We start from the raw sequence: 288,358 nt of genomic DNA on the forward strand, positions 1-288,358 counted from the left end.
TTTCTTTTCTTTTAAAAGCTAATTCTCTGAAATTTCAGATGATGTATTTTGACCATATTCATCACCCTCTCCACCAAATACTCCCATTATGATGATGAACATTATATTTAAAGTTTAGACTCCTTATGCTTGAGAGACAAGAAGCAAAGATGCCGTTAGCATGCAAGCCCCTAGATTGTACAAGCTGTACCCTAGCAGCACGCTTCACTAAACTATTCCTGAAATCGGCTGACCTTGTCCATTTCACTGTTGTTGCAAGATAACAGATGAGAAGGCTAACTGCTATTTCTGCTTTGTAGTCAAGCTTGCTTCCAGCTCAACAAGCTGACCAGGACCACTGCAGGGCATAGATCTTAAGATTGGCCTACATTCAGATGGGTGAATGTGCCTGAAAGACCCCAGACATAACCACCCTCTTCACCCTCCCATAACTACTCTTTCTATCCTCCCATGCCTTCCCACCTGTTGTGAGTCTAGTCCATTCCCCAAAAGATGCAACGTACATGGTTCCTCGCCCCAGACAGGAAGCCCGTGAGAGACCAAATACAGATGCCACCACATCCAGCTTGGTGAGCCAATGAGCTTTATGGGCATTGTTTACAGGAATCTGGGTGAGAGGTGACTTACAGGTGCATCAGTGATTCAAAGATAGTTGCACCACAAAAACCCACCCTGGGTTCGGTGACAAGCTCACAAGAGCTGGAAACCTGGAGCACACTGCACAGCCTGTCCTTTGAGTCCTAGCTGGTCTACGCCTCTTCCAAACAGCATGGCTGTTTTCTGCTTCTGCCAGGCAACTGGTCTGGTCTCACTGTCATCTTTGTAGCTTGGCTTGTCTGAGAGTAACTCAGAAAAGCTTGGCTTGTTTACATCTTGGGGAGGAGAGACAGAGAGAATTTGGTCAGTTTCAGAGAGTTCCTTCCTGAAGCTGTTTTGAATTGCTGACCTTCCTGTTTAAGGAGCTTCCCTGCAGGCTTGAATGTCCCAGTCTCTGAGGAAAGGAATACACAACTGTTGGGAGCTGTGGACCTCCCATCTTGAATTTCTAGTAAACAACTTGTAATGCTTGCAGCTGCTCTGAACACAAGACCCTCATATATTCCTGATGGCAGGAGAGTGGTTTCTGGTGGGTTTGGCTAGGGTGTGGCTATCAGTTAAGGATTTATAGAAGCTGCCCCTGGACACAATAAAGGGGGCATTCTGGCATCAAGGATGACCTGTGTCTCTGTCCGTGAGTCTGTGTGTGTTTCAGTCTCTAGCCCCTTGCCCGGTTCACGAACTGTATGGTAGCGCATAGGGCACAGACGGGCATGGTGTGCTTCAAGTGGAGGTTCCACCAAGATCAGGAACAAAGGGTCCCTGAGAGATCACCCTCTGGAATGGTGAGGGTGGATTGAAGATTTGGTATGTGTGTTTTCATCCCCAGAGATGCTCTGAGGGATGCCCTCTGAAAAACAGGAGGCAGGAGGGTGAATTGAAGGCCTCAAAAAGGAAAAGGGTAAAAAGAGTACAAAAAAGAGTAAAACAGTACGAAAATAGTAAAAACAGTACAAAAAGGATGAAAAAATGACAGTGTATAGCCCTAGAGATGAAGGAAAAGAGTACGTTTAAAAGAGACAGATTAAAGAATACCCCCAAAAATGCAGCGCCCCCACTCAGCAGAAAGCAGCCAGACAGATTGATGATGCCCAAATTCCCTAAAAGATTGTTGAGGAAAAAAAAAAAGAAAAGAAAAGGAAAGAAAGAGAAAGAAAGAAAGAAAGAAAGAAAGAAAGAAAGAAAGAAAGAAAGAAAGAAAGAAAAGGGGTGTGATCTGGGAGCTGTGGATCCCCCAGATCCTGAATTTCTGGTAAACAACTTGTAATGCTTGCAGCTGCTCTGAGCAATGAGACCCTCAGAAGTTCCTGATGGCAGGAGAGTGGTTTCTAGTGGGTTTAGCTGGGACATGGCTATCAGTTAAGGATCTCTATATAAGCGGCTCTGGTACACAATAAAGGTGGCATTCTTGGGGCATTCCTGTTTCAAGGATGAGTTGTGTCTCTGTCTGTGTGTCTGTGTGTCTTTGTGTGTTTAAATCTCCAGGCCCTCACCCATCTCGTGGATGGTCCTGTAGTACAGGCCCCACAAGTGGAGATTCCACAGAGATTGGGTACTAGGGGTCCCTGAGAGATCACCCTCTGGAATGGTGAGGGTGGACTGAAGATTGGTATGTGTGTTTTCATCCTCAGAGATGCTCTGAGGGATGCCCTCTGAAAGACTGGCCAGTAGGAAAGTAATAAAGAGGAGGCAGGAGGGTGAACTGAAGGCTTCAAAAAGATAAAATGTGCCGGGCGGTGGTGGCACACGCCTTTAATCCCAGCACTTGGGAGGCAGAGGCAGGCGGATCTCTGTGAGTTCGAGACCATCCTGGTCTACAAGAGCTAGTTCCAGGACAGGCTCCAAAACCACAGAGAAACCCTGTCTCGAAAAACCAAAAAAAAACAAACAAACAAAACAAAACAAAAAGATAAAATGTGCACAGATGTTATTATGTTGATGATGTTGTCTTTTGTATTCTGGACTGGAGAAAGACATTTGATTCTGGGAACTGCTAAGAAAGGTATTCTGACTTTAAAAAACGGGCCTAAGTATTTGATGCTTTGGAAAAGAGGCTCTGCTTTTGTCTCCACAGAGGATGAGAACCTGAGGATTCATTCCAGATTCATGTGGTTTGATTCACCGAGACTCCCTGAAATGTAACAGTAAAATACCCCCAAGAATGCAGTGCCCCCACTCAGCAGGAACCAACCAGACAGACTGATGATGCCCAAATTCCCTAAAAGATTGTTGAGGAAAAGAAAAGAGAGAAGAAAAAGGGGGAGATGATGTTGGGAGTGGTGAACCCCCAGATCCTGAATTTCTCGTAAACAACTTGTTTCCCTCTACTCGTAGACAGCCCGCGGCTGCGCTGTGCACGAGACCCTCAGAAGTTCCTGATGGCAGGAGAGTGGTTTCTGGTGGGTTTGGCTGGGGTGTGGCTATCAGTTAAGGATTCCTATATAAGCTGCCCCTGAATAATAAAGGGGGACATTCTTGTTTCAAGGATGACCTGTGTCTCTGTCGCTGTGTCTTTGTGTGTTTCAATCTCCAGCCCCTTGCCCGGTTCACGAACTGTAGGGTAGCGTATGGAGTGCAGACAGGCATGGTGCGCTGCACTGAGGGATGTCTGTCAGTGCCATGGCGCGTGTCAGGTGACAGCAAGGAGCAGCTTTCAGAGGCCCTGAGCATCCTCCAGTAGTGACCTTCCAAGGAGAAACAGTTACAATGAGAGGAAAGCCTGTGAGCCTCTTCTTGCTGCTCTCACCGCCATTCCACTGAGGGAACTTGTCCCCAGCACCCTTGATCCTGGAGCCACCACCTTCTTAACAGTTCCTGCCACTTCTCAGAATGCAGAACAGGAAGGAAGTAGTCTCTGACAGAGAGGGCAGGACGACTGGTTGGTTCTGCTAATTTGACACAAATGAGTCACAGGGGAGGGGAAACTCAATAAGAAATTGCCTCCATCACTTCATCCTGTGGTCATGTTTGTGGACCACTTCCTTCATCACTGATGAGGCTCTACCAGCCCGCTGTGTGGGGGAGGGCAGCCCTGGGCAGTGGTCCTGTTTCATATGAGAAAGCAAGCTAAGCAAGCTAACTTTACCCCAGGGCTCTTGCCTCTGCTCCTGCTTGAATCCTTACACCGACTTTCCTCGATGATGGGCTTTGATTGGGATATACAAGCTAAATAAACCCTTTCCTCCCTAAGATGCTGTTGGTCATGGTGTGGGACAGCAAGCACATGAATGCTGGCCCCACTGCCATGGAGTGCCCTGGTCCCTTCCTTCAGGAGGAGGAGGTGTGCTCACGATTGGGAAGATGAGTCGGGACAGAGTGGACGTTTTACTTTGGTCTCTCAGTTCCCACCACTCCTTATGAACTAGTTTATGTTTGTCTCAAAGATAGCAAGAGACTAAAATCTGGTTCAGAGGCAAGATCCAAAATAGAGGCTCTCAGGAACTATGAGATAGGATTGACTGGAGATGGCTCGAGAAGCAGATGAGAAGGGGCAACCGTGCTCTAGCAGCTGCCCTGATCGTCCCTGGTCACTGGTCAGAAGGCCAATCAACACTCAGGATCACAAGAGAGAAATCAGATCTCCTATCTATAAGGAGCTGAGTCGCCACAGTGGTTGCCCAGGATGCCATAAGGTGAACAGGCACAGAAACAGCCTAGAGCTCTCTTCTTCCAACCATTACTGCTTCCTAAAGAAGAAAGTAACCCCATGCCCAAGAGACCCCAGGGGGCACGTCCTACTTTCTGAGCATTCACACTTAAAGTGTCCTGTTCCATCACACCAGAAGCAAGCCCCTGGACCAGGAGGACTAGGACTAATAGGTTCAGGATAGTGACCAAGAGCTCCCCATGCCCATGCCCTTTATTCCCCTGGCCCCAAGAATGGAAGACTGTAAACATGGCTTTGACAGAATCTCCTAAGGACTTTGTCTCTTTGTAGGATACCTGTTCAAACTGCACCTCATTCTTAAAGGGCCAGACATGGTTTGAGGTCCTCAGGATGCAGCTACAAAGGCCACTGCCACTGTGCTGGTTGGAATCGCTAAACGAGTAAGCATCTGTCTCTTTGATCCACTGAAGCCGAAGCTGGGGGACGCTAGTTGCATTTTCATAAGTAGGGGAAAGCTGTCAGACAGGAGACAGTCACTGTAGGCTCTAGCCTGCTGCTATTGGTCCATTTCTTGCTCTGACCTCACAAACAGTCACTGAGATGGAAGAATGAGTGGCCTGCATATAAGGCTGGAGCCTGGGCTGCATTTCTGTCCAGAGACCAGGGAGCTGATTTTGGTGACCTGTGGGACTCCTTCATTCGTATCTTAATTGGAGCTGTTTGATCCTTGGCACAACTTTTCTGGACAGGAGGCCAGTAAACACCAAGCCTCATGGCCTGCCTCCCCCAAGATGGGGGCCTAGACAGGCAATACAAAATGCTGTTCACCATCGGCCAGGGTGGATTTGGTTATGTACAACTGGCCTTCCATCGCCTCACAGGCATGCCCGTCGCAATTAAAGTTGTAGAAAATCTGAAGAAACACCTGCACCTCGTTCTATCAGAGATAGCAGTACTGGAAACCGTGCAACACCCACACATCATTCGCCTCTTCCAGGTTTTAACGACCACAAAATACTGCTATATAATTACTGAGTATGCATCGGAAGGCAATCTGTACGAACTGGTGAAGGAAGAAGGCAGGCTGCAGGAGGAACAGGCACAGGTGATATTTGGGCAGCTCGTGTCAGCCATAAGGTGCTGCCACGACCATGACATTGTCCACCGAGACCTGAAGCCCCCAAACATCCTGCTAGATGCACATGGCAATGTGAAGCTGGGAGACTTTGGCCTTGCTACCAGGTGCAGAGCTGGCACCAAGCTGCATGGGCGCTGTGGGACCAAAAGCTACAACGCCCCAGAAATGGTTCTGAGGGAAGGCTACGACGGGAAGAAGGCAGACGTGTGGAGTGTGGGTGTGTTGCTGTACTTTATGACAACTGGGCACCACCCCTTCAAAGGAAGCACCCTGGAAGAGACCAAGAAAAACATCGCTATTGGCATGTATGACATCCCAGCTCACATCTCTGGGCAATTGGAAAATCTCATTCATCAAATCTTAACAGTTATCCCAGAGAGGAGACCCTCCATTGAAGATATTCAGCACCATCCATGGGTCAAGAACCCTGAAGAAAACATCTCTAGTGACCCCTACCCAAATCCTAAAATTGTTGACAAGCTGTTTGGCCATGGGTTTGCTGCCAATGAGATCTTTGACTCACTGCAGAAGCGGAAATACGATGAGATAATGGGGACATACCTGTTACTACAAGAGCAGGAACACCAGGGGCTTGACTCCACCTCCTCAGTCACTACGGTAGACCATTGCCCTGCACCTCCACCATCTCCAATCCCTCCTTTAACATCGGGCCGTTACCTAAAAAGAAGAGCCAGTGAGCCCACCTTTGGCCTTCTCCACACCCGGCCTTCACAACAGGACAAGCCTGATGTCCTGACACTATCAGGGCAGAAGATAAACCAGAGTGTCTCCATGCCTCTATGGTGTCCCCAGAAGATAAACCAGAGTGTCTCCACGCCTCTGTGGTGTCCCCAGAAGAAGAGCCCCACTTCGAGCCATGCCCCACCGACCAAGGCTGCATCTGCCCCATGTGTCTACCACAGCAGGGTAGAAGAAGAAATGCCCCTGCTACCTGGACCTGACTCTAACATGGAAAAATCATGCCTCCCTCAGAATATCGGGTGCCTCTGTGGACTGTGCAGGAGAATCAGAGTTTGCCTGTCAAGACTGTGTTGCTTCCCGAGGGCTTCAAATCCACAAACCGGGCGTGTGTTCAACAACAAAGTGGCTCCTCTGAAAGAGTCACCCAGTGAGGAATAGGGCAAGTAAGTAAGAGATGATGCGTATGTATTTTATATTTAATTTTCGCCATGTATTTTTCATTTAAAAAATCAAAAATGTGTATGTTTGTCGTATCCAACAGGTTGTTCAGATGTCTACACAATTTGGATGGGAACCTGGAACTTAGCATACCTCCTCAGGAAGAAATCCTCCAGGAACAGACCTAGGTGGTATCCGATGCAGCTGCACTAGCAGTAGGCAGCAGGACTGGGTTCAGTACTGGGACAGGGAATGTTGATCTGTTGTCCATAGAGAACAGATGACCAGATTGGAAGACTCTGCTTAGGGATCCAGTGACTGGCAAAGTGACAATGCTCAAACCACAAAGGGGCCAATTCAGTGTCTCCCTGCAGTTCCTCTGTACAGGCAGAGCGTGCTGAGTTCACGAGGCCTGACATCACAGTGTCAAAGCCAACATGGGGAGGCTGAGCTGGATACCCAGGTCCTGTGTGCCCTGCATGCCCCGTCTAGAGCAGACGTTTGCAGGACCAGAGGCCTCTCCACAGCAGTATTCCAGGAGCAAGCCCTCAAGAGACAGAGTTACCTACTAAATATTTATGCCTTTTCCAACCCTAAGTCTTCCAAATCTGAGAAGACCGGATGAGGGTTTTGTCAGAGGGTCATGACCTATGTCCCTGCGGTATTGTGGATTTATTTCCTAATTGTAGGGTCTCTGACCACAAAGAAAGGTGGATCATTGTGGCTGAAGCTCATACATGGCTGTCACAGAACTTGGCCAGAAGCACAAAGTAAAATTTCCTTACCTAAGCAAGGGATGGAGAAGGAAGAGGACACTGTTGTGCATAGGGAACAAATGTCCAGGTGGAATCTAATATGACGATTTGGTGCCTGGCAGACAGACTGTGGTCAAAGATAAAGGGGTCACTTTGAGGTCTCCCAGCAATTCAGATAAACAGATGGAGGTGCTGAGCTCAGACATGTTTGCTTATAGCCGAGAGTGGGGCGTCAGGCAGGTCTGGACAGCAGCATCTGAAGATGAGAGTTTGGATGCTTAGTGTCTCATGCTGCATACCCAGTCTATGGACACCGGCCAACACAGGAAGGTGATAGATTGCAGTGCCACAGGACTCTCCACGGTGAACTCCCTTCTCCAGAGCAGAGGGTACTGTGAGAGCCATCCTGAGTACCTGATGAACAGGGAAGACACTCTGCGAGAATGTCTTCAAGCTCTCCATAACAATAGTCTTCTCACAGGACACTAAGAGAGCCCTTTTCTCTCTCCCTTCTCGTATTCTGTACTCGTACGTCTGCTGATCAGGATGTGGGCAGTCTCTGGAAGGTCCTGTGTCATTGCAGAATGGCCTGGGCTGAGGCGTTGTCACTATCTAATGCAGAATACCTGTGCCAACACACAGTATTGTTGACAAAGCTGTTCTGCCCTATGAGATGAAGAGCTGATTCACCTGTCTCCATGTAAGCACACCCCAGTCTGCCCATAATGGGTTCTACTGTCACTATGGTGACACTAAGAAGGATTTGACAGTAGGAGATTTGAAGGGAAGACATTGTGAGGCCCAGCTGTAATGGAGAACTAGATGGTGAAACCACAGACCCCCCTTCAGACCCACGCTTTTCAATGGTGTCCTCATAGTGACAACTCTGTCACCGAGAGTATTTTCCTGGAACTTGCCCTTTTGGGAGTGAAGCCTGGCATGCTGAAACTCATCGGATTTTCTGACTCACTCTTCCGGTGGCCTCTACCAAGGCTCCATTGAACACTCAATACACGCAAGAGCAGACCACGACTCGCTCTGTGTTTATAATGGTAACATGATTTCCTGTTGATTGTAAAGCATCTCTCCAGCGCCATCACCCACCTGGGAAGGTACCCTGAGAATCACATTCATGGAAGTAGTCAGACGCCCTTCTCCAGCCGTGTGAAGTTCCAGCTCTCTCATTGGCCGACCACTTCCCGTCTTCTTACAACATTCTTCTGATTATAGCGCGTAAGGGTTTTTCTGGGCTTCAAACTTCATTCTTGTTTAGGTGATTTATGGCTGGAAGCCATGAGTTCCTTCTTAGAGTACGTTGAAGGTGTGATTTTTAGATGCATTTAGAGACTATATAAGGGACATTGGCCAAAAAAGCTGATGTGTGATATCCTATTTTTTCCCCAAATGCCTTAATAGGTTGTATATCCAGGAGGGACATATAATCTTTCTAAATGCATTCACATTATCACTACCAGTGATACCTATAATATGACACTTGGAATCCCAAATGTCATAATGCATGATCACAGAAGCATGCTCCCCTTTGAACCTTTTCTGAAGTCTTCAGCTGGGGAATTTGAGGCCTGCCTGACACACAGCAAAGGGGCTCAGAGAGCTGCAACTTCTTCAGCAGTTACATTGGACACTTCCATTTTGCTAGGAAATACTTTTGTCTGTGTGTCTCTGTGTGCACACATGCTCACATGTGTGTGTCTCCTTAGGCCAGAGGTTGACATTAGGCGTCATCCACTATTTTAAATCTTTTTTGATGAGTTCTTCTGTGTTTCACTCAACCTGGCACTGATTGGCTAGGTCAGCTAGCCAGTGAGTGATGGTGACCCACTTACCTTCCTACCGCCACCTCCAGGGTCACAGGCTTGTATGACCACACTCATTGTCAGGCAGGTGCTGGGACTCAAACTCGGGTCATTCTGCTTCCATGGCAGGTGGTTCCTCACTCAGCCATCTCGAGCCTCAGGAATTGACGACTGTCCTTCATGACAGTCATCTGTGGAGCTTCATGTTTACCGATGTGGAGCAGTTTTCTTCCTAGGCTCATTGAGACTCGGGAAGTTCTAAAGGGATCCTGGGTTAGACCCAGGAAGTAGCACAGAGGTCTTAGGAAGTTCCTGAAATTGACCAGCCACACAAAGTTCTCCCTTGCTGAGCTCAGATGACTGTTGGGGCAACTCACACAAGCCCAAGGTGCCTTGGGCAGACTCTGGCCTGGAGACAGCTGCAAGTCATAGAGAAAGCGTCAAGGTTCCAGCTTTAGTGAACCCCCAGCCATACTGGGGTGGGCTTTCACTGACATCCCCACTCCTGTAACTTATTCCCCATACTCAAGTATGTAACCCTAATAAACTAATTCATCAAGTCTGGTGTATGTTTGTTGAATACCATTCAAATTCCCTTCCTCCCAGTAGGGGGTGTGTCCAGTGTTCTAGAAGGAAGGGTGGGCCCCAGCTGGTCCTCTTCTCAGTGATCACCATGGAAGGGTGGGCCCCAGCTGGGCCTCTTCTCGATTGGCTCTCCATTCTTGAACGCCCTGCCTTGAATCAGCTCCAGTCTGATCCTCACTGGTTGAGCATCGGTGAGAAGCTAGAGGCCACCATGTATGGGAGGAAACATCACAGTGCTTTCTTTTCCTTTTTCTTTTTTCACAATCCTAAGTAATTATTTATTGACATGTACCTAATATAGCAAGACTGTTTCCAAAGTTGGATAAAAACTTACAGAAATGGTGTCTTTTTTTGCCTGATAGAATTGAATATAATTTTCTTTCTTTTTAAAAAAAGTAACCAAACTATCTTTTTAAAAAAAATTTTATGGTTTATTTAACTTTATTTTATGTGCATTGGTTTGAAGGTCTCAGATTCCCTGGAACTGGATTTTCAGACAGTTGTGAGCTGCCATGTGGGTGCTGGGAATTGAACCCGGGTCCTTGAGAAGGGCAGTCAGTGCTCTTAACCGCTGAGCCATCTCTCCAGCCCCCAAACTATCTGTTTTCATTTTGCATACCAATCCCAGTTCTCACTCCCTCCCCTCCTTCTACCTTCTATTCCCTCCCCCTATCCTGCCACCCCACTCCCCATCCCAATACTTTCTTTTGGTTAGCACCAGACAGACTCTTGGTGCTGAAGCACAGGGTACAGGTTTCCTTTTTTGTTTTTTTTTTTGGTTTTTCGAGACAGGGTTTCTCTATGGTTTTGGAGCCTGTCCTGGAACTAGCTCTTGTAGACCAGCCTGGTCTCGAACTCACAGAGATCCGCCTGTCTCTGCCTCCCGAGTGCTGGGATTAAAGGCGTGTGCCACCACCGCCCGGCAGGGTACAGGTTTCTTAAAGATCAAAGACCACAATGCCATCGGGCGTAGAAAAGGGGCAGAGGAACCCTGCAACGTCTATTTTAGCAGGACATAATTTCAGACACAACATGACAATTTATCATTTACACCATTTCTGCTTATTTTTATGTTTGGTGTGTATAAACAGTTATTTCGGTTAATACATCTGGACAGGGTTATGGGCAATCCCAGGTGAGTTGCCAAGGTCTATATGTGCAGGGCTGGGAACAGGGTTGAGAAGTTTCTAAGCAGACACATAATGGAGTTAGTACAAGATGACATTGCCTTGGTCACTTTAGCTTCCCCAACCTCCCACGCTTGTGGGGCTCTGCAAGCCTGGCCACTTTACCTATCTGAGTCCAGGGTTTCTGCCCTGAGTTTTGGAACTCAAGACCTGTCGAGTTTCCCTTGGCCCAGGACTTTAACTAGCCTGACTTTTTATGAACTGGTGGTCTCTGTGCCCTTGCCCGGCCCTGGGCAAAGAGGGTGGGTGTGTGGTGCTGCCGCGAAGGAGTGCAGGAAGAGCCATTGCTGCCTCCAGCTGGGCCTGGGATTCTGGCAGGTGGGCCCAAGGAAATCAGCATGATGGTGACTTAGTTTCGAATCAACAGCCTCTGCTGCCCCCTCGTGACAGGTGCTGGGAAGCACAACATTGTTAAAACGGGACAGTTGCTAAAGATGAAGCAAGCTGGTGTCTAAGGACTCAAATCTGGTAAAAAGCTGATCTCAGAACCCTAGAAGAGAGTTGTTGCTACCAAGAGGCCTGGAAAATGAGGGAAGGACTTCTGAGGTTGGTCTACAAGTACAGGTAGAATTAGGAGAAATTAAGTCAATGATGCAGATTTTGAAATGGCTAGAATGGAGCTTGAAGGCTGTAACCCAAAGAAATTCGTGTTTTGGTTGATGAATATGTTAATTATTCTGATCACACAATGTACATGAATGTACATGAATTTAAACATCTCGTGTCAACTGGAAATGAAGTAAAAGCAAAGGATCAAAATAAATCCAGCGCACTCCTGTTCTTGCTCCTACTATATACTGTAGCTGCTGTGGCCAAACTTATCCGAAACTTACCACTTCTCCAGAGGATTCCAAGGATCGACTTGTACTAAAAACAAAGTAGCTAAAAGAGAAGGTGAGTTTTCAATGCCACTGAAACGGATTTTTTGGCGCAGAGATATAACATCGTTTCAAACATCCCAACTGTGGGGCCTTTAAAAAAGGAATACATCTGCTAAACTGGCTGTCCCATGGTGTCACTGAGTGCAAACAGGTGAGCCACCAGGAAGATGGACTGGACATGTATTCATTGGGTTGACCCAGAGACAAGAGAGACAGCTCTCCAATGGGAAAGATTAGATCTGAGGTTCTGGGTCTACAGACCAAAGAAGGACCCAGGATAATTCTTAACCCCCTCTGTGGGCATCGCTTCTCCTTGCTCCTGCGTGAGCACGCTGACAGCCTTGCATGATAATCTCATGCCCACCCAGAAAATGACTAAGACCCTCTGTGTGGCACTGTGCTGAAGCAGACACTCGACGTCTGAACATTTCTAAACTTCTTCAGATAAGGGTCCTGGGACCCTCTTCACTTGTGAAACAGGTATATGGCACAGACTCTGCATGAACTGGACCTGAACCTGGGGTGGTGGGGACTCCATGCGAGTGGACTGGAACCTGGGGTAGGGGGGACTCCATGTGACTGGACTGGGGTAGGGGGGACTCTATGACTGAATTCTGACGTAGTGGGGAGTGCTATGTGTTGAGAGATACTCACGGAGAACAGAAACGCTGCTGCCATCTACAGACATGGATTACCCCCCAGAGCAGGCTGCACACAGTGTACAACGCTACAAGGTGGCAGAGCCATCACTAAGAATGAACAAATGTCAAGTCCAGGTTCCTGAGCACAGTGAAAGAACGCTAGTTAAAACACTGAGCAAAGGCAGTTTCAAAGTTCTATTTACCCTGTCAGCATTGGGAGTGTGACGGAACATTCTCCTGTAATGGTTATGTTTGGACCGGCTCCTTCCTATCCATCTGTCTTCTATCACCTCTATCTAACAACTTTTAAAATCCACTGTAAAAAGCCTTGCTAACACCAGTACACGTCCCCCTAGGTATCCGAGCACATGGCCTGATAATCCCTCTGGTTGAATATTTACGTTTTTTTGCAGATTTCCCCCTAGAGGTAATATTTACATATAAGGAAATGTATGATCTTGATCTTAAGATCGCCAAATGTTGAAAGTGCCACACATCCCCAGAACACTGTACCCTTTTGGGCTTCTGTTGATGCCTGGAGTTCTAGTTCCACCTCTCAGCATGAGGAGGATGTTATTCCCCAGAAGGCCCCTGAGCGTGGCTCGCCTGGGGAACTACATTTCCCAGGAGCCCCTAGCGTTCACGCAAAGGCTGCGCAGGCGCAGAACGTGGTGCTTGACGCACGCACGTGGGGGACCCTTTAAAAGGCTGAAACGTCTGTTCTCTCTCTCTCTCTCTTTCCCTTCCCTCCTGCACGCTGCAATAAACCTCGCGCACCGAACGAAGAAGACGAAGACGAAGAAGAAGACGAACAGAAGACTAAGACGAACAGAACAGACGAAGACGAAGATTAAGAAGAGAAGTCCACAGCTTGGACAGCAGGCACTTTAATCTCTGAGCCCTTGCTCTACTCCTTTTTACTTTTATTTATTTTGCTTTTGGCTTAGGATATACAGTAAAAGGTTGAAATTTTTTAAAAAGAGCATTTACTGAACTTTGTCAAAATAGTTTTTGTACTTATGGGAAGTTTCATACATATGTAAAAGATGTCTTCTTATATGTAACTAGAGTCCTGCCTGGGCCAGACCTAGCAAAGGCGAAGTTATGAGAGGGTCAGTGCTATCCATTCCCTCGGGTCATCCCTCACAGGGCTGGGCTGGGACGCGGCCCCTAAACTCCTGATCTTCTCCCCGCACCGCTGTGCACCCGGATGCACGACGTTTCGCAGCGGCCATTTCAGTGTTTGTTTCTTCCTTTTTATGGATAAAAGTCGATGTCCACATCCTAGTTAATGAGAGCTGACGAAACAAAAGACTCGACATCTAACTCTGAGGTGAAAACGCACAGGATTGAGATTTCCATGGATATATAATTTTCCCCTAACTAAATCACTAAGTTAGGTAGACAGGAAATTCTTGGAAGGTGGTGTTTACAAATGAGATGAGAGCGTGCAAACCAGTGACAGGTGTGAAAGAAACACTTTTAGCCCATGTCATATTACTTTTTATTAAGTGACATATTTATGGAAAATAGTTGAAAATGCCTGTCAAGGGGAGTATTATACCCCCTAATGTACAGTCTCTTCAGGCAAGTCAGACACACACATAAAAAGAATCAACATATTTGCTTAGAAGAGGGACATTTCATTCCCTCTCCTTTTCAGTCAAAGGAAATGCACAGACAGTGGGATCACTGCCAGAAAAATGAACACCAGTTCCCGACAGCCCGTGTCCCCCATGGTTAGCAACACAAGACAGTCACTGAGGACACGCGAGGACTCCCTCAGAGCACACCGCAGGGCATACTTCCGGCGTATTTTTGTCCTAACGCTTTTGCTAAGACTATTTCATGGCGTGAATGGCATATTATCAAAACATACTCTGAGAGCTAACTGCAGCGACTTAAGTAAGACCCAAGGATAGTTGAACAACAACAACAACGTTAAAAGTCCATTTGATTCTCTTTCCCAAAAAAAGGCTTGGTGAGGTAGTTTATACGGCACATACACACTGTAAGGAATCAGAATTCCAGTTTGTCCAAAGGCCACTGGCGGGAAGAACCATTTCCCAGCTGAGCTGCAGAGCAGAGGACCCTCCTAGGGAGAACGGAGGGGAAACGAGGCAGCTGTAGACACCTTCCTGAATATGTGTTCCTCCAAGTCATTTCCTTTACTCCCTTCCCGAATGACGTTATTTTCCTACTTGTGTATCCAGAGCACTAGATGGGTGAGAAGCCAGTACGAATGTAACTCACTACCCATGTATCTGGCCTCTTTTGTTGGCAACCAGCCCATTTAGTCTAACAGGTTGCCTACTGGACTTTGGAAAACTAACTCTCAATAAGGCCAAAGTTCTTTCAGTACGGATGGCAGGTATTTCCAATTTGATCGGAAGGTTATTCTTTCAGAATAAAAATCCACGAAAGAAACTCCTGGAGCACACGGACACCAGTTCGCACGGTGACTAAGCCTTCTCTAGCGGATTAACTATCTGACGAGAAACGAAAAGCTACAGCCAGCGTAGCCCCTGATGTCGACACTGCCCTCCACACAATACGGTTATCTGAAAGTTGTCACGTTCCCTCAGAAGCTGAAATGATTAATTCCAAGTTACCGACTCAGCCAAGACTTTGCATCTGAAGCCGCACAAAAGTTGGCACGAAACGCAGAGCCTTGCCGTGCGCTACCTGCTATCCATGAGCTGCTGCGGAAGCCTGGCGCCTAAAGCTAAGGCACAGATCCTAATGTGTTCTCATGTCGTCTGAAATGAGAACCCCAGAAGAGGAAAACAAATGAACAGAGCTGTGCACTTTCTATATAAATACAACAGCACTGGATGCTTCTCATGCCAAGAAATACAGGAATACGTTCACGTATTTACAGAAACATGGTGCTCTGGAAGGGTGCCTTGCTTCCATGCATAGGCAGGGACTCCTCCAGCGACAGTCCTGGAATCCGGCAGCTCGACAGTGACATGCTCACTCCCTGCTCGCCCTGCAGGATGACGATGTGCTCACCGCGCACACTCACGGGCCCGCTGGGCAGCCTGGAAACCGGACAAACACTGGGACACACACACACACAAACCTCGGCAGTGCGTACGCACTTGGCTTTTAGTGGCTTTTCAGAGAAAGGAAATAGAAATTCATAAATAAACCCAACAAACTGGTCTTTGTGTTTCTAGACAAGTAGAGCAAACTCCTGAGGGTCAGGAAGAAAACGATCTGCATGCTGAGTGCACAGCGAGCTCTGCTTCGACAAGGAGATGAGCTGACTGTTGGAGATGGGTGTTTTGTTTCCGTATCAGCCATGACAGCAACGGGAGAGCTCTTCTGCACACGCCTTTACAGTATCCTCATTATCTCTGGACATGGGCTATGCAGGGAAGGAAACAGTCCTTTTGCATTTGTGAGTGAGATTTGCTTGTACTGGCACTTGGGTCTTAAATGCGGTAACTGCTCTAAGTCCATCAAACTCTTGGTCTGTGGGAAGATCACGCACACCTGGGATAAACAAGGACTCTCTGCAGCCGCTGGAAGGCAGAGCTGTCCTGCCGCTCGGTACATCTTAGATCTGTTTCTCTTAGAAACTCGAGGACCAAATGTTCACCACTGCAGATCTAGACAATAGTTGTGCAAGATATGAACTGGACAGTGGTCTCCAGCTTCCACAGCCCACTGCTAGTCCACAGTGACTGGCCACGTGTCTGGTTAACATTAGATCGAAGCACACAATGTACTTTTGCAACTTATCAATTCTGGGTCGAGCGGCCTTTTCGGCACTTATGGGCAAAGGCATCTCTGTATTTTTGGAGTTAGGGCTGCAGAAGTGGCTACAGCTGTAAAATGTCGAAAACAGAAAGTGTTTGATCTACAAAGGACATTCACGCTAACACACGAGAGGCGATCTATTCACCCGAGCACCACAGCTGGGAGAAGAGAGAAAAGATGCCATGACTGTGGACTACACAGGACATCCTGGAAGCACAGGACGCCCTTGCCAAACTGGGATTTGTAATGGGGACCTGTGCGCATGAGACAAGGAACCATAAAATACCATCTCAACTCTCAACGGAAAGTTCCTTTGCACCAGGGCGCTATCAAGTACTCTCCGAGTGTGATGCACAGAATGACACGGGGCACAGCTGTCTTTAGACGGAAGGCCCTCCAATCTAGGAGCATAAATAGTGTATGTTTCACATCAGAAGTGCAGCCTATTCCACAGTGAGTAACGTTGGCCTTTCTTCTGGGTCATATCGTCTTACCAAGGGACTGTGATAGGAAGTTCAGTTCAATGTGAACCAGCTCCTTCTCTGTAGTTCATGTTGACAGAGCTGGTGACACCGCCCCTTCAGGAGAACCAGGATTACAGGAGGGAATACCTTGGGGCAGTGTGGTTTTTCCCATGAATGCAGGAACTTCTTGGCATATAATCAAGGCAAGAGCCATCTTCGGCATATTTTAAAGGCTTGGCGAGGGCTTAATCACCCATTCTGCATGAGGATTAACGTGATACACATCCAATATATACGCATCAGGATCCAAACAGTGTTGTCCTAAAAGAAAGAAAACCAAAAAGCTCAAGCCAGTAGAGTGGTTGCCTTGTAAGCACAGGACATGAGTTCTATCTCCAGAATGTGCATTAAAAGGAAGAAAGAGCCAGATGTGGAAGCGTGGTAGTATGCCCTTGTAGTCCAAGATAAAGGATCTCGACAAATAAGGAAGGGGTATGAGAAAGAATTTGAAAACACAGGAAAAGAAGAATTGGGAAATGTGTGACACTGTGAAAAAAACGGAAACAAACAAATTTTGACTTACAGGTGTAGAGAGGAATAAGTATAGGGGAAAAATAGGAAGCCGTATTATTAAAACACAAAATACCACTGGAATGCAAATAGCAACACCAAAAATCGAAACACCACTGATGACTGCAGACAACAGCCAGGGTGCAGTAATGGCACACACGTCTTAGCCCTAACCAACGGCTCTCTGCTCAGTAAGAGGTAAATTATTTCTGGTACTAGAAACCTAGCCAATTCCCTAGAGCTAGTTAAATCATGGGTCATGAAGGAGAAGCTACAACTACCACTTTACTAAACCAACACAATCCCTAACTTCATTCAATATTTGTTTTTATAACCACAGTTAAGTAAGTGTAGTCCTCACCCTCACTGAGGAAATCTCTCTTTGCAACGGATTGAGGCCATGACAGAAAACACTGTAGAGCCACCCTACACACTCCCACACCTAACGCTCAGGGAATATTGTGGAGGACAGGGCAGAAAGTTTCTAAGAGCCAGGGAATCATGGAGTCTCATGTGAGACTGTGTCTCCTAGTAATGCCCGAGCTATATCCATAAAGTCTTGACAACATGACTGCCTAAACATGAGCTAAACACAGACAACAAAATAGATTTGTAAAGTTCATGGTGGAAAGACCACAAGGCCTCAGCACAAGTACAGGCAGCCATGGAATGCTGATATTGAGAGTGAGATCATACCAAGTGGATACCCCAAACCAATGGGAAGCCCTGGAAATGCACATACAGGTAACATTATGCATATTGAGCAGGCTCTATTTAGGTATATATCTTTATATACATATATTACTATAACAATAATTGGTGAAAAGAGGCCACGAATTTGAAAGAAGGTAGGGAGAAGTATTACGGAAGGGTTTGGAGAGAGGAAAGGAATGGGAAAATGATGTAATTACAATCTCAAAAAAAATTTAAAGGGAACAAGAATGGACATTTTGTTGCTTTCTATTAAAGTAACAGGCACAATTTCAGTGTCAAAAAATTTCCCCCGTGGGTATTTAGATAGTAAGCAAATATGTGCAATGTAAAGTAAGTCTTAATGATAGGAATATTAGGGGAAACCAAAGAAAGGAGGGTACATAGTGTAGGAGGGCATCACCAAGTGGTGGCATTGAGAGTCAAGCAGGAGATGAGGGCATCTGGAACAAGGGTATTCTAGAAGTCAGCCAATGGCACGCCCAACAGTGTACCAGGTGAATGGGTGCATAAGGGCAGGACCCAGAGGGTAGACTGGGAGGCAGGCAGGTGGAGAGAAAGCAATGAGAGAACTGAGTTTATCTAAGAAGGTGTGTGCACACACACAGACTTCCAAGGACTATGCTCAGAGCCAAGAAGCAGCAGAGACTCAGAGATGCAGGAGGAAGCTCGGAAACTCATCTGTCCTCAGCAGCGAACAGAGACAACTGTTTTCAGACAGGAAAGCCCAAGTCAGGCAGTTACTAAAACAGTGACTGCATTTCAGTGTGCACTCTCCGGGGTCCTGGGTGAGAGGGTGACTTTGGTGAGGTGTTGAGGAGGACCCTTGGGGAGAGTGCTTTCAAGAGAGAAGAAACTGGAAGAAGAAATGTAAAACAGACAGCTGACTTAAGGTGTGTTGTGAAGTGGAACGAGGCGGAGCAAAGAAGTAGGAGTGGACCTGAAGGTGTCAGTTTTCTAAAGAGGACAGGAATCATTTTTTTTTTTGTGTGTGTGTGTATGTGTGTGTGTATCTGAGATACAAGTTTACCATATGTCCCAAGGTGTTCTGAAACTCATCATTCTCCAGAGTTCTAACTTCTGCTCTACTGAGATTGCTAGCATAGCTATGTGCTCATGGGGCAGGAGATGCTGTTGGCATGACTACCTTCTTAATAACACCCTGTCACTGTCCACAAGTCTCTCCCCTTGATGTAGGTGGGTCTTCTGTCTATGTGTTACTTTCATTGTTTAGTAAAGAAACTGCCTTGGCCCTTTGATAGGACAGCAGCTTAGATAGGCGGAGCAGACAGAACAGAATGCTGGGAGAAAGGAGTAGATTCAGGCAGACGCCATAGCTCTCTTTTCCGAGATGGAGGCAAGTTAAGAATCTTCCCGGTAAGCCACCACCTTGTGGTGCTACACACATTAATAGAAATGGGTTAATCAAGATGTGAGAGTTAGCCAATAAGAGGCTACAGATAACGGGTCAGGCAGTGTTTAAAAGAATACAGTTTCCGTGTAATTATTTTGGGTAAAGCTAGCCGGTGGGTGGGAGCTGGGCAGCGGGAAGCAGCCCGCAGCTCCTACTACATCCCCTTAAGAGAAGCCATGTTTCGTTTCTGTGTTGTGAGAATTGAATGCGTTCTCTCATCAGCCTATGTCAAGTCCCAAGGTTTCTTGGTCCTTTGAGAACCATTTTAGGTGGGACTGATACTGATGGGAGGGAAATGGTGCAGGGGTAAACTGAGGTACAGGTAGAACAAGGCCCTAATTGGGTAGCAAAGAACATCCCTGAGAGGGTCAAAGAAAACTGTCAAAAGAGAATGCAGGGACATGTCAGTCACAGAAGACACAGACGGAGGCACAAGGAACGGCCTTTGACTTCATTAGGCAACAGAATGACCTTGAGCTGTGAGCCGGCACAGGGAGTCATACTCTCTAAGTTCTCAACTCTGTTCTGTTCTGTAAGCCCAGCAAGAGGTGGTTTCTAACTTTAAGAGTCACAATGAAAAGGACCCAAAGTCTTCATCTCACTTCAATTTTGAGAATATTGGAGGAAAAAAAATCATAAAACTGCTTTTATATGCAACTATAAAACCCCAGACATTGTTGATTTTTATTTTTATCTATAAAATGTGTGGGGGAAAAAAAAACACACCCCTACAACAATAGCAATGTATCATGGGATATGGGAATAGAAATGACAAATGATGCTTACCTATGTTTCCTCCAACTTCATATAACCTCTGGTTCTGCATCTTTATACATTCAGATGAACCATGACTAAAAAACAGAGAAGGCAACAGTTCTTTCAGGGTCCATGGTGGATATTGACAAGTCATCCTATCTTGACAAAATATGTGCCACACACTTTATTATGACCAAAGTCATGACAGCAGCAACAAGAACTTAAATCTACGGGGGCTGAGACAGTTCCCGATCATGGGATGCTCAGTGGCCATGGCAACAGAGAACACATTCCAGCACCACTGGAGAGCAGTGGTGACGTCAGCACGGCGGCTGGCTGTTTAACACTCCCCATCTCGGGCCACAGTTCTCTCCATTCAAAAGAAGCCACGTTAATTTCCGTGTTTGCTGAGTTTGAATGCATTCCCTCTTCAGCCTGGCTTACACCTCTAGACTTCTTGAGTGCTTTAAAAAATACTGTAAAAATCACCTCAGTTACCTAAAGGTGATTTCTTTCCCAGTCTGTTACACAATAAAAAGAAGTAAGAGAAAGCAATCACCCAAATCAATTTTTCTATGCCAAGTTTAGAAGACTGGGATAAGAGAATTCAAAAGGTCTGTGCCAATCAGCGATTCAAGACCAGTCTCAACTCTGTTGAGGAGAGGAGGGAGCTTGCCCCTCCGCCATTCTTAGTACTTTTTATTTGTAGTGAGGTAGTCTTGAGGTCGCTGTGGATTGAACATCATTTTTAGGAATAGCACACGTGGACCCTATGTATCCTTCAGAGTTTCTGCTATGAAGTGGTACTACTAATAGCACCACCTTGGGAAACTGGAATGAAATTCCAGGGAGAGAATGTTGAGACCTATTCAGGCAAAACACCCGTTTCCATCCCCCAGGATACCCACTGCTGCCCCCTTCTGGCCGACTTTACCGTTCCATCCTTACTACAGCTGAGCCTGATCCCCCATACCTGCAAACAAGTATCACCTCGTCTGTACTCCCATAAATTTCCTAGGTCCCAAGTACGATACAAACAGGAGAGCACAGCGAGGAAGCTTCTGGTACTGGCTTTTGTCCCACCCTGCATGAATCCCTAGAGACCTGAGCTGTAGTGGGAGCTGCGGGCTGTGTTCCTGCTGCCCCAGCTCCTGGTCGCCTGGCTAGCTTATGCCCCGAAATAACAACACACAAACTGTATTCTTTTAAACACTGCTTGGCCCATTATATCTAGCCTCTTCTCGGCTAACTCTTGCATCTGGACTAGCCCATTTCTAATAATCTGTGTAGCACCCCAAGATGTGCTTACCGGGAAGATTCTAGCCTACGTCCATCCTGGGTCGGAGCTTCATCGCATCTGCCCTAGAGAGCAGAGCTAAGGTGTATGAGCTCACTTCCTCTTCCTCCCAGCATTCTGTTCTGTTTACTCCACCCACCTATGTTCTAACCTATGAGGGCCAAGCAGTTTCTTTATTTTTTAACTGATGACCTTCCTCCATCACTGAGCAAATCCTTTCAGTTCAGATCCTGGGATCCGGCACGGTCCAGTCACTTATCTAGGGCTTATCTGGCTTTGTGTAACCAAAGTTGTTCTGGGTTGCGTTGATGAGATCTTCAAACCTGGCAGACAAATGCTCAGGAGTAGGGATGTCATGCCATATTGTTATTTAGTTTTTTTTAACAAACTGCCAAACTACTTTATGGTGTTCTGAACTATGCCATCTTGCCCACACAGATGATGAGTGATCGCCACAGCTTCTCTGTGTCTTTGCAGTATTTGGTACTGCTAGGCATGGCTTGAGAACCCTCATGGGTACGCCATGACAGGCCACTGTGTTTTGAATGTGCATTTCCTTAGTGGCTAATGATGGACATCTTTCCAGGCATGGATTTTTCGACCATCTTTCTCCCCTGGTCACATGTCATCTATATGCTGGGTTTGGAGTGTCCCACAAAGGTCCATGTGTGTGAGGCTTGTATACCCCTCAGAGGGGTGGTGCTTAGTGCGAGCACTGAGACCCCTGGAGGCGTGCTCTCAGGGGAGAATGTGTGACCCCAGACACTTCCTCTCTTCCCTTCAAGGCCAGCAGAGGAGCGGTTCTGCTCCACCAAACATCTCCATTGGGATGGGCTGCCTTGCCGCAGCGCAGGTCAAAGAGCACCAGGATCAACTGATTGTGAACTGAGCACTCCGCAGTGGAACTGAAGGAGACCTGTGCTCTCTCAGACACTGTGACGGGGCAGAGGGCTGCCTTTGGCAAAACGCCTGCTCCTGCTCCCCCTCCCCCCAGCTGCATGGATTGGCCCTTCCTGTGAGTAGCAAGTGCTTCAGCTGTTTATTTTTAGCTGTCTTCTCTCCCTCTTCACAGGTCCTCGTATTCCATCAGCCTTCAGTTCGATGAGGTCTAACTCATCAGTTTTATCTCATACGCCTCTGGGGTTAAGCCTGGGAAACTCATCCCTTGTCCAGTCATAAAGATTGTCTCCTTTTATTTTACTTTTTTTTTTATTAAAAATTTCTGCCTCCTCCCCGCATCTCCTTTTATTAAAGCTTTTACATTTCTCATTATACATTTAAGTCCATGGCCCATTCTGAATTAATTTTTAAATAATGAGATTTAGATTAAAATTATTTTTTTCCCGGCCCGTGGACCTCCAGTCTCTGTGGCATCCTTTATTGTAAAGCTATTCTTTCTCCATTGACTGCTCTGATAGTCTTGCCAGCATTTTGCTCCAAAAACAGACAAATTCACGGTAGAAGAGTCTAGCAGCCGATGGGGCACCTTTAACTACAACTCACAATGTTTACATTTGTTTACCGGTGTGTGACTTATGCGTGTGGACTCGCGTGTGCCACGGCCCGTGCAGGAAGGGGGTTGGTTCTTTCCTTCCACCGTGTGTGTGCTGGCGACTGAATTGGGCTGCCAGGCTTGGTGGCAAGCCCTGTGCCCGCTGAGCCCTTTCGTCCTCTCCAGATTACAGCTTTTAAACCAACATGCTCACAGGTCTAAGTGAGAGGCTGGGCAGCTCGGATCTACGGAAGTTGCGTCAGAGGATTTGAGTCTACAGTCTCCAGACCTAATCTATGTTGATTAGGAATACTGTCTGTATAGACTATTACATTTCCTCATTTGTGGAAAGGCTGCATGTGCCATGGTGCGTGACTGGGAGTCAGATGACAATTTGTGGGCCCTTCCTACCATGTGTGTGTGTGTCCTGGGTATCGAACTCAGGTCGTCAAGCTTGGCAGCAAACACCTGTAGCCCACTAAGCCATCTCATTGGAGCAGAGCATTTTTTTTTTCCTACAAAGGTCCACTTGAGGATTTTGTAATCTATTAAATAACATAGGAATTTACCAGCTGCCAACATCCTTGCAATAAGATGTCAAGTTTACATACGGCCACCTACCTATGATAACTGCGGTATTTTAAGATGCCTGGTACAGCAATAGAATTACATGGCTATTCAGACTCCTGCTAAGCTGGTCTGCTCTTCTTTTCCTTTCTAATGCAATTTTTTGAAGATAATTTTTTAACATTGTATCTATGTACAGAAAACTTAGTGGTGTACATTTAACCCAGTTCAGTGGCGAGTCCTTCGCCCTTTGCCTTTTCCAGGTTGGCAATCTGAGCCACAGATTTAGGACCCAGGACGTTGCCTCCTCAGTGGCGGCGAATCTCATTGTATCTGTCACTGTAATTGGTCCTAATGGCTTCCACCAGCTTGGCCAGAGCATCCTTGTCTTCTGAGCTAACTTCTGTGAAGGAAGCTGTGGTGGACGTCTTCCTGTGGACCAGCCGCCCCAGCCTGGACTTTCCCTTGATGATGCAGCAGGGGATGCCCCACTTTCTGACACAGGGCAGGCAGGAAGATCACCAGCTCAATGGTGCCTCTGTCATGGGCAATCGCCACCAGCTGAGCCTTTCTGTTCTCCATCAAGGTGGTGACTGTATTGACCCCGCTTGAAGGAGAGGTGGTCTCTTAGTTGGGACATCCCCTTGGCCAGTAGCTTTCTTCTCAGCATGGGCCAGCAGCCTTTGCTTCTTCTCCTGCTTTTTCTCTGGCTTGTTCTTGTGGGCATGCTCAAGCAGGTGGGGAGCTGTTTGCCGGTCCAGGGCCTGGGAGAACTGGTTAATGGCGGGAGGTACTTTGAGTCGCTTATAGAGGGTGGCCCTTTATATGGTTGATATAGCTGGCCCCTCGATGAAGTGTGTGAGATCTCTTTTGGACTGATGTCCTATCCAAAGCCAAAGTTCTTAGGCCTTGTCTTAAAAAGACAAGGGCAGGGACCAGAGCTATCTTCTTCCCTTTGGCCTTCTCTCCTTTGGGTGACTAACTTAGCTGGAGTTTAATGTAATTTTTTAAGTGTGTGTGCACACACGCGCACCTACACATAAAGCTCACAAATCACAAGTCTATAACTTGAAGGATGTGCAAAATGAACATACAGATGACCAGCCCTGATGGTTAATAAAATAACTTACTAGAAGCCAATGGCATGCTTTTCTGTCCCAATGTCTCCCACCTCCCCAAAACCTGAAAATTCAGCCTGATGTCTGCCATTATAGCCTGCTTTTGGCTTCTGCTGTTTCTATGTCCATCGAAGTAATTAGAGTTTTACAGATAGTTGTGAAAGATAATACAAGTTCTTTGTGCCCATTTGACCCGTGGCAACATTTTGCCAAACTATAATATCATGCCCCAATCAGGATCTCAAAATCTGTCCGGCATATTGAGACACAGTGATACTTACGCTCACAGGGCACTAAGTTCAACATCCTGCCAGAGGGGCCTGCGAACCCAGCCGAGCCCAGTCAAGGTGCAGTACCAGAGTTCTAGCACTAGAGGCACCCTTCAGGTGCTCCTTTATAACCATGCCCATCTTCCCCAACCATAATCACTAACCCACCCTCCACTGATAACATCTGTCACTCCAAAGCTGTTAGTGAGTGAAATTACGCAGCATGCACACTCTTGCAGGGAGCTCTCTTGACCAAACAGGGCTACTGCTGTTGAATTTGCTCCAAATGCTTAAGGATGTACATGAGTTTCACTAGAAGGTGTTTCTATCGAGCATGCATTCCTGTAAGGATGGCTGACGCCCTTTTATGGTCCCCTCTGGAGACACATGATAAAAGCTGGGAATGACTGCTCGCAGACTTTAAAAGGGGTAGTGATGGTGTCCAGGGAGCCTACCTGATACTTATGGAAACTGATCAAGATACTGACAAAACTAACTGCCATATTTTTATCCTAATAAAAGATACAATTCATTGATCAAATAACCTATCAGGAGAAGAATCACAGGGGCTAGAGAGAGGACGCAGCCAACAGGAAGGCTTTGTTCATCTTTCAGTAAACTGAGTTCAATTCCCAGCACCCACATTAGATGGCTCACAGCTGCCTGTAGCTTCAGCCCCAAGGGACCCAACAGGGCCTCTGTGGGCACCTTCATAAACGGCAGATACATATATGCATTAATCCAAAGCAGCAGCTGCATTGTTCTGAAGCCACAGCTGCAGGAGTGCAGCGGCCCACCTGGGAACGCTCATCTTCCGCACGCTACCTTCAGCTTGGCGCACTCACCTGCTCTCATACTGAAATTTCGCCAGGATGTCTTTGGCTTTGGTCTGACTGTTGAGCTGAATGGCCATGGACACTTTGGACAGAAGTGGAGCGTGGACCCTGATGACGCCTTCTGGCACGTCAGACTGCCAGGGAGGAAAGACCAAAACACTGTCAAAGGAGGGCTCAATAATCACAAGCGAGAGATGAAAATCAGGGACATTCAGAAGAGGAAAGCACATACGTATGACCAATACTCAATCAGAGCGGAACATGCTGTCCTGCTTTGCCAGAAGAAATGACACATCTTTACACTTAATCCTCCTTCAAATGCTCTGGCATCATAGAGAAGAAAATATGGATTCTGACAAATAATCATATCTATCAGCATCTTTATTGAATAATATCCTAAAAACCCTACTTTCATTAATATACATATATGTATACAACACATATATACAGTGAAATATATATCAGTATCTTCAATGAACAATATATGTGTGTATATGTATATATAATCTAATGATATTTATCAGTGTCTATATATATATATATCAGTATTCTTATTGAAGAACATCCTAAAAGTCCTACTTTAATTAATATACATGTACATATACATACACACATATATATCTAGTGAAATATATATCCATATCGTCAATGAATATACATGTATGTATGTATACATATAAAAATCTAGTAATATCTTTGTTGAACAATATCCTAAAAACCTTACTTTAAGATGTATACATACATACACACATATCATAATCTAGAACACTATGTTAATTGGTCTCTCTTTTTTTTAAAAAAAACTTTAGAATTGACAGAAATATCTTGTCGCCTGGACAGTCACCCAAAGTTGTTCTTTTTTTATTATTTATTTATTATATATACACTATTCTGTCTACATGCGCCAGATCTCCAGCCCCGCCCCCCCGTTAATTGGTCTCTTGAAGTAATATATTGAAGTATTAACCCACAGAAGCCCAGAATGTCCCTTATTTCAAAATAAGGTCAAGAGTAGAGTAATAAGTAAAGTTGGAGATAAACCAAACTATCTTACCCTGGTGAGAACTGTGTCCTAAGGAGAAGAGAAGAGACAAAGGACGCAAGTAAGAACACCCTTGGAAGACATCTATGGAGACTAGAGGGGACACGCAGGGAGACAGCACAGGAAGACAGTGTGGAGAGTGAGGGACACGCAGGGAGACAGCACAGGAAGACAGTGTGGAGAGTGAGGGACACGCAGTGAGACAGCACAGGAAGACAGTGTGGAGACGGAGGGACACGCAGGGAGACAGCACAGGAAGACAGTGTGGAGAGTGAGGGACACACAGTGAGACAGCACAGGAAGACAGTGTGGAGACGGAGGGGACACACAGTGAGACAGCACAGGAAGACAGTGTGGAGACGGAAGGGACACACAGGGAGACAGCACAGGAAGACAGTGTGGAGAGTGAGGGACACGCAGTGAGACAGCACAGGAAGACAGTGTGGAGACGGAAGGGACACACAGGGAGACAGCACAGGAAGACAGTGTGGAGAGTGAGGGACACACAGTGAGACAGCACAGGAAGACAGTGTGGAGAGTGAGGGACACACAGTGAGACAGCACAGGAAGACAGTGTGGAGACGGAAGGGACACACAGGGAGACAGCACAGGAAGACAGTGTGGAGAGTGAGGGACACACAGTGAGACAGCACAGGAAGACAGTGTGGAGACGGAGGGACACGCAGGGAGACAGCACAGGAAGACAGTGTGGAGAGTGAGGGACACGCAGTGAGACAGCACAGGAAGACAGTGTGGAGACGGAGGGACACGCAGGGAGACAGCACAGGAAGACAGTGTGGAGAGTGAGGGACACGCAGTGAGACAGCACAGGAACATGGCTTAGAGACTAAGGGGACACAGTGAGACACCACAGGCTAACAGAGGAGCCGGAATAGATCTTGCCCTCATTGTGCTCAGAAGAAACCCACTCTGCTGACATTTTGAATTGAATTTTATGCTCCAAAATCAGAAGACTATAAATTTCTTTCTTTCTTTTTTTTTTTGGATTTTTCGAGACAGGGTTTCTCCGTAGCTTTTTGGTGCCTGTCCTGGAACTAGCTCTTGTAGACCAGGCTGGTCTCGAACTCACAGAGATCCGCCTGCCTCTGCCTCCCGAGTGCTGGGATTAAAGGTGTGCGCCACCACCGCCCGGCAAGACTATAAATTTCTAATGTCTCATCAATCCCATCTATGGTGCAGTTATGGTAGTCCTAGGAAACTAAAGCAGAGTATTTTTAAATTGGGTCAGTTTTTATATTATACCCTAATATCACCATCAAGAACTACACTAGGGAATCAACATGGAGTGCTTTGGAGTTGGGGGAGCACAGATAAAGACCATAGCCTACTGCAGTCAAGATCTCACTCCTAAAACACCCTTTCCCTCTGAGCTCTCCAGATGACTTTGTCAGACCAGTTCTCACTCTGATATTATTGGGCCTCTTCACAGAACGGACTCACATCCCTCCTAACCTTGGTGACCTTCGTACCCATCCAACCACCTGAGTCATCAGCTAAAGTTCCTGTATCATTGCTCCATTTGCAAACTAGAAAGGACAAGCCTGAAGGACAGACAGAGGCCCAAGAATATAGTGGAAGTTCTCACAGAGTATTACATGGGAATGAATAGTTATGGGGGCTGGGCATACACATGCCTCTCATTAGTGTATTCAGATCATGGGAGCTTTAGTTTAAGGCCAGCCTTGGCTGCACGGTGATACCATTTCAGAGATGAAAAAGGACAGGAGTGAGAGAAGGTTTCCTGCTTCACACACACATGCGCATACACTCACACACATGCGCATACACTCACACAATGCACATACACTCACACACATGCATATACACTCTCACACATGCACATACACTCACACACATGCACATACACTCATGCATACATGCACATATACTCACACACACATGCACATATACTCACACACACACTCACACACATGCACACACACACACAACACGCTATTAGCTATAAAGAAAAAAAAGTCTTACCATTCTTCTTGAAGGTGATTTTTGTGGTACCTTTGAGGTCTTGGGGCTTGAAACCTAAGAAAAAAAACCACATTCCATCTTTCAGATTAGCCCCGAGAATATAAGTGCATGCTGCTTCTCGCCTGGAGTAATCCTTGTGGACAACATTTGGGTACCTATCGAATTAAGAAGTACATATGCTCTTTGACCCCCAAATTCCTCATCTGCAAATTCAACTTCAAACCTATTTCAATTGTGAAAACGATCACATTTATACCAGTTTACTCACTAAAGCTCAAATCATGAGAGAAATGAATGGAATGCCATCTGGGGTTCACCAGTCTAGGTGGCCTAGGCAAGCTATTGTACACCCATAGAAGAATGGACGAAAGAAGCAAAGGGGGTGGGCGCACGGCTATGGGACACGTGTTACTGTTTATTAAGCCGCTACAGCAAGAGCAGGGACAGTGTTTCCTGTATGCTGTAGTCACACAGGGTAGGAGGAACACATGCAGTCATTACTGGGATCCACAGAGCATGGGTTCCGCAAACCCACAGCAAAGGCCACTGATTCTCAGACACCCTACAGAAAATGGCACAGGTACACATCATCCCGAAATACTCCATGTCACTCCTGGCTGGCTTGTTGTACCTACCAGACTATAACTGCTAGGTAAATAAGGTGCCATGTATCGTTTTTTTCTTTTTAAAAACACTAAAAGCCGGGCGGTGTTGGCGCACGCCTTTAATCCCAACACTTGGGAGGCAGAGGCAGGCGGATCTCTGTGAGTTCGAGACCAGCCTGGTCTACAAGAGCTAGTTCCAGGACAGGCTCCAAAACCACAGAGAAACCCTATCTCGAAAAACCAAAAAAAAAAACACACACACACACACAAAAAAAAAAAAACACAAAAACACTAAAAAAAGTCTCTGTGCGTGTTCGGAACCACTGCAACACGGATCTATGGAGTCATTTCCCTCTTCACGTGCAGAGCCTGTGGCTGCAGAGGATTGAGAAGGCTTGTATTTCTGTCTGTTGCATGAGCACAGAGCATCTGGGGTGGACACACTTGTGCGTTTCCGTGAATGCACATCCTGCCTCTGGTGTTCATTTTCTCCAAGGGTGGAAGTCAGCATGACTAAATTTTCTTCTATCTCCTTTCCACATTTTTATTTCATTCATTAATTTACTTCCTGACTGACTGGTTGATTGTGGGTGTGTTTGTGGGGGTTGACACAAACACACAGTTTGTGGGAGTCAATTCTCTCCTTTCACCGTGTGTGTTCCCAGGATTAACTTAGGTTTTGAGGGTTACTGGCTGAGACACCCCACTAGCTCTTCTCAGTGATTCTAATTTGTAACCTGTTAGTTAATTCTTTATTCCAATTGACATCAAGCATGGCCTGCTACAATGGAATTAAAGTGTTCTGTCTTTTGGCGCTTGCTTCTGTGAACCATCAAAACATGAAAAAAGCTGGCATTCCTACGGCACTGTAGAGTTTACACGGTGTCAAACACACCAGCTGCCCTGCCTAAGACCAGCAGGCTGTGTGGTGTTTTAGGGATGCTGCTGCTTTGTTTTGAGGCAGGGTCTCAGAATGTAGTCAACCTTGAACTCAGCAAGTAGCTCACCGTGACCTTCAGCTCACAACCCACCCATCGCTACCAAGCCCGGGTTTAGAGGCATTTCCACTTCCGCCTTTCCCACTCCTGTTCCTCAGCTCAGTCGACATCTGGAGACTACCAACCTGCACCTGTACTGTCTGTCTGTCACTGCCTCCATCCTGGACATAGGTACAATAGGATTTGCCTCACTCACCAAGACTCCCAACTACCTGTGACTTACCTGGGGGCTTGAATGGCCTGCCTAAATGTTACCTGTCTTGGAACTTGTCAGAGCTGTGGGCACAAGTGTTGTGTGTCAGGTTTATCTACTGCCATAGATAATAGCTGGGGAAACAGCACGGAACCGAAAAGGCTGGGGCTCAGGTGTTCCGAGGATTTAGACAGCCGTGTGCACATCCAGAACTGGGCATACGAGGAGGCGCACAGCTGGAGGTGAGAGGCTCTGTTGTTCTCTCGTGCATATGTGCATACATGTATGTGTGAGTGTGTGTGCGTGTGTGCATGTGTGTGTGCATACATGAGTGTGAGTGCATGTGTGTGTTGAGTGTGTGCTTGTGTGTGCATACATGAGTGTGTGTGTGCATGTGCGCATGTGTGTGTGAGTGTGCGCATGTGCATGCAAGCGCTGGTTCTGGAGATTAAACCAAAGCCCTCATGCATAAAAGGTAGGCTCTCTTCCACTGAGCTCTGGCCTGAGCCTGTGGATCTGATTTGTAAAAATACCATAATACTCAGAGTGTCTAGTCTTTTTTTTTTAATATTTATTTATTTATTTATTTATTATGTATACAATATTCTATCTGTGTGTATGCCTGAAGGCCAGAAGAGGGCGCCAGACCTCTTTACAGATGGTTGAGCCACCATGTGGTTGCTGTGAATTGAACTCAGGACCTTTTGAAGAGCAGGCAATGCTCTTAACCACTGAGCCATCTCTCCAGCCCCAGAGTGTCTAGTTTTAACAAAAAGTATTACACAGTCAAATAAGATCAGCCAAACTACTAAATAAGACTGTTTCAAGAGTCTCTAAAGAAGCTGTCTCTAAGGACATCCAGATGTTGAACTTAATTTTAAAAAATTCTTCAAATTACCTACCTGCTGATTCTGGCTTGGAGTGTGGCTTACCAGCAGAGTGACTGCCTAGCAGGGCCCTGAGTTTAATCCCCAGCACAGAAAAAGGTTGGTTTTCTTCTAGAGGGCAACATTTTTTAATGTAATCAATGAGAATAATATAGACATTGTGATTGTGGGAATATCAATTAGTAGTCTCGTGCCTCCCCACAGAGGTGAGCACTATGCCTCTTCCTCCATCATCTCTGATACTTGTTCCTTCTCCCTTTAGTGCTGTCTATCTCTTCAAGATGGAGCTTAGAACCCACTTTATTCATTATTATCCATATCTTTATCATTTTTGTATCAGTGGTCCCGGCTCACTGTCGGTATAGCTGATTTGGGCTAGGGCATGATTCTGTGTGTTCATGGTTCTTAGATTCCTTTATCCTCTATAGTGCTGCACTTTTTTTTTTAAAGCGTAATATGAGTTTCAAGTTTTTGCATCCTCAGAGTTGAATAAAACCAATGCCTGCAATGTACTGTAATCTCCACAGAACTAGTTGTACTAAACACAAGATCTCTGGGAATGCTATGTAATTTTTTTTAAAGAATTGAAAATTATCTATTACATTTGTCAACAAAGAAATGTCTTCTTCTACTAACTTGATCTACTGTCATAGGTACGTAGGTCCTAGTTGCTAAGTCAGCTTAAGGGAGAATTTTGGCTTCCAGTTCCAGAGGTGTACATCCATCCTGGCAGGGAAAGCAGGGGAGCAGTGGCAGGAAGCCGAGAGTGAAGAGGACGGGGGCTGAACAATAAGCTCTGGGGTGACCCGCTTCCTCCTGAGAGGCCCCACCCACCTCCTACAAGTCCTACAACATTCCCAGACAGTGCCGCCAGCTGAGGACCAAGGGTGGAAACAGGAGCCCGGGGACACTGCACATTCAAACCATGACAACTCGATCGTCTTTAAATCACTGAGGGCAAACATGCTGACTTTCGACTTGTGTAAGGTCATTTCAGCCATTCTTCGACTTGTGTAAGGTCATTTCAGCCATTCTAACGAGTCGGATAGCAAACAATCTTCCAGAGACAGATAGAACTTTAACCCCAAAGCATGTAATTCAACACATAAGATAGATTCTGGTGCTCTGTTATGGAGACTTTGCACAGTATCTTTGTGGTGTTTTAATAACTCCATTTCTCCTTTGAGAGAGAAAGCATAGACTGTGGACTGCCATGGCCCTGCTGTGACCCACCCTTGGCCCTGCTGGGGTCCACCCTTGGCCCTACTATGGCCCACCCTTGGCCCTGCTGTGGCCCACCCTTGGCCCTGCTGTGGTTCACCCTTGGCCCTGCTGTGGTCCATCTTTGGCCCTGCTGGGGTCCACCCTTGGCCCTGCTGGGATCCACCCTTGGCCCCATTGATGCTCTCACCTCCCGCTCCAGGGTCTTCCTCCTAAGCAGCTTCTTCACACTTGGGAGCTGCTTCTTCAACAGCATGGTGGCTTCATTCATCCTTCTTACTTGGGTGATCAAGAAAGACGGCACCTGCAGAAGACAGGGACTTTAGAGCGGGGCGATGGTGGCGCACGCCTTTAATCCCAGCACTTGGGAGGCAGAGGCAGGCGGATCTCTGTGAGTTCGAGACCAGCCTGGTCTACAGAGCTAGTTCCAGGACAGGCTCCAAAACCATAGAGAAACCCTGTCTCGAAAAACAAAACAAAACAACAACAAAAAAAGAAGATAGGGACTTGACTAGAAAGAAATATCTCAGCAAAAGCATCCTGGTAGACTGAGCCTTTCGTTATGGAAGTTACTCTTAACTCTTCATTATCTTGGAGCCAGGAGATGTAACATTTGTCCTTGAGATTAGAAAAGTGGCAAGGATTTCCATTTAATTTAGAAAATATGCTTAGAACACATTTAAACAATGTCCTGTTGTCTCCAAGGGGAGTTGCTTCTAGGAACCCCTTAGGTTCTGAAATCCTTGGATGCTCAGCTGTTGCAGGGAGCCCCTTGTTTGTCCTGGCCACCCAGAACCAAAATAATCACACAAAATTGTATTTATTAAATCACTGCTTGGCCCATTAGCTCTAGCTTCTTATTGGCTAACTCTTACATCTTAATTTAATCCATTTCTATTAATCTCTATATCACCACAAGATCGTGGCCTACCAGCAAAGTTGCAGCACATCTATCTCTGGCGGTGGATCCATGGCGTCTCCCTGACTCTGCCTTCTTTCTCCCAGCATTCAGTTCATGGTATAGTGTTTGCACACAGCCTGCACAAATCCTCCTCTACCCTGCAAATCAGCTGATTCACAATACCTACCCAATGCAAACACTGTGTAAGGCATTGTTTGTTTTAGTCTATTATTTAGGGTCTAATGATCGAACAGCTCAGGATGGCAGCAAAACTTTGGGAAGATAGCTGGAGTTATGGTTGATTAAATCCAGAGCTGGAGAACCTGTGGACAGGGAAGGCTTATGGTGTAGGATACCACGAGCCACTGTGAACAGTTTTCCTCTCCTTTTGTGTCTTGGGTTGTTTGATCCTGGGTCATTTACATCCCCCTGCACCTAGTATAGTTCGTAGGGACACTGGACAGCCACGGAGCTGTCACTCACCTTCCACAGAATTTTCTGGTACCTCAGCATCAGGCGGATGATGTGGGCTGCGGTGTTGGCTAGCAGCAATTCTTCATAGTCAGAGTGCTTGCTTCTGCTGAAGAACAAGTTTGGTGCCATCACCGTAGAAATGTTCCACAGGCTCATGCGGTTCTTTGATTCATTGGCAATTACTTTATTGAAGAACGTCATCAGTGCCTAACAAGAGGCAGGAGAACCATGTCACTCTACCGGGAACCACTGACAGGCTTCCCAGATGGCGACCACTCATTCCCACATCCCTTCTCTGTGTTCCTGGGAACGTGTCAGAAGGCAAGTGTGAGCAAATGTGTCCTATGTCCCCTTAAGATGCTTGGAAGAAGAGAAGCGAGCAGTGAACTCAACTGTCGGCTTCATAAAGTAATCTTCTTCTTAGGGGCTTAATACCATGGAGTCTACAGATAATAGACTTACTTTTTATCCTAAACAAGCTTGACAAATACTGAAATTAAGTATCAACCGGGGAGACAAAACACTGCAGCTCAAATGAAATGAAATGCAGTTTTGTTGTGAAGGAAGAAAAATAATTCTCTAAGTAAAAGCCCCTTAACGGAAAGTCCTACTGCCAGTACCTGGTTACCGTTTCCCTGAGAGACGGGAAATGGTTTGAACAACAGGAGCCTCTTCACACTCCGCGCAGATGCAAATGCAGCTCCAAGTTTTAAATGAGTACTTTAGACACAGCCTCTTTCCGCTGTTTCTCATGACCTTGCTTTGCTGCTCATATCGGCCTCCAACTTGCGATCCCCCTGCCTCAGCTTGCCGAGTGCTGGCATTACATGCATGCAGCACCGTGCCTGGCTCTTTGGACTGCATTTTAGGTGTGGAATCTTCCCCTGGCACAGCAAGTGTCTATACGCAGTTTTTGTACCTACTCCCTTCCCTGTCCCAAGGCATGCAGACAGAAAGCAATCAGATGTCTTCATTTTCTACATTCTATTGACTGGCTGTAAAATCAAGGGCTCATTGAACTCCTCTTACTTCAGTCTTAATTCAAAGGTTTCAAGCACCTGTTCTGCGTACACCAGCTTTCTAAGACACACACACTCGTCCCTAAAACCGCAGAGAAATGCTCACATTTTACTAACACATGACAAATGGACTGGAGAGGAAGGGAAGTTGGGGAAGGGGAACTACAGATACCAGTCCACCAGTCGCCCTGCCACCTGTCAGCAGGTGAGTCCCTTCTCTAGAATTTGTTTCTCCAATCTGGAAAATGACCAGACTCTACCAGGTGCCATCTAAACTCCTAAAACCTATAATAATTTAAATTATGCTGTGTGTATATGTTCTAAAGTAGGTACTTTAGAAATCTCGTAGCTCAGTGATCTCAGATGCCCTCCTCAAGGGCTGATCAGTACTCTCCCACCAGGCTGGAAGGAATCACAGGATTGGAGAGGAGCTAACCATTCTCATGGGATCCAGAGGCGGGGCTATGTACCCTCTCATCTTTATCTCTCTCACTCCCCACACTTAATCCTGGCATCTGCTTAGATACTGGGCATGCTCCAATTGAATGGAGGGAACTGAATGTTAATGTTCAAAGAGAGTTCTAGAACTTCCCTTCTTTGGCCTTCCTCAGCGTAACAATACCAGGAGCATGGGAGGCAGTGGAACTGCATCTGGCAGGGGCTCTGTGAGCCGTCGTACTCCTATTTTCCCCAGTTGAGCCCTGTGACAGGTCCCAAGGTCGATGTCACTTACCTGGGCTGTGTCCCTGTTGGCGTCAGGCAGGGCCATGACCATGAGGTGCAAGGCTTGAAACTGCACTTTGATGTGAGGCCCCCCTAACGAGAAGACAGAAACGATCACACGCTTGAAGTCACACTGATGTGCACCGACAGCAGCTGCGCTGACATCTGGAGGCGCAGGAGGGCGCTGACAGCTAAGGGGAAGGACTCGGGTCTGGAGCTCAACAATGTTAATTTGTTCATTTGGACAGGAGCCCCCGGTCTGTCACCCCCTTGCAATCCCATGATGCCTATTTACAGGCAGGTAGCCAAGAAGGTCCTCTAAATAACTCTAGATTTACATGGCAGTTTCATTTTCAACGAACATCCACAGACCTTGCCTTACCCCGCAAACAGAAGACAAAGCTCAGTTCAAGAGCAAATAAACACCGCACACAAGGACACAGCAGCATACGAGGGTGGAGGATGCATGCTCTAGACCCGGACTCCAATCCTGCTTTCAGTACTAAGTCATTTAACCCCTTTGCTTCCCTTATAGGGCTAAGTGTGCTAATGTGCGCACAGGGTTCATGCCAGTTCCTAGAAACAGTCGTCTTCTGTGTGGGCCGATTGGTTTGATGACCAATACTACATATGCCTTATCTCACATAGACATTTAAGGGAGGCGACTAGCTAGTTTTGGAGTGCTGATATTCCCGAACACCACCAGATGGCACCAGAGGGCTGGCATCTACGCTGAAAAGGAAGCATCCACTAAAGCTTCCCTTTCACAGCTCACTTCAAAACGGTCTGCTGGGGAAAGAGTGTCAGCAGAAGGTGAGATGCTCTAGGTTCCTGGGGAGTTCTCAGGGCACCCTTACAATCAATTCACAGTCCGTGGCCGGAGGCTGGCAGACGCTCGCCAAAGCACTGAGTGTCACAGCAATGCAAGCGTCAAGTGGGAACCTATTGCGTCAGTGGAAGACATGTGCGCTGTGGGGAGCTGGTGACAAGTGTGTGTCTGCTGTGTGGGAGGGTGGGGCCACACCCACAGATCTGACCACATCGACTCCGCGTTATCCACTTGGATTTTAGGCAGCCACGCCCAGTTCTTAAGAGGAACGTGTTATAGGCTGGAGGAATACTGAAATGGCTAACGTGCATTGATGTGAGCATCCATAAGCAGCAGGGCCTATGAGGAGCGTGTCCAGTGCCAGGCCCGGATGAGACGCTATTTTAGCAAAGAGCCTTCTCCTCAGAGGTGATCAATCCCAGAACACCCCAGGGAAAGACAACAGGTGCAAGCGCAGGCGGGGCAGCCCTTCTTTCCACTGCAGAGAATCGCGAGGTTTCCTTTACAATTGTTAAGTCTGATTCGGCAAATTTTTCATTTCCGTTTTCATTTTGCTGACGGAACTTGTCCGTACACGGTCTGGTTAACCGTTTGTGGGTAATCCGTTTAATGCCTCTTAGCATGGAGCTTGCTTTCTCCTGGAGTTGTTATTTTCCCAGGAAGTCATTATGTTTTTCGTGGAAGTACCTAAGTCTGGCTGATGAACTATTTAGTCCTTGACGGAATCAGCCAAGGCTGAGCCACTAACTGCACGAATGGTAAACAATCTGTGCTTTCTGAACTCCGTCTGAGTATGCAGAAGGGAGTTCCAACAGAGACACGTGTGTACATACGCACGCATGCACATACATATGTCATGGTTTCCTCATTACAAATCAATCTCATTGCAACATGTCCTTCCTTCAGGTGGCAAAAAGGGCAATTATTTCCCCCTGATCATGGGCCAGAGCTCTGAGCTTCCTGCAGAGCTGGCTGGTATCAGATCAATCACCGGCAATGAAGTACTTTCCCTCGCAAAGTTCTACAGAGGTGCATGCGTGCTCTGTGAACTCTCTCAGGGTATTTTTTCAGTCTCCCTTGCAGAGAAGTGCGCTGGCTGTTGTGGATGGGGAATGATGGGCGGCAGGGAGCTCAGACCTCTGTGTGTTGGTGTCTGTGTGTGCTTGTACATGTGTATGTGTGTGTGCATCCATATGTGGAGGTCGGAGGAGAACCTTCAGTGTTGTCTCTCAGCTGCTCTCAACCTTTCATTGAGACGGGGTCTTTAATCAGCCTGGAACTTTACCAGGTAAGTTAGACTATCCGGCCAGCGTGCTTTTAGAGTCCTGCCCATCTTCCTGTCACTGCGATTGCAAGTGTGCACTGCCATGCCAGGGTTCTTTACACTGACTCTGGGATTGAACTCAAGTCCTTACACTTACAAAGCAAATGCCTTCCTGCTGGAGCCCTCTGCCCAGCAGCTCTGAGTAGCTCTGGCGTGGGAGGCTTGGTCCCCCCTTATGTAAATTCACACTGCTGGGCCACACAAATCTGCTAGGCCAGCTCGTTTCAGCAAAGTTGTTTGGTGTGTGTCAACACTGAGTAAGGAGGAAACTGTTTTCCTCGTTGAGAACCAGTGTTCTGAATGTTTGACCTAAAACAGGGAAATCTGGTGTGGTACTGTATGTGTCTGGCTGATGGGCGTTCCTACAGGGGACAATGACAGTCTCTGAAAAGCACCCACAACCACGTAGCGTGACAGAGAGGAAACAAGAGTGGGCAGACTGGAGAGGCCGGCGAACTCAGAGGAGGGACATGGCCCACATTCACGGACCCCAGGAGCCCAGGCAGTGTGAGGTGATGAAGACTCAAAGATAAACAGAGAATCCTGGACTGTCTGCCCTGAAACTGGGACAGGGTCCGAGGCAACTGGACCCTGGAATGTTACGGGGGGAATGAGATATAGAAAGATGAGGTTCTAGCTCCGGAGCAAGCCACACCGAATCTCAGGCCAACCCGCAAGCACACATGTGTGAGGTGGCAAGACAGAAGGTGACAGATGAGCTGAAAGGCTGGCTCACTGGGTAACGGACTAGCTATGCAAACATGAGGACCTAAGTCTGGATCCCCTGCACCTACGGAGAAAGCTCGGTTTGATGGGAAATACCTATAACCTTAATGCTAGGGGTCAGGAACAGGCAGGTCGTGGGGGCTCGCTGGCCAGCCAGGGTAGACATAAAGTGGGCTTTAGGTTCAGATAGAGATCCTGTGTCAGAGTGCAGAGTGGCAGAGGAGGATGCTTGAAGTCAACCCCTGGCTTCTATGTGTGTACACACAAAAGAACTCATACACACACACACACACGCACACACACCACACACACTCACACACATGCACACACACCACACACACATACACATACATGCACACACATGCACACACACACATGCACACACACCACACACATACACACATGCACACACCACACACACATACACACACATGCACACACCACACACACACACAAGACTGGTGGCTTTGGTCCCACCAAGCAAATGACTTATTTAAGCACAGCAGCCCAACACAACACCCAGAACAGAATCAAAATTAACTTCATATACAAAGAAGTGTATGTACCCATTCTAGAAGAAGACCCGGATCATGAGATAACCCAGGGGCTGGGAGTAGCAGATGAGGTTTTTAAGTGGCTCTCAGAAATATGCAAACAGTGTGAAAGAAAACATGCTTACAGTGAATGAAAAAAAAACACGGCCTGTCAACAAGCAAATGAAAATATTTAGAATAAGCATCAACTGCAAATTCCAGAACTGATTTAAAAAAAAAAAAACTACAGTATCTTTAAAATCCAAAAGTTTCTTTCTCAGCAAACTAAAAAAATAGGGACAGTTATCAGATTTAGGTGCGCAAACCCAGGAGAGGCACACTTCACTGTGTGGGACTCGGCTGCTCACCGGCTGCATGGACCTCCTACTGTCTCAGTCCCACATTTAATTTCTTCACTTACTTTCCATCAGCGTGATGAAGGCAGGTATGTACTCGACGGGGAAGAGGGAGGTGGGGAGTTCTCGGAAGAATGCTTTCAGCATCACGGCAGCTTCCCGGTGACACATTTTGTCCCACTTGAACTTGTCAGCATTGAACCTGGCATCCAGTTCTTCGCGGTACTGCTGCAAAGCCAGGGAGGTGATCAGTCCTGGGGGATGCTGAATGCCAGGTCCTCTGTACCCACTATTACGACACAGGCTGTGCTTTGGCAATTAGACGGCTAAGCAGCTGCTAACGCTAACCTTCCCATGTGATTAAGAGCTGAAATACCTGTTTGTGAATTAGCTTTTAAAAAGCCCTTCCAGAGGTAGCCTGAACATAGTAGTAATCTTGAAACAGGTTGCTAATTCTGCACAACTCTAAAAGTTATTAACCGAGTCTGTAGCTTCATTTTTGTGGTTTTGGTGGGAAACCACAGCCCCCACACTATAAACCACCATCTTCTTTTTGTCCTAATCCTGCTGCCCTCACATCTGCTTCTAAGTCAGAGCAGGAACGCATGTGTGCAAAGAGAAACGTCCTAATGAAGTAACTCTGACTTCACTGCAGCGTGCAGAATAATGGCCTCTTCCTGGAATGGGTACGGCAGTTCTTTGCCAACACACATACACGCACACACGTCTTCCACATGTTAGCACGCCTGCCCAATCCTTATGGTCTGCTGCCCTGCGCAAGCAGCTTGTGTTAAAACAATGGGTCGCCGTTAAGTTCCACTCACATTACTGGTTCATCTGCTTCTCGGTGCAAACCATCCTTCACGGTTCTCTACCAAAATCATCCTTACTTTCTACCTCAAACACTAGGCAGCTGGAGTCACTTCCCTGACTGATGCCAACTGCTCGCTTTAAAGCGGATACTTAGACAGGACTCAGGTAACCTTCCGCTTTTTACAGCCTCCACTCCATTCTCATGGGAACCTACTTCTAGCCTTAGACAGAGTCAGCCACAGCCATTTTGTTCATCTCACCCTCTCCTATCAGGACCAGCTCACCAACATGCAAGACACAAATGCTTCCATGGCTCCCAGAGCCTGCCAAACTGAGATTTCTGTTAAGCTTGCTGAGAGATGTGTCATTCTGATCTACTCTTTCAAAAATAGGGAGCACACTTAGGCAGGGAACTGATAAGTATGTATTCATCCTGGGTTAAATGGTGAGATTCTGTCTCAAAAATCCAACCAACCAACCAATCAACAAGCTAACCAGCCAGCCAGCCAGCCAGCCAGCCAGCCAGCCAGCCAACCAGCTAACCAATCATTCAGCTAATCTATCAGTCAATAAAAACCCATTTTTTGTTTTCCATTAAGGAAAACACGGGCATAGTCAAAGTCATATCCTTGGATCTCCTTGTAGCGCAAACACAACTATACCACCTTTTGAAACATTTTCACAAAAACGCAAACAGCTAGCCTGAAGCCACCAGCTCCGGAGAGAAACCAACACGCAACGTAATGTAACTGGGGAAGAGAAACTCTTACATGTCAAACCGTCAGCCTTCTTGCTTAAAACTTGTCCCAATGTTTGGCTCAAATTTCTCCAATGTTTTGAAAAGAAAGTCACTGAACATTCCAAAGCATCAAATTGGTTCCAAATGATTTGTGGGCTTTAGATTTGGGAACTGCCTTTGCGGTGATGTCCTTGTTTGGCTCCAGCTGAGCAGCTTCCTCTCAGGCCTGAGTCCCTCCCTGTCAGTCTTAGGAATCATCTAGAATGGGAAGCCATAGCTGGACCAATCAATGCCAGCATCCCCAAATGGTTGGCGTCATTTACTTGGCACAGATCAGGAAAGATTGTAACAGATTTTAAAAAACTGTCTTTCCCCAAGTTTGTTCCATAGGACGTGTAGTGCAGAGGATGATATTACAGAAACCAAACCCAAGCAAGCACAGGTACTCAAGATTTGAAGAACGGAGAGACATAAAGGCCCCGGCAACATATTGCGTCTGCCTCTCCTAACCTCATTTCTCTGTTTCTACTCACTGGCCTAGATGTCTTCCACGCTCACTTTCCTAAAACCAGAACTATGAAACATCTGGCCTGAATTTTTTGGCTTAGCAAGCAGCAGAATAAATCGACCGACTCAACATCAAACCCATTAAGGGGAAAGACTTGGCCCTAAACACGGTTTGGGAATGTGTATATCTAAGGACACGCTGAAAGAACAGTCAGCCTTTGCTCAGCAGCTTTTACACAAAGGGTTATCTAAGGAAAAGTAACTCTGCTCTCGTGTTAAACTTGGGGCACGGAAGAACGTTTTCTTTAGACAGAGGAGCTGTGCAGAGAGAGGGTAAGGGGAACGGAGTCTGATTCTGGTTTGGAAGCCCGATTCTTTGGCTGTCTTGGGGGCTCTGACTCCGCTGATCACCTAAGACAATGGAAGGGGCCCTAGTTTCCCCCTCACTAGTGTATACATTTCCCAGAAGCATGCTAGGAAGGAAAATGACAGAAACCAGGACAGAAACGCAGCAAGAGTCACTGGGAAGTGATCTGCCTTCCAAATGAAATCCTGTCTGGGTTTGCCCAACTCCTCACTGAAGGGAGTCAGGACTTCCAACCTGCCCCGCTTCAGATCTTCCTTCCAATGAGAACTTGCCACCCTCATTCACAAGAGGTTCAGGCAGCTGCCTCTCTCAGCTGGCCACTCCTCAGCACCTGCTGCAGCCCGCTCTTTGAAGCAGACCTAGCCTGTGGCTGAGCAGGCAGATGGTCCAGGCCTACCCCATTCCGCCCAGTGCTGGAGGAAACGGACAAGCTCGTACCACAGCCCATGCTTGACTGACTCTCTCCCACTGCCAGTCCATCTCTCTCTGGAGGACCCAATAGACACAGCCCATTTGTTACCCTCCCATCTAGAAAACATCCTGTTAGGGTCCTGTATTTCTACCCTGACAATGCTCATAGCAATAGACCCCACAAAATGTGTACTGAACTGAAGTAAAGAAGGGATGTCTTTCTGCCTCTGTGTGTTTCCTTTCGTGGGTCTATCACAATTAAATTCACCTTCTCATCACCACATGAATATTCTTTCCAGGACCCACCACTGTGTCCATAGATTGGGGTGGCCAAAGGGTAGGCACGAACTCTTCACTGTGTGCGCCCCTTGGGGAGCACAAAGGGATATTTTACTAGGAATTTATCAAAAATGATTCTCTTCAAGGACCTTGTACAGCTCTGTAGAGCTTGCCTCTGTAAGGGTGTGAGAAGGCAAGGCAAGTAGAGCCACACTACTGTGTTGATGTTAGATGTAAAGGCAGATGTTACCATAAATGGAATTGGGGTTCCGAACAGCTGAGTGAGGATTCCTGTGGTTATGAGTATTGCCACAAATTCTTAGAAGAAATTCCACCAAAAGGAGAGCCAAAGAATGTGTCTCTGCTGATCTCAATTGGTAATGGAAGAAAATGGGCTCAATGCCTTCAAAGGTCAGAGAAACTTAGCAAAGGAAAGTGGTTAATTCCCCAAACAGGGATGGGTGTTTTAAAATGAAGACACACAGCCGTTTTGATGGTGAATTAATGTAATGTTTCATATTCTAGGAGAATATATACTCAGAGGTCCTGAAGAGCATTAAGGCAAGCCATGGGATATTATCAAAGGAATAATGACAGTCACAAAGATTAGCTCAATGGCACTGGGTTGTGGTGGTCTGAGTAAGAATGTCCCCACAGGCTCATATATTTGGATGCTTAGTCACTAGGGAGTGGCACTGTTAGAGAAAGACTTGGAGGTGTGGCTTTACTGAAGTAGGTGTGGCCTTGATGGAGGAACTGTGTCACTGGGGTGGGCTTTGAGTTTTCCAATGCCCACGCTATGCCCAATCTTTCTCCCTCTCTCTACCTGCTGACCAAGATGTAGCTAAGAGCTACTGCTCCAGCACCACGAGCGCCACAGAAGTATAACACTGGTTAGGATTAGCTTACGTCTTTATCTACGGAGGCAAAGAACACTGAGTACCTTGACTTTGGCAGTACATCCGGAAAGTCGAAAAATTCCTTCTGATTCCAGGCCCGATTCCTCGACTTTCTGAAAAAACTAGAAATCGACAATAAATTACAAAAATTGAATATCTCTGCATGACTGCAAACATTCTAAATAATGAGGGCAATAACCAGTAGACTGATAAGTATGTATACATACCAGATATATGAATGATTTCTGAAATGCTAATGACCTCTCAACAAGGTCAATGTTCCCTCCAATTGGCCAATGAGAGAATTCTCCATTTAGATCTATGCCATAGCTTCTCAACTTTCCCTCTTAAACAAAGCACTGACTCTACAGGGCATGTTCTCTTATCTACTATGATATTCTGCCAACTTGGCTCTTTCAAATCTGATCACTATTTCTCTTCTGCAGACAACCAATAGGGAAAAAAAGTAAATCAACTATGTCTACAGCCACACTACCCTGGATGCACTCAATCCCTTCTAAATCTACTCTCATTAGTTGCAAAGACCCTGATTTAAGACCTTAAAGAATTCTAGAAGACTAACTAAGGACTTGGAAATGTAAGACTTAACTGCTCTCTTAGATTTTCATGGGGGTGATGATGGTGGTGATGATGTGACAATGGCAGCAGTGTTGATGGTGGTGATGATATTGATGGTGGTGATGATGTTGATGGTGGTGATGATGTTGATGGTGGTGATGATGTTGATGGTGGTGATGATGTGATGGTGGTGATGATGTTGATGGTGGTGATGATGTTGGTGGTGATGATGTTGATGGTGGTGATGATGTTGGTGGTGATGATGTTGATGGTGGTGATGATGTTGATGGTGGTGATGATGTGATGGTGGTGATGATGTGATGGTGATGATGTGATGGTGGTGTGATAATGTTGATGGTGGTGATGATGTTGATGGTAGTGATGATGTTGGTGTTGATGGTGGTGATGATGTTGGTGGTGATGATGTTGATGGTGATGATGATGTTGATGGTGGTGATGATGTTGATGGTGGTGATGATGTTGATGGTGGTGATGTTGATGGTGGTGATGATGTTGATGGTGATGATGATGTTGGTGGTGATGATGTTGATGGTGGTGATGATGTTGATGGTGGTGATGATGTTGGTGGTGATGATGTGATGGTGGTGATGATGTTGATGGTGGTGATGATGTTGGTGATGATGTTGATGGTGGTGATGATGTTGATGGTGGTGATGATGTTGGTGGTGATGATGTTGATGGTGGTAATGATGTTGATGGTGGTGATGATGTTGGTGATGATGTGATGGTGGTGTGATAATGTTGATGGTGGTGATGATGTTGATGGGGTGATGATGTTGATGGTGATGATGGTGATGGTGGTGATGACGTTGATGGTGGTGATGATGTGATGGTGGTGATGATGTTGATGGTGATGATGTTGATGGTGATGATGTTGATGGTGGTGATGACGTTGATGGTGGTGATGATGTGATGGTGGTGATGATGTTGATGGTGGTGATGATATTGATGATGGTGATGATGATGGTAATACTGTGATGATTTTGATGGTGATGGTTATAGTGGTAGTGTAGGTGGTGATGGTGGTGGTTGCAGTGGTGGTGATGATGATGATTTTGATGACAGTGGTGGTAGAGGTGGTGATGGTGGTTATAGTGGTGTTAGTGGTGATGGTGATGGTGGTACTGCTGTTGGCGGTAATGACAGTAATGATGGTGGTGCTGAGGATAGCGGTGGTGGTGATGAGCTTTAATAGGAAGTTTCACTTCCACTGTCCTTCTCGAAGGTCAAACCCTGACCTCCAGTATTATTATTCCCCTGTTGCAGAGGCTGAGGCATATGGAGGATAAGAAACCTTTCTACGTTCAGAAGGTGAGAGGAGGCTGCAATAGCACACTGCGGTGCTTGGGTTGCAATATTCTTTCAAGGATGGGGAAGGAAGTTACGTGAGGCACACAACATAAGCAATCAGAATGGCTGCCATCCAATGAGTGGAGAATGTGATATAAACCTACAGTTCGCTTAGCGTTTAGTGAGTACTTCATGGTTAATGTTAGTTGCTAAGTTCTGTGCTGGATTTTTACATCTGTGAATTATAAATTTATGCTGAATTCGTGTCACGGGTTTTTTTAAGACTGTCTTCTTCAGAACCCATCCTCTACACATAGGAGAAGGCACATCATGTGTGCTTTAATTTCAGAGGAGGAAGAACAGCCCAGCCACCAGGACCCTGGACTTGGCACGCGCTGTGCTTCGCTCTTGTCCCATTCTTAAGTCATCTCATCTCCTGTGCCCCAGGTGCCCCTGGGGCTGCTCCCGGCTGACTCCACAGGATATGACATCACTGGCACAGTCCTTCCCTGGGAGACTCCCCACGGATGCCCCCCCCCTGCACAGAGATGATGCCTGCATCTTCTGGCTGCCACTGCCCCCCTCCCTGCTCTATCACTGGGCAATTAATCACCAGACTTGAGGCAGCAGCTCAGTATGAGGCACTGAGAGCCAAATGCAAGAAGAAAGAAGAGAGTGGAGGTGGAACTGCTAGGGTAGGGAAGCAACGGTGTCTCCTCAGTCAGGGTTTCTGTGTATCATTTACAATTTAAAATCCAGCAAGGTCTGGGGGAAAAGGCTGGGATTTTCATTGTGCCACCAGATGTCACTGTTGAGCAAGTGTCTCCTGAAGTGTCCATGTTTCATTCAGTTGCTGCCTGTGGGACTGGAGGGACAGCTCAGCAGTTCAGAGCACACACTGCTTGTGTGGAGGGCCTGAGTTCAATTCCCAGCATCCTTGATAGAAAGGCTTACTACTGCTTGTAACTCAGCTCCAAGGGATCTAATACCACCTTCCTATCTCAGGCACTCACATATCATACATATGTATGCATGCATAAATTTATGCATACATTTATGCACATAAATTAAAGCAGCTAATTAGCAATCATAGAGATGCGGCTGAGATGTCATAAAAGTGAAAAAAATCCTTTCACAAATGTTTCTGTCCTGACTGTATACAATGAGTATAGTTACACCTGAAATCCTGGAGAAGAAAGCCAACTTTTGACTTTATTAACTTGAGTTTTAGTCCAAAAAGTCCATAAAATGAATTACTGTGCGCGCGCACACACACACACACACACACACAGTTGAACTTGAACAATTTAACTTTTGATACATCTCATTTGTTCATCAAATAGGCCATTAATAATCACGTCTTTAAACAGAGCAATCAAAATTACAGGTAAACAGCCAGGCATAGTGGCACACGTCTTTAATCCCAGCACTCAGGAGGCAGAGGCAGGAGGATCTCTATGAGTTCCAGGCCAATCTGGTCTACAAAGTGAGTTCCAGGTTAGCCAAGACAACATAGTAAGATCCTGCCTTGAGAAGAAAAAAAGTCTGTGCAACCACATGCACACGCGCAAGGCACACCGGAAGAAAGTTGAAGGCGGGGCACTCCTGTCTTCCCTGACATCTTACGGCTGCACCACGTAAGGAGTTACGCAGCGTTCCACAAACACTCCTGAGTGGGACGTGACTCCTCTCTTGGGAGTCATGTGTCTGACACATGCATCTCTGAGGTAGTGCAACCGGAGGACTTTAAGAGAGGGGCCCACGGGGAGACCTTCACTGTTTCCCTGACTTCCGATCTGACAATGTGAACTCTCTCTTGCACATGGTCTTGGCACTGAGCTGCCATCCGCTGAGGTGGTACGGCCAAGGTGGCTTTCACTGAATGACCCTATGCCATTCAGAATCCTAGCCTTTCTACTCGTCATCTAAATCACTCCTGTTCTAGTGAGTACCGTATCAGGCATTTTATTATAGTAATAAAAAATGGATTAATTACAAAGGACAAATGATCTGCATTGTCTGTAGATAAACGGGCGTATGCTGGGGCTAACGCTGCAAGGGCTCCACTGTCCTTAAGAGGAAGCACCCAGTGAGCTCGAGCTCATTCTCTCCCATCCTTCAGCACGGGACTCACTTTTTGTAACACAAGGGGAACTTTCACTTCAGGGTCCTTCTTGCGGTCATTGTCCAGGAGGACTGTAAGTGGCACTCCGAAAATTCCACTGTCTGCAGTGAAAACAGCCAAGAGAGGAAGAAAAAGCAAGCGTCAGACCATGTCCTTGTCTTCCAGGGCCAGCGTTGAGGCCGGCAGCCTGGCTCACTAGTTACCTCGGCCTTTCCCCCTCTCCGTCTTATTTCTTTTCAGTGGTATCCCGAAAGCATCAAAGAAGGCCGTCAATTCAATCAGAGAGAGATGGCGAATTTTCTTCATGTCTTCGGCAGACAGGTCTCCTGTTTCGGTCAACCCAAATCTGGTTTTCTGAATGATAAATTTCTGAAACACACAGGGAAGATATTTATTTCTGAAATCAAACGAAATCAGGACAGTCTAAATTTACGCGATAAAACCGAGTGGGAAAAATATAACTCCGAGGGAGCACCCTGGACTACAGGAACTGTGAGTGGGCTGTGCTAATCAGAAGCCAAACAGTGGCCCAAAGGGTAGGGCAGCATGACTGTCAAGGCTGTGGCACTGCCAACACTGCAGCTGTGGCTGCAGCCTACCGCTTTCCCCTCTCTCTGTGTTTGTGTGCACGTGCGCATTTATATGTGTGAGTGTGGGCATGCATGTCATAGCAGGCAGCCGGAGGTCAGAAGACAGTCTCAGGCCTCAGTCCTTGCTTTCACCCTCCTTAAGATGGGGATTCTAACCGCTGGCTGTCAAGAAGGCCACACTAGGTGGCCTATAAACTTTGGGGCATTCTCTGGGTCCACCTCTTGTCTCACCATAGGAGCGCTGAGATCGCAGATGAACTCCGCTTTGCCCATCATGACATGGGTAATGGAGGTTCAGACTCAGGTCATCATGTTTACATGGCAAGTGCTTCTAACCACTGAGTCATCCCCCCAACCCAGCAGCTGCCTTCTTGTGAGACCTGTATATACCACTGTCCTGTAATCTGGGTTACATGTGGTACCTACACACACACACACACACACACACACACACACACACACACACACGGTGAGTAGAAAGGCTAGGATTCTGAATGGCATAGTGTCATTCAGTGAAAGCCACCTTGGCCGTACCACCTCATAGCGGATGGTATATCCCAGGAGACTAGGGTGCTGGTGCCTGGCGTCCCCAATTCCTTTATGCATAAACAGAGATGAAAAGCAATCCTCGCATTGGCACAGGGAGCCTTCTCAGGAAGTCATCAGACTGACCGTAGATGGTCTAACTTACAGTTAAGGCATAGTCTTCTTTTTTAATGTCTGACTTCTTCCATTTATTTCTGTTTGGGGCCTCTGTCACCATTTCTGAGTACGACACCTCAAAAGACAGCTCTTCAGCCTCTGGCGGAATGTTCTTTTCTAGATAATCATCATCTAAAAACAAAACAAGACAATAAAACAAGAGACAAGAAATATAATATAGTGTGGAACCAGTCTGGGGCACTGGCTGCACAACAAACTACCAGAACTTACAAGGTAGCCCATAGGCATGCTGGAGTGCCGAAATCTGGAGAACAGAGCCTGGTGACATGGTGCCGCTGACCTTCTCTATGGACACATTTCTACCAGCATCCAAATCAACTGTCCAGTCTAACTTTTAAAGCTTTGAACTTTGATGTGTTATGAACGTTTTTGAGGATAAGCAGCAATGCCCCCAAGAATGCATTTCTCTGTATGCGTCTGATACTGAAAGTAACATCTAGAGCCAACATCACTTACTGGGAGCCCAGAAGTTTAAAGAGGGGAAAAAGGAGGGAATCTCCCTAGAACTCCCCTCTACTTTCACAAACACAAATCTTCTCCTTTTAAACATTTATCCAGAGTGGACCTCACTGCTGGGTATGCAGGGTTATTCCAGATTTCTATAATTCCATACTGGTCTAGCCTTGCAGGATGTACATTAAAAAGTACCTGCCTGGGTGACGGTGACAGGAATGTCCCACAGGGTTGCTTTTCTCAAGCCAGGCTGCAAATTAAGGCAAATGATTCCTTGGTACAGACCAACTCTAAGATTTTTGACACGACACTTTGTCTCTGACTGGCAAACGTTTTCATGTGCAAAGTAAAGAATTATCTGTCTACAAACAGGACATCTTTCCTTCTGCTTTCTTCTTAGGGCCCCGACTCAAGGTCAAGGAGATCAAAATGACAGAAGGCGGAGTTAATCAGTAAGATTAATAAGAGGCTCGCTTCCTTTGAAGTGAAAAGCTGGGCAGAGAGCTTACCAGTGAGCGCATTGCAGTTCTGGATATGAACATTAGCTGAGACGCTGAAACACAGCCAAGGGCTGCAGAGTGGACCTGGGAAACAGTCTTGCCCTCAGCACAGAGGGGAGTGGTTACACAGCACTTGGACTTTTGCGGGTCTAGGATGGAGTCTTTGGAAAGTTACAACCAAGCAGGCAGATTCTCCAAGGCCCTGGGTCACTGTGTGTGGGTGCCTGTCTCGGGTGCCATGGTTAAAACTAGGTCACAGGCGGTAAACAGACTGATGGGAAGGGGTTTCTGGCAGGTCTCTCCTCTTGTTTATTTTATTTTTAGCATCCACATTATTGAAAAACAATTCACATGTCGGGCAATTCATCACTTGATGTATGAAGTCGATGGCTTTTAATGTCACAGCTGGGCAACCAGCACCATGATCAATTCTAGAACACTTCCATCAATTCCACGCTGCATCTGGATGTGAATGGTCAAAATATAGGCTGTGTATCCCTAAGTTGAGAACGTGCATTTCTAAAAAAGATAGGAATCATAAAGACATGGCCTCGGTGCCGACCTTGGAGCAGGAGGATCCCATTCTTAGTGTCTCAAGGCAGAAGCTCAGATGAGAGTCAGCTCTTAAGCTTGGCTGTCAGAAGCAGCTCAGGGTTAACGCACACTTCCTCAGGAACTAGGAGCCTTGGAGGAGGCTGCTTCTTGGCCTCCTTGTAACATCTGGTTATAGCATGGCACTTATGGGGAGGCCTAACTCAAAAAGCCACTGTCTGAGTGAGAAACTCCTACTTCCCATGCCAACATGTGAAGGAAAACTTTGTGTCTCATTTAGCTGGGCTAACATTGTCTGCTGTAACAAAATGGGCCATTTGGAGGCGAGGAAAGGAGTGTTGGAAGCATAAGAATCATGGCACATATATCGCTGGGTAGAGAGGCAACAATGGGGAGAGAGATCCTGACAAGCAGCAGGGCACAGTGGGGTAAGACTACAAAGTTCTGAGTTACTATCGCCAAGCACGGCGACTGGAGATGAGAATCATGTCCTGTATGTTTCAGAAACCTGGAAGAAAGGAACTGGGACGCTTTTGCCATGAAGAAATGATATGTGTTTAAGAGCTAGAGAAGTTCAGCCTGATACAGACATTATCCAATGGATGCATTCATTGAAACATCACTACAGCACTTTGCCAATAAATCCTATGCATACATTGATGGTGTTACACAGTCAATGTATTAAATAACGAAAAAGAAACTCACTACTAACTGCGCTGATACCAGACCTCAAAGGAGTAGGGACAGCATAAGCTCACCAGGGGACAAGCCACTCACCACTCAAGGCTCTCAGGACTGGCGGCTCAGAGTCTGCAGATCCATTGGTGTGAACGGGAATATCTGGGATAGCCTCAAGGATTGACTGCCAAGCAAGGAAAGAGAGACAAAAGACATTTAGCACAAACACAGTGACGCTTCATCTCTTACAGTTTTGGTTATAAGCCTTGTTTTTAAGAGCTGATCCATCTCTCTAGCTTGACCCTTCATCTCAATGGGATTTATGTTCAGCAACATACAAATTCTTTCACAAAGAGACTTCAAGGTCTCATAAGTGGTTGGCAGTGACCACAATTGTTTCTACCATTAGTTCAGATGGGTGCCACTTACCCAAGCTCCTCAGAGAACTCTGCTGGAGTACTCATAACTAACTCTTCCTTCCTTGCTCATATATTTCCCTGCTTCTGCTAAGATGTAAAAACTAGAATGCTTGATGACATATTTGAAAAATGCCCCCTGCTAATCTGGATACATCTATCTTAGTTACATCAGTTATATTGCTAATATTAATATATCAACTCTCTCCTTGTAAAACACGGAGTAATAGCAACTAACAAAAAAGTGAACCATCTTCCCAGATGTGGTGGGTACCTGCCTGCAATCCCAGCTCTCGGGAGCAAGGCAGTGGCAGTGGCGGCAGTGAGTTTACAGGCCAGCCTGGTCTACGTAGTGGGTTCTAGGTCAGCCTGGTCTACATAGTAGGTTCCAGGTTAGCCTGGTCTACACAGTAAGATCTTGTCTCAAAACAAATACACAAACAACAACGACAATAATAAAACTCTAAAATAATAAATTCTCTTTTATAATCCTATTCCATTTCTTAGTGTGGCTCCCTCCTCAAGGAAATCCTGTCACTGCTCTGCACCCCACTTGTGCCATCAGAAGATGGGTATCTCTTTATAGAGTTCTGCGAAGTGAATTGCTGCTCGTGTCTGGAAGGGTACCAGCAAGAAAAAAAAACATAGAAACTCTACCAAAAAATTTACATGCAAGCTATATATTCTATATAAATTCTAATGTGGAGTTATTATCTGTGAACATGTGTGGCTTCAAGAAACTGCCATTCTATCAAAACCTTTTCCATGCTATCCACACAAAAAAATCCATCCCTTTCCCCAAAGACCGTGATGCTGGGTCTTTTATTTTCATATTTTTTTTTAGCAATCACTGAACACCTGCTTCATGAAAGCCCCTTTATCACATGCTGCAGACTGCAGAGGGGAGTCTCAAATTCTCGGCCTCGTGCTGTCTTTTGATTCCTGTTTTTATTTCAAGTGAGATCTTAAATCTCTTAATTGTATAAAACACATGCAAATCGATGGCCGGCTGTTGAAATGTAGACGCCTGTACACTGTGAATCCTAGATGAAAGGACAGAGGTCTAGGGTCACGGAGTTCAGGATCAGTCATACTTCTGGTGGCTCTAAAACCTAACACCGTAGCATACACGCCCACGGCTACAGTTTTGATAGGACCTATCTTCCCAATGCCCACTTAGCATCCTCGGCAAGTGGTTTAACGAGTGGAGTCTGGTGGGAGGTTTTAGGTCACTGGGGACATACACCCAAGGGAGACTGTGGAACAGACCAAAACAAAGTGACAGTCTCCTGTGACAGCAGGGAAATCAGAGGGAGACTAATGTAACTCCAGTGCCCACCAGTGATCCTTAGGCAAGGATTGGCTCTTGGAATGACTGCAGGTATCAAAGGTGATGGGTTATCCTTCTTAGAACACAGGATGACATTTGCATCTGGCTGATGCACACCTTCCTGACCACTTTAGAGCATCCTATATTGCGCACAGCAGTGTGACTGCTATAAGAACAGCCATTATACTGTATTACTGAGAAAAGTATGGCAAGAAAAAACATCTGGCCAGGCAGTGGTGGTGCACGCCTTTAATCCTGGCACTTGGGAGGAAGAGACAGGTGGATCTCTGTAAGCATAAGGCCAGCCTAGTCTACGGAGAGAGTTCCAGGACAGGCTCCAAAGCTATACAGAGAAACTCTGTTTTGAAAAACAAAAACAAAACAAAGAAATAAAGAAAGAAAAAATCTGTATGTGTTCACTACAAATGCAATTAAAATGTCTTCCATCTGTAGTTGGTGAGTCTGTGGTTGAGGAGATTCATTTCAATAAATACTGGATGATCATTTGATGTAATTCAACTTACAGTCCACAATAATGCAATTATGAGACTAGAGATCCAGAATAACGGTCTGCATAATCATGAAAGATGAGAAGAAAAGTTCCAATGAGCTTTTTAAGAGGAAGGTATAACCTTTCTCTGAGTTCATCTGGAAAAAACAACTTCTCAGAAGAAAAAGGAAGATTTGCATGCGAACTTCACTCTAGCGGATTTCAAAGAGAGACCATGAAAACATGGGGGATAACTTTGTGGTCACTTCAAACACAAAAAACAATAAAGATTTGGGTGAAAGGGTGCTGCATGAGAGAAGACTATTCTCTCAGAAAATAGGCAGACCACCTTATATGACTCCGCAAAGTAAAGTCTAATATTAGGGCAAGTGGTCGAGGTATTCCCTGGGACAAAATCGTGGGGTCTTGGGGCATGAAACACTAGAAACATTCAAGACTTTGAGCTGCAGTGGATTCACTTCTGGAAAGTCGCTCTCTCACTCACGTGACAGAAGCCCCACCCTAGAGAGACTCCAGCTGGTGAACCCCCAGTTTCTTATAGCAAAGAGCCAAGAGACTTAGGATGTAATCACCTCACAGAGAAAGCTGGAGAGCACTTTTAATGCAGGTACAGTAATGGTTGAGTTGGCATCCCGGGGGAAGCCCGGCAACTCCCATTTTAATGAAGATTTCCAAGGGAAAAAAAAAACCCCTCTGAATAGCAACCCAAAGTAAGAGAATTTGGAGACTGCTGCCAGCGAGGTCGTTTCTAGATCCAATATTGCTTTATTTATGCCACTATCAATTTTAGTTTCAGGGGAGAAAAAGAACCTTGAGTGATTAATTCATCCTGCACAGCTCCCCAGTCCCCATGCGGGAGCAGGTTCTTTCTCTCGGGTCACCATCCCGCTCATCTCTTCAGCCTTCCAAGAGTCTTTGCACAGACCATATGTGGTCGGTAAGATTTCTTTGACCCAGTGTGTGGGTGCACCCCTCGCGGTCCTGAGTTCCTTGCTCATGCTCTCTCTCCTGCTCCTGATTTGGACCTTGAGATTTCAGTCCGGTGCTCCAATGTGGGTCTCTGTCTCTGTCTCCTCTCATTGCCTGATGAAGGTTAATATTCAAGAGGATGCCTATATGTTTTTCTTTGGGTTCACCTTCTTATTTAGCTTCTCTAGGATCACGAATTATGTAGGAATTCTCCAAGGCCAGCTGGCCTGGGTCTGAAAAAGCATGGGATAAAACCGGACTCGCTGAACATAACGGACAATGAGGACTACTGAGAACTCAAGAACAATGGCAATGGGTTTTTGATCCTACTGCACGTACTGACTTTGTGGGAGCCTAGGCAGTTTGGATGCTCACCTTACTAGACCTGGATGGAGGTGGGTGGTCCTTGGACTTCCCACAGGGCAGGGAACCCTGATTGCTCTTAGGGCTGACGAGGGAGGGGGACTTGATGGGGGACGGGGAGGGAAATGGGAGGCGGTGGCGGGGAGGAGGCAGAAATCTTTAATAAATAAATAAATTAATTAAAAAAAAAAGATTTCTTTGACCCAATGCCTGGGAAGAATCAATGCTGTGAAAAGCTAGCAGCAAAGAATGAAGAAGTGGAAAATGGATCACTCTGACTGGTGACTGCGTTATGTATCCATCCAATTTCACATTCGGCTTGGTGTGCCCTTCATCGCTGGCTTGCACAGGGCACTGGAGGCGGGATTAATGCTGGCTTGATGCACTGAAGTGATTATATACAATGTTGGGTGCTCTCCTGTAAACCAGAGTGCTTCTGGGAGCTCCGCTAGAGCTTTAAGCAAGGCTTGCCCTTTGGATCCATGATGTGCGGCTGTAGAAATGGTGGATCATGAGGGGGTAAAGCTAATGTCTGGGAGGTTACTCGGTGACTGCTTCAGGAATGAAGAAGATGACCATGAGTGTCTGTACCAAAGAAGAAACTGCACTAAGGACACAGACCATTCACATGATCACACCTCTGGGCCTCAGAGATGGGTATGAGGAGAGAAGAGTTGAGACTGATACATAGGAATGGCCTGGGCACATGGGTACCAGCCGGTGAAAGAGTAAGTAGAAGATGCTAGCTAAGGGATGATTGGCATCACTGTGTAAGCCTTGTTGCAGGTAACGCTTTATGTAGACATCTAAATTTCCAAATGAGATCCCCTTATAATTGGGATGGATTTCAGGCAATCTCAAATTGTAGACGATGTTACTGCACCTATGTTCATATATATATGAGTAACAACACCGCTTTTCTAAACAATGGACAAGTCTCAGGAGTGGGTGATTCATGAACATCAGTTATCACATTCCTCAAAATAGACTAAGAAACCGCTGCCCCGAGGGAATCTCTCCGGAGCATATATTGGGCTAACATCTGCCTTCCATCAATCTGGCATCAGAGAACCAGGACCTCATCCAAGAGGGGTGGGTCTTCCACTGTCTTCTTTATTTCTTGCCTCTGCCAGAAAAGCAGCTCAGAGACTCTTGTGTGTGGACTTGCACTGGTGGAAGCACAGGGGAAATGACAAGTATTTTGGCTGTTGCTCAAGGTGGAGGGGCAGGAGAATCTATGCAAAGAGAAAGCTGTGTCGGGGAGTCCTCAGGGGTCAGGCTGGGAATGAAGTTCTTCAGTGTTCCGCAGGAGCTTTCTCTCTTAGCCAGGAAACAAAAGTACTTGGAGGTTACTGTGGGGGGCAGAAGCCAACTCAGGGAGCTGCTGGAGACTATCTGGGGGAACACTGTGAGGAGGGGTGAAAGTTCACAGCTCCCTCCACACTTGATGCTGTAGAGTTCACTTTGATTTCCAGAAACAACTGTGTTAATTAGCAGAGCCCCCTTTAAACTTAGATGATTTGCTGTTGCTTTTGTGACGCTGGAGTTTGAGCCTAGGGCCTCGAGGATGCTAGGCAAGCAAGAATTCTTCTTCTGAGCTAGACTCTAACCTTGTTTTTACCAGTTAATATTCATTATCGTTGTGGGAATGTGTATGTGAAGGCATGCGAGTCTGTTCATGGATTTGTGTAAACATGAGGTCAGCCTTGGCTAGCTGCTCTTCAGGAGTTGTCCACCTGAGATTGGATCTCTCACTGGGACCTGGGGCTCACAGATTAGGCTATACCAGCGGCCAGTGAGAACAGACATCCGTCTATCTCTGACTCCCTAGTTCTGGGAAGAGAAGCGAGAGCCACCACACCTAGGTCCTTATGTGGACACTGGGTTCTGAACTTGGGTCTTCATGGTCACACAGCCAACTCTTTCTACACCTCCTCAGCTCCCCTTTTTTAAAATTTCTGGCATAGGGTCTCACTAGCCTGGATTTGTTAACCCCCTGCCTTAGCCTTTCCTGTAGTTGAGAATACAAGCCTGTCCCACCAGGCTTGGAGGAAGGAAGATCTATCCTTCCTTCCCTAGTTCATAGCATCCTTCTTAGTTGTAAGACGGTTGGTGGGTTGGCAGTAGCTGTTGATTTTGCAATCTTCATTTACGTTTTCTTAATTTGTCTTGAAAAAAAATCGCTATTCTTCCTTTCCAACATTGTTGTCTACCATGCAATTGCGCTGACATCAAAGACTTACCACGGAGCCACTCTGGAGGTCCACAAAACTACCTTCCTCATCCCGGGTACCGTTGGATAGGGTGGTACTGTTGAGAGAAGTATCATCTGGCTAAACGGAGAAACAAAACAGTCACTCTTATTCAGAATTACTTCCGGTGTGTTTGTGCATTCTGCTGACTACAGCGATGTGCGACAGATGTGAGGTTATGACTGTCTGGGTCTGGACAGCTGTGTACGGCCATTACTGCTGGACTACTGTGAGACCCTGAATACCAAGCCGTCTGCTAGATACTGGCTTCTGCAGTAGACACTCTACCACCTGCCATGTACTCTGCCTAACACTCTCTTGGCTTATTTCTAGGGCGCTAGGTATTAAATAAAACACTTAATTTTCAGGCTCAAGTGACGCTAAGAGGGACTATGTGGCAAATGTGGGAGACAAGGCATAAGCAAGGGTAATCTTACTCAGAGAGTTTCTGGCAAAACTAAGGTCTTCCTGATCAATAGGAAAAGGATCAGACGTAGTGGTGCAAGGTTATAACCCAGCCCTGATGAGACTGAGTCAGGATGAGTGTGAACTGTATAACAGCCTGGGCCGCAAAGGAAGATGGGTTCTGAAAAGCAAACTAGGTATGTGTAATTCCAATCCGCCTGTGATAAGACCGCAGGTGACAGCATGGGGCAGCCAAGTTCTGTGTCCAGTAAGAATGGTGGGTAAACTAAGGCCCACAGACGTAAGGGTGGCAGCCACTGAGGACCAAATCTGGTCATGTCCATGTGTCTCGTGTGTCTGTACTATCAGACCTGAGCTGCTCATGTTAAGTCTGAAAGGAGATGAAAACCACCTTGGTTTTGTTTTTGATTTGTTTCGAAATTATATCACTTTTTTTTTGTAGACTTCATCAGCAATGGTACCACATATATTTTTCACTGGTAAAGCTAGAAAAAGGAAATTCGAAGTTTGTTTGATATAGTGTGCAACTATATATTTTCAGTATAACTACTGAAAATGTGAATTTTCTTGACTAAAGATACAAAATTGAATATATTTGAGAATTAAAAAAAACAGAATATTTTGTCTTTTATAATTCCATTCTTGATCATTTCACTTGATCATGTTTCCTCCATATGACATAATTCTTTAAAAATGAACAAGAGGTGGGTGCGGCAGTATAGTCAGGGGACCCCAGCACTTAGTGGGTGGAGGTAGAAAGATGAAGAGTTCGAGTTCAACCTCAGCTACTTAAGAGTTTGAAGCTAGCCTGGGCTATATGAGACCTTGCTGCTCATAAATAAATAAGTAAATCAGATGATAGATAGATATGTAGATATATATCATCTATTATATCTATTTATCTATCTTTATCATATCTATCTATCTACCTACCTATCTATCTATCTATCTATCTATCTATCTATCTATCTATCTATCTATCTATATCTGTCCACCCATCTATTATATCTATCCATCCATATCCATCCATCCATCCACTCACTTCCCTCTGTCCCGAGTACAAGCCTGCCTCCGCAGAAGTGAAACTGGACGAGCATTTCCCCAGTCCACTCTGCAGCCCTTCGCTGTGTTTCAGCGTCTCGGCTAGTGTTCATATTCAGAATTGTAGAGTGCTCATTTGTAAGCAGGTCTCCTATTAATCTTACTGATTAATTCTGCCTCTGTCATTTTGATCTCCTTAACCTTTTGTCAGGGTGCTAAGAAGAAAGCAGAAGAAATCGTGTCCTCTTTGTAATCCAACAATTCTTTACTCTTTTAAAGAAACAACTGGAATACAAGAACTGGCTGAACAAGTTAATCAAGGTGCCAAATAACAACCCCCGACCTCTCCCCTCACCCAAATCACTACAAATGGCAGATTTTACAGGAAACCAATTTTCCACAGCCCTGGAATTCAGCAAAAAAATTCCACAATAGAACAATTGACAGCAATTACTAGATAAGAAGCAAACAGTAAGAGGAATAAGAGAGATGGAAAGATGGATTTGTAGTTAAGAGCATTGGCGGCTCATTCAGAGGACAGGGGTTCAATTCCCAGCATCCACATGGTGGCTCACAAGCATCTGTAACTCCAGTCCTAAGGCATCTGATGCCCTCTTTTGGACTCCCAGGCCACCAGGCACACACGTGGTACACAAACATACATTGCAGGCAAGCACCCATACACACAAAATAAAATTAAAACATAATTACGTAGCATAAGACAGAATTCCTAGGAAAAGACAAGAAAAAGAAGCTAATAATAAAGGGTAAACAAAGCAGGGGTGGATGCAGGCAAATATTTAAACATGGGTGGAATCACAGACACTAGGCTGATTTCTCTCCTAAATATGGTCAGCTCTTAAATATAACCCTAGGAAAACAGAAAGCATACTGAGTCTAAATAAAATAGACTTGGTACCGTAGGCTGAGTGGGCTACTTGTACAAGAGAGGTATCAGAGACGTCACAGGGAAAGATATGGAAGAGAGAAACAGTGACCCAGCTTTTCGAGAAATAAGACAGCATCTTCCTCTCTCTGATTCTGTACTGGGGAGAGAGCTTGCCTGCTCCACCCACCCCCTCTACACACCTTAAAGCTAAGTGCTGTGAACACAAACAATTCTGCCTCTGGAGAAACTAAATCTACAGAAGAAACATATGACAATTTCCTACATGAATCAACGGAAAAAATCAATAAGTTCAGTTCTACAGGAGACCTTACGGAAGCAGTTCGCCGCCATGAGGGCTGAGCTCTCCCTAGGGGGACGTGTGTGGCAGCTTTCCTTTGCTTAGCGGAGGCCTTTGGTTCACAGTGCTGAGGAGAGTGGGCTGGGGGTGCGAGGGTCTGGGAAGCAGACAGACACCCTAGGACCACACACTTGACCAGAGGCGCTCCAATCACTGGAAGCTCAACCCCAGGATTCAGTGCTCCAGTTCCCTCAGCAGAGGGTGCTTAGCCAGGGGTAAAGCCTTTTCTGCTTGTACCACTGAGCAAGCCATTCCATCAAAGTTAATATGTTCTCCACACAAAATATTTACCTTTGGAAAATTCTGGGAAAACATTAAATATTTATATCTTAGTAGACACTTAGGATGCTGAAGAAATGTTTATATTGAGGTCATTAATTTTGTTTTCTCATGTGAGCTCACCCACAAACACCAGGAGCTAACTGACAGCATCCTCCACACAGGACACACACACACACGCACACACACACAAATCTATTCTGATTATTATTTCTGAATGTAGTATTTTTGAAGATAGGATTTCACTCTCCTGGATTTACCTATGAAATTAGTCCCTGCTGAGAGCAGCAGTGTGTGCTGATGCTGTTTGTGGTTGGTGCTTGGCAACCATTGGAACTGTGTGGGCTCTTGACTCAAGAGAAACACGGATGCACACCCTTTAGCTACATGTTGCTGTGGCGTATTGCTCACAGCAGCCTGAACTGTAAGCAATCCAAACATCTATCGACAGGTGAACAGAGATGGCAACAGGGGGCACAATTATAAAATGGACTCTGACCTGCCAGAAGACTCTGAGTACACATTTGTAGGTCTTAAAATTACAGTTAGGAGTAAAGGCAAATGCTAAAGCAGCCTTGTGTTTAAAATTCTATGCAAATGGAGATAGAGACAAGCAAAGGTGTTAATCTCAGCACGGCTTGCATCTGAAGGAAAGAAGGGTTGTCCACTGACAAGGACAGGGAGGCGGTCGGCGGACAGGGAGGCATTCCGCGGTGAGGGCCATTTTCTATGATTTCAGTGACTGTCACTTTCTGCGAAGCACATTTGTTAAAACTAGTTGAATGACACGCCTAAAGTGTGGTGTGTTATTTGTAAATTATGCCCCATCTTCAAGAAGGCATAAAAAGAACTTGTATCCTCAACGCTTTAAACTGTTGCTTTGGCTTAGAATGCATCGCTGTAACACTGGGTATATGAATTTATAAAGAAATTTTTCTTTGGGAATAAGAGCATGCTTTCTGAAATACACACAGAGTTGGGAAGCTAAATAAAAATTGCAATAATTTGAAACACAGTGTTGAAAAAGTTTAGAATACGTGGCAAAGAGACTAATGCAAAATTTGGCAAAGAGTGAAATATGATTCAAGCAAAGCAACAACCTTGTAATTTCTGTGCTAGGAGATGGACCACAAGGATCGAGGAGAAAAGTTAACTCAAGATACAATGGAAGAAAATCTCCCGAAACTGAACAGAGGCGGGAAAGACTCACAGAGGCTGATCAGAATGAATGAAATAGAACCGAGGTCTTTGTCAAAGTTCAGAATCCAGAAAAAAAAATGAAAAATTCATAATATTCAAGAAATAAAACAAAAAGTTTAAATAAGAAACCCGGATAACTTATTTTTAAGAGAATAGAGTCTAAGCAAGTACAGGGGAGAAAATCCTTATAACCTAGTAAGGGTATTACAGACTGACCGTGGAAAATAAGAAAAATTCCTCTGTGCAGGTAGGTTTTCTAGGGAAAGTGAGGCTTTATGTTGAATACAGACAGCCAGGAGGCTGATGCTCCTGGGGAAACATCAGCTTGGTTTCCTAACCACAGGGCAGGGGCAGAGACTCAACCTACCAGTTGAGGGGCATCACAGAGAGGCAGTCAGTTAGTCCCCAGGCTAAAGTCACCCTTGTGCTGTTTGTAACTGCACCGGCTTTGATTTTTTTTCATCATCAGTCTTTTAATCTGTGATTAAAATAAACTCCTACTTGTTTAAACCAAGGTTCCTTAGATTTCCTTTCCTAGGAAACACACACAGATGCAACCGATGCCTCTCAACAGATGGCACGATTGTATTTTGCCATGAATTATAAAACAATGGCAAATGTTGAGTTTGATTTTCTAGTTAAAACACTGGCAGTAAACTAGATTGACTGCTTTGCCTTTTAAATAAACTAGGATCTCCAATGAATATTTCATCTCTGTCGACCGAAAACAAGAAAAATACCCTCGTTTATCTCTATGGGACGTGACTTGTAGACTAGGATTTTGATGATAGCGGTTGGAGTGTAAATCCTTGTAAGTACCAAACTTAGTGCCATTTGTCACTCAGAGTCAAAGATCAACCAAGTGCAAGCCATGAACAGCCATTCATGCATGCACTGTAAGCAACGCACTGCAGAGTAAATATCTGTGTTAGTACTAAGACTGCAAGACTTCCTATGCACTTTATTTTAACCAGTGGATTGAGATAAAGCTGATTTATAATTACCTACATAACTAAACTCATAACTAAACTTAGAATATGTACTAAGCATATAATTTGATGAAATTAATTTAATAAATTTTGATCAAAACTTAGCTCCTATGGAATTAGTCATTACTACAGTCAAGATGATGAATGCCACCAAGCATCCCAAAATATGCTCATACCCTTTAGGGAATCTATATCCCTAGGGAAATCTATCCTTCCCTCCTTATCTCAACTCCCCAGGAAATCACCATGACTTCCCCAGGAAGTCTCCGTCACTGTGGGTTAGCTCATATTTTTGTATTTTTACATAAATTGACTGTTTTGCCTGGCTTCTTTCACATGGTACTAGTTGGAGACCCATCCATGCCATGGATGAGTGGCAAGGAGAAACAGACATGAGAAAAGATGCAGGAAGCCACCAATGGAGGCACAGTTCTCTGTTCCCCAGTCATGGAGCCTGGCTACTGTCATAGTCTTACTTGATTCTTCGCTCTTGGGTGTGAAGGGAGGGCAGGAGATGGTGGAGAACAGGAAATGGAGGGGAATGAGAAAATCAAAAGAAAATTCAATCACCGCGTTCCTGAGTTATGTGTCTGTTTTATCGAACACACAGTCAATTACACGTTCACTTATTAAACTTGGCTCATCCGTTGCTGGATATTTTTCTTAGGAATGGATGAAAAGTAGTCAGGTGTGCTGACAGACTCCAACCACCTCAGTCACACTGCACTAGGCTAAAGTTTAGCATGACTGTCTCGAAGAAATGGCTTCATCCTAATCCCCATGCATCCTTCCATTACTCACCAGAGGGCCACTTGTTTTGGTAACTCCTGGCAGCTCCTTTTCTTCCTTGGTGCCGTCCAACTGAGTAGCACGGTCACAAGAATCACTGGACTAAGGAAAACAAAGAAATTCATTTTCCTTCAGCTCATCACTGCAAACATGGCCATTTATTGCACTATACATATGTGTGATTTATAAAGTTACACAAAGACACACAGAGTTCATGGCTGCTTGTGTGTTGATACAGCACGTCCCAGTTCATCCATGATCATAATACACACCTTGGGCTATAACAGAATTATTTCACAGCCAGACACAACTAACTGCCTGCCTACATCCTCGTTTCTTCCTTGAGTGTATAAACGTCATGATTTGCTCTATGACCCTACAGTCCAACTAAAGACTCAGTGTTACCGGCAATGATCACATATAGCAGGAAGAATACTCTGGGGACATGGACGTGTTTCCTGGGGTGTCACACATCCTCTGAATACCATGCATTCACCTCAGTGCTGAGGAGAGCAGAATGGAAAGATGAGAGTTGGTAGATTCATGCCCAGCTGTCATGGCAGCACTGGCCTTTCAACCTTGAATCTCTCATGCAAAGGGTAAGCCTTTACCCCTTTTCCCCCTCTTTTTAAATTTTTAATACAATCTTTTCTCATTTTACATAGCTATCCCTGTTTCTACTCCCTTCCCTCCTCTCTCTTCCTCCATCCCCACCCTTCCACCTTCCCATCTATGCCTCAGAAAGGGTAAGGCTTCCCATGGGGAGTCAACAGAGTCTGACACTTCGCTTCTATCCAAGACCAAGGCCCTCCCCTCATATGTAGGCTGAGCAGGGCATCCCTCCAAAGAGACTGTGCTTCTAGATGCCAGTTCAAGCACTCAGGATAAATCCTGCTCCCACTTCAGTGGCCTCACAGGCTGGCCAAGCCTCATAACTGTCCCCCACATTCACTGGGCCTAGTTTGTATCAGTCCAGGGTCAGTGAGCTCTGACTAGCTCAGGTCAGCTGTTTCTGTGGGTATCACCATTATGGTCATGACCCCTTTGCTCATATTATCGCTCCTCCCTCTCTTGGGCTGGTCTCAGGTAGCTCAGCCCAGTGCTTCAACGTAGATCTCTGCATCTGCTTCCATCAGTTGCTGACTGAAGGTTCTATAACGCCAATTAAGGTAGTCCATTAGTCTGATTGTAGGGGAAGGCCAATTTAGGTGTTCTCTCCACTGTTGCTTAGAGTCACAGCTGAGGTCATCCTTGAGGATTCCTGGGATTTTCCCTAGTGCTAGGTTTCCTGATAGTACTTTAAAGGCTCCCTCAAGCTCTCAAGGATAACAACAGTCTATAGTTCACAACCCCAGAGAAATTAGGAAACAAGGAGAACCCTAAGAGAGTCATGCATGGATACCCCTGGGAAGGGGAAACAGACAAGATCTCCTGCGAAAATTGGGGGGGGGGGAGAAGGGAAGAGAGAGGAGAGGAGAAGGGGAGGGAGGAGGAGAACATGAGGGAATGAGATGCTCAAAAAGGGGGAAGGACAGTGAGGGAGAGAAAGGAAAGAGATATCTTGATTGAGGGAGCCATTAAAAGCCTTTATTCTCTAAGGATGCAGCTGTCTGATAAAAACACACTGCTTTCAAACTGGGCTTACAGAAAATGTGTGATATTTGTCTTTTTGAGTCTGGACTATTTCACATCACAGAACAATCTTCATCTTCCATCTATTTCCTGTAAAGGACACAAGTCTATGTCTTTATGACTGAATAAAACCTCATGTATATAGTAATAAATAAATAACTGACTTATATCTGCATTCCACAATGGTTTATATGTTCATGTCAAAGAGGTCAGTTATGCATTGTGGAATGCAGATATAAGTCAGTTATTTATTTATGATATATATATATGTATACATATATATATACAATTAAGAAATCAGTATTAGACTAAGGACTTCATAAACTCATAGTACTGAGCCAAATATTCTATCCCCACCCACCAGATACTGGAAACTCTCCAGTTTTCATGATGTCTGAAGTACTGGGAGCCAAGTGTTCTGTTTGGGTTGGACAGAGTCACAGACCTCACATATACGGTCTAAGATTCAGCAACATTTCCCTTAAGGACACCATACCAGTAAGATGCAAATGCTGATTCTATGGTTGAATCAGCTTTCTGAAACATCAAACATACTAGATATTATAGAATCTTAAGTCACTCTGTAGAATCTTAGGAAATACCATTTTTGTAAGCCTTCTTCAAAGCATATACAGTAGGTGCATAAGAAAAGCATATACAGTAGGTGCATAAGAAAAGTACCAGTTTGTAAATGGCAGCTGATGAAGAAAGCAGAGGGAGCTCTGGTCAGGGTGAAGCGTGAGCACACATACATGCATAGATATACACATATACATATACACACAACACACACAACACACATACACACATAATATATATACAACACACACAACACACATATACATATACACATACAAACAACACACAATCACACATATATACACATATGCACACACAAAACACACATACACACATATGCATATACAAACACCACACACATGCCACACATACACACAACATACATAACACATATACACACATACACACAACACATATATACATATACACACAATACACAAACAACACACACATACACACACATAACACACATACACACACACACATGCCACACCTGGTCACTGGTAATAAGATACTTTTATGAGCACATGATGGTCTCCAGAGGCAGGGGGAGCCGGAGTTCAAGGCCACCGTTGCTGAGTTTGAGGCCAGCCTGGGCTTTGGGAAACCCTGCGTCCAAAACAAAATAACAGAACCCAAATGGTACTGGGATCATCACAGTGGTCCACCAACACTCAGAAATGGATAGAAATTCCTGGAAAACTAGTTGGTAATGTTCCAGGCATCCTGAGGCTAAGAATAACATAACACAACATTGCTTTCAAGCAAAAGAGAAGTCCATAAAAATCAAACAACGAAACAAGCCCAGAGTGAAGAGTAGGAAGGGCAACCAGGCACTCACAGGGCGATTGACAGCAGAGAGGCCACCTCGTAACCTGTTGCCAGCCTTGAGGTACGAGCAGAAGCCCACAGCCCAGAGGCACCCAAGTCAAGTGTGCTGACTTCTTTTAGTGGCTTGGGTGTCCCAGCTAAGGACTGAGCAGACATCACTACCAGGTCACTCTAGAATTCTAAGAAAAAGATGAATGGGAGAATAAAAGCAAAATACTAGTTTATGTGGGATGGGAAGAAATTAAATCATTTTCTCTTCCCTCTCAGCACAACTGTCCCATGGTTGGCCAACTCTCTCAAAGAGCATTTGTTCGAACTTAGTCCCCAACACAGTAGTATTCAAGTGACACCTCCAAAAGCTGTGCAGGACCTTGATGCTCTTCTTCCGGGAGGGGGACTGGTACTCTGAGAGTGGGTTCCTCAAGAAAGGAGGCATGTGCTCTCTGCAGCTTCTCCTGTCTCGCTTCCCTACCATGGACCACACAGCACAAAAGTCGACACCAGCTGCTCGGCCAGTCCTTCTTTGAGGCCCTTCAGCTTTGGTAATGTTCCTTTCACCCTCGAAAGCTGAGAGAAATAAATCTCTGTTCTATACACATGGCCCAGGGTGTGGGCATCCCTTTCTAACAATATAAAATGGTAAAAATCGAAGAAAATATCATTACCAGTTCTGACGAAAACAGATTGGGAGAAAAAACATTGATAAGGGTTTAGTAATTTCCGAGAGATTTGGAGGCCACTGTAGTTTCACATTTGGAGCCATCACCACAAATGAATAAGCAGAAATCAGTAAAACTTGAGATATCATTTTTAGTCAACAGTGTGACTGGTAAATTTTAAAATCAACTTGGGCAGGGAAAATCTTTTTTTTCCCAATGGAATGACTCTAGGTATATCAGCCACATTCCAGGGAAGGCCCATACTCAAGAGGAGCTGGTCAACACAAGTCAGACTACATGTTTTTAGTGGCTTTTTCTTATGCTTGTGTTTTTGTTTTTGAGAGAGAAAAAGAACATGAGTTAGGTCGGGGGAAGTCTGAGAAGAGCTGGTGGGAAGGAAAGAATATGATAAAACATATAAAATTCATCAAAGAATAAATAAAATACAAACAAACCCATGGGTGCTATAAGCATTCATTGCAAAAATTAGAATTAAGAAGCTAGCAAACGATAGAGATCTAATCTACTAGCAAACAAAACAAACAAAAAGGCACTGAAAGTACAAGACATAATTCAAGAAAAATGTAATTTTGATCCAAGTGCAGAAAAGGAGAAATAATTAGAATGTTTAGAATTCACAGAAATCTTTTGCAAAAACTCAAAGCTGACTATTAACAGAATGAAAATGATGGTTTAGTGTCCCAGCAATAAATACACACTTCTGAAGCTTGGAGAAATATATAAATGGAAGTGGGACATAAATAACGGAATAGAACACGGTGGGCCATAAAATTCCTGAAATTTAAATTGAGCACCAATCCACAAATTCCTGAAGGGTATCAATTTTAGCACTTTCATAATCATTGGCTGGAGGAGGAGACCTGGCCAGGCGTCCTCATCAACTTGGACCATGAAAGCCAATATGGACAAGTTCAACAGAACCGCCTTTATGGGCTGCCATGCATGCTTTCAGCATTGCCAGGGAGTAAATTTCATTCTTTGTGTTCTCAAGACAGTGATGGGCTTGAAGCAATGGAGCCAGGGGGGCCTGTGGTGGCAGAGTGTGGCCAGCGCCTCCCTTAGTCCCGCTTCAGCGCGACGGGCTGAGGGGACCGGAGTATCCAGCTGGAAATCCACTGGAAGGAGCCTGATCTAGAATCACTTCCTTACACTAATGTTATATAGTAAAAAAAGAAAGAGGAAGAAAGAAATGAGCGTAGTTTAGCGGAGTCAGAGCAGGAAGAGCAGAGAAGGGTCAACACCAGAGCGCTAATGTCCTTGGGCTGACACGCTCATGTCACAGACGGTCTACTCAACGGACAGCGGCTCTCGCCCAGCTACTGGAAAAAACTAAAGTGCTTGGGGAAAGCAAAGAGGACTTGGGTGTCCTGGCTGGGTGTGGGCTGTGGAAGATTTCCCACACAGAGGGCGTAATAGAGAGCTTGCTGCCAACCTGACTGACTTACAGCACGGAGGGCTTGATACTTTGGTGAGAAATGTAATCAGAGTGGAAAAAATTAGGGACAATTTTACAAAACAGTACTGTTTCCAGTATCAGCTGACTGCACTGCCCTCCAGACCTCAGCTGACAAATGATTTCAGAGCAGCCAGAACCCAGCTGGACACATGCAGACCGTACAACAGAGCTCTCAATGGGACCAGATGTACCAGCTCTTACCAAATAGAGGTTGAACAGTAGGTCCTACAGACCCTACCACCACCATCAGTCATCAGAGACCAAGGCGGGGTAGGTCTAAGGGAAAAGAGTCGTCTGCCTGTGTCAGGAAGGGGCGGAGAGCAGACAGACAGACATGAGAGCAGAAAGACAGACTTGAGAGCAGACAGACAGACATGAGAACAGACAGACAGACGTGCTCTGCAGTCAGTATTGCAGTGGGTGGAGAACAGAAAGACAGACATGAGAGCAGAAAGACAGACATACTTTGCAGTATCGCAGTTGGCCAGGGCAGACTTTCTGAGCCATGAACTCAAGTATCCCACGTCATTCCTCGACCCTACCGCCGGGCATGGCTTGAAGAAGGCCCAAGACTCACGCCAGATGGCATAGATCGTAAAATAGGGCTGTGGGTTGACACGGTTCCCTGGGTAGCTACAAGCTCACATTCACCTTCTTTGAGATTGTACTAACACGGATCAGATGCTAAACTGTGGGAGTAAGTTTAGTACTGGAGTGTGTAACATGTGTGAGACCCTGGCTTCAGTGAGTGTGTAACACGTGTGAGACGCTGGCTTCGGGGAGTGTGTAACTTGTGTGAGACCCTGGCTTCAGTGAGTGTGTAACATGTGTGAGACCTGAATTTGGGGAGTGTGTAACATAAGTGAGAACCTAACTTCGGGGAGTGTGTAACATGTGTGAGACCCTGGCTTCTGTGAGTGTATAACATGTGTGAGACCTGGCTTCAGGGAGTGTGTAACATGTGTGAGACCTGGTTTCAGGGAGTGTGTAACATGTGTGAGACCCTGGCTTCGGGGAGTGTGTAACGTGTGAGACCCTGGCTTCGGGGAGTGTGTAACATGAGTGAGACCCTGGCTTCAGGGAGTGTGTAACATGTGTGAGACCCTGGCTTCAGGGAGTGTGTAACACGTGTGAGACCTGGCTTCGGGGAGTGTGTAACACGTGTGAGACCCTGGCTTCGGGGAGTGTGTAACATGTGTGAGACCCTGACTTCAGGGAGTGTGTAACATGAGTGAGACCCTGGCTTCGGGGAGTGTGTAACATGTGTGAGACCCTGGCTTCGGGGAGTGTGTAACATGTGTGAGACCCTGGCTTCGGGGAGTGTGTAACATGTGTGAGACCTGGCTTCAGGGAGTGTGTAACATGTGTGAGACCCTGGCTTCGGGGAGTGTGTAACATGTGTGAGACCCCGGCTTCGGGGAGTGTGTAACATGAGTGAGACCCTGGCTTAGGGGAGTGTGTAACGTGTAAGACTCTGGCTTCAGGGAGTGTGTAACATGTGTGAGACCCTGGCTTCGGGGAGTGTGTAACGTGTAAGACTCTGGCTTCGGGGAGTGTGTAACATGTGTGAGACCCTGGCTTCAGGGAGTGTGTAACGTGTGTGAGACCCTGGCTTCAGGGAGTGTGTAACACGTGTGAGACCTGGCTTCGGGGAGTGTGTAACACGTGTGAGACCCTGGCTTCGGGGAGTGTGTAACATGTGTGAGACCCTGACTTCAGGGAGTGTGTAACATGAGTGAGACCCTGGCTTCGGGGAGTGTGTAACATGTGTGAGACCCTGGCTTCGGGGAGTGTGTAACATGTGTGAGACCCTGGCTTCGGGGAGTGTGTAACATGTGTGAGACCTGGCTTCAGGGAGTGTGTAACATGTGTGAGACCCTGGCTTCGGGGAGTGTGTAACATGTGTGAGACCCCGGCTTCGGGGAGTGTGTAACATGAGTGAGACCCTGGCTTAGGGGAGTGTGTAACGTGTAAGACTCTGGCTTCAGGGAGTGTGTAACATGTGTGAGACCCTGGCTTCGGGGAGTGTGTAACGTGTAAGACTCTGGCTTCGGGGAGTGTGTAACATGTGTGAGACCCTGGCTTCAGGGAGTGTGTAACGTGTGTGAGACCCTGGCTTCAGGGAGTGTGTAACATGTGTGAGACCCTGGCTTCAGGGAGTGTGTAACATGTGTGAGACCCTGGCTTCAGGGAGTGTGTAACGTGTGTGAGACCCTGGCTCCGGGGAGTGTTTAACGTGTGTGAGACTCTGGCTTTTACCCAGAGGATAATGTAAGTGTCCCTAAAGTGGGCACTCAGGAGCCCCATTCCCTCCCACGCAGGGTCACATTCTGGCCCCACTGCGGCACATATGATGAAACAAGCACCGCCCACTCATCCGTGCCCCCCTCATGGTGTTTACACTTAGACAGCAACAGAAATGGTACAGGTCTAATAATGAGAATTAAATTACTATTGTGTGATATGTGGAAGGCTACGAAAGAGTCACCTTCTGGAGCTTAAGAAAATCTAGCCAGCCCCCCCCATCCCCCAACCCCTACCCCATCCTGTATGCGATCACTTTTGTACTTGGAACCGCATCGGCACTTGCTAGTGCTTCGGAAGCACAGGCAGAGCGCGTGCGAGCTTGCAGATTTGAGTAGGAGATTACTTATTCCTTAGTTTGAATCTCTCCCCCTCCCCATTGTTTCAAAGTAAATCAGCATTCTCTCCCTAGCCTGCCTGATGGCCTTTAAAAAATGACTTCTTCAAACCCCCTGACACTATTCCCCTTTACTTTACCCATGGACCATCTTTCCCCACCTGGGGACCACTGATATCATTTCTTTACCCATATTTGCACCCCAAACTTTTTATAAAAATGAATTGGTATGCAGCAAAAATCATTTGGATACTAAGAAACACTAAAGTGCATTTTAGCACAGAAATGAGCTCTCCCTTCAAACTGTGCAGTCCATCATGGGTCGTGAGTTTCACCTGAGTACTCACAGAGACTGAGGGAGACAGCGATGGCAATGCCTGCATATATACTCAGCATTGCATTAAGCCTTGTGCCCATCAATACTGAGATCAATCTCAGATTAAATTCTAGGGATGAAAATGTGCATTTTTCTTTGTAGTGGCACTGTCGACTATTTTCCTATCCCCAGCCTGCTGTCTTCATTAACACTATCTTGATCCCTCACCCCCAGGGAGTTCTATGCCTAACAAAAACCAAAACACGAGCATCTTTGAAGCTAAGGATGATGTGGTCTTGAGCCACGAGGTAACGGGAACTCTCCAAAAAAGGATTTCTAGGAAAGTGAGTCTGGAATGATAGGGCCTTTGATGCCATTCCAGAAACTGCCAGAACGTGAATATGGTGCCTGCAGTGGCCCGTCGGACTCGTCAGTAAATCGATGAGGCTGTATGTAGATGACACACAAGAACGCAAAAGGAAGCTGGGTTTCTGGCAAGAAAGGACCATCTACTTCAGTGCTGCCTTCAAAGAGGAAAAACTTCTATTAGTACAACTCACCATTTCCTGTGCTTCTGTTCTGTGCAGTCCAGGGTACACATAAATTATATACAACACAATACATAAAAGCACACCGCATAACTATATCTGCACAGTCACTTATCAGTGAGGTACACCTTTAGCTAAATACTTACCAATTAAGAAACTGGGTATTAATTAGATCGGTTGTTCCCCCAATTAAATGTGTTGAGAAATGAATGTTTACTCATGTCTTCCAAACCCTAAAGCAATGCCTTTGGGTACAGACCATGTGTTAAGCACCCTGACCCTGGCTTAGCACTTTCGACTTAGCATGCCATGGCTAAGGCAAGATCCAAACACTCTGCTCCCTCACTACCGGACACCATTGGAAAACCAGTTCACAGGTTATCTAGTGAATGTATTTGGGTTCATAAAAATAGTTATTACTCAGCCTGACTGACCATATTTTCTGTTTCCAATGAAGATTACGAGGAGAGGAAAAAAAAAGCACATTAACTTAGAAAGGAGCTAGTTAATCCGGACAAGAAAACTCGATCAAGTGAACAAAATGCACACACTACTGTCTCCCTCTCCTACCAATCAAACCGAGCGACAGAAGATATAGCATCGTTTAAAAGGCTTAGCTCTGGAAGGCACTCAACATTTTACTGGCAGAAAAGAAGTTATCGGGAGTTCCTGGAAGATTAAAACTCAAAAATGGTTTGGTAAGGCCTCGGCCTGGGAAAAGGCACAAAAGAAAATCGAGGAGTTAAATGCTTAGTCCCCGAGCCACAAAAATGGCTCAGTAGTGCAGGAAAATCATCAGCCTGGGAAAAGGTATGAGTGACAATAAGCAGGAGTTAAGTGCTTGGTCCCCAAGCCTCCACATTCAGAGAGAAATGGAAAAGTTTGGAATGCAGCCCAGCTCAAAAAAGTGACGAACAGCTGAAAAACATTTTTCTTGGTAAAAGGACAAGGCAGAATCTTTCCTTGATTGAAGGCTGAAGGACAGACTCCCGGTGCCACAGTGACCTTCACTGGCTGCTCGGTGGCTGTTCGGGTGGCTGTTCGGAGGAGGAAGTAGTGGTCTGGGACCGCAGGGCGGCTGAACTGTACCTCAGCCGGGACTTTTGGATGATAAGGACAAGAGTAGGAAAGGGGAAGTTTGCTTTGCCTGGAAAGGAAATAGAGTTCTTGGGGAATCCTGTCACTCAGTCATCAACTGTCACATGTCTTAAAGTAAAATGTGGCAGGTGAGACACACTTGTCTACCCACGGACCCCAAATCCTTTTCATAGCAGACTTTTGGTGCTGAAGCGGGTCCATACAACTGCATGAGAAGCACACAGTCACTAACTAAAGTAATCACAAGCAATCAATCTAGTCTCCCCTGAAGAAATATACATCAACAGCCAGGGATGAAAAATCAATTTAACGATAACAATGGGAAGAGAAAACAATGACTCTAAAAATAAGTCCATCACCGGAAGGAAACTGCTCACAGAAAGGAGCAGGCGGTGGGAGGGTAGGTTTGCACTGTCTTCAGAGTGCGAGATGGTGTTTGCAGCCAAGAAGCAAGAATAGTGCAGCTGGGCACAGACAGCAAGGGTGGGATGCTTCCCTGACATGTCTGAGCCCTAGGTTTAATCCCTGCACACAAAATCAACAATACCAAAGGACAGATTATTAGAATAAAAGAGAAATCAAAGGAAGGGAAGATAGCCATAAAGTGGTAAGTATTAAAATCTGAAAATTAGCCCAAGTACAAATTCAACCATGGCCAAATTACTGACATTTGCAAACTGAGGTTCAAGGGATTTTTCAAGAATCTAAAGCAAACCCATACAAATGAAACAAAACAAAACAAAAACGAAAACAAAACCCTGGAAAAGTCAAGAGTCACAGAGATGAGTCTGACCGCAAGAACCACTCAACAGGGGCTCAGGAGACCATGTACCATGGAAAGAAATTTATAGTAATTTAAATATTTCCTAGTGTTCAAAGTCTTCATTTAGTACAGACACAATGAATTTTGCAAAAAGGTCAAGCTGGTACAGTTTCACCCCAAGAATATAAATGACAATCAAAACACTTCGACTTTTAGTCAATAAAGGAGCAGGCCTGCCCTGACATAGGCATGGTACCCCACAGTGACTACTCAGGATGGATGGCTGGAGATTCCTTTGCAGTTCCGAGAGAAGGGGAATTTAAGCTGTAATTCCATGAGAAAAAAAAAAAAATCCGGAAAACGAACATAACTTGAGCGTCTGTATATCAAACTGTTGAATTCATCTTGTCACCTGTTGAGTACAAGGGTAAAATTATACATTTAAGATGAATACAGAATCTTCTTGTGAAGCAGAGGTTTAGGGGCAGTAAGATGGCTTAGCAGGTGAGGGTGCCTGATGCCAAGCCAGATGACTTGATTCCCTTCTCAGGACCCAAATGGTAGGAGTAAAATCAGGAAGTTGTCCTCTGACTTGTACAAGCACAACACACTGCAGTCCTCACATGTGCATGCTTGCTCTCTCTCTCTCATGCACACACGCACGCGCGCATCCACACACATGCACACATGCATGCATGCAAACACACAGGGGGGTTATATAATTAAAAAGAAACTTACGAAGAAAGTGAAACGGAAAATTTTAGGCAAATATTCAGTCAATATTGGCAAACGACAACCAAAGAAAGATAATGATAAGAGAGAAAAGAGGGAGAAAGGACCAAAGCAAGAAAAGAAAGGAGGAAGAAGAGATGAGAGAGGGGGATGCGCGATCAGTGGCAGCAGAGGGAGGAAGGAAGGGAGGCAGAGAAAGAGGGGGAAGCAAACCAGGACAGATGTGGAGCAAGGAGAGAGGAGAATTGGTGTTTACTTGTTAAGCTAAGACAGGAAGTTTAAAAGGCCTAGGGCATTCCTCACAAGGTATCAAGTTTCTTTATTGGCAAAACATGCTGAAATCTTTAGGGAAAAGATCAGACCTTATATAACGGAAACACGAGGTGCTTTTTCGAAGGCTAGGTTTACGTGGTTTTTACATGCCTGACAAGGAACACACACAATATAAGGCTTTTTGGTTCTTCCTTTTGCCTGCAGCTACCCACCTCTTACCTTATTCCCACTTTACTCTGAAACTGGGCTGTAACTGAAGACTGAAGGCAAAAGGCAGAGAGATGGGAGGGTTCTGGCATCATTATCTCTTTAACTGTCTGGTGTGTGTGTGTATGTGTGCACGTGTGCACGTGCTGAGCTATATCCACTGTCCTGCCTGGAAGCAGCAGTTCATAGCTGATTGCACCCGAGAAAAACTTCAGTTTTTACACTTAAAGACCAAGGTACAAGTGTTCTCTTCATCTGTCCCTTCAGAGAGGGTCAGAATAAAAGAAGGGTGATGTGGGATTTCATTGGTCAATAAAGAAACTGCTTGGCCCATCTGCTAGGGCAGAATTTAGATAGGTGGAGTAGACAGAACAGAATGCTGGGGAGAAGGCAGTATGGCAGACGTCATGAATCTGCTGCTTGAGACGGACATAGGTTAGAATCTTGCTGGTAAGCCACAGTCACGTGGTGATACACAGATTTAATAGAAATGGGTTAATCAAGATGTGAGAGTTAGCCAATAAGAGGCTAGAGCTAATGGGCCAGGCAGCAATTTAATTAGTGCAATTTCGGGGGGTGTAAGCTAGCTGGGACAAAACAAGCAGCCCGCTCCTCCTACTACAACAAGCAGCCTAATAGGAACCGATGGAAAGCACTTCAGACACAGGATTCAGGGCAAGCCCACAGACCCTTTCTAACTCAGCTTGCTGGAGGCGAGCCCAAGCCTTTGCCTGAAGTAGCTGGAAAGCGATTTGGCAAAGAAAGCGGGTAGGCACAGTTTTCAAGACTGTTGTACGATGACCCTGGGAACAGTAGAAAGGCAAGTTCCAGGGAACTGAATCTATCAGGACCAACTTTTCATTGGCAGGCATCTCGGCCAAGACATATGCGGCTGAACTCTTGGTTTCAAGGTGTAGAAGCCATCTTCCCCCATTACTGCTAGAGAGAAACAATAATCCTTCTACCCAGAAAGACATGAACTTCAACTAAGTCAAAAATTCAAATGTCACAGAACTCACAATGCTCAACGAGTCATAGTATAACAGGCAACATGACATTCTGCTGTTCAACACACATGCTCCAAGTCACATGTGATTGTTTTAAGATTATACAAAATATCAAATTCAGTTAACCTGCTTGTTGCAAATATGATGGAGGCTGTCATATTAGAATAGAAACAAACCATCGCTATCATCTAGAAAGTTCTGAAAGACAGTATTATTCTATGATATCATCACAGATGCATACATTAACTAGATATATGCACATTTCCTGGCAATATCCTTTATGATGACTATATCTAAGAAAAAAATACAAACGACCTGAAAAGACTAAAATTGGAGACATCATCCATGATCACTATGGTGGTTTAAATAAGAATGTCCGCCATCGGTTCATATATTTGAACACTTAGTTGCCAGGGAGTGGCACTGTTTGAGAAGGATTAGCTTTGTTGGAGTGGGTGTGACTTTGTTGGAGAAAATGTGTAGCTGGGAGTGGGTTTGAAGTTTCAATCCCCAAACTAGACCCACATATCTCTCTCACCCTTGGTATAGATGAAAGTTTCTGTCCTGCCCAGTTCCATAGCTATTTGGTCCCAAATAAACACACAGAGGCTTATATTAATTATAAACTGTTTGGTCTATTATTCAAGCTTAATACTATCTCTTATGACTTAAATTAGCCCATAATTCTTATCTATATTTAGCCATGTAGCTTGGCACCTTTTCTCAGTAAGGCATTCTCATCTTGCTCCCTCGGCTTCTGGATGACAACCAACTTTCTGCCTTTCCTCTTCCCAGAATTCTCTTAGGCTGGCCTCCCCGCCTATACTTCCTTCCGGGATGCTGGCCAATCAGTGTTTTATTAAACCAATATGAGTGACAAATCTTTACAGTGTACAAGAGCATCATCCTACAGCACTTGGCCTGCAGACCAGTATATAGCTCCCATCCACTGCTCCAGGGACAAGCGTGTGTCACGTTACCTGCCATAATGATAATGGACTAAACCACTCAAATTCTAAGTAAGCCTCCAATGGAAAGCTTTCTTTTGTAAGAGTTGCCTTGCAATGGGGTCTTTTTCACAGCAATAGAAACCCTAACTAAGGCACTAGCTGACATCCTTGCTGTCTTCAATTACATCATGACAGAAGCTGCACTGGAACAGAAGAGAAACCTAAATCAGATAGATGGACTGAACTGCCCCTCAGGCAGAATAGCACAGTGCCAGATTTCTTTTATTCTGTGTAATCATCAACCCAGAGTCCCATCAATCCTCTCTGGATAGCATCAGGGAAGGGATCGTGCACACGGAACTCATTGAATAAATACCTGCGGTGCCAAGCCACACTGTCAGGCAACTGTTAAATGGCTCAGTGAGAGAAGGAAGAAGCACACTGGAAGAACACCTTCAGACCAGCTGACGTAGGTGGGGTGGGCGTGGCTAATGGTGTCAGGAGGGAAACCGTGGCAACACAACTAGTGAGGACAAGGTGGAACTCCAATCAGCCATGTCTCACAAGAACCGCGATACTTCCCTCTATTTAATCGGTTCCCATGTCTTCTAGTTTTATCAAAGTAAATTTTCTGAACCTCATTTCCCTACCCCTATTTAAAATGATCCACTTGGACTTGTGTCCCTGGGACCCCTGTGCCTTCCACAGAATTTACATTCAAGGCTTAGCTTCAGGCTAACTCTAAAGGTTCACTCCACTACCAAGGAAGTTGCAGAGTAACTTCAACAGAGAAGGGAGTAACCTTGGTGTGCAGGGAAATGCAGCCACGGAAACAATGACTGATTTGGTCAGGCTCTGGTGTACAGGATGCAGCCTTGCTCTTGGCTCTAGCTCCCTCTGAGAGTTAGGATGGACCAGCCTCAACTGAGATGTTTCGCCATCTCTGTCACACCCTCCCACCCTGAGATCAAAGCAAACTCCTTTGGAATCAAGTTTGCTACATACGGGACATTCGCTGACTCCAAAGACGTCTCTAACATCCCTGACGGGTTGCTTGCTCTTCTTCCTCAGCGTCTGGGTATACGTGTTGTATCTCTTTTTCACGGCAGCTGCTTGGGTGCGAGTCAGCGTCGACAGGAGGGCTTTGCCGTCTTCCTCTTCATTCCCAGAGATCAGGGTTGACAGTCCCACATCTTGTAGCCACTCTGCTTCAAGTTCTCCTTCTGGAAACAGCACGAGCAAGGGGAGATTAGGGCCATTTCTACAGGGATATTGATGCATGCAGCTCATCTCTGGGTATCCCAGACACTCAGGAGCATCGGGAAACTGCATATCTATCTTTCTGTTGTCACTCTGAGACAAGGTCTTTAACTCATGATCTCTTCCTGCCTCTACCTCCCAATGCTAGGATTGCAGCAGGTGATACCATAGCCAGATAAGATTGTCTTTTCTTCTGCAGTGATTATGAAAGAATAAATGAAATGCTTATGCTTTTTTAAAAAAAATATTTATTTATTTATTTATTATGTATACAATATTCTGTCTGTGTGTATGCCTGAAGGCCAGAAGAGGGCACTAGACCTCATTACAGATGGCTGTGAGCCATCATGTGGTTGCTGGGAATTGAACTCAGGACCTTTGGCAGAGAAGGCGATGCTCTTAACCGCTGAGCCATCTCTCCAGCCCTGTTTATGCTTTTTTAAATATAACTAAAATCATAAAATGCTGCCTGTAGAGTAAGGTTATGTGGCAACTATGAAAAGCAGTTTTCCTTGCTAGAAGGCTAAAGATAAGCCATTTTGGGACTTCCAATTAAAAAAATAGATAAAATATGATGTTATTTTACTAAAATCATAACAGAAAAAGCATGGCTTAGCAAGACACAAGCAGCTTCTCAGTCACTCAAATGCAGCTTCAAATCTACCACTTAGTAGCTGACTGACATTGGAAAATGTTGTCTGGAGTCCTCAATCTCCCCTCAGCAAACGAGCACCAAGCATTTCCCTTCCCTTAGGTGGTAAAGCTTGATGGAGGAGTTTATTTCATTTGTTAATAAAGAAACTGCCTTGGCCCATTTGATAGGCCAGCCCTTAGGTGGGTGGAGTAGACAGAACAGAATGCTGAGAAGAAGGGAAGTGAGCCCGACGCCGTACCTCTCCTCTCTGGTCAGATGCAATGGAGCAAGCCTCCAGATCAGACATGCTGAATCTTTCCTGGTAAGACACCATCTCGTGGTGCTACACAGATTACTAAATATGGGTTAAGCAAGATATGAGAGTTAGCCAAGAAGAGGCTAGGTATAATGGGCTAAGCAGTGTTTATATGAATACAGTTTGTGTGTTCTTATTTCAGGGAATAAGCTAGCCAGGCGGCTGGGAGCCAGGCGACAGGAACGCAGCCCACAGCTCCACACTACACCAGCTCCCATTCTGAGCTCAGGATAAACTTTCTCCCACCAGAAGTGGGACTCAGTCATCACAGACAGAATTTCAATTTTCTCTGTCTTTCCAAAGCCTCAGTGTGGTTCCCACACCATCTTCTGTTGACCAAGCCATGCAGGATGACTGGAGGCATCCTATTAGACTGTCCTTAAAGACTGTACAGACAAGACTTCCGGGCCCACCTTTGTCATACCCTCACTCCACAAGGTGCAAACTTGCTTGCTCTAAACCCACTAATTTGAATCCTGGACCCTAGTTAGGGCTTTGTCCCACATAATCCCACCCTCTAGATTTCTATCTACTGCTGAGTATAAGGGTCTGGATGTCTTCTCTTCCCTTTGATGCTGGAAGATATTCTGAACTTTTCTTGCTGGGATCTTAAGATAATAAGCTATTTCGGTTAATCCATGTGTCTGTGTTATTGTTGCCTCTTTGCGTTCCCTGACCAACAAACTGGACATAGGTCAATCCCGAGTGCAAGGAAATCTGCTAATAGAAACAAGTATTTGTGTGATTTGCTCTGGACACTTAGCCATCAAGCCACCCACCAAGATGAAGTACACCGTGGAAGGCACAGCAATGACATCCACCCCTAACCGCCCGGACCTCCACCAGGCCCGGACCACAGAGTACAGCCTGCCCTGAGAGAGAACACAGTGCTCATGTAGAGGCATATACCACTACAGGGACAGCAATAGAAACAGTATGCAGCCACGAGGATACTCATTTTGAGAAACTATTTGTGAATTTGGCAAAGAACCTGGAGTAAAATATTTAATTGCTGTTCATTTTCCTGATACTCTGAACATGGGATAATCTGTCTATTTTTCAGAAGGCAATTCAAAACCTGAGGTTCATCTGTGAGCATTAATTAGTATGGTAAACAAGACGGATCAAAGTTAAAGAGGAACATATCCTGTGCAGAAAATCCGCTGCGCACACTTCCCTGGGAACTGTGCTAGCAGGCTTATTGCGAGCGAGGGCTGTTTGATGAGCAGATTAGACTGACGTGTAAACACGCCTGTGAGCCCCAGACTGAGCACCCTCAACCCTGCTTACGGCTCTTACATCATCTGCATGAACAGACGCGCTGAGCGCGCTTTCGGAGGCCCATTTCCTAACTTGGCAAAGGTTTTATTGACTACTGTGCTTTTCTTACTTGGCTGCTCTGCAAACTGTCCCTTTAAAAGAAACGAAATACCAGCTTCGATGCGTGATGATAATACTTTGACCAGAGTGAGGTCAGACCTGGGAGGACTTGGAAGGCCTTCTTTTATTTTAGCCTTGGGTAAGGCTAACACGTCTCAAGACAAAGTCAGAAATACGAATGGACATTAACGTTTTAAAACATTGGATTGTCTTTCTTACCACTTACGTGAGGAAAAATGAAAGAATAGCAGAAACAGACAACAGAGATAACATAAACCATGGGAACAGATCGTTTACAACCTCAGACCCTTCCTCAGGGCAAAACATAGCTAGAATGCTTTTCTAGGTGAGAAATGTCCATAGCAGACACTGATGTGATTCATGTTTGCTGAATTAGGAAGAATAAAGTCTCGTGGTCTCTCCTCAGCTGTCACGTCTATGTCGGCAATCCAGAACACCCCCTCCATTTTAACCCCTGCATCCAACTCAGTATCAGTTTCACGCTATCAATCATGCTACGTTCAACACACTCAAGCCTGAGTTCATAGTCTCCATCCCCTACCCTGGTCCTCAGTCACTCTTTCCACATTTCAATATGCAAAGCCCGCCACTAACCACAGGCAAAGGAGGGGCCCGGAGGTGTCAACGCCAGCACACTGCCAATACTTTTTTTTATATTATTTCCTTATTACATCTCAAGAGTCTCCAACCTCCTTACTTCATTTTGCTTTGTATAGTCTAGGCTGACTTTGAACTCACCAACCTCCTGTCTCAGCCCTTTTGAGTACTGTATTACAGGACTGTGCTACTGAGAGCCCAGCTTCCTGGGCCTCCCTTTATCTGTTCTACCATGGCCTTTGTCAAAGCCGCCACCATCTCTCACCTTGACGTCCACAACAGACTCCCAACAGCTCTTCCTAGACTCTCCAGGCCCCTCCAAACCACTTCCACAGTGTCACTAAATGAGTCCTTGTAAATGTAAAAACATTTTTTCTCTGGCTTTAATGTGTTCTGTAAGATGTGTTTATGCAATGTCTCCTCACCTCCTTCCCAGGCTACTGTGGGGTCCTTGAAGGCTCCGTGTCACATCTGAACAGGCCAGTTGTCATTGGCTCGGTCACTACTGGCCATCTCTCAGACCTCAGCTTCTCTTTCAATGAAGTCTTTCCCCTGAGCCCAGGAGACAAGTTAATGCCTTAGCGCTATCAGCCTCAATTCTGCGATTTCTTTTTCCTTCAAGCAATTTTCCCTCAAGTAGGTCTTGATCTCATTTCATTAACAACCCCTCCTTTTTCTATTAGATCAAGTCCATGGGAAAAAGGATGCTTCTGGCTTTTACCTGTAACTCTAACACTGTGGAGTGCCTAGCTGAGAGAAGGTGCACCTACTTGTTGAATTAATTAGTCGATTAATAAAGCTTCAAATAAAAAATATAATTATGGATGCTATTTTATCGAGTCATAAAACATGAATACTAACTTCTAAGCACAAGCCCACCTATCCTGTTCAGCATCTCACACAGGAAGTTGGACTCCTCAGAGTGTCGGAGACACATATTAAAACGGGACTCCCATCTCCCATGGGAATCAGTGTAACTTTTAGCAAAACAGCCCTGTATTATAAGTTCGAAATAAAATACATGAAATAATTACATATAGATATCAGAGAAGAGCCAAACAAGGGCAGGAACTGAAGGGGAATAAAAATTCCAAATTTCTATTTAGATAATGTACTAGTATGATTTGAATTTACACTGTCTTTCAGCTAAGTGCAGTTTTCAAGACCTGCAATACAAGGTGGGTGTACACATACTAGAAAACTAATTTAGGAAGTTAAGGGAATATGAGGTCAAGATTTAAAACAACAACTATATTTCTACATATCTGAAGCAAAGTGATAAGAGCAGACCAATTAACGAATCTCATTAAGAAGATAAATAGGAGCTGGAGAGGTGCCTCAGTGGTTAAGAGCACTGGCCGCTCTAGGAGCTGGAGAGGTGCCTCAGTGGTTAAGAGCACTGGCCGCTCTAGGAGCTGGAGAGGTGCCTCAGTGGTTAAGAGCACTGGCCGCTCTAGGAGCTGGAGAGGTGCCTCAGTGGTTAAGAGCACTGGCCGCTCTAGGAGCTGGAGAGGTGCCTCAGTGGTTAAGAGCACTGGCTGCTTACCCAGGAGCTCTGGGTTAGGTTCCCAGCACCCATACTGTATTCACAACCTCCTGTAGCAGCAATTCCAGAGGGTTCCACAACCTTTTTGGCGTAACAGGCACCAGTCACACATGTAGTTCACCCACATACATGGAGGTAAGCACTTACATAAAATAAAAGTAAGTAAATCTTTCTAAAAAAGGATATGAATAGTTAAAGTCATAGAAACTTTTGCAATGTATGCATACATACATACATACATACATATCTTGAATGCATTAATAATTCCTACAAGCCAGTAATTAAAGGACAATGTTCTTAAATTCTTGAAAGATTCCACAAAGTTCAGGAAGGGGCAATAAAGACAGGGAACACATTTGTCATCAATGCCATGTAATGAGGACTAATGTAAAGTAATTCCATATATCTAGATTCACTCCTATTAAGAAAACAGACAATATCAAACTTTGAAAGATGTAGAAAAAACAATTCTGTCTTAACCTACAGGGAAGGGTGCAAAATGGTACAACTTCCAGAAAAATCCCCACAGTTTCTTAAAATTAATTAAATTTAATAAAAAGTCATGCATCTGAGAGAGATAAAAATGCATGTCCACAAATAATTTCTACAAGATTTTTCAAATCACCCATCTTAAGTGCTTGAACTATAAACAAAGAAAACCCACACCGCCATTAGCAGGTGAGGAAGACATGATGTACTCATTCCGTGGACTAAACAGTGAAGAGCTGAATTACCCTGACATCTGCTGAAACCACAACCCTCAGCACCGTGAGTGGAGCCTTGCTTACATACAAGCCTGGCTTGTAGGTGTTCATTAAAACATGTAGATCATAAAAATCTTCAATTTCAATCTACTTGTCATACTTCAATAAAGATACACATTAAAAACGAAAGAAAGGACAGCTCCTAAAATACACATATATAACAATGGAGGTGCATGCTGGGAGTAGCTCAGTGGCAGAGAGAGCACGTGCACAGCCAGGCATGGCAAAGTGAAACCCCAAACAAACCCCTAGCCAAACCAAATTACAGTGAGGCCATACTGGATTAGAGCGAGCCCTTTAATTCATTACAGCTGGCACCTTGGAAGAAGAGAAAGACACAGAGCCAACACCTGGAGTAGTCTGAGGCCGAGAATGACACAGTGTGCTGCCTGCGAGCCAAGGGCATCGATGGCTGCCAGCTTCAACCCCAGCCAGGAAGGCAGCAACGGTAGGATTCTCCTGACGGCAAGACCTTACTGGCCTTCTTGCTCTACCTTCCAAAACTGTGACAAATACATTTATGTCGTTAAGCCCACCCAATTTTGTGGCACCTTGTTAATGCATCCCTAGAAATAAATGCCAATACCCAGAACCAAAAAGCAACGAAGGACCGACATGCTAGCTGAATCTTCTAAGTACTGAGCATGGTGACATAATCCCTCTGACCCACAAACATGGGAACCGTGGCTACCTTGGCCCTAGAAGGTATCATTCGGAGAGGTGTGACAGACGAGAATGAAGCAGGAAGTCTCCTGGTTGAATGGAATCCACCCCGGCCCCACAGACACATTTCTCTGGGAGATAAGGTCTTACTACACAGTCCACGTTGGTCTCAAACTAGTGATCTTCCTGCCTCAGCCTCATGCGTGTTGGGGTTATAGACATGTATGACTCAACCTGACCATCCTGATCCATGTTGGTTTAGAGAAGGGCATGCTTTTGCCTTCATCAGAGGCCACTGGATTGTGCAGTTAGGATCCTGACATCTTTGTAAGTCCTTCCAAAGCGACGCCTGCAAATGAATATTGACTCTAGCTAGGAAACCTGCATTTTTGTAGCAGTTTAGGCGCACAGAAAATATTTTCCATGGCCCTTGGGTTTGAACAAATGGTAAATGTATGGCAGGAGTAAAAGCCTGGTTTCTCGTCACGTAAGGGAGTTACTTATAAGGAGAGAATGCCAGGAAACCCCGAGGCCTCAGGTAGAACTGGAGGTTACTGGGTTGCAAGAAAAAAAAAAAAAGCAGGGATATGGGACAAGAGGCATTTGCCTTCAAACATCTGTCTGAAAAACCGAAGGAAGGATGGGAGCAGTGGGAATAAGCACACACTTTGCTGGGAAGACTATTTCCTAGAAAGGATGCTCACGGACGCTCATGAGGGTTTTTTGTTCATGTGCTATAGGGTTCTAATTGATCACAGAAGTGATCTTATCTTGGTGTTGGGAAACACCAAGACAAGAGAATGAAGGATGAGAAGGCTTTCCAAGCTGGTAGTTAACTACTAATTAATGAAAAAATTCTTGGACATTTTACATACCCACAAGATCAAGCCAGGCAAGATGAGTGTCAGCCCAGGATCCTAATCTCTGGGGCCCACAAACCGTGATGCTCTTTTTGGATTGTTTGCTGTTTTCTGTGTTTATTTGCTTTTTGTTCTGTCTCCACCCTCAATGCTTAACATGGTTTTATTTTGAGGAGTACCAAGCAGTCTAATATATTAATACCAACAAATGTTCCAAAGTAATTTTCCCTCTAAAATCAGTAAGGCAAATCCCTCACCTCCTCTCTCCCTCCCAGCTCTCTCGCTACCCTAAACGTCAAGTCCACAGATGTAAATGTCAAGTGCATCAGCGTGCCCAGTCTGTTTGATGAAAAGGAGACCACCCCAAGGGAACAGTACCCCCGAGCAGGGATCCTTAAGGACTCTTGTCTGGATGGCGCTGTGGCCTGCCCTCCCTCACTGCCGGCAGCAGGTACCCCATCTCTACTGATGACAGATTTGATGGCTGACTTCTTCCCTGACACGAAACCCACAGGGCAGGTCCAGCCCTTACCATCCACGGGCTTGGCCTCGGGGGTGGGCGGCTGCTCCTCCTGTGCCCCCACACTGCTCTCTTTGATACTCCCGATTTCCGGCCAGAACTCCTCCACCGATGTGCTGCTGTCGACAGAGGCTTGAGAGTTGGAGCGAATGAAGGCAGGCGGATGCAGGGACTCGTTGGAGAGCATCCTGTTAATTCTTCGGCAGCGAGGAATGGATTTTCTGGGGAAAGAAAAACAACTGCATCAAACCCTATGCCTGTGTAGTCACTGAAGAAACAGGATCTAGTTGCCAACAGAGAGCTGTCAGTGCTATCGGGAGGGGCTTGACCGAATGAGCACCATTTGGTGAGGACCATTTCTGCTCCCATACTTCACAACAACTCTGTATAACTATATGAACATTAACGGGAATTTTAAAAATAAGTATCATATAAACAGGAAGTTACAGCTCTCAGGAGAAATGTGTACAACTAAAGGTTGTTTATGTAGAGGGCCCTAGATGATGGCAAAGGGGTAGAAAGTCAGCTGATAGCACACTTGGAGGTAGGAAGTGCTGGCGAGGTTGTGGAGAGCCTGGAAGCTTTGCGTACAGTTGGTGGAAAACATCAGATGGTTTGGTCTCTTTGGAAAACTACTACAGTCCCTCAAAAATCATTTTTAAAATATGTATTACCACATAATCCAGCAATTCCACTTCTGCAAAACACCCCAAACTGAAAACGGGTGCTCAAAGAGGCATCTGTATGCTCATAGCAGGTGGTCCTCGGTGGGCAAGTGGACAAGGTGTAGTAGACCATGGAGTGGTACTTCACATATTGTGGCTCAGGGCTAGAGCCCTTACCTAGCGTGTGTGAGGCTCTGGGTTCAATGTCCATCAGTGGGGAGCGTGCTAGAAAGGGCATTTTGAATCATGCTTCCACATGGTTAGAACTTCAAGGCACCGTGTTAAGTGAAATGAGCCAGTCTCAAAGGATACTGTGCGGTTGCATTTTTGTGAGTACTGAGTGTAGTCAAATTCATAGAGACAGATCCCACAGGGCAGGGAAACCTGCTTGCTCTTTGGGCTGAGGAAGGGAGGAAGACTTGATTGGGGGGGGAATGGGAGGTGGTGGCAGGGAAGAGGCAGAAATCTTTAATAATTAAATAAACTAATTAATTAATAAAAAAATAAAATATGAAAAAAAAATAAAAATTAAAAAAAATAAATAAATAAAAAAGAAAGTGGTTGCCTGGTGTCAACTATATTTTAAATAAACACTGCTTGGCCAGTAGCCAGGCAGGAGTATAGGCAGGACAACCAGACAGGAAGTAGAGGTGGGACAATGAGAAAAGAAGAATTCTGGGAAGAGGAAAGCCCATTCCTCTGCAGTCCTGACCTGACCACAGAAGAAGCAAGATGTGACTGCCTTGCTGAATAAGGTACAGAGCCATGTGGCTAACATGGGCAAGAATAATGGGCTAATATAAGGTATAAGAGTTAATAAGAAGCCTGAGCTAATGGACCAATCAGTTTATAACTAATGTAGACCCTCTGTGTGATTTCTTTGGAACTTAACAATTGTGGGAACTGGGCAGGACAGAAAACCTCAGTCAACAGTTGCCAGGAGTTAGGGGTAGGCAGCTAAGGTCTCAGTTTTGCAATATGCAAAGAGATCTATGATGGTGATGGCTGCATATTAGGACTGTGTTAATGACACTGGACTATATACTTACAAATGCTTACGATGGTAAGTATTCTCTACAGTTTTAATTGAAAATTAATATATTTATAACAATTTTTATAAAATCAGCTACCAAGATTATGAGCAGTGAATAAAAACAATGTGGAATTTCTGGTAGGATGAGGAAGTGGGCAAAGAGCCAGAGCTCAGAGACCCTTGGCAAAAATGGAGAGAGGCAAATCCCCACTAAGTGTGGACCCAGTGGTTGAGCAGGGCTCCTCCCATGGTCTTCACTACCAGGCAGCACCCGCCCCCCTCCAATGTAAGACAGCAGCAGCTGGGGCCAAGCCCTGCGTGGCTTCATGGGGTTGGCTGCACATGTAAAACACCCAAAACATAAAAACAGTCAAAGGAAGCTTGCTTTGAAAAGATACACAGTAAGCTACAGAGATATCAAAATGTGGTCACCAATTACACAAAACAGACCTTTTACTTTTCAGGTACATAATTGACAAATACAACATTTCCTGAGAGCAGATTGCTTATCCGGAACACTTTGGTCCCCAACAATGAAGCCTGAATTTCTTTCTTTATGTAATAAAATCCTGTGTTCTTATTTGCTATAGTTTGGCTCTTAAACCATCCCTGAAAGCCCTTGTGTTGACAGTCTGCACCTCAGCTGGGATGCTGAAGAGAGGTCGTGGTACCTCTATGTAGTCTAGTCAGGGTTGTCAGCGGGAGCAAACCCTAGAATGGGATATTGTCAACCTGGCCCCTTCTCACTCTTTGCTTCCTGGCCATCATATGTGAACAGACCACACACACACACACACACACAACACACACTCCACAAATGGAACCTACCCACACCCACCACACATACAAATACAAACACACACACACACACACCACAAACATAAATACAAACACACACATACACACCCCACACACCCCACAAACGGAACCTACCCACACCCACCACACATACAAATACAAACACACACATACCACAAACATAAATACAAACACACACATACACCCCCCACACCCCACAAACGGAACCTACCCACACCCACCACACATACAAATACAAACACACACACACACACCAAACCACACCCACCCACCACACATAAACATACACACCACACCACCACACTGGAAAGGGTTAACCAGAGTAAAGGCACAGTGGTACCCAACTCTGGCCATTAGGCCCCCTGTGACATTTGATAAGCAGGACGGCAGTGGACTGTCATCAACCTTAGCCATGGCCTGCAGCATCAGTAAAGCTCACTGGTCCATTCGCATGAGATTACCCAAGAGAAGCAAGCGTACCGCCCTACTAATGGGCCCGAAAACTTCCGTCTCTCCACATTGTCTGGACCTGAATCATCGTCATAAGAAGACTCTGCCCCTGTGTTGCTGGCCTTTTCCCGAAGTCTGTTCCTAAATGAATTCCGACAGCAGAAACTGGCAGCAGAAAATTTCCTTTTCAAACCTCAAAACATTTTAGAAAAAAATATGAAATACTCACCTCTAAAAAATGTGTCGAGCAATAAAAAAGAATTTGGGGGCAGCCTTGTTTGATAAACTGTTGATAAACTGTTCTGTGAATTCCTTACACTTGGGGAAGGCAGTCCCGTTCATGCAGCTGAGCCTCACTTGTGACCAGAGGCTACGGGGCTCCCCTTAAGGTTCAGGTGGCTGCTGTGCTTTTCTTTTATGACAAGACTAATTCTGAACACCACTAACAAATTCACAAGGTATTGGTAAATCAACACAGGTTTCTTGTAACCATGAAACCAGCACCATTATTTTACTGTCCACTGTCCTCCGAGTAGCCTATTCAGAGAAAAGCATATGGCTATCCAGAAAGTTGTACAATTGCGGATTTTATGATTTAACTTCTTTTAGAAAATACACACACACACACGCACACCACACACAGTCATAGGATGGAAGACCACAGCACAACATGTATAGGTACTGGGTTTAATCTCTAGAACCAGATTGTGTGTGTGCGCGTGTGTATGTGTGCATGTATGCATGCATGTGTGTGTATTTGACTTATAAAAATTATAGTTTTACAGTTTTAACATAGACTAAGTTTTAAGAATTATAACAATATATTCTAAGTATAAATTTAAAGTCAATAATTATATAAAATGAAATGGAGGCTTTTTCCCCATCTGAATTATATCAATATCACTCATTTACATTTTTTATTATCATTTATTCTATGGGTATGGGTATTTGGGCCTACCTGCATGGTACCTGCAGTTCAGAGGAGGTAATCAGATCTAGAACTGGAATTATAGATGGTTCTGAGTCCATGTAGGAGATGGAAACTGAACCTGGGATCTCTGTAAGAGCAGCCAACGCTTTTAACCATTAAGTTATCTCTTTGGCTCCTGTACCAGTTCTTGTTTTCCTTACCCCAATAATATGCTAGACACTTTTTTATTGTATGTCATGTCAATGACTACAGACCGTAGAAAAATTTACCTTGGAACCTAAGGAAATGGGAAATGTGCCCAAGAACTGAAGAAGTTTGAAATTACATACTTGTGAAATAACAAGAAGACCATAAGGGAAGATAAGCTTAGGGCTGAAAGTCATGAGCTTGGTTATAGTGGAGTTCCCTACCCACGCATCAATGGAATCTCAAGGAGACTGTCAAGAAACTGCTAACAGCAGGGACAACAGGTGTGTGTGTGTGTGTGTGTGTGTGTGTGTGTGTGTGTGTGTGTGTGTGTGACGCTGCTCCTCAACAGCTGACAGAGACAGTCATCCGAAGAATCCCTTAGCTGTGGTAGCAGTTATTATTTTTGGCAAGGAAGCCAAACAGCACTTTTGGGACAAAAGGCCTAGGAAGAGCTTCTGTGTTTGTGGGAAGGGCTTCAGAGAGCTCATCTTCATCCTGGTACAGATCCCAACCTCCCCTCTTGACGCACGTGTAATGCTGGTCCCCAGGCCATTCAATGACTGGATGAGGCGTGGCCTACAGCCTCATACCTCACCATATTAGGGCAGACTCATGCTTAGGTTTCATCAGATGTTTGTATTTTTTTCCTTCCTTTAGACCAAAACAATGCCAGGAAAATCTTACACGAAAAACAGCATGCAATTGTGCCACGCAGCAACTTTGGCTAGGAAAACACCACAAGGCTCAAAGTGGATCGTAAGGGTATGTGAATAGCTGTATGTTCAAAGTGAAATTAAAAGAGAAAAGATTTTATTTCTCCGGAAACAATTTTTTTTTCTCCAGAGAAAGATTTATTCCATCCTCTGCCTTCTATTCACGTCCATATGTTCTTCTGGCAGTGTCTGCAGCCACGAATGTCCTGCTAGTCACTCTCTCTGCTCAACTGCCGCATATGCCAGGCTCCCAGCCTCCTTCCATCTCCCTGCAAGGACACAGGGGGTCACAGACACACACCACTTCTCTGGGCTGTATTTTTGCTTTATTTTATTTTTTTTCTGTAGGACTTTCTCGTCTCTTTCAAAGGCACAGCTGTCCTTTAATGCTATCCCAAATTTCCTCCATGATATACTTTGCTTTATGCCCTCAGCTTTCTCCATGCTTATGTAAGGAATTTTTCTTCTCCAGTACATTTTTTTTCTTACTAACCTGCTGTTTGTCCATCCAACAGATATTTCAGTTCACACTGTATCTTTCATTTCAAGTTTTCCCATCGCCTCTTTTCTAAAGATTCTATTTCTTTGTTGACACTATCCATAATTTCACTTTTTAATATTTGCCATCTTTTCATCTGGTTTTGTTAAAACGTTTATCGTTTATTTGAAAATGGTTACCTCTTAATGCCAACCATCTGCACGTTGACATGCTGCTAACACAGATTGGGAAAAGTCAGTTCTTAATGGAGTCAGTCTTTCCACTCTCCAAACGTGCTCTTGCGTGGATGGCTGTCTTTAAAAGCTTCCCAGGAAGCTGAAATAAATGAGGCTTTACCTAGAGAAGGCCCTCTTCTTCTCCCTGAGAGCCGGACGGGGGGGGAAAGATTCCTTCAGCCCCACCAAGGTTGTATGAGATTACGGCCAAGTAGAACTTGTCTTCGTTTTAAAATTTTCTCTGGTTTCAAATACATGAAGGGGAAATTTGTAGGCGCTTCAGGTTTCCCCTGCTCAGAGGGCTTTAGGGCTATATTGCTCTTGCTCTCTCCCCCCTTCTCTCCATTTTTCCTTTTGTCCTCCCTCCCTCCTTCCCTTCCTCCCTCCCCCCTCTCTCTATAGTTTGGCCACATCCTATTCTGTTGCTGAGGTGTCAGCAAAATCACCCACAGAGAGATCCCCAGAGACTTCAATCTGTCACAAAAGGGCAGCCAGCCAGCCACAGCTTCAGTGCGGTCTCTAGGCCAGGAAAGTCCTTTGACTTAAGCAGAGGTGATTTTCTGTCTAGTAGGACACAGATTCAGGGGAACATAGGACAAAGGCGGGCAGTGACCACTGGGTTCAGCTCACAAGAGGACAAGTGTCCTCTGCTTTGGAACTTGGCTCCCATCCATGCCTTTGGATCCATGGCTCTTGGGTGAACTTTTTAAAAGGTAGGGTTTTTACATTTGTCCTCATAAGCAATTACCATGGATATTACAGCCCATCTCTACCTAGTCTGTATCCCAACTGGAGCATACTGTAAACCCACCGGGCTTTGAGACGGGCTGTATTGGGGCTGTGGAGATGGCCCAGTGAGTAAAAAGAGCTTCCAAGCAGGCAGGAACACCAGAATACAACTGAGAGAAGCCATGTGAAGGAAACTGGCTGCAGTGGTCCACACTTGTCATCCCAGTGCTGGGGAGGCGGCAACAGGCAGATTCCAGGGGTTCACTGGCCAGCCAGTCGAACCCATTTGATGAATTCTAAGCCAGTAAGAAGATTCTAGTCTCTAACAAAGAAAAAAAGGTGGACAGGTGGATGGCATCTGAGGATATTATGGCCAAGGGTGTCCTCGAGCCAACACACAAAGCACACACATGCATGCAAATACCTACACACATGTGTACCTGTGCATACACAAACACACATACAGGTTGTATTTGTCCATGCATGGCGTGCATTTTTTTTTTTTTTTTTTTTTGGTTTTTCGAGACAGGGTTTCTCTGTGGTTTTGGAGCCTGTCCTGGAACTAGCTCTTGTAGACCAGGCTGGCCTCGAACTCACAGAGATCCGCCTGCCTCTGCCTCCTGAGTGCTGAGATTTAAGGAATGCGCCACCACCGCCCGGCATGGCGTGCATTTTTTTAACCAACTTGTAGAGTAAAATTTTAAAAGAAATTTAAGGACTTTAAAAAATATTTTGGCGTATAATATTTTGTGAGCCTTTATAGTCTCTCATTTTCTAGCAGATTTTTTTCCATATGACAATCTACTCTCACACAGGACCCCATTTGATCTTTACGTCAGCCTCCTGAAGCCATCAATGCCAGGATTACACATCTCATTGCTTGATGAGGGTGTCACCAAGAGTCACGTGACACCGAAATTTCGGCTGCAGTTATAATGAGTATGAATTCTTATCTAGACATCAAGGCCAGGGAGTTCTTTCCTTAGATTCAGGGCCCACCTTCCATCACTCCTCTCTGACACTGACACTAGACACACTAATGTTTCCTAGATTCTCAGGAAAGCCATATTCTGTCTTCCCAGAGGACACACGCTCTCTCAGCTCCTCTCCGCCTGAAACACTGTCTGGCAAAGGCATGCCTGTGTTATCCCCAGTGTCTGGCAAACTGTAGACACGCAGGAACATTTCAAGAGTGGATGAGCAGTGACAATGGAGCAGGGGCATCAGTCCTGACCTTTGAATCCCCTTCAAAGCAATTTTTTTTAAGTCTCTTGAGATAACTATAGATCCACGTGTGACTATACATATTTTTGTATCAACGAATAAAAGACATACAGTGACTTAGAGGTGGGCTCTAAAGTCAGCTGGTCCAGCATCAAATGCAGACTCTATGGCCCCCCAGCCCTGTTTGGACTCTGGGACCACTCTACGCTATCTTTTCTACTCTGTGACACAGTCTCTGTGACATTGCTGTAAGCCCTGAGTCAAGTTAGGATAAAGAGGAGGTGAAATGTTCAGCAAACTGAGCCTACACGGTGGTGATTATCATAATGCAATAATTTGCTAACCTGCATGGAGCTAGATTTGAAGGCAGGCTACAGCGTGTGCTGAAATCTCAGCGTTCTAACATATCACTAGAAATGAGAACACCCAATTGTGTAAATGGACCACATTTTCCTCATCCATTCTTCAGTCAAGGGGCATTAAGGTTGTTTCCAGGTTCTGGTTATTATAAACAATGCTGCTATGAACATAGTTGAACACATGTCTTTGTGGTACGATTGAGCATCCTTTGGGTATATGCCCAACAGCCGTATTGCTGGGTCATGAGGTAGGTTGTTTCCTAATTTTCTGAGAAATCGCCATACTGATATCCAAAAGGGCTGTACCAGCTTTCATTCCCACCAGCAATGGAGGAGTGTTCCCTTTACCCCATATCCTCTCCAGCATAAGCTGTCATCAGTGTTTTTGACATTGGCCATTCTTACAGGTATAAGATGGAATCTCAGAGTTGTTTTGATTTGTATTTCTCTGATAGCTAAGGCTGTTGAGCATTTCCTTAAGTGTCTTTCAGCCATCAGTACTACACAGCAGAAAAAAAATAAGGACATCTTGAAATTTGCAGGCAAATGGACGGATCTAGAAAACATCATATTAAGTGAGGTAACTCAGACCCAGGAAGAAAAATATATGGACTCATTCATAAGTGGCTTTTAGACATAAAGCAAAGAAAACCAGCCTACAATTCACATCCCAGAGAACCTAGACAACAACCTTAGACACTAAGAGAGACATGCATGGATCTAATCTATATGGGGAGTAGAAAAAGACAAGATTTCCTGAGTAAACTTGGAGCATGGGGACCATGGGAAAGGGTAGAAGGGGAGGAGAGAGGAAGGGAGGGGAGTGAAGAAAAATATATAGTTTAATAAAAACAATTTAGAAAAATAAAGGAAGTGAGAATACCCAGACAGCATTTGTCAGTGTCCCAAACCTGAGTTTGTTCCCTAATTTCCTTAATGCAGACCTGCCCTCTGACCCAGATCTCGCCCAAATCACATAAGAATAGTCCCCCTCCTGAGATTAATTGAAATGTGCTTTTGTTCCAGAACACGGGCTACCCCTTCTCCTCTGCCCTCTTCCTTCTTTGGATGTGGACAAGAAGACCAGTGCTTTAGCGGCCACCTCAGCCAGCACTGTGAGAGAAGCTTAGACATTTTACTGACGGGCACTGACACAGTGTCTCAGAAACAACACCAGATGTTGCCAATCTATGGATTTCCAGAAATGTAATTGGGGGGGGCATTTATTTTTAAAATCAGCTTTATTTTTGTTACGGTTATTTGTGGTCAACCTTTTTCCAACTTCTGTAATTGGAAAGCATACTTGAATAAGCCATTTGGGGTAGAGCAAGATGAGACTCACTTCACCCCACTATGGGGAATGCCCAAGTAATAATAGACTACTTTCTAAACAAAGAAAGCTCTGGGAGTATTCCGAATGGAAGGGATACCCAGCGGCTGGCCTTACCTGGGCCCGGACTTGTCCAGCAGAACCCTGAGGCACAGCTCATCTCTAAGTGGACAGGAACCACCAAATCCACATTACCCTCAGTCCAAGCAACTCACAAGTTTTCAAAAGATGGGACCAGAACCACACATCTCCTCTTCCTCAGGAAAAGGAGGGTGGGGTACAGCCAGGACATGTTGAGGGGTCTTTGAGTGACATAGAAGCAGCACACTGTGGACATCAGAAGTCACCTGGGCACCATTCCCAGCAGGGCTGTTGTGGGGCAATACAGATGTCTGGGACAGACCCTGGGCACAGTGGCAAGCTACGGCTCGTTGCTCTCAGCAAAGGCCATTGGTCACAGAGGGCAAATGGTCCCCCTCCCTGTTCAGTTAATTCATCTAAATCATGGCAGGATAAGATGCCTGCTTTGCAGGCAAAGTAAATCATCAACTGTGAACGCTTTATGTTCTGCCTATGTTCAAACTAACACGCAATCTTTTTTTTTTTTTTTTTTTTTTTTTTTTTTGTGATTTATTTATTTTTTTTTTTTATTTTTTTTTTTTTTTATTTTTTTTTTTTTTTTTGTTTTGTTTTCTTTTTTTTTATTAATTAATTAATTTAATTATTAAAGATTTCTGCCTCTTCCCCGCCACCACCTCCCATTCCCTCCCCCTCCCCCAATCAAGTCTTCCTTCCTCCTCAGCCCAAAGAGCAAGCAGGTTTCTCTGCCCTGTGGGAGGTCCAAGGACCACCCACCTCCATCCAGGTCTATTAAGGTGAGCATCCAAACTACCTGGGCTCCCACAAAGCCATTACATGCAATAGGATCAAGAACCCATTGCCATTGTTCTTCAGTTCTCAGTAGTCCTCATTGTCCATTATGTTCAGCGAGACCGGTTTTGTCCCATGCTTTTTCAGTCCCCGGCCAGCTGGCCTTGGTGAGTTCCCGATAGATCATCCCCATTGCCTCAGTGTGTGGGTGCACCCCTCGCCGTCCTGAGTTCCTTGCTCGTGCTCACTCTCCTTCTGCTCCTCCTTTGGATCGTGAGACTTCAGTCCAGTGCTCCAATGTTGGTCTCTGTCTCTGTCTTCTTTCATTGCCTGATGAAGGTTAATATTCAGGGGGATGCTTATATGTTTTTCTTTGGGTTCACCTTCTTATTTAGCTTCTCTAGAGTCACGAATTATAGTCTCAATGTCCTTTATTTATGGCTAGAAACCAAATATGAGTGAGTACATCCCATGTTCCTCTTTTTGGGTCTGGCTTACCTCACTCAGGATAGTGTTTTCAATTTCCGTCCATTTGTATGCAAAATTCAAGAAGTCATTGTTTTTTACTGCTGAGTAGTACTCTAATATGTATATATTCCATACTTTCTTCATCCATTCTTCCATTGAAGGACATCTAGGTTGTTTCCAGGTTCTGGCAATTACAAACAATGCTGCTATGAACATAGTTGAGCATATACTTTTGTTGTATGTTTGGGCATCTCTTGGGTATATTCCCAATAGTGGTATTGCTGGGTCAAGAGGTAGGTTGAACCCGACTTTCCTGAGAAACCGCCACACTGCTTTCCAAAGTGGTTGCACAAGTTTGCATTCCCACCAGCAATGGATGAGAGTGCCCCTTTCTCCACAACCTCTCCAGCAGAGGCTATCATTGGTGTTTTTGATTTTAGCCATTCTGACCGGTGTAAGATGGTATCTTAATGTTGTCTTGATTTGCATTTCCCTGATTGCTAAGGAAGTTGAGCATGATCTTAAGTGACTTTTGGCCATTTGAACTTCTTCTGTTGAAAAGTCTCTGTTCAGCTCAGTGCCCCATTTTATAATTGGATTGATTAACCTTTTACGGTCTAATTTCTTGAGTTCTTTGTATATTTTGGATATCAGACCTTTGTCAGTTGCGGGGTTGGTGAAGATCTTCTCCCAGTCAGTGGGTTGCCTTTCTGTCTTAGTGACAGTGTCCTTTGCTTTACAGAAGCTTCTCAGTCTCAGGAGGTCCCATTTATTCAATGATGTCCTTAGTGTTTGTGCTGCTGGGGTTGTACGTAGGAAGTGTTCTCCTGTGCCCATGTGTTGTAGAGTACTTCCCACTTTCTCTTCTATCAGGTTCAGTGTGTTTGGACTGATATTGAGGTCTTTAATCCATTTGGACTTGAGTTTTGTGCATGGTGATATATATGGATCTATTTTCATTCTTCTACAGATTGACTTCCAGTTTTGCCAGCACAATTTGTTGAAGATGCTCTCTTTTTTCCATTGTATACTTTTAGCTCCTTTATCGAAAATCAGGTGTTCATAGGTTTGTGGGCTAAAGTCAGGGTCTTCTATTCTATTCCATTGGTCGACTTCTCTGTTTTTATGCCAGTACCAAGCCGTTTTCAGTACTGTAGCTCTGTAATAGAGTTTGAAGTCAGGGATGGTAATGCCTCCAGACAATCCTTTATTGTATAAGATTGTTTTGGCTATCCTGGGTTTTTTGTTTTTCCATATAAAGTTGATTATTGTCTTCTCCAGATCTGTGAAGAATTTTGATGGGATTTTGATGGGGATTGCGTTGAATCTATAGATTGCTTTTGGTAGAATTGCCATTTTTACTATGTTGATCCTCCCAATCCAAGAGCAAGGGAGGTCCTTCCATTTTCTGGTGTCCTCTTCAATTTCTTTCTTCAAAGACTTAAAGTTCTTGCCAAATAGATCTTTCACTTCCTTGGTCAGAGTTACCCCAAGGTATTTTATGCTATTTGTGGCTATCGTGAAAGGTGATGCTTCTCTGATTTCCCTCTCTGCTTCCTTATCCTTAGTGTATAGGAAGGCAACTGACTTTTTGGAGTTGATTTTGTATCCTGCCACATTACCAAAGGTGTTTATCAGCTGTAGGAGTTCTTTGGTAGAGTTTTTGGGGTCGGTTATGTATACTATCATATCATCTGCAAATAATGAAAGCTTAACTTCTTCCTTTCCAATATGGATACCCTTGATCCCCTTATGTTGTCTTATTGCTATTGCTAGAACTTCAAGCACTATATTGAAGAGGTATGGAGAGAGTGGACATCCTTGTCGTGTTCCTGATTTTAGTGGGATGGCTTTGAGTTTTTCTCCATTTAATTTAATGTTAGCTGTCGGCTTGCTGTAAATAGCTTTTATTATATTTAGGTATGCCCCTTGTATCCCTAATCTCTCCAAGACCTTTATCATAAAGGAGTGTTGAATTTTGTCGAATGCTTTTTCAGCATCTAATGAAATGATCATATGGTTTTTTTCTTTCAGTTTATTTATATGGTTGATTACATTGATAGATTTGCGTATGTTGAACCAGCCCTGCATCTCTGGAATGAAGCCTACTTGATCATAATGGATAACTTTTCTAATGTGTTCTTGGATTCGGTTTGCCAGTATTTTATTGAGAATTTTTGCGTCGATGTTCATGAGTGAGATAGGCCTGTAATTCTCTTTCTTGGTTGGGTCTTTGTGTGGTTTTGGTATCAGGGTAACTGTAGCTTCATAAAAGGAATTTGGCAATGACTCTTCTGTTTCTATATTGTGAAATACATTAAGAAGTATAGGTATTAGCTCTTCTTGGAAGTTCTGGTAGAATTCTGCATTGAAACCATCTGGCCCTGGGCTTTTTTTGGAAGGGAGATTTTTGATAACTGTTTCTAATTCTTCGCAACTAACAGGTCTATTTAGATCGTTCACCTGGTCTTGGTTTAGGTTTGGTATATGGTACTTATCTAAAAAAGTGTCCATTTCTTTTGCATTTTCCAGTTTTGTGGCATACAGGCTTTTGTAGTAAGATCTAATGATTCTCTGAATTTCCTCTGTGTCTGTGGTTATGTCCCCCTTTTCATTTCTGATCTTATTTATTTGCGTGTTCTCTCTCTGTCGTTTAATTAGTTTAGAAAGGGGTTTGTCAATCTTGTTGATTTTCTCCAAGAACCAACTTTTTGTTTCATTGATTCTTTGGACTGTTTTCTGTGTTTCTATTTTGTTGATTTCTGCCCTCAGTTTGATTATTTCCAGTCTTCTACTCCTCCTGGGCGCGTCTGCTTCTTTTTTTTCTAGAGCTTTCAGGTGTGCTGTTAAGTCCCCAATGTATGCTTTCTCCGTTTTCTTTAAGTGGGCACTTAGTGCTATGAACTTTCCTCTTAGCACTGCTTTCATCGTGTCCCATAGGTTTGAGTATGTTGTCTCTTTGTTTTCATTAAATTCAAGGAAGACTTTAATTTCTTTCTTAATTTCTTCCTTGACCCAGGTGTGGTTCAGTAGTTGACTGTTCAGTTTCCATGAGTTTGTCAGCTTTCTGGGGGTAGCTTTGTTGGTGGCTTCTAACTTTAATCCGTGGTGATCTGATAAGACACAGGTGGACACTGATATTTTTTTGTATCTGTGGAGGTTTCCTTTGTTTCCAAGTATGTGGTCAATTTTCGAGAAGGTTCCATGAGCTGCAGAGAAGAAGGTGTATTCTTTCCTATTTGGGTGGAGTGTTCTATAGATGTCTGTTAAGTCCATTTGATTCATTACCTCCAACAATTCTCTTAATTCTCTATTAGTTTTCTGTCTGATTGACCTGTCCATTGGTGAGAGAGGTGTGTTGAAGTCTCCTACTACTAGTGTAACACGCAATCTTTAAGCTTGATGTCTATATTGATTTTGGTGAGGCTCAGTCAATCTCATGAGTGAGTGTTATCATATTATCTTCTAAGAAAGTAAAGCCATGTGTACAGAATCATTTTGGTGACATCAGTACATTTCTTATTCAATTAGGAGATGATCAAGAAGAATCCATGAGACAGAATGTGGGCATAAAAAAGAGTTCTCTCGCCCTTTATACCATTCCTTGCTTTCAATGGTATCTGAGTCTCGGTCATCTAAGCTTTCGGTTTCTGGAATTATATTGCACTTTGTAATCTAGACAAAAGCTTTTTTTAAAAGATTGACTTTTATTGCAAACATTCATATTTTATTTTTTAGGTTTGAGTGTGTGTATGTGTGCGCGTGCGATTACCCGCCACTTGTATGCAGATGTGGGTAAAAGTCAAAAATGTGTGTTGATCCTGTGGAGATGGTACTACAGTGGCCCACATGTGTATTGGGAACCACACTTGGTCCCTCTAGACTAATGGTTCTCAACCTTTGGGTCGCAACTCCTTTGGGAGGTCACATATCAAATATCCTGCATATAAGATATTTACATTATGACTCATAACAGTTGCAAAACTACAGTTATGAAATAACAAAAAATAATTTTATGGCTAGGGGTCACCAGAACCTGAGGAACCGTGTTAAAGGGTCTCAGCGTCGAAGGTTGAGAACGGCGGGCTAGACCATCATCAGCACGCACTGTCTATAGTGGAGCCATACCGCAGGCTAGACCATCATCAACATGCACTATCTACAGCGGCGCCATGCCGCAGGCTAGACCATCATCAGCACTGTCCACCGTGGAGCCATTTCCGCGGTTCATCTTTTCCTTTCACACGTGAGCAGCATGCTTTCCCTGCAGCCTGAGAGCAAACCGTGATCTACATTTTTACAGTGTGGTTTTGTGGGGTCTGGTGTGGCTCACACCAATGGCTCTAAAGTAATTCTGGCACTGTCGAAGAGTTTATTGCAACTTTCAAGCTCCTCGCCTGTCTCTGTGGTACTATGATGTATTTGATGAAAACCAAACACTTTCAGTACATGTGTGGTCGACGTTTATAACCATTATCACCACCATTAATGCACAATGAATTGTGAAAAACATTCTCAGCTGGACCCTGGTTTCCCCTGATCTGCATGTCTGTGTCCCTACTTCAGCTCCAAAAACTCAACCATGACAGGACGGCATCACAAAAAAGATCACCAGGATCATCAGACAGTTATTTTGCCCACCTTTTACATGGGTATTCACAGATAGAGGATGAACTCGGGGTCCAAACAAACTTTCCCTGAGTGGGAATGGTCTTCTTCCTCCTAAAAACTACATTAACTCAGTTTCAAACTAGGGAATTTATGAGAGTGCATTTACCCCCGGCACCAGTGAGCTGGCTTAGGATGCAGCATCAACCTTCCTTGATGTTCCTTCTTTCATGGTATCCTTTTTCCATACACAGACTCACTAGATGATGGTCTTATTTCTGGACTGTTCCCTGGAGTGATAACCATCTGTGTTCCCTGGCACCCGTATAGCCTGAAACTGAAACACTATAAGCAGGGTTCCTGATGGAACTGTGATCCTAGGATTAGACAGGGGAAAGGAAGTTTGAACGTTTTCACATATGCCAGTACATTTTATAGAAAAGGGGGATAAAGCCCTTGGAGTGTAAGAAGTGAGTTCGAGGTTGCACGGTTATGTTTTGAGAACTGAGACCACGCGGTGGTTTCCTGATGGCTCTACCATTTCCCCTGGTTGTCTGTCTCTTGATCGGTTTACATTTACCTTCGTCCTCCATTTTCCAAAAGCGTAACAGTTTGACATCTGCATATTAGGGATGATACCCTTTGTTCCCTTAATATGTTTCGTAAAAAGCACATAACAAAATAAAGTTATATTTTTATCATAAAATGATGAGAGTTATGTCCTTCATGAAAATATATAATAGGAAGAAATCAGAGCTATATACTAAAATCTTGTGGTGGTTTGAATGAGCAATGTTGCATATAGGTTCATGTGTTTGAACACTTGGTCCCCAAATGGTGGCACTACTTAGGGAGTTGGTGGAACCTTTAGAAAGTAGAACCTTGTTAGAGAAGGAAGTAGTCACTAGAGGCGGATTTGAGGTTCTATAGCCTCACCCTGCTTCCTGCTTCCTCTCTCTACTTTCTGAATTCATATGAAATGACGTCAACAGTCTGTTGTACACCTGCATCTCCCCAACACCTGCGCCTCCCCACACCTGCGCCTCCCCACACTTGAGCCTCCCCACACCTGCACCTCCCCACACCTGCACCTCCCCACACCTATGTCTCCACACACCTGTGCCTCCCCATACCTCCATCTCCCTACACCTGCGCCTCCCCACACCTGCACCTCCCCAAACCTGCGTCTCCACACACCTGCACCTCCCCAAACCTGCGTCTCCACACACTTGCACCTCCCCACATCTGTGCCTTCCTTGCCATAATGAACTGCGTCTCCCCTGGAGCTATAAGCCAAGATAAACACTTTCTTCCATAAATTGCTTTCGTCATAGTGTCTAATCACAGCAACAGAAAAGTAACTAATACAGGGTCACATCAGATAAATGCAACTTTAAATAAATTACTTGAAATTGTTTTTAAATTATTAAGATTTTTATCAAAGAAAAACAAGATTTGGTTCTGACATTATAAAAGTAATCTAATACTAGGGCAAATTAACATGCCAAATACCCCAGACATGTAAGTGATACATAAAACACAGATAACTCTAAAACATCTTAAAAACTGTATCTGTTTATGTAATCTAAAGGGAACAATTAGTGCTATTCCCTGCAAACAAACAGTCTGATGTTACTAATGACAGCCATACAACTGAGGGCTTTTGGAATCCATGCCCCTTCTCCCGCTCAAATTGTCGATGAGCACTGATGAATCTCACATATTTCTACAGCAAACCGTGAGAGCATTTCTCGTAATTGGTTCTCATAATGCCTCTTGGGGCAAGACAAACAAAACCACCGGCCAGCACACTCCCCACCCGTGACTGGTATGGATTTTGTAAAGCAAGGAGTTCCTTCTGAGTTCAATCGGAAAACAGTGGTGTAAGTGGTCTCCTGCTGGCTGACACTGAGCACCCTGGGGGCTCTTGTCTCCAGAATCCCCAAGGCTCCGCACACCAGGTTGGACAGTTTGGATGGCCCGGTGTCATCTAGCTCCTGACAGTAGACAGGAAACTGTAAATCCCTGATTGATCAGTCACCCATGGATGACAAAGAGCTATTTCTTCCCTGAGATCTCTGTTGAAGCCTTTTCCTTCAGAGAAGTAACCCATCCCAGAATACTTCCTTCCTCTACAGCTCCCTGTCCACTAATTTTCTAACAACGTCATCATCATTCTTTACCGCTGTCAAGAATTCTTTCTGAGGATCACTGACTTCTGAATGGGCTCTGCATGGCCAATCTGGTGAGCTTCGTACACTTTCAAAGCATAAATGATTAAACATTTCATCGCATCTACTTTCAATTATATAAAAAATGGCTGCCATTTAATCGTTTGATGTTGATGAATGATCCGGAGATACTGCAAGGCTTGCCTTTTCTGCTTTCGCTTCCCATTCTAATGCTCTCTTCAAACCAAAACTTGCCTATATTTTGCTTAATGAAAATTACAATAGGAAATCCTACCAGGACCCTTGCTTGCTCACACAGCATCTTTGCTGTGTTTGGTTTCGAGAAACACGATGGGTCATTTTTTGAAGATTTTATTTTTTACTTGTTTGTATAGTGTGTGTGTGTGTGTGAATGCGCATGCACGTGTGCCTATGGAAATCAGAAGAGGGTACTGGATCCCTGGAGTATTTATAGGTCCCTCTTCTCCCTAAGAACAGGGAAGGTGTGGCTAAGGGAACAAGGATGAATCTCAGACCTCTTTGGCCTCTCAGTCAATATATAAGCAATATATACCATGGTATTCACAGAGCCAGAATTCTCCTGGATGACCCAAAGAAGCCAAAGGAGTAGCATGTACCTATAAAAAAAGCATTCAGGAGGCCGAGGCAGAAAAATGCCATGTTCAACCGCAGCCTAGACTCCACAGTGAGAACTCGTCTTCACAAAACATATCAATGACTGATCATTTCCATCCAATTTTATTACAGAATCTAGAACAATATTTGTCTCTAGCAAAATTGTTAATGTCACATGCTTTTTTTTGGAGGGGACAGTCGCATTCCTCATGTTCAGTAAATGTAGATAATAGTTCACTGATTCAAAATTAATACTCATTGGAAAAGCTGTGAATATTAGTTATGTCTATTTGAGAAATCCTTGAAGAAATTTGCTCTTCCATTAATTGTTTCCAAAATTTTCATTATTCTAGAACCTTCAGAGATGGGTTAGTGTACTGCTTTTGCAGAGGACAACCTGTAAGTCTAGCTCCAGGAGACCATACACCTCCTTCTGGCCTTCACAGGCGCCTACGCTCATGTACACACACACACACGGGTAAGCATGCACACGCGCATGCACGATTCAAAAATCAAACTTAAACATTCTTATAACCCGTACAGAAAAAATGTAAAACATACTAATGTAACGAAAAAGAACAGATGTTAAGATCGCTAGGGAAAAAGGTGAATAAATGTTTCCAGACTCACACCTATTGTTGCACCCCTGGGACACAGGGACCCTCGAGGTGGGTGCTCTTGTACTTGGAAAACTATTTGTACACACTCCACGGACACACAGCAGTTGACATCAACATCACGACCCCTAGGAAACTGTGCACTGAACAAAGGGAGGCGGCTTTGGAGGGGAATGTCAGCTAGGTCCACTTTCCCCGTTGGGGACATCTGGGTGACAATCAGCAGTGACAATTGCTGGCTCAGTGATGGCTTCTACTTTTCCCTTTCAGTCTTTTCTTCTTTCATCTCCCAAATTAGCAATTAACAATTTTCATGCCAGTAGCATTGCAAATGACTTATTTAGTTCGCCAACAAACATCTGTCACAGTAATACAAGCTTTGTAGTCCATGGCAAAAGCTGGGCCTGGCTGAAGCAGCAAGAAGACTCAGCATCTAGGGGACATCCTGGGACGCTGTGCCACTGGACTAGAATTGTCATGCTGTACTTGATCCAGCTGCCTCAAAACTCTACTCGAGTGGTTCATGATATATATTTTGCTAAACTCTTTCCCGGGGAGTTTTCGGAGCCTTTGAGCCCTACCCACTGAAATTTCAATGCAGAAAATTCGAAGAGAACATGTGTTTTTTACAATACTCAGCCCTTCCTCAACACACTGCTTGTCCTCTGGTCCACTGCTCGCCAGGAGGACAGAGCAACTCCAGTGCCTGCTGTCTGTGAGTCGGTGGAGAAACAGATCTATCTCCTACCACAAACGTTCTGCTTGGGAGGAGCAGCACACTCCCCGCCTACTTTCTGAATTCTCCCTTCCTTAATAATGTGCTGTTGCCTCTTATACTTGTACCCTTGGCACGGGACTTGCTCTGATGCCCTTGGAGCTCAGCTGTAACCTACGCGCTGGTACCTCCCACAAGCAGGATAGTTCTATCAGTTCCCCCATCAATCAGGAACTACGCTCCAGCTTCAGAGGCTCACTGTCACTCCTATGGATGTTGCAATGAGGCTTCACGACAATGGTCCATTGTTCTTCAACCCCATACCCTAGAGAGAGGCCTGGCGGCCTTCCTTCTTGAGAACATTCCTATATTGGGATGCAATCCTCCCTCCCACTCTGGGACTTAAGATGAATTTAGGGTGATCTGCACAAAAGGAAAGAATGCTTCATGCTCACATTCCTCTAAATGTGACTGGATGGGGGACACTCTTGTCTTTAATTTTAGATCTATTTACTCTATGTGTATGAGTGTTTTGCCTATACGTAAGTATGTATGTATACCACATGCATTCCTGGCACCCGTGGAGGTCACGAGAGGGAGTCAGATCCCCTGGCAATGTCATTGGGGATGATTGAGAGCTACCATTTAGGCAGTGGAAACTAAACCAGTCTTCTCTGCAAAAACAAATACTCTTAACCACTGAGCCATCTCTCTAGTCCCGTGGTTGAAAATTTGAAAATATTTCTAGCAATAAATTTAACAGTATTTCATGAAAGACAAAAAAAAAAAAACCTTCTATGTGAATTCTTTAAAATTTATGCAAAGATACTCTGTAGCTCCAACTTTCCCAGAAAGCAACCCAGACTCTGACTTCATAGCAGAAGAGAAAAAGAATGTGATTTCTGCTGAGTCTTTGTAGCGAAGGATTTACTCCGAGGGTAACATGTAAGTGAAGGTGACCTGCAGACCAGATGCAAAGAGAAGATGGAATGTTTCAGAAGAAATCACCAACTATAATATGGTGCTGATAATTAACAAAATTTCCTTATGAAATATTTATTTATGGATGCTTATGAATACTGGGTACAAGTTTGGCGACATCAGACACTGTCCAAGATGTTGCAAAAACACATCTGAGCTAAAGGGTTTGGGCACCCCTGCACTGTCATTTCAAAGGGCAGACAGAACTGAAATAATAAAATGAAGATTGTCACTTGGGCAGGTGAGTGTGTTTAAAAAACGTGCAAGTGAGCTTGTGCTTCGAATCACGGCAGAGACACAGAATTCAAGATTGCCCTCTCGAACCCACACTGCAAAGGACTAGGAAAAGGTCAAATGAAGAAACCAATCATTAAAACAATGACCGTGGAATATGGGGCTACAATGGCACGGAGCAGAGCAAACCCCTAAAGTGAGCCTCGTAGAGTGAGCCTCCAGTGGGTGTGGCTTTCTGCTCCTAGGCAGTTCATGAATACAGCACACAGCAAGGCGTCCTGTTCAGAGCACAACCATCTAAACAGGTGAGGACACAGATCAGATCTCAGGGAAACCAAACCAGCAAGAATCTGCAGGCCAGAGTACCGCAAGGGCACTCTAGAATAGCAAAAGGAACAGTGTGGAATTGGCAGATGGACCCACCGATTCTAGTGGGACTGCGTGATCACATGCTCCCAGACCAGGCCAAAGGAAACTTATCATCGGAAATGACAGAGAATAATAAATAATTCTCTACAGCTCTTATTGCAGGCCTAAGGACATACAGGGACACCGGTGTGAATGTGACGATACTGGTATATTACCATGTGAGTATATATATTGCCTTATTGTTGTACATATTACCATATTAGTGTTTATATCACCATACTGGTATATATAATACAAAATTGGTGTATATATTTCCATATTGCTGTACTGTTACAATTGCAATATATTACAAAATTGGTGTATATATCATCATATTGGTGTATATATTATGATATACCAGGTACTGTAGGCTTCTGCTTTCCTCCATGGCTAAGTCATGAACCAACACACAGAACAGACAGAGGGACCATGGAAGGTCACATGTATTAGAAAATCCTTAAATGATTATCTGTGAAAATGCAGCTGCATGTTCTTTAAGGAAATACCACAAACCCAACCCTCAAACACATGAAATTACTGAGTTTCAAAGCCCAGTGACAAGAGCGAGAGAGCAACTAGAAAATGCAACCTACACCCAGAGGGAAGTCGGTTGGTCAGGGGAAAAAAACGCAGGGATGGTGGAATTGGCAGAAGTGTTAAAGAACTATAGTTCAAACTTCCCAAATACCTATGGGCTTAAAATACAGCATGAGCATGGGAAGGATAAATGAGAATATAAAAGATGAAATTACCATAGGTAAAAATATAATAGGAAGTAGGTCATTGACTGGGTATACTTAACAAAGATCAGTGAACCCGGGGACATAGTAAGAGAAACAACATACAGAGACGCACCAGAAAAAACAGTGACAAACAAAGATGGAAGCCCTGTGACCAACAGGACGATGCTAGGTTGCTAGGTGGCATAACTGGCATGTCAATTTCTACCCCAGATGGAGAGTTGGGATGATCCCCCCCCACACACACCACCACCTCCCTCCCTCTCCCTCACTACACCACCACCCTCTCCCTCCCTCCCTCTTCCCCCCTTCACACATACACCACCACCACCACCAACACCACCTCCCTTCACAGACACACACTACAAATTCATAAAGTGATTCTTAAACTACTGAATATCAGGAAACTACAAACAGTAAGCTCTCAGAGACAGGAAACAAGAGAGAGCCCTGCAATGACCTCAGCTCACCATGGAGAGAAAGCTGCAGCTCACACTACAGGAGCAGAGACCCCATCTAAGCCTGCTATGCGACCTGAGTTTAGAAGACAGGGCTAGGTGCCAGGAAAGCACTAAGTGCTCACACCAAGGAGGAAGGGAGCAGAGACCCCCAAACTGGCTCTGGTGATCCCAAGGGGGTCACCCCCCACCTGAAAGCTTCAGCTGAGAATAGTCTTGACACCAAGAAGGGAAATGACAAGGAAAAAATATACGTTTTTATTAAAATATAAAAAAGATAAAATGAATACAGGACAACAGATTCTCCCTATAAAAATATTAATGAAAGTTCTTCAATAAAAAGAAAAATGTGGCTATACAAAGGGAAAAGGGCAGCTGTGGGTTAAACAGAAATTGCTTTTCTTGTTTAAACACCTTAAAGCTGACTGATCATTAAAAACGAATAATAATAAAGTGTGATAATAGCAGGAAGGCCTGCAAGGGAGATAAAGAAGCCTTCTATTGTAGGGTTTTATGAGAATTTTTTCAATTACTTTAGCATTGTAATGTACAGAGTAATTGTACATACTTTTAGGGCTACAGTTTGCTTGCTTGTTGTTTGTTCTGAGGGAGGGTCTTGCTATTTTTCCCAAGTTGCTTTCATACTCCTAAACCCAGGTAATCCTCCTGCCTCAGCCGTCTGAATATCTGGGACTATAGGCTTACCTATAGCGGCTAGCACAGAGCACAGTGTTTGATAGCCATGTTCAGTATTTATTGATCAATCAGAGTAATCATTATATGAATCACATCAAACATTCATAAGTTTTGTGTTGGGAGCATTCACAATTCTTTCTTGTAGCTTCTTAGATACAGATAGCCACCTCATTGTGTTATAGGGCGCTAGAACTTAATCCACAGATTCTATAGGTTTTTTAAATTAAAGTACAAAAATATTATAGGCATCTTTATGCCAGGAAGTTCAACAATTTAGGCATAAGTGATAAAGATCAAACCTAGCAGAAGGAGAAGAAATAGATAATTCGAAAGGTGCTTCACCTAATCAAAAAACAAAAATGTACGAGGCACACACATGCAAATATGCACACACATGCACAGACACACATGTATGTGTACGAGGCACACACATGCAAATATGCACACACATGCACAGACACACATGTATGTGTACGAGGCACACACATGCAAATATGCACACACATGCACAGACACACATGTATGTGCACGAGGCACACACATGCAAATATGCACACACATGCACAGACACACATGTATGTGTACGAGGCACACACATGCAAATATGCGCACACATGCACAGACATACATGTATGTGTACGAGGCACACACATGCAAATATGCACACACATGTATGTGTACGAGGCACACACATGCAAATATGCACACACATACACACATAGGTGTATGAGGCACACACATGCAAATATGCACACACATACACACCCACAAGCACATGAACAAGGCAAGAAAGGGCCTAACAATATAAACCAAAATCTTTTCAAACTTCCAAGCTGGGCCAAGTGGAACACAATCAAGAGGCTGGGGCATGAGGAGCTAGGGTTCCAGGCTAGCCTGGGCTACAGAGTGAGATGCTGTCAACAACAGAAACCTATGAGAAAACAAAATCTTTGTGACCTTGGAAGCAAAGATTTCAAAAATGTGGTAAGGTAGAACATTCACTAAATGGATTTTTAATATTTCTGTCATTCTGAGAACACCGAGAAAAAAGGTTGAAAAACATTATAATCACAAGATGAAAATGTGCTTGTGTCCAAATGCAGAAGGAAGTCCCCAAGCTCAGTAATAAAGAGAGAGGCTGCATTTTCACAGACAAGCTGTTAAAGGAGGAAACTGTCTACAGTTTAGAGAGCGGAATGCCGAGGACGGTGCAGCCTGAGACCCACAGGTAAGCACAGCATTTAGAATGACCGGTCGCTGGGGTCCCACAGATTCAGAAGACAGAGCTCATCTTAAGTATTTGATTTTGAACTACTTGAAATTATGAAGTCATTACAATAGTGATCATGACTCTTTTGGGGGTTGAGTGACCTTTTCACAAGGGTCTCCCAAGGGGTCAGAAACACACAGATATTTATATTACAATTCATAACAGTAGCAAAATTACAATTATAAGGTACAACAAAATAATTTTATGGTTGGGGTCACCACAACATTAGGAAGGTTGAGAACCACTGTATTAGATTAATTTTGCCCTCCCTTGGTCTAGCTCAGTATTAGGGCCAGATACAGTAAACTTAAGATTCTTATGTCAGAAAGTTTTTTTTTTAAAGACAAAGTCTCACTCTGTAGCTCCATGCCCTAGAATGTATGACCCTACTGTCTTCAGTCGACAAAGATTTCAGATGGGCACCACCACAGCCAGAATATGAATAAATATTAAATACATGCCTATGGCAGAATTGTAATTATATACAGAAATGTTTTCAAGAATGGATGTTATAATGAAGAAACATTTTCAGAAAATTATTTAATACATCTGCTAGCTTATCATTAGTCCCTAATATATCTAAAATTTTGCATTCATTAATCAAAATAAAGACCCATTTTCTTCCCCTTTCCAAACTTAATCTTTTTCCTTTAAACTTTCATGGAAAGAAAACAAGTTGTTTTTGAAAACATCTAAAGCTGGCCACTCTTCTCTAGTTTCCCTGCTCTCAGGAGCCTCTGGGTTACAGAACTCCGTTCCAGGCAGGGCCAGCTCCAAAAAGATAAGAAAGTTCCACTGTGATGGAAGGAACGGGCAAGTGGAAAGATTGTGGGGAGGCGGGAGTGGGCACAGCAATCCAGCGGTGAAACGCAGAATCCGGTATGCGTAAGTACTGCCCCAAAGACAACTGCCAGGCGGGCATTCTGGCCTCAGACACCTGCTAGAAGGCAAAGCAGGTGGGCTGGCTGGGACAGCAGAGGAAGGAGCACATCACGTTAGCAGCCACAGTCCCACAGCGGTCCCAAACCGACAGGAATCAACTCTAAAAAGCATCACAGGGCTCTAGGATGTCCTCTATTTTGAGATCTTGCCTCAGGTGAGGTATTACAGAACATCGAAGAATAAAGCAAGACTCTCTTCCACACAGCAGGACAGAGCTCAAAGTCGGCTACCCTTCACCACACAAAGCCAGCCAGAGTTATAAACAAGGAGTGAACAACTGAGCCCCTTCAGCCCACCTACCCTTAGTAAGTATTTCCTGGCCAGATGTACGCACATGTCCCACGTACCCTGAGCTGCACCATCCTCCTAGATTAACCTGTCTTACCGCATGCTTCAGGAATGTAGCCCTCCACAAGCCTGGCTCCGTTTCTCGTTTTTCCATTCTTGATCATCCTTGCTCAGCGTGCAGTCTTAGGGTGTGTGTACGTCTGTGTATATGTGTGTGACTGTATGTGTATTTTATGTGAGTATTTGTATGCGTTTGCATGTGACCACTTGCCAAGAGAGAAAAATGAGCCACGATCCACTTTTGGATTAGCCAGTCTTTAAACCAACAAAATACCCAAGAAAATATCCGGGTAAAGTCCGTGAAGATAAAAGCCTGGTAGCTCTGTGCATTTATCCAGAAATCCATGTAAGCCTGTCTAGCCTTTGTGCGCTGAAGGAAATTTCCAATTGAAGAATTAAGTTGACCACGTGACTTTAGACTTTAGGCTCAAGTTCTGCTACACAAAAGGAAAACAAGGTCTGGATAAATCCTTTAAAACCTTAGAACAAATCTAAAGCATTCACATGGAAATCTGAAAACTAGTGGGGATTTTTTATATCACAAGTCACAGACAGTCCACAATCCACTCTAACCCAAATGAGGAAAGCTGACTTCTGTCCACAAGGACACATGGAAGGAATGGTGGGGACACTCTCCCCATTTTCCTGTTAGAGGCTACGGGGCCAATTTTACCGATTAATGATTTCTCTTATGTTCTGAAACTGACAGAAACACACATCAAGGCTCACTGTAACGTGCAGCTATGAAGGAAAAAAAAAAAAAAAGAACAAGATGGGGTGGGGGTGGGGGAATAAATCTGCCAGTCTGTAAAGAAAGTGGCTCCTCATGCTCACTGAGTTCCATAGGCAACCCAAGAAACTTGGTTGTGTTGTAGACATTATCAATTCCCCAGGTAGTATATACATGTTTATATATATACACACATATGTGTGTATAGAGAGAATAAAGCACTATATAATGTATATGTATAATTATATATTATATATAGTTTTGATCTTTTACTGGAGAGACAGGTTAGCATTATTTGGTACAAATATTTTCTCTTGTTAAAAATGAGGAAAACACAGACTTTATCACTACATAGAATCCACAAAGCACAGCCATTTACCCCAGATTAACTGTGTGAATGATCTGAGGAGCCATGGCTGGGAAACCCTCCCATATTGACATGTTTGAATGTAAATATGTCCATCTGTGGCCTGGGGAGCTGTTTCAGTCTGTAAGTGTGGTACTGTGGAGGTGGAGATGGGGAAGATCCCTGGGGGGGGGGGGGGGTCACTGCTTTGACAGTCAGAAGAGGGCAGAGGGCAGTCTCAGGGCTCCCTGCACATGCTCACATGCATGTACAGACAGGTGGGAGGACGGACAGATGGAGGGATGGACACACACACAGTTCCATCCATACTGTGGACTTCCAAAAATCTTGGGCTATTAGTCTCAATCTGTGAGTCCCTCTGAACGAAAACAAGTCTAAAGAGAATTCTCAGCATATTGGAAGCTACTCCACACTCCTGGCTGATGAGAATAGGAAGAAGGTCTTGGCCTTCTGTCTTTCAAATGTCACTGCGGTGAACTATTTCATCATCCAGGACTTGACGTTTGGGGAGAGGAGCCGTAAGACATTTTCAATGCCTAGAAAGCCGAGTGCGGTTCTGTCCTCTCTTCCGATCAGAACATCAGAACCCCACGGTTATCTCCTCCTACATCACAGATCTGCCTATTCCTCTTGACTATGCCAGAGCAGAATGGAGACAATGACAAACCAACAACCAAAGTGAGGTGTGTGGACGTAAGCAGGGCATCTATGGCAGGAACTCTAAACAACAGTTTAAAGACACACTAGCCCACACAGCCAGGCGGGGGGACCACACCTTTAGTCCCAGCAGAAACAGATGGATCTCTCTGAGTTCCAGGCCAGCCTGGTCTACATAGAGAGTTCTGGGATGGCCAGAACTATAGAGAGAGAGCCTGTCTCAAGCAACAACCACAGAAACATTGAGCAGAGATGTTCTTTGTTTTCCTTTCTTACAGGCAAAGTCAACCTTGATACCCGCCTCCACCACACTCGGTGTGGGCCGCAGCCATGATGACCTAACATAACACACCCTCCCTTCCACACTCAGGTGTGGGCCGCAGCAGTGATGGACCTTATGGTTGCAGCATTTTAGAGTTTTTCATTTATCATGTCTCATGAATACGCTAATTAGGAGGAAACAGAAGTCCAAGTCCCAGAAAGAACTTTGGAAGAGAAATGTCAAGTTTTCACACGTAATACAATCTTTGTGTGTGTGTGTGTGTGTGTGTGTGTGTGTGTATAATGCTCCTCAACAACCCAGGAAAGAGAAGGATCTTTCACGGTCTCTGTTATCATATTCTTTAGAAGACGAGTTTAAGCCAGGCAGATATAAGCAAGGACTGATTGGATTAGGAGAGGACTTCATCCACAGTGTGTTGGCGACTGGAAGAAGTGAGAGCAATGCCAAGGGGCATGGCACCATGCTTGAGCAGAATGTTAGTTGAGGATAGCCCAAGAAGCATGTCACCATGCCTGAGCAGAAGAAGTTAGTCGAGGATAGCCCAAGAGGCATGACACCGTACCTGAGCAGGATAAGTTAGTCGAGGATAGCCCAAGAGTCATAACACCGTGCCTGAGCAGAATAAGTGAGTCAAGGATAGTCCTGGAAAGGGAAGGATGAGAGCTGCTGATGGAGCCCTGGTGGAAGTCTGTGACTCCAGAATTCCAGAGGTCACCTCACACTGCCGCTTTCCCCACATCTTGGGTGACTGCAGAATTCCAGAGGTCACCCCACACTGTCCCCCCCCCCATCTTGGGTGGCCAGAATGTCAGAGACAGAGAATTAAGGAGGAACCTTTGAAGGAGTGACCTCACACTTCTCTGAACCATCACTCCTCAGGGAGTGTTCTGGAATGCAGGAGGGAATTTTCTGCATGCTTCAGCGAGGATTTAACAGTAGGACGAGTAACCGTGGACAGTCTGCGCAGGAAAAAAGTCCCATGGTCACACTTGATTTTCAAATTCCTGCTGGACTTGTCTACAGGTGAAAACTTGTACGGAACTATTAAAACCCACAGCTTTATGTGTGTGTGCCCGTGCGTAAGCACACACATGCAGATGAGTGTGAGGCCACACAAAGGCCAGAATCAAAGGCGGGTGCCTTCTCGTCTTAGTTTCTGACACGGTCAGTCCCTCACTGAAACTGGAGCATTCAGCGAGTCTCACCTGCTATTAAGCCCCCGGGGCATCCTCCAGTGTCACCTCCCCCCACATCCTCCAGTGTCACCTCCCCCGGCATCCTCCAGTGTCACCTCCCCCGGCATCCTCCAGTGTCACCTCCCCCAGGGCATCCTCCAGTGTCACCTCCCCCGGCATCCTCCAGTGTCACCTCCCCCCCATCCTCCAGTGTCTCCTCCCCAGGCATCCTCCAGTGTCACCTCCCCCCACATCCTCCAGTGTCACCTCCCCCGGCATCCTCCAGTGTCACCTCCCCCGGCATCCTCCAGTGTCACCTCCCCAGGCATCCTCCAGTGTCACCTCCCCCCCATCCTCCAGTGTCTCCTCCCCAGGCATCCTCCAGTGTCACCTCCCCCGGCATCCTCCAGTGTCACCTCCCCCGGCATCCTCCAGTGTCACCTCCCCCAGGGCATCCTCCAGTGTCACCTCCCCCGGCATCCTCCAGTGTCACCTCCCCCGGCATCCTCCAGTGTCACCTCCCCCCACATCCTCCAGTGTCACCTCCCCTGGCATCCTCAGTGTCACCTCCCCTCAGCATCCTCCAGTGTCACCTCTCCAGGCATCCTCCAGTGTCACCTCCCCCCCATCCTCCAGTGTCTCCTCCCCAGGCATCCTCCAGTGTCACCTCCCCCGGCATCCTCCAGTGTCACCTCCCCCGGGATCCTCCAGTGTCACCTCCCCCAGCATCCTCCAGTGTCACCTCCCCCAGCATCCTCCAGTGTCACCTCCCCCGGCATCCTCCAGTGTCACCTCCCCCGGCATCCTCCAGTGTCACCTCCCCCGGCATCCTCCAGTGTCACCTCCCCAGGCATCCTCCAGTGTCACCTCCCCCCATCCTCCAGTGTCACCTCCCCCGGCATCCTCCAGTGCCAGGCATCCTCCAGTGCCACCTCCCCCGGCATCCTCCAGTGTCACCTCCCCCCGGCATCCTCCAGTGTCACCTCCCCTGGCATCCTCCAGTGTCACCTCCCCCAGGGCATCCTCCAGTGCCACCTCCCCCGGCATCCTCCAGTGTCACCTCCCCCGGCATCCTCCAGTGTCACCTCCCCCAGGGCATCCTACAGTGTCACCTCCCCCGGCATCCTCCAGTGTCACCTCCCCCCACATCCTCCAGTGTCACCTCCCCCAGGGCATCCTACAATGCCACCTCCCCCGGCATCCTCCAGTGCCACCTCCCCCGGCATCCTCCAGTGTCACCTCCCCCGGCATCCTCCAGTGTCACCTCTCCCCACATCCTCCAGTGTCACCCCCTCAGCATCCTCCAGTGCCACCTCCCCCGGCATCCTCCAGTGTCACCTCCCCCAGGGCATCCTACAGTGTCACCTCCCCCGGCATCCTCCAGTGTCACCTCCCCCGGCATCCTCCAGTGTCACCTCCCCCGGCATCCTCCAGTGTCACCTCCCCCGGCATCCTCCAGTGTCACCTCCCCCGGCATCCTCCAGTGTCACCTCCCCCGGCATCCTCCAGTGTCACCTCCCCCGGGATCCTCCAGTGTCACCTCCCCAGGCATCCTCCAGTGTCACCTCCCCAGGCATCCTCCAGTGTCACCTCCCCAGGCATCCTCCAGTGTCACCTCCCCCGGCATCCTCCAGTGTCACCTCCCCCGGCATCCTCCAGTGTCACCTCCCCCGGCATCCTCCAGTGTCACCTCCCCCGGCATCCTCCAGTGCCACCTCCTCCGGGATCCTCCAGTGTCACCTCCCCCGGCATCCTTCACTGTCACCTCCCCCGGGATCCTCCAGTGTCACCTCCCCCAGCATCCTCCAGTGCCACCTCCCCCGGGATCCTCCAGTGTCACCTCCCCCGGCATCCTTAACTGTCATCTCCCCCGGCATCCTCCAGTGTCACCTCCCCCGGGATCCTACAGTGTCACCTCCCCCGGCATCCGCCAGTGCCACCTCCCCCGGGATCCTCCAGTGTCACCTCCCCCGGCATCCTCCAGTGCCACCTCCCCCGGGATCCTCCAGTGTCACCTCCCCCGGCATCCTCCAGTGTCTCCTCCATAGTGCTAGCATCATGGGCACATGCATCACAGCTGAATTTATACGTGGGCGCCAGAGATCTGAACTCAGGTCCTCATGCTTGGGGAGCAAGCCCCTTACTAGCTGAGCTATTTCTTCGGGCCCTTGATTTCGGTTTTAGACCCAAGTCCACAGTGCTCACTGTTTTGTTTCCTCAGACTTTTCCAGCAGACTCACAGTCACTGCCTTAGTTAGAATCTCCACTGCTGCGATGAGGCACCATGGCCAAGGAGCAGGTTGGGGAGGAAAGGGGTTATGTGGCTTGCACTTCCACATCACTGTTCATCATTACAGGAAGTCAGGACAGGAACACAAGCAGGACAGGAACCTGGAGGCCATGGAGGGATGCTGCTTACTGGCTTGTTCAGCCTTCAAGGTTGGATGATTCCCTTGGTCTTCTGTATATGCTGGAGACGTAGGCTCTAATGCCAGTGAAGGGATGGACTTGCTAACAAGGAGAGAACAGGCAGGAAAGGAGTAAAAGCTCCCTTTTCCCAGTCCTTGTATAGGCTTCCAGGGGGTGTGGCTCAGAGTAAAGCATTGTCTGCAGCCCCGTGTGGTAATTTTTCCACCTGATTCCTTCCAACCATCAATCAGAACTGTCGCTTCTCAGAGTTTATGTAGTGAAATACTCATCACGTCACACATTATCCTTCTGACTGTCCCTTCGTATTACATGAGACTGTCTGTGGCTTTCCATGATAATTTAGGAGGCTATGCAATGTATATGTTTGTTTCAGGACGTTATATAACCTACAAATCTCCTTCCAGGGTGACGGAAGAGGACAATGGGTCAGACAGTGCGGAGAATGGGGGTGCCGAGCACTCAGTCTTTATGAAGGAGCCCCTCACCAGGGTCACTCCTGCTCAGTCTGTCTCACCAGCTGCTCCACACGCAGCATGGGATGCAGCCGTTCCCCAGGACTCTCAGGCCTCACTTCTTACCTGCTCCTCTCCTTCCTGGCCAGCCAGGAGTCTGCAGAGCACTGAGTGTACCAACCACACTCAGATCTCGACCCTGACTTCCGGTCTCCTGCTCCCATAGCACGTTCCTTGCTCGCTGGGTGCTGCCTGGGCTCTGGGGAGGCTAGTCTTTCAATCCAGCAAGAGCACGGCAGAGCCATTTTTCCATGCAGACTTTGGGTTGGGGATGTTCTGTTTTCCTTGGTTTGTGGTAATGCCACTTCTCAAGTCGTCTGAACTACAAAACTAGAGTCACTTTGGTTTAAATTAGTGCTTCTGATTCTCCCAAAGCAAACGTTTACCATGTCCATCTCAATTATCCCTAACTCTAAATCTTGCCAAAAATCTAAAGTATATGCTTGGTCATTTCCTGAACTGTAATGCAATAGTAAATAGTGCTATGTCCTTAATGTCAAGTTGACTTAACTCATCAATTTTACTTGACTATTTAACATGGGGAAATAATTTTAAGCAATTGCACTGAAATTTATTAACTATAAAATTATTTTTAAAACTTAGAAACAACTAAGGGAATATTTGACAGTTTTATTCTGCGTGCATGTAAAAATGACGCTGAAGTCACTAAAGTTATACTAAAAGAATTATTATTATAAAAAAATGCAGGCAGAGACAGGTGGCCTCTGTGAGTTTGAGGCCAACTTGATCTACAGAGTGAGTTCCAAGACAGGCTACAAAAGCTACAGAGAAACCCTGTCTCGAAAAACAAAACACAAGCAAACAAAAAGAAATGCATTTCATAGTGTTAAATTAAAAACTGGGGACTATGGAGATGGCTCAGGGGACTTCCCACACAGGTATAAGGACTGGAGTTCAGATCCCCAGAACCCACATATGCCAGGTGGGCACAGTGGTCACCTATAATTCCAGCCTTGGAAGGTGGAGATAGGGTCCCCAGAGGAAGCTCACTAATAAGGCACAAACGAGCTCTGAGACTCCACATGCACGTTGTCAGTGAAAGCCACAAAAACACTAGTAAGGTCACAAGAATACTAGTAAAGTCACAAGAACGCTAGCAAAGTCATGAAAGCTACCAAAGCCACAAGAACGCTAGCAAAACCACAAGAATGCTAGCCAGCACCTGAAATTCATTTCTGCTCCAAAGCCAGGAGGAACTGAAGCCGTGCAACAGTTTCTGGGTGATAAAAATCAGAATGATCCAGTACTCCAGGACATAAGCAGAGCTCTGGTGCGGGAGAATTGTCTGTATTCTGTCAATCATGTTTTAAATAAACGCTGATTGGCCAGGCAGGAAGTAGAGGTGGGAAAACCAGACAGGAAGTAGAGGTGGCACAATGAGCACAGGAGTATTCTGGGAAGAAGGAAGCTCTTTCCCCAAGCAGGATGTGACCTGCCCTGCTGAAAAAGGTACTGAGCCATGTGGCTAACATATAATAGAATAATGAGTTAATGTAAGTTATGAGAGCTAATAAGAAGCCTGAGCTAATGGATCAATCAGTTTATAACTTATGAAGACCTCTGTGTGATTTTCTTTGGGGCTAAATGGCTGTGGGAACCGGGCAGGACAGAAACCCCAACAAGCAGCCGGTTCCTCCTGTTACAGAGCTCCTCAAACTAGCTCAAGAGGGAGACAGGGCTGCTGAGCAACCAAAGGTAACTGTCATAAGAGATGATGAGCTTTACACTAAGAAACATTTGACTACTTAAAATACAGAAGTCATTAGGAAACATGCAAATATTCTTAATAAGCAATTAGGACTTGGGAATGTGATTCGGTGAGAGAGTTCTTGGTTGACATGAATGAGACTTTGGGTCTGGTTCTCAGCACTGAAGAAATATATCAGGGCCTTGGTTCAAACTGTTTTTGAATAATCCAACAAAAGGTCTGTGAAAATACCTAACGGAAGCCACCAGCTTAACAGCCAAGGCCCCAAGGCTTTGACTGGACATCAAAACGTGTTGTGGAATAACCTTTTAGTACACTGTGAAGATGTGTCACTCAGATTGGTCTAATAAAAAGCTGAACAGCCAATAACTAGGTGGGATTTCTGGGGCAGAGAGAAGGCTGGGAAGAAGGGCGGGGTCAAGCACAGATGTGGAAGCAGCAGCATGGGCAGTATACAGCCAAGGTAGATGAGCTTCTGAGCAGCCCTGAGATGACTAGAAATGGGTTAACTTAAATTATAAGAACAAGTTAGCAACCAGCCTGAGCTACCAGACGAGCTTTCATAATTAATAATAATAAGGAGCTGACAGGCAGGACAGAAAAATCTGCCAACAAAAACTCTTAAAATGTTGATTTTAAAATCTGCCTGACTCACACCCTAGAGGAGCTGTATGGAATTCCAGAGGGTGGGTCCCAGTGCCACGAATTGTAAACTGAGTCCCCTTTGCCATGCAGAACCGTGAACAGTTTTCCCATGTGTAGTCCACATCCCCAAAGAAGAATCTCATTTTTATTTTCATTGACAGTCAGGCTGGAAAAGTAAAAGGTGCAAACATAATGAAAAATCAATGAGAACATGAAGCATTCTCTTAACCCGAGGGGTGTCATTTAGTTGATTTTGTTTCTCTACTCAAAGAGGAATTTCAATACACATCAAAAGTCTTCAGCCAAAAGGAAAAAAAAAAACAAACAAACTAGAATTCACAACATTTAATGCTACGAAATTGAGCTCCAAGAAGAGAGCTTGCTTGTTGTAAGTATCTTTTCCGGGGTAAAGAGTCAATCAGCATCCCTAACAAATGTCTGGAAGAGTATGAGCAGCAGTTTTTGATACGGGGAGAGCTGGCTTCCATGCCCTAACTCCGATTTTAAGTTGTGTCTAGAACAAAGAGCCAGGGCATCCCAAGATGGTTTGGCTGTGGAGACGGAGCTGGGAGACAAAGCGGCTACGGTCAACTGAATCAGCTTTTCCTCATGTTTAACTTTCCACTGTCAACAGCTTAGTCTAACCTGGATGTACATACATTCCTTTTGGACTCTACCATAGGTAGGAAAATTCTCTGAAACCATAATATTTCAAAATCTGTGTGTAAACAAAACAAACAACAAACAAACAAATAATCAAAAGCCTAAAGCAAGAGGGAAATAAAACAAAACAAGTTTGAGGTAGAAGGATTGTAAGTTGGACGATAACCTGGGCTACACAGTAAGTTGGAGTTCAACTCTCAAAACTAGCAAGAGAGAAAAAAAATAGAAAAAATTATAATATAAAAATTGTAGATCAACAGTGGCTTCTGTGCAATCCAGATGGTAAAGATGAATAATTTTAGAAATTATTACCTTAGCCATCTGACATCAAAATACTGTTTTCCTCAACTCACCTGTACATTTAAAGACCTGTGTTTCTGTTTTTTTTTTTTTCTTCAAGACGGTTTCTCTGCATAGTTTTGGAGCCTGTACCAGGCTGGCCTCGAACCCACAGAGATCTGCTTGCCTCTGCCTCCCGAGTGCTGGGATTAAAGACATGAGCCACCACTACCCAGCATTGCTATAGCTCAGTGGTAGGGCATTGGACTGCTTTCTTTCATCAAAACAAAATGTTTTCCTCATTCCAAATAGTTAATATTTCGTGGAGAATTGTTCTTTTTTTCTTAAGAAAAAAAAATCTTCAATATGTGCCAATTATAAATATCACACACACACACACACAGCACTCACAGACATCACAATTGTGAGAAGTGAGCTTCTTTAATAATCTCATCATGTGCACTGTTCTTTGACCTGGACCCTATTCTATTCCATTTTTCCCTCATGTAAACAGAGAATGATGAAATCACTCTTGTGAGCTAGGTTGAGTTCAAGCACCAGAAAAGGTACTAAGGCTGCCAACATCCCTCGCTGAGGCCCGGCTCACGTCTGCATACAGATTCATCCCCTTTTCTCTCTGCTTTGGAGTCCCCAGGCCTACAGGTTGGTGAGTACGTCTTTCACACCTGGATTACAGCATGCCAGAAATTTTAGAATCAGGCCACCATGAGGGTACTGACTCCTGAAAATGTGTACAGAAGTCAGCCTGAGATCTTGCCGCCTCTAAACACAGAGAGCAGAGGGGAGGAAGCAACCTGAGTTAGCGCGAGAAAGCTTGAGGCCAAGGAAGGAAGAGTTGGACAGAGAGGGAGAAAGGATGGCCAAAGTTCAAGAACCCACAAGAGGCAGACACGTCTCGGGTACGAAGAGGAGGATAGGGTTAAATTATGAGCCGCATGCCTGGTCTAAATGAATGAATGAGGGAATGAACGAGTGAATGAAATAGCTTGTTATTTATAATCCTTCACCAATGTTTCTTTCAAAACATGTTAGTGATATAAATCACCCTTCCTTCATCTCTGCTTGGAATACTTGGAATTTGAGCAATTTTATTTATGTGGCTGACACGGGGACCTGAAGGGGACTGTTGTTTGCAGGTACTAATCAGGAACTCACGTGAGCACCCTCCTAACAGGAGATTTAAAAGATTTAGCAAGGATTGAAGTCAGTATCAGGGATAGTTGAGGAGGCTGCCATTTGCCTTGATCTTCGCTTGAGAATCTTGAGTGGAAGGAGGCATCGTGGTCACCCTTTCGCGTCTCTGGGCTTGGCGGCTGCTGCCAGCACCTACTATCTGCAGTCGCCTTCAGACACACAGCTTTGCCTCCACGACTGCTAGACACCCTGTCCCAGACACTGCTGTTTGTCAAATCAGCATTAGAAAAACCCTTAAAGCCGGGCGGTGGTGGCGCACGCCTTTAATCCCAGCACTCGGGAGGCAGAGGCAGGCGATCTCTGTGAGTTCGAGACCAGCCTGGTCTACAAGAGCTAGTTCCAGGACAGGCTCCAAAACCACAGAGAAACCCTGTCTCGAAAAACCAAAAAAAAAAAAAAAAAGAAAGAAAGAAAAACACTTAAGACACTGGACCGTGCTTCGAGCTCTACTTAAGCTTTTCAGACGGGACCAAACTTGGGGTTTTACAGAGAGACTGTCTGACTTCCATCAAGCAGTAACTCTGGCCTTCGTCCCCACATCTGACTACCATGGACTTCCTCGGATATTGAAAGTGACGGTGGCACTTGACCTCATCCTGTAAAGAGTATTTCTGTGATACTCTATTCTTCTTCCTCACCTTTAACGCTTTCAGCCGTGCAGAATTCAGCGTGGATTCAATAAGCTTACGAAAATGATACAGAAGTATAGAAAGGAGTCGACTTCCAGGTAGAGGATAAGGAAGAGATTGGAGGCAGAAAAGGTGAAAGAAGATGTTTCCCAGGTGTTCCGGTGACATCCCAGAGGGCAGCTCCCGTCCCCCAATACTCCAGCTAGGGGGCTGGTGCCAAGCTGCGCCCTCTCCTCTCAGCCTGGGAATCCTGATGCCCACTCTGAGCCAGAGTCTAAGGCATGACGGGAGACTCCAGATTTCTGACAACACTCCCAGAATGCCGTGCAGCTCGGGCACAGCAGCAGCAGCAGCAGCAGCAGCAGCAGCAGCAGCAGCAGCAGCAGCAGCAAGGCTGCCAAGGGAACTGTGCTCCAAGCATCTGTAACTGCATGGACTCCTTCCTGAGTCCTGAGGGGAAGCAGACAGCAAACTCGGACGGAGACTTTCCTAGGAGGCTCACTTGGCTCTTTTCAAAATGTGATAGGTGTGAAAGAAAGCCAATGAGAAAATAATGAAGGATCATAAAACCGCAAACTGGGGGACTGGGGGGGTGGGGGCATCAATGATAGAGACCAGGAAGGATCATACAACTGAGAACTGGAAGGTTGGGAGGAACAGGATGGAGATGGTGGGGTGGGGGTGTCACTGACAGGGACCAGCTAACATGAACAGCAGAACCAAGGAACTTTGAGGCTGGAACAAGAGCAGTAGACCCAGTGATGGAGAGGCAATGGTGAGGGACATCTAGGGTAGAGGCCCTGCCTACAGCAGGCCCTTCCACCCAACTAGAAACCAGAGGGGCCAAGGGGGAGTGAGAACAAAGGGAGCTGCTGAGGGAGGAACTTCAGCCTCACGGAGCAATTTATTGTTTCCTGGGATTAAAGGTAAACATCTTTCAAACAGAGAGGAGTGAGGAGGAGCAGGACTGGTTCAAAGGGCAGCGGGAGGGAGGAGTCAAGCCTGCGTCCAGTTAGGCAGGCAGTGTTTAGGATATCAGGACCCTCCCGGGCTGGTGAGTAAGGTCAGCTCTAAAGATAAAAGAACACACTGAGAGCCCCCAGGCAAAGGCATAAAGGAAGTGCTGGGAAGCCATTAGCAGCCCAGCCCCAGAAAGTAACACACAGAGCCTCCCTTGGGTGTTTTGGAGAAACAGGATTGGCAGGTTTGCCTGAGAGAGGCAAGGAAAGCAGGGGTCACTTTGCACTCAGAGGCTTTTGTTTGTTTGTTTTAGGAATTTAGTTGCAATCACTGGTGGAACTTCAAGACAGGGTGACCCAAGGGAAATACAAGCAGCAAGCACTGTAGCTAAGCAGACAGATGCCAACCCAGAATCCTGCCCAAATGGTACTGTTTGGAGGAGACGCGCCCTGGAAAGCTCCTACACTGTCATGTCCACATCTCACTGCACTCAGAGGGTCGGCTGGATCATAAGAGTTGTCACCTCGTCAATGGAACCACCAGTTCACTAGTTCACCCAATGGGCTATTAGGAAGCGGGCTAGTCTCTGGGTGGGGAAAGGTGTCTGTCCCCAGACTCTGTCCTGCTCACTGACTACCATGAGGTGAATGGCCTGTCACACATCCCTCCGCGTTGACATTGCCCCTTACCACAGTCCCATAGCAATCAAATCTGCCAACGATGGCCTGGGGCCTTTGAAACCCTCAGAATAAATGTCCTTCTTTAAGTGGTACTTCTCAGGCCTTTGGTCACAGGGACGAAAAAAAACAAAATGCCATATTCATACATATCTAATGAATATCCACACATATACCTAATTATATGTGTAGAAGTTCTACAAACATACTAATTTAATTAAATATCAGAAAATGCATGTAAATATGTGTACTTAACACATACCTACCATGAAGGTTGCTGATTCCAGGTTTTTCTGTGCCTATAAAAACTCTAAGCCGGGCGGTGGTGACGCACGCCTTTTATCCCAGCACTCGGGAGGCAGAGGCAGGTGGATCTCTGTGAGTTCGAGGCCAGCCTGGTCTACAAGAGCTAGTTCCGGGACAGGCACCAAAGCTACAGAGAAACCCTGTGTCGAAAAACCAAAAACAAACAAACAAACAAAAAACTCTATAACGCTCAAGGCCTCATAATACTAAATGACCCAGTATTTCCATTGAATCTTTGCATACCTTAAATCATCTCTGTATTCTAACTACTGTGTAATACAATGTTAATGCAGTGTGGATAGTGGTTCAAATATATTGTTTGGGGGAAGGGAAATGACAAGACAAAAAGTAACCCACCATGTGGTTGCCGGGAATTGAACTCAGGACCTTTGGAAGAGCAGGCAATGCTCTTAACCTCTGAGCCATCTCTCCAGCCCCAGACAAGACAAAAAGTAAGCATGCATTCAGAATAGGCCCATATTTTCCAAGCATTTCCAGTATCAGGAGGCTGAATGAAAGAAAGGAGAATCCACAGATCTGTAAGTCCCATTGGCATCTGCTTGCACGGACACATACATTCCCATATTGGCTACTTACACACATGCATAATCGAAGGGACTTCCTTATTGATTCTCTAATCGAAATGCTTATGAATACACTGAACATGGAACATAGCAGGCGGCACACACCTGTAGTCCTAGTCACTGATGAAGAAAGCTCTCTTGGGCCTGAGAACTTGAAATCGGCGTGGGCAACATGGCAAGATCTCATCTCAAGGAAAACAACAACAGCAGAAGTAATAGAAGAAAGGAAAGGACTTGCTTGCTTTTTCAAAAACAAAACACATTATTAAAAAGTCAACGCTATTTCACAGCTAAAAAACAATACTCTTTCCCCAGCCACTGTGGGAGAGCCCTGCCCAGAGACCTTGCTGAGCTGGGAAAGCCTGTCCTTCCTTCCTTCCTTCCTTCCTTCCTTCCTTCCTTCCTTCCTTCCTTCCTTCCTTCCTTCCTTCGTTTTATATCCTTGCCACAGTTTCCCCTCCCCCACTCCTTCCAGTCCCCTCCTCCCCATTCCATTCCCACCCCCAATCCATTTCTCATTCCTTTCTGTTCAGGAAAGGGCAGGTCTCCCGTGGCTATGAACAAAACATGGAATATCAAGTTGCAATAAGACTAAGCACCTCCCCATGTATTAAGGCTAGGCAAGGTGACACAGTGTCAGGAAGCCAAGGGTCACAAAAGTCAGTAAAGTAGTCAGAGACAGCCCCTGTTCCCATTTTTAGGAGTCCCACAAGAAGACCAAGCTACACGACTGTAACATATATGCAGAGTGTCTAGGGCAGGCCCATGCAGGCTCCCTGGTTGTCAGTTCAGTCTCTATGAGCCCCTATGAGCCCAGGTTAGTTAATTCTGTGGGTTTTCTTGTGATGTCCTTGATCCCTCTGGCTCATATAATCCTTTTCCACCTCGTGTTTGGCTATGGGTCTCTGCATCTGTTTCTATCAATTGCTGGAGGAAGCCTCTCCGATGACAATTAGGCTAGGCACCAATCCCAGTACATCCCACAGGCAGGGCAGACTGTAGGTTGAAGGCTGTGTGACTGAGCTGGTGTCCCACTTGAAATCCCGCCTGGTCAAGGAGATGGCCAGTTCAGGCTCCTTAATCCGCTATTGCTAGAAGTGTTAGATGGGGTCACCCTTGTATTCTCTTGCAGACTCTGCCCTCTGCCCACTCCCAACCTGGTCACTCATGCTCATGTTCCCATCCCTGTCTGCTCACAGTCCACTCCCAAGATTTCTTCTATTTCCCCTTCCAGGGAGATCCGGGCATCCTGGGGAAGGTTTTTAAGCCCTTGAGAATTTTGAGAAGTGAGAACCTCTCAGAGTTGATGAGTCAGATTAGGGACTAGCTGCCAGTATTAGATTCATCCTTCATGGGGAGTCTCTAAACCCAAATTCTAAGAGATGGGAGGATGGCTGGTTCACCTCTTGCCTCAGAAAGAATTATTGGGAGTAAAACATTAAATAAATAGATAATAAATAAATAATGAGCAAGGGATCCAAATCTAAATCCTTGGCTGTAGTTGAAATGCAAGATGAAAAAAAGTGTTGAGAAGAGATTCGGATTGGGAGAGCAAGTTTTTATATCCCTTCCCCCAAATCTGAGACGAAGAAAGATCTGGAAAGGAAAAATTAGAGTGTGTACTTAGTGTCCTACATCCAGCTGATATCTGGGGGTCTCTGGTCCCCACAGAGCTCAGGGAAATCTGGGAAGACACATGCTGGCTGCATTCCTTTTTCACCATGAGGATTTGTGACCTCAGAGACACATGACATAAGAAGAATGGATAGGGGGCAGCTTGAGTTAAGCAGGTGGGCCCCAAGGTTCTACTCACGGCCTAAAGAAAAGCTGATGAGAGGGAAGGAGGGAGGGAGGGAGGGACGGAGGGAGGGAGGGAGGGAGGGAGGGAGGGAGGGAGGGAGGGAGGGGTTCAGAACTGAGAGTCAGGCAGAAGCAGAGACTGGGCCACACACCCCATTTCTGTCCCAAAGACACTGCATCCAATCCCACTAGGTCAGGACTCAGAGAGGTCAGTGAGGAGGTGGAGAAGGACAGACCACTCTAGCAACAATCAAGAGAAGAGAGGAGGGCACAGTCAGTGAATCTGCTAATATTCCTGAGTTTTATCCAGAAGCTATGTCAAAAGTGCTAAATTGGATAGAACCGACTGGCTACGGCTGCGACTATATTAAATTTTTCCACAATCTGCCTGAGTGGGGATTTGGAACTGGAATATAAATTATATCACAGGAAATAAAGAAAGTCATAGTCTGTGACTGTGAAATTCATGTGCATTACAAGACTGATTGATTTTTCCCAGCCTGAATGGCTTCAGTGGCGTGAGTGAGAATTTGGTTAAGGTCAAATTCTATCCAGGGGCAGCAGTCTTGGTGATCTGGCTTTTGAATAGGACTCACTCATTTTGGTCAACAGTCTGGACTTTGTCCATGGTCTTACCTGATCTATGACTTAGTGCTAAGATGGCCTCACAGCTTCATCAAGCTGCAGCCCTGCCTAGAAGTACATGGACCCCTGGCTGAGAGGTAAGAGGGGCACATTCAGTATAGCGACCTGCTGTGGGGCACAGAAAACATGCTCCATTCTATTCTCCCCCCTCTTCAGTATCATACTGCAATTACCTGTCTGTCTGTCTATCCATCTATCCAACCATCTGTCTAAATATATGTGTATTTACAATGTTGGGGACTGAATCCCGGGCCTTGTGTATGCCAAGCGAGCAATCTACCATCAACCAAAAATCCCTTTACATAAGCTAAGGACCCCAAGCTTCAGTGCTAATGACATTTTGAGTTATTTTGTATTTACATTTTTTAACAAGGATGGCTAGAGATCTGCAGAATGATGTTAGAATGATACACATAGGTCAGAGTAATTTTAAAGCAATAAAAAATAGTCAAAGTCTGTATAAGACTTGACCAATTTTAACTATTACCTCACAGATTTCATGGTTCTGAGCAAGAGATTTAAAGCACCGTAAAAAGGCAGAAAGATGTTTTTGCTGTCCTTACAACTGGCAAGCAATGGGAATGGCCTACATTCCAGAGTGAGAACAGACATCATCAAGAGGCTACTGAGGAAATTGCAGCATACCTCTACTTGGGAGTCAAATACCAAAAAGTTTAATTCTGGAACACAAACAAGATACAAAGTCTATTTATCTGGTGAAAAACTAGCAGACATAATAACAAGGCCTTGTAAATCCATGAGCGAAGTCTCCCAAATCCATTAGAGCACTCTCCTGTGATACTTCAATATTCCTTAGTTACAAGAGGGGGGGCGAGATAGCTCAATTGGTAAAACGTTTGCTCTGCAAACAAGAGGACCCGAGTCTCATTCTCAGAAACCCTAAGAAAAGACAGGCAATGTGGTGTACACCCTTGTAATCCCAGCCTTGGGGGATGGAGACAAATGCATCTTTGGCTTATTGGTCTAGCTGGGGCGCTCCTGGTCATGAAAGACTATCTCTAAAACCAAGGTGGACAGCAACTAAGGTTTGACACCCTAGGTTGACCTCTGGTCTCCACATGTCCACAATCACGCATACATGGCACACACACACACAGAGCTATTATACAAAGAGTACCATCTAGTTAGGATTTGTACTAGATTCAGTAAAGCCATATAAGACATTTCCAGCACTCCCTATGTACTAAACAGAATAAAAGAGAGAAACTGACTACAGCCAGGGTGCATTTATGTTCAGTAGTTGTATGTAACTTCTCCAGTGTATTGTAAAGGATAGGCACCTGATGAATATCATCAACAGTACCCTGAGAAATCCTGTAGGTACTACCGTAGTTTATTTTATAGAAAGAAAAACAAAGGAAGTTTGCCACCAGCCTAAACACACGGTATCAGATAAGGGGAAACTGCAATCCAGAAGCAGGGTTCTGCCACACTTGGGATATTTTCCCCCTGACTACGGCAGTCACTTTACTTTTCATGCCGTGATGATTGCCAAAGATCTGCTCATGAATAAACAATACAAGCGCTTTCTTCCTACTGGCAGAGGGCACCACCTTACAATCGTGGGGCTTGCAGGTTTTAAAGACACAGGACGTGAAACATCCAGGACACTTGAGAAGAAACCTGGAGCTCATTAATGGGCTGGCTATCGATCTAGGGGAATTTTTCTACTGCAGGAACTTCCTTCAAAACAACAACAAAGATATCGTGTCCACTCTAGAGAAAACAAATGCCGAAAAACAGCTGAGGCATCTAAATAAAAACACGATGGATGAAGGGGGCAAGCTGCTCCTCTCTCTAAACCATACGAGTATTTAGCCAACTGACAAAGCCCAAAGCATTCCCAGTCTTCTGATGCTGACAGCAGAAACAGAACTCAAGTGCTAAGGCATGTGTGCTATTCGAGTCTACTTTACATTCTTGAAATAACGTTGATGAAGGTTTGGAGGACATCTACAGCCGGAGACCTCCTAGTGCACTGCCCTACAGCCATGCAAAAGAGAGTCACTACCTCAGACCTGTGTTTCTTACTGCGTTTTGCTTGTCTTCATCCTCTTGCTGCCTTTCTACTCGTAGCTCCTCCAATGGCATTCTCCGGACTGATCATCAGATTGTGAGTTCTCTAAGTTTTGAACTCATCACACTGAGCTCCATTATTCAGCGTGCCAAACTGCCTTCTGTGTTGCCAAAGCAACACGTGCCACATGCATAAACCAGATGGATGATACGTAGCATTTGTAGTTAGTCACCTACTAACTACTAGTCATTCAGAGCGTGTAACTGTCTTGAATCTCGCAGGACTAAAATTCCACGTTGGGAAACACACAGAAGGGAGAATGTCAATAGGACTAACGCACATATCAGAGCGAGACTGAGGAAGCCAGGGCAACCTGGAAAGAAGCTGAAAATGCCAGAGAAATTTGGATGCTCCAGGGAAGCACCAAGTGTCTTGAAGAAAAAATCTGTGGAGGTGGTAAGGACAAAGACCTCAGGGAAGACACAGGGAAACAGCAAATGAAGGTCAGCAGTTTCTACACTGTGCAGGTGAGCAGGCTAGCCTTGGCTGCGGAAGATCGCCCCTGAGGAAGAGACCTTGCTGAGTAGAAGAGTCCACACCCAGCACCACAGTCTTCAGGACGTTAACAAAGGATGCCTTCTTGGCCAGGGAAGAGCGGGTGGAATGTGGGCTGGACTCTGACATCGGGGATCAGCAGATAAACCCAAGGAGGTCAAGCAGCAGTCAGAAGGGTAACTCTTCAGTAAACAGGAGAATTGTAAGCAGCTCAGTGAAAACGGGCAAAGAGCCCACTCAGGAGCTAAGAACAGACAGTTCTCTGCAGCACATCGCTGCTTCGAATTGTAATTTCTCTGCTGGTCTCGCTCACAGCCCCGTTCCTACACATGTACGCCTCCCCTTGCGGGCACGATAGACACCATCTTGTCCTTCGGGAGAGCAGTGTGGAAAAAGAACTGAACGTGGACTTCCGTGTCTTTCAGTTAAGTTGGGGATCACTATGGGCCCCACAGTCAGAATACAAAAGGAAATAATGAACAAACAGACTGGGGCTTGGGCGTGGCTCAGCAGCAGCACCCCCTGCAGGCAGGGCTCCCCAGCACTGAAAACTAAGGGGTGAAAATGGATCCCATGAGAGCCTCATTAATGCAGGAAAGCGGCCTCAATGGAGAATTGAAAGTCTTGTAGCTATTATCACCACAACCTCGGAGTCTTCCTACTTCCACACGGCAGAACACAGAGAACACACTGGACCATCCGTTCATTCAGTTTGGTGTGGGGAAGGGCACCAGACCCCAGAATCAAATTCTGCTTCTTCTTGATCTGGTGCTAGATATTAAACGAACTTGGGCCAGACCCTTACCCTCTGAGGTTCCCCGCCTGTAAGCCTGCTCCAGGGGTATGTATGAAGATTAATGAAACCATGCGTGTACAAACACCTCGTACCTAGAGGGGGGGCATTAGGAACTGGCCCCCACAGGAATTGATTCTCAGGGATCAGAAGCAGGAAGGAGCCAAGCACTCAGCTGACAGGAGAGTCCACAGTGTGCTGACAGCGGTGTTTGCTCGGGACTTGTTTACCTTAGTGGGTTTATTTATTTATTTTCAAATAGCAATCTGGAAAGAAGCTGGGAGTTAAAGCAAAGAACATGTGGAGGGCGCTGGCCCTGGGGGAGCCTTGGGAGGAGTACAGAGACTCAGATTCTTCCCCTCTTCCTAAACTCCCCTCTTCATCCCAAGTCAGCACCTCCCAGAGCCAAGTCTGAAAATCCCCTATCACACTGTAGGCCACGGTGGTGCATGCCTGACCTGGGCATTCTGGGTATCTTAAGCTCCAAGCAAGCCTAAATTACTAGCAAAATCTGAAAAAATGAAATAAACAAAGCAAAAATGACATCAGCCACAAAAACCTTATACCAAGTTTTCTGTCTCAAAGTTCCCTTCTCATGATAGCATCTAAAACCTACCCCTACCATTACCATAAATCCCCACATATTTCCAAAACCTACCATTTTGGACTCCCTTAATACTTGGGAAGTTACACTATTTCTTAAAACAGTCTACCATGGGTTTGCCTAATGTTGATTCTGCTTGCTTCTGTTCTACAGACTTGAATGATGTTCTGAATAAATAAGAAGTTCCTATTGGCATGAGACAGCCACAGAATAACTTAAAAGGGGTTTCTTTCTTTAAAGAAGTTTGCAGAGAGGAGTTACAGGACAAAGCCCGTGATGCATACAAGCAGACTCGTCCCTATTGAATTATTCATGGTTAGCAAAACTTGAAATGGAAGAATGGGTGGCGTGCATTTACTACTATAAAAGAAGATCTAGGCTAGGCACAGTGGTGTGCACCTGCGACCCTGGCATTTGTAGGATGAAGCAGGAGGATGGCTAGTTTAAGGCCAGCTTGGGCTACATGGCAAGACCCTACTGAAAAAGGGAAGGAAAGAAGGAAAAGGGGAAGAAAGGAGGAAGGGAGAAAGAGAAGAAGAGAGAGAAATGCATAGAAAGAACACTGAAATAAATAAATGGTAAATAAACAAACGCACAGGTATACTCATAGATGGACACCCATTTCCACCGTATCTGTGGGTTCTCTCCACATTGCCTCCTGGACTAATCTCAGGTCACTGTGAGTTCTTTCCACATTGCAGCAGGCTCTGGGAACCTGGTGTACGGGCAAAGCAAAAGCCGTTTGCTGCAGCCCTAGTTTTCCTTCACCAGGTGATAAGAATGTGGCTTGGCAGGAGTTCTGGCAGAGGAGCAACAAGAAAACCAAGGTCAAGACATCTGCAGCATCCACTTACCTGGGACTCGGAGACTCACATAGCACTGTGATGAACAAAGCCAATGGAACACACTCAACAGCCTTCCTGGTGCGTGAACCAAGGGACTGCCTATGTTCCAAATCACCATTCATTCATTCATTCATTCACTCATTCATTGGAAGTTTAGGTTCTTGGAAAGTCAACACTGGTATGATCTGGATGGAGCCAAGCAGGGACTGTGCTTACCCGTTGAGCCCCAATTTTGCCATGAGCATGCACAAGGGCCTATATTCACTAAGCACCTCTGGTAAGGGAAGGGGCCTCAGGCTCATCCTCCCAGCCCACAGGCCCAGGTTTGCTGGCTCGCTGTTAGGCAAATGAAGTTTCACAAGCCGTTCATTTATTTGTCACTAAAGTCATTGAACAATGAGTGTCTACCTTATCAGCTGGTGCATGGCCAAACGTTCCTCTCCAGAATGTGGGTTTACTTTTCTTTCTCCTAAGTACTCTCTGGGCTTTTGTGTCCCTGAGAAACACCTCTCATTTCTCCTCCCTTCTGTTTCGATAAGCGTAGGGACATTGTTCTGCTAGTCCTGCATCTCCCCTAGTCTTCTCGCCCGGCACCAACAAACCACAGAGCTCCCAGTCCTAGCTGGGGGCTCTGGCTCTGCGCCCACAACACTGTACTTCTAGGCTGAACTGTTTTCACCCCGTACTTTCAGAAGGTTTCCAGGCAGGGGTTTGTTTGAGGCAGCCAAGCCACCTCTAGGTTTAAACAGAATAAACTACAGCCCTGCAGCAGCTCAACTACATCCTTCCAGCAGATCCTGACTTAGTCCCTCTTCTTCCAGTTGAGAGCTTTCGTTTCCTTCCAGCTCATCTTTTTTTGGTTTTTTCGAGACAGGGTTTCTCTGTGGTTTTGGAGCCTGTCCTGGAACTAGCTCTTGTAGACCAGGCTGGCCTCGAACTCACAGAGATCCGCCTGCCTCTGCCACCCAAGTTCTGGGATTAAAGGTGTGCGCCACCACCGCCCGGCTCTTCCAGCTCATCTTGTCTAGAGGTAGTGGTGGTATACAGAACTCCGGCTATCAGAAAGAAACCACAGAATGCACAAGTTGAAACAAACTATTGCTTAAAGACTTAAGGACGGACCCGTGTTTGGGGACGGACATCAGAGCACCGGTTTAGTCATTACTTTAAAAGATGAGAGAGAGAGAGTCACGCTAATGTCCCATCCTAAGTACCACGATGGAATTGCTTACGGTATTCTGGGCCTGTAGCTGGCAGCTGCTTTTGTCTATGACCAAAATCCGAGTTTTACCGCCCAGCAATGCAATGCATCCTACCCTCCACACAGTCCACAAGCAAACAACATTTCATCAAGATGGGCTTCCTGTTGCACTCTAGGAGACTCCAGAAAGAAGGTGCCATGGGATCCAAGTGGTCTTTACTTTTAAATTACAAAATACTCTAGTTAGAACAATCTTCAAACAAAATAACTACGGGTGCAGATTTAAAAATATAAAGATAGTATATTTAAGTTAAAAAATAAAATCCACAGTCAGAGGATTCAGACATAATTCAAAGGAAATAAAATTGAAATGCGCGGCTGTTCTGCTTCCTCTTGTTCTGTGCCCTCCTGCACACGATACAGACAGGAGAGAGGGAGGGTGCACAGATGAGGTGGGGAAACTGGGCAGGAGGAGAAGTTAATCAACACCGTGGAAGTGCTGCCGAGAGGAGCCTGCGTTTGTAAGGCTCCTGCAATTGAGCTCATTAGGTCTGGGCTTCAACACACACTAATCATGGGTGCTAATGAACCCAAAGCAGTCCGCACAGAAAGCAAAGGGAAAACCTGCACACAGAGGTCAAAGGGCAGATGCCAAGGACAGATGGGAATCAGCCAAACCCCTAACCCCAGAGCAGAAGTCTGCCCTGTGGAACGGCACAGAAATGAAGGTCCTACTCACCCATCTTCTGGGGGACCACAGCCAAGGCCACTCCTGGCTAGTGGTGTCCTTTGTCTCAGAACAAAAATCGAGCTGGCAAGGCTTTGTGACCCTGACTAGAGATGAAAATAATTCCACACAAGGGGGGAACAGCTGGCAGAATGAGAGTCTACTGGAGTAAATGTTACTAAAATTAGATAACTACCTGGAAAGACTGGATTACACTGTTTCAAGCCACTCGCCTCCAACTAGGAACTAGAACCAAGAGCCTTTAAGCCATGCAGTCTTAAGGCAATGCATTAAAACATTTTAAAACCAGTCTTTTACATCAGTGATAAGATTTACTTTGTTTCTTTCTATATCACGTGTTAGAAGCTCACATCCATAACCATCACGAGAAAACAACCTCCTGTGAAGGGTTAAAACAATCATAATTTACTATTGTCACACGATGTACCTATAAATGACCACGATGATTACCATCAGCGCCACCAAAGCAGCCACTGGAAACTGGATTTTATAAACAGCTCTTGCAGCCACTTTTGCTCCCTTCTTTTAAAATAAAAGGGAGATGCAGCCTCAGAAAGGAGCCTAGAGCCTGTGATGCTGCTGACGGAGCATCTGGAGACTTACCGACCAGCAGGACAAAAGTCTCAGAGACGAGAGACACAGAACAGCTCTGTCACGGGGTGCCCTCACGGCCTGGAGGCAGGGAAGCCATCTCCAGTCAGCCTTCTCAACCTCACACCACTGAGTGCTGCCCTGTCCTCCCACAGGACAAGCAGGGTTGGGCCCTGCGGCCAAGGAAGAAAGGGCAGTGGAGTCCAGGGCTCTGTGGTGAGCAGATTCCCTCTGCCCTTCAGCTGTGTAAAGAGCTGCTGCCTGCCGGACAACCGTCGCCTGGCCGTCTTCCTGTTTGTGTCTCAGCTCAAACTTCCATTCATTTCCCCAAGGAAGACTTACTTTGGAAGAGCAATTAGCAGTCGGGAGGCTGATTTGGAAAAGCGGGGCAGTGACTGAGACCTAGAAGCACGTTTCCCCTAAGTAGATACAGGCTCCATTAAGAGTACCGTAAGAGTCAGAGGCAAAAAGTGGATCCCTTGTGATATAGAGGGTTTCTATTCTTCAGACTTTTAATGTGAAATGTAGGAAGGAAAGAATTTGTGGCTGATTAATCCAATATGTGTCGAGCCATAGCGCAGACACAAACCGTGACTTATGGTCAGAAGGTAAAAGTATGACTGCAGAGGGTTTTACCATAGATACTTTCTACCATCTTGACCAAATTCGGTCCCTTATAGACCTCAACCTTTTCATGTGGATGAATGGGACAGATAACATGTACTCTGCAGACCCACTGTGAGAGCCGCAAAAGATGAACATGAAAGACCAACCCCACGTTTAGGGTTCTATGTAGGTCAGAGCCGTGGAAAACTAGGCACAATGTGCACAAGGCTGTGTCCCATCCCCAGTAACACACACACACCACAGAGGAAACCCTAGCATGCATGTGTGCTCCAGCCTCCCTGCACACACACACACACACACACACACACACACACACACACACACACCACAGAGGAAACCCTAGCATGCATATGTGCTCCAGCCTCCCTGCACACACACACACACACACACACACACACACACACACACCACAGAGGAAACCCTAGCATGCATGTGTGCTCCAGCCTCCCTGCACACACACACACACACACACACACACACCACAGAGGAAACCCTAGCATGCATGTGTGCTCCAGCCTCCCTGCACACACACACACACAGACACACACACCACATGTGCCACACATACACAACACCCCCCCACACACACACCACATGATCATACTGTGATTACAGCACAATATTTAACTTCCTGCCTATTGTTACACACTTATCAGTCAGCAGTAGTCGGATTTGTAAAAGCTAACCTATTTCCTCTCAAAAATTACAGGCTGGAGTTGTCGCTCGCTGGGAGAGCACTTGTCTAGCTTGCTCCAGGAGCTCTAGGACTTGAGTTCAATCCCCAACACAAGACAAAAATTACTCTAATTAAAGACTGTATTTTTGTTTGCATACTATGGGACTTCCCCATGAGTATGAAGGTTTAAGGAATGGTAGCAAACTTACTTGCTGTCTGGTTTATTATTTCCAGTGACAATAACTGCTCTTGGCACACGTTAACATACAATACATGTCAGCAAATAGTAAACATACCTGTTTGGTGACTGAAAGAATGAATGTGTAATTTCTGACAAAGGCAGACACAGTGTTTTACAGACAGTAGGCCTGGTGTGATGCAGTCTAGTATCTATCTGGTTTTTTTTTGGGGGGGGGGCTATTTAAGACAGGGTTTCTCTGTAGCTTTGGAGCCTGTCCTGGAACTCACTCTGTGACCAAGCTGGCCTCGAACTCACAAAGATCTGCCTGCCTCTGACTCCAGATTACTGAGATTAAAGGTGTGTGCCACCACCATCTGGTCAACCTAGCATCTATCTGAAAACTCCATACTGGAAAGGCTCCAAAATTTGAAACATTTTGAGCGCCCTTCAAGTCTGGATTTCCAGTTTCAGATTTTCAGATCAGGGATGTACAAATGCTCTGAAGCCTTAAGAAACAAAAATTATAGCTCCAAAATCTTAGAGTATACCTCAAGGGTCCGGGTAAGGGTATGTGGCATGCACGCATGGCCTCTTCCGTGGAGGAACAACCCAGAGAAAATGAGATGAAAAGCTCTTGAAAAATCACCGACGCCGGGCGATGGTGGTGCATGCCTTTAATCCCAGCACTCGGGAGGCAGAGGCAGGCGGATCTCTGTGAGTTCGAGACCAGCCTGGTCTACAAGAGCTAGTTCCAGGACAGGCTCCAAAGCCACAGAGAAACCCTGTCTCGAAAAACCAAAAAAAAAAAAAAAAAAAAAAAATCACCGAGGAATCAGAACTGCATATTCATTTCTATTTTCATTATCTAAACTAGTATGAGATTTAGACCTCACTGTGATTTTGAACGAAGAGCACCTTAGTGACCCTCCCTCTGCCACATCTCCCCCACCCACCTCCTCTACCTCTGGTCCTCCCTTATAACCCATCCCCAGTCTCCTTTCCTCTTTTGTGTTCCTTTGTTCACCTCCTTTTCCCAGCATGCACTACTGCCCTGTCTCAGCAGTCTTCCTAGCTGTTTCCCACGGTATACACACACGCACGCACATCATGTGTACACATGCACACAGCACAGACGTCTGCGCCTGGGTGAAAACAGTTTCTGTCTCTCTGGGTTGGAGGCATCTTGTGTATCCTGACTTTCCAGCTCCATCCGTTTTCAGGACTGTGGCACCGAGGGATGAACGCACAGAGGGACCCCTTAGGTGCAACAGGCAAAATGAGCTAACCCACCGAAGGAAACGTCACCTTGGGGTGGGGCACATTTCTCAACTTGCTTCTCTTAAGCCCAAAGGCTGTTCTCCGCTGCCCTTTATACCCCGGAGATGGTGACGGTGGGGCCCGCTGATCTTTATCTTTTTAAGGAGCATGACCTGACGTGAAGAATAAAGACTCAGGTTCTCTTGTGGCTTTCATGATCCGCTTACTATTATTTGAAACAAGCGTGCTGGGGGGAGAAGAGAGAAGGTGAAACAATACCAGTTTAGGCTTTCTCTTTACTGCTTGAATCTAGCTCAAGCTGCCAGAGAGAGCAGACACTGCTTGACGGTTGTTCATGAGTCCACATGTCAGGAAGAATGTGATTTTATTAGGTATTTGCCCATTTAATGTCGTTACCAAGAGATCAGATCTGTCCACATGAGAAGATCGGCTGAACACAATGCTCTCCTACTTTTCAGAGATCTCTTGTTCTGCTTCGGAAAGGGAATGTTCCCTGTCTCACTTCTTTCCCCCATACCTTCCAGGCTTTCACTTCCTAACGTGAGAGGAGACGTGTCCCACTCCAATGTCCTCATAAGCAGTAATAAAAGAAAATAAATATTTATAGATGCTAACTCCGAATGTCATCAATCTTGTTCCCAAATAAAAAGAATCTCTTGTATCTCATACATGTGCTACAGATTTAGGCCAATACATCTCCCAAGAACACAGGGTGGTGAGATAAACTCAGCATAGAGACAAGCAAGCGACTGCTGCCTACAAGGGCCTGTTCCCGTGTTTCTCTGAGCTCAGAGTTTCAGAGATGGTAGAATTCCACCCATCTCCCTTCGCCCGCTTCTCCTCTTGCTCGGAGCTGCAAACGCTGGAGGTGTTTTTTGTTTTTTTTTTTTGTTTTTTTTTTTTTTTTTTAATTGACTAATTACAGATTTCTCAGGAGCTCTGAAATGGATTCTTAACAGCTTCTGGCTCCCTCACCTTATATTTAGCCTCCGGCCTGACAAATGCCAATCTGCACAGGGCTTGTGAATTCAGCACAGAAGGTTTCCAGATGTGGTACCAACTCTGCCTTCCAGAACAGGTACCAATTCAGCCTGGCGTTGGGAAAGGGAAAGCTGATGGTGTTCTGAGAAGCAACCAGAGGCTCTGGCATCCCCCCTGGGGATGCTGACAGGCGGCCACCCAGGGATGCTGTAGAAAGTGCTTTACCCTGTTCTGACAAACGTAATCAAGACCTGTACTGTATTTGACCAGCAAATAAAAATATAACTTCAAGGAACTGGCCAGGGGCTCTGCTTATGCTGCATGTGGCATTGCACATGTCTTATTTTAACACGATTTATCAATAACTGCTGAACATCTAGCATTGCTATTATTAAATAAGTGTTTTCAACAGAATAGAACATTAAAACTCTGTCTTGTCAGAGAAGAGAATTTATATGTCTGACATAAAGGAACATATACCATAGAACACAGTGCCCTCCAGTTTGCAGGTACTGGGTATGTATGCTTCACAATACAATAGAAATAAAGAGATGCTGGCCCTTGTTCGCATCTCTTGCCATCTAGGCAGACACTTTCCAGTACCTGACTCCAGAAACTAAACTCTGTAGGGACAAAAGCAGGCAAAACGAAGTCACTATGACAGATGTAGTTTTGATGTTTAATTACATTCCATTATTTACATTAATTAATTACATTAATTCCAAGCACTTAGGGTTGTTTCTTTTTTAAGGTGACTAACAAAAGAGATGGCATTTCCTGCTCTTTCTCCACCCTAGCTTGCCTTCGGGAGGCTCCGCTGGGCTAGGAAGACACAGATTTGTAACTACAACCTTCACAGTCTCAACTGATTCAAATGCCAAGGAGACAAACAGAAGTCACCAGCAGCACAAAGGTAGCCTGTGATAAGGGAGGGACAGGCAGCATGATACCAAACATGCCATGCAAACGGGATATAGCTCAGTCGGTAGAGCTCTTGCTTAGTGGTTATGAAGGCCTGGGTTCCATCCTCGGCACCATATAAAATTGGGCTCTACTGGTACATGTCTGTAACAACTGCACTTGGGAGACAGATGCAAGGGTACCAGAAGTTCAGGATCATCCTCAGCTATACAGTGAACCAGAGGCCAGCTTAGGATACAGGAGACTTTGTCTCAAAAACAGAATGCCAAGCACAAAGTGAAAAGGATATAGGTTCAAATTCTGGATGTATTGCTTCCACTTATATGATCTTGGGTAAATTTCTCGATCTCTCTGAACTGTGCTTTCTTCCTGAGTGAAAGCAGGCACAGACACGCTAGCATCTGCCTTAGCCAGGTCATGGTGATGGTAAGCAAATTATAAATGCCAAGCCCTACAGAGAGTGTTTTTAGAAATCCTCAATCGACAGCTCAGATACAGAAGAAGAAAATGCAGAGGAAGTGCCACAAACGTTTGAATGGAGGAGGCTATCTAAGCCCATACACGAAACAGGAGGTCCAGAGCCTCCAGCCCGAGAGTCCTTCTTACACCTGGAAGAGTTTGAATGCACGAGCTGTCCCTGACCCATATACCTGTTAACATGAGACTTGGGAAAAGGTCTCAGAAAGAGTGGGAGTCCCAGATCACCCCTTTCCTCCCAACTGTCATAGCCCCTACCTGTCTGCAATGTGCCACCACAGTCTTGGGTCCAAGCTCAGTGCAAGCTGATCCTGCACACAGTGATCTCCAGGACTCTTCTGTTGACAGACTCAACGGGTGCCTGAATGTCTAGGAGATACTCACAACGTCCTCATAAACTGGACTAGATTGGCCTTTCAACTATAAACAACCAGGGAACCAGATTAACTCTGAGAAACTGTTTACAGATATTAGGCAAAGGAAGGACCGGCTGTGGTCCAAGAGAGGAGGGAAGAAGAGGTGAGTGAGTCCTTCTGAAAGTTCATTCCAGCTTGCTTTCTGTCTGGTAGGAAGCTCCAACGGCAGTCCCGGGAGGACAGTCTCGAGAACACCGTGGTCTCCTCCAGTGCGGGGAACACAGAACAGCATTCTGGAAGGCTCAGACAGAAAGATTCTGTGAGGGAAAAGGTCCAAGTGCCAGACAGGAAGGAGCTAGGCAGACAAAGAAATCCATATGGCATTTCACTGGGGTTGGGGGCTGAAGATCAAGTCGCAATGTGCAGGGTCAGCTTGATGGAGTCTGACAAAAAACAAGCGAGTTTCTATAAATTAAACAATCCCCTGAGCTCCCTTGGCTGGCTGACATGCAAGTCCTGTCCAGTTGGAATAGAAAGTCTTTGTTGGAGGGTCTGGGCCTTGAGGTCGTGACCTCAGAAGTCTACTTCCGTGAAGCTTGGTCACCTCTACTCTGGGGTCCTGCCCTAACCATTTTAATGGAAATACAACAAAACCTTCACTTATCTTATACTAAACAATAACAAGAAGAAAAGAAGCCCGGCATTCAATCCAACACAACTCCCATGCAGGGAAAGAAGGGAACAGACACAGGAATCCAGATGTGTGTAAGAGCTCACAGGCCAGCCAATGAAAGCGTAAACATGCTCACATGACTGAAAACTGTAAAAGGACACACATGAGGGGGAAACGGAAGACAGGAAAGCTTGCGGCCCTCTGGAGATGAAAGGCTTGTCTGAAGTGAAGAATATATAAGATGAGCTTATTGGCCATTAATTAGCCACAAAATAAGAGTTTAATAAATTTGAAGACTAAACAATCTGAAAAATATCCAAACTGGAACAGAAAAAATTGGGGAGGAATTGGAAAAAAACTGAAGCGCTTCCTAGTGACCCCTGGGACGAGGGACAAGCTTAAAGACCTGCTGCTGAAGTTCTAGATAGGACCCGAGGGCAGGAAACCATTTTTAAAATATGGCTGTTAAATTTTCACCCCCTCCCAAATCTGTTGATGTCACAGCTTGAAGAAATTCAACGAACCCCAAGAAAAGACAACACAAAGAAAACCACAGGCCAGTGTGTTGCGATACCATCACTGAAAAAACAGGGAACAAACAAGAAGCAGCAGAGTAGAAAGACAGAGAGACCACGGACAAGGGACAAAGCAAAGAGGGACATAAAGTTCCACCAGAAAAATTACCAGCAAAAGCCAGAAGGGCATCTCGATAGGGCCGAAAGGAAAAACTAAAACACTCAGCTTCGAACTCGAATAGTGTCTTAGACTTACATGAAGGTGCAGAGGACACATAGTGGCCAAGTTGCACTTCGAAGCGTGTTAGTTTCTCCAGTGGTGACAAAATAATTCTCAATGAAAACTTGGTATCACACCAGAGAATCAAAGCTACGGGAGTGGCGGGTATGTGCAGACACAGAAAGAAACCTTTTTTTTTTTTTTTTGCTTTTTATTTCTTTCAAGTATGACTGACTATTAAAACAAAAGTTAGTAATGATGAATTTTGCAGTGCGTGGTGGATGTGGTAAGAGCAAAGAGAACAGGAGCCAGGAGTTCAGGAGTTCAGGACAGAGAAAGAGAGATCACAAAGCCTACACTGTATACGAAGTCATATTGAGAATTGGGATCTAGGGGTGTAAAGTATAAAAGTATTGATCAGAGCCAGGCGGTGGTGGCGCACGCCTTTAATCCCAGCACTTGGGAGGCAGAGGCAGGCGGATCTCTGTGAGTTCGAGACCAGCCTGGTTTACAAGAGCTAGCTCCAGGACAGACTCCAAAACCACAGAGAAACCCTGTCTCGAAAAACAACAACAACAAAAAAGTATTGATCAGAGTGATGTATCACAAGAGAGAAGATAAAACAGAATAAGAAAATGTCTCAAGTAATCCAAAAGAAGACCAGAAAAATGGGGGCTGGGGTAAAGAGACAACATCTAGGGGAAATAGGAAATACAGCAAGATAGGAGACTACCACTGCACACGTACACTGTCCACAGGAAACACAGTGTGATTACAAGACACAGGCACCACACAGTGGAAGTCAAAGTGTAGACTCAGCTGATCATAAAGATGTGGGACACAGTGGACTTTTGTGTCAGGCTGGGTCGTGCATGCAGCAGGTGTCAAAGGACCAAGGATCTTGACTATACAACAGCCATGGAAGAGTAAGCAACACCAGGATAAGACCAGAAAGGATCCACACACAAAGGAATAACCGAAGCGGGAAAGAGGACCAGGGCAGGAAGAGTATTATGGTCTGAAAAGGAAATGCCTGCTGCCGAGTTGTAGGCTGACGTATTGATGGTGCTATTTGGAAGCATGCTGGAAACTTTAGGAAAGGAAGTAGGTCACTAGGGATGTCCTCGGGTCTTATATTCTCTGGCCCTCTTTCTGGATGCCTCTGTCAGCCTCAGGACCACCATGATGGTAAGAGCTTTGCTCCGTGACTACTTCTTCCATGATGCTCTTATCACAGGTCGAGGTGCACGAAGGCGAGGTGACCATGACCTGACACATCTGGAACTTTGAGCCCAAGCAAAGCTTCCCCTGCTCATGTTATTCTCTCAGATATCTAACGCAGAGTCTCAAACTACAGTACAGGTCCCCAGGGTCACTCTGCCCCCTTCCCCCCCCATTATCAGACAGCCCCATGGGCAGAGAGCCTAGCATAAAAAAGCTGGTCCAGGGCAGACAAACACTAGCTCTAAGATCATGTTGGGAACAGTCATGGGCTTGATCAAAACCAAACCAAATAAAAACAAAACCAAAATAACAGAGAAGAGATAAAAATGATCAATGTCAGGAAAGAAAAGATGGTACCTGGAAAATAGATGATCGTGACAAAACATCAACCGGTTCCCAGTTTCGCCGGGCGGTGGTGGCGCACGCCTTTAATCCCAGCACTTGGGAGGCAGAGGCAGGCGGATATCTGTGAGTTCGAGACCAGCCTGGTCTACAAGAGCTAGTTCCAGGACAGGAACCAAAAACTACGGAGAAACCCTGTCTCGTAAATCAAAAAAAAAAAAAAAAAAAGCCCAGTTTCAATGAAAAAAAATACATTCCTTGGTATATGAATTACCAGAACTGACAGGAAGAAACGGAATCTACTCATGTTTTGAAGTATGTTGAACCTGATAATGTAAGACATTCCCACAGGGAAAACTCCAGCCAGATGGCTTTACTGATAGACTACCAGACACCTGAATGACATGCAATACCTATACTGATACACTGCCCAACACCTGACTAACATGCAAATACCAACATCGATACACTCCTCAACCACTGTGCAACATGAAATACCAACACTGATACACTAGCCAACAACTGAGTAACACACAATACCAACACTGATAGACAATGCACAGACTCAGTAACACACAATACCAACACTGATACACTAGCCAACAACTGAGTAACACACAATACCAACACTGATAGACAATGCACAGACTCAGTAACACACAATACCAACACTGATACACTAGCCAACAACTGAGTGACACACAATAACAACACTGATAGACAATGCACAGACTCAGTGACACACAATACCAACACTGATACACTAGCCAACAACTGAGTGACACACAATACCAACACTGATAGACTATGCACAGACTCAGTAACACACAATACCAACACTGATACACTACTCAACCACTGCACAACATGAAATACCATCATTGATACACTAGCCAACAACTGAGTAACACACAATACCAACACTGACAGACTACGTACAGACTGAGTAACATGACATACCAATGGTGGTACACTACCCACGGACTGAGTTACACACACTGCCAACTCTACCCAATGAGACTGAGCAACATCTAGTACCAACCCACACAGAAAACACTGGGTACAGGGGCTGCTTCATCGCATAAAACCGGGTTTACCTCAATAACCATACAAAGTGGTTATGAGAACGAAAACCTGTAGAAGCACTCATTCATAAACACGCAGGCACTAGTCATCAGACCCGGTGCCTGACGGCTATAGTCTGGCCAGCATCAGCAACAATGCTGAGCTAGAGGCTTTTGAGTTTTTGTTGTTGTTGTTCGTTTTTTATTTTTTCTGGATACTGTAACTTGCCTGTTGAAAGTACCTTACATTTGTATTGGTCATGAGGCTAGAGAGTAGTCCAGGTCTTCTGAGCAGATGAGACAAAACATCTGGTATCCAACAAACACTTAAATTTCTGTTTTATAAATAAGTCTTTTACATGCGTTCATTTATGTCCCTTTATTGGGGCGAGTGGCCAAGCCTGCCACCGTGCACCTGTGGCGGTCAGAAGCCAGATGTGAGTCAGTGTCTCCTTGCACCGCGTTGGTTACAAGGACTGAGTTCAGGATGTCAGCTCTGGGAGCAAGCACCTTTACCCCTGAGTTACCTTACGTCTACTTACAACTTTTAATACTCAGCCTTTCTTGAGTTGTAGGTCAGCGTGTACTATGGCAAGACCAATACCTGTCTTCAGACTTGAGTTGATTAGACACAGAGATCGGATGCAGAAGTAACTATTGATTTGAACTCTAAGGCAAGCTTCCAAACAGAATCGGACTTAGCTCTCACTCTCTGCCAACATAAAGTCATTCTCCATTGGATTTCTGCCTTGCAGAATCCAATGGGCCTGAGGTCATGAAGGCAGGATACTCAATGTCTGGGCTAAGTTAGTCCCTGGCAAGAATCATTTTCCTGTGAATTCTTAATGGTATTTGAAGCCTCTCTTCGATGTGTTTATTATTATAACTAAACACCAGTGGGCTCGTATGCTGATAAGCATACAACCAAACTCAGTACAGTCAAGATGTAACAGTGGTAGACAGTTAACTCCCTGCAGCGGTTACTACCAAAGCAGTGTCCTGGGGAACTCGGGAAACATGGGGGCTTTAGTCAAGAGATCTGTACATACTCTATGGGGGTGGCTCTTTCCTGAGTTGGCTTAGTAAGTAGTTCCTTCCTGAGCATGCTCAGTGTTCTCTCTCTCTCTCTCTCTCTCTCTCTCTCTCTCTCTCTCTCTCTCTCTCTCAAACACACACACACACACACACACACACACACACACACACAGAGAGAGAGAGAGAGAGAGAGAGAGAGAGAGAGAGAGAGATGTACTCTGTTTCTTCCCTTCTTAGCAGGTTCCTAGCAGGAAACAGCTCCCTGGTTTTTCCCTCTTCTGTTCAGTGGGTTTTCTTCAGGCGCATTTTGAAGATTTATCCAAATGTTCAGATTATCTGGGATAGAAATGTTTTCCCAGACTGATGGCTTTTACAGCTTGCCACTTCCCTCTTATCCTAACCCACCACCCTTCTCTCTCTCATCCTAACCCACCACCTCGTCTCTCTTATCCTAACCCACCACCTCGTCTCTCTTATCCTAACCCACCACCTTCTCAGACTGCCCTCAACTCTGCCTTTCACTGCACAAAAAGGTCACCGAAATGACAAAGGCATCACTTTACCAAAACCAAATCCACAGTGGGCACACGTATACTGTGCAACATGAAATTTGAATCTCTAGCTCTCTACCCGACTCCTTTTCCTCTAAGTATGCCCCTTCTCCTTCCTCTCAATCCTGAGCACTAATCATGAAAGTTTCCGGGTACGCAAACAGCAGAATAAAAATTACATAAAGCCAGTTTGGAATTCTGGTCACAGATTAGGAGTCACCCTTAAGCTCCATGGCACCTCACACTCATCATCACCAACACACACGTGACAATATGCTTGTTATCCCTGCCCTGAGTGTCTATGACCACCGTCCAAAGAATCACTGACAAGTAACTAAGCCTAAATCTGACTTGCTATGTAACAAGCACAGTAAAAGAAAGGGCCTGGGCCAGGCGGTGGTGGCGCACGCCTTTAATCCCAGCACTTGGGAGGCAGAGGCAGGTGGATCTCTGGGAGTTCGAGGCCAGCCTGGTCTACAAGAGCTAGTTCCAGGACAGGCTCCAAAACCACAGAGAAACAAACAAACAAAAAAAAAAAAAAAAAAAAAAAAAAAAAAAAACAAAGGACCTGATGGCATTAAATAACACGGTGGAGAGGAGTCACCCTCTCAACTATACATGAACTAGGTGTCCTTATGCAAATGTGAAGTCTACATGCGCAGGGATTCAGAGAGTGGCAATTTAATAAACGGACTCATCTTTGGAGGCAATTTCCACATTGTGGAAGGTCTGATCTCAATATCCAAGTAACATGCTTATCTTGTCCAATAAAGCAAAGGCCCAGACAGTTACAAATGCCCAATAAAGTGAGTCTTATTATCTACAAAATGTCTTTCTTCTGAAAGAGGGGAGGCGAGAAAATAGAGAAGTCAGGTCACCCAGTAGCCTGACTCAGTGTTAATATCTAGTGATAATCTGATTTTGATATTTGCTTACTCGCTCGGCATTTGCAGCCGCATAACCAATTAACCGTGGCAATTATTCAGTAAGCTGTAGGTGACCTGACTAGGGAGATGGGGCACAGAGGTGAAGAGAAAGCGGATGGCAAGCTGGCTCGCCTCACAGCACGAACTCTGTAGCACACAGTACATTTCATCTTGTCCCAACCCAGGCTGACATCTAAGAAATGATTCCTTCACTCAACTATCTTTGAGTGTCTGATCACACTGGGCCCTGTGTTAGAGACACAAAGCAGTGAGCAGCCAAGATGCATGTATTCTCCGCCCTCATCAAGATGACTGTCTAAAAGTTGACAAGTGTTAGCAAGGATGAAGACGAAACAGAATCCTTGCTGTTGGGGGCACTGTAAATTAGCACAGTCTCTATGCAAGACAGTGTGGAGACTGTTCAAAACATTAAAAATAGAACTAACATATGACCCCCCTCAAAAAAAAAACCCACTCCTGGGCACACAGCCAGAAGAAGTAAAATCAGTATGCAAAAAGATATGACCCTTGTGTTTATTACACCTCCACTCATAAGAGCCAAAAGAGGAAGACAACCAAAGAGTCAACCGAGTGACAAGTGGATTCTGCAAAGGCGGTGTCCATACATGACGGGCCACAACACAGCTTTCAGAAAGAAGTTTTTATTCTGAAACAGCATCCCTAGAAGTGGGTTGTATGAAAGGAACCGGGTACAGAAAGAGAAACAAACACCGCATGATCTCTCTGAACCTGGAGCACACTGATTTGCTTAGCCTGGCCAGCCAGCGAGCACCGGGGATCAAGTTCTGTCTGCCTTGCCGGCACCTCATTACAAACACACCATACCCTGATTTACCGCGGGTGCTAGGGATCCAAACACACAGCAACTGCCTTACCCCGCCCACCACAGACAGGGTTCAAGTAGGTTGTGACACCAGCATCAGAGAGCTTTTCTGGAGTAGTGAAGACGGCTGTAAGTGAAGCTCTGGCTTCCTGGACGGCTTGAGCAGTCCCAGAATGGCTACTGGGAAGGAAGCCAGCGGAAGCGATGGCGAGGAGGGATCGTGCCCTGAGTGCGGGCTGGCAAGGAGCGTGAGTTTTCAGAGAGCAGCGAAGAGCCAGTCTGGCTCCTGGTTGCTCCCCGCCAAGGATCAGCGTGAAGTCTCGGGACGACAGCTGCTTTTACCCCCTATTTCTAGGAAGGCCTCATTTTATCTCCTCCTTTCTACAGCTTATACAGTGAGCAACTGTCCTTGATAATTGTTCTGGTGACATGAACAATGAATGACAAGGACAGGCATGGACTTCATCATAAAATCATGTCCACATCCACACATGAGCGAGGAGTAAGCCAAGCATGGCTACGAGATAAGCAAGTTTCTTAAGTTACCCAACAGACCACCATGTTTGGTAAGGTTGACAATTAGTGGTCATTCACAAACAAGACCATTTTTGTTTTCATGGACGGTTTATGTTTCGTATACTAAGAAGCCCAAGTGGTGTCTACATTTCTATACTGAGGCATGTAAACAGTCAAGGTGCCCTGGGCTGGGTCTGGAGCTCCGTTGGTAGAACGTCTGGCTAGTGTCCTTGCCTCCCTGGGTTCTACACCCAGTACTATACACATCGGGTGTGGTGGCACACACTTGTATTCTAACATTAAGGACATGGATATCAACCTTTACTAAAGAAATGGTTCCAGGCCAGCAGAGCATCTTAGATTGCATCCTTAATTAAAAAAAATAATAATAAATAAATAATAAAAAAGGAAAAGGAAAGAATAGTTCTTCCTCTTGAATAATAATGTATAATAATAATAATAATAATAATAATAATGATGATGATGTAGTGGTCAGATTTTCCCCAGTACAGAAACCTGATACAAACAGAAGGAGGGAGGTTTATAGCACTAAGCTTTTCAGAGGGTTCAGCTCATCATTGCTTGGCTCCACACATTATGTCAGGACACTATCAGAAGAGGTACTTCACCTCAAGGTGGACAGGAAACAAAGGAAGAAAGGGCCAGGACAAGACATGCGCTTCAAAGCCATGTTCCCCATGAGCTACTTTTCCAGTTAGGCTCCATCTCCCAAAATAATACCAACAGTTAGGAACTGCACATCTCCCAAATGAGACAGGCGGTAAAATTCATAGTCAAACCACCAGCCCTCGTCAGGCACTGGCTAGACTAAGTTCCAAGTGCTGTACATGCACTAACTGTACCACTGCTCTATGAGTGGAAATGAAGACATGGCGAGGTTGAGGACTTTGTCCAGGGTGGCTATCACACACCCTACACACACCTGGGAATAACAAGGACTGATTACAAACCCTGCTTTCCCGTGGCAGGAGTGTAGATTCTCTTAGTCTCCTCCTTCTGAGAATATTCTATATCCATATCGTGATGTTTGAGTTCTTGACTATTTAGGAATAATTAGAGACGCAAAATAAGGCCATGGTTCTTCTGCAAGTGTTTCATCAGCAGGTCATCCTGTCGGATGAAGTCTTACCAGTAATACAAAAGCGCACTTCAAGGATACAGGCAGGTTTGCAAACACCATAGTGTTTTGTGAGGTAGGTGGTAAAAAGCAAGGCAGGCTTGAGTCCAACACAGACACCCAGCTTTTCCTCACCAGGGAGAAAAGAAGTTCATTTGACTTTAAAAATAATCACACACACACACACGCACACACACACACACAGGAATAAGAAAATGACGCTGTATTTATATGCAAAACCTTGGCCTTTAAGCCCATTTCATACGACAAGAAAAATCACACCTGCTAAAGAATTCTCTTTAAAACAGACCTGCAAGGAAAATCATCACTAAAGGTATTTTTTGTGACCAAAAGGGGAAATTGAATATTGATTAAACATCCACACCGAGCCAAGCACTGAGCCATGATGCTTCTATGCCAAGTTATTATGTCTTGACAACGCACCCATGAGACATCATCCTCGCCGTCTCTGAGGATGTGAAACCGGAAGAGATAATAGAAAACACTTGGGAGAAGTCAGAGCGTGACCTCAGGCCTGCCGGACCCCACGGCCTGTCTCACGGTGGGCCTTGATCTCGCACCTCACCTCGCAGGGGTCGTCTTCATAGGAGCTGATCTAGCTCCTTTGAGAGGCTAGACTGGTGACCCGAGGGTGCAATTCCCTGGGTCTGAAGTCCAGTTATGCTGATGATTCACTATGCAACTTGGACAGGTTCCTTAACTTCGCTGGGTCTCGGTTTCCCAAGGCATGAATAATGATAATTCGTGGTAAGGCTGTGCACACTAAATAGCCCGATATGGACAATGAGACTCTATAGTACCCTCAGCATATAATATGCATGGCAATGTATATTATACATATATTCATTAAACATATAATATTATACATATACATATAATATTATACATGTTATATATAATACACATAGTAATGCTGTGCACACTAAATAGCCCAATGTGTACAATGAAACTCTATAGTACTGTTAGCATATAATATACGTGGTAATGTGTATTATACATATATACATTATACATATATTATACATATACATATTATACATATAATATTATACATATTATATATAATACACATAGTAATGCTGTGCACACTAAATAGTCCGATATGTACAATGAGACCCTTAGCATATAATGTTCAATATATGTTCTTGCTTATTATTTTTAAGCAGCATAAATATGGGTAGGCACTTGGCCATTTTGCACTTTCAAGGACGTTAAAGTCTGCTGAAATGTAAGACTGTGAAGGCATGTGTCAATTCCACATTCCTTGACGGCAGGAGCACTTCCTGAGACGTGCAGGTAGCTGATTCTGTCACTGTGCAAACATCATAGTAAACCCACCCACTCTGAGACAGCTGTGACATAGCTAGAAGATGCGGTCTTGTGGGATGACTGTCACACGTGTGTTCGTCATGGACAGAGACACTGTGAAGTGCATGACTGTCACACGTGTGTTCGTCACGGACAGAGAGACACTGTGAAGTGGATGACTGTCAAACATGTGTCCATCACAGAAAAAGACACTGTGAAGTGGATAACTGTCATATGTGTGTCCATCACAGACAGAGACACTGTGAAGTGCATGACTGTCACACGTGTGTCCATCACGGACAGAGATACTGTGAAGTACAGACCTACTGCATGGCAGGCAAGTTTAGCGGCCTGTAGTGTCTTTGGCGCTTTACAGAGTTCCTGACACCAAAGAAGTGGTCAGCACAGCATGTGAGGCAAGCACCCATGGAACTGGAAACAACTGGAAACAGCTCCTGGTAAAGCACATGCCTAGCATGCAGGAACTGCAAGGGGCTGGGAACTGCTTTGTAGTAGAGTGGTAGAGTATGTTCCTATCACATACGAGGTACATGGAGCTGGAAACTGCTCAGTGGCAGAGTGTGTTCCTAGCATGTATGAAGTGTGTAGGGCTCGGAAGAGCTCAGTGGTAGAGCGTGTTCCTAGCATGTATGAATTGCATGGGACTGGGAATAGCATGTATTAAGTACATGGGGCTGGGAACAGCTCAGTGGCAGAATGTATTCCTAGCATGTATGAAGCGTGTAGGGCTGGGAACAGCTCAGTGACAGAATGTGTTCCTAGCATGTACAAGGTGCGTGGGGCTGGGCACAGCTCAAAAGTAGAGCATGTTCCTAGCATGTGTTAATTACATGGGACTGGGCACAGCTCAATAGTCGAGCATGTTCCTAGCACGTTCCTAGCACGTACGAGGCCTATATTCATTTTCCAGCACAAAGGATGGGGGGCATGCACAGCCCTGCAGCATCTGACCCATCACTACCTACCCCATATCTTCTCCTACTCTGCTATGTTGTACCCACTGCCAGGACACCACCTCCCTCCCTCCAGACACAACACAAATGTCCTTTCTGGGGCGAATCCCTCCCTAATATTCTGTTTCAAACTGTAACAGTCCTTCATCTAGCTCTCTGACACCCCAGATTCCCTCATTCCCTGCCTTATTTTAATCCAACATGCTATTACAATGCATAACATACTAATTAAACATTTGCTCATTTGACCATCTGCTTCTATAGGATATCAATGTCACAATCTGCCCCCTTCACCTTGTACACCGCTGTATCCTCGGCACTGAGCAGAGGGTGTGGCAATTAGTAATAGGTCTAATAAGCATCTGCTAAAACATTAATTTATTAAAGATCATGATTTCAATTTCGTGTGGGTTAGTTTAAGGAAATACACAGCACACACACCGAGGAAACACAAGAGAATTGATGTCTGGACAAGGTGAGCGTGAGACACTCTAAATTGCTTCTCTAAGAAGCTACTAAATTTGTATGGAAATTAAACTAGAAATTCCATTCTGTTGCACGTGTACTTGTAGAAAGTAGGGCAAGTCGTTCTGGGTTTTAGGAAATGGAAAGGTACTGTCCTTTGCCAAGTTCATGCTGGCGAGCTTTCGTTTTATTGGAAACATGTTACCCAAGTCAAACGCTCTTCGTGTCTAAAGCAAAGCAACAATAGTCAGAGACACTTTGCTTCTCAGACCTAACTTCCTAGCCGGTACCCACCAACGTCCTGTGCCCTGACCGGGACACCAAAAGTCCATGTAGCAATGGGATACAGAGAGAGGTGCACACTCCCACCCTCCTGGGAAAAGGGTTGAATTCTGCTTCTCCTTTCTGACATTGCTATTTTATTAAAATGCAGATATATAAATATTAAGGTAGTATATACCTCGTTAATGGAATTAGTAATTACAGTTGTTTCTACACAGAAAACAGACCCAAGTATGTATGTCTCTACTGTGTTCAAGTGTGGCAGCTCATACACTTAGGAACTATATGGGACATGATGTACGCTTCTCTATAAAAACTGAATTTAAAATCTGTAATTTTCTAAGAAGTTCACTTTTTAAAAATATCTCAGGGGTTGGAATGTCATTCACGGTAAACCGCGTATTTTTCACGGTCAAGGCTGTAGGGTCAACCTTCAACATGCATGTATTCAGCCTCTCTCTCTCTCTGGATCCTTTTTCTAGTCTCATCATATGTGTGTGAGTTCACATGAGCACACACACATACACACATCATTCTTTTTTAGTGCATTTGACTTACATTGTTTTACTTTTGAGACAGGGTCTCATGTATTCCAGACTAGTCCTGAACTCACTAGGCAACCGAACATGATCTTGAACTCCACCAACCAAGGATGGGATTACAGGCATGTGCCACACACCCAGCTCGTGTGGTTATGGGGATAGAGCCCAGGGCTTTGTGCGTGCCAGGCAAGCGCTGGGCCAACCGAGCTGCATCTGCAGGCCCTCCTTCATTGGAATCCAGGCTCTGAACACAAGAAAGCAAATGGTGTTTGTCTTTCCATCTGCCTTGTTACAGTAAACATGATTTCCCTGCGGATGTCGTGATTTAATTTTCTTTATGGCTGAACAGGATTCCACTGTATATACCACATTTTCTCTATCTGCTGATGAACATCGAGGATGGTTTTATTGCCTGGCTACTGTCAGGAGAGAACCAACAATCACGATGGCGGTCCTCTGTCTGTGATGCTGTGCTGGGAATGCTTCTTCCCTTCAGTTTTAGAGTCAGTGGACTTAGAATGGAAGAATCGTCTCCGTTATAAAAATGTGTGAATCAAACAGGATGGCGTGAAGGTTGAGAACAGGCACTCGGGAAGGCACTGGCTTAACTCAGTGTGGCTTCTAGGGGGAAATGACTTCCGAGTTCAGTTCTGAATGACCAAAGTTAATTCACCACGGCGTGTCAGTGCCGGTGTCTCGCAGGGGCTTAGGCTTAGACACCCGTCTCATTCAACCAGAAAGATCACAGCCTGAGTAGCTTAAGTTATAACTTCTTTTTTAAGCTCAGAAGAACTGGAATTCAAAGATGAAGGTATAGAGCTGGTCTCGCTCAGGCTTCTTTCCTTGGTTGGCAAGAAGCTATCTTCTTCCCAGCACTCGGGAGGCAGAGGCAGGTGGATCTCTGTGAGTTCGAGTTCCAGGACAGGAACCAAAAGCTACAGAGAAACCCTGTCTCGAAAAATCAAAAATAAATAAATAAATAAATAAATAAAAAAGAAGCTATCTTCTTGTGTCTCCATATGGCCTTCCTCCTGTACATCAGTGTGTCTAGCGTGTCTTAAGAACACCGACATATTGGACCAGATCTCACTAGCTCCCCAAAGGCCCCATCTTTAAATATAGCCAGCCTAGTGGGGTACTGAGGATCACAGTCTCAATATGAACGCTCTGAGGATCCCATGTACCTGCCACACAGGGAAGGCAGGGAAAGTCACAAAGAAAGGACTGTGTCTGACAGTAGAAACGCGTGTGTAGCCTTTCATGGGTCAACATGATGGCACAGCATGTAGAAACTGGACATCATTAAACTCCTTTCCAATGCACACACAGCACAAGTTGAAGGCAGAGAGGGCAGTGAAAGCAAGCAGGCCCTGAAAGTCTTTAAAGACGGGATGGAATGGCTAGCAGTTGTTGTTACCCTAAGGGAAACGGGAAACCGGTGTAGAATTTCAAGCAGCATGAATGTGTGGCATGATTAAATCCAAATTTTAGAAAAGTCCTTGTGGGCCTGACAAGGAGTTGGTGGAGCAAGATGGACAGATGAGCATCTGGGCCGCACGTGGCGTGAGATGAGCAGACAGAGCTGACAGCTTCAGCTGTGTCATGGAGTGCATGATAGCCATGTGCCCTGGAAAGCTAAGAAGTGGATATACTGACGATGGGTCCAGGGACGGGGTAGGTTTGAGAGTGGCTCCTATGTCAATGGAAGACAGGTAGATCTGTGGAGGGAAGGTGATCAGCGCAAAACTGGGCACCATGCATTTGAGGAACCATGGAAGCACCAGGATGCCACAGCAACCTGAAAGTCTCTGGGCTTGTGAAATGCTTCCTGTTGTGAGAACACACAGAAGCACACACACAGAAACACGCGCACACGCAGAAGCGCGCACATAGAAAAATGCACACGCAGAAGCACACACACGCAGAAGCACACACACACAGAAGTGCGTGAACACACAGAAATGCACACATGCAGAAACGTGCACACGCAGAAGCACGCACACAGAAAAATGCACACGCAGAAATGTGCACACACACAGAAGCGCACACGCAGAAGTGCACCCAAAAGCGTGCGTGCACAGATACTGGTGTGCAGATTTTCACCGTAGGGAAGGTGAGCCTTCTGAGATAACACAGCTTGGTCAAAGGCTTACAGCTCTCAAACAGCAGAACTGAAAGGAGAAACAAAATTTTCTAATTGCAGAGCCCAAGCTAAAAGCCATAGCCATTTTGGTAGGGGACTTAAAAAGGAGGAGAATGCAGGTACATGTTTGGGGGTCATTAGATCGCACAACCTCGCGATCCACTGGCTTCACCTCCAACTCACCACGGACAACTGGCCCAGCCTATCTCTCTTTGAGCCCCACCTACACATATTAGCAGATTATGACAACGCTGGCAGGTTGGTGGCTGAGCCAGGATCTAGGACCCCAGTTTTTTGCTGTGGCTAAGAACAGTGACAGCTCTGTCTGTCAGGCTCAGCGCCTCTTCTTGCTGCTAGAGCCCAGCACCCGGGGTAGATGTGTGCCTCCAACTCGTAGCTGAGTGAGGGTCCAGGACACACATAACACATTTACTCACGTGCGTGCCTTGAGAACATCACTGTAGTTCAGTGCACATCACAGAAGTGAACAGGAGGTGACAAGCAGATGGAGGGCGAGGTGACAAGCAGAGCACACCTAAGACTCCACACTGAAACCAAGACCAACTGCTAAACTTCCCCCATGTCCTCTGCACATGCTAAGGTAATTTGTCCCTTTCCGCCACCATCCTCCTCCCTCTAGAACAACACACTCCTGACCTGTGATATCACGGAATAGTGTTGTCTACTGTTTTACAGTACACGAATGGAACTGTTTAGCGTGTGGACTCTTTCCATGTGGTGTGTTGTGTCTCCAGGCACTTCAGAGTCCAAACCACAGCTAGGAAAATACAAAGGTTACTGTGGATGGGGCCTAAGCATAATCCCACGGTGTCAGTGCCCACGATGTCACTGCCCTGTCCTCTAAGGACCCCTAATGTGACACCGAGTCCCCGAACACTCATATTCCGCATTACACCGCACAGCAGTCAGTGATGAGAAAGGAATCCGGGGGAAGGCTGGGCCCATCTTTGTGCCGTGTTCTTGTGAGCTTGGGTCACCTACCAGGGCCCCTGTAACAAATCCTTCCTACGAGCTAAAGATTGGAGGGCACAGGCAGCAGCCGCAGTGGGGGACATTGGAAGTCTGTTCAGTCGCAATAGCTGCGCTCAGATAAGAAAGCTGCTAATAATGAATTTGAAATCACTAACTTTTATCAAAGTAATCCCTTTGCCAGGAAGCAATCCCTTCCACGTTGAAGGACTAACGATTTCTTTAGAAAATGACTTTAGAAAATGGTTTTAATATGTTTAATAATTGTTTAAAAAAACAATAGAAAAACTGTTTTCTAAAAACAAAATGAAGCAAAACGTTACAGATATCATACATCTAACAACCTTCAGCATTTTACTGGCTTGGGCTGTTTATTCTTTTTCTTTTTTCTTTTTGATTCAATGTAGAAACCTAATTTCACACAGTACTTCGAGTTCTGAGTTTCTTCCTTTCCTGAGCCTAAGGATTCCTTGGTGGGCTGGAAAGGAGGGCAGAGGAAGGCTTGACTAGATCTCTCATCTTAGACGGGATCTGACTTTTGTTTTCAACCACAGCAGGACATCTCAAGCTTGAAACTTTGGACAATAGAAACAAATACATTAGCCAACTGTCTGCCAGGGGGCTTTAGAGCTTCCCAGAGTCTCTGAAGGGGAAAGCTTCCATTCCTGTCGGTCCTGTCAAACGTGTGGTCCCTGTACTGTGAGTTTAGTGTAAGTTTACCTAGGTGAGCAGTGCCAACAAGATCCCACTGGGAGGTCCTTGTGGGACGCGCCTCCTTTGAGCCCTGGGACCAGGAATTCCTTTGAAACCTCTCGAATTCTTGATTCCATCTTGATGCCCCTTGACCAAGAAAATCGCCAACAATCAGTATGACCTTCTCCCACCAAACAAGGTTCTGATCCCGGTCTTAACAAATTGCCTTTTCAGAGAAGAATGAACCACCTGGGTCCCCAGCTCTGCGGCAGTCACCGCCTTGAAGCAGGGTAGGAAGCTGACACAGACAACCGGGGGTGTAACTTGAAGTCAGGTTGTATTAGCAGAACTCTGCAGATCCGGAGGACACCTTTCCTTTTTCCCTTAATTTGCTTTTTTCAAGATAAAACAGTGTACAGAAGTGCTCAGATTTCGGCTTCCTTTCATCTGTTGTGTTTGCGACTGTGATTCCTCTATTTATAGCCCACTCTGCTGAGTTTATATTATGCAATTTGTTTTATTTGCTGAAAACTGTTATGCTAAAAACATTTCTTTTTTTTTATTTAAAATCCTTAAAATGTCAAGGTACTGAGCTTAAGTGCTAACATAATTTGTCTGTTGGTATGTTTTTAAATCACCTAACTGGGAAGAAGTGATGGCTCAGTAGTTAAGAACACCTGCTGCTCTTCCAGAGGACTGAGGTTTCAATCCCAGCAACCACATGGTGGCTCACAACCATCTAGAACTCCAGCCCCTTGGGATCTGACGACCTCTTCTGGTCTCCATGGGCACTGCATGCATGTGGTGCGCATACGTACAGATAAAATATCCATGCGCGTAAAAATAAAGGTTAAACAAATTTTTAAGTCACGAGATCATGCTTTGTAGAGTATGATAAAATTTGTACAATTTCAAAAGTAAATTAGTGAGTTACAGAAACAAAAATGTCACCCCAACTTTAGATGCAGTAGGATGCCAAATGACAAATGTACTGTCTATACTGACTCTGTTCTTGACCAATAATTGGGTGTTCTAAATGGAAAACGGAGTTTCCTCACTTATATTTAAGCCTTTCTTTTTAAAAAGCTCGATTTATTCCAACTCTACCTAACAACTCCTCCATCAAGGTTCTGACCAAAAACAGCCATCTGGGAGAATCTGAGGGCCTGAGATAGCTCAGCAGGAGTGCTTGCTGGACAAGTCTGAGGACCCAACCACATACACCTGGAACCCACACTGTGGGGACCCAAGCCGCACACACCTGGAACCCACACTGTAGGGACCCAAGCCGCATACACCTGGAACCCACACTGTGGGGACCCGAGCCGCATACACCTGGAACCCACACTGTGGGGACCCGAGCCGCATACACCTGGAACCGACACTGTGGGGACCCGAGCCGCATACACCTGGAACCCACACTGTGGGGACCCGACCCGCATACACCTGGAACCCACACTGTGGGGACCCAAGCCGCATACACCTGGAACCCACACTGTGGGGACCCAAGCCGCATACACCTGGAACCCGGCACTGTGGGGACCCAAGCCGCATACACCTGGAAGCCACACTGTGGGGACCCAAGCCGCATACACCTGGAACCCACACTGTGGGGACCCGAGCCGCATACACCTGGAACCCACACTGTGGGGACCCGAGCCGCATACACCTGGAACCCACACTGTGGGGACCCAAGCCGCATACACCTGGAACCCGGCACTGTGGGGCACAAAGTCAGGAGAATCACTAGGAATTACTGGCTAACAGGCTTGCTCCAGGTTCAGTGAGAAAGCCTGAATAGGACAAAAAGTCAAAGAGTAGGGCACTTCCCATCCTCTTCTGCTTGTTGTGTGCACAGATACACATATGTATATGGACACACACCCACAAACCACACACACACACACACACACACACACACACACACACACACACACACACAGAGCATATGAGAAAACTAAATCCTCCCGATATATCACCCCACTGCAAATGACTGTAAATTGTCATCGATGAAACAAAGGCACAAGAAGACTTGAGTCAACTTATAAATTGAAAGCCTGTTCAACACACGCTCAGTATCAAATGTAGCTGCTTTAAACCAAATAGTTAGCTAAAACATACTTCTTGTTGTGTTGTGTTTGACATGAGTATAACAGAAGTTTCCTTAATAAAAACGTACCTAACGGAGCAACAGAAATTCCCATCGTTTTAAAACAATGCTGTCCCTACCTATCAGAGAATAACTCTCGACTTTATACTCAGCCTTAGATTGTCCCTGACTGAGAACCACGTCTCTTAAACAGTAAATGGATACACGAGAGAAAAGAGTGCCAATGCTGTAAAAACTCACAGTCAGGTTGGCAGTCCACATCAGTCTTTGGGTCTGTCTTTAACTAGACCACCTGGGCCGGAGGGCAATGGGCTGGAAGCAAGAGAAGCGCCCTAATCGAAGAAGGGAAGAACTATCCAAGCGTCCTGGGGGATTTGAAGCCTCTGTTTTCTTTCACTTGAATCTTTCATTGGGCTGTGTTGGCATTAGGAAGTGTTTACCCAGCATCTCTGAAGTTTCTAGCAGACTTGTGATTCCTTGGTGATCACTAGTTTTCACAAACCGTCCCCAATAAACGCGTAAGGGAGGTATGACTCGGGCATGTATAAAATGGTGTTCAAGCCAAATAGACTGCTCAGGTACAGGACCTCATGGAGGTCCATGAAAATGTCCCTCAGAGTCCCTAGGTTTGCCAGAAAGCCTTTGCTGTCTTCTGGGCAGAGTCTATGAGAGTATCAATCCTCATCCTGCGGATAGGGTTCAGAAAGTCCCATTTCTACTCATCCCAGCAAGACATATCTGTCATGAATGAACTGAACAACGGAACTGGATAACCTCTGTGCCTCTGAGGTCATGGTTCCCAGTGATATGGGAATGACAGTGAGACAGACAGAGGGACAGGAGAGGTCACAGCACTTTGGAAAATTCTCTCAACAATATCCTGCCGACTTCTTACCTAAGGGGATGGGGAGTCAGAGCTGAAGTACCATCTGAGTGCTCTTTTGCCAGATGTGTGGGAATTTTGTTTCCCTATATGTTAGCAGTCTCAAGATAACTACAAACCCAAGTTTTGTCTGGGTTATCCAAATATGTCCATAATGCACCAGTCAAACTTGTTCCAACACGTAATGCTGGCCATGACTCTGACATCATTTACCTCTGCCTTAGATACACTTTTCTGGACACGTTTTTGCTTCTGCTGGTTCTCTTTCATTCCCCTTCCTGTCTTGAAACTCTACCTCCCAAGCCATCTGCATCTCCAAGGACGATGAGCAGGACTCTCTTCTCCTAAAGAATGATTTATTCCAGTAGTTGGTTCCTACACTTGAAAAGCCATGCTGGAGGGTGTTTTCTGGGCAGTCTCTGGGTGACCCGCTCTCACTACAGCACCTTAAGGTGGGACATGAGGACAGAAAGGAAGAAGGACAGAAAGCAAAGGCCAGAAACTGCACAAGAAGGAGGACAGTGCTTTCTGAGAATGTCCTAAGAAGGGTAGTTAATTCTCACGCACATCTGATGTTCCCAGGCTTCCTCCTCCTGCTTCTAATAAATTTGAGAAGAACACTGTTATTTCTCATGAGGAAACAGAGGCACTGATGGAGTGAAGAGCTCCCCCAAAACCTCCAGCTGGTGGAAGAGCTCATCTGTTTCCTTCAAATCTAACAGTATGGGTGAGGCTGAAAGTGAAATTAACAAGGGCTTATCACTCCAGCGCTCATATGACTTTGTGATTGGGATACAGACTGGCGTTTTGATGTTTCTTGGTACCTAAAAAAATGTTTAAGTGCTGTTGAAGAATGATGCTGATTTTAGGGAAGGTGAAATATATTTTACAATGTAGGGACTCAGAAATTTGATAACCATATATCAGAAAATTCACTTCTCCAGAACTCCAAGTATATTTGTTTACGGTACGTCCTCTCTCCTAAAAAGCGTCCCATTTTGAACAACTGCTGTACAGCAGTTTCTCCCCAGATAAAACTCTGCCTTGTTGAGGGAAGCTGAGTAAGATGGGGGATGTCACAGGTAGATTAAAAAGTAGGGTGTTCTAAGAGGAGGTGAAACATTCCACCCTGCAGAAAAGCTGATCAAAATCAGGAACTAAGCAACTCAACAGCTTCAGGAAGTTCCTGAAACTGATCAGACTCACTGAGCCTCTCCAGCCCCAAGTACATATGAGCAGTAAAGACTGCTGGAAGACACTGTAGAATAAGGAAACCTGAGCTGCCTGGAAAGTAATGCTCTTCAAGGTGTGGGGCTTCCTGCAGGCTGTGTAGTGAGCTCTACACTTCCAGGCTGCATGAGCTGATATCCATGCTCGGGGGGACCTAGACACAGCTGCTTTCTGGTCATTCCTACTCTTGTGAGTTACCCCAAGAGACTCATTGGTTCCCCAAGATGGTTTTCAATAGTGTCCTTACTTCGGTCTGCCATTGGTTCCCTATCTCCAGTGAGTCTAACATGTTCATGTCTCCTCAAGAGTTGTGTCACACAGCAGCAACATATACAATTATCTTACTTATGCACAAACATCACTAATTGTACAAGTCAAACTGTACAAGATAGCAGTTTCTAAGCCAAGAACTGATGGCTGTTCTCTATCCAACAATTCATGTGTAAATGTGTTTATATGTGTGTATGTGTTTGTACATGTGTGTACGTGCATGTACACATATGTGTATAAACATTTTGTTGTGTGTATCTGTGTGTATATATGTGTGCACACATTTGTGGTATGTGGCTATATGCATGTGTATGCATGTATCAGTATTTATGCATGTGTATATATATGTATGTGTATGTGCATACACATATGTATATATGTGTCTGTACATGTTTGTGGTCTATGTGTGCATGTATATGTATATTCACAATCATGTGGTCCCATCCTCCATTTCTTTCTACCTATGAAGACCTTTTTACTTCATTTTTCCTACCTATAAAATTCATCAGGAACACTAATTATGATACTTCTAAAAGTGAAACTTGAAATCAAAGGCTCTCCTCTTCCTCTCAAAACACGACAAGATGCTTCCGGTGCTTAATTTATATAACTTACTTCCATAGGTGTTGGCTTCACTCCTGTGTACTCATTAAATAAGTCTTGCATTTATCATTCATTTTCACGTTTTGCTAAATTTGCTATATGACCATGGGAATCTTAAATTGCTTTTTAAAAGGTTTACACTTTTTACATTTATTTATTGAAGGGGAGTTCACATGTCACATGGTGTGTATGAGGGATCAGAGGACAACTCGTAGAAGATGGTTCTCTCCTTCCACCATGAGGTTCCCAGGGACCAACCTCAGGTCCCTGGGCTGGTGATAAACCTTCACCTTGCTGCACCACTGGCCCTTACAAACACTTTTTCTTCATCTTAGAACCATGGCCTGCATAAAGACGACAGCAGCTGCAGTTGGTTTTAATAAGGATTTGGACTTTTATTTTCAATCTTTCATTTTAAAGCTAGTGTGTAGCACAAATAATAAAAACCCAGAGTCAGATACTGGGGTTCAAGCTGAAGATCAGAAAAGCAAAACAGCCAAGCCACTAGAGAAGTCTTACCTCTACCAAGGCTGGGTGACTGCAGACTGAGCCCTGAGCCTCTGTCTCCTCTTGTCTTATATTCCCCTTCAGTGCTGGGATTAAAGAAGTATGACTCCCACGTACTGGGAATAAAGGTGTGAGCCACCACCACCTGGATCTCTTTCTGCATTGATCTTGTGTAGCCCAGATGGCCTTGAACTCACAGAGATCTATCTGCCTCTGTCTCCCAAATTCTGGGATTAAAGGTGTGTGCCACCACTGCCTGGCCTCTAGTGGCTTAGCTTTACTCTCTGATCTTCTAGCAAGCTTTATTTATTAAAACATAAATAAAATATCACTAAATCAGTGTGGCAGCTTGAGTGTAATTGGTACCTATAATCTCAGGAAGTGGCACTATTAGGAGGGATGGCCTTGTTGGGGTAGGTGTGGCCTTGTTGCAGGAAGTGTGTTACTGTGGAGGAGGGCTTTGAGGTCTCCCATGCTCAAGACACCACCACCCAGTGCCAACAACTCCCTGTTGTTCTGAGTCGAGAGGTAGGACTCTCAGAATCATTTCTGCCTGCTTTCCACCATGACGGTAATGAACTGAACCTCTGAAACTAAAAGAAAATTACCACAATTAAATGTTTTCCTTTATAAGAGTTGCCATGGTCATGGTGTCTCTTCACAGCAATAGAAACCCTAACTAAGACAGCCAGTTTTAAAGCCACTTGCTGTACTATTATGAACTACGTGGCTCCTTTCTCCACTTCTCATTACTGTGTCATTTCCTGACTTCAAATACCTCATTTCTCAGGCATCCTTTTACTAAATTCCTGTATCTTCTCCTCTAATACTTTGTAGTCTATAATCACCTAACAAAGCATTTAACTTTATCCTGATTTCCATACCTGATAAAGAACGCCATTGTCATTCGTTTCTCTTCCTGCACGCTTGAAGGTTCCACTGCGGCTTCTTGGAAATGAGTTTCCTAGCACATCAGGCCTCTCCCATCCTGCACCTGCCTTCAAAGGCCTCAACTTTTATGACTCTTTTAATTTCTGAAAAACTCCCCTTCTTTTGGCCCTTTTACTCAAACCCCTAGGCTCGCCATCCTTGGGTGAAACGTCATTCAGATATATCGTCTACTTGGGAAGTCAGCGAGCAAATTAAGTTCCCCAATCACTAAGCCTCACTCACCAAAGGTGCTTATGACAGAGATTGGGAAACTGGGCTGCAGTAGAAAGGTAGGAAATTCCTGCTGCATGTGTCTATATCAGGGAAGATCACAGGTGTCCTGGAGCAGATCATATGACATCGTTCTATCCCCATGACAAAGTCAGAGCTGCTGGGGGACAAGGTTAACAGTGAATTCCAGTGTGGGTGCAGTGGGTTCCAGTGAAGGGGCACTGGGTTCCAGTGAGGAGCAGTGGGTTCCAGTGAGGGAATGGTGGGTTCCAGTGAATGGGCGGTGGGTTCCAGTCAGGGGCGGTGGGTTCCAGTGAGGGGGCACTGGGTTCCAGTGAGGGGGCGGTGGGTTCCAGTGAGGGGCAGTGGGTTCCAGTGAGAGGCAGTGGGTTCCAGTGAGGAAAAGGTGGGTTCCAGTGAGGGGACAGTGGGTTCCAGTGAGGTGGTGGTGGATCCAGTGAGGGGGCGGTGGGTTCCAGTGAGGGGCAGTACCTTCTAGAAGAAGGCAGTGAATTCCAGCCAGGGGGACACCTACCTCTCTGTTCAGCTTAGTGAGATGCATCAGGACAACACTTCCTTTCCTAGTCAGGATCTTGGCACTTAACCTTATCTTGATTTTGACAGCTGATAAAGAATGGTATTCATCCTGAGTTTCTCTTCTTGAGCTATGATTTAGTGACACTAAATGGTTCCCAACGACAGGTTTAAAATCACTGTGATAATGACACTTCACTGTAGAGCTCTCTCTAAAAGTCGCCCGGATATATGTGGAACTGTAACAAGCATGGAAAACATACATTTAATAGAAAGAAGTGAATGTCACTGAAGATTCAGAAGTAATTACAGCTTCAGAGTCATGTGAGCAAGAGTAACTGGTACTCCGTGGTAATGTTTTTAAATCATTTCTTCCCAGTTACCGGCTATCTTGTTCCTTCACACAAATGATCATGTCTGAATTAAACAGACATGGAGAACAAAGACAGTCATTGAAACCAGGGAACCTACTGCGTCATGTATTTCAGAATCATTAAGGTAACCCTTAAGGGCAAATCCACTAATATGGGCAGAAATTGGCCAAGTCCAAGTCACAAAAGGGAGAGATCAGGTTCATGGTTAGACGCACCCCCTTCATCTTCTACACCACAGACTGTATCTATTAACTTACTATCTACTGATACTATAGCAATTACATGCGGGGCTGAAATGTTTGACAGATAAACTGTCGGGCATTCAGAAACACACACACACACAGTGCCCACTGAAAGAAAAACTAGAGAACCCAAGTATTTAAAATATGAGTTAAAACAAGATGTCCCAACCAATCCAATCTCATTTCTTCAAATATTTTCCCTTATAAAAATTAAAATTCCCTTATAAAAAAATTCTAGGCCTAGTTGCACATACCAGTAATCCTAGCATTTAGGAAGCTGAGGCAGGAGAACTGAGCATTTAAAGCCAGCACTGACTACAGAGCAAGACTGTGTCTTTAAAAGGAGGGGATGGGGGAATAGGATACACCCAAAATATCCATTTTTTTTTTTTTTTTTTTTTAGTTTTTTGAGACAGGGTTTCTCTGTGTAACCACTCTGATTGTCCAAGAACTCTTTTTGTAGATCAGACTGGCCCCGAACTCACAGAAATTCGCCTGCCTCTGCCTCCCAAGCTCTGGGATTAAAGGCATACACTATCATGCCCAGCATAAATAATTTTTCAAGAGCAGTCTTAAGCTAAACTTCAGACTATCCGAAGGTATATAAGTCATTTTCTTCAGACTGTGTCCTGCCACAGAACACACTTAAATCGCTATAGTATGTGCAGTCAGCGCAAGGTTGTGGCATGAACCATAAATACAAACACAAACCCTGGAAAAGCACAGAGTTGCTATCGATGTGGCCTCATGACACACTGTTCTTGCTTTTGCTATGCTTTGCATGAAACGAGAAGACCTAAATAATCTACAGGCACCAGATCTAATACATATTTTGAAGGGCCAATTTTACGGAATTTATTTTTAGGGGAGAACAAGGACCCTCCTCTCTCACTCACGGTCTTCTTTAAGACTTTATAGTGCTGATATTGCATACAAAGTCAGCAGAAACATTTATGGTTTCTTTTAAGGATTCTTTACCACTTCAAACCGGGTATCTAGATATGACAAGTTCCCTTATTTCTCTGGTCTGTTTCCCAGTAACTATCTGCAGGCAGAACATTGATGAAGTGGTATTTCTGTAAGACGCCAAAGTGATGATTTGTTAGGAAAAATTTGACAGTCTATTTTTCATATTGTCTGAAACCTTTGCAAAGATTGCTTATAACATAGAAAAACATAATCATAGTAACATGGCTGCTAGGCATAGTGGACGTGTCTTTAATCTTGGCACTGAAGAGGTAAGGGGTGGCATTCTGTGATGATGAGGATAGTCTGGTCTACATATTGAATTCCAGGCCAGTCCACAGGATTACATGCTGAGACCCTATCTTAAAACAAACAAACAAAAAGGCATTGTTAATGAGTCCCAAACTAAATAAATAGAATGATCATGAGCAAATAAAGTTTTTATTTTTCTTTTTTTAAAATCATCTGGCCCTATGACACTGACCTAATTTCTCCGAGGCCTGACTTCTGCATTCCTGAGCTGTGACTATGCTGGAGTGCTGAGAGGAACAGGGACTTCATTGTTATGTGTCTATACCCCGGCCTGAGAGGAGGAAAATCCTGTCACGTCACCACATTGTAACTCCAGTCTAAGAACTGATCTGGAGAAATTTCTAGATCCTATCCTATTTCCAGAATCCTCTTTCCCTGATCCTCCTCATCTGGAGGATGATGTGGGTTTAGCAAATGGTACTTTTGCTCAGCCTTGGATTTTTGCAACATTGTATGAGTCTCGGTTGTCTCAAGGACACAAATGACTTCCAGTGTAGACAATATAACCTTAAGGGACCAAGCCTGAGACAGACAGGACAGGAAATAGCTGGTAAACAACATAAGAGATGGTCATGAGGGAATCTGCAGGGCAGGAGGCTAGCTGTTTAGCTGCTTGGACGTGGCTCTGACAACCCAGGATTTCACAGCGGCCTCACATCCTGCTGAAGCGATCACATAAGTTGTGAGTCTGTAACTCCAAGGAGAGACTCCCATCTGGCTATCCTCAAGGTCTTTCTCTAAGAATAGTAATGAGGATTAATACAAACCATGGCTGGGTAGAAATGTTATTAGTCTACTAAGGGTGAAATGGCATTGGCCAATTTGTAGAGCAAACTAAAATTAAATTCTTAATATAATTTCATGTCAATGAAAGGCATATAATAAAGAATGGTCACCCTGAAAATTAATCTGTTTAATTCTTAAATATAATTAAATTGGTCTGTACTCCAAATGTAGCTCTCCTTCGTTTCTAGTTAAACACTCGTTTCTGAAGTTGGATTTTTTTCCAGATGCCTGGAATGTTCTTTTTTTAACTTTGTAGGCAAGAACTCAAAACTGGAAGGGGTTTGCTACTTCTTATAATAAGAAAATTGGCTTCTTGTCTTAGCAATTGCCATCATGTTCCTAACATTAGGAAACATCAGGGACAGACAATCAAACTAACGTCAGAGAAGAAAATTACAGGGCCAACGTTGTGACTTGCAAGATGACAGAGAGTCAGTGCTAATGTGTTTTGATTTAAGATGTTGTCAAGGGTGGGTAAAAAGAGCTGTAGGGAGCAGAGACTACAGTTCCTTGAGCAGATAAAACACTCTAGAGAACCCATCTGTGTGTGTCCAGGAACTGAAGGAAGTTTCTCTTTGACTCGGTTGGAACAGGCCCTTGCGCTTTTCTGTGGTCTGCACTTAACAACTTCAATTTTTGTGCCTATTTCTGTGGCTGTAACTTTCCAGTCTTTAAAATGGCATTATCTGATTTTCTCTGAATCTCCCAAAATCTCCGAGCCGTCAATCATCAGATGCTGCACTTCACAGTGAGGTCACCCAAACTCCATCGGCAGTCTCAGAAACAAAAGTCTTTTCCTTTCTCTTTCACATCCTAGGGAATTTTTTTTCTTTATAAGAGATAAAAATCTGACAAAGTAAAAATATAATCAGTTGGCTGAGAGGAGCCAGATCCCGGATTAGCACTTGAATATATTTCTTTAGTGTCTCAAACTCTCTTTCTCGGTGTAAAATTAATTTTAAAAAGTTTCATAAGATAACTTTTAATAAGAGCCAATTATATTGTTCCCCAGTGTTGGAAAAGAAAAGTCATACACAACCTCCCTCCCCTGGTTCCAGAAACAATGGGCCTGTTGCTAGGTACAGAGATCTGGAGGATAAGCCTCAGCGCCTGCAGTCCAGCTCAGGAGCAGGGCCATCTACAGAAAGGTCCCATCACAGATGTCAATGTAGACCTGGGGCTCCAGTAAGCTGGGTTCACTAGCAACATAAAGATCAACCGAGCCATACTGGAAGACAGAAGCAGAAGGCATTAGAGCAAGCTTCTAGACAATAATAACCTGTAGCCTAAACCCTACGGCAAGGGGGCTTCAGCAGGGGAAGACCAAGTAGGATAGGCAGAGGAGTGACCCGTCACAAAAGCTAAGGGTGCAAGTTCTGTCACGGTGTGAGCACTGTGGCGACAGTTTTTAAGAGCTAATGCTTAGTATTGTGAGTTTTGGAATGAGGACACTGTGCTTTAGCTGGATAAATTGCCCTCTGTGTCCCAGTTGCCCATTCTATGAAAGAAGCTACAAAGTAGCATCTACCTTCCAGAACAAACCCCTTGGGACTGCAACACACGGAGACACATACAATCTTTAGACACTGCCACACAGTGTCCTCTGCAAGAGTGACCAAGTCAAGTTACAAAATAGGAAAAAACAAACAAACAAACAAAAGCAAAGCAAACAAGCAAAAAACCCCTGGCCATGTTTTAAGTATGTTTACAACTTCGTTTATCGCAAATTCATAGCTACATTTAGCTACATGTAGCCCACAAGCCCAAAGTATGTCCGGCTGTGCCTGGGCAGCCTAGGCACTCAGACAGTATCAGCCGTCATTAATACATACACAGACCAAGGACCGAGGGAGGAAGGGAGGGAGGGAGGGAGGGAGGGAGGGAGGGAGGGAGGGAGGGAGGGAGGGAGGGAGGGAGGGAGGGAGGGAACCTTAAAAGGCATGGTGTGTATATACTGCCTTTAGGGCAAGTCCAGTAGATAAAAAAGGACCCCCGAGGAGAGGACTGAGGGGTGTCCATCAGGATTGACACTGTGAAGCCCCTCCCTTCGGGAGTCCTCGCTGATGGGATATCCTTGAAGTCGCTCACACTCTCACCCCTGTGTGAGGATTATCAGTCAGTGAAAAGCAATTGTGTCTCCATGGTTACTGTTTAAAATCAATGTGTAGTCCTGGAGACTGGACCAAGCAAGTCTTGTATGACACTACTCAACATCTGCAGCCCTGAGTTTTCTAAAATAGGACCCAAACTCTTGATGCCCCCTTCCCCAGTCCCAGGCCTGCAGCAACATGCATGGCTATGCCTTAACTTTTAACCTACTCCTTTCCATCAATTACTCCTTTTCAGAGAGAAGACTGATGATACTTTTGTAAATGTGCCAACACTCCCCACGCCCGAGAAGTGAGGACCTAAGTCCACACATCCACACGAGAACCTCCGGGGTTACACCCGAGCCACCAGCCACTCTATAATACCGACACTATAAACATAGTATGGACGGAGCAATACACTCAGATACCACGTGGCATACGGGAAGGAATGAGGACCACATGATGAAGCATGAGAAGTTCTCTCCATTAAAAAATAAAATGCTGTATCTTGTATCTGAACTGTCTCCATAAGGTCTAAGTGCTGAAGAGTTGACCTTTAACCTGGATCTAAGGGGAGGTGACAAAACCTTTGAGATGAAGTCTAGCAGGGTCTTTAGGTTCTTGGGAACTTGCCCTCAAGGCGGGCTACAGGTCAATAGCCTTTCTCTTTCCCTTTCCACACCCTGGCCCCATAGCAGCCTGGTTCTGCCTTGCACACCCAGCCAAGCTGTGCTGACTCAGCAGAGGCCCAAGTGTTGGTGCCAACTGATTACGGGCGGAAACCTCCCACGCTGGGAGACAAAGCAGACCTTGCTCATTCATGTGGTGATTGTCTCAGTTATTTGTTTGGCTGACAGAAAAGTAGCTCATAAGAGAAACGTTCCATTATTAGAGCCTGGGGTGCTTACAGCTAAGTCACCTCATTTGGAGAGGGAGGCTGCACACTATCTAAGGTTCTTCTGGCACGTGTGTCCCATAAACAGACAGGTGGAAAGGCCTGAGGGAGGCAAAGAACAGGAAAGCAGAGGACGCATGTCCGAAGCCCAGGGACTTGCTGGATAGTATTCTTATGGGATGACTATAGGAAGGAGTGGTATCTGGCTTGTATGTTTCTTCCTTTTCTGATCAAATATGCTTCTTTACTTACTTGTGACGTTAAATAACCATTCTTCAACCAATATTTTCAGTGCTCTATGGCCTGTTACACACAGACAGCTGGCCAATGGGCCACACCACTCACTTATGAGCTCTAATTCATTTTTTGGCTCAATGCTTCTGTTCTAAGTTGTCATAACATAGGGCAGATAGGTGTTCTATGATATGTGCTCTTAGATCTCAGAAATGCTTCATTTGCACACACACACACACACACACACGCACGCACACAGAAGACAGAGACAGGTGATCTCATTCAGACCCATACTGGCCTGCATAGCCAAGAAGAGCAGCGGAAACACTAAATAAACACCTATTTAAGAATGGGCCCTGGGACAAGGATGAGACAGTGCAGCAGGCACTGCTTTCCCTTGTCCTTCTACGAGGCAACAAACGAGAGATTGCCTAACATATGTGTGAGATCCAGAACACTTCTGTTCTTCTGGTCTTCTCTGAGAAACAACTAGAAATCAGGACTCTCCTGGGTCCTGAACCCTCCATGGCCCTGACCTTGTGATATGTTTATTAACATATTCTACTTCGGAATAGGAGCATGCCACCTATACAGAAGCATGCCACCTCTACAGGAGCATACCATCTATATGGGGCATACCATCTATATAGAAGCATACCATCTATACAGGGTCATACCATCTATATGGGGACATGCCATCTATACAGGGTCATACCATCTATACAGGGGCATACCATCTATATGGGGCATACCATCTATACAGAAGCATACCATCTATACAGGGGCATACCATCTATACAGAAGCATACCATCTATACAGGGTCATATCATCTATACAGGGGCATACCATCTATATAGAAGCATACCATCTATACAAGGTCATACCATCTATACAGGGTCATACCATCTATACAGGGGCATACCATCTATACAGGGACATACCATCTATACAGAGGCATACCATCTATATAGAAGCATACCATCTATATAGAAGCATACCATCTATACAGGGGCATACCATCTATACAGGGGCATACCATCTATACAGGGACATACCATCTATACAGGGTCATACCATCTATACAGGGGCATACCATCTATATAGAAGCATACCATCTATACAAGGTCATACCATCTATACAGGGTCATACCATCTATACAGGGGCATACCATCTATACAGGTGCATACCATCTATACAGGAGCATACCATCTATACAGGGGCATACCATCTATACAGGGGCATACCATCTATACAGAAACATACCATCTATACAGGGACATACCATCTATACAAGGGCATACCATCTATACAGGTGCATACCATCTATACAGAAACATACCATCTATACAGGGATTACTTTGCACACCCATGGCCCTCCAGGCCTTTGTTCTACCAGCTTTTTCGCATCCCAGAGTAATGCCCTGTCACAGAAGTCATTCCTTAAGGTCACACTGCCCAGAAACACCCTGATTATAAGAGAAAGCATTTAAAGCAGCCTCCAGCCAATCCCTGTTTTAGCTACACACTATTTTTACACTGAACTTGCCTGTCACTTGTTAAAAGTTAATCTCTAGGCACTAAATAGAAGCACTCTTAATACTGGGAGAGGTCTCTCTGGGTACAGAATATGGACATGGTATCTATAAATATAAAGATATACCAGATGTTAAATATGTTTCTCAAAATAGGTAGTGATGTGGTAAAAAGCCCACATGATTGGACACTGGCTGAATTTAAAGTCCAATCGTGTTCTGGAAATTGGGAAATTCTCTGCTGGGGTGGCGTAATTCCAGGAATGCAGAAAATCTCTAACTGAATTGCTTTCACCATTTTACTAGAGTAAGTAAGAGGGCATTCCATAACACAGCTAGCACTAAGCTAAACTGAGATAACCACTTTAGTTGCCTTGCCTTTGCCTTTGTGGCATCACCAAATGCTCAGGAGAGACCGTCATTGCATTACACTCTGACTCCGCCTGCCTTTTTTGTTTGTGTTTGTTGTTGTTGTTGTTTGTGTGTGTGTGTGTTTTAATCAGAAAACTCTGCTAAACACAAGACCCAGCTGGGTCACTCAACCACAAGCCAAGCTAAACTCAGAGATGACTCACAGAACAGGAGTCACGCTGTGTCTGCGGAATATGAAGCTGGGACCCGGGGGCTCCTGGTAAACCACGAAGATTCCTCTGTGTGTTTGTGACTAGCTAAGAACATAGTTGCCAATCCTGTGACTCCAATGACTTGGATTTCTTTGGGGGAGGGAGGGATAAATTCTTCAAAGGTTCTAAAATAATGAAAGTCTTCCTCAACTCTTAATTTTTTTTTTCAAAACAAAGGATATGCATGAGGAATTGAAGACACCCTCCCTAAGGAGGCAGCTTTTTTATTAACTTATTTAATTATTTTTGGATATTTAGTTGAAATCTCTCTGATAATTTGTCTGTTTTGCCAATCCCATTCTGCATTTATTAAAGATCTTGCTAAACAGATCCACAGAATCTCCCACTATTTCCCACACTATTTCCCTTAATATATCTGAATATAATATCTGAACTACTGACCCTTCGCCCTGCCCTCCACCCTATCTACATACTTAGGGGCACATACATGTCACACGTCAGGTCACCCACGCCACTGAATGCCATGGCGTCCTAAATCAAAGGTGTTTTCTCTTTGGAAACTACAGTACAGTCCTCTGGACTACACTGACGCCCTGCCCCACGGGCAGCCCATGAATGTCTGTTGAAACAAACTACAAAATAGAAAGAATGGACGGATGAACTGAGTATCAGAGAATCTAGAAGACTCCTTTCTTAGCAAATAATTCAGCGTTTGTTCTTCTCATCCATTTATAATACTAAGACAATGGTCTAGGAAAGTGATTAATACAGTGGGTTTTTCTCACATGCTTCTTGTTAAAAGCCAACTCTCATCCTTGGTTACATTCCGAATGTCATTGCCTGAATCTCTACTTCTCTTTCTCTGTGTCTTGCTTTTCTCTGTTTTTATTTTAAAATACATGAGGAGGAGAATTCCTCCCGCGGTCAATCTGACATGTCTGAGTTAATGTGACTTGTCAGTCACAAGGACAAAGAACACAATCGCTGAGGAGACACTTCTGCTGACTTTGTGTAAGTGTGCCACTACGACTGCTCCAGTCAGTGTTTAACCCTGAAATAAGCTGGAATGGGGCAGGAGGGCAAGATGGCACAGCAAGTAAAGGTAGCCGCTGCTGGGCTAGGCAACCTGAGTAAAGAGGACTGCTGCCTGGCTACACGACCTGAGTAAAGATGGCTGTTGCCTGGCTAGGCAACCTGAGTAAAGATGGCCGCTGCCTGGCTAGGCAACCTGAGTGAAGATGGCCACTGCCTGGATAGACGACCTGAGTAAAGGTGGCCGTTGCCTGGCTACACGACCTGAGTAAAGATGGCTGCTGCCTGGCTAGGCAACCTGAGTAAAGATGGCCACTGCCTGGCTAGACGACTGATTTTGACCTCTGGGAGGGACGCATATGGTGAAGGAGAAAACAAACTCTAGGAAGTTGTCCTCTTCCCTCCACACACAAGCTGAGGCATTCAAGCACATACACACGCACATGTACACTTGCATGGGTGCACGTGTGTGTGCGCACACACGCATGCACACACACTCTATGATAATGATGATGTTGCAGTAACAACAACAACAAAAAACCCAATGGGTTTACTTTTTTATAAAAAGGGAAGGTGGGTATAAACCCAGGATCCATTCAGTCTTCCCTTTTTTCTAGAGAATAATTCTCTGTACTTTCCATAACTGGCTTCCCACACAAGCTTTATGAGTAAGCCCTGCAGGAAGCTGTCTAAATCTCACCAATCCAGACCAAACAGCATCTTTCTTCGTGGTGGTGGTGGGGGTAACCACTACTTAACACAGGGCTTCATTCTGCAAGTCACCACGACCTAAAACTCACTGACTCACTACGTGACCCAAGATGACCTAGAACTCACAGCGATCTGCCTCCCTCAGCCTCCCCCCATGCTGGGATTATAGGTGTGAATCGCTGTGCCCCACTCACCTTTTAAAACCATGGGTCACAAATCCATACGGGTTCTCATAACCAAACTCAGGATCACAAAACGCTTGGTAATGATACAAGATTTTTGAATTCAGTCTGAGGATGAAACGCCATCAGGAAGCTGGGGTGTTTCATGGCAGCGCTCGCCTGCCTGTGTGGCAGCTCCCAGGCGCACTGCAGGCTTCATTCTGAGTTCACTAGACTATACTACGGGTGTTATTAACACACGAATTTCAGGGAACACTGCTAGGAACCCCTCAGCTCAGAGTCTGCCTGTGGGAGGCATAGTCTGCATGACTTTTACTGCACACACAGTACTTTCTGATCTTGTAGAAACATATGGTTTGATTATAGAAAACGGAGTTTTTAAAAAAATGTCTTCCGACCACCATTCTGCCGCATGTAAGTATTAATTTAGTGTATGTCTGTGGTCATAAAAAAATGCAGTCTCATAAAAATTGTTACACGGAGTTTGACTTATGATTAGGACAGAATTTCCAGCAATTTCTAAAATGGCCCCAAACATACTTCTGTCATTGGTACCATGTTTTCACGCAACATAGTTTTCTCAGCATTGATAATTACAAAATCGAAATATCAAGCCACTCTGAAATGTCCCAAAGATACTCCTGTCCTGCAGGTGACCGCAGAGAGACCATCTCACGATTCAGCATCCTGAAAGGAGAGTGAGCTCAATTTTCTGGTGCTGGCCGAAACCTATTTCCTTGCCGACCATCCCCTTAACTGGATGACATTGGGAACAATAATTGAATAAAAGCAGCAAATCGTTTCTGACATTGCTACAACTTTCAGCCTCTGATGCAGCATTGTGTGCCAGCTCAAGGACTGTGACAATGAATAAAGGCAGTCAGACACAAAGTAACGCTGTCTGTGACAGTCTATGTGCAACCTCCAATACCGCGGTGACAGACAGACGGCAGGAGCAGGTTGCCTGGCAAGGGGTGGGGGTGGGAGGAGGGGACAGGAGTGGAAACGGTCTGCGTTTTGTTTAGGATGGCAATCACATGGGCCCCAAATCATCAGACTGTCCTTCATCACATACTGAGTCCCCCGGCCTTTCTCAAAGGGAGAATCCAGAAGTTAAAGGGTAAGAAAGAGGTGATAACGACCTAAAGATACAGTAGAAAAGTACCAAAAAAGTCAATAAAGTTTTCCAAGAGAGTGGTGATGTAACTAAACAAAAGATTTCGTTTCCAGGTATTATTTCAAAAGCCCTGGAGGTGCTGTGATCATTAGTACATGATTTCCTCTGATTAGAAGAGAAAATGGAGAAGGGGATATGGCTTAGGGAGTGGGCTTCCTTTCAAGTCTCTGTACACATTGCCTTCAGAGGCATATTCTTATAGTTTCATCGAGTATCCAATACCAAGACCCAATTTATGCAGGGAGGCGGGTGAGCAGAAAATGAGGGGAAAGTAAAAGGAATTTCTTTCATAAATTGCATTTGCATGTGTTTTATTAGAATATTAGGAAAATAACTGAACAGTATTCTTTTACATTCTTAGACATCTCTATGTAAATTACATTAAATTCATTCTAATCTTTTACCAAAATAGGATACAAACGAAATCATATTAACTAGATTAAAAATAATTAAATTATACTTTATAAAGTATTGAGATTACTACATGTAATATTAATATACTCTATCTTTCTAAAACGAGGTTATTAGTGAACCCTCTCCTTAACCTTGAGTAATAATAATAATCATGTATTATATGCCATTAAACCATACCCAGCACTCCTATTAGTTAAGATCTCAATGTATAATAATCTTCTAAGTCAGACTCAGTCCTGCTTCTTGGATAGGTTGTGTTTTGGGGGAGCAGCTTGGAAACATACATCTTTCCAAGCTAGCACCCCAACTTTAGCTCCTTCGGTGAGGTCACCCGAACTCCATTAGTGCAATGGAACACAATAAACAACGTGCCGTAGAGACTGGGTAAGAGCCCAAAAGGGCAATCACATAAGCTAATTGGCAGAGTTAAATTGGAGAGAGAACCATGCTATTATAAAATCAGTGCTCTGGTTAAAATTCTAGAATCACCCAATTATCATAATTTCCAACCTGATCATAAGGAAACAGGATTTAGGGGTAGTGAAGCCTTGGAGGTCAGCTAAGGGAACCACTTCGCTACCTGGGACCGCTGCTGACCTCTGTGTGACCTGTTTTCTTCAAAGTGCACAGTAAATTCCCCCTGCCCTCCCTCCCTCAGCTCACAGGTTAACTGCCTCAGGCCATCCCATCCTTGTCTCAGATCACAGGGACCAGCATTCTGAGCCACCGCGGCTATGTGCACCAGTGTGACCCTGTTCTTGATGCATCCATCCTCTCTCCCATAGTCATCTCGGGGCTTCACTGTGGCGTCAGCATCTGAAGAGCTCTCCCTCAAGCTCCCCTCACCAACTGAGCGCAGAGAATTAGCTGCATCCGCTCCTCCAGAGTAGCTCACACATTTTCCTCCCTCGGCCAATGGGTCTGCTAGTGACTGTGCATTCAGAGCCATTAGAATGAATACTTAGGAGACTGAAAACAAAGATACAGTCTGTCCACTCCGCCCCTAGCTCCAGCATTGGATGCCATAGTAATTGACCCTGAACACATCTATCCATTCTCACTGATAGACAGTTATAACCATTATTTGTAGCACCGGCATTCGATACCTTAATATGACATACAGAAACTCAAACATTACTTTTAAATTTTAGTTTTCTTGTGGTGATTATCAGAATTTAAATGCTTCTTGTTTTAATGAATGAAATGACCCTTGGGCGAATTTTACTATTTAATGTAATTGTAGAGATAGCCAACCATGATGACATAACCATCCACAACGCGCTGTCTCGTGGGTCAGGGTACAATGATAACTGTCACCAATTTGGATTTTCATCATTATTCTTTAGTAGACAGCATTTTATCAACACCTTCTGACATCCTATAGATTTAGGGGAATATAGAGACTATCAGAAAACACTCCACAAAGGAAGACACACTCAGAATTTAAATGTGCCTGAGAGTGTCCCAGTAAGAGGCTGATTTCCACTGGATCACTAAGCAGCCAACTGTTAAGGACCCTAGCAAGTACCAGACTCTTGGGTGCTGGAGGAGGAGACAGTTAAGGATTCAGTAAAGATTATGAACAGCGTTGGTGCTAACAACAGCTTTGTCCTAAGAACGAAAATGCATTCTCTTAGTCTCTTTTGTATTGCTAAGATCAGTTTTGTGGCTTTGTCCAAGGTGTGTGATTCAAAGGTACTAACAGTGATGGAGTGAAAGTAAATCTGTTAATAAATAAAGAGTGACGGGAAACAAATGAACAGCTAAAAAAAAAAAAACAAAAAACGTTCCCTCTGTCCCGCTTCCTTCTCAGATTCTTTGCAGGATCCACTAATTGCTTTATCCACCTTCTCTTTTCAACCTGCATCAAACTGGCTTCCACCTCCACAGCTCCGGAAACCCCTGCATCCAGGATCCTCACACTAGAAACATCCCATGAGGGGGTTCCATTTTCATCATTATATCACCACTATCGATACCATTATGTGACGGTTATAATGGTTTGGTTTCAATGTGTTCCTACCCTCTAGGTCACTGTCATGGGCTCCCAGGCCCAGGCCACCTCCTCCCATCCCCCTTGCTCACAAAACTCTTCAGGTTCCATCTACCCCCCATTGCTGTCTCTAGACCTCTTCTCTCACACCAAGTCTTGTCTGGTTCAGATGTTACCATCCCTGATGCTAATTTTCCAAAACAACGTTCCTCAGCTGACTGTCTAATAGGCATGCATGCTTCCCAGCCTCCCCAGCTATAGACCACCGCCTGAGACGCCCAGTGCTGCCAGAACCATTTGTTCAACATCCCAATTTTTTTTTAAATCTGTTTATTTATTATATATACACTTTCCAGGAGACAGTGCCCTATCTCATTACAGATGGCTGTGAGCCATCATATGGTTGCTGGGAATTGAACTCAGGACCTCTGGCAGAACAGTCAGTGTTCTTAACCTCTGAGCCGTCTCTCCAGCCCTCAACACCCCAATTTCTAATCCTAGTAAATAACTCCCAGGCAGAAGACAAGTCATTTTTCCTAATGGTCCCTGCACAGTCACCAAACTGCACAAACGTCTTCGCTGAAGACAGGGCTTCGTTCCTATCTGCACATGCTGCTGTCCTCTGCACCTGGACGGCTGCATTAACCAGCCCCACTCTTTGTCCACCCAAGATCCACCTTAAAATCATGCTTTATGTCCAGGGGAATGAATGCACTGAGAGGTCACTGGGTTGCAAGAAACAAAACAGCCAGGAGACTACAATTTGAATTTTATGGATTTTTAACCCAATTGCTCTTAAGCCGGATTAAGAGAGCAATGAGTGAGTTTGTTTGGGCAGGGCATGGGGGAGACAGAAGGGAGCACAGCCTGGGGTAGGATCTGGTTAACTGAAGAGGGTTTCTTTTTTAAGTTCACCCGTAAGTCCCCCTGAGCAGCGAAGCATTCCCCTGCACTCTTAGCAGAACCGGGCCTCGCAGCTAAAACTTGCACGGTAAGCCCTTTTTGAGCCATTGGCATTCTGGGAGTATCTCATTTGTTTTGGACTGGCCTAATCAAAGTCGGCCACAGTGGGGCTTCTGAGAAGCAATGACTCGGGTTGTTTTAGCTGGCACTGACTCACGGCCTCAGAAAGCATGACACAGCTTCAAACACAGAGGCCAAGGCAGCTTCTTCCAATTACCCGCTGCCAGCAGCTGGCCGAGTGGGAGACTTCCAGTGTGGGGCTTTCTGCAACTAAGCACAATGTGGATTGGATCTGAGGGGAAAGAGTTGCCAAGAAGACCTGGTAATTCCAGAGCTGTATAAACGAAGAGGGATCGGAGTTTATGTTAAACATTCCAGAGCCAGGCATCCGTGCTTTGCTTTTCAAAACAGCACGTGTGGAAATTTTCAGTCAGCTCTTTTCCTCATTAATTGCTTGCGGGCTCTGTTGAGGTCAGTGTGTGTTTTTCTTTCGGATGCCAGTGAAAAGTCACTGCAAGTCTGTTTTCCGACTCGGGGTTACACTGGAGGAGATAGCACACACACGGGTTGTTGGCCAGCATTGGAGAGGAAACTAAGGAAATGACATTGTCGCTGATACTACCTCATTCTAAACCTTGGTGTTTCCCAGGAGGGAGCCCATGTCCCCCTCCTCCCCCCTTGTGGCTTGCTCTGGGCTTGACTGAGCCCTATAGACCCTGTATGTCATGGACCCGAAGACCTGCTATGGGGATGGGACCGGCTGACTAGCAGTCAGCTGAAGGACACTCAGAGCCTGGCTAGGAAGCTGTTACTTTCCAGAAGCCTCAGTGAGGACGTGCCTCGCTGCTTTGCCTCTCTGTTAAGCTATACAGGTTCTTCCTTGCACTCCCCAGTCACTGGCTAGTCACAGGCTGCTTAGTCCCTGTCATCAAGACACTCTAAGTGCAGGGAATGCCACCTCCTGGGGCCTGGCACTTAGCTGGAAAGCCCATACCACTGTTTACATGTAACTAACAAAACTGTTCCATCAGAGGAGCTTTGCTGTCACTAGAAGTAAAGTTTATCAAAGCTGATGTCTTGGAAAATAAACACAGGCAAGCAGAGCCCAGAGGTGGAGCTGATGGCTGCCTGTCCTGAGGATTGAAGGCTTGACTAGGACCGTTAGGATTAGTTTTCTAATGGGAGTGTCTGAAGCCCATCTTAGGTCGGCATCCTTAACGGTCTAAGGATCACTGATGGATAATGGTTGTACTTAAGCTTACGGTCAGAGGAGGCTCAGGAAAATACTGCTGTAAGCTCCCCTTCCATGGCAGTTGTTAAACCAGGTATGCCCTCAAACTCCTGGGCTTGGGTGATGTTTCCACATCAGCTTCCTGGGTATCCGGAACTAAAGGTATTCTCTTGCAGCTACACTCGATGTCCATAAGGACGGCGGACATGAGACAGGTCCACAAAGTCAGAGCCTAGGACTCAATTCTCAAATTATATGGGGTCGAATAACTGAATGTGTAAGAAGTCAGCAACTGTAAAACTCTGGATGCACCATAACCAATAATGAAGTAAAAATCAAACGACAGCCATTGTAGGTGTTTCTGGCAGTAGGGTTTCTACCGGGTCCCAGGGTGTCTATGCTGCATGTTTCACTGCTCATAGCTACCCAGTGCCAGCAACCACCAACTAAAACACCTTGGCTCAGATCAGAAACTCAGGATAGAAACTGTAGGATTTTTACCGTGCACATAAACTTCTCTGCTCATGCAGAAATATAATGACTTATATTTTCCTACTACCATGCCCTGCACGAACCAAATAAGTGGCCTGTATTATTTTAGAATATTTGGTTTTAAAAAATTGCTCTTTGGATCCTGAATCATAAAAGAACTGCTGCATCCCTGATCTCAAATTGCATTGCAGAGCTATAGTAAGAAAATCACGGTATCGGCATAAAAATAGACATGTTGATCAACGGAATCTATTGAAGACCCAGAAATAAATCCACATACTTATGTATCATATATATACATATATATGAAAATAAATGTGCATATATAATATGTATATAAATGTGTATGTTTATACATATATATGAAAATATTCTAAATGGAATCACCAAATAACTAAATATATCACTGAATATGGAAAAGTTAAGCTGGGACCTAACTAGTTCCTTCACCCCCTAATGACTAGTGTTCATGGTACTGGAAGATACTTTGTATGCCACCAGAGAAAGCTAAACCCCTCAATCTACAAAGCTGGTGGTGCAGTAGTGGCGCAGAAGTTGTGGGAGTAACCAACCACTCTCTTGATTGGACTTACGGCCCGCTCCATGGGATAGAACCCATGCCTGATACTGCTCAGGTGGCTAAGAATCTGAATCTAGATAGGCATGGTCGAGGAAGGGTGGGGAGACCAATATTACTGTTCTGCTAAAGGAGCACAGCAATAAAATGCCTCCTAAAGACATCCTGATATACCTATAGATCAGTGTCTCACTCGGCCATCATCAAAGAAGCCTTCTCCTATAGTAGATGGGAATTAGTAGACACCGAAAATTGGACAATGTACAGAGAGTAAGAGACTGTGGGAAACTCAGTCTCCAATGGGATGTCTCCATCAAATCTTCAGGGCTCAGGGAACTATGCAGAAGCCAAGCGGGATGGAAGATACCAAGGAAACAAGGCCTTGTGGACACAGCAGGACTGACATACTTATGAGCTCCCAGAGACTGTGGCAGTATGCATAAGGCCTGCATAGATCCAAACTAGACGAGATGGGGAAGCAGACACAAGCTCTTGTCCCCAGCCCAGAAGCTATCCCCAACTAACAACTACTCTCAAAACAAAGTCTCACTGTCATGCAAACCACACTTCATGGCAGGCCCCATGCCCAGCAGAGGCGGTCAAAACAGAATTAACTCAAGGGTATTTCTGCAAATTTTTTGTCTATATTTCTTCATCTGCGCATTTTTTTACCACCTTACTGATCTTTTGCTTGTGTATTGTGGTTATGAATTTTGAGTTTTTATGGGTTTTGTTTGTCCATGTGTATATCTGAGTGTGTATGTGTTTCTCAAGACTTTTAAAAATTTATTTCTCTTTTCCTTTTTTTGTTTGTTAGTTTGCTCATTTTGTCTTATCCTGTTTTTTGTTTATTTGTTTTTCAAGACAGGATTTCTCTGTATAGTCCTGGCTGTCCTGGTACTCGCTCTGTAGACCAGGCTGGCCTCGAACTCACGGATATCCACCTGCCTCTGACTCCCATGTGCAGGGATTAAAGGCGTGCACCACTACCTAGCAGCTGCTTGCTTTCTTAAGAGAGACAGAAGGAAGACATGAAGTTGTGGTGATGAGGAAGTGGGGGTGATATGGGAAAAGACGTGAAGGGAAAATCATGATCAGGATGCATTATATAAAATAACTTTTCTGTTTTTAAAAAATTAAAAATTAATAAAAATTTCTGTCTGAATCAGACATTTAAATTTCATTTAAAAATTAGTAAATAGGCCGGGCGGTGGTGGCGCACGCCTTTAATCCCAGCACTCGGGAGGCAGAGGCAGGCGGATCTCTGTGAGTTCGAGGCCAGCCTGGACTACAAGAGCTAGTTCCAGGACAGGAACCAAAAGTTACGGAGAAACCCTGTCTTGAAAAAAAAAAAAAAAAAAAAAATCAAAATTAGTAAATAATTTCTGGGTTAAACAAAATTTCTAACAAATTCTGAAATAGTGTAAGCATAGTTATGCCATTTTTTACTATATATTTATGAAAAGAAATATTCTCAAAATAAAGTTTATAAAATCAAAGTTTCATTTGACCCTGAAATACAATGCTTTATAGACTGCAGTATCAATTATTCAGCCAAAATTCAATTATTTATGTAAAAATGAATAAGCAATTCACCTCAGTAGTGTGCAAACTTGCTTTTGATTTTAATAAATGGAAATAGCTTTTTGCCAAAATTGTTTTAAAATAATTTTATGATTCATTATTAGTTAATGTCTGATTGGTATATCAATTTTATCTATTAATATCAGAGTTGCATAAACAGTTTTGAGGAAAAGAGGTTATAAGAGGAAAAAATCTTAAGAAGTCCTGGTGGGGGATCTGGTTGGGGATCTGGTAGAGGATCTGGTGGGGGATCTGGTAGAGGATCTGGTGGGGGATCTGGTAGAGGATCTGGTGGAAGATCTGGTAGAGAATCTGGTAGAGGGATCTGGTGGGAGATCTGGTGGAAGATCTGGTGGGGAATCTGGTAGAGGGATCTGGTAGAGGATCTGGTGGAAGATCTGGTAGAGGGTCTGGTAGAGGGATCTGGTGGGAGATCTGGTGGAAGATCTGATGAAGAGTCTGGTGGGGGATCTGGTGGAGGATCTAGTGGAGGGTCTGGTGGGGGGTCTGGTAGAGGGTTTGGTGGGGGATCTGGTGGAAGATCTGGTGAAGAGTCTGGTGGGGGAATCTGGTAGAAAATCTAGTGGGGGATCTAATGGAGGGTCTGGTAGAGGGTCTGGTGGGGGATCTGGTAGAGGATTTGGTGAAGAGTCTGGTGGGGGATCTGGTGGAGGATCTATGATGGAGAGGCTAGTGAAGGTTTCTTGACAGCCTCAAGTCAGAGGAGGTGAAAACCCGACCGAATACCAGAAGGAAGTATATTGCAGAGAGTGGCTTGCATTTATCAAGACTTCTTGTAAGACTTAATGAAAGAGTAAGTGAAAAACTTGTTTTAATTTTATCCTCAAGACTTCATGTTAGTAATTATAACAGTTAACACAACGAAAATGAAGCACCTAGACCTCAGGTCTATGAGCACACGCCTAAGGACTAAAGACGACTCACTCTCCTTCCATGGGGGAAAGGGGGCTGGGAGAATCAACAAGATCACATGTTACTGATTGTTTAATTCCCCTTTTCTTGATCAGTGTTCAGATGACTTCTTCAGAGAAATTTGCTTAGGTATTGCTACCTAAAGAAGACTACACTAAGGCCAACAATCTAGCTTTTAACAGGGATGAGGTAGATCTTGTTACTGAACTTTGTGACAACAAAATTTTCCAAATAAATTCTTCATATACACTCACACCTAACTAACTGTACGCTTATTGCATTAAAATAGGAGCTGGGCAGATTGCTCCGTAGGTAAAGTGCTACCATACAATCATGAAAATTAAAGTTCAGATCGCCATGGAATACTGGCATGTGTGTGTGTGAGAGTGTGTGTGTGTGTTTGTGTGAGTGTGTATGTGTGGGTGTGTGTGGTGACTGTGTGTTTTGTGTGAGTGTATGAGTGTGTGTGGATATCTGTGTGCAAGTGTGTGTATGTGAGTGTGTCTGTGTATGACTGTGTATTCTGTATGTATATGAGTGTGTGTATGTGTGTGGGTGTGACTGTATTTTGAGTGCATGTGTGTATATGTGCAAGATTGTGTTTTGTGTGAGTATGAAAGTGTGTGTATGTGTTTGGGGGTGAATGTGTATTTTCCGTGAGTGTATATGTGTATAAGACTGTGTTTTGTATGAGTGTGTATGTATGTGGGTGTGTCTGTGTGTACTAACCCATCTATAATCCCTAGGCTCAGGAAACAGAGGTACAAGATCCCTCTGCAAGCTGGCTAGCTGGTCAAATCATCAAGCTTAGGATTCAAGTAACAAAGCCTCAACATATAAGATGCAGAGTTGCCAAGTAAGAAACCTGACATTCATTTGTGGGACCTGCACCATATACATTGTCCACACTTATTCAAACACGCACACACACACATGTGCATACATACACAAACAGAATAATACATATGCAAGATGAAAGATTAAACCAACTCTGAAGATTTATAACATCTTCCATTTAAAAGTTGCTCTCAACGAATCAGTCATCAAATTATTATTCAAATATACTGATCAGTGTCACAGGATTGCAGTGACACATTGACGCCAGGTTTTGGAACCTGGCTCCCATCGCCTTGCTGTGTGTGTGGTCTTCAGGGACTCCCCTGTGCCTGAGCTGCTGGGTCACAGGACTTGCATGCCAAGCTCTTAGTCCAGTGTTCACCCCACAGTAAGCGCTCAGTAAGCTAAGACGCTGATGTGTGACTAATTGCCGACGGCTCATTAGAGCGGCAGGTGATAGCTGTGGTAGGAAGAAACTTCCAGAAAATAAGTTTAGCTTTATTTCTCTAACTGCAAATGCACTCTTTCCTTTGCATTTATCCCTACTTAAATACAGCTTTAACGCCATCTACTAACTTATGGGCTTGGCCTACCCTGTAGGGTTTGAACTTTGAAAGCATAGCAGTGAAGGGGAGGCTATGTTACTGCTGCATTGCCCTTTGTTGGTTTACAGAGGGTCTCACTGTGTGGCCATGACTCGCCTGGACTTGCTTGGTAGACCAGGCTGGTCTTGAACTCATAGAGATCCCCTTGCCTCTACCTCCAGAGTGCCAGGATTAAAGGCGTGCGCCACCGTACTGGCATATTATCATCATTTTTTTAATTTGGTATTTTTCTAGCATCTGTCAGATTTCTCACATGGTGACCTAAGCTTGCAATCCTAGCGACAGTGAGGACAAGGCAGGAGGCTTGTGATTGAAGAGGAGGAGTTGGGGGAGAAGGAGGAAGTGGAGAAGGAAGAGGAGGAGGAGAAGCAGGACAATGAAGGAAACCACATAACTGCACCCGTGGCTTTATATGAACACGGATACACCGGTGTTTGTTTAAAGGGAAGTGCACTCATCAGTGTTTTCTGGGTCGGTTCTCATAGATGAGTGGCGATCAACTTCAAAGGAACTCTCGTCCCCATACATTGCAGATGTTTCAAAAGATCCCTGCCACTCTCCACGAGTTCATGGCAGATGGAAAGATTTAACTTTCTATATAAAAGGCTATTGGCACCACAACCCAGAAAGGACGAAAACAGCTTGGATAAGTCAGCTCACAAATTCCTCCAAGCTTCTTTATCTCTGGCTCACAGTTCCTCCTTCCCGTCCTTCAAGCTGTTTGTGTGCAGTCATTGTCCAGTCATTAGCGGGAACACAGAGTGCACGGACCCAGTCAGTTTTTCAGAGTAACACGACACCCCAGCTGTTCCTCCGAACGAGGATTAGCGTGCATTCCCCAGCCCTGGAATAACCTGGCACTTGACACCTGTTAGATAGTTTATCTGGGACGGTCATTCACTGACGTGTGACAGGACACATATGGTACTCAGAGGATGCACTCTAGCCACCTCCCTTTATGCTTTTTAGCCCGCGTACAAAGTAATGGGCTTTCTTGCAGCGTTCTCAGAGATGCTCGGTTTTGGTTGATTCTCCAGCTCTCCCTGACTGGGGCTCTCCACAGCTCTCCCTGCCCCAGCTCTCCCTGACTGGGGCTCTCCACAGCTCTCCCTGCCCCAGCTCTCCCTGACTGGGGCTCTCCACAGCTCTCCCTGCCCCAGCTCTCCCCTTCCCCCTTTCATACCACAGCATTCTGCCCATCCCCCTCGCCTGAAGCCCTTTCCTTTTCCCCATCTCATGGGCTCCTTTCTAGTTTTCTAACCTCTACCCACGCTTCCACAAACACACACACACATGGATCTGCACATGAGAGGAAACCCATGCCAAGCCTGGCTTACGGCACTGAACGCAGTATTTCCTAGCTTCATCCGTTTTCCTGAACGTTATGGAAGCCCACTTTTCTTTACAACTGAACAAAATTCCGTTGTGGCTATTCATGTTCTCACACCTTCAGCATCCGCTGACGGCCGTGTAGGCTGGGTCCATGGCCTTGCTTTTGGGATAAAATCAGTGACAGCACGGATGTGTACGTGCCTCCGTGGTGCGGCATGGAGTCCTTTGGTGCACGCCCAGGAGCAACACAGAGACACATCACAGGGTGGGTCTATGCTTTGCCTTTGGAGAAGCCTCCAGGTTGATTCCCCAGTGGCTGAGCTCTTCACACTCCCACCAAGAGGGGACATCCCTCCCCAGTACTGTCATCCTGTGTCTCCTTGATCCCAGCCATTGAATGGGAGTGAGATGGACTCTCAAAGTGCTTTCAGTTTTCATCCCCACGATAGCTAAGGATCTTAAATACTCTTTAAAATAGTTATTGGCCATTTGTGTTCCTTTTACTGAGGACCTGTCAATATATTAGCTCATTGACCCATTTGTTGATTGTGAGTTTGGTTGTTTAATTTTTGCTGCTCTTTATGTAGTCTAGAGATTAACCCAGATCTGGGGTAGAGCTGGCAAAGGTTTGATCCAATTCTACAGGCTGTCTGTTCATTCTGTTGACAGTTTCTTCCCATATGCAGAAGCTTTTAAATGGCATATAATATCCGTATCAATCCTTGCGGCCATTTTCTGTGCTGCTGGGGGTCCTCATGTGTTTCCTCTATGTTTTCCTGAAACAAGTTCAGTGGTCCTAGTTTGGATTAAGGTTTTTAATCCTGTCTGAATTGATTATTGTGCAGGGTGCGAGATTTCACTCTTCAGCAAGTTGGAAAATTAACAACAATAAATAATACTTTAAGCCTGGAGTGGTGGTCCATGCATCTATTTTAGCAAATGGCAAAGATCACAAGTTCAAAACCAGTCTGGGCTACACAGGGAGTTTGGGAGAGCCAAAGCTGCAGAGAAAGACACTATCTTTTTTTTTTTTTTTGATATTTATTGAGCTCTACATTTTTTTCTGCTCCCCTCCCTATCTCTCCCCTCCCCGCTTCAATCCTCCCCCAAGGTCCCCATGCTCCCAATTCACTCAGGAGATCTGTCTTTTTCTACTTTCTACTTCCCGTGTAGATTATATCTATGTAAGTCTCTCTTAGTGTCCACATTGTTGGCAAGACACCATCCTAAAGAATAATAATTATTATCATTATTAAAATTATAGAAAAAATAAAACAATATACAAATATGGGTTACTTACTCTTTAGTAACTTACACATCTTACTAATAGATGTTCACTAAATTGAGATTCACACATCATTTATTTACGTACTTATGTTATATTTTACCTTAATGTGAGTGTGTGTGTGTGTGTGTGTGTGTGTATGCAAGCCCATGTATACATTTGTGTCCCACTGCATGCATACAGAGGTCAGAGGACAACTTACAGGAGTCTTTTCTCTCCTTTCCTGTGAGGCTCCTGGGGATGGAACGCAGGTCATCAACCTTGGCAGCAAGCACCTTTACCCTCTGGGTCAGCTCTTTGGGCCTCATGCTGGATTTTTTTTTTTTAGAACAATCAAGAAAAGTTCCATTTCTACACCGATTAGGGATGATGTAGCCGACTTTGAATTTCCATATAGAGTACAAAGTCAACTACTTAAAGGCCCCAAATTTCCTTCTAAGAAATATTCTGAAGTGGGATTCCCCTCTGTAGGCTATGAATATGTTTTATTACCGTTGGTTAATAAAGAAGCTACTTTGGCCTATGGCAGGGCAGAATACAGGCAGACAGGAAAACTAAACTGAATGCGGGGAGAAAGAAGACAGAGTCAGGCAGACGCCACGTAGCTGCCAAGGAAGAAAGACACCAGAACCTTACTGGTAGGCCACAGCCTCATGGTGAAACAGATGAATAGAAATGGGTTAATTTAAGATGTAAGAGCTAGCTAGAAATATGTCTGAGCCATTGGTCAAACGGTGTTGTAATTCATAGTTTCTGTGTGATTATTTGGGTCTGGGTGGCCAGGAGACCAAAGTGCAGTCTCCGTTTGTAATATTCCGTTCACCTCTTTTGATTCGGTCCCTAACGTTTTCCTCTTACTCTCAGCTGAAGCCGATATCCAGAGACCATTTGATTGAGAAATAAGAGTGTGACAATTACTCCAACAGTGACAACGTAAGGTTTGATGGTGTGGAAAGAAATTTGACTATATGCACATTGGAATGTTTCCATGGGTTAGCATACATGTGCAGGGCACCCTCCTCAGACTTGCCCAGGAAGTCTGGGCTCACTCTCTTCCTGGGCCCATGTTCTGCCACGTCCCACCTCCTGGGGGCCTGCCGGCAGGGTCATTGAAACACCTTATTATGGCCTAGTTGGGATTTTATCCAAAACATGAATAAAAACAAGTGACTTTTAGAAAAATATACATATGCAGACACTCAGGTAACACCTCAGGAAAACTCAGATGTCAAGACACTTCTAAGAAATAAAAAAGATGAGATCTAATCACAGAACATTAAATGTAGCAACTTTCTGATTTTTTTTTCTGTTAAAGTTTCAATAAAATTTCTCTTCCCAAAAAAATAAAGGAACTTTAAAAAATAGGAAATCTATCTTCAAGGTTTTCACAAAGTCAAGCCAGGTAAACTAAGTCATTTCATCACGAGGCCACTTGCCACAACTTAAATTGGGATCACTTTGCAGAAGTGATGGACATTAAAGTAATAAAGTTAGAAAGGATGATGAATTGATTATTTCACGGTACATAAATTAAGTCAAATTGAGATGAAATGATAGCAAAATCATCATCAAAACACTACAGTGATAAATTTTGCTGCCATGATCCATAGACAGAGGCTATAATCAGCACAGGATAGTTGGGGAAGAAAAGATATGCATGAAGTATCTCCAGGAGGACAATAATTAATTTCAAAGTGGAAAATGGTGAGTCTGTGGTACAGAAAGTTAGCAACACCATCCTAGCCAGGTGACCAGCACCTACCTCATTATAACATCCTAGTGCCATGGACCTGACAAGATGGCCCATCCTTACTTCCACAATGTTCTCAAACTCTCACCGACGTCACAAGCACACACGACACTAACTCAATTTAAGTGGCTTCCTCTAAAATCACCAACGAGCTCTCAACAAGCGCCAGGGTCACAAAAGACAGATGATCACAACTGAGGGGAGCCTCAGGGTGCCTGCTTAGGATCACCATGGGATCTTGGATTCAACTATATAACAGGAAAATTAATGACAGCGAGAAAACTAGTAAAATAAAAACACAGTCTATAGTTTAGTTAACTGTAGCATGCCATGGTTAATTTATGCAATTTTGACCATCGCAAGGCTGGTTTTGCAACACAGTAACATCTAAGGAATCTGGGTAAAGGTTATTGTTGAAAATTTTTCTGTAAATGCAACTGTACATCTTGAAAATTAAAAGTTAAGGGGAGGGGCTGGAGAGATGGCTCAGAGGTAAAGAGCACTGGCTGCTCTTCCAGAGGTCCTGAGTTCAATTCCCAGCAACCACATGGTGGCTCACAACCATCTGTACTGAGATCTGGCGCCCTGCTCTGGCGTGCGGGCATACATTGAGGCAGAATGTTGTATACATAATAAATAAATAAACCTTTAAAAAAAAAAGTTAAGGGGAGAAGGTGCTTCTAGATCACTCCAAACTTCCTGTGTGTTTGGGCTTACATTAGGGGTTAGTGGTCAGGGAGAACTGAGCGGGTTAAAAATGGACAGAGCAACTGGCCAAATGTTTAGCCAAATGATAGGATCAAAGGCAATAGACCAGATGTTTGGCAGCAGCTCTACAGATGGAGGCCTCTCCGCTCGGCAGGGAGTCCATGCAGGAAACCACAGACACAGGCTCTGCTTTCAAGCACAACATAAAAACAGCCTATAAATAGCCATCCTTTTCAAATAATTCTACTTCCATCACTATTTCTGAACCTTCCAGAACAAGGAGCCCACCATCTCTTAGAATTTGGCGGTCTTTGTATAGACATAAGCTCACACGGGCCTACATAAATGTTTAATTTTAGCAAATGTTGACATGTCAAAATACACACTTTTTAAACTTAATTTCAACACGGAAAAGTATCCCCCAACAAAGATCGTCACTAAAAGTTGCTGTTTAGTTTTGCTCAAAGTATTTACTTCCTAATCCTCATCAAATCTGTTTTATCAAAGTGTTATCATTATTAAATGAATGATTGTGATGTTAATTAAGATCCAAAGAGACTTCAGAGACGTTGGGGAGGGTTGCAGAGGAAACCCCATGGGCAACCTGCATGGTGGCTCTACTTGCTTTTAAGGAAGAGCTGCTTTCTTTCTTTCTCTATGTTTTTGTCATTTCTCAGGAAGTACACCTAGAAATAATCATAGCCATTTTATATCAGGCTCTCCCCGCCAAATGTCTGCAACTCTATTTCATATAACCAAAAAAATGCCTGGAAGAAATCAGGCAATTAGCATCATCTTTGGCTAATCCTCACTTTATAAGTGGAATTATTTGGGATATTTGTCAACATTCTCAGGCTTCCATGTAGAAGCCTGACCTTTCTAAAAGGCATGGTTCTGAAGGTGATTCCAACAATTTATTTTCACAGGTAGAAGCACTCACAGAATCTCATCGATTAGCCCCATTAAAAAGACTATGATTCAATGCTACAGGCATGTATGTGAGTATGATTTCTGAGAAGTCAGAGCAAAGAAAGACTGTAGAGCCTTCGAATCAACTCCTAAGAAAATCTTAAGAGACAAAAGTTATGTGAAGAAATTATTGTAAGAATTAACAACCAAGACTTCGCATAGTGTGCTATATTATAAGGAATATGATGGTAGAGACCATAGAAAACAAAAGAGAATTCTAAAAGAAACACAGAAGGGCTCAGAAGGCAATACAGTGGTATTTTAAATGCCCCAACTCCCCAGGCAAATTCTAAGAAGAAGGAACATGTCTTATTTACAGTACACTGTTTATGCTTGTTAGAAAGAAAAAGACTAAGGATAATCCATATATCAAGTATTACAAAACTGTTTATCTACATTAAATATCGATTTCTTTAAACTGAAACCTGGAGAAGACATATTGTCAACCAACCCCAGTGGATAGTCTTTCAGACACCCAGTGCATGGATTTCATAGATTCGAGATGGTTTCATTCATTACCTCCCATGTATAGCTGCAAGCAATCAATCAAACAAGGCTGTTGTGATTCAGCTGCCCTCACTCTCCCTGACCACAAAGGAACTTCCTTGTTGTGTGTAATTGACAAGGATGTTTGTGTTCTTTCTGGCCGGTGGTTTTCCACAGAAGCAATAGAGATATAAAAGGCTTTAGCTTGGGGCAAAATAAAGGTTGCTCTTCTTCCCCTGAAAAGAAGCTTCCGAGTCTCAATCCGCCAGTCTCAGCAGTGAGGCAAAGGCAAGAGCAAGCCATTCCCTGAACTCTTCCAGATTCTGAGGAGGAAGCTGTAAAATTCAGATATTTAAATGGATCCAATATGTTTGGATGACAGTTGATGTTTTAGACCAGATTGCTTGGATCTGTTTGGTTTTCCACTAATCAGGAACCATGAATAGGGAACCAAGTCCCAAGAATGTCTACTTTCCGCCAAGGACATCATCCACATTTGCCGCCTTTCCCTTTTGAGTTGTTTAGTGCTCCAAGTACTTCAAGTAACCTACTCAAAACAGAGTCTACATGCGGGTAACAGTCAAGTTTGGGGCAATCTTACCCCAAGCCTGACAGGCACTTTTTCCTGGTTAGTTACTCTAACAAAACTAAATAAGAAGATGGCAGGCCCCAAAGGAATTTAAGTGGACAGATGATGGAGGAGGGTCATCTATCTATCTGTTGCTTTCATTGGTTAATTAATAAAGAAACTGCTTGGCCTTTAATAGGACAGAAAATTAGGTAGGCAGAGTAAACAGAACAGAATGCTGGGAGAAAGAAGCCAAGTCAGTCAGTTGCCATGATTCTCCCACTCCAGACAGACGCAGGTTAAGATCTTTCCTGGTAAGCCAGCTCGTGGTGCTACACAGAATATTAGAAATGGGTTAGATCAATATGTAAGAGCTAGCCAATAAGAGGTTATAACTAATGGGCCAGGCAGTGTTTTTAAAGAATACAGTTTCCGTGTAATTATTTCGGGTGTAGAGCCAGCCAAGTGGTGGGACGCAGCCCCGCCGCTCTTATTACAACAGACAGATGATTTCAATGAAATTGCAGGAGAAAGAGTGTGTGGCAAACAGAGGCTCCAAGCCATTACTATTCCTCAGCTTCAGCCAGTATTGGCAGGTAGCAGAGTGAACCCCAGTTCCTGTGCCCTGTGTTCTTAACCAGAAGTTGGAAATTCAGTTATACCTGAAACTTCTTCTATCAGAAGTTTTACCACTTCTTTACTTGCAAAAGCTCCATTGTTTCATTTTTTTGATAAAAACTCCGTTGGTCTGCCCACGTTCTTGAGGCAGGAAGAACATCCCATTTATCTTTGTGTTTTCAATGCCTGGAGTGTTACTATGTTACTATATAGGAACTATGCTACTATGTAGTTTGTACAAAGAGGCTGCGGGTTTTAGCTCAGCCATTTTATAATCTTAGTCAGAACCCATTAATATCCTCAACAAAAAACGTAGTTGGCTACTACAATATACCAGATACTTCTCTGTTATTTGAATTAAATGAACAAAATGTAGGGATAGGAGATATTATATTTTTGTGGGAAAAATAAGACCCCAGATTTGAAACCAGATAAACACGGTGTAGTGGAGGCCTGCAGAGGAAGGAAGAAAGATGAGCTTTGATTTCCACCTATGCTAGCAAGAACTAGAGAATGACGATCCTTGGGAGGTCAGAGCTCACGATCACCCGACTTCCCAGGGCTCCAAATACATCAGCCATTTTTAGGAAAGCGTGTTCCTGAAAGAGAGAGTGCTTTCTTCCCAAGTAGAACAATACCATCTTGCTTCTTGACTTGAAAGGAAGTATTGATCAGCAGCTAGTAAGTCAAAGGTTAATAACTGGGTCTGATCATTTCTGTTATCAGACCCTGATTAATGATGTGGTCTCCTCTGGCTCCTGGTAAACACAGGAACCTCTATTTTCAATGCTTTCACTGAGGACCAAGGAGTTAAGCTATTCTCCTAGGATTCTGCTGTTCGAAAGCTGAAAGAATGTGGGGGTGCACACCTCCATCCCCTGCCTCAGAGGACTGAAACACAGAGAGAGGATCCTCTAGAGTGCAAGGCAACCATCCAAATGACAAATTTGGACCTGATTGGTTTATGGCAAAAGATGGACTCCCCAACATTGATGCAATGTCATTCCCCAAGACCACATGCTGGGCTAATAAAGCATCTCCCTCCCAGTCACTTTTGGCTCTCTGGCTGGTGCCCACAGACAGCTGCGAAGGCTTATAAACAGACAGTTACACCCAAGCCATTTAAGACTGCACACAATTGGCCCTTGCTTTGCATCCAATCACATCTCTTTAGCCACTCATAGTGTAAATCATAATGGTCAAAGATGATGTTTTGTTTTGCTTTGTTTTTAAAGAACTGCACACTAAACACGAAGGAGAGTCTGTATCTTCAAGCAGTCTTTAAATAATGAGCATGGCTCCTACTGCTGGAGCAAATTGGTCCATTTCTCACTGTCTACATAAAAAAAAAATGAGATTTGACTCAACACGCTCTCTTTGGAAGAAACAAGAATTTCTTTGTTAGCTAAGCCCAGTGTCATCCCTAAGCCAGCGTGGTTGGTTCATCTCATGGATACCTTCCAAAGCATTGTCTGTGATATAATCAAATCAACTAAATTGGGAAACAGAAGTAATTTCATAAACGTAAAGGCGTGAGAAAAAAACAAGTAATTGAAAATAACCGTGCTATAAAATGCCACGAGGAAAGAAAACCAAGACACACCAAAGTGTAGACTTCGAAAGAAATAAAGCATCCGCTGAGGTACTCATAGTGGACAGCAGCATTAAGCAAAGGCACTGCCCCTGATTATGCCAGAGAGCAAACCGTCTCACATTGGGAATATTTTGTTCACCCATCTTTGGTGTAGTTAGTGAGGCTCTAACTGACCTTGATCCTTCGTGGAACAGATGGACACAGTCAGTGCAAAGTAATCCAACTCCCTGGATGACTAAATGCACGTGGTGAGGGGGTCACACACTTCTTCCCACCCAAAGAAATAAACAGGAATTGCATTTGCTGCATAGACCAGCAGTCAACAAACAATGACATCACTGTATTTACACAACTGAGAGTATTTACATTAGAAGTGAACTTCTTATGTCAGAGGTTTCTTTTTGAGAGAAACTTTAGCTCCAAAAAGTTAATCTCAGTGTTTAAGAGAACTTTTTTTTCTTTTTCTCTGTCTTATCTTTGGGTTTTAAGAATATTTTAAAAATACTCCAGTATCTAGTGAGAGCCTTCCACAGAAAAGATGCATGTGTCCAATTCATCATAAAAGTTTCAAGACTGCAAGTCCCCATCCCGTGTGTGTCGTGCCCCCCTTCCCGCCCCCGCTAGTTTCAGTCAGCCACACGTAGACTTTGGTCCAGGCCATTTCTCATTTCCATACAAACAGCAGGTTCAGTTAATCAACTCCACAAAAACTTGCCAAAGCGCTGCCGCCCCCTTCCCCCCTCCTCCCGCCCCGCCCGGGCGGATGAGCGGCCCGCGGAGCGGCTCCGTACCTGCTGAGCGGGTGACTGGCGGCGGCCCGGGGCGCGCAGCGCGGCTCTGAGCCCTGCGGTTGCGAGCGCGCGTGAGAGTGGTAGGCGGTCAGCACCACGCCGCCCGAGTCTTCCACCTCCATCCTCAGCCGTGCATGTCCCCGCGCCGACCCAGAACAAAGACCCGGACCAGCGTGGACCAGCTCCGGGAGCGGGTCAGCGTCCCAGAGCGTCCAGCGCCCCACGGCTCCGCGGCTAGGGCGGCCCCGTCCGCCCGGGGACCACGCCCACACAGTACAGCGGACAAATTTGCATACACTGAGGACCACGCCTACAGAGTACAGTGAACTGATTAGCATACACGGAGAGCCACTCCCAGAGGACAGCGGACAGATTAGCATACACCGAGGGTCACGCCCACAGAGTACGGCGCACAGATTAGCATACACCGAGGGTCACGCCCACAGATTACAGTGAAAGATTAGCATACACTGAGAGCCAAGCCCACAGAGAACGCGGACGGATTAGCATACATTGAGAGCCACGCCCGCGGGCCCCGGCTTCTAGGAAACTGGAAACCTGCCTGAAACTTGCCGCTCCTGCCAGCTGCTCTAGTAAAGTTTGTGTTTTTCTTCCTTTGTTTCTCTTTTCCTCTCCTCAACCTCCTGCTCGCCCCCTTCAAACGGGAGGCTTATCCCATGGCTAGGAACATTTCCTGCCTGGCAATCAGAAGTGAGACAGGAACCCTGCCTTAGGCAAGGGGGGCGGGGAGAGAGGCTAGGTCTGGAATGGGTGCTCTGGGGAAGAAAGGGAGAAAAATATGACACTCTCGTTTAAGCATCCAAACCAAAAATTAAAGAATTGGGTTGCATTTCTGTTTGCTTGTCTAGTTACAATAAACCTGATTTCCCTTCTGTCCAGGCAATCCCTCTGTAAAGTGCAAGACAGCACTTCGTTCCTAATACCCTCAAAACCGCTGCAGCCAGACCCTTACCTCATTCTTAACATCCCTTTCCTCTGCCCAGGCCTGATCACACTGACAGATACTGTTTCCAGACTGTCTGGAAGCTAGTCCTGATTGCCATGGGCTCGGTGGATGGTATTTTCAGGAGGCCTTTTAAGTGGGGTATAAACACACACACACACACACACACACACACACAGAGAGAGAGAGAGAGAGAGAGAGAGAGAGAGAGAGAGAGAGAGAGAGAGAGAGAGCATCCTCAAAAGTGCAATATATTCTTCCCCCAATCATGTTTCTGGCTGAAATTCTGTTAAAAATTCTCTCTCCTGCCCTTTTAGTGACTATCAATCAAAGCCCTCTTCCCACCCCTTACTCCCCCTACCACTTTCTAGAAATTGCTCTTGCTTTTGTTACAGGAATAATTTCATTCTGCCCTGTAATTAAAGCAGTCTGCCCAGAACAGGCCCTGTATGCCTGCTTCTTTGCTCCAGCATCCACTTGAGTGATTGCTAATGGATCATGGTCTCCTCACCGCCCCCTCCCCCCTACTCCCTGCCAGGCCAGATGGAACCAGGAAGCTCTTAGAATGAAACACCAAGGAACTAGAAAGCTCTGAGGGGTAAAATCCATCGCTAACTCAAGATCAGATTACTATTTTCCAGCAAGCTGGTGCTTTCTCCTAAGCTGCGAGCTTCCGGAAGGGCTGCCGTCATTTCTTGCTTTTATGCCCCAGAACCTCCTTCCTGTTTTGTGTAGCAGACATGTCTGAAAGATGTCCTGGATACTTTTATGCCAATTTGACACAAGCTAAAGTCATCTGACTCCCAATTAAGAACATGCCTTCATAAGATGGGGCTGTAAGCAAGCCTGCAGGGCATTTTCTTAATTAGTGATGGATGGGGGAGGCCAGCCATTGTGGGTGGTGCTATCCCTGGGTTCTATAAGAAAGCAGACGGAGCAAGCCAGGGGAAGCAAGCCAGTGAGCAGCGTGCCTCCATGGCCTCTGTATTAGTTCCTGCCTCCAGGTTCCTGCTCCGTTTGAGTTCCTGTCCTCACAGCTTTTGCTGCATGGAACTGTAAATGAAATAAGCTCTACTAGACCTTTCCAATTTGCTTTTGGTCATGATAGTATGGATCAGCAATAGTAACCCTAACTAAGACAGAAGGCTTGGTGGATGGATGAATGGGTGGATTGTGTGTGAATTGGTGAAGGAAATCACACTCTCCAGGGTAGTAGTTCTTATCTTTCAGGCTAGCCAAGACACTTTTTATAAATCACTCACAGACCTTCATAGCACCAAAACAACAAACAGAAACGAGTTAGGTATGTAGTACCCTTTTCTAAATGTTTGCGTGTGCTACTAACTCAGTTAAATACAACTCTTGTCAGCATCCATGAGTTTTCAGGTTTCAGAAAGATGCTAGAATATTGTACAGCAAAATGTGTTATTCAGGCTGCTTCCATTAATCCTTCAGATGGGCTGGCCTGGTGTTACTTAGTCTTTCTTCAGGGGCTGGAGCACCGCTGGGTTACGTCCTCTGTAACCAAAGGAGAACCCAACAGGAAACCTAGAGGGGCGGGAGGAAAGGTTGTCCTTAGGCTTACTTGATGCAACTGGGAGGACTGTCCTTCCACCTGAAGCTGTGATCCTGATGATAGCTCTCCGTGCTGTTGTCTCGGTTGTCTGGCAACGGCTACCTACTTGGTAAGCAGATGTAGGTGTGGGGATGCTTGAATCTTGCCATACTTCTATTACTCCTGACACATTTTATAGACAGGCCTTCTTTTACTAAGCTGTCTTCATCATCTGAGCTATGTGTTCCATCCCCTTCTGTCAAGACACTGAAAGGCATATCTGCCGGCCCTGCAATTAAGGAAGTATCCCATAAGCAAAGCTGCTAATGTAGCTGTAGTGGTATAATTGTGCTTACCAGGAAAGATTAAAAAAATATTGTCTGTGCAGGTGTTTTGTCTGTGAATAATTTCCAGCCTAAAAAAGAACACCATGATGTGTAGGCTTCGATGTAGCTGCACAGTAGGACCCTGGCCTGCCATGCTCACTAACCTGGCTTTGATACTGACTGATCTCTAGGACTGAAGGAAAAGACGTGGCAGGGTCTGGCTGAAGACTGAAGACTTTTGGGCTTGAGAGTCTTTGGGTTTCAGAATATACAGCTGATATCGTGGTTCTAATAGACTCCATTAGCGTGTTGACATCCTCAGAACTGTAGGGAACCACTGGCTAGGGATGACGGCACACGGCAGGGACAGCTGGCTGGACGGTAGAGCAAGCAGACAGGAGGACATTTGGGAAGATAAAGTTACCTGGGCAGTGGACAATGGCATTTACTCTGAAATAGCACTTTCTGTTGGTTGGAGCAAGGGCAAATAGAAGCAAGTCCACGTTTCCTGTGACAAGCGCTAGGCCAAGAGTCAGCGGACATGGGTGTCACCACAACCAGACACCAGCGGAGCGTGGAACCCTGAGCAAGATGTCGTTCATACACCCGCTTCTGTACATGTGGAAGAAAGGAGAACCCTGTGCCAGGTTCTGTTCTGTTCTAGATGTCAACACGTAGCACACATCAGATACTTTAGCAGAAGAAATAAACACCACTGTTAAAAGAACCAAGTCACATCTGGACTACAGCTGTTTGCCCATGGAGACCAGGCCAGGATGGGGCAAGGCTCTCAAGTGTTACATACCAGGTTTCCTAAGATATAAAATGCATTCTTCTTTATTTAGCATCATAAAGTGAGTAGGGCTTGATTTATGTTCATTCATGTAACTTTTCATACACCTATTTAGCATGTTAAAGGTTACATATCGCCAGCATAAAAAGAGTAAATGAAGTATCAATTGCGTGTATTTTCAGTTCTTCTTTATATGTGTGTGTAGCCTACTTTCATTATGTGCTCTTAGAACTTGTCGAAGACTAACTTGGTCTGTTGTAGATCTGTCAGTAGATCTTTTGTAGACGGTTAGCATGTCTGTCTGTAGGTGGACCTGAGGGGGCCCCAGAGAGCAGTAGGCTGTGCTGACTACAAACATGGCAAAGAGTCTACTTTCTCAATGAACTGGTGCGGGAGAACGGCTAAAAAGCCAGAGAACCGAGTCAAGATCCGCACTACAGATTTACCACTTACTGGCTATACTGCTCTCATTTCCCAGATTGAAATCCAGGAGGCTGGCCAAATATCTTCCCAAGATTGGTGGGAAAGCAAAAAGCCTATCTTCAAAAAGTCTATTACACTGCTAAATGTATCTGTGTCGGCTAGTCTCATGTCCACTTGGCACAAGCTAGACTTATCTGCAAGGAGGGGACCTCCATTGAGAGAATGCCTCTGTAAGGCATTTTCTTAATGGTTTATGGGGGCAGGCCCAATCCATTGTGGGCAGTTCCATCCCTGGGCGCTGGTCCTGGGTTCTATAAGAAAGCAGGCTGAGGGCTGGAGAGGTGGCTTAGAGGTTAAAAGCACTGATTGCTCTTCCAGAAGTCCTGAGTTCAATTCCCAGCAACCACATGGTGGCTCACAACCAGCTGTAATAAGATCTGGTGCCCTCTGCTGGCCTATAGGATATATCTAGGCAGAATACTGTATACATAATAAATATATAAATAAATAAATCTTAAAAAGAAAAAAAAGGGCCAGGCGGTGGTGGCGCACGCCTTTAATCCCAGCACTCGGGAGGCAGAGGCAGGAGGATCTCTGTGAGTTCGAGGCCAGCCTGGTTTACAAGAGCTAGTTCCAGGACAGGAACCAAAAGCTACGGAGAAACCCTGTCTTGAAAATCCAAAAAAGAAAAAAAAAAAAAAAAGGAAATTAGGCTGAGTAAGCAAGTAGACAGCACCCATCCATGGCTTCTGCATCAGCTCCTGCCTCCAGGATCCTGCCCTGCTTGAGTTCTCTTCCCGACTTCCTTCAGTGATGAAGAGTGCTGTGGAAATGTAAGCTGAATAAACCCTTTCCTCCCCAATTTTCTCTTTGGTCATGGTGTTTTAGCGTAGCAATTGAAGAAGCCCTAAGACAATTCCATCCACGCTTGATGAATGCTGCCTCCCTGCCTCCCTCCTCTCTTTTTCATTCCTCATCCTCCTGGCCTGTCTTTTCACCCTTCCAGAAATCTCCTTGTGGTCAATCCTCAGATGTGGAGACTCTTGAGACTTTTCACAACCTCTCCTGAGAGATGAAACCTCCTGGACAAGTCTCACTGGACACCAGGGCGCCCCAGCTCCGGGGTTTCTGAAGTATAGAGATAACCCAGCACACCCAATCCTATCAGGAAATACAACAAAACAGCACACAGATGTAAACGCTTCACGTGGACAAAAGCGCCTCTCGTGGCCCCCCTGCTTATCTGGCAGAAGAGCTGCTTGGGTAATCATGGCGTTCCAGGACTGGGAAACAGCAGCAGCAGCTGGAGGAGCCCCACAACCACAGGCTGAACTCTCTCAGCAAGAGGACTGGAGGCCACAGGGTCTCCCACCCTGATACAGGAAATGAAGGCACAGTTGTAAGCAGCAAGAGGGTCCCGGCAATGATGCTCACATCACCTCAGGGTGCCCCCAAGTCTTCTGGAAACAAAGAAAATTGAGAAGAATGAATCCACAATTAACTTTAGATGGAGAAGAGGTATTTTAATAAAGCAAATTTTTTTGGGAGGGTTACTTGTTTATTTCTGGTTTTGAGACAGTATCTCATATATCCTAGGCTGACTTTGTTGAGCTTTTAATGTAGTGAAGTAAGCCTTAACTTCTGATCCATCTAATGGCACCTCCAGAGTGCCAGGATCACAGGCATGGACGCATATGCTCAGGCAGGTGGTGCCGGGGATCAAATCCACCATTTCATGGCCACTCAGCCAACACTCTACCATCTAAGCTACCTTCTCAACCCCAAACGAGGATTTCTTAAAGTGTCTGCAAAGGTGTTGTGTAAATCCTTCATCTTCTGTTAGGCTAATGAATCTTACGCGGCTCCTCTTAAACATTTTTAAGGACTTATCAGGGCACTGCTCAAATCACAGACATTTTTCTGAATGTTCTCACAAGGACACGGAGTTTCCAGACCACGGCTGACTTTTTCTATTGCTTCCTCGGCGTTTGTTTTTTTAAAGAGAAATTGGAGCTATTTTTCTTCATTAGGCATGCTGGGCTCTATGATCAATCTGGTAATTGGGTTAAGCAGATTATATCACCATGAGAGCCAGTCAGCTGGGTCACAACGAGTTATTTATGTGATGGACATAACCGAGTCACATAAGAGACCACTGCAAAGAAATTGAATCATTATTGATTGGAAATAAATCACTGCTAATAGACCCAGGCAGGGTGGGGGAGGGGACATCAGCCAGCCACAGGCCTTGCTAGAGAAATAGCTCGTCCAAGAACATACTTCCCAAGGCTGGGGACATGATGCAGTAGATAAAGGGATGACCACACAAGCAGGTGAGACTGGATTTGTATTCCCAGTTTACATGTGAAAAGCCGGGTGTGGTGGCACACATCCTTAATTCAAATTCTGAGGAGACAGAGACAGGAAGATCCCAGGAACTCTGCGGCCAGTGAACTTCACTGAATTGATGAGCTCCAGGTTCAGTGAGAGGCCCTATCTCAAACAAAGTGGAGAGAAATTGAAGAGACCTGGCACTGACCTCTGCATATATGTACACACACACGCATGTACACATACATATGTACACACACACACACATGTACACATACACATACTGCTCCTCAAGGGAGGAGGCAAAATACCTTAACACACAAAAATAAAATAAACAAACCTCTAAGGAATCATCTTCAGAGATGAGTGACAATTGGTTAATTTTCAAGTAGATGCAGGCTGCTAGGGACATTAGAAGAGAGGAACTATAGTGTTGACTGGGGTGGGGGGAGTCCCGGAAAAGATCCCATATGGCAGTTTTGCTGGACAGTCAAAGTGAGGAACAGAGAACATTGGAGACTAAGCTTTAGGAAAACAAAAGCAACAACAACAGGCAATTTAGGAGCCTGGGTGGATCAGATTGCCTCGGATGAACTTTAAACTGTCCTGAGTTCAGATAGGAAATCTTCTTGCCTCTTTTGCCCAAGCTGGGCGAACCTAGAATCTCCTTGGCATTTGATTGACACCCTTACGCCTCTGATCCCCGCCTTCCTTCAGAGAAGAGTAAATCCTGGGGAAGAAGAAAGTCTACTCTAACTGTCCAGAAGCTGAGTGGCAAACCATCCTGAGAGAAAGACCACGATGGAATTGAACAGCCGTTGGACACAACTTTAGCTTAAAGATTCACACAGATGTCTGGAGCTGGGTTGGGTAAGGACCTTGGCAGTTTTCTCTCTCTGTTGCTAGCACCACACACCTGAGCATATGTGTCCATGCCTGTGATCCTGGCGCTCTGGAGGTACCATTAGATGGATCAGAAGTTAAAGCTAACTTAGCTACGTTAAGAGCTCAAGAGATCAGTTACCTGCTTGGTCAGCAGTAACCCTGGTTGTGGACAGCCCTGGAAAGTAACGAGCTCTGGACCTAGTAGCTGGCGAGGGAAGAACTAGACGGTGAGTGGCGTGGGGGACAGATGTAGCACACAGGTTGACCAACAGAAAGGGGAGCGTCATTGTGAGAGTTCCTGGGTTGCAGACACAGAAACCTGGCTCACTGAGACAGGAAAGAACGTTTCCGAAATATCCAGGGAACAGCAGAGATTTGAAAGTTGATGCTGAAGAAAAAGCAGAAAAAAGAACACAATGCAGGAATACCATCTTGCTGGCTGCTCCTTACCAAGTTCACGCGTTTTTGTTTTTCCTGCCTTCATCCCAGGATATAGGGAATGAGAATATTGCATCAGATTGGCTCTGCTCCTGGCTCCACGTGGCAGTCACTGGATGTTGAGAGATGAGGTCATTAGAGACCCTTTTGCTTGTTGAACGGGTAAGGCAGAACCTAGAGCACAAAGGTGAGGAGAAACATCTGGGGACTAGGACTGCATGCCATAGATCTGGTGTTTACAGGAGCAGGGGTCGGTGAATCCTCAGAATCAACATAGCAGCGTTGGCCAGCAAGCCATTCAGGAGGACAGGAGGGTTCCAGTCTACACCGGCTGACTCAGGCCTCAAGCCTCGCAGGAATGGAGTCTCTTGGTTCCGGAGAGTTGAAGGCATAATTTGAAAGCTTGTTTCTCTGAGGGACAATTAAGAATGTAGGCTTGGATCAGGGCAGACAGAGGAGTGAGCTCCACTTGTGACATGATTTCTTTTTTCTATAATTCAGGACAATGGTATTTATCTCATACCTTGTATATAGTACTCAGCAAACATTTCCCTTTTCCCTACAGTTACACATCCAAGAAGTTATTCTTGTAACTCTGATGATCTTGTTAGCAATACCTACAAGAGGTTCGAGGGGAATTTAACAAGCCCCAAGCACCATGAGGTTTCAGTGTACTCCAGAGACTAAATGCGTGCACTGTGAAAAGTATCAAGAGAATTTATGTTCTGAAATAGAGCAGCGGTGGGAGAATACAGGAAAGAGAGGCTTGGCTGTCTCATGAGACACTATAGAGTGGTGTGCCTGGTACTACGCTTTGCCGTCCAGTTCACTTGGCTACAATATGGCCCTGAAGAGACATCCCCACTTACACTGCTGGCACTCCAGACTTGCTGGGGTTCTCTGATGGCTTCTGGGATTAGCACAGCATCTGGTACAGGGAAAACTAAGTTCACAATCCAGCTAGTTAAGATCACAAACCCCAGTGACACCAAGGAAGATTATTTTTGTTTATTTGTTCGGTTGGTTGGTTTTGGTTTTTCGAGACGGGGTTTCTTTGTGTAATAACCCTAGCTTTCCTGGGACTAGCTCTTGTAGACCAGGCTGGCCTCACATTCACAGAGATGCACCTACTTCCACCTCCCGAGTGCTGGGATTAAAGGCAAGCACCACCACTGCCTGGCATGTCCATTTCTATCTCTGTAAATAGAGAATGACCTCAGTATTGTGGCTACCATGAAATCAGACCACAAGACCAGCCCTTCTAGTGAATTTCCAAAGAGCATGAGGACGCAGACATCATAGACAGTGTGCTGAGCGGCCTCAGTCTTAGAAAAAGTCAACCTCTGTGACTGATGCCACGCAGTGGGCTCAGTGACTTTGAAGACAGGCTTGTACTGCTAAAACGCTTTGCAGTACTGAATTTTCAGGTCTAGGCGAGGGCAATTGCTTTGTTACCTGTGAGCCACCAGCCTGTGGTGGGTGCTCTTGCCTGGTCTGTTCCTAAACTTTCCCCTAGAGAATCCATGCAGACACTCTTGACTCTGGGTGTGATGTTCTGATGAAGACTACAGCAAAGAAAGTGATCACAGCCAATTTTGTTCTAGCTGTAACGTCAAACCCAGAGTGGCTGGCAGGTGGGATCTCAAGACACGCACTTATAAATGTCTAATAAGTGAATCAGGAGTGAGTGAGTTTTGTTCACGAGCAGACGGCACAGAGAGCTATGTATATTTCCTCTCAACCCTGGCACTGTAGGCTGATAGGAAACTAATTAGGGTGGGTTTTCCATTCAATGGCTCCATCCGCAAACTCCACCCAGGACAACTCCACCCAATACCACCAAGCGCAGCTCTGCTTGTCAGAACCCAGAGGAGCAAGCTGTTGAAGAAGAGGGAAGTGTCCAGACTGCATCCTATCTACAGAGGATAGAACCAGCCGAGGATGGCATGGTGGCATAGATCTATAATTACTGCATTCGGAAAGCTGAGGCAGGGGGATTTTGAGTTGGAGGTTGGTCTGGGCTAGATAGCAAGACCTTGTCAAGGAAGGAAGGGAGGGAGGAGATGAGAGAGGGGGAAGGGAGGGAGGGAGGGAGGGAGGAAGGAAGGAATGGAGGGAGGGAGAGAGAGAGACAGAGGGAAGAAAGAAAGGACCAGAAGGAAAAGAAAAACAAACAGCTGCAGGAGAAATATGTAAGTGAAGCCTCTAGAAAACTGCCAGTAAATCGCCACCTTTACAGCCCCATTTCCTGTGGACTAGACTTGAAATCTGCAGGTAACAGGTTTTCCTCTAATTGGAAGTGCACCCTTTGTCCCATCAGCTGCTGAGCTGAAACCAGAACAAAGGGGTGTCAGGTTCTCTGAAGCCCTGCTGTGAACGGTGTCATGATTCTTCCTCCAATAGCTCATCATCTTAAGCCTCTTTGCAGTCACTTTAGAGAATTTAAAAAAAAAAAAAAAAAAAACAGCCAGATCTCAAGTGACCATTGATCCTTACAAGTGATAGAGGCAGAGACATATCTGAGTCATCAAATTAAAAAAAAAAAAAAAGACACTGTCACGCTTAGGGAATAAGCTGTCTGTCAAGATTTTTAATAATCATCTTTCATCCAGACTTTCAAAGCAGTTTGTAAATACAAACTCACTTATTCCCACAGAGTTAGAATAGAAGAACTAGGATAAAAGACCATCATTTTACAGTAATTACAAATACTGTAATCACTGCTATATACTGAGTATCTCATTGGACACAATGTGGTATCACATTTCTTACGCTGAACGCTCCTAAGTGAGGGGTTGTCCTGAATGATTAAGAGGTCACGGTGCAGAGTCATTACGTTCTTAGATCCTGGTGTCAGACAATTTGAGTTGAATTCCACCCAAATTTCTTTCTAGGTCTGTGCATTTGGATGAGTTAACCTCTCCAGCTGCCATTTCCCCCGTGAAAGTAGTGAACATAAAAATAATGGTACACGGGAGGCCCTGCCTCTTCCCAAGGTCCTAGAGCCTGGTAAAGAAACTGCTGCAGAAGGGGCTACCATCTCTTCATTGTGGAGCTATTTGTGAACTGACAGAGAAGATGAGCTTTGGAGAACAGGAAGGGGGAAGCAGAGGGCGTCGAGAGTGAATATAACCACAGCACATTCTACGTGTGCATGAAACAATCCAAAAATGAAAGGATGGGACCCACCTCCCTCTGACAGTTAATTTCAATAGCCAATTTGATGAAACCTAAAATCACCTCTGGGCACACCTGTGAGCCTGTGGGGAGTTATTGTGATCAGGTTAACTGAGGTGGGAAAACCCACCCACTGTGAGTGGCGCCATTCCCTGGGCTAGAACCTTGGCAGACATAAAAGGCAAAGTGAGCTGAGACTATACCTTCATTGCTCTCTGCTTGACCATGGAAACAGTCTCTCAAGTTCCCGCTTATTGACTTCACTACCGCGAAGGTGTGCAGCCTTTGAACCCTGAGCCCAAACAAGCCCTCCCTCCCTTAAATTGCCTTTGTCAGTGTTTTCTCACGGTGACAGAAAAGGCAGCAAAGGAACCAAGACATAAGCATTCAAACTGTGTGAGCCTTGGCTAATAGAAACCTCCTCGCCATCTAGCTGGGTTTCTTCTCACCCTCGAGATGCAGCAAGCAGATTCTGTGATTGCCACGTGGCTCCTCGTCAGCCCCATCCACACTTCCCGTGTAGAGAAGAAGAGATCATTTTAGTGTGGAGATCTGACAGAGGTCCCAGGAATGTAGCGCCATGTTGGCCAGATTCTCATCCCTATACCCAGGCAATGAGCCAGGCCCCTTGTGGGAATGTAATAAATCCTGAGGCCAGAGGCCTGGGTTTGCCCAGTTTGAGCCACGTGGCTTAGGGAGAGTTCTGTCTACAGGCACTCAGCAGAGAGCCCCAAAGGAACCGGAGAGCAACCAAGCGCAGTCGTAAACCTGTGAGGGGCAGAGGACAGAGCAAGGCAGCAGCTGTCTTCCCTTTGCCCTGCAAACTTCACTGCAGCTGCTGCTTCAGGAGTGGAAAGCTCCCTCCCAACAGCCGCTCTAACCAGCCGTGTGCACAGTCCCGTGGGCGCCATTTGAGCAGCGTTGTCTTCTGTAGCCACGATGCCCGTGGGCACCACTATCCCAAGACTTTCTAGGGCCCCTTTTGCTTTAGAAAACCACAGTAGGTGGGCAGTGGTGGCTCACACCTTTAATCCCAGCACTCGGGAGGCGGAGGCAGAGGCAGGCGGATCTCTGTGAGTTCGAGACCAGCCTGGTCTACAGAGCGAGTTCCAGTTCAGGCTCCAAAGCTACGGAGAAACCCAGTCTTGAGAAAGAAAGAAAAAAAGAAAGAAAGAGAGAGAGAGAGAGAGAGAGAGAGAGAGAGAGAGAGGAAGAAGGAGGAGGAGGAGGAAGAGGAGGAGGAGAAAGAAAGAAAAAGAAAGAAAGAAAGAAAGAAAGAAAGAAAGAAAGAAAGAAAGGAAAGAAGGAAGGAAGGAAGAAAGAAAGGGAGCTTAGGAGAGATTGATGGAGAGGTCCATCTTGTTCACGTGGGCCTATCTGAAGAGGAGCTGCTGCGTTTATCTTGTGCTTGGCTGTAGAGTAAGATGAGTAACCAGTCTGAGGGCCAGAGGATGGGCAAGCTTTCTGCCATACCCACCTAAGCTCCTGGGCGGAGGCAGTCCTCTGGTCTGTCTTCCTCTAGAATCCGTCGTGGGGTCAGGCTTTCTGAGCTCCCCAGCCGGAACTGATTGATAGGTCCTCAGAGGAAGCAGCACTGCCTCAGGTGAGACGGCCTTATGGCCCGTACAACTCCAGAGGGTCTTGGAGTTGACTGCCCAAGATGAGAGTTGGCCCAGAGTCAGCTGCTACTGGAAAGACTTCTGGAGAACGTGCTGAGTGGTGCGGCGTGGAGCAGCTCCCAAGGGACAACCTTCACTCTGCCGTTAGTGGGAGAAGCGCACAAAGAACCCTCCCTGCACACGGGCGAAAGCTTGACTAAGTTTAGTGAGCACCATAATTTCTCTGCAGTGTTCAATGGGTACAGACACGGTCTCAAAGCATAAGGAGAAAGCCGGGCGGTGGTGGCGCACGCCTTTAATCCCAGCACTTGGGAGGCAGAGGCAGGCGGATCTCTGTGAGTTCGAGACCAGCCTGGTCTACAAGAGCTAGTTCCAGGACAGGCTCCAAAACCACAGAGAAACCCTGTCTCGAAAAACCAAAAAAAAAAAAAAAAAAAAGCATAAGGAGAGACGGGAACTTTGGTGGGCTGTGCTTAGGTCCCAAATTGAGGGATTTCCTAAAAAGGGCTATTTCAGAGTAGGAAAGACTTCATGTTTTTGAAGTGTCAGGAGTAGGCCTAGGATGTTGAGGGGTGAAAGAATTATACAACTGACTTGGAGTAGTACCTGAAGTGTAAAACATGTGAGGTGATGAATGAGACAGAGTCACTGCTTTGAGAAGCGTGTGACCTCGAAGTGTGTTGCCCGCTGAAGCATGGAAACCGGAAGCTTCTACCTCACGACTTTACATCTGGCTGGTCTTGACTTATGAATAAAGGCACTTGCTCTAATAAATTGGGCTCATGTGAGATGGCAGAAAGCCATGACCAGGAGCATTGCTAGTCTCTTGACAGCAATGCAATTGAGAGAACCAGCAAGGTGAAGCCTGCCCCAGGGCCGTCTAAAGAAGCTAAGATGATGCTTTACTGAAGAAAACATTGAGATGATAAATCAGACAGTGGGGACCCCAGGAGTTATGAAAAGGGGGAGGACACTCATTCCCAAGAGAAAGGATGCATCCAGAATACACCCCAAGAAAAGACCTTGGGCAGGAGGCTCAAAGAGCTACAGACCAGCACAGCCCAGTCCTCAGACACAGAAGGACCAGGACTCAGAGATGGCGGCAGCCATGGGGACAAGAAAGGACCTAGTCAGGGCAGACCGCTCCAAGGTAAAGTGCTTGCTGCATGAGTGGCTAAGTTTGGATCTCCCCAACCCACGTAAAAAGCTAGGCTATGGTGTAAGCCTGCCGGTGGGCAGGGTGTAGACACAGGTTGGCCCTAGGGCTCCTGTCCAGCCAAACAGCCAAAATGGTGAGCTGCAGGCTCCTCAAGACTCTGTCTCAAAAGGCAAGTTAAAAGCCTTTTAGGAAGACACCTAGTGTCAGCCTCTGCCCTTCACACACACTTTTAAGGTGAGCACACCTGTACACACATATATACAATGTAATCCTCCCTTCCTCTCACTGTCTACCCCCTCCCCCCGCATACTATATTTTAAAATCAATAACGAGGCCCACACTGTAACTATTATCAGTCAATCTTAATATAACTTAAATGTCTAACGTAAATATTTCAATTGTGTTGCCCAGAGAGGAGAACTGAGGATATTTTTGCATGATAATAGTAATGATGACGAAAATAAACCTTTTAAATGGCCTCAGTCTTCCCCAAGACTAAGAGCTATCAGCGGACATCTCAGGACACAGTGGATTAAGTCGTGGTAGCAGAGCAGACAGGGTGCTGGAGCTGGGAAGGTCATTGAGTCACCTGGGATAACGCAGGGTCATCGATTCCTCCGTCAGAACCAGGTACCTGCATGAAGCACACTCTGGATCCTTTACAGAATTTCCTGTGTTCTCAGGCACGCACGGATCTTATTACAGAGTACGGGTTTAGAAGTTCTGGCCATAGACTTTTGATGCTTCCATTAAAATTCAAGTTAAATATCACTCTCGGTATGCATTCCGCCTGGTTATTAAAATGAAGGTTCTGGCTAAGGAGTTCTTGCAGAGTTTTTGATGATTATGCTGCCTAGGCTATACTTACCGGTTCCTGGGACGCTGCTGTCTGCCGTCGTCTCTACAAGCATACAATCTCAGGATGGTTTGGACTTCATGTGTGTCCTAGCCTGGCCTGGGGATGTGATCTTCCTCTGTCAGTCAGCAAGCGAACTCCCTGTACTTACAGCCAATCATATCCAGGGCCTGGTTTGTACTGGTTCCCAAGAACCAATTATTACATTTTCAGGAATGTTGAGAACTAGGCATGAAGCATAGCCATCACTAGAAAGTGAAAAGTATCAAGTTGTGTTTAAATAAATTAAAAGCAATTATGATGGTTTGAATGAGAAAGACCCCCATAGAACTGTATGTTTGAATTCTTGGTCTCAAGTTGATAGAACTGTTCGGGAAAGATTAGGAAGTGTGGCCCTGCTAGAAGAGGTGTTCACTGGGAGCAGATTTGAGGTTGCCAAAGCTGCCTGTCATTTCCACGGCGCTCTCTGCCTTCCATGGGTTTTGTTGTAGAAGATACTCAGAATAATTAAATTAATTTTATAAAGGACTTGCTAACAAATTTGCTTAGGAGCTATTACGATAAATATATGTGGAATTCATCTTAAGGAGTACTGCCTCCAAAATGTAGTGGGGGGGGGCGCTGGAGAGATGGCTCAGCGGTTAAGAGCATTGCCTGCTATTCCAAAGGTCCTGAGTTCAATTTCCAGCAACCACATTGTGGCTCACAACCATCTGTAATGAGGTCAGGTGCCCTCTTCTGGCCTGAAGGCATATATTGTATATTAAATAAATAAATAAATAAGAAACAAAGAAAAAAAATGTAGTGGGCTAACCAGACCAGTTAGAAATAAGGGAAATTTAAGATGCTAAGAAGTAAATGTTTATTCAACAGCCATTAGGCCCTGTTCCCATAACAAAGATCCATTTCTAAGGGGCAGGTCAAGAGAGGCAATGCAGGTCACAACCACCATCAAGTCCTGGTCTCCCGTTAAGTCCTCTGTACTCTTACAGGAAAAACATTGTAGAGAGCCGTGTGGAGTCACACCTGATGGCTATGTGTAGAGAGCTGCGTGGCGTCGCACCTGATGGTGCTGGCTCCCGCCCTCCGCGATCCCGAAAGCGAGTGCTCTCTGTGATAATCAACTCCTAATATCAACTAGGCCTGACTTATGCTATTATCACACAATGACTGTCAGCTGCTTGCATATGCGTGGACCTATGAGCAGTGTCCACCTGGCAATCCAGGATTGGTAGCCCAGGCCTATTTAAGGGCTGGGAGAGGAGAGAGGGAGAGAGGAAAAGAGAGGGAGAGAGATTTTACAATTGTCAAAAGGTCCTGAATAAAACTGCAGCAGGAAGAGCTCCGGTGGTCGCGTCATCCTTGCTGGACGAGGGGGACCGTGACAAAACATAATTCTGCCAGGGGGACGAGATGACCCTGGGTAACAGCTATTCTAAAAGGAATAACACTGGTGTACTTAAATTAATTCTGCCAATATGTATTATCTTTGTTGTGTAAGTATTCTGTTTGCTGAAGTGGCCAGACCTGTAGTCTCCTGTCTGTGTTGAAGCTGAAGTGTCGCTGAGGCCGGGACCCGCAAGAGATGAAGGATGGCAGTGTTTGTGGAATGCGTGAGCCTCCGGTGTATGTCATCTTCTGTCCCAGGCTAGCTCTTCCTTGGGCCAAGAGCACACTATTAAAGAGCCTTCCTTTCATTGAGAAGTGTGTGAGGTGACTTCTCTCTGAGGAAGTGTGGTGTTTCTCTGACAGGGAAGTGCGCTCTCAGCTGGCTTTGGCCACCTTGCCTTTGCTCTGCCCTCATGGACTATCTAACCCTCTGGAAACGAAACCCAGTTAAACCTGTTCTCTTGTAAGCTGCCTTGGTCATGGTGTTTTACCCCAGCAATAGGGAAATAATTCAACATGGAAGAAATGCCCCCTAGTCACTTCAAACCTAATACTTATGCCTTCAAGGATACACGTGCCTGTTCTTGTCTGACAGAAATATGACGTAGTGATCTGCCTCTGTTCACATCTCCTCAGTTGTGTTCAGGGACACAGAGATCAGCCTTGATAAGGGTCTTGACACAGGAGAAATCAGCAGGCTACTCACCATAACTGAGTCTCGATTGCATTGCTGACTATTCATTTGCTAAAATGGGTGTGTGTGTGTAGCTGTTACATCGGAACTAGCACAGATAAAAAGAGAAAATAATCTTCCACTGTTTAGATCATATTTATGACTCAGTAAAGGGACGTACGTTGTCTAGGGTGATGTCCTCCATATGTCTCCATTATTTCGCTGTTGATGCTAATGTGTTCACAGACGTAAATGTGAAACCGCACCCGTGAGGGGGCCACACTGTGGCTGTAGGTTAGTTGCAGCGCCAAAGGCTCAGCAAATACCAAGAGGCATTGTGGGACTCAGCTTCGGTGTAGAGTTCCCAAAGATGGATGTAGTGTATTTTTGCTTCTTTTGTGTGCATGTGTGATGGGTCAGGGGGTGCACAGGGGCTCATATCCATGTGGAGGTCAGAGGTCAACATCAAGTGTCCTCTTCTGAACTCTCCACCTTGTGGGTTTGAGGCAGGATCTTTTGGTAAACGCCATTATCACTGATTGGCAGGACTAGCTGATCAGCACACTGAGCCCCAGAGGTCCCCATCACCTCAATCTCTGCAGAACTGGGGCTGTTGACATAATTCCACACCTGACATTTTATTTAAGTCTTCTTGCGTCTATGACAAGCCTATTATTAACAATCTCCCTGAACCCTCTTTTTATTTTTAAAAATTTTAGTAGTGTACAACTTATATATAGTAAACATATGTAACACATACATTTTCCCCCAGAGAGTCAGTAGTTACACATTAGTAGGCACTCACCTGCTTGGAAAATCTTTTGGGGATGGGTTCTTTACATTTGATTTTGGCTTTTGGATTTTGTTTTTTTTCTCCTGGAGAGGACTTTATCTTTCTTTTCTTTATTTCTTTTTCTTTTTTTGAAGAAATGCCCAGTTTCAGATCTTTAGAGACTGCTTCTTTGTTCTTTCCACAGGTATAAAAAATACCTTGGCTGCCGGGCGGTGGTGGCGCACGCCTTTAATACCAGCACTCGGGAGGCAGAGGCAGGCGGATCTCTGTGAGTTCGAGACCAGCCTGGTCTACAAGAGCTAGTTCCAGGACAGGCTCCAAAACCACAGAGAAACCCTGTCTCGAAAATCCAAAAAAAAAAAAAAAAAAAAAAAAAATACCTTGGCTTAGCGTCCCTGGCAAGGAACATGAAGGCAATTATCTCTTATTTCCTCCACAATTAAGTGGTTTTGTTTAGGGACAAATATGATCACGCTATATTATCTGTGCTAATCCAGAGGGTTTATATGGGAATATTATGGTGTCTTTGAGCACAGAGGAGGCTTTCTTGGCTCTTGCATGGGCTTAGCTCAGAAGTTAGGGGCCAGACACACCGTCACATAAAACTTTATCTCAGTCGTTGGATTTTAGATTCTTGTCTCAAGAATTTGAGGAATGGAATTCATGAATCACAGAGGGTGAGTTTCAGAAAGGGGGATTTTATTATAGGGGCTTCTGAGGAAGAGTGGGGTCCGAGTCTGTGTGGTAAGAGGGGTTTGGGAATGGGGTACTATTGATCTGTGAGACTGGGGCCTTCTGAAAAGGCTTTTGACAGAGACTGGGGTGAAATATGGGAGCAGGAGCTTGTCACTTGGCTAGCCAGGTGTCCAGGTGTCTCCTCTGACCCTTCCATGTAGTCACAGCCTTCAGGCAGGGTTCTCACTGAGCAGAAGAAACAGGAAGAAAGCAGCAACAGAACTCTCTTCCGGCATTGCCGGCCTCTAGTGAGGGTAATCTTGGAGTCACAGCTGTGGGGCTGCCCAACCCAGCCAGTTCCTATCTCCTGTGCTCGTCGGAATCACTGTGTTTGTCCAAAACTTGTTTGTGGTGGCTTTAAATTGCTTTAATGTTTGAGTCTATTTACTTTGTGATATTTGAAGGGAAATGAAAGCAGCAGCTTTACATGTACTGTAATTAAACTTTAAAAGCCAGTTTTTGTGTATGTATATATGTATGTTGTATGTGTGCATGCGTTTGTTTGGGAGGGCACATTCTTGCCATTGTCCATGGAGGTCAGAGTACTTGTACATGGGATGTGGAGGTCAGGAGGTCAGAGGGCAACCTCAGCTGTCAATCTTCACCTTTCCCCTCGTGTGACGCAAGAGCTATCTGGTTTGTCACCTGCTTTTTTTTTTTGAGACATCCCTCTGTGTTCTGAAGCTCACCAAATAGCCGCATTGGGTAGGAGCGAGTTCCAGGGATGTTGCTGTCTCCACTCCTAAGCACTGGGATTAAATGTGCACAAAGCACTTTCTCCAGCTTTTTTATGTGATTTCTGGGATCAAACTCGAGCTTCTAGCCACTTTTAAAATTAGAACTAGTTCCTTGTGTAGGAAGCTTCTGAGGGAAACAAGTCCAATCAGGATGAGAAACTAACTTTGGGCTGGTTTTCAGTTTAAATGGGAACCCAGGCACTGCCCTGCCTCACCTAATAGCCTCCCAGACAATGATGTTAACATCATTCTCTTGTTTATACCTCACCTCCATTAAGCTTGGTCCCCATCATCACAGGCCTTGGTATGGCAGCGGGGGATGAGATCTAAACTCTCAAGAACAGTAGAAAGTTTAGGAAGAAATCCATTTTAAATCATTCATCCTGCTTCCAAGACTGACGCTATAACTGTGTTAGTACGAAAACTTTATTTGTTGAAAATAGTAAGGGCTGAAAAGAGCAGAGGGACCCAGGTGGCAGAGCGAGGAGTGACAGGGCGGGGGAAGGAGTGCAAACACATTTTATCCCCGACTCCTTTCTGACAAACCAAACAAAGAAGAACAAAATCATGCAAATGGCCAAGTTATTCGTCTGTATGTTTTGAAAACAGTACCTCATGATACCTGAGGACATACTGGAAAATTTCACTTAGTATTAACATGAAAATTTTATCCAGTTGAAAGGTAGTTTGCCTTCTAACCATGTTCTCTATTGCTGTCCTGCTTTGAAAACCGTCTCCCAGTCTGCAGTGTATTCTAAAGATGAAGATGTCATTATATGTCGGATGACTAAACCACTCGTGTGAAAGCCGGTCACTGTGAAAGCATCATTGGCTCCTACATGAAAGCGATCACCATTTTTTCATTTTACATTGTTGCTTTCTGGATGTAGCATTAGAGTGTATTATCTTCATGATAAAACTAGTTTTGACATAACCATTACTTTTGGGATGATTACAGAGATGATTAAGAATGAGATTCATGCTCAGACAGATGGGCTGTTTGAAATCCATACATACCATTAATAATTGCGTGGCCTGCTACAAAAATGAAGACACCCTGACCCAACGGAACTTCTCTATTCTGTGACAAGGGTCATAGTAAAAATACTCTGTGGTTGGTACCATGGTGTCTCCGAGAGACTGACGTGGGGAGATTGCTGGAGTCCGAGATTTGGGACAGCGTGAGCAGCATAGAAAGACTTCTCTCGCAAAGAAAAGAAAAGCAGAAAATTATTTTTAAGAGAAAAAAAGAAATCTTCAGATGGTCCCTGTGTCCTCAACTGCTGAACTCTGGAGTCTGAAGAGTATTTTGATTGTCACCTGCCAATCAAATATAGCCACCACAATTCATCAAGCGATTCACCTCCTGTCCCTTCCCTCTGATTTTGTTCATTGGGATTTAATATGTGGTGCTTGAACAACCAACAACACTGAGCACTGGTGTTCCTGCATTTCCAGGCAGGCTTCTAAAGTCAGAGTCCCCTCGGGGAGTCCTGGCGTGGGGTGAAACTCACTCATGGCTGGATAAAAATTATTATACACATTTCTGGAAGGCTCATCTTTCCCTGCTCCCAATTGGCCAAAGGTGAAATGAAGTTGTTACTCCTTTACAATTCCTATAGTTTATGGGTTTTTTTTTCTTTCAACATAAAAAGTCAAGTGTTTTCTGATCCAAAATCCAGTCTCTCGTTTAGGTAAAACGACTGAGTGACAGCAGACATGCTAGAATTCTTAGCTCTTTGAGAGCCAGAAGAAGCATCCCCTTCTCTTCCTAGATGCTGTGGCCTATCTAGCACCATGTGTCCATCCTTGCTCCCCAATCCATGCCCTTAATCCAGTTGGCAAATTTTAGCTCAGGGGTCAGTTGCAGACTGCCCCCAGTTGGTGTGAAGAGTTTCCAAAGCATAGCCCAGAGCTGATTAACCCTGAGGGTGATCCTAGGGTCTGTTTGCTTAAAATATGGCATTCTGCACCTTTAAGCAAACATTTCCAGATCTTGCTGGGGGAGGGTGGTCATTGTGCTCTCTCTTTACTCCCTTCCTAGTGTGGCACACATGTGACGAGCAGGCCAGCCAGTGGCATTTCTGCATATTTTCAGGACCATGGTGATGTGGCGCCATGCAGTGCTTCCCTTGATGGGAATAACTTCTAAATGAGCGGTTGATGTTAATTTAGCTCCTTCTCCTTCTCAACATGTATGCATTTGTGCGTGTATATGGTTTGTGTGTGTGTGTGTGTGTGTGTGTGTGTGTGTGCGCACACGTGCGCATGTCTATCCATCTTTGTGTACTCAAGCAGACCATTAAAGTCACTTGGAGGAAACTGAATTCTTTTTTTTTTTTTTTATTTTTCGAGACAGGGTTTCTCCATAGCTTTTTGGTTTCTGTCCTGGAACTAGCTCTTGTAGACCAGGCTGGCCTCGAACTCACAGAGATCCGCCTGCCTCTGCCTCCCGAGTGCTGGGATTAAAGGCTTGTGCCACCACTGCCCTGCTAGGAAACTGAATTCTTGATGAGCTAATCTTTCTATACTGATTCATGATGTTTGTTTACTTACATGTCCTTCAGAGCATTCCTGATTCTTCCCACAAGAACATTTTGATGCTACAATGGTATCTTTTTTTTAAAAAAAAAAAATCATTTTAATTTTCAACTACAATTTCCCCTTCCTTCCCTCCTTCTGCCCTCCCCAGCCCATGCTTACACCTGCTCCTCCCAAAGGGCAAAGCCCATGGGGAGTCGACAAAGCCTGGCACAGTAAGTTGAGGCAGGACCAAGTCCCTCTCCGTTGTATTAAAACAGAGCATGGCATCCCACTATAGGGAATGGGCTCCAACACGCCAGCTCATGTATCAGGGATAGATTCTGGTTTCACTACCAGGGGTCCCTCTGATGGACAAAACTACACAACTGTCTCCCACATATGGAGGGCCTAGTTCGGTCCCATGGATGCTCCACTGCTGTTGGTACATAGTTCATGCATTCCCACGAGCTTGGTTCGGCTGTCTCTGCAGATTTCTCCATCATGCTCTTGACCTCCCTTGCTCATATATGTCCCTCCTCCCTCTCTTCAACTGGGTTCCCAGGCTCAGCCTGGTACTTGACTGTGGATCTCTGCATCTGGGTCCATCCATTAGTGGATGAAGGCTCTATGATGACAGTTGGAGTATTCACCAATCTGATTACAGTAGATGACCAGTTCAGGCACCCTCTCCATTATTGCTTCTAGTTGGGGACATTCTTGTGGATTCCTGGAGGTTTCCCTGGCACCAGGTCTCTCCCTAGCCGTATAATGGCTCTCTCTATCAACGTCCTTCCTTCTGTGACAGCTACAGTTGGTAAAATATCGCACTTACAGTCCTGAACTGATCTCAAAGCAAGTACAGTCCCACCCACCCCCCCACTTCAAGAGGACATAAGTCATTGGCTTGACTCTGTGTTGTAGCACGATAATAAAAACCCAGAGACAGATATTGTGGTTCAACCTGAAGATCAGAAAGGCAAAGCAGCCAAGCCACTAGAGAGCCCTTATCTCTATGAAATCTTCAGACTGAAAAGAGAGTGAGTTCCTGTCTCATCCTGCCTTATATCCCTCTTAGTGCTGGGATTAAAGGCATGCACCACCACCACCCAGCCTCTATGGCTAACGAATGTAGCTGCTAGGATTAAAGATGTGTGCCACCACTGCCTGGCCTGCATGGCTGACTAGTGTGGCTGTTTTGTGTTCTGATCTTCAGATAAGCTTTATTTATTAAAATACAAATGAAATGTCACTACGCTGTGTCCTGGACTCTCATCCATCCCTAGGCTGCCTTTTAATCGTAAGTTCCCTTTCCACAAACCTCAACCAAAGGACAACTTCTTTGGTCATCCAGCCAATTTTAACTCCTCCTTGTTCAAAGGCTTCTTCTTCTCTCTCAGGGTAGTTAAGACAATAAAATGTAGGTTTGAAAAACTGGTTTCTCAGTTTTATTAACTGGGTATCTTGTCTATCTTGGGGCACTCTGCACTAACAGGATGAAACTGAGGAACCTCAATGAAAAAGACATTAAAAAACCCTTAGGACCGACTGGAGAAAAATTAGTTAAAACGTAGATACAAGATTAAAAGCAAACAAGAACAACATGGCTTCTGCCTAGGAGCAGAAAAGCATGAGTTAGGAAAACCAGCCTTACAACCCTTCCCCGCTCCACGTTGGAGTAAGAGTTGCTGAGAAAAAATCTGAGAGAATCATTGTGGTGAAAATGAATTTTGAACTTGACTGTGAAGGACAGCATAATTTCAGTAGAGGACGGAGAAAGAACAAGACAATAACCTTAACATCATCACTGTAGCCTATCTTCTCCTCAAAAACACATTTGTGTGCGAGGGCTACCGTAACAAAGAGCCACAATTCTCTGCTCTTCTGCGGTGTCTGAGCGATACATCCCAGCAAGCCCTGGTGAGTCTTCAAATCATACTTGGTACCAGATATTGAAGTCTGCATAGGTAAAACAGAATGATTCTTACACACTGCACAGAAATCATTTTATTGTTAGAGAATCTCCATTTAGAAAAGTGTGTTTGCAGTAATGCTGCCCTTACTACATTGTGCATGCTTCTTCCTGCACAGTGCACACATACCCATAACACAGTATGATTTATGAATTAGGCATGATAAGTTATTAACACAATTAGCAACTCCATAACAGCTGCTCCAGCTCAAGCATGCAGTGTCTTGAGTGGTAACCAAGACCGTTCTAAGCACCAACAGGTGGGTAGCATATACATAAAATAGAAACATATGCACATATAGCATACACACAACATAAAAACACTGTGCGAAGGGATGATTCTCCTTCCCAGTGAAGCGGAACAAGACTTGACTGCATGGCAATTGAAAATCAATCCATCCTTTTACTTCTGGAATATCTCCCTCTCATGAGGTTTTCAGACCAGTTAGTCACAGGCAGTTAAAATTGTAGAAGACGAAATCTTGATACAGGGGAACAGGTGTACCACAGATTAATTTGCTGAAACAAGAGAAAAATCTTGCTTTATGTTATTTAACAAAGTCTATATTCAAGTTCCCAACATAGCTGGTTATTCTTGCTATCTATAATAGCAACTCCGCTCAAGCCTGTCACTTAGATTCTAGTAGTCTGGGGGCAAGAGCCACTCTTTCTCCGTGCCTTTGCTATCGTCTGGCCCTTGGGTGTATTCACTCTCTAAATAATCCCCTTGCATTCAGTACCAGTGAAGCTGGAGAGGGGCTGCCCTCTGGCTTTTATTTTTACTTGATTTTCTCTGTTAATGAACACATCTCCAAAGAGGGCATCTTTCTGAGGTTCTGAGGGGCCACACTGACCTGTCATAAGAGGAAACTGAAAATGTGTTATAAACGTGCTAATTATATTCTCGATTAACACTATGAAATGATATGTTTACATTTGTTAGCAGGTCATGCATGTAGTAGCACAAAATTCATAATGAGTACATTACGAGTAATATATATATATATATATTATTATAATATATAAATGCATATACTGATAACAGTAATCTTTATTGACTACTTACTATGGGCTGATTGTTTTTCCATCTTATTCCGCAATGCATCCTATGGGAAAGTCAGCCTATTACCTGTGTGTTCGTTACACAGTGGCAGACTGTAAGCCTCAGGCTCACTGGATCTCTATACCGTGTCCTGTAACAACTGCATTAAGTACGAAACGAACGGCATACAAACTCACACATAGACCACTGTGAAGTAACAAAGGAGTCTCCTGCATGCATGTCTTGCTTACTTTATGTATTTATGTGTTTCATTGTATGCTTACTCCATGTCTTATGTCATTAATCATGCCAGAAAGGCCCGCGCTCCACGGGCATTTTCATATCCGCAGCTTTCTGTCAGGCAGTGTATTAGCCACCTCAAATCCCACAGCCGTAAACATCTCAAGTTCCATGTTGTCAGATTCTCTGTCTCTAGCGAGAAAGGAGGGTGCATTTTACGTTCAGGGGGTCCAAGGTCACAAACAAGCTGTTTTCTTCCCACGGGAGGCAAATGGCAAAAGTAACAGATCTGAGTGTTTACATGAGGGAGGCTGGTTCCTGAGCAGGCGATAAGGTCTAAGGCCATCTACTCTCGCTGGAAGAGTCCCTAGGACACAAGGTTTCCCAGGAGGAAAACAAAACAAGAGTGTTTTGTCTTTCCATTAAGGTAATGGGAGTTGCGCTCGGAGGCTCCACACTGGCGCTGACGGCTCAGATTTTCACCATGTTCGGAGTGCGTTCACATCGTGTGTTTGAATCAACGGTAGCAATCCTGTTTGGTGGGGAAATGAGCGCTATGATCCTCCGTTGCACAGATAAGGATACTGAGCCAGTGGAAGTGGCCCTCTGATGTTAGCCAGCTAATAAATAACTAGAAACACAAATACTGGATTCGCGAACTTCAAGAGTGGCATTTTCTTGGCATTTGGGAATACCAGCTTTTACAAACAGTGTGTAGCTCTTCGTGTCAAAACTGACTTAGGGAACTTTTGACCCTCGAATTTGTTGCAAAAGTTCGTTTTTTAAAAAAGTAATTTGGGGGGGGGGAAGCTGCTTTAGGCCCATTGTAACATTAGAAGTTCCAGTGGTATCATACCTGTGGTGGTTTGAAGAAGAATGTCCCCATAGGCTGTGACATTTGAATAATTGGTCCCCAGTGGGTAGTGCTACTTGGGGAAGCTCAGGAGGTGTGATCTTGCTGGAGGAAGCACATCCCCGGTCACAGACTTTGAGGTTTCCGTGCCGCATGTCATTCCCCGTTTGCTCTCTCTGCTTCCTGCTTGCCGTTAGAGACATGAGTTCCTACCACCATACCAGTCCGCTGCCACCCTGCCATTCCTGTGGGAGTGCTACCTTAGCTGAAGCTGATGAGTCTGCACTGCCCATCATTGTCTCTCGAGGTCCGCGGTTTACACTCAGGTCTCCTTGACATACAGTTTACAGGTTTAGATGATGTACTTGACACGTGTCTACCATTATGGTGTCATAAGAATAGTTTTGCTACCCCGGGTGTCTTCTGTGCCCCATGTATTCACCCTCCTCGTAAGCTCTGGAAACCATTTAACCGTCTCTACGGTTTTACTTTTCCCATAGTGTTACAAAGTAGGAATTCTAGGGCCTGCAGCCTCTTCGGATCAGCTTCTTTCACTTAGCGACACGCTTGTAAGGATTCTCCACACCTGTTCTCGGCCTGAGAGCTCACGCCTTTCATTAAGGAATAACATCCCACTGTCTGAACGTGCCTCAGTTTGCCCATTTAACTGGCACGTTCACGGGTGCTCTTTCCGTGATGTGGTGGTCAGGCTTCTGCGCAATTACCTGCAAACACCTCTCTGATTAAATCATATGAGAGCTACGATCATATGTGGATGAGATAACCAAGGCCAGATGTGTGCCAGGGGAGGGGGTGGTGCGAGGTGCTAGGCAGGGAGACTAGCGAGCACAAGAGTCTCCTGCTGAGATGAAGTGCAGCCTGTCTTTATAGTTTGATGAATTGTTTGAAATGGCCACTTTTATTTCTTCACTTTTTTCTTTAACACTCTTCAGCTGGGCTTATACTTCTGCCACTGCAGAGTTTTCTATTTATTTATTTCATGTATGTATGCATGTATGTATCTTGTTTTTTTTAAGACAGGATTTCTCTGTAGCTTTGGAGGCTATCCTGGAACTCTCTCTATAGACCAGGCTGGCCTTGAACTCACAGAGATCCTCCTGTCTCTGCCTCTTAAGTGCTGGGAATAAAGGCATGCACCACCACGGCCAGGCTTTTTCTTTTCTTTTTTATGTTTTTATTTTTTAGTTTTTGAGACAGGGACTCTGTGTGTAGTTTTGGAGTCTGCCCCCGAGCTCACTCTTTAGACCAGACTGGCCTCCAACTCACAGAGGTGCCTGCCTCTGCCTCCAAGCACTGGGATTAAAGGCATTTACCGCCACCACCTGGCTAAAGTTGCTTTTCTTTTTTTTTTTTTTTTTTTTTTTTTTTTTGTTTTTCCAGACAGGGTTTCTCTGTGGTTTTGGAGCCTGTCCTGGAACTAGCTCTTGTAGACCAGGCTGGTCTCAAACTCACAGAGATCGCCTGCCTCTGCCTCCCAAGTGCTGGGATTAAAGGCGTGCGCCACCACCGCCCAACTTAAAGTTGCTTTTCTTAAGGTCACAGGCTGTCACATGGCCATCAGACTCTTCTCTCAAATCTCGCCCAGCCTCACACTGGCACTCAAACCCCTCATCCTCCCTCAGCTCTGGAAGAAGCTGCTATCGACCATTAGCTTTGCTCCCCTTCCTACTCTTCTTTCATTTGATTTCATGATATGAGAGCCCAGGGTTCAAATCTAGAGCCCTTGTTCTCCATTTACCTTTTGAGAGCTGTCACTCATGTCCTGGAGTCATTATCCCACTCTGGTTCTGAAAGTGAAATCCTTGTCCCTAGATATGACCCTCCCCCTGAGACATAGACTTACTTATCTGTGAAATACACAGTGACTATTCGTATCTATAAAGAATTTATCGTGCAATAGAAAGTCAGAATTTACTTCTATATAAATGCAGCTTCCACCAGCTAAATCTCCCCATTTCCCAGCCACTGATTCCTAGCATTCCTTCAGTTTCCTTAAGGTCAGTTCCTAGATTCCACACAAGTGAGCCATGCAGCACTTATTTCCTAAGCCTGGCGCTTTTCATTTAACAGAGTGATCTCTGGTCCATCCACATCGTCCCAACCTAACTTCTATCTTTTCATGGTTGAGCTGTATTTTATCATGCATATGCAGCCCATTTTCTTTCTTCTTTCAGCAATCAATGGGAACCTCAGTATTTCTATTCCTTGCCTGTTCCAAATAGTGTAGCGGTGATCATGGGCATGCCAATATTTCTCTGACAGATGACTTCACGTGGGAAATAAATCTTGTCCCAATTAGTTTACTACCAAAAAGATACAGCTCAATGATAGAGTGTATGATCAGCATGTGGTATGCCCTGGGCTCAGTCCGTAATTCAAGAAAGAAAGAAAGAAACAAACAAACAAAACTTTGGAAAACCCCACTTCAAGGCCTATGCTACAAAATGGCAGCCAAATTCACGCACCTGCCTCAATGGAATGGACTCACCTGGAATCTCCTAAGGTTCTTAGCGTAGAACCCGTAGATGAGGTGTGCTCCCTAGACCCTTGCAAGCAGTTCTTGAAACCAGTCTATTTCAGAGTTTCAGAGTTGTCTCATGGTCACATGCCACTCCTTTTTCTGGTAGAGAAGCCTTTCAAGGACCGCATGTTAGGTGACACCCCAATAGCCAGCCACTACCGGTGGCTTGAATTGAAAATTCCATGCAACATGAAAGATCCTGCCAGTTACAGCTACCAACTCCAGACTTAGACATCTCAAGCCCAAACTTTAGCAGTGATCAAATCCTTGTTCACCACAGGGAAGAGGACATGAAGTGGTAAGAATTGGATGACAGGCAGAGGAAAGAGCTTCAAAGTCAAAGCTGATGAGGCTACAGGGCTGAGGACTCAGCTCTGGGAACCTGATTTGCGAGGCAATTTGAACCTTCAGTGACAGCCCTGAAATGGCCACACACTCCATAACAATGGTACTGTCAGCCTTCGGCATTTCTGAGCACCTCTTGAAACTTCAGAGAAAGAAGACCTCCTCAGATTCTGGATTTCCAGTGACCAATCTAGATAAGAAAAAAAAAAGCATAATTTAAAAAATAGTGTTTAATGCCAAAGTAATATAATCTTATCAAATGATACTAAATTTAAGAAAATATTCTGAAAATGAAGAAAGTATAGCTATGATCTTCCTATTAGGTCAAATGATTTTCTGTAAGCAAAGCTGTTTGTTGTATAGATGTATCAAAATGTGTTCAGTTATTGGCTCCACAGAGTGATGTTTAAATTTGTAACAATTCTTGTATATGGATATTCGCTTTTTTTTTTTTTTTTTTTTTTGGTTTTTCGAGACAGGGTTTCTCTGTGGTTTTTGGAGCCTGTCCTGGAACTAGCTCTTGTAGACCAGGCTGGTCTCGAACTCACAGAGATCCGCCTGCCTCTGCCTCCCAAGTGGATATTCGCTTTTAAGTCTTCAATAAGCAGGCTATAATCCATGTAACTATAGAGGTTAGGTTTAGAGTAAAGGACTAGCAGAGAGGGATGGACCTCCCAAGGAAGGGGGAATAAAATATATAGTTAGAAACAGGGGAGACGGAGTGGGAGGAAGCGGGAAGGTGGAAGCAAGATTTGGGGTTTTAGCGGATAGGACTATATCCTGGAAACATTCTGGTAAGTTTGTTGTCTCTCAGAAGCTTGCCAATTCTTCATCAGAATTTGAATGCAAACAGATTCCTGTACATTATATTCAGATCTGTTCAACTCTTTCTGTGCAGTTCCACTTGAGAATGCAATGAGAGGTTTAGGAAGTCATGCCGTGACACATATTTTGACATCTGGGAGACTCTTTTACCTTGCCACATCACAAACATTATCAGATACCCTTGGCAAAGAGACAGGAACTGTGGGACTGGATGGATGACTCTGCTTTGAAAACACAGCAGCCACGAGGATGGGCAATTTATCACTTGCCGCTCTGCAGAGTCAGTGTGGCATCGTGGAGGAAATACGCCACAGGAACCGGTGATCAGAGGCTGTTCATACAAGGGAAATGTCATGCCAAGTACACAAGGTCTCCCAGAAGAGGAGAACTGTCACTGTGTTCTGCCCCTCAGGTTAAACATTATCCAGATTTGATGGATGTGGAAGGAGAGAGCTGAACTTGGAAAGACTGAGAAAGGCAGGATGATGTACTCCAGGAGGGAGAGCCTCATCATTCACCATGCAGACAGAGATAAGCGAATGTACAACCACGGCTCGCCACTAGATAGGCAGACTTAGTTTGAGAGGCATGATGGAGTAGGGATCCTGGCATTGTCACTCTCTAGTAGAAAAGATGGTTCCAGCCTATTCAATAAGAACAATCACAGTTGCACCAGTCACTTTACTGACAAAAATCCTGGGGGAAAAAAAAGTCTTGAAGGAGAAAAGACTGGTCCTGGCTTTTTTCTCCAGAGGTTCCAATGCACAGCCCACTGGCTCCTAATGAGGGATAACACTCTTGTACATGTAAAGATTTGTCACTTGTATTTGTTCAATAAAACACTGATTGGTTAGTATCCAGGCAGGAAGTATAGGTGGGGTGACCAGACTAAGAGAATTCTGGGATAAGGAAAGACAGAGAGTCAGACGCAGAGGAAGCAAGATTAGAATGCCTAACTGAGAAAAGGTACCAAACCGTGCGGCTAAACATAGACAATAATTATGGGTGAATTTAAATCGTAAGAGCTAGTTAGTAATAAGACTGAGCTAGTAGGCCAAACAGTTTATATTTAATATAAGTCTCTGTGTATTTATTTGGGACTGACCAGCTGTAGGATCTGGTGGGATAGAAACTTTGTGATACGAATGGTGCCCAAATGTTCTGCAAGAATTTCTACCTAAAGCCTGAGAAATCTTTTAAAAAGGGATTCTAGGCAGACAAGAGCAGAGTCAAGCACAGCTTCTTGACAATCATCTTTACTCAGGTAGGTTCTGTTTTCTGGTTGCAAGCAGAGGCGTGGCTCCTTTAAGAAAGGTTTCCTGACTCAGCACTAGCAGCAAAAACTGCATGGCTGCTCCTTTAAGAGGCTCTGCCACCAAATAATTAAATGGTGTTAATGAGCAACCAGTGGTGTGCTTCTTGGTGGTGACATGGATCTAGAAACTCCACAGAGTTTATGTGGCTCCTCTAATACTTTCGCCATGAATCTAGACTCTTAAGAAGCCAAGGAATGGGTGGAACCAGCTGCCAATATGACTGCTTTAATCCTAGCCATGGCATTTAGGAGATTAAAAACTCATGTGGTCAGAAAAAGATAGAGATATTACAGTAAAGACAGATTTAGAAAAAAAAACCTCTCTAAACAGTTTACAGTATGTTTAAAAATATATGTAGGTTTGGGAGAAAAAAGAAAAAAAATAGAAAAAGGTCCTTTAAAAAGTAATAGAGTAAAAAAGAAAAGCCACATAAAAATGGGGAATATACAGAGATTCTGGATACTGTATGCCATTGTGTTGTTTTTGAGTTGTTTGACTTCTGAGGCATACAGTATCCAGAATCTCTGTGAAAGGAACATGGTCGTCACCCAGACATGTCCTTTAATAGAAGCAGAGGTGACTACAAATGGCTGAGTATTAGACACCAAAGGGGGATTTGCTGAGCATGATCTCAGACACAAGTCCAGGTGGGAAATTGTAACAGGTTAGCTGACTCCCTGTGGAAAGGAAAGCTAGTTGTACGTGATCTTTCTTAACTTCACTTAGAAGCCAGGTGTCATAGCACAGTACACGGAGAGTGTCATCAAGAAACGCCCACTGCTCTAAGCTCCATGCCACCCTTTAGCTTGGTTGACTTAGGCATGTCATGAGCTTCTGCCTTCTCTGCTGACAGAAGATCACGGGATTCCACCCGTCTGTTACATTTACCCTGGGAGTATTTGGAAGGAATTGTATTGGAGAGAAATAAGATGAAGACTGGAGTTCTAAAGTTTGATGTCAGTGATTGCTTTGTGTTGAACCTGATGAATAATGGCATTTGTTCAGAGCTATAGGTTAGGCATGGTGGCATACACGTGGAAGCCCAGAGAGACCAACAGGAAGTACCTTGAATATGAGGCCAGTGTAGGCTGTACAGTGAGACTCTGCCTGAAAAATATAAACATGTATTTAACAACAAAACCATCTTACAGATCTACATGAACACCAGGCACCGGGTCTTACAGAACCAGGACTTGGCATTCGGAAGATGCGCTGGGTTCCAGTCCCAGGTCTGTCCTTGTGACTTTAAACACGCTGGGTTAACCTTACTCTCCCTTTCCTCATCTGAAAAACACAGACAGTAAAACCCTAACCGTTGTTTTGAAACGCAAGCTTTCACGGGTGACCAGCGTCGTGGTCTCCGCTGTGGTTCTCCTGTCAGGAGCCGGTATCAGCAAGACTGTAATGTGAGCCATCTTCCTTCTTCACGCTCATTATTCGGAACTAATTTTCCTCCCCTGGAGATATTTTCAGCTTTTCTCTGTGCCAGCTTCTCCTTCTCTCCGTGTGGCTCTTTTGTCCCAAGCAGCCTGATGAACTCATTCCTTTCACATCAAAAGCTCTTCTGCTTTTTTTCTGAAACACATCTGGGTAAAAAAAGAAAAAAATGAGGGGCATGACAGTAACTATAATGGGTTAGGGCTGTACCAACCTGACATAGAAAGCTTTTCAATGGTTCCCGGATGATTAATGACAGAGTCTCAATTTAGCTTCAGACAGAGAGAGTTGCAGTGACTTAGTGTATCTACCACTATCTTCAAAAGAAAGCCCTTTCTTTATTTACAGGGCTGATTATGCCCATTACTATAACTGATAATGTAGGCTAAAGTTTAGTGTCCCTGTTTCTATAAGGAGATAAGTTTTTCTGAACCAGAAACTGTATGTTTAATATATTCTTGCAGCTGCATACTGTAATAAACAAAACACACACACACATTCCTGTCATTTAGAGACTGTAGTGCTCTATAGCGCTAAAGTTACTGCTTTATTTCGAGGATTTAAATAGATATCTATTTCTCCATTTTACTATGCGCCTTCCATGCTAGTGAAATGCTTTTATATAGTTTTCAGTCCTAACAACAGAGGGACTATTTTCAAATTTGTCTCAAATCCTTCAACGTCATTGACTAGAATTGTCCAGCTTCCTTATAAAGGCCTCCTTAAGGAAGCGCCAGTTTCTCTTCTCGGTTTGTATTTGCAAAGGGATTTGAACTCTTTTCTCTAAGGAAAAATGCATTGGTAGGCAGACGGTGAAGTACACTTGAGATGGAGATGAAGGTAGGTTCTGAAGAGATCTTAGGGCGTCCCCAGTGTCCACCTCCTCATCACACCGGTGTCAATCAGTTCCTCTGAATATTTTAGCAAGCAGCCATGACCCAGGCAAAGCACAGCATGGGCTAGTCATTGGAGGAAATGTTTGCGTGTGTAGGATCACCTGGGGCTGAGGCTGTAATGGGTCGCTCAGTCACACTCCCCACTCTGGGCACGGCTTTCTGTAGAGTTCACACCTACACTCAGCCAAGGAGTGGGACAGACCAGCCCCACGCCCCCCACCGGGCACTGCTTTCTGTAGAGTTCACACCCATAACGTGCGTGTTCAACCCAAGAGCATTTATGTCACGTGAGTGAAGCATCTCCTTCACAGGGAGGGGAGCGCTCTTCTCCTGAAAAGCAGAAACTGTCACTCCATGTTAGAAACAACCACCTCAAACATGTCTCCTGCTCCCAGGAAACATCCCCTCGGCCTGTCACCTTTCGGTCCAAGGAAAAAGATGACACGCTAGACCACTAGCCTGCAGTCACACGGTTTCTTTCACCAAACCCAGGAAGGTCAGGCCTGTGGCATCTAAGATGAGGAAAATTCAGCTCGTTTCCCAAAAAGCCTACCAAGAATATCCGGTACCTAGAAGATTTCTTTTTAACACATCTTTGTTTCGTACTTTAAATGGAACATCTTCTTTTTCATCTTGGAAAGTAATCTACTTCTTGCCATTCCTTCCAGGAAAGGGATTTGAAATGTGGTTTCAGGTTTGCACACAACTTTGTTCAAACCGTCACTGATCTTTTAAATATTTTTAATATCAAGTCAGTCTTCGTGTCTTGATGAAGCGGGGAGCCCTGTGATTTCCTGCCTTCGTTACAAAGGAGGCTTTGACGGATACGATGGAAGTCCCCCTACACAGTGTTAAGTGACAGAAGAAACAAAGCAAGAAACTACACCTATATCATCTTCCATTTAACACCACACACACACACACACACACACACACACACACACACACACACTATACACTTGACTGCTTGGAAAATAGGGGAAATGTGATATTCCAAGATGCTGACAGTCATTTTCTGCAGGTGCTGGGTGGTAGGAAGATGTTTTCTTACTTACCTGCATCCCCTTACACTTTTGCAGAGTCTCTGCAATGGTCCTGTGTTGATTTATGTAGTCAGAATTAAAAGCTTTTGGCATCAGAATTAAAAGCTATTATTAAAAAAAAAAACCTTGAAGATTTCTAAAAAGTGTGATGGAAACTAAACGGCATCCCATACATTGTCTTTCTAGAAAGTGCATTTTCTTCTGTTCCATGCTTACAGTGTGACTCATAGTCTGTAGACACAGAGCTTGCTAATCTCTGATTGACATCACTGGCTACATCCAGCAATATGAGATTAAAATGAGAGCCAGGAGCCGGCAAATCCTTCAGCCTACTGAGATTCTCTAGGCTGCTGGGCATCACTTTAGAGTTTAAGGACAGGTTAGGTTGTGTTGATATTTTAGTTCAGCAAAGCCTCTAAGCAGAAGGTGTGTGTGTTGCTGGGGATTGAACGTGGAGTCTCATGTGAAGCAAATTCTCTCCCAGGTATCAGTAGGAGTCCCCAGGTATCCCTGTTCTATGCTTTCTCCAGCCCCAAGACTGAAGGCATTTCTGGGCACACGGCCTCTAGGAAGTAGCCATATTACTCCCGTCTCCACTTCTATCATTCAGGCTTAGGCAATGACTGCCAGTTCAGCCTCCTCATAAGGGGTCTTCTTCCACAGTGACCTTACTGCACAATCCAGGCTAATCTACCATCTCTAAGTAGTCAGCTTCTCCCAGCTGGAGAAACTTCTTACTGATTTTAGAGGTCAGGATGCGGATGTGTTGGGGAGCCACTATTCTGTCCCCTACAGTGACTGATCATCCATTTATGCTAAGCAGGAACCCATGAGAACTTTTTGGTGGCATATAAAAAAATTTATCTTTTGCAGCTGAAGACAGAAAACAACTGAGGTTTAAGCCCTGACAGAGATTAGAAAACTCTGAGCCCTCCAAGCAAGGCTGATTTCTCAGCCTGTCAGAACTCCCAGCCTAGGTGGGACCTCAGCTGAGAAGGCACGGGACACACTGTAGTGACTCCTGAGTTGATACATTTGATTTTCTTAAATCCTAGGTTCCTTTGAGGCCTCTGAAACTGTGAGGAACTCTTTACCCATACTCCGCGTCCTGCTCCTGTGAGTGACTCTTCACCATACTCCACATCCTGCCCTGTGAGTGACCCTTTACCCATGCTCCGCATCCTGCCCTGTGAGGACCTTCACCATACTCCCTATGATACCCCCCTAAAACCTTTTTGCTTTACCATATTGAATACTGGTATATTCATTATTCTGGTCAATTGTGTTCCCTTTCTGGGGTGAGTAGACTTGTATGTCTTTTGTGTTGAACTTCCCCAGGAAGCCTGAAGCCTGTTACATAATACCATCACACACCAGGACTCACACAAACACATATACATGTCCCATCACTCTCTCTCTCTCTCTCTCTCTCTCTCTCTCTCTCTCTCTCTCTCACACACACACACACACACACACACACACACACACAAGCACGCACACACATTCAACTTCCAACCAGACTGACACTTTGTCTGAAACAAAACCAGGAATAAACATTTCTGGTTGATCAATCTTGATGTCCGGGGCTGGATGGCACAGCACATTATAGTCAAAGTGTCAGGTGAGGTGGAGGAAACATGACATTCATTGTCAAGATATGTAGAAAGAGAGAGACAGTGCTTGTGATCCCATGATCCCCCCCAAGGGCACATTTCCAGGGACCTAAGAACTCCCATGAGACCCCAACTCTTACAAGCTCTAGCCCCTCAGAGCAGTTGCAAGCTGCTGGCTTTAGTGCACGGGCCTTTGTGAGACACCAGATCTAAACCACAGCACCCCTCTAACTATGGGTTAACTTCTACAGGCCTAGTGTCGACACCATATAGTGTCTCCAGAAATTATTAGAGTTGGCTGACATTTAAAACATACGAAATTTAAAACTCCTCAGAAATCTAGTCCATTGGTCTTACAGGAAGCCAGTGTGACTTGCCATCCCCTTCTGAACATAAAGGCAAATTAATTCCCTCCTGGGTGGTCAGTTTCCTAGATTTCACAATGTAACTGAAGAAGCCATCTTGACAGAGGAAAGGGTTATGTTAGCTGATGGCTTCAGTGCTTGTAGTTCAAAGTCAGCTGGCTTCTGTGAGGAAGATTGTTGTCGTGGTGGGGTAGACGGTGATGACCACCTCAAGGTGTTCAGGGGGATGTGAGAGAGAAAGGGAGGGAGTGGTAAGAAGGAGGCCCAGGAGACAGGATGCAATCCTCAACAACATGCAGGGGTCCCTCCCCCCTACAACTGGGCGCCATCTCCAAATAACCCAGTAGGGTGTGGGATCTTGATTGATTAACCCATTAGTGAGTTGAGTACTCAGATCTCGCAACAACGCCACATGCTAGTGAATAAATCACTGGCATATGAGCCCCAGAAGGAGGCAAGTACTCTCCAAATATGACCTCATCAATTTAATCGACTTTTGCCCAGAAAAAGTTTCTTGAAGCTATTTTCAATTCCACTTGGAGATGTCAACCAGATCTACATTCTAGCAAAGTCTGTCAACCAGCTGTGGAAAGGGAAGTGATAAAAGATACAAACCCAGACAATGCAAAGATGCAAGGTTGTAAGAACTACGGTGAAGAGAAAATGATCCCTAAGACTTCAATTAAAACAAGCTTCCTTCAATTTCATCTTCTTTGGGCGAACCCTCAGGAATCCCCATAGGGATCTGATATACTTTACAGAGATCTATGGTGGTTTCCTTCCAGGCTGTGCTGGGTACAGGGCGGTGGTTCTGGGTTCTGTGTTATCTATCGCCGTGGAGTCAGAGAGAGGAACCTTAGTCTCTCCTGCGTAGTTACCATACACCGGGTGAGACACATACACGCTCTGTGCGCTTCTCCATCTTCTCTTGTTAAATATGAGGTTCTCTTGTTAAATATGGGGCTGGCACATCCTCCTGCCTGCCTCTCAGGGTCCATCCAGCAGATGAGGCAGCACTTAGGAGCACCAAGCAGGATGTGTGTACACAGTAGGTGTTCAGCAGAGGCAGTCACAGCGGGTGAAGCCATCCCCATGAAAATGATTATCTGGTATCAGAGTTCCAGTCCAAATTTTTTGGCTAAATGCAGTACCTCAAGCTTTTCTTTGTAATTATCCAAAATTATAATAATAAAATTCTTACATGATTATGTAAAATTCTTCCATAGTAATTACAGAAATAAAAGTTCTTTGTAATTATTTCAAAAAAGAACACATCATTACTTTTTGTCTTTGCAAGAAAGTTTCAGAGAATAACTTCCTGGTCCAGGGTTGTGGGCAGCTTTGTGAGGAGAACCAAGATTCTTCGGCCGAACAAAGTTGTGGACCACAAACATCAGAGATCTTCCATGTCGGTCCACCCCATGCACTTCAATGCTGCCAATAAAAATGCCACGGAGCACTTTTCTCTTTAGGTCTGGCTTGTTTCAGTTTTGTGTACATGATCCCTGAACCCCTAGGAAGCGCATTTTGAAAATGTACTGTTTAGTCCTAGCAGATGGAAGTGATATTTCTATTTATGCAGAATTTTATAAAGATTTTTTTTTAGTGCTTCGAAACTCCTGCCTGGATGGGCTTTTGGTGAACAGCTTTAAGCCCAGCGCTTGGGAGGCAGAGGCGGAGGCAGGCTGATCTCTGTAAGTTCTAGGCCAGTCTGATCTACAGAGAGAGTTTCAGGACAGCCGGAGTTGGTACACGGAGAAACCTAAAAAACAAACAAACAAACAGCAAACAAATTCCTACTTGATGAATTAACAAAGCAAAAAAAAAAAAAAAAAAAAACCCAAGAATGAATCCCAGAAGACACAGGTGTTACCCGGAAAACCCCAGGTCAAGCAAGCACATTATGGTTCTGTGGAGGCAACGTCTGATTTATTGTTTGGGGCAGGAGGTTGATCTTGGTAATCTAATCAGCCATTTGTTGGGATGGACGGTCTGGGAGACTCATCTAGCACCCTCGTAGGTTTGCTATTCGGTACTAAATAAAGCCATCAAACGAGGGACTTCTTCAGTTCTCCAGGGCAGGAGAGAGAGGGCGGCACTGCACCGAAGGGCAGTGATCTCCACTGGGCCCCACACCAATCCCTGCTGATGCGAGGAAGAGAAGAACCATTAACAGCCATTCAGCAACACCCGCGAATACTCCCATGATGCAATCTGCGTGCTTGGGGACCCTTCGCCCCCTCTTGCCCTTGAAACCTTCTGCAGTGAGTCTCTCATATCTTCCCCCTGCCGCTTTCCCTCATGGAGACACACTGCTTACTCAGACAGTCATTACCCGAGGCGGCTGGATCTCTTCCGTGGTAAGCAAGGACCCCGTTTACCCATTGATTTTGTGCCTGTTTCCCCGGAAGCTCAGTAATTCTTGCATTTCTACAGCAGTCTGAGACTCATCCCTGGCATTCATTTCCTTCCCGGTCTCTGAGCTAATCAGCACAATTGTGCCAATGTGTGCCGGTAGCGGAAAGCTTCCACTCCCGGCTTCCAAAACAGTGATCTTAGAAACATTTTCCTTAGATTGTTGTTGGTCTATATTTTTAAAACAAGTAAAACCAAACAATACAAATTCTTGATTTATTTTTCATAACATGATGTCCTAGAAAAGAAAAAAACAACTTCCTCCAGTAGAGAAAAGGTCTAGCTACCAACAATAGCATGATTAATTTAAATATAATCCTTTTAAACTATGGCCGTATGTGTTTGGGTGGGAGAGAAGATTACTAGAAGCTGCCGCTGTGTGTCTGAACTGTGTCACATGAATGCATTTCTTTGTCCCATAATCAGTATCATGGCACGGACAAGAGGAAGCTAGATTCGCATGGACAGAAAGAGGTTTCTTGGAGGACAGTGATGAGGGAGCAGGCGCATTTCTTGGGGTGAACACACAAACACATATTCCCCACTTAGGGAAGGGTTTATTACCATCGTCACTCAGATCAGAGACAAGAGTCAAAACATGTCCATTCTGCTTTGCATGAGCAAAAGGATCTCGCTGCATTAGCACGCCTAAGGTCTTCCAACCTGTTTGAGGAGTTTCTTCAGTTCCGTGTAAGATGAGAAGGCAAACCTGCAAAGGGACAAGAATGTGCACCTGGGGGTCCTTGTGAAAATGACAAATTCTAGAAAGCATTCATCTTATTTTCGAGACAGAATCTCACTTGGTAGCCCAGGATGGGCTTGAACTTTCATATCTCCATTCTGACTGCTGGGATGATAGACATACAACACTATACTTCACTGATTAAAAACCTACCTGGTACAAATGTACTTAAACGAATCTGGTCACATGCTAGCATGTGGATATTCCTTGATTTTAAATTGGTTGTGTCCTATGTCATCTTAAAGTTGGCAACTCAGTCACGGCACCCAACCTGCTAAAATCACAGCTTAGCTGTGCACCTTAAACATGCTCACACCTATGTTAACCTACCGATAATATCACCTAAGACAAAGTCCATTTCCCAAGAAAGTGTTGAGTAGGTCATCTAATGTATTGCAGTGTACCAAGAGTGAAAACCAGAATCGTTGCATGGGTATGCTTTGATACCATCCTAAGTTGTGTGTGTGTGTGTGTGTGTGTGTGTGTGTGGTGGGGAGTATAGACACCCACATATATATGAGTGGGTACAACATGCAGAGGGCAGAGCAGGACATTGGGTTTCTTCTGTTACTCCCCACCTTAAGTTTTGAGCTGGAGTCAAAACTCCCACTGAACGTGAGGCATACCATTTTGGGCCGCTGACTGGCCCATGAGCACCTAGGATCTGTTACCTCACCCCGGCAGCACCGGAGTTTCCCGCACACACAACCATGTCTGGCTTTTACGTGGGTGCTGGGGATTTGGGTTTAGGGCCCTGCTTTCACAGCAAACATCATCTTATCTATTGAGCCATGGCTTCAGCCCCTTGTCTTGAAATGATAATTTTAAAACATCATTAAATTGAGTCAACTAAGTCTGGCTCAGACATCTGTACTCTGTAGCTCTCTGAAAGCTCAGAGGAGAAAGGTTTGTATCTCATAATAATTTAAGTGCAGATTATGAAATAGCATGTATTCTATTGTTTAAACGTGCATGTTTCTGTATAGGTAAGAACACAGAGAGATGCCCCTGCCCTTACATTCTCAGGATGGCTCATGTTAAATGGTCAGGTTACCAATGACATTTGCCTTCTTCAGATTATGATCAACTTCCAGGGTTCACTTTACACATTGTTTTGTGATGCAGATTCAACCAACATTAATCTGTTGGGAATTTCCCATATTGCTTGAATTAAGCCCACGCTGTATTGAAATACAAAATTATCCTTACTTTAGAAAAGAATTATGTGGTCATTTGAACAAGTTCTTTTTGTTTCCAAAGGATCAGCTGGGCTGGAGAGTAAGGTAGAGAGCTCTATGGAAAGTGTAGCCTTCAGTGAGAGCCACGCACACTGCCTCGTTTTCTCTGAAATATCCAACGCAGATTTTGATCTGTCTGTTTCTACGAAAAGTTCCAAAACTCGCATTAGCCATCGAAACTAAACGTGAGCGCGGCTAGCTTTCCATCCCCTGGCGTTTCTATACTACAAACACAGCCCGAGTGGGGTCGGGACGTGCCAGCGCTTGGACGTCTTGTCCTCTTGCCGTTTCTCAGCGTCATCTGGGAGACTGCCAGGCACGTGCTCGGCAAATGCCTTGGACTGGAAATGTTTTGCCGTAATCACAAGCGGCTTGCACAACTGTGCTGGTCCAAGTGTCCTTTGTCTTGGCCCCAGGAAATGTGCGCTTTGCTTATTAGCTAAAATCAGGTTCATGCGTGTTGAAAAATGAAGAGCTGTCTATTTTCATAGGCACATTGTTATAATGTGAGTCTGTAAACAATTGTTGCAATAAGTTAATGATCATCTGGCCCCAGAGTGAGATGAAAGCTATATACGGGCTATGTTTTCATAGCAAAAACATTTGATTTTGGTCAAATCCATGTCAAAGAAGAGTTGGAATACATTTCAACCTTGGAATGCTTGGGATACAGGCAGCCAGATTACCCTAATTGAAAACATATTTCACATTCAGAAATCCCCCCCAGATCCCAAGTTTCCATTTCAAATATTATAGTCTCAAACAACTAACGTCTCATTTATCTGAAAAACCTCATCTCTCTGGTCACTCCTGATGATCACAATGGAAAGAGGCTCCTGAACCCGGAAATACAGGTCCTAAACCCACGGCTCACTGTGTGGAAGTCTATGCTGGATTAGGGGCCACAGTTGCAGAAAGGACTCTTGACTGCTGAGCTGCACACACAGCTATAGAACAGGCATCGCCAGCAAGAGCAGTGATGTTGCCGGGTGGTGGTGGCGCACGCCTTTAATCCCAGCACTTGGGAGGCAGAGGCAGGCAGATCTCTGTGAGTTCGAGGCCAGCCTGGTCTACAGGGGCTAGTTCCAGGACAGGCTCCAAAAGCTACAGGGAAACCCTGTCTCGAAGCCCAACCCCCCCAAAAGAAGACACTGATGTCGGAGACCCTTTCGAGTAAGATCAGTGTGCTCTTTACACAGAGAAGTGCTGATTACACAATAAAATGATGCGTGATGATTTTTGTTCTCCACAAACACGCGTTGCTGCCATGCTCACCGTGCTCCGGCAGGTCACCCTGGCTGGCTACTCAGGAAACTACGGACCCTGAGGCTAAACCGAAGACTCCTCAAGGGCCAGCGAGATGGCTTAGTGGAAAAAAGGCTTGCTGACACAAGACTGGAGGTCCGGGTTCAGATTCTCAGATCCCACATGACACCTGGAACAGACGCACAGATGTCTGTGATCCCAGCGTGCCCTCACTGGGAAACAGGAATCTTGGGAAGCTGGCAGGCCACTGAGCCTGGCATGGAGGGGAGAATATGAGAGAATCCATCTTCACTAACGTGGAAGTTAAGGGCTAAAGCCGGAGGTTGTTCTCTGACCTTCATGTGTACACCATTGCACACATGCGTGCGCTTTCTCATGCACGCACACACGTGCACACAAACACACACACACACAGCGAGGGAGGGGAGACCAAGAAGATGGTAATTTACCAGCATTTATTCTGGTGCTGGTCTCACTGCTGGAGAACCAGCAGTTTTATATGAACCTATATACAAATATCATGAATACAATTTAAACCCACAATGATTAAAAGGGAACACCGGCCCAAACAGCTTCAGGCTAGCTGTGCTTGGTCTGAAACACCCAGGACTAAAAGCATTATAGATTCCAGAGAGCTTTGATTATGACATGGCCATATCATGGGGTATGAAGTCCAAGTCTAAACACTGTATGAATTCATTCATGTGTTATATACACCACATACACATGACCTGGGGGAACATTTGTGCCCGCATGCCCACGAGGTCAGATTCGGAATTTTCCACTCTCGCCATCACGTCCTTGAGACTTGTTCGAGTTTCTCATTTTCAATTCTGCCTGAAGTGTTTGCTTATTTATATCGTGAGACATTTCAAGGTGCACTTAGGGAAGAACATTTGGTATAGCTAGATTTTAAATGTAGCTCACAAATGAGTCCGTCGTCTTGTGTGCTCTCTCCCAGGTTCCACCTAAGGAAGGCACACTGGGATGTGGTTGTTTTCTAGCCGACAACGGTAGAAAAGAGGCCAGAAGATGAGGCAGGAGTCTAGTTTGGACTTTGAAAAGAAGGTTTCCTGGTTTGAATGCTAGACGGAGGTACAATCTCAGGCACTTCGCGGCGAATGTGCTATTGCGGCTGAGAAGTTCCTCAGCCCGATAAGCCCCTCTGCTGATGCAATAATCCGAATCAGACCAAATCAAACTGAATTAGAAAAAGCCCAGGTTTAATGAAAACCAACACTTCCAGATGGCTTCCCAGGCCCACAGAGAGGAGATGGGGAAGGAAGACGGGAAAACCATGTGTTTGTTCTCTGGGGGCAGTTTAAATATCCTCTGGGAGTGTTCTTGAGTATCTCTGGGGAGGAGTCATCTTTTGGCGGGCTGTCTTTTGGTGGAGTCTGGACTGAGGTAACTCCCAGGGCAGAGGGCTTGGGATGGAACTTCCACCGGAACATTCCAGACTCTTTGGAAATATGGGTACCAGGGGCTGGGGAGAAGCCTTAACCCAAACAGCTGCCTCTGGCTTCTACATCACTTACAATAGCAAAGCAGAAGAAGCCCACTGGAATCAGTAAAGAAACTTAAAATTAGCCAGTACTCACCAGAGACACTTGTCCTTGAGGTGGTTTTAAAGACAAAAGATATTATTATTATTATTATTATTAATCTTTTGCAGGAAAAAAGTATCATAAAATTTAAATTAGAATGTATCTATAAGTTTGAGATTTTATTACAGGAACATCCAGTTCCTATGGCTTTCTTCTGTTGCTGCAGGGGAGAAGACCGGAGACACATCTTCCTTACAGCAACTTATTTCTCATTCTCTGTGACTCTGGGTCACCCTGGAAGGTGACCCGTCTTGCTAAGAGGGGAGCCATGGGCGCCACAAACCTGCGGCTGTGTTTCTAGGACCAGGCTGGAGTTTGCAAAGTCTTGAGGTTGTGTTTGCATCGTTAGCATCATCGTGGACGGACACAGGTCACTCTGAAGTTGGAGACATTTCTCGAGCAGGCTGTAGCATGAAAAGGCGTGCAAACCGCAGCAGAGTGCCAAGTAAGACTTTCAGACCGTAGAATGTGCTGGCGAAAAGCTAGAGTGTACCTTCTCTCTCCTTCTTTCCCTTCTTCGGCAGCCCCGTCTTCCCAGAGAGCCGGTACTGAGGCAGCTAGACGCTGAGAACACAAAGAGGTTTAAAGTAGACATTTAGGTCTGAATTCCACCTCTGGGAGCCAGGCAGGCAGAACACAGAGGCCAGGAGTAGGATAAAAGGGTTGAAGGTCACAGGAGGACGCTGTGTCTCTGAGCACTCAGAAGGGTAGCCACTCAGAGTAACGACGTCCAATCATGCGTCTGCAGCCTCAAAAGGTAGCCACTCAGAGTAACGACGTCAAATCATGCGTCTGCAGCCTCAAAAGGTAGCCACTCAGAGTAACGACGTCCAATCATGTGTCTGCAGCCTCAAAAGGTAGCCACTCAGAGTAACGACGTCCAATCATGCGTCTGCAGCCTCAAAAGGGTAGCCACACAGAGTAATGACGTCAAATCATGCGTCTGCATCATCAAAAGGGTAGCCACACAGAGTAATGACGTCAAATCATGCGTCTGCATCATCAAAAGGGTGGCCACACAGAGTAATGACGTCAAATCATGCGTCTGCACCATCAAAAGGGTAGCCACACAGAGTAATGACGTCAAATCATGCGTCTGCACCATCAAAAGGGTGGCCACACAGAGTAATGACGTCAAATCATGCGTCTGCACCATCAAAAGGGTAGCCACACAGAGTAATGACGTCAAATCATGCGTCTGCACCATCAAAAGGGTGGCCACACAGAGTAATGACGTCAAATCATGCGTCTGCACCATCAAAAGGGTAGCCACACAGAGTAATGACGTCAAATCATGCGTCTGCACCATCAAAAGGGTGGCCACACAGAGTAATGACGTCAAATCATGCGTGTGCACCATCAAAAGGGTAGCCACACAGAGTAATGACGTCAAATCATGCGTCTGCACCATCAAAAGGGTGGCCACACAGAGTAATGACGTCAAATCATGCGTCTGCACCATCAAAAGGGTAGCCACACAGAGTAATGACGTCAAATCATGCGTCTGCACCATCAAAAGGGTGGCCACACAGAGTAATGACGTCAAATCATGTGTCTGCAACAAAGCTCCTCTTAAAAATTCTTGTAGTTTTAAATTCATTCCGAATTCAATGAGCACACATTTGCAAATGTTATTTCTCCTATATTATCGAGTTTACTGCTTCCTGCTTCAGGAGCCAAGGAAACATCAGTTAATACTTGAGATATTTTCCTGGATTAAATATTTTTAGCTTAGGTTTCTAAGAAACAATTAGCCTCGCCTGAACATACATCCCCAACCACCCTTCCTCTTCCTCCTTCTCCCTCCTCTTCTTTCTCTGAGTCTTCCTGCCTAAGCCTCCTACTTCCTCCATGTCTGGGTTTGGGATTCACCAGTGTGCCCCCTTAGCAATATGCTCATCTCATACGAGCCCCAATACACTGTGGGAATGCATTGCCCACGGGTCTGGATTCGATTCGACTCCATAAGGACAGCAAGGTGAGAAGCGTAGGGAAAGGACTTTGAAAGAATAAAGCGCTCTTAGGGGTCATGCTATGAGCCAAGTATAACCCCGAGGCTATCACACATGCTAACTCATCCGACTGAGCTTTGAGCTCTGGCCATTGTAGAAACCATGGTCCTTACCATAATATAACGCCACCTCTTAAATTTCTTAGCAGAACAAAGCCTGCCACATACCAGCTTTTTAATTACCCACCCTGAGTGGACATCAAGTTTTTCATCTGAAAAGTGGGACTAAACAATGGTATTTACTTCAAGGAGCATACAGGGGTCGGTGAGACCACAGACCTGGTGGAATACCTATCGGCCTGGCCTCGTCCTTGCTGTTCAGTAACTGCCCCTAAGCTTCATGTGTCATGGCTTGGGTTACTGTTCTTCCCCTTTCTTACTCCTCCCCCTCCTCCTTCTCCTTTTCCTTCTCCTTTCTTTGTCTTCTTCTTGCCTTTCAGAAATGTGGCCAAAGCTCGTAGTCTCTATAGCTGACATGCATTGACTGTCAGTAAGCATCACACGGACAAAGAAGTGAAGGAAGGGATGAATGTGTGAATGAATGAATGAATGAATGAATGAGTGTGACAGCGAACAAATTTCTCTTCAGGTGATTTGCATCAGTTTGCGACTGGCATCTTTCCTGTGCCATAGCTAATTCTTTCCCCTCAGCACATTGACTTCTAGTGACCTGGCGGGGGAAGCTATATCCCAGGCCAGGGATCGGCCTGTGAGGCGATTGTGACTTTCCTCCCTTACAAAAGCATGCACCATTGGAAAGCAAAGTATCCCTAGATTAGAAACCTGCACTTTGGTTGAGCTGCCAGGCCGCGATGCTCAACAGACAGCGTGAGAAGCCAAGATCCACCTGAACAAGCTCTGGATGCTATGATACCAAGAAGTACTATTTAGAGGTTTTTCAAAAAAAAAAAAAATTAGTCATTTATATCAACAAAATTGACTATAGTTGGTTGCATTTTGGAGGCCTACCATTCAGTTCCCAAATAAATAGACAGAGGCTTATTCTTACTTATGAATTCCTGGCCTTAACTTGGCTTGTTTCTAGCCAGTTTTTCTTAAATTATCTTGTCTACCATTTGCCTCTGGGATTTTACCTTTTTCTATTTCTGTATATCTCTTCTTTCCTTCTTATTCCATGTCGGGCTGGGTGGCTGGCACCTAGAATCCTCCTTTCCCCCTTTTCTCCCTCCTCTCCCTTCTCTCTTGAGCCCATATTTCTCCTCCTATTTATTCTCTCTGCCTAGCAGTCCTGACGATCCTGTTCTTCTGCCTAGCTTCTGGCTTCTCAGCTCTATATTAGACCAGTCAGGTGTTTTAGATGGGCAAAGTAACACAGTTTTACAGAGCTAAACAAACGCAACACATAGAGTTAAAGAATGTGACACATCTTTGTATCATTAAGCAAATATTCCACAGCATAAATGATTGTAGCACATCTTAAAGTAATATTTCACAACAATTGACAGTAAGAACACTTTAAAATTTTACAAAATTCGGCTAATATAAGCATCCCTCAAGGCCATCACTATTGCGTTATATTCCTGGATGATAAATTTCAAAAATCAAAATGAAATAGTTATTGTAATAGTTGCTTGAATTATACAGATCTTTATCATCTTGGGTTTCATGGTTCCAAAATCATGTCAATATTTTTAAATTACCAGATTTTTTTGGGGGGGTGAACTGGACAGCAGAAAGCTTTTGCTGAGCACACCCAATAGTTAAACACAAGCCAGAAACCAACACCAAATGCAGCTCAAGTACTCCTGAACCAAACACCTTAGAGAAGGAAATGATAACAACTCAGGTCTGCTAATTTTTGGCAAACACTTCCCCATTTTCTTCCTGATATGTGTTTCTAGGGAGAACTCCTGCAGAGCAGGAATTTCCTGCACTTGTGGGGAGCAATCATATATAATTATGAATATGTTCAAAAACTATAAAATGACACAAGTAAACCCCAATGAAGTCTGTGAAAACACAAACGAACAGTGGAATGAAGTAATGAAAACAGTTTGAGACATGAAGGAAGAAACAGGATCACTAAAGAAGATCCCAACTGAGATAAAACTGTACATGAAAATTTTAGAAAGCCACACACAAACCTCAGAAGGAAGTCCCACTAAAACACGAAAGAGAGAAACCCAGGCAATGAAGACGAAGTGGGAGAAATGGATAAAATAAAATGTTAAACCTAAAAATATTCCGATACAAAACATCCAGGATATCTGGGAGCTATGAAAAAACAAAAATCTATAAATAGGAGGGTTAGGGGAAGGACAGGAAACCCAAGTCAAAGACACACAAAAGATTTTCAGCAAAATCACAGAGGAAGATTTCCCCAATCCAAAGAAGGGGGTGCCTATCAAGACATGAAATCTGTGGAACACCAAATAGACAGGACCAGAACAGAAAGTCCCCACAACACATGATAATTGCTTAAGATATAGAACAAAAGAAAATATATTAAAAGCTGCAAAGGGAAAAAGATCAATTAACATATAAAGGCAGACCTTTAAAATAAAATCTGATTTTTCAGTGGAGACTCTAAAAGCCAGAAGGGCCTGCATAGATGTTATATAGACTCTAAGAGACCACAGATGCCAGCCCAGATTACTATATCTAGCAATGCTATCATTACAATAGACAGAGAAAGAAAATATTCCACAATAAAACTAAAATTAAATAGTTTCTGTCTACTAATCAAGCTCTTCAGAAAGCACCAGAAAAAAAAAATCTTCAGTCTGAAGACAGCAACCATACCTAAGAAAGAGCAAAGAATAAATAATTCCAGACCAGTAAATAAAAATGGGGGGGGGGACCTAAGCTATAACAACAGAATAACATGAGTCAATAAATACTGCTCTCAGATAATTTTCAACATTAATGGTCTCAATTCTGAAATAAAAAGACACAGACTGGATTAGAAAACAGGATTCCTTCTTCCGTTGCATCTGAGAAACACACATCCTCATCAAGATTATTTTAATATCTGACAAAATAGACTTCAAACCAAAACTAGTCAGAAAAACAGGAAAGGGCACAACACACCTAAACCTATGGGACACAACGAAGACAGTTATAAGCAACAAGTTCATAGCTCTGAGAGCCTACATGGAAAGAAATTGAGCAGTCTCGTATTACCAACTTAACAGCATGAAAGCTCTAGAACAAAAATAAGAAGTAACAGCCAAAAAGAGTAGACAGCAAGAAACAATAGCTGAGGGCTGAAATCAATAAAACAGAAGCAAACAAAAATACAAAGAATCAATGAAACAGGTTTTCGAGAAACCAATAAGACTGGTAAACCAGCAGCCAAATTAACTAAAAGATGGAGTAAGAATTTCCAAATTAATAAAATTAGACATGAAAACAGTAATATCACAACAGATACTGAGGAAATCCATAGAACCATACAGGCATACATAAAAATTTGGTACTCTACCAAACTGAAAAACCTGAAATAGATACATTTCTTGATATATACTATCTAGCAAAGTTAAATCAAGATCAGATAAACAATTTAAATAGACTATAACCAACCCCTAGTAAAATAGAAGCAGTTATTACAAGTCTCCCAAACAAACAAACAAACAAAAATCACAAGATAAGATGGTTTTAGCACAGAATTCTAACAGACTTTCAAAGAAAAAATATATCAATACTCCTCTAATTATTCTACAAAATAGAAACAGAAGGAATATTACCAAACTCATTTTATGAGGTCACAGTTACCCTGGTACCCAAACCACATAAAACCTAACAAAGAAAGAGAATTATAGATCAAATTTCCTTATAAACATAGACATATCAAGTTTATGGAAATTTCTGTTTACTTGTTTATTTTTAACCTGTAGAGGGTTGTGGAGGGATTATTGCAGTTCTTATAGGTTGGTAAATAAGCTACTACAAGTTTGGATTTCCTAATGAAACTTCTAAAATGACGAGAGCCTCTATAAAAATAGCAGAAATATAAGCTATTTATCTCTTTATTCATAGAAAACAAAAATCTGACTAATTAAGTGAATCCCAATAGATGGCTTACATTTTAATAGTTGCATCTTTATATGGAATTGCAAGAGCTTGAAAGGAGCCAATGTAGTTTTCAGTCAGTCAGTGGGGAAGCCAGCATATCTAGACAATGGAATATTATTCAGTGATGAAGTTGGTTCTTAAGCCACAGAACCAGGAATTGAGTTAAATGTTTTTTTTTCTAGGTGAAAAAAGGCCGATCTGAAAAGGCACTTACTGCAGGGCTCCTACTACATCACAATTTTTTGTTTGTTTGTTTATGCCGCTGGACCTTGAACCCAGGACCTCAAACATGCCAAGTCTTTCTGCCTCTTAGTTATACCATCTGTACTACAAGACACAGATAGTCTGTGGAGAAAGGCGAAGATCAGTGGTTGCATAGATGAGGAAGCACCTTGGAACTTAAGGCACAAAACACACTCCTGAAGGCTATTATACTGGTGGACACATATCATTACACATTGTTTAAATCTGTGGGGAAATCTGGGGGGTGCATTACATCTAGAGTGGGCCCTTACGTAAGCTGTAAACTGTGGGTAGTAGTGCCATGTCCATGGCGTTCATAAATGTTGACTCATGCACCCCTTTCATGGGGAAAGTTGGTAACGGGAGAAGCTCTGCACATGTGGGAACAAACTCATGCAGATAATTGCAGATAATGCCACAGCCGTGACGGAATGTGTATAGTGTATCTGAGGCTGTGAAGAGGCAGATGTGTTTTCCAAGGCAAGAAACAATGTGGGACCTCCAGACCTCCAGAGAGGTCAGTTTGGATTTGAAGTATAAAACACCATGACCAAAAGCAACTTGGAGACAAAAGTTTATTTCATCTATAGCTCCACATCACAATCAATCACTGAAGGAAGTTGGGGCAGGAACTCAAGGGAAGAGCCCAGAGCAAGATCTGATGCAGAGTCCGTGGAGGAGTGCAGCTCACTGGCTTGCTCCTCATAGCTTGCTCAGCCTACTTTCTTATATAACAAGCCCAGGGGTGGGTGGTACCATGCACGGTGATCCAGGGCCCTCCTACATCAATCATTAATCAAGAAAATGTCCCTACAGGCTTACCCACAGCCCAGTCTGGTGGGTGCATTTTCTCAGCTGAGGTTCCCTTTTCACAAATGACTGTAGCTTGTGTCAAGTTGACAAAGGAGCAAACTATACACAAGCAAAACCCAAACTAGCAATAGCATCGGTTCTTGTTGCTTAGTGAGGAGTGGGCTCTCTCCACCAAAGCCTCCTCAAACAACTGTTGAAGAACTCAGTAGGCTTACCTGCCCCACCCCCACCACTCTTTGCCATTTTGAGCTTTAAGTTTCTTAAGGTAATATTTTTATTCTATTTTTTTTTAAACCACAATTCTTTTTCTTTTCTTCAGCCTCCTCATGTCAATTATCCCCCATCTGATGTGGGATTCCCCTCTGTATGCTGTCAATGCCATTGGTTAATAAAGAAGCTGTTTTGGGCCTATTGCAGGGCAGAGTTGGGCAAAGCGGAGTTCTGAACAGATAGAGGGTGAGAGAGTAGGCAGAGTCAGAGAGAAGCCATGTAGCTTCTGGAGGAGACAGACACCCATGAACTTTATCTGTAAACCATGAGTCTTGTGATAAAATATTAAAATAATAGAAATGGGTTAATTTAAGAGTTAGCCAATAAGAAGTATGAGCTAGTAGGCCAAGGATTGCTGTATAATATAGTTTCTGTGTGATTATTCTGTGGGTCTGGGCAGCCAGAAAAATGAATGAGCAGCCTCCAAGTACACCCCATCCCTTAAATAATATCTTAGAGATGTTGGCAACATAGTACACTAGGAAAATCTTTGCTTAGCACACATGGGGCGTGAAGTGCAGTCTCCAGAACAGAAAAAGAAATATTTCAGAAACATAGCATTATAAATTATGTATTCCCAAACATATTCTAATATATACACTTAAGATTCTGAACAGACAACCTCCATTGATTTGTGAACACATGCACACACACACACACACACACACCCAGAGGCAGACTATTCCTGCTAAGCTTACATAGTAAGTAGCAGATCCAGAATTTGGCCCTGGTCCTTGTTTATAGAGATCATATGTGCATTATTATTATTGTTATCATCATCATCATCATCATCATCATCATCATCATAGCCTTATCATAGCACAAGGTAAGTCTTTTTGCCTTTGTGTAGCTCTGAGGTAAGGTTGTACTTTGTAAACCAGGCTGGCCTGAAACTCATTCTGTAGCTTAGCATAGCCTCAGTTTTGTGACAACCTTCATGCCCTACTCCCCCAAGTACTGGGATTCCAGGCCTTGCTCTTAATGGGCATTGCTTCTTACTGTGTAGTCCTGAAGGTTCTGGCTTAGAGATCTCTTTTGGTTTTGTCTGATTTTTTTTTTTATTTCTCTCACTTCCATCTGGAATTTTAGCTTTTGCAAAGTAATAGCCAAGTGCGGAACGTGTAGAATGCTGAGTTTTATTAATCTTGGCAGAGACAAACAACCCTGAACTCCAAACACAAGGCATTTGAGGAAGCAGGAGGTGCTGTCCTCCAGTCCAAGTGGGGCACTTGGCCTCACTGCTTTCGTTTCTTCAAAATCCTTGCCCTGGTTCTCAGGGAGAGAAAGAGAAAGTAAAGTTTGCAAAATGTTAATCTATTGGCTGAATTTGACCCTTGAATGAATTTTGCACTTCCTTCTTAGAGGGGCAAAAGATAGTATATTTCCAAATGAGGACTTTTCACCCAAAATGCTAGGTTTCTGTATCTTAAATGTAGGACCCAGCCATGACAAGCTCACTAGAGGCCTGAGACGCAGTAGTTTACCATAAAGTAATACCTTGGTTCCAAGAAAGACCCAAAGTTGAGACCACCCAAGCACCACCCAGGAATAGACCATCCAAAGGAAATTCTTAACGTTCCAACTATTGTAGACAGAATCACCTGCCAGCACACAGCCATAGCTTTTCAACAGGACACCCCTAGACAAATGCCAGCCAATCAGGGGGTCCTGAACTTTAGAAATCCCTCACCCCCACCTTTACTACTATAAAAACCCCACCCCAACTGAGCTGGGGCTCTCTGTGACACAGAGAGTCTGAGTTTGCCAGCTTGTGTAAGAATAAAGGCTCTTTGCTTTTACATACAGGACTCAGTCTCCTACTTGGTTTTTAGGGAACTCCGTGATCTGGGCATAACACTGAACAGGTGGAAATAACTGGGGTCTTGCTTCTCCCGTGATGTTGGGCAGGATGCTTCAAGAACTCGTCCTCCCTAAGCCCAGTAGGGTCTAGCGTAGGTGCTTTTCTTTCTCTGTAGTCTTCCTCCTTGTTGTTGCCCCACCCCCCTGAGTCATAGCAGGGAGAGCCGTTGTTTCTCTGGTGACATCTTGAGTTTGGATATGGCTGTTGAGGGGAACAAAGCACGAAGGGAATGACAGGGGTCGAGAAAGATAGGCGCTTTGGAAAAGGAGGTCAGGACAATCAAAGATCTAAAGGAATGGCTTGCTCCTGCTGGGGAGTGAATTCCTGAAAGGAGTCAAGTCACAAAACAAACAAGCAAGCTAATAAATATATTGAAAACAGATGTTCAGGGCAACAAATTGTGATGTGGAGATCCCGGTGAACCAACCCCAGGTTTAGGAACTCAGCCAGACCACATACCCAACTCCCCATGTGTCTATGGAACCTTACCAAGAACAGGATAAAAGGCAACACTCACAGGTGTGACCCAGACATTCAACCTCCAAGGACTGAAACAGGTAAAAGACCCCAGGAGCCCAAGAACGAGCCCCAGGCCCACTCCACCTGGAATACCCCCACACTTGGGCCTTGGGACTCAGAAATGAATTGTTTGGGGCATGCTGGCTTTCTATACAGCCTAGCCCTGATTAACACAGGAGGTAAATGAAAGTCAAGTCCAAAATGGATGTAGTACCTAGTTCCTGGCAGCAGAAGTAATTGCTAATAGGTGCATCTATGCCACTCAAGGGAAGGGAATTGAAAATGGAGACTTTAGTACTCAAGGGGCTGGGCCACCTGCCGTTTCCGGTTCCAGCTCCCTGCTGAATTACAAATGAAAAGCTGCAAAGTATTTAGGAAATCTTTTCCACAAAATTGCTCCCTGCAGCTGTGTTTTGCCTGCCCAAGTGGAGAGGAACACATAACTGGGAAGGCCATCTGTTTGGGGACTGTTAATGTGTCTCTAGGCTCCTGGGGACACATACCTGTAGAAGGAGGTGGGGAGGCTGAGAGCCTGGGAAGGAATCCGGCTTCAGAGGCACAGTAGGATGCTCTGTTCTAAGTTAAAGACTCTTCGTTGTTCTTGTGGCTTTAATACCATTGCGATATCAGGGACTTGAAATCTGTATTTGCATTAGCTTTAAACTAGCGACACACTCTAAGCACCCCATTTTCTCTATAAAGATTTACAGTGTCCACATTCTACAGTGTACATTTTCAAGGGTTCAGTCATTTCTTGAGATAATTAGGAACAAAGGACGAAATGGTATAATAACTAGCTCATTTTAGATGTTTTTCTCTACTTGTTCTGTTCTTATTTGCCTTCTAGCAATTTAATATAGACTACTTAGTGTTTTTACATTCTGCACACTTGCCCCAGATGGGAAGGTTCATTCCTAAATGACTCCAGTTGCCCGTTGGGACTGGGTTTAGGGTCCAAGAAAGTTTGAGTGTCTCGGGGGTGTCTGACTCTATCCCAGTGACTTGTGACAGGAGTAAAGGGGAGCCCTACCGTTTCACGTTCTTTAAGTCCCCTACTTTACATAGCGCACAGGCTTCGTCCTGCAGCCCTTTCTTCTATGCTGGCCATGGTGAACAGCGCCATCTTCTTCCAGGGTAGCTGTGATCACTATCAGGAGACCTGGGGAGAGCAGGTATATCAACCTTCCTTCCTGGAGGGGAAGCGCGGAGGCACAGGGCTCACAGGACTCCCTCCAGAAGCTCTGGAGGCCCATCCTCTTCCATGGGGTGGAAAACTGCCTCCCCGCTGTCCAGAGGTTTCTCATGAATCACTTCTACTGTGGTTGGTCCTCTTGAGTATACGGCCGACCTCAGGCCTGCCCAGTAAACTCCTCCGCTCACTGTATTTGATTTGGGTAGAATTCTTTCCTTGATCTTTTGGGAGCCTCTGTATCGGGGATGAATAGAAATCTCTCTCTCTACATCTCCCCAGGTAAAGTCATATTGCATGCTTCTTTGAATAAAAGGGAACAATGAAAAAGAAAAGACGTACAACAAAAGTTTGATAATCAAAGCCAAAGAGCCGGGCGGTGGTAGCGCACGCCTTTAATCCCAGCACTTGGGAGGCAGAGGCAGGCGGATCTCTGTGAGTTCAAGACCAGCCTGGTCTACAAGAGCTAGTTCCAGGACAGGCTCCAAAACCACAGAGAAACCCTGTCTCGAAAAACCAAAAAAAAAAAAAAAAAAAAAAAAAAAAAAAATCAAAGCCAAAGAAAGCAATTTTTATAATGGATTGATAATGATTTCTACCTGATATCAAATTTGGCCCTGACTTTGTGCACGGAGACCTAAGGAGACACGCCAAGCCATTCTTCTCCCGTGGGACACGGAATCTTGACGCGAATTCTAGTAAGCTTGGATCTAAAGTGTCGGGTAGTCACCATGAGATAATGCTATAATTTCCTTTAGTACAGTCTGTCAAAACCCCAAACAACCAAGCAAGCAGAGCTTCCTGAGGACCTGTGTAATGGCAACTCAGTGAAGGTGATTTGGGGAAGGGGATGTCAGATGCTCGTGTTGCCGCCAGCTTTTCCCAAGACAAACCTGGTAACGCACACACCACGGCCCCATTGCTCTCTTCCACGGTATCTGAAGAAGCATGAGCCACGTCAAAAGCCCGTAGTCAGAATGCTGCATCACACAATTTTTTATGTAATTGGAGAAAGATTTTTTTTAGGTAATCGCAAGGCTCAGGGAAAAGCAGGCTATGTTAGTGGCGAGAAAATGCCTGTATAGAGACCCGAGACGCAATTCACTAGAGATGACAGGGAATCTAAACATTTAGTTACCATATACTTTATTTTGAAAAATCTCACTAGAGGCTAGCAGCTCAGTGATGGCTCCATGGCAAAAGCACTGTCTTAAGTCACGTGTCTGGAACCACAGGGAGGAGGCATTATTGCCAGGGGGCACGGTGGACATAGAAGAGCCAGCGTAGCCTTTTAGTTCCAGGCTCAAGGGCACATTGGAAGTCTTTCTAGATTTCTCAGAGATCCAGCGACTACTTCCTGGGTTCTTAAGCATAAATGATGAAGAACTAGCCATCCTTTTACTGAGGTCTTGCTGTGGTCTGGCTACGGGGCGCTTCTTGGAGACTGTTCCACAGACCAGTGTTTTTAATACCGTGAAGGTTTTGATATTGTCAAGGCTTCTGGACGTGTGAAATCTGAAATCTTGTCCAGAGGGTACAATAGTTAAGATGAGGAGATAGAGGCATCAAGCTATAGCATGAAGTGACAAGTTCAGGGTCACCGTGCAGAATGGTATATGTGTGACTGTTTTACCACATCTGATTTCTGAGGCTGTGCTCATAATGTCTACTTTATAATGTCTGCTTACCAAAATAGTTCGGGCTACAAAGGAGTAAAAGTGACTTAGAAAGGCTGCTTACGAGTACATTGGCTCTCAGTAGCGTTTGTATTTCCTTATAGCCTGTGTAGGGAACATCAAAAGGCAAGGAGACAGACCTGTCACACTGCTGTCGAAATTTGGTCCCCATTATAAAACAATGAGAAGGCAGGAACATTGTGATGCTGGTATTTGGAAGTAGGCCCTTTGGGGCTATAGTTAAGTCCAAATGAAGCCATGAGGACGTGTCCACAAAGATGAGACCTGAGCTAAGGTGGTTGCATTCAGTAGCAGAGCTAAGCAGAGAGCAGGTCCAGGGCAGCCTTGCACAGGGGCTAAAAATTAAAACTAGGAGCAAACGTGATTGGCTGGTAGTATCTCATGGTGGTATACTTGTGAAGGATGTGCTCAATGGCTTTCTCCTGCTTGCTTCCTTCCACAGTACTTCTCATGAGAGCAAGCTAGGCATCGTCTTCATCTGAGGTTCTCAACCTGTGGGTCATGACTGCCTTGGGGACAAAGAACCCTTTCACAGTGTTTGCCTGAGACCTTTGGATAACACAGTTATCTACGGTACGATTCAGAGCAGTAGCAAAATGACAGTCATAAAGTAGCAATGAAGATACCTTTGTGGTTGGGGGCCATCACAACAGGAGCAATTGTATTAGACGGTCACAGCGCTGGGAGCGCTGGGAAGGTTGAGAACCACTGGTCTAGATCCTATCCATCACTGACCTACTACTCCCTGCTGCCTCATCAGCTCCAGACACGAGTTTCCTTCCATAAGCAGTCTTGTGCTAGTGCCCTTTTTAGCTCTGTGTTTAAGATGTGTGTTTTTGTGGGGCTCACATTGCTGTCAAAGGGCAATCTAGGATCTTAGACTCTGCCAACCACATGATTGACAGGGTCTCTAATTTGCTTGTTATTCTTCATGCTAGGCTAGCTGGCCTTAAGGCTCCATGGATTCCCCTGCTCATTTTGGCACAAGAACACTGGAATTATGTCACACACTACTGAGCCTGGCTTGAGGTGGGTGCTTGGGGTTTGAACTCACGTCCTCCTGTACATGTGGGAAGCACTTTACCTGCAGAGCTGACTCCATAGCCCTACTCAACAACCCTACATTTTCAATAGTAAAATGACATGCCTACTCCTTGTAGGTCTGTCCCTGTTCAACAACACTGAGCCCTTTGAGGCAAAGGCTCTCCTGAACTCAGACCTGCCCTGAACCTTGCTTGGTTCAAACTAGGATGGGCAACAAGCTGAGTGGTTTCAGCTGTAGAAATCCTCCTGTAAGAATTCTCCACAAAGAACCACACAGCTAATGGAGAAGTGAAAACTACTTAAATAACTCTATGAAATTAAGGGCATGCAAGTTCAGATATGGGCTTACTTCCAAACAGAAACTGAATTGTCCTATGATGTGGTTTTGGGGTCTCGCTGAAACATTAAGTCAGGGCTAACAGAAGAACCTAGTCCTCAGGTTATCGGCGTCCAAACTCTTCTCTGTGGCCACCGTGGCTTTGCCACACCCTTCTGGGAAACACACCCGCCATCATGCTTGCTACATCCCGCCCCCCATCACTCTCAAACTGTGATTTTCCTGTTTAATCTTGAAATACAGTCATTTTGTCGGCTGTTCTTACATTTTTCTCTAAGAGTCTATGAGCTTTTGCGCAAATCTCCAATTTAATTGCATTTCTTTACATGAAATTACTTTTAGCAAAACATCTGAGTGAGCTGTATCATCCAAGGAGCATTAAAATACGTGAGTCTATGGGGCCATGAATCTCCCCCTCTGTTCTCAGATTGGAGTCTATTTCAACACTTCTTGGTCCCAACTCATTCTCAGTCACTATCTGTTGTAGTCTCAGAGCGGGGCTACCAGGCGGGGCGGTGGTGGCGCACGCCTTTAATCCCAGCACTTGGGAGGCAGAGGCAGGCAGATCTCTATGAGTTCGAGACCAGCCTGGTCTACAAGAGCTAGTTCCAGGACAGGCTCCAAAAACACAGAGAAACCCTGTCTCGAAAACACCAAAAAAAAAAAAAAAAAAAAAAAGCGGGGCTACCTCAGATTGTCACCAGTTCCCTGCTTCTCTGGGATTCTGTTTCCTTGGTGTCTGTTAGAGTTGCCTGTGTCCCCATGGCAGCTGTCTTGTTTCCCATACTTCTTAAAGCCCTTGTCTCATTTTCCCTCTGGTTTTTTATTCTTATGAATATATCTGCTTCTGCAAGAATTCCGAGAAGTATTTGCATGTTTCAGGGACCTTTTGGCCGTGACCCCGAACTCCCATCATCTTTCTCAGCCTTCATTCTGTTAAACACCCTTCACAGGTGGTGTGGCACACGTACACAGCGTTCACAGTGTGCGGTTTAGGAAAAACTAGCAACGCTTTTAAACAAACTGAGTTACTTTCTTAGGTGTGATTTTATATTTTGTCCCCAAACAAGTTTGTGTAAGAATGAAAGAATGTAGTTTGTGGATAAAGACTTTTCTTTGCAAGAAAGAAAAAAAAAAAACAAAAAAAAACAAACCACAGCTCGGCAAGGTCAGCCGAGGAACTTCTGGGTCGGGCAGCTCCTTTAGTGAAGGTTCTCCAGACCTTGGAAGTCAGAGCTGTGCTCAGGGCCAGAGCTCTGCACCAGAGTGCACTCTTAAGGGAGGAGAACCAGGAAGTGGAAGACAGAGAGCCATTCCCGGGAGGTTCATTGCTCAATAGGCCTGATCTCTCACTGAGACAGTTGCTGATGCCGTCAGAAGGGAATCAGCCAAAATGAGGTTGGAAGGAATCTCATCACTGGGGAGAAGGAAAGCATGCATCCTAGAGACAGGTTTCCTTCCAAAATCTGCTTAGGGAAAACTAAGCCAAGAAGGTCCAATTGCTCTGTAGGTCCTGGATGTAAATACAGAACCTCAGGGAGCTGAGAGGGCCAGCTCCTCCAGGGATCCAGGCAAGGCAGAGTCTGGGGCTGGAGCAACTGTGGCTCTTACTCCTTTCAAAAGAAATGCAGCCAAGTTCCTGCCTCAGCTTGTGCAGTGGTTTGAATCAGAATGGTCCCATGGCCCCATAGACTCATGTATTTTAATGCTTAGTCATCAGTGAATGGCCTAACTTAGAAATATTAGGAGGTATAAGCCTTGATGGGGTAGGTGTGGCCTTGTTGAAGGAAGTGTGTCACTGGGGAGGTGGGCTTTGAGGTTTCAGAAGCCTAAACCAGACCTAGTGTCTCAGTCACTCTTCCTGCTGTCTCTGGACCCAGGTGTAGAACTCTTAGCTACCGTTCCAGCATCTTGTCTGCCACCATGCCACCATGCTCCTCACCATGACGACAACTGACTAAATCTCTGGAACTGTGGGTCCCAACTAAATTCCTTCTTTTATGAGAGTTGCCTTGGTCATGGTGTCTCCCATGAATAGAAAAAGCAATAGAAAAAGTGGCCAAGGTACCTGAGTCCTCACATTCCTGCAGCCTGCAAAGATCACAGTGTTAGAATGGAGGTCAATGGAGGGGCATCCTTGTGCTTTAGAAATGGGGGCAACATGAACTGTTGCAGGGAAACAGTAGGAACATGGCTGCTTCTCCAGTGAAGATCCGGAAAGAACAGCGATTCCAGGCAGACATGGGAGCAGGTGTAAGGGAGGCCTGAACGCATGACGAGAACAAGATGGAAGTACCAGTGCTGCTTTGCTACGGCCCGGGAAGTCTGTGTCACCTCTTTGCATAACTGAGATCTGTAAGCTCTCAGTAGGCGTAATCTTGACACTGAAGAAGAGGTGCTAGGACATCTCTTAGGATTCCAGAGCTAGAAGAACCTACTACCGTTCGGTCTGCACCCTCACTCATGTGGGAAACCGCAAGAAAGGTCCGGGGCTTCTTATCCACAGGAGACACAGTCCAAGAAAGACCCTTAGCAGATTCTCCCAGGTGTCGATTATAGGAACCAATACATAAGCATAATATGTATGTATATCCATATAATATCTAAGATAAAGTTTGACCTAGGAATTTGGCACAGTCACAGAGCACCAATAAAAATTAATAGTAAGACTGAATTATTACATAATTAGAGTATAATAATTAGAGTAAAATAAAATAATACTTTGGATTATTACGAGGCAAAATAAGAGTTACGTGAACACAGGCAATGTGACATACATCAGTCCAATAGTCACCAAATAGCCAAGGTGGCTACTGGTGATGGCTGGAGAGCAGATGGAGTGGATGCTTTGGACCAAGGATGTTCGTTCCTGAGAGAGGCAGTGCAGGACTTCACGCTCTTCAGGATGCGTACAGTTTCAAACTTACAAATGATCTACTTCTGGAAATTTCCATTTTATGTTTTTCAATACTGACTGGCCTCATGTAATTGAACCTGGAAAACGAACCGTGGCTAAGAGGCCACAGACAGATCTTACATCCAGTGGCACTCACGACTGCCGAGGAACTTACGGTGTCACCTCCCTTGGTCCATAGGGCAGCGCTGTACGGGAAATGGACTCTGTGTCTGAACTCCAAACGACAAGCTTCCTAGTATATCCTCTGTCAGATTTTCTCATGTCACTGTCAGCCCACTGTAGCTTGACTTTCTGAGATGCAGTTGTCACCCGTCATCTGGTGTCTGAGGAAACAGTGGCCTCCTTTCTTCAAGCTCACCCCAGGGTCAGTGGCCCGTGAGCTCTATATGCTTCCAGTGTCTGGAGAATGTGCCGGTTTGGTGTTTCCCGGCAGGTGGTCAGTGAGGTAGACATGGGTGGTGTTAGTTGTACGAGCCATGTTGGAACAAGCAGAACTAACCTGTTATGGGCAAAGTTACAAACAATAGATATTGACTGAGTCTATGCCAAAGTGCCAAGATCTGATTAGGAGAATCCTTTTGTTTCCATGTGCAGTCTTGAAGGCAGCGGAACAGAGGAAGATTTTAGAGATTGGCAGGCGGAGGCAGGCTTCAGGGAAGGGGAGTCAAGGAATAGAATCGGGGAGGGAGAACCATCTGGGTGGAGCGCCAACACGATGAGGTGGTGGTAGATTGCTATGCTGTGAGCCACTCTGGAGTGCACAGCATAGCTGAGTGGAGCCTGTGCAGAGATCCAGCCACAGAGCGTATCTTACGCTACTCGGAGAGAAATTCTGAGTGTGGTAATTATGTTACCTGTGCTTACTTTGGGTTCAGCATTGAAGGCTCAGTCCTTACAGTGATTACGTTACACAAAGGAAGATAAACTGTGTAGACATCTTGCTAAGATAGCGTGAGGAGCACTGACTGTCAACAACACACTCTCATGACCTAGAGGGTCAACAGTTCTGAGCTTGTGATACACAACCGTGGGCTTTGGTAGAGAACATTCTGGAAGCTTTCCTGGGGGTCCACAGAGCAGATCTGATATACATGGTGCAGACAGAGAAAGCCATCAGAAGATGCCAGGAAGAGTTTTGAACAAAGAGAGAGAGTTTTCGCATCAATCCTAAGAGTAAGTAGATGTTACATATTCCCATTTAAGATCATCTCAATGGGGGGCTGGAGAGATGGCTCAGTGGTTAAGAGCATTGCCGCTCTTCCAAAGGTCCTGAGTTCAATTCCCAGCAACCACATGGTGGCTCACAACCATCTGTAAAGAGGTCTGGCGCCCTCTTCTGGCCTTCAGGCATACACACAGACAGAATATTGTATACATAATAAATAAATATTAAAAAAAAAGATCATCTCAATGGGCTTTCCTTTCAAAGGCAGTACGAACTTTATAAAATGCATTTAGGTCAGTAAGTAGCCAACCACACAACTGAGCTAGTCTCTCTCTGTGTCCACTTGCTATGGTTTGGGATGAAGAGCTAGTGATTAGTTAATAGATGCTAAACACAAAAGTCCATTTTTTTTTGCATTGTGAAATATTGATGCTTACATGGATTTTGAATTAGACACATCTGAGTCCAAATTTCAAATTTATTTGCTTTCCGGTGTGTCATCCTGAGAAAATTACTTCAAGATTCATGAACCTTGATTTTTCATCTATAATATAGGAACAATAACATCTATATATTGTATTGAAGTGGGATTTAGATAAAACTATATAACAGAGATCTTAGTAGACAGCCAACATACTGGAGGCCTAACTGTTGTTACCACCTGACCATTTAGCAAGTGACACATCTATCATCATACATACAATGATGTTCTGGGAGAATATCTATTACCAATGGGGCTTCCACAATAATTCTAAGTGGGACTAGACCCTTGTTCTGTTATGAACAACCAAACTTGACATAGAAACAAACATTGCATCTACTTGGGTTCATGCTGTGAATGTTAGTTTGGGGACATAATAGGTTTCTCCTCTTTACAATAACAGACTCAATTTAGCCTAGACCATGCAAAGTAATTTTAAATCCATGGTTTTTTTTTCCCTGAAGTCTCTGACATTTCTAAAATTGCTCTTGAAAAGCTTAAATGAGAATGTCAGGCACCGAGTGCAAGCTTGTATTGTGTCTCAGGGGAGGCAAGCCTTTGCATGTGTGCCTGCGAATGCACGTATGAATACACGCGTGTGGTTTGGATGATTAGATCTAAGACATGTCTGAAAATGAGTAGACCTGTTGAATGTTCCGATTTCTAGCCCCGTGGTCCCTAAGCATCCATCTTGGGGCAACTGTTCCATTTGGTTCCCCCATGCCCTTAGGAAAGCCTTAACTCTTACTTGCTCTCGTCCCTACCCACCAGACTTGTCTCCAAAAACATTATCTCTACCCACAAAGCCAAAGGAGCCTTGTGGTAATTCCAACCAGAAACCGTGAAACTATTGATTTTTATAAAATGGTGTTAGGTTTCAATCAGAAGACTAAAGGGAATAGCCCACAAAACCTACGTTTTTTAATCAGGTGTTTTCAGCCCTCTTCCATGAAAAGGACAAGAGAAAATGCCAGCATATAAAACTAAGCAGAACTGAATCAGAGGACTTCAGATACAGCATGAAGCACGGAGCTTCCAGCCCCTTGTAAGGAGGCGTCTCACAGATTACTTGGCTCCAGCTGGACATCAAGGAACAGAAAACGACAAAAGGAACTCCTCGAAGAAGCCTGGCTTATTAAACAGCTTGCTGAACACCAGGGATGAAGTTTGAGGATCTGTGACTGCGCCAGGCACGGACCACCTAGTTAGCATCATGCCTGCCTTTGATTAGCTTGCCTGGGAGAAATAACCTCCTGCGCCCCCAGTAGATGTGGCAGACAGAAATCTAAACATCACCCAAAGCAGTGAAGTCCTGGGCATTAACCTTCCGCAAATATTTATCGACTATCTGGCAGCCTAGACATACTCTTTCCAGGAGGAGCCGACAGAGGAGGAGGGGTGTGTAGGGCCTCAGTTTATTTTCTCAAGCTGGATGTGGAAGAACAAAGAGCAAGAGGCAGGCTTTGTTTTTCAGTAGACTCTGGCTTGGAGTCCTTTGGAAGAACTCACTCGAAGGAGTGATGGCATTCAAAGGAGACTTAGGAAGTAGTGGAAGTCAGAGGCAGGGATGAGCAGGAAAAAACCACAGCCGTGACAGCGTGGAGGCAGCATCAGCTTAGAGGCAGCAAGCTGGTGTGAAGACTAAAAGGGGACATTGGGGTCCTATTTTGTATGTCTGGCCACACACTTGGGCTTTATTCTATAAGTGTTATGAACCTACTATGTGCTAAGCGTTCATCAACCCCTGAAGACTAAAAGAAAAAACAAACCAGCCTTCCCTGAGGGGTATCACAGTCTAGTGGGGAGAAAGACAAGAGAAAAGCAGGGCCTTCTAGAGAAAAACTGACGTCTAAACGAGAGCTCTCAGGGCTAGAGAGATGGCGCTGATTAAAGTGTTCACTCTGTCAGCATCAGGACCGGAACTCAAGTCTATAACATCCATGGAAAAGCCAGGCACAGCAGTGTGTGCCCGTAACTGCAGCAATGGTGGCAGGGTGGTCAGAGAAGGGAGGATCCCAGGGCTCAGTAACCAACCAGTCGAGCCCAAACAATGAGCTCCAGGTTCAGTACAGGATGCTGCCTCAAAGAATAACACAGAGACGACGCTATTGAGAAAGACATTTTGATGTCAACCTTGGTCTCTACAAGTACTTGCATGAGTGAGTGCACAATGCACATGTGCAGACATATCACATGCACATTCATATTTCACCACACACAACACATATACCTATAACACATACATACATGTCACATATGCCTATAATGTGAATGTTAATGCATATAACACACATACACATACCAAACATGTAATGCATATAATACATGTACATGTATATAATAAGTACATACATATAATAGACATACATGTTATACATAGAAACACATATTTTTAAGTTAAAACTCTAAAATGAGAGCATTTAATACAGAGAACCACAGGAAACAGCATCTTTGGCCCTGATCTTTCTCCTAACTGGCTTTGACTGGTTTTGGCTGAAGGACTAGGCGGTGATACTAGAGAGAGCTGTCCGTAGTAGAGGACACTTAAACACCGAAATGCCTTGAAGATTAGACGAAATCAAGAGCTAAGGGAGCAAATCGAGACATGGAGTGGGCATGAGACAGTTAATGGGGAGAGAGAGAGAGAGAGAGAGAGAGAGAGAGAGAGAGAGAGAGAGAGAGAGCTGAATTGGGCTCACCTCTTGGAGAAGCTCCCAATGTCTCTGCTTGTGGTACAAATCCTCCTCATCTACTGTCAGGCCTCTAAGAGCAAAACGTGTCCACACACACACACACACACACACACGCACACGCACACGCACACACACCCGCACGCACACACACTGGAATGTGGCACAATCGCAAAGAAGAGTGAAATTATGTTACTGACAGGAAGGTAGGAACTGGGAGACTCAGTACACTGTGGCATCTCCTCTCTCCTGTAATGTCTGGGTTGGGGCATGGAGATAAGCAAGGGATCATCAGGGCTCTGAAAGAGTAGAGGGCAGGCAAGGGGGGCATAAAGACGGTGCGGATTCGATCCCCGTGCGGTACGTGCGTGTGTAGAACTGTCATAAAGGAACTCTGTACAATTAGCCCACACTAATAAAAGGTAAGAAGGTAATCTCACTTGTGCTTGTATAACCTCATAGCTCTGCATCCAAGCGTGCACAGACAATAGATGGAAACATAGGACTGGCGAGATGGATTGCTGGGCAGTCCATCTATGTGCTTGCTGGTGACCTGCATTTATTCCTGGAGTCCTCATTGTGGAAGGAGGAAACATGCCCATGCATGTACATGCATACACTCTCACACACAGGCACGTATACCATACTAAGTAAGTAAATGTTATTTATTTATTTATTTATTTTTTTGTTTTTCGAGACAGGGTTTCTCTGTGGTTTTGGAACCTGTCCTGGAACTAGCTCTTGTAGACCAGGCTGGTCTCGAACTCACAGAGATCCGCCTGCCTCTGCCTCCCGAGTGCTGGGATTAAAGGCGTGCGCCACCACCGCCCGGCTGTAAATGTATTTAAAAATGAAAACATGTCCACACAAAATCTTGAACATTAAGGTTCCTAGCAGCCCCAAGCTGGAGTCAGCAGTGAGCCTATGAGTGGACTGTGATGTCCACAGGAGATTAACGAACAGCTTGCCGTCTGACCACACAGACCGACATCCCTCAGCACCGAGGAAGACTGAACTGCCGTCGTGCGCAAGAGTGGGTGAATCTCAGAAGTTACAGCCCACTGCAGCAGCAACAACCAAACAAACCCCAGACATAAAAGCAAAAATATAAAACTAATAAACAGAGCCTAAGAAAACACAAACCAGTACACATCGTGTGAGTCCGTGCCTATGGCAGTGTGGAAAAGGCAAAGAATCTCTGGGGTGAAGATCAGAGAGTATAAACGAGCTGTTTCAATCAGCCAGGGGTGGAGGGGGCCTCGGGAAAGGGACTGGAGAGTGACAGGGAAGTTCTAACTTTAGCTGCGGGGGTGACTTGCATAGAATCATCAGGACTCACTGTGAGGGGACATTAAGCTTTGCAAACCATACTCGGATGAAGTTGGTATTTTTTTGTTTGTTTGTTTTGTTTTGTTTTTTGAGACAGGGTTTCTCTGTGGCTTTGGAGCCTGTCCTGGAACTAGCTCTGTAGGTCTCGAACTCACAGAGATCCGCCTGCCTCTGCTGGGATTAAAGGCGTGTGCCACCATCGCCCAGCTGAAGTTGGTTTTCTAAGAGCACATCAGATTGACCTCTTAACAGACACCCACTTACCCACAAGTGCCCTGGCTGTGAGCAGGGCAGGACCACAGGAGCCTTCAACAGAAGCTAAAGCCTTGCGGGTAACTCCTGAGCTTGGCAGTGTGGGTTAGGACCTGAATCACCACCTCCCCGAAATTTTCCCTGAAGCCCTCAGCTCTAATATCTCAGCAGGGGGCTGTGTCTGGCCCCGAAGTCTTTAAGAAGGTACTTTGTTCCAAGAATACCCGACACATACTGCCCTCAGCCTATTTGACAGACGTCTTGGAAAGATGTTAGGACACAGGGTGACACCAGAGATGAGCGTACAGAAGACAGGTCATACAGGCACACAAGGAGGACACATACAAAATAGGGATGAGGTCTCGGACGAAGCCTACCGTATCTGGACCTGAATCTTGAACTTTGGCCTCTGCAACTGTGGAAATAATTTCTGTTGTTTAAGCCACCTGATGTGCTTCTCATTAGGGCATCCTTCATAAATGAATGTGGTGTGGATGAGAGCGGTAAAGAGGCCAGCTGAGACAATTAGAAGTTAGGCCAGGGCTCCTGAAAATTAGCTTCTTACCAGACCTCAACCAGAGGGCTATGTGCATGATTGTGGCTGCGTCCTTTATGTGGGCCCTTTAAGAATGCAGATGAGGTGAATCTCAAGAGCAGGAGGGAAGCCCAGATGCTACAGATCTGCCTGGCCAACGGCACCTGCCTTTGTCCCAGGGGGGCATCTAAGTGAAGCTTGTGTCTCTAGACAAAACCCTGGAGAAACTACAGCCTCCTTCCCACTTCACTATCTGCGCTTATCTTCTTGGGAACTGGTGGAAGGCGGGGTCCCTTTGGGAACCCACGCCCCTCGTCACACGGATTGCAAGCATTGCCTCTGATAAAGCAGAGAAGACAACGAACTAGATTGAAGGTGTTGCACTTGAGACAAACGAGGATATCCCTGAGCCTGACAGCCAGCACACTAAACCCTATAATGTCAGACGCATTGGGAACTGCTGAAGATGCCTTAGAGGCTCACACAGGCGCACTAAAGCAGTTTAAAAAAAAAAAAAAAAAAGCACTGTATTTGAAAGCTCTGAAACAATATTTTCAAGTTCACATAATCAAACCCCTCTTTTACTCTCTCTTTCATCTCCTGTGTAGGAATTTATGAAATTATAGGGACACAGGCCAGGAAGAGCTACGGAGAATAGGAGAAGTTGATTAGATGGCTGTTGTCTGGAATGAAGAAGGTCCCGGGTGCATTGATGTCACACATGTGAAAATGAACGAAGATAGCCTTCCCGTTCACTTTGTATTGGGTCAATAATCTTGTATCTCTTAAACTAGGGAGGCACATTCAAATGGAGATGGAGTTTCCACTCGTAGGGTTAATTTTGCGCAGCAGAAATTTCCAATTTATATTCATAATGTGTCCATTTGCAGATGCAAAACGTGGTGCCCCTGTGATCCTGTGGAAAAGCAGTCAGGTGCCGGCAAGATAACCCGCTCTGGGCATCGCTCTGGGCATCGCTAGCCACCCCAACTCCCTGGCTGGCTTGCAGATGGAGGATGGAGCCGGGTTGCGCTCTCTTCGCTGACACGAAAGGTTACATTTCTAGGAATAATGTTAAGGTCAAACCAAGGACCATTAGTAGGATATTGATCTCCGTAGTAAGTGCTTGCTTAGCATGGCTAAGGCCCTGGCTTTGATGTTCTGCACTTAAAAAGCACAAGCAATATAAAGTGTTAGAATTATAGTCCTTAGGAAATAACAGACCTTATTTTTCTTTGTTCTTTTTAAGACGGACATTTGTTGTGTAGCCCCAGCTGGTTTTGAATTCTCCATCCTCCCAACTCTGCCTCCAATTCTAGGAAGACAGGCATGTCCACCATGTCTCTTGCTGGCTCATAATTTCTTAAAGAATGGCAGGACCTTGTTTTGTTCCAAGCCATTGTCAAATTACTAAAAGCATTAACAGTGTGCATAACCAGGACAGTGTGCTGGTTCTAGCGTTTTGGTTTTCTTTGCTTTTTAGTTGAAAATATGTTTCCACACAATATATTCTGATTATGGCTTCCAGTCCCCTGTTTTATGAATAAGAAGGGGACACATTTCCATCTGTGGAAGGTGTTAACAATGTCACCTTGTTGAGAGGAAGGAGCTTCAAGTAGCTCCATGATTTATTTGTGTTTGAATTTTTTAAATAATTTTTATTTATTTTAATGAGTGTATGTATGTGCATAGCTGCTTGCCTGTATGTGCACAGTGTATGTGTGTGTGTGTGTGTGTGTGTGTGTGTATGAGCATGGAGGCCAGAGATGGTAGGGATTCCCTGGAACTGAAGTTGCAGGCAGTTATGAGGCATCATGTGGACGCTGAGAACTGAACCTGGGGCCTCAAAGGAGGAACAGGGGCTCTTAACTACCAAAAGCCATCCCCCCAGCTCATGTATTTGTATTTTTAATTTTTTTTTTCTTTTTCGAGACAGGGTTTCTCTGTGGTTTTGGAGCCTGTCTTGGAACTTGCTCTTGTAGACCAGGCTGGTCTCGAACTCACAGAGATCCATCCGCCTGCCTCTGCCTCCTGAGTGCTGGGATTAAAGGCGTGCGCCACCACCACCCGGCTGTATTTTTAATCTTAAGATTAATTCATTATACTCATTAATTAGATCCCATGAGTGGCTCCAGAAAACACAAGAATATGAAATCAATAAAGGAGCAAGGTTGTATTGACTAGAATACAAATGTTTCATAAAAGTTCAAATGTGAATTCTTGAAGTCCCTTTCTTTCTTGCATCAACCTATGTCTGTGTTTACACAGCCCAACTGGAAATAGGCAAAATTTGGTGTTCAGAGCTACAGGCACTGGTATTGCACTCAGCTATTCCCAGCTAGCCTAGGACTAAGCCAGGTGAACCCCTGAGTGTGAGAGTTTATTAGGAAATACAAGGAGAACTATCTCTGTTGAAAGTTGGCTCTGTGCTTATGACTGACCCTGGTGTTGCTATGGACCTTAGACCACTTCCAAGCCAGCTCAATGCGGGGAGTGGAAAGAAACCAGGGGAGGAAGCTCCTCACAGTCCGGTGCTTCAGGGATGGATTCTGAAGAGCTGGATGGCTTCCCTGCTGCTCACGAAGATGGCGCTGCACCTAAGCCTGCAAGAGCACATGGGCATTTGCTTTGATGTTGCATAGCAGACTTAAAACCCGTTTTTTAAAAATTGTGGCCTGAGAGATGGCTTGGTGGTGAAGAACAGTTCTTGCACTTACAGAAGACCAGGGTTCAGTTCCCAGTATGCACATGGTGGTTCATAACCTTCTGTAACTCCAGTTCTAGGTGATCTGATGCCCTCTACTGACTTCTGCTAGCATCACACATATATGTGGTGCACATACATTCATATAGGCAAAACGTTCATGCCCATAAGATAAATAACAAAAGCTAAAAAAAAAGTTGCTGTCATTCTTCCTAATCCCTTAAAATAGCTAGGAGGATTGGCTCCTTTTGGATGCTACTACGCTGACTCAAAGAAGGAACAACAATTAGCAGTTTGGCCTCGGTTCTGGTTATAACTGGAGTTTTCAACGGGCTCATTAACTTTTAAAAAATGCTTAATACTATATTGCCTGTGCCGAAATGTTTATAATTACAGTTACTCTCTTGCTGTCTCTGGTGAAAGTGTCATGCCATTACTGCAGGCAATCCATTTCAGAGCCACCCCGAGTCCTCACTGGAACAACCCTGGTGCTTTGAAAGAACGTCACGGTTGGTAAGCCCTGTGCAGGCCTCTGTGCGTTCTGAAGATTCTCCTCTCCACCCTGAGGACTGCACACCCAAGGAAGTCCAGATCCCCTCACCCACAATTCTCACCACTCAAGAATTATTTCATCTATCTGGACATGATACCTAATAATACACTTATTTGAGACAGACTTCGTTAGAACAAACTAAAACACATTTAAAAAAAGAAAAGGAAGAAAGGAAATGCTTGGCTGGCTCACAGGAGGAAAAATTCCTCAAATATTCCAGTAATTATCCTCACCAATTTTGAGTAGATCAGTTTTTAAAAACTGGAGCCTTATATGTTAATGAGACACAAATCTATGTAAATTATATGGCTGCATAATTAGCACCTTGAGATTCTTTTGGTAACTTTCTCTTAAAATGTAGCTATAAGCCTGGCAGTTCTCAACCTGCCTGCAGGGAAGGATACTTGCCAATTAGGGTGTTTTTTTCCCCCTAACTCAATAATTGGGAGCCCAGTTGATTTGAACAGCCTGTGGGTAAAAAAGACAAAAAAAAAAAAAAATGGTAATGTCCTCATTAGGCAGTAATATGTTCATGCATGGAATAATTGAACAAGAATTCACACAGAAGAAGGAGAGAGACAAGGGATGGACCCTACAGTGCGGTGACTCTTCGGTGGACCTCTGTACCAGGTCATCAGAGCGACCAAGGAGTTTTGGCGTCTATATATTGATCTTAATCCAAAATGGTGTCATTTTTAATTCCAAATGTAGCACTCATTTGCATCTATAGTGACTCAAGAAAAACATCTTACTGTCTGTGAAGTGGATTCTTTTTGTTTTTGTGGTTTTTTTTTTTGAGATTTTATTTTTTTTAATTTTTTTTCTGTCATTTTTTAAATTGATTGTATTGAGCTCTACATTTTTCTCTGATCCCCTCCCTGCCTCTCCCCTCCTCTTAAATCCTCTCCCATGGTCCCTATGCTCCCAATTTACTCAGGAGATCTTGTCTTTTATTACTTGCCATGTAGATTAGATCCATGTATGTCTCTCTTAGGGTCCTCATTGTTGTCTAGGTTCTCTGGGAGTATGATTTGTAGGGTGATTTTCTTTGTTTTATGTTTAAAAATCACTTGAGTGAGGACATATGATAATTGTCTGTCTGGTCTAGGTTATCTCACTCAATATGATGTTTTCTTCAGTCGAGGGGCATTTAACAATGCTGCTATGAACATAGGCGAGCACATGTTCTTGTGGTACAATTGAGCATCTTTTGGACATATACCCAAAAGTGGTTTTGCTGGGTCTTGAGGAAGGTTGTTTCCTAATTTTCTGAGAAATCACCATACAGATATCCAAAGGGGCTGTACCAGCTTGCACTCCAACTAGCAATGCAGGAGTGTTCCCTTTACCCCACAACCTCTCCAGCATAAGTTGTCATCAGTGTTTTTGATCTTGGCCATTCTTAGAGGTGTAAGATGGGATCCATGAAGTGGATTCTTGAGAATGTCGGCCTTTGTGTTGTAACTCTGCCGGACGTGCTTCCAGGACAATGTATCTCAGTTCTGACCTTGAGTAACCAAAAGAGATACCAAATTGCCTCAAATATTGTTTGTCAAGATGCAGGCTTTCTTTTGGGATCATATGTTCCTTAGCTACTTTTGGAAGTTATAAAAATTCACATAACTAATTTTCAGGTTTAACTAGCTGTCAACTGGGAATAATTGCAGAACCAAAACTCTGGATACCAAAAATCTCCTTGAATTGGCCAGTTGGGTTTCAGGTTACGACGTCCTGTGAAAGATTGAAGGTTAATTAGAAGCTCACCTGGCAGAAATCCCAGCGTTCAGAGGACACAGTTAATCCAGCTTTCAAAGACTATGAAACAATGGCAAGGCAATCAGAAGGAAACACAAAGTAAACGACCCTGAAACGACTCTGTTATCCTTTTGTAACCTGGTCCTGGTTCTTTTCCAGTGTCGCCGTGGCCGTTGTCTTTTTCATGTTTAGGATGAAAAGAGAAGACAATCGTGGAAAACACGCTCAATTAGCTAAATTAAAATCCTGACACCTGTCTCATAGCAGAAGCCTATGCTCGCCCAGCGCCGGGGCGCAGCTGCTAACACCTGACTCAGAAGAGACAATCCGAGAACAAATGCTGCCCCTTATTGTTTTGTTCCCCTTCTCTATCTATCTATCTATCTATCTATCTATCTATCTATCTATCTATCTATCTATCTATCATCTATCTAATCTATCAATTATCTATCTAATTTATCAATTATCTTTCTATCTATCAATCATTTATCTATTCACCCATCCATTAATCATAGGCTTTGTTTTATCCTAAAAGCTCAGGAAAAAGGGAAAATATATTTATGAAAGAAATGGCGTCTACCCAACAATCCTTTAACAATATTTTTTAGATCAGTCTTTTTTTAAAAAGCCAAGTAAGCACATCTGAAGCACTCAGAATCAACCTGTCAAATTTAAGAAGTATTGAGGAGGCTTCCATTGAAAGTGCTAGAAGGGAAACAGGGGCCACTGTATTTGCTCAGCATTCCCTGAAAACTTATCCAAAAGCTATTTTGAAAAGCATACGCAGGAGCCTGGAAAGAGTAAAGCATACTGAGAAGAAAGAAGCAATTGGCCTTTCAGCTTTCTGTCACTGTGACAAACTCCCGGAGAGAATCAACTTTAAAGAATGAAAAGAGTATTTGATTTTATAGTTTCAACCCCTTGGTAACTTTGTGCCTATACTATCATAGAACATGGGTGTGAACACATGGCAGGGAAAGTTGCTCAAGTGGAGTCCAGAAAGAGGAAGGTGTTGAACCATAACATCCCCTTCAAAGACACGTGCCCAATGACCTAACTGCTTCCTTTAGGCCTCTTCTATTAGGGTTCCACTACTTCTCAGTGATTCTACAGCCTGGAGATCAAGCCTTCCGCACATTGACTTTTGGGGGCAGTTGGGTCTAAGCTGTAACAGGATGGGATTTGATTGAAGGAGAGCGGATTACAGCTCAAGAGCTAACAAACTGTCATGATTGACTCGAGGCCAGCTGAGAACATGTGGTCGAACTAAGCCTTAAAACTCTTCTCAGACACACAGAGAGCTGTTCACTAGCTGGATTAGAACCTTGCCTGGCATCCAGAAGACATTATGGTAAAATTCTGACACTCACCTATTGATTCAACAGTCTCACGAACGATGAATGTGTATCAATTCCAATCACATGCCAGGCACTGTTTTAGGCATTAGGTATTAAAGAAAAACTACAATAAATCCCCCCCCCCCATTTTCTGGAGCTTACATACTGTCATGGTATCAACCATTCAATCAATAAGATCTGCTGTGTCACCCAGAAATAGCAATATGGAGAGAAATGGGGTAGAGAATATAGTAAGAGGGTGAAGAGCAAGGTTAGAATCATGCACAGAGGTCAGGAGAGAATCTTCTGAGGTCTAAATGAACAGAAGAAACAGCTCATGCATATCTAGAGAATGATGTCTAAAGTGTGAGAGGAACGCATGTGGATGTCCTGGCGTGGCACAGTGCTTGGAGCGGAATGTAGCCTGTGATGTGGAGAGCAGTTAATAGCACTAGTTTGGGGGTCCCGATGAGGTGACTGTTGTGGAATATTATTTTAACTATGTAAAAAAAGATATGTTCTATCTGTTTACACTATGGAATATTATTTTAACTCTGTAAAGCTGTGTTGCATTTCTTTATGCTGCATTTGTTTAACGATGTAAGGATGTGTGTTTAATTATGTAAAGATGTGTTGCATCTGTTTCACCTTGCTGCCCAAGGCACCTGATAGATCTAATAGAAGCTAAATGGCCAATAGCTAGGCAGGAGAAAGGATGGGCAGACCTGGCAAGCAGAGAGAATCAGCAAGAGAAGAAATCCATGCAAGAGAAAGGAGAAGAGAACGAGGGAGAAAGAGAGGGACACACCCAGGGCCAGAAGTCAGGCAACTGCCAGTTAGAAGCAATGAAAGTAAGAAATACAGAAGAAAGGTGAAGAGCCTCTAGGAAAAACATAGATGAAGAGAAACAGGCTAGGTTGTAAGAGCTAGCAAAAAACAAGCATAAGATAAGGCCAAGAATTCACAACTAATATTAAGTCTCTGTGTCACAATTTGGGAGCTGGTTGGTGGGTCAAATAGAAAGCCAGGTATAGCTAAGATTTGTAAACCCTGATAGGAACTGTTTGCTTATGTGTTTCTGAATGATACAGAAAGCCACTGAGGCATTTTAAGCAAAGGAACAAAGTGATGTGACTTATTTTATTTCTATGTAGTAAATGGTGAGATAAGGGGAGAAGGCATAGTCCATTTGCAGGACAACGGGGACATAGATATGAGCACTATGAATAAAGTTCGTTAAACATAGATCCCCATTAAATAAAAGTCGGGATAAAATGTGTTTGGTAATCAATGTGTTGACAACTTAAAATATAGAGAAACACATACACATTCACTCACACATCCAAGAATGTGGTGAGATAAACCAGACAGAAATGAAGAAGGTATTATTAATTTGGAAATTGCTATGACAACCAAACAATAGAGATAATAACCATGTTAAAAGGTGAAATCCATAAAGAACTGATCCAAGAAACTAAAAAATATTGATGAGCCCCTCAGCTAGGAAGAATATGAAAAATGAAGAAGAAATTGAAAAGTCACCTTAAAATTCTGAGAGAGTAAAAGCAAAATAAACTCAGGTCAAAAGTCCAAAGTACTGAGCAAGGAAGCAATAGAACACTTTAAACAAACTAAAAACAAAAGTTACTTGTGAGTTCCCTTCACAGAGGACAGCCTGGCATCAAACTTTTAACTAGGACAATGTGAAATCCTGAGGAAATAAGATGTCATTAAAGAAAGCCAGCAACATATTAAAAAACAAGCAAACATCCTAAGCAAAAGGTTTGCAATGAAACAAATGATGCAGATTGTATCTAAACGCATTAAAAGATTCGCCTTTCTCTTCAAATTCTTTTCTTTGTCAGTGTATTATTTTTAAAATTTGTGTTGTGAATGCGGTACTGGGTTACCTAAGGGCATTTTTATATAAATAGTTATTATATGCTGAGCAAAAGAGAAAATAGAAAAAAAAGGAACAAAAAATGTGAATTTCTTTTCACTCAGCATAAAATGCAATTGGTTAAAACAATGAAAATTATTTATTGATTTGTAATTTCTCTGAAGTATGAAGGAGAGAAGTTCTTAGACCTAGAGACTAGGATGTCCAGGGGTCCACTCCTGACCTCAAATGAGGCCACCTCGGATCATAACACCATGATGGCTCCCGATGGTGGAAGACAAAGCAGCTGTTATCATTTCTATTTCGAAAAGGCAGAGAGTATTGCTTATTTTTAATAAACTGAAACTTTAAGGCCAGGCGGTGGTGGTGGCACACACCTTTAATCCCAGCGCTTGTGAGGCAGAGGCAGGTGAATCTCTGTGAGTTTGAGGCCAGTCTGGTTTACAGAGTGAGTTCCAAGATAACCAGGAGTGCTTCTCAGAGAAACTCTGTCTCAAAAAACAAAACAAAACAAAACAGAAAACAAAACAACAACAAACTGAAACTTTAATACATATAAAACAATACAAGGTAAATTAAAAAAATCAAAAATGTGTCAATATTAGATGTAAATTATTCTAATATATGAAGTGTTATTGGGTATTAAAATATCAACGTTAGATGCATGTTAGTCTCACATATAGTATTAGGCAACACTGACAGAGGAAGGAGTTGTAAAAATAAACAAAATCTGAAACATTAGTAGGGTAATCTTGAGAACATTAAATAGTCAAATCCTTGACTATTTCCAAGTGTGATCTCAGCAATGAGTGACCCAGAGAAGCATTGCTGAGTGGAGCGGAAAGCCAAGCAAATGTTCCCTGCTGCAGGAACCCTTCCGTTATTTAGTCCAGTTCTGGAATGGAAGCAGATCAGACTCCACATCACATGGTGAACACCATCGCCTTCAGATGCCCCATTTTGTCATCTGGGAAGAGGTGTTCTCAACATCCCTGGGTTTGTCCTAGAAACAGTGACAACAGCAATGTCATCATCCCCAGGAAACTGTTGAGCATCTGAGTCATCTTTAACTTAGTCACTGAAGATAGAAGGAATTTCCTCTGAAGTATGAGCGTCAGCATTTTCAGCATTGTTGGTGCCATTCCCCTGAAGTTGTTCGGAACTGAATACCTTTGCAAGAGACACAAGGACTCCAGCATTCATGGGAGAAGCTGGCTCAGAGCGATCTCAGTTTGCAGACCATTGCCCAGTATGAAGTCATGAAATTAGTGATTTTGGATTTAGGATTCTGTCCTCCTTTGCTTCCTAGAGAATCTAAAGTTCATAATCTCTTCAAGAATGGACCCAGAAAGGGACTCTAGGACAACTATATCACAGTTTGAGAGAAAGAAACAACAGGATGCACAGGCTGTAAACATTAGCAGCTGTTGTGTGAGACACAAGGAGACAGCCAGGGCTATTTGAGTTCCGGTTCAAGATAGTTGGCGTGTTCAGCGATGGAGATCTGGAAGCCAGCTGCAGATGGAAGAGGCGTCGGGATTCAGAGAGAGCGAGGAAGCCCAGAGTGTGAGAGAAAGCGGTGGTCTGGCCACGATCCAAACACAGATATAAAGAGAAGGAAGTGGAAAGCAAGCTTTGTGGCAGGCTGCCATCTGATAAGACGGCACCGGGGTCTTGGGTCCTAGGACTGAGGACCACACCAGGTTACCACATGCGGTTAGAAACAGAGGCGTGTCATGAAAGAGAAGAAGTCCTGGGAGTGGGGATGTCTTGGTGAGCTGTGAAGAGGAGCCCAACCACCGAGGTCCTGAGTGCACAGCCTTTCGTGGGATATTTTTACAGCACCCATCCTGGAGAGCGCCTCTGTGTGTCCTGTGACACGAAGCTCAGGAGAGGAAAGGTTTCCAGTCTTAGAGGAGCCAGGAGTCGGGCTTACAAAAGGCTGCCGTTGAACCTAGTATCGTTTTCATAACGCGTTAAGGATGTGAGTCAGGCTTCTATTCCAGCTGCACGTAAATTGCTGATTGGAGGCAGAGGACTCGTGTGTGCGCGTGTCTGTGTCTCTGTGCTGTCTCTCTCCCTCTCTCTGCATCTCTCTCTGTCTCTCTCCCTCTTTCTGTGTCTCTCTCTGACTTTCTCTGTGTCTGTGTGTGCGTCCCTGTCTCTCTCTCTCTGTCTCTTTCTGTGCATTCCTGTGTTTCTCTCTCTCTCTCTCTCTCTCTCTCTCTCTCTCTCTCTCTCTCTCTCTGTGTGTGTGTGTGTGTGTGTGTGTGTCCCTGTCTCTCTCCCTCTCTCTGTCTCTTTCTGTGTATCCCTGTGCCTCTGTCTTTCTCTGACTCACTGTGTCTCTGTGTATTTCTGTCTGTCTGCCTCTCTCTGTCTCCCTTTCTTTCTCCATCTCTATACATACACACCATCCCCCATTTGAATACGAGTGTTTGAAACTGTTGAGAGACTCTGAGGGCTGGTATAAGAACATCCTTCTTAATATCACATTTATCACAAATTATTTCCAAGCTAAAAGGCGATTTACTGCCAGCTTGTGACCTGGTTCAAGTGATTTCAAGCCATGCAGTAAATAGATTTGGACCTTGAGGGAAGACAGCGTCAAAGGTTGTCATTCTTCAGTCACTGCAGAGCACAGCTTGATGTCACCCGAGACCCTTCAACCCCATCTCTCATTCCCCCACAAGGTAAGAAAACAGGGTTTCCTGAGGCCACACACAAGCCGGTTAGGACTGGACATCCAAAGCCTACCTGAGTGACAACAACCTCTGGATCTGTTTCCTAAACACATGGGCAAGAATGGTTGATTTCAAGGTCAGCAGTGTTTAATAACCATACACTAAAAAAGATGCCAAGAGGGTAATTTGGAGACAAGGTCTTGCTATGGTGCCCTGCCCGACATAAAATGTGTGGTCCTCCTGCCTCCGATAACAGAGAGGGGTACAGAATAAAAACATCATACCCAACTTAAAAAAAATTTAAAGACAGTGTTCTTTATATGACCTGTGATCAAAGGCTTTTAAATAGCGGAAATAGAACATTTTTATAATTGAGGAAAAACGTGGGATTTGGTCTAGATGCCCCAAATTACTCAGCTGATTGTGGCAAGGTGCTGGAATGTTCTAGACTTAGGGATGCCTTATTTTCGCTGTTGAACTGCAGCAAATGAAGTTAGGAATCTATGCTGTGAAGAATCCCCAGTCACAGGACAGCTCTTGCAATCTGTCTGGTGACTTGCCTGGACACCTCTCCTCTGTTACTGACTAGCGTCACTAATGGGAGTTGATGCCACTTTAACACTTGAAGCCTTGGCGGAATTTAGCCATGCCTGTCTCCTAGAGAATGGTAGCTTCTGGCAGGGCCATGCGGAGGTTGGCTGAAATCTCCGCTGTGGTGATATGCGGACGTCGCTAGGTTTCCCATCTTCCGTGATCTCAGGGCCGTGAAGTTTAGGGTAACCAGTATCTAAGTTCTTACATCACCGTTTGGCCTTGCATGCTCCACAAAAGGCTCTGTGTTCTAGAACTGATCAGCAGTTAACGCAATCTCAAAGAAACGGTTATCAAGTGCATCCTACTTCAGAGAAAACTTCTTGTCCTTTTCACTTTCTCCCAACTTAGCTGTCTAGTAGGTTCATTGGTTGGTTGGTAGACATCAGCTTATCTGGCTCCTGACTTGGGGTATGAGGATGCGGTCAGTACAGCAATACTTTATAAAACCGTAAGATTGAACTTGCTTGCTGCTGAATGCCTATTTTCTCTTTTTAACATTGGGCACTTATTCATTCATAATTCCATGTCATTTCCATATATATTTCACAAAATGTAGTTCCAGAAATTTCTTGATGGATGGGACTAACATGGATGATATTTTTACCTTTGTTGAAAGAACCTTTTGATAGTGAGACACCTGACGCAACCCCAATTCTCACTTTTCTGGGGGCTCACAGAGTATCTTACCTAAGGTGTATGAACACTGCCCCAGGAACGGGACTGGACTCTGTGCCCAACCTGATGTCCCATGTGTGACAGTTGTTCCGACCCTGACAAGAGGGAAGTTTTATGTGCCAGCCTGACATATGTGGACGCTTGGCACACAATTCCAGCCATCATCCAGCCCTGTTTAGTGAAACACACTTGAGAATGAAAACCGATGTCTACGTAGAAGACCCCGGGATGAGCTGACCGTTCCCTGGGCCTGAAAAATGAGATCAAAACAGTCTTTTCCCTAAATCTAAAATTCCTGTGTTCTCTTGCCCTTGGGAGTTTACTCTCTATGTAGAAAGAGGTCTGGTTCGTTGAAAGTCCCTATTCCAGAGACACTAAACAATGGAATCTTTATGTACCTGCCTGGAGAGAGACATCCTGTGCCTTGGTAGATGTGTGTTTAAGAACAGCAAAAGTGCCGGGCGGTGGTGGCGCACGCCTTTAATCCCAGCACTTGGGAGGCAGAGGCAGGCGGATCTCTGTGAGTTCGAGACCAGCCTGGTCTACAGAGCTAGTTCCAGGACAGGCTCCAAAGCCACGGAGAAACCCTGTCTCGAAAAAACAAAAAACAAAAAACAAACAAACAAAAAACAACAACAACAACAACAACAACAACAAAAGAACAGCAAAAGCATGCTTGCTAAGCATGAAAGGAAGGACAGACCGGTGGGGCTCGCAGACATGGCAGCTGTCGGTACCTCCTGAGAGGGTGTGGTGGTCTAAGAAACGAATCGGAATTTGGAGACTCCCCAGATCCAAGTCATAAACAGTTGGGGTTCCAATTCAAACCAGAAAGAGAGAAGGAGCTATTTGTAATCCTGCTTTTTGTATCATTTCATTTTTCAGTTTAATAAGATCCATATGGAAGCCAACGCACAAAGCAATAAGGAGATTTTTAAAAACAAACCTACATCCCGAAGCCATCTGCCACCCACTGGATTTATGAAAGCCGCTGTTTCCAAATGCTCCAGCCGAGGTTCTGACAGCTCCGTGTTCACTTCCATTGCTCCGTTTTCATTTAGAAATATGCTCTGGGCCAAACACGATCGTCTTCCATACAAATGGAAGACTTGAAAGCGACCCGGCAGCCATGATTTCCTTTAAGTTCTCAGGCAACACAAACAAATGAAAAATCAAAGCGCTGGCGTTTGCAGGAGTCCCTACAGGGGGCCCCTGGCATCCTTGCATGTGCGTGTCTACAATCGCAAAGTGACTTCTGTTGAATTCACAGTCTCCCTCTTCAGAGAAATCGAAGATAAAAACTTGAGACTGTCTCTCTTGTAACCAACACTCTTTCTGTCTTAGACATTAGCTCTGTTTCTCACCAATTAAGCCTTTACTTTTCGGTTCAGGATTTGGGCAGATAAGGATTCTGAGAGGTGCCCGAGAGGAATCTCTTCTCCTGCTAATATGGCCCCTACTACCATCGTAATCCTCTGTAGAAGTTCTTTGATTGGGAATGGTTCCATTTAATTAGGATGGATTTTGTCTAAAATAACTTCTGCTCAATTTATTTTTCTTCTTTCTTCCTTGCTTCGCTGAAAAGAAAGCTAATTCATCTGGAGGTTTCTTTTCTGGGCTGGTCTCCACCCGTTTATGCAAATCGGTCTTTCTTCAGTTTTTTTTCCTTTTTCAAAATTTTTTCAAAGAAGGATGAAACATATCATGCTGAGAAAAAAAAAAACAACTTTACAAAGCATCTCCAAGAATCTGACAGTTTTTGCTCCAAGTTTCTAAATTATGTTTCGAAATCTTAGGACATTTTTTCCCATTTTATCTCTGTCTTTCATTGGAGATCTCGGTACCTCTATCTTTGCTTGAGCAGCAGATTTAAAATGTCAACTCCACTGAATGCCGTCTTAAGTAAAGGATTCTAACTTAATACAGAGCCTTTCAAATCTTTCCATCTTTCCACCCAGACCATGGCTCTCTCTTGACAGACTCTAGATGCCGGTCAATCTTCCCGTGACTCATCAAGCATCTGTTGACCTCAGAAGACTCTTCCAACTCCTGTTACCCTTTAGCCGGCTGAAATTCAGAGGTCATCAGGACTTTGTTCAATTGTTAACATTGGCTGCTGATGTGTATTTATTACATAGAAAGCAAATATACTGTCATCAATAGACCAAATACACCATCACCGTTAGACCAGCACCAGGTCAAATACATCATCAACAGCAGACCGAATACACCTTCACATCAATAGACCTTTACTGACTCTAGCTGAGCGTTTCAAAATTTAAAAGGGGCCCAAATCAGTGCACCCGTCTAGAATGCATATCATTTTCCCACGTGTAATTTGTACCCTAGGTCTTTGGCTAGCCATAGGATGACACACCCCGAACCCATCCATACATGAAGAAGACAAGGACGACCAAGGTTGGAAAATGTAAGAACAAAATAGCGTAGAAAACCAAATGATCAATGTCCAAAGAAGTGAGAGAATCACCAAGGGGAAAAAAGGCAGTAGATTCTCTGACACAAAGGGTCCAAAGATACTGAGAACAGCTAAAATGTTGGGGACTCACTCACCAAGGTTGGGTGGTGAGAGGGAGATAAGCGAGAAACAGGCTCCCAGCTGGTCCCCATAAGACACTGGTACCCTGTTTTTGCTGTGCTTGAAAAGTCCGCACGTGGTCAATAAGTTCCTTCGTTTCTAACTGTTTTATCAGACGACAAACTTGCAGGGCTTGTTCTTCCATGTGCTGTAGGATGGAGCTACCAAGAGACTCCAAGAGGCTGAGGAAACACCCTTGTTTGGAAGAGGTCTAAAGAAAGAGTGCATCGGAGGAGTTGATGAGAAGAACAGGGAGGACGAGGTAGCCAAAGAGTACACCTCTGATATTAATTTTTACGTTAGAAGAAAAATAGGCACCTGCCGATCCTAGGGGCTGTCCCCGAGAAATGATCCTTTCCTTTCCTAGGTGCTCTTGTGTGGCCTCTCTTCCATCCGTGTCATTATTTTTCATAATTGGAATGCTTCCCAGTATTTTTTTGGCCTGAGGTAATATAAATGGCTTGTTTTCTGGATTCTCTTGTGGTCTTGGGGCCAATTCTACTTCCCTTTGTGGCGTACACACAGGAAAGGCAATGTTGATTGACAGCATGATTCACATTACAAATATTTATTCTGTGTACTTCAGAAATGTTCTCTGAGCAAATCAAGCAGGCCAGAGCTATCCGGAGTTCCTCTATCTCCTTCCCTTCTCGTGCAGGGCTGTCTGTGCTACCCCAATGTCTTGTAGTCGTTACTTTTCTATTGCTGCGGTAAAATATGACCACATGACTTATACAAGAAATCGTTTAATTCAGATTACAGTTGTAGAGGACTGGTGGAGTGGGGGCATGGCAACAGGAAGAGCTGGGAGCTCACACCTCAGTCTGCCTGCAGAAGGCAGAGAGCTCACTGGAATGGTGGGAATAGTTTGAGACCTCAAAGCCTACCCTAGTGACACCTCCTCCACATCCATGTCTCCTGAGGGCCAGTGTCAAACCAGCACACGTCTGTATAGAAGACAGAAATGAGAGGGAGGCCTTGCCTCTTAGCTGTCTCAATTTGTTGGAGGTGTGATTCTAGAGACAGGGTCTCGTGTCTATTGGAGGTGTGATTCCAGGGTCTCGTGTCTATTGGAGATGTGATTCTAGAGAAAGTAGGCCTCAGGGTTATTGGAGGTGTGGTTCTAGAGATGCAATTTTGGGTCTATTGGAGGTGAGATTCTAGAGACGGGATCTCAGGTCTATTGGAGGTGTGACTATAGAGATAGGATCTCAGGTCTATTGGAGGTGTGACTATAGAGATAGGGTCCCATGTCTATTGGAGGTGCGACTATAGAGACAGGGTTTCATGTCTATTGGAAGTGTGACTATAGAGATAGGATCTCAGGTCTATTGGAGGTGTGACTATAGAGATAGGGTCCCATGTCTATTGGAGGTGTGACTATAGAGATAGGATCTCAGGTCTATTGGAGGTGTGACTATAGAGATAGAGTCCCATGTCTATTGGAGGTGTGACTATAGAGATAGGATCTCAGGTCTATTGGAGGTGTGACTATAGAGATAGGGTCCCATGTCTATTGGAGGTGTGACTATAGAGATAGGATCTCAGGTCTATTGGAGGTGTGACTATAGAGATAGAGTCCCATGTCTATTGGAGGTGTGACTATAGAGATAGGATCTCAGGTCTATTGGAGGTGTGACTATAGAGATAGGGTCCCATGTCTATTGGAGGTGTGACTACAGAGATAGGATCTCAGGTCTATTGGAGGTGTGACTATAGAGATAGGGTCCCATATCTATTGGAGGTGTGACTATAGAGATAGGGTTTCATGTCTATTGGAAGTGTGACTATAGAGACAGGGTCTCATGTCTATTGGAGGTGTGATTCCAGAGGTCTTGGGGTTATTGCTGTGATCTTATGTCCTCCTGTGCTGACACCCCATTCTTCCTTCAAAATTAAAACCGTTCCTCTTTTAAAAGAAAAAAAAAAGAATTGAAAAATATGTTTGTGACATATGTGTTCTTCAGAGCTGAATTGGGTCTAAGGCTGAAAAAGGACTCAAGGAAGATTCCTTTGTCTCTGGCAAAGCTTAAACCACACCTTCTATGGACACATAGTCTCAAAGGCTGGGCCCCATAGAGCTGTGACCATGTCATTCCTGTATACAGCAGTGCATTGAATCCTCACAGGGACTCTGTCATTACCAGCCTGGCTTTGCAGATGAGGAAGCTAGGCGTTCTTAAGATAAATTTTCAAACTCCAAGCCAGCCCTGTCGGTGATAGAGCTCCAAATTTGAATCAAACAGTGAGGTAACAGCACTCCTGGCTGCTGATTAGCCGCGCGGGCGATTAGACACTGTTCATTACAGGTGATTGGAAGCTGTTCATTACTTTACGCTCTTGCTGATTGGCTGGGAGGTAGCAGGAATTTTTTTTTTCTTTTTTTAACCAGTATCCCAATAATGCTCCTGAACTGTCCTATTGGTGTGACAACTGGAGAATAGAGAGAGAGAGAGAGAGAGAGAGAGAGAGAGAGAGAGAGAGAGAGAGAGGGAGACAGAACTGGGGCACAGCATAAGGCACCGGGAGTGGGAGCTAGGACCTGCAGAACTTGGAAACAGTGGGGGTTGGGAGGGTACTGCCAAGGGACCCAGCTGTGGGGGCCAGAGCTCTCTGATTTGGGCAGAATTCCTGCAAGCCTGACTGGAGAGGAGAGGAAGCTTCCATCTGCTGGAAATGCTTCCACAGAAATGTAAGCCTCCTCAAATTTCCTCCTGGCTCCTCTACTATTTTCTTAGCACAGATGGCCAATTTGGGATGCTAAGAAAATATTATTTTCTTATGGAAGGACTTAGGTTCTTACTAAAAACTTTTGTTCATTCTGTATGCGCATGAACACGAACATGCACAGCCTTTTGATGCACAGAAAGCTCCTCTCACATACGTGTAAAATTAAGATGATCACGGATGGTTCATGGGCGTTTGGATTACTTTTCTCTCTATCTGGAAGGCACTGGAAGAGTGAGTTACTTCATTCCAGGACATAACGGCATCAAGCCATATAACAAAAGATGTTGGAGTAAGAGAGAAAACACCACCCACAATTTCAAGTTACCAATATGAATTCTCTTATTCTTCTAGCCCGTGCCTTCCTGGCTGCTTTTTGTATGAACATTATCATAGCGGTCACATAATTTTGCACACCCCCTTTGATGCGCATGTGTTTTGACCCTGTCTTTGTGCTCAGTTCCAGTGTCATCATTTTAAATGGATTCAGATGATGCTGAGCAGGTACCGTAATCTTAGATATTCTGTAGTTAGAAACGAAGTCGTGAGTTTGCAGGACTGTAAACTTCAAGGTGACTGTCATGTGTTGATAGTAAGCGCCAGGCTCTAAAAGCTTATGTTTCAAAATTTTTCTCGCTGTTGGGAGATAGTGGGGCCTCCAGGAGGACCTACTGACTCCAGGAGGAAGTCAGTTCATTGAGGGCGTGCCCTTGAAGGGGATGCTGGACTCTATGTCCCTGTGGCCATGGTGGTGCATTGATGGAGGAAGGTCATTGGTTAATTAATAAAGAAACTGCTTGGCCCTCATAGGTTAGAAAATGGGTGGGTAGAGTAAACAGAACAGAATGCTGGGAGGAAGAGGAAGTAAGCTTAGATGCAGCTGCTCCCCAGGGTAGACGCGATGAAGCTCCGACCCAAGATGGATGTAGGCTAGAATCTTCCTGGTAAGCGCACCTCAAGGTGCTACACACATTAATAGAAATGGGCCAGGCAGTGTTTAAAAGAATACAGTTTGTGTGTTGTTATTTCGGGGCATAAGCTAGCCAGGCTGGCTTGTTTCTGTTTAGTTTAATTAACAATTAAAAATAGTGTTTTTATGGTGTAAAGCATGATGTCATGATGTTTTTATATATATTGTAGAATGACTTGATCAAGCCATATAACAAGCACATCATCTCTGATACTTAACATTTTTTAAGAACACAAATATTTTTTAGAGCATTTAACATTAAAGTATACAATATGCTGCTATCAGATGTGGCCACTAGACTATATAGTAACTTCTCTTGAAGTTACATTCTGAGTAGGTGAAATGTTAGGTTCTTCAGTCAGCATCTCCCTGACCCTTCCAGTCCAGTTCTCTGCTAACTATCATTTTACTCCTGGCTGTTTTATGGGTCAAACCTTTCCACACGATATTATTTACATATAGGTGGGATTATGTTAACATCTGTCTTTCTGTGGTTGGCTTATTTCACTTAGCATAGTGCCCTTCACATTCTACCCCAAACTGACATAAGTTCCTTTTTTTTCAAAGACTTAACATTATTCTTCTGTGTCTGTGCACATCTGTATAGGCTTATCCATTGGTGGACAACTGGCTGTTGTAGACAGCATTGCAGTGAACATGGGGCTGCAAACATGCCTGTCTTGGGCATGTTGACTTTGCGTTCTCTTGGTATACTCACAGTTTGACTGCTGCATCATGTGGTTGGTATTTCTTTTTTCACTTTTTTTTTTTAAAGAAATCCCCATACAGTTTTCCATAACAGCTGTACTAACATACAAAGGCTCCCTTTCCTCCACAGACATCCAGTGTTTAATAATAGGTATTCTAAGTGTTGGTTTGTTCTTTACCTATTTAAATCACGTTCTTATGTATTTTGGGTAATGCTCGCCAAAAGATTTTTACTTCAGAAATGTCTTCTCTCATCCCATAGGTTTTTTTTCCCAGCCCATTGCATTCTCCTTTGCTTACAGAAGCTTTTAAGTTGGAACTAAACCCATTTTTTTCTTTGTTCTTATCACCTGTGCATGCAGGGTCATATACAAAGAGTCTTTGACAATCCAGTGTCATGGAACTTTCTCCCTGTTTTCTTCCAGTCATTCACAAGATCAGGTCCTCCATTTAAGTCTTTACTACATTCCTAGTTAATGTTTCTATACCATATAGTGTTGGGATATAGAACCATTCTTCTGCATGTAGACATGCAGTTTTTCTGGCACCATTTACTGAAGAAATCGCTCTTCCCTGTGTGTGTGTTCCTGACTGACATCTTTTTGACAGGCAATGGACTGAAGATGTGTGGATTTATTCCTGGACTCTGGGCTCTTTTCTATCTACCTGTGTCTATTGTTTTGGTTGCTATAGAATCATAGTAGATCTTAACTCAGGCAGTGTGGAGCTTCCAACTTTGTTTGCTTTCACTAAGATCACTTTTCCTATCCAGGCTTCTTGTGATTTTCAAATAACTTTAAGGTTACTTTCTCTGTTCCTGTGGAAAATAAAATCATTGGATTTTCTATAGGAATCATATCAATCCTGTCCATCATTTTGAGTAAAGTAGCAGGTACATTTTAATAATAAAAATTCTCCTAATCCATGGTGATGTGGGATTCCCTTCTGTAGGCTGTGATTATGTTCTATTACCATTGGTTAAGAAAGTAGCTGTTGCCGGGCAGTGGTGGTGCACGCCTTTAATCCCAGCACTTGGGAGGCAAAGGCAGGCGGATCTCTGGGAGTTTGAGGCCAGCCTGGTCTATAAGAGCTAGTTCCAGGATGGGCACCAAAGCTACAGAGAAACCCTGTCTTGAAAACAAAACAAAACAAAAAAACAAAACAAAAAAAAAAAAAACAAAAAAACAAAAGTAGCTGTTTTGGCCAATGACTTAACAGAGTAAAGCCAAGTGGGAAATCTGAGCAAAGTATATATAGAGAGAGTAGGTAGAGTCAAAGAGATTCCATGTAGCTGTCGAAGGAGAAAGACACCAAAAACCTTAACAATAGGCCACAGCCTTGTGGTAATACATAGATTAATAGAAATGGGTTAATTCCAGATATAAGAGTTAGCTAGAGAAATGCCTGAACTATTGGCCAAACAGTATTGTAATTAATATAGTTTCTCTGTGATCATTCGGGTCAGGGCAGCCAGGAATGGAAGAGTGGTCTCCGGCTACACCATGGCTGTCAGACTCCTTTCCATTTACTTGTATCTTCATCAGTTTCTTTCATCAATGTTTTGTAGTGTGCAGTGTGTAAGTTTCTTATTTCCCTTTGTCTGTTCTTGTCATTGTAGATGGATCCATGTTTTTTTAGTTGTTTTTCTGGATCATTAATAGTTAGTGTGATATTGAGGGTTTTAATGTTGACTTTGTATTTTACAACTTTATGTGTGTTGACTGGCTCTAATGCTGTGTTTTTAAGTTGCCAGGGAATTTACACACAATTGGGATAAAAGAGCTTAACTCAGTAGATTAGGCTGATTCAAGCCAGTTTTGATTCTTCTCGTTATGAGTCATATGTCCTGGGGCAAGTGTTTTCAGATATCTGCGCCCAAGTTTCTTTATCTGTACCTAAAATTAATAGAGGAAATATAAGGCACAGCTGAAATAACTTATTAAATGTGATTGGCACTGTGGCAGCTGCTCAAATAATATTACTCTCCACCTCTTCTCTGATCACCAGTCAGAAAAACTGCAAGTTGTGAGTGACGTAATGTGCCCTGCCTTTAGATTATAAGAGGAAGGAAAAACTGATGATGGATGCTAAATAAGCCTAGGGTTTTAATGAGCTTGAGTTTTGTAGTTGCCCCAATCTTTTAAAAGTCTTGAAACTCACAACAAGATCCGACAATACAAGAAGGAGTCAGTTGATCAAATGGAGACAATCAAGAAAAGGTAATGCCAGCTGAAAGAAGGGGTTAAATCTCTTTCCTCCCCCTCCTCTCCCCCTCCCCTCCCTTCCTCTCTCCTCTCCTCTCCTCTCCTCTCCTCTCCTCTCCTCTCCTCTCCTCTCCTCTCCTCTCTCCTCTCCTCTCCTCTCCTCTTCTCTCCCCAACTCCACCCCATAATCTTCCCCTCTTAACAATTTACTAGTCCGTCAATACCTCTACCCTCTATGATCTTACTGGGAAACCCAACTACCTGAACCAACCTACGTTCTATGGCTTGCAATAGCCTAGTACATTTCGACTCATGGCTCTTGAGTACCTGGAAGTGACAGGGGAGCATATATTGGAGTTTAGACCTTCCTGTCGGATGGGACCCAACCTACCTTCCAACAGCTTGTATGTTTTGATGGCAGCATGATCAGCTCTGTTCTCCACAGCAACAGCAGTGATGGATGGAGAACATAAAAACAATTGGATGATTTTACAGACCCCGAAAACATTGCTTTAAAACGAGAGACAGTGTAAATATTTACCCAGAGACAGCGAGGGCTCCTTCACCACTCATTCCTCTGTGATCCACACACAGCAAGGCCAAGCCTGCATCTCTAGCATTCCTGCTGTTTACAAAACAGCTGGCAGCCTATCAGTGCCTTTGGGAAAATGTGACCAGATGCCAGGGAGCAACACTTTGCCCCTGAGAGCCGTTCGAGGAAAACATGAGGTCCCTTTGTCTAGTGGTTGAGACAACTCATTGCCCTGAAATGGACTCATTGTGGTTGCTCCTGATGGTTAAGTTATGCCCAGACATTCATTTGTCATTTCCTAGCCCTGAGGTCAGACTAGATGAAACGGTTCAGGCAACCTTTAAGGGCATTGCTTCCCTGGAGTCTGAGTCTTTGCAGAATGATGAAGGGTTAAGGGTCAGGGAACCATGGCCAGCATAGCACCAAATGATAAGTTCACCCATTTAATTCCGTTCCTCCGTGCTTTTGAAGGATAGCTTTGACCTTGAGTGTGTGGGTTCTCCAGGATCCTTTGATGTTGGATAAGATTTTATGTCAGGTATCTGTTTCTCCCTGGCTGACCCTGACTGCAGTTAAGTCAGGACTTTAACTTTTCAGCCTAGAAGTGAGCAAAACATGAGCTGTTCTTTCTTGCTAGCATGTGAACAAGACGTGGAGAAAAGGCCACACTCCCACCCTGCTGGCTTGTCTCTGTTTCTTTCCCCAATGTAATTTGTTCATGCTGGCATGCTTTGTCCTGGTTGAGTCTTTAAGTGGCTGGCTGTGTCGTCTTCAGGCTGGAGCCTAGTTATTCTGACCTTGTAGAAATTATTTTATTCCTGGCTCTGTGACTTAGAGGAGAGCCAGGTTACTATTAGTGTAGAACAAAACCCTGCCCATTTCCTTCTCAGAGCTCGCTTCTGTTTGAAATCCGCTGGCTGGCTTTGTGTAAAGTGCTCACTCTCCTTTGTGTGCCGACTGGAGTCAGTGCCCATGGCATTTTGCCCCCATCCAGCTGGGTGAGCTCCACGCTGCAAGCAGCCTGGGAAAAGAGCTAGAGTTTAGAGGGCTCCCAGCTGTGTTGGATATATTATGGGATAGTTTACTCAAGGATTCAGATTGGAATGACTCTGGGCACTTGGATTGGTTTGATCTTTAGATTCAGGTGTATTTGGTGAAGGAAGAAAGGACTGAGGGAGGAGAAATTCTCACACTTTCATTGATACTTCGGCAAGAGTCTCTCTCTCTCCCTCTCTCTGTATGTTATGTATGTGTGTGATGTGTGTAGGGGTGGTATGGGTATGCTTGCCCACATGAGAAAAATCGGGTGTTCTGATCTGTCACTCCCCACCTTATTCCCTTGAAAGAGGGGTTCTCACTGAGCCTGCTGCTACCCTGGCTTCCACGAACCCCAGATTTTTATGTGGCTACTGGGATCTGAACCCAGGTCCTCGAGTTTGTTCGGTGAGTGCTCTTACACACCGAGTCATCTCCCTCACCCACAGTCAGGATTTTAAAATAAAGTTCAGATCATATACGCTGCCAAGATGAGCACAGGTAGTCACTTCCCATCACCCCAGAAAGGGAGTATGACATTTACTTCACCCCTCACGTTCAGTGGGGGGTGCTGCTCCTCACACAGCTCTCCCTGCTTCTGCTTCTATGCATGATGCTCACTCTTTGCCCAGAGGAGCTTTCTGGTTTCCATTTTAAGAAGTCTTCATCTTCACCTCATGCGCACTGAAATAGCCTCTCATCTGTGTAATCAGTCGCTTTCCCAGGACGGAGGGAAATGTTCCTAACCTGGGCTTCCGTAGAAGAAGCGATGGGCAGAAACACTAAAACCTCATCAGGCACCAGCGCAAAACACGGCCTTGTATTAGACATAACACCAGACACCATTCCCAAACAGCTCCATGGACAAGCTAGCAGGGAGAAGACTGAGATAATACCTCTTGGTCCACCCAGCAAGTGAGAGGCAGGCTCGGGCGAGCTCAGAGACACCCTTGTCCTTGACAGCACACTCCTTGAGGAGATTTTGATAAGATGTTATTAACCCCCACTGCCCCGTTTGCTGAACTATGCCCGCTTCCTCTTCATATAATGGTCCATGATAGGTATTCACAGAGCACGTTCTAGCTGAACGCTATAAGTGACCTCCAGCCTAGGAAAAGCTAAGCCAGACTTTTAAAAACAACATGAAATATTCAGTCTTCACGTCAACAGTTTTATCACTTGGACTAATTTGTTTTCTTTGCCACCCAAGCTGTTTTCTCTGCTCTGGCCTGGCATGGTTATTGTCTGCAGGCAGCTGGTGTGAAGAAATTCATGAGAGATAATATTGATTCTAAGATGAAATTATAAATTGTGCTCCCCCACCTCCCTGGAGGAGCGCAGGGGCTGACTGGAAGGGGCGGGGGTCCGAGAATCTATGTGGTCTGAGAGTTTGTGCTGCCTCATAGCTCGTAGGTGAAACTCTAGCCACCGCTGTGATGGTATTAAGGAGGTGGGATCTTGGGTCATGAGACAATTGTGTCTGTCTGAAAGAGGCCCTTTGAGTTTTTCACCTCTTCCTACGTGAGGACATAGTAAGAAGACTCCATCAGTGAGGAGCAGGCTATCAGCAAACGCCAAGCCGGCTGGCACCTTGTTCTTGGACTTCTCAGTCTCTGGTACAATGAGAAATCAGCATGCCCAAAGGCCAGGCCAGTGTAATAATTTCATCACCATAGCCTTAACAGACTAAGACAGTCCTTGGGGCCTCGCCACTTCCGCTTTGGCATTATTAGGTTTTTGCAGGTCTTCAGGATTGAAACCGGGATTCAGCATGACAGAAAGCTGAAACCAGGATTCAGGATGACAGACAGCCGGCAAGATATTCAGCATCACCCCCAGCCGACCTTCCTTCAGCAGAGATCTCTCACCACCCACAAGTTCTCTGCCCTGCTGACTTTATACATAACCTCAACATCACTCCCAAGAAAGTCACTGTTAAGCAATTAGAACTGACATTCTAAATCAAATACATTTGCCACTCATATCTGGCCATAAAGCATGAGGTGGAATTCTCTGATAGGAAAGTTCTAGAAGATAGTTGCTGTAGCGCTTGTGTTGCCCATGAGCCCCGCCCTTAGACCCACAGTGTGCACTTGCTGGGCATCCAGCTGCAACCCAAATTCTTGGCCTGAGAGTCTTCTGCAGCTAAGGGGCCCAGTTTCCCATCTCCACTCAATGCTGTAGAAATTCTGGGGAGTTAAATGTAAGAAGCTGAATGTTGGCGGGTTGGTGGATGCATACCCCAGCTTTCTCGGCCCTTAGACATCAACTGTCCACTGTAAGTCCAGGATGAACTGTACTCCAGCTACTTACAGGACTGACCTGATTGAGAGTGAATTCTCTTCTGGTCTTTCTCCGCCTGTACTTCCTTCCTGTTTTCTGAGGACCTTCTACCTAATTCCTTTCACTTGGAGCTCCAGGGTCAACTTCTGGGAGAATCAAAATTAAATTACCTGTGTGTATTAGGTAAATTTTCTCATTGCTATGTCCAAATTCCTGATGAGAAAAACCTTTCTGGCAGAAGGAATTCTTTTGGCTCACAATTTGAGTGGACACAGTTCATCATGGCAGAACATGCGTGGGAGCAAGAAGCTCTTTGGTGGCAGGAACTGGCACACGGGCTTCCTCGCCTCACCTCAGCTCTCTAGAACAGGTAACAGAGGTAGGACAAGAGATGTCACTGGGCTATAAGCCTGCAGGCCTATCTCCCAGAGTCACCACATCCTCCAACAGGGCCACCCCTCCTCCAACAGGGCCACACCTCCTCCAACAAGGCCACACCTCCTCCAACAAGGCCACACCTCCTTCAACAAGGCCACACCTCCTCCAACAAGGCCACACCTCCTAAGAGTGCCGCTCCATGAGATTATGGGGGCCGAGGACGTCAAACTACCACAAGCTCCATCATAGGATGGAAGGTGTGCCGGGAGGCGTGGCTCACAGTTGTGACTTGGTCACATCTCAGTGGATCAGGAAGCAGGGCAGGAGCTGCTCCTGATCCAGGGGCTTCTTTTTGTTTCTGTTTTATTTTTATTCATTCAAGGATTTCACCCTGGGGGATGGTGCCACAGACATTCACGATGATTTTTTCCTCAGTTAAACTTCTCAGGGGACACCTTCCTTCTAAGACATACCCAGAGCTATGTCTTCTAGGTGATTCCAAATCCAATCAAATTGAAAATGAAAATTAACCAGCACTTAGCCTAAATTAAATTTCAACTATGTTTGCAAATTGAGCAAAATTTTGGAAGTGTCCCTGGCCTTTCTGGCTTTGTGTGCTGGGAACTTTCTTTGGGCTTGGTCCCTGATTTACCTTGCTTTGTTACACAGACTCAACACTAGAGTGAAGACACAGGTTCTCCCAGTGTGAAGGGTGTGTGACAACCTGACAGGGTTACTGAATGCCCATGTAGATGATGGATAGGATTCAACGTGATTTCTTGGTGTCTCTTTGTCTATGACATTTTTGTTTGTTTTTTAAGATGGGTGCTTAAATCAGTAGATAGAGTAAGGCCTGTAGCTAACGGCCTTCCCCGTGTGAGTGGGCCCTACCTGACCCACTGAGGGCCGAAGTTGAACATATAGAATATTATCAGCTTTGAACTCTCCAGATTTTCAGATCTAGGCTAGACTCTGTCCCCTCAGCCTCTGACTGCAAGGCCTTTGAACTGCTGGCTCTACACCTCCTGCTGACTGCTGGTAGATTGTGGGACCTTTCACTCTGTGGATGAGCCAGTAACTTATAATAAGTCTCTTATAGGTTCAGTTTCTCTGGAAAATTCTAATACACTTACAATCTGGATTAAAATTCTGGATGCCTCCCACTCCAAGGAGGGCCTGAACCACCAGCCGGAGAGCAGTTTTTCCATTTTGCCGAAAACTCCACAAACCCCACAGAATTTATATTCCCATGCTCCTCTCTGATTCTAGCAGTCTCTGTTTGCTCTGACAGCAGTTGCTTTCCATTATGAACAAAGAATGTTCTGGCCTACTCTGCGGATTAGTGTAAGGGGGAAACGTTAAATGAAATCACTATGTCCACAAGATTCTTAAGATGAAGCAGTTCAAGTGGGCTCAGACAATCACAACCAACAAGTAACCAGCGATACAGAGAGTTCTGTGCAACCGTGCTGCCAGAGATTTGGAAAACCCGAAAGACTTTCAGTTACCCACACACATGGCTTCCACTCTGTGTGAGCACTGGGCCCTTGCACAAATACGGCTTCCACTCTCTGTGCGTTTTGCTCTGGCACCGGGCCCTTGCACAAACATGGTTTCCGCTCCCTGTGGCTCAGATTTGATGCCAGGCCCTCCGACGTAGCCATCCTGTTACCTCAGAATGTAGTAGGAACAAGCAAGGACTGGTTAAGCCCTCAGCTGTCAGAGGGGGGAGCAGCTGTTGTGCAGAAGGCTGCCAGGAAGCTACAGTGCCAGGTGGGAGCTGAGAAATGGCGGCTCTACTCCCCGCAGGAATGCTGGGTATTTAAGTAGCCTTCTTCTTGTATTTTTCTTTCGTGGGGGGGGGGCAGAGAGAGTGTGACACTGCTTATAGCTGGTTGTCTTGGTGTCCCTCAGTGTGGGTTAGAGACCCCCAGACAGGTCTTCACGCAGAGGGTGAGGGTCTCTGGTAAGTGTATTCCTCTCTCAGTGACCATGTCTGGCAAGTCTTTCTCTTCTTATGGGTGCAATTCTGGTCAAGGCTTCAACCTTCTGGTGCCTT

General features: G+C 44.9%; 2 protein-coding genes across 2 annotated transcripts; one reads left to right on the forward strand and one right to left on the reverse strand.

The window, feature by feature from the left end:
- The first annotated feature begins 4,976 nt into the window (after positions 1 to 4,976).
- On the forward strand, positions 4,977 to 6,482 carry LOC130866752 (putative sperm motility kinase W). Its single transcript, XM_057758330.1, has one exon. It carries the CDS (start codon positions 4,977 to 4,979, stop codon positions 6,480 to 6,482), a length of 1,506 nt encoding a protein of 501 aa, XP_057614313.1.
- A 10,188-nt stretch (positions 6,483 to 16,670) lies between these two features.
- Arhgap28 (Rho GTPase activating protein 28) lies at positions 16,671 to 194,351 on the reverse strand. The gene is made up of 18 exons (XM_057758553.1): positions 194,147 to 194,351; positions 85,070 to 85,278; positions 77,502 to 77,719; positions 62,796 to 62,885; positions 56,804 to 56,893; positions 51,071 to 51,155; positions 48,757 to 48,899; positions 47,679 to 47,844; positions 47,485 to 47,576; positions 43,505 to 43,582; positions 39,511 to 39,673; positions 35,688 to 35,770; positions 33,945 to 34,142; positions 32,751 to 32,864; positions 28,657 to 28,710; positions 25,620 to 25,744; positions 20,062 to 20,126; positions 16,671 to 16,901 (listed from the first exon to the last, which is right to left on the reverse strand). Exons 1-18 carry the CDS (start codon positions 194,266 to 194,268, stop codon positions 16,807 to 16,809), a joined length of 2,190 nt encoding a protein of 729 aa, XP_057614536.1. The 5' UTR covers positions 194,269 to 194,351; the 3' UTR covers positions 16,671 to 16,806.
- Between the last annotated feature and the right edge of the window lie 94,007 nt (positions 194,352 to 288,358).

The sequence above is a fragment of the Chionomys nivalis genome, chromosome 26, assembly GCF_950005125.1.
Source record: "Chionomys nivalis chromosome 26, mChiNiv1.1, whole genome shotgun sequence".
NCBI classification, from domain to species: Eukaryota; Metazoa; Chordata; class Mammalia; order Rodentia; family Cricetidae; genus Chionomys; species Chionomys nivalis.

Excerpts from the sequence above, each read along its gene's own strand:
- LOC130866752 (XM_057758330.1), top strand. The coding sequence starts at position 4,977 with ATGGCCTGCCTCCCCCAAGATGGGGGCCTAGACAGGCAATACAAAATG.
- Arhgap28 (XM_057758553.1), bottom strand. The coding sequence starts at position 194,268 with ATGGAGGTGGAAGACTCGGGCGGCGTGGTGCTGACCGCCTACCACTCT. Across the intron at positions 47,577-47,678 it reads GGAGAGGGGGAAAGGCCGAG|ACAGTGGAATTTTCGGAGTG; the intron begins GTAACTAGTGAG and ends TTTTCACTGCAG. Across the intron at positions 35,771-39,510 it reads CTTCATCACGCTGATGGAAA|GGGGGCCTCACATCAAAGTG; the intron begins GTAAGTGAAGAA and ends TCTTCTCGTTAG.